Below are 242,956 nucleotides of genomic sequence, written 5' to 3'. Positions count from 1 at the left end.
CTCTTGGTTGAACTCTCTCCGGTAGGGGGAGAAGTCTGAGAACAAGTCAGCCATAGACAGTTGGACTGTGCTTTGTTTGTGCTCACGTTGGGGCTGAGAGCATCCACAAAGTAATCAGAATTTACTTTCTTTCATGAGAAGAAGTACAGTTCAGAGTAAGTAAGTTTTGTCCATGAGTACAGCTTTCTCTGTACCTTTCCATTTTTATTTTTTTTAACTAAACCTTGGTTACTTGGTTGGTTGTTTTGTTGAGGATTTTGGTTGGTTCGTTGTTTTTGTCGTCGGTGGTTGGGTTTTTTTGGTTTTTGTTTTCCAAAAGCTGGTAATTGAAGATCAGCCTGGTAAGAAATTTATGTCTTCTTGATATCCACTGCATCTGACACATGCTTTCAAGGTAGACAAGATCACTGATGCTCCAGTTTAATAGATAAACTGCAGTAAGGATCTTTGTTGGAACAAACTAAGTGTCAATGAGTTGTTTAGCCCTGGCTGTCTTCCAGAGCCATGGCAAGGTTAGTGACCCAGGCAATTTGTTTATGAAAGCAAAAATCTTTCCTCTTTAGAGGGAGGGGCCTGACCTCTACCACATACCAAAGGCCAAGACTTGACATGGCCAAGCCAAGGATTTGCCCTAGAAACCGAGTGGATGCAAGGCTGTGCTGGATGAATCCTTCTGGTGTTATGTGGGCTTAACAGTGTGGAGGATATTTGGCCACTAATGTCTGTTAGACTGCCTTCTTTTCAGGGAGCTTGAATGTTCTCTTGGGTGGGTGGGGAGTGAGTTTAGAAATGTACTAACTCTGCACATTATATTACTAGTTCCCTTTGGGAAATGTTGCAGCTATTAGTGATCTGAAAAATGGCAACTGCTTGCTCAGCCTCCTTCCTGTTGTGTGTTGGGGAGATGTGCTGATCTTGGGACTTCAGATACATTGGTACTCATTTTTGCTCCTGCTGGCTACACCATATTCACAAAAGAACAGAAAGGATCTGTCTCCAGATGGGTCTGTAGCACTCCGTAGCGGCAACAGAATGCTGTGGTTGAGAAATGTGCAAGAGCTGCATCTGCCAAGAACCTCTGGGGTTTTGATTGCTGTTGGCTGTGGTTGTTGGCTGGACATGGCCATTGAGAAAATGTGTCTTAGGCTTCTGAGGAAATTGGGAGCAAGCTGAAAATGAGGGAGTAAAGCCAGAAGCTGATGTTATAGCTGTGACAGACTTCTAGTTAGGTGGGTGGGGTGTTCCTTCCTGGGAAATAATTGCGGGAGAGTAATATAGGACCAGCCTTCCTCCCATAAGGAAAGGAGAGGAGATGGAAGAGGCTGGCTCGGGAGGTGGAGCAGAAAGTTGCTGGCAGTAATCCAGATGTTGCAAGAGGTGAGTTCATGTACCTTATCCCTCTGTGCCTGATCACAGTTTTTATGATCAAAACTGGCTCTTGCATGCTTTGCTCCCGAATTACGCTTCCAGCTTTCAAGAGCAGGCTCAGCACCGCCCCACCCCCGGCTGAAGGCTGGAGCAGCAAGGCTTTGAGCCAGATCCATGTGCGCGTTCCCCAGTGGCAGAGCGGCGGCGGTAGGGCCTGGCACTGCCGCGGCCCTGCCCCAGGCTTTGTGCTGCGGCTGCGCCTCGGGCCGCGCTGCTGCTCAGCCCCCCTGTGCTGGAGACGGGCGCGGGTGGCTCCCAAGCAGCTGCTGCTTCAGCCTTCGTTGTCTGCTGGTGCATTCATTTTATCCTGCTGATTGCTTATTTGCTAAGCTTTTATAGGGTGTAAAATGTAAAGTGCATAATTTGAGGAGAAGTAACCTCACCTTCTCCTAAATTCGCATACTGCCTCAGACCATCAAGCCGTGGTTGCTCCGGTGTCCTGCTCCTGCACGCTGCTGGCAGCCCGCGATAAGCTGCCGTTCCAAATCTTTATCCTGAAGAAAAGGCTGGCTTCATCAAGCCCTAAGACGGCAGCACTACTGCAAAGCCCATCCCGTGGTGTGACACGGTCTGCGGGCCCCGTCCCCTCACGGCCCCCGCGGCGCCGCAAATGGCGGCCGGGCCGCGCCCTCCCGCGGGCGCCGCGAGGTGGCGCTGCCGCAGCGCGCACCGCCCCGTCAGGGCCCCGCCCGGCCCGGGGCCCGGCGGCGGCCGGGGGAAGTCCCGGCACAGCGGGACGGGCAGCGCTCGGTTTGAGCTCAGCAGGGAAAGGAGCAGCCTCAGCCTCCGACTACGGGACCTGCCGGGCTCCGACAGCTCTCCACAGTCCTCCGAGCTGACCGCCCGCAGCCCTCACCGAGGCTCCCGCGTCAGGGCAGCTGTACCCTGCAGCCCCAGCACTGAGGGGGACAAGGGGCAGGCAAAAATAGCAGGTCGCAAGGCTGAGAGTCTTGTCGTGCCAGTGTGGGCTCTGTGACGCGCTGAAACATAGGGCTGAGACTTCGGACTCTTTTCGGCCTGCCTGAGTCAAGACACTTGGGGACAATCTAGGGAACGTCCTGACTGCCTCGGCCTAGAGGCACCCTCTCCCTTTCCGTGGCCAAGGTCCACAGAAGCCTAAGGATATGAACAGCAGCAGGAGTGAGTGGGAGAGAGTAAAAGTGTCTCTAGTGTCCCCCGAGCTCCTGCAACAGGGAAAATGCAGCCAAGAAGTCCCAGAAGGGCACTGCCTGCCATGGTGAACAACACCTCAAGTTCCCCAGGTTGCCACAGCACACCAAGCCCGAGGGAAATGCTTCCCTAGTCCTAGAGCTGACTTTGTCCTGAGCCCGTGAGGAAGGCAAACCAGCACACCTAAATCGTGACTAAGAGCAGCAGGAGCGACCATATTCTCCTCCCTGCCTCACCCCAGCCCTGTGGCTACTGTGGCCAGAGAGGTTACAGAAATGAAGGAAATTAACTTCCTAAATACCCAGAAGGAAAAGAGGTGACCTCTTTCTTGCCTCTTCAAAGATCTGGGAGGACCCTAAAGCACGACATTAATGATATGTAACCAACCTATGGAGGATGCAACACCCTGCGGTTTCAGTTCTGTACCAATCCCTCTGGGGACCAGTTTGGGGACATGATTGCAGGCTTCATTTCAGACGTGTATGGCTCATTCTGGGCTCCCTCCTCTCCTGCCATGCAGTGACTACCAGCCTGCTGACTCTCTTACCAAATTAGGCTTCTTCTGCCCACCTTCCAGCCTGACAGGCTGTCACAGAAGTTTATACCATGGCTGGCTAGGAACTTCTTTCTAATTTTAAGTCTAAATGTATTTATGATCCAGATGAGCTTCTAGGAGAACAAATTAGACTTTTGCCCTAGCATATCTTTTTGATGCATGGATGCTGTTCCCTCTCAAACTCTGCTGTTTTAGATTAAACAAGCTCCACACTCAAAATGGCCACTCACAAGCCTGGTCTGTACCTGCTACAGGTCAGCTCCATCTTTCCTGACGAGGGGTGTGTAGAGCAGCATCTGCAATGCCAGGTGAAGAGGTACCTCACACTCACTGGTCTCTCCAGACTTTAATGGTCAAATCCTTGAACCGAGTGTCTTTATTCAGAGCCAATGGCAGCACACGGGCAGTGTCCACCCCCTGCATGTCTTCTTCCAATGCTTTGGCTTGAGGTGTGCCTGGTTTGCAGCATTCTGGGGCAAAACACTGCTGGTTTTGACAACTCTCCCTGTGACTGACAGAGCCCCTTTCTTAGATAGCTCCTCACCCACCTTGCCTCTTCCCTGCTGGTCCCTGTGCCAGCAGCACTCAGTGGGAGATGGGACAATTATGCAGGTCCCTGGTCCAGACCATCTGTCTCTTGCCCTCACTCTGAGGGACAGGGTGGTACTGCAGTATCATGTTTCTGCAATAGAAGGTAGGTTTTTCCCCCTCAAGATCCCTTCTGCTCTTCTCCAAGGAATTGTGATAACCCTGTGGCTCAAGGAGGAGGGAATGACCTTTCTAAAGTTACAGAGAGAGGCTGGGGGAAAGAAAGGAACACTGCTGGTCCTGCCGACAAGTAGGGCTGTGAGAGGTGAAGGAGAGGATGTCAGAGGACTGTTGATGGCCAAAGAGGGCTGGAAGAGGACATATCCTCTGGGTACCACCAGCCCTGTGCTGAGGTGCTGTGTGTCCCTCTGTGGCAGTACAAAGCAGTGCTCAGGACCTGTTCAGCAGAACCCAGCAGGACCAGTTGCCCCCATGGGCTGGACGTCCACACAGCCTGGCTGGGGCTGTGGGGAAAAGAGCTGGAGAAGGAGGGCGGGGGAAGGTTTAAAAATAGTTCCCTTCTCATTTTTGCAGCTGTCATTCATGGCGCACAAGCCAGCCCGAGGCCTCCCAGCTCCCATACGCATTACGCCTTACATAATGGGAGACACGCGGGCATCGCTTCGGGCCGGGAACAGGCATCAGGCTGGGAACAGGCAGGGACGTGACATTTATGCTACCCTGCCAAAGCCGATGAGCAGCTCCAGGGTGTCCAGGCCCTGAAAACAGCCTGTGGGTTGGGGAAGGCAGCTCATGTGGCTGTCAAGGGCAACCCAGCCACAGCCTGGAGAGGAGGTGAGGGAGAGTGAGATGCAACCCAAAGGCAAAGGCTGGCCTCAGTATGGGCTGCTGGCAGAAAGCTGGTCTGGCCGGCCGAGCCACTGTGGTGCTTCTGGAGCAAACAGCTGTGGGAAGGGGTTGGAAGCTGAGGGAAACACCACAGTAGGTCCTGAGGGGTGACTGTTTGCCAGAGGTGAAGATGTGGCCCCAGGCAGCAGACAAGGAGGGAGGGGTGCAGAGATGGCACAGAGAAGCAGAGAACAGGGATTGCAGAGCAGCCCTTCAGGGAGGGGGGGCTGGAAAAGAAGTGCAGGAGGTGTGGGAGGATGGGTCTGGGGGAGGAGGAAAAGGACAGGCAATGAAGGAAGGGACAGTGCTGAGGGGAGCTGGTGTGAGAAGGGGGCCAGGTGGATGGGGAGAGTTTGAGAAGGAGGCAGGGTGGGAAGGGCAGTTCTGGGACTGGGGAAATGGAGGATGATTGAAGTGCTGGAGGGAAAGGTGAAGGTCCACCAGAACTGCCTATCCTTTTCTGCCACCTCGGTGCTACAGGACAAACGTTGCAAAGGGCAAAAGAGCATTCCACATCCCCCCATGTCAGCCATGCTGGGCTCAGGCACTGCTCCCGCAGGCTTTTTCCCTACTGCCCTAAGCCTCTCTCAGCTTGGAAAACTGCTAACTCAGGGAAATTCCAGAGACAAGGGGCTGCTCATGTGGCAGCAGGTCAGGAGGACAGAGCTGGGTGGTGGGGAGGCCACTGCTCTGCACCTGCAAGCCTCGGCCTCCCAGCCTATCTCGTTTAGAAACGCTTCTACCCCTCCCACCTTCTGGCCAGGAACTGAGCCATATGTCTGCTCACTGTAGGATCCTCTCTTCTTCCAAAGATCACCGGCTTTCATGCTTTATATGCCAGCAGCCAGACTGCCTTGGGTAAGGCATGAGTCACTGTGGTGCGGTTATTTAAAGTGTGTCTCCTAAGCGCCAGCCACGTGCCTGTGCTGCGCAGGCTGAGAAGGAACGCGCCGCTGGAGCCCAGAGTTTGCATGTGGAGGGCTGGCCACTGAAAGAAAGGCTGAGACCCAGAGCAAAGGGTTAGGTTCTCCCAGAGCAAAGGGAAACATTGACATTTCTCAGCAGCCCCCTGTCAGTGGGGAGAACAATGTGGCTCATCCCAGACTCGAACCACACCGGGCTATTTCCACATCCACAAACCAACCATACTTCACAGGAGGTGACTTGCCCGGGGGCTCAGCAGTTTTGGGGCTGGTTTGGCAGTCATGCAGTCACCCACTGCACAGGAGGCATGACCTGGACTTGCCAGGATGATGCTGGGATGGTGCTTGGGTTCTCCTGATGCAGGAGCAGAAGCCAGAGTCCAATCCTGAAATTTCAGGCATCTAAGGACTTCTAACAAATGTTGGGGAAATGGATGCCTTAGCTAGTAAATATTTATGGCATATTTGAACTACTCCCTGCTGTTTTCCATTAGGACTGACATCCTAGAGCAGTAAGTCCCACTGTATGTCTTCCCTGGCTCTACATCATTAAGCTGGACCCGCTGCAAGGCTTCTGGCCTATGAATGAGTCCAGGTGCAGGGAAGTTCGTTCTCCCCCTGTATCCCACTGGCACCAACTGAGATCCTGGGCACACACTGGGCTTAGGCTGAGCCTCGCCATCGTACCCCACTGAGGAGAGGTGGTAATAACAGCCTTGGCAGGAGGTTTGAGGAGCTGCTGGCCAAACTGAGGCAAGACTGGGCATTTCTAGCATATGGAAAAGGAGGTGTCTCTGGTGAGCATGACGTCTGTGTTGGCAGTCAGCATGAGGAGCTGAGAGAGCAGAGCAGAGTTTTGCAGGGGCACCATGTGCAGGCCAGCTAGACTGAAGATTTCGCCTGTGTTTCCTGGAAAAAGTGATTTTCTCTGGCCCAGAGCAGAGGCTACACCTCTGACCTCCCATTCTGGGGCAGTGAAAGTTCAGAGCTGTTATCACTGGTTGCAGGGCACTGAGCTGCCAGGATGTGTCCGCATCTTTCTCTTCCTTTGGACCAGGCCCCTTGGGACCAAAACAGTCCTTCCCCAAAGCCTGGCTGCTTCTGCTGCCTCTTGTGCAGGCCTGGACCCACATTAGCCTTTCAGGGAGGGTCTTTTCACAGGGGTGAGATGCCTTGTTGAGCCCATCACTTTTCCTCTCCTGAAACATATGTCATTTAGATTCACAGTGTCACAGAATGTATCATGGAAGGTATTTGTGGTAATTGCTCACTAAGCATTTTCAGAAAAAGCCAGGCTCATTTTTCCAAGACAGCAACAGCAGGAGAGAAATGTGCCAGGTATGGGAGTTGTTCTCTTTACACCCATCTCCTTTCTGCCTCCCTTCTCTGGCTTGTTGGAAGGCTGCTCTCTCTTCCATCTCTCTCTTTGTGTTACCCCTTGCTTTCCCCTCCCTCCATCTCCTTTGCTTGGCTAGACTTTACTCTTCAAATATTTTTTGCTCTCTCCTCTCTCTTGTCCTTCTCTGCCTTACCTACCTACCCCTTAGTTTACCAGTCAGTGGTGGCCACTGGACAAAGTGGTGCTGGAGCTGTCAATGAAAGAGCCCTCCAACTCCTACAAACTGTATTAGAGCCCCAAACTCCATTTCTACCTGAGACGGTGGGCTCCGAGTCCATCTGCAACTCACACAGCTGAGCCCTCCTCCTACACACTTCCACTACACAAGACCTCTGCTACTTGTTGCTACAGCTGTAAAAGCAAGGACTGAGACTTGGGAGGGACTGTGGCTGCTACAACATATGCTTCAGGCACCAGTTCTCTCACTAATCTACATCAGGCCCATTGAGACTGATGTTTCTTACCTGTCTTCTCTCTGCTGCTTGAAGTTCAGTTGCTTCAGGCCCCTGCATGTCTTGGGACCTTCACTGCAGAGATGGGGCACCCGTAGGAGCTATGTAGAGTCCACTCTGACTGCTAGCTAACAAGAACCAAGCTCCTCTCTCAGGTTTCTCCCTTCACTACAAAGTAGTTTCTTCATCATCTTCATTAGAGGATGTGAGGATGGCTCATGAAAGAGAACAACAGTTCCAAAATTATGTAAGTCATCAAGAAGTATCTACCTGAGGAACAGTAAGGCTTTGGGATTCTTCTTCCCACTGATGATATTGTTACCCTAATCTGAAGCATGCCGCACTGAACTATGAGTCTGTTTGCAAGCTGAGACACCTTAGGCCTGCCTGGTACTAGGCCAAAAAAACCTATTGTTGCTGGAATTGGCACCAAATGCTTGGGAGCCAGCAGTGGATGGCTCTGACCCGATGTCCAAGCTGGGTAGTGGGTGGCCTGGAGCTGCTTTAATCCTGGCAGGATGCTAACCCGATACCTTGACAACAATGTGTCCAATTAAGCCCCGTGGTATTTCTGTAATAGCAGAGCTGTGAATTGCAGCTTCCCAGCTAAATTGCACTTGAGTAATGCTCTCATGACTTGACTATCTCTGCAACATTTTAATTAGTCATTTCTGTCTTCCCTACCACGACATGGTATTAGTACAAAATTATTATTATTAGTACAAAATGTCTGCCCTGACACCCACTGTCACACAGCTCTTTTCAAGATGGGGCTGTGTTTCAGCAGCAGTGGGTGGTCTTGAAGGTGTTTTTGGGGCCACTGGGGTAAAGAAGCATCAATATAATGGATACAGACCCAGGAGCAGACTTTTTCACTCCTTTTCTTTGCAGCCCACTGAGGGCCTGACACCCAAGGGCTGTAATGCCCCCTGAAGTCAGCTCTGATACTGAGTGCAGCAGAAGCAGAAACAGGCCCAGGGGAAGGACAGCAAGGACAGGAGCTTGGGATGGAAAAGATTCAGAGGGTCCATGTATTCTGACTCTTCCACAAGCATAAGCAAGCAGAGCTGGATCTATACTCCTGCTTTATGCAGAGCACTGAAAGGAGCAGTTTGTACTCATAGGTAACACAGCATGGTGACCATAAAAACCTGTCTTCCTTTTTGGCTCGAGCTATTAGCCCATACTCAATGTTTCCATTAGTAAGAGAACTGAATGATGGCATTAGGTAGTTTGACATAATCCTGTTTGCCTACAAAGAAAGTACAAACTCCTGCTTCTGTAAGCACAGCAGGTGTCAAACTGCATCAACAGTTTTTTTGGTCATAGCTCTAAGCCTCATTTTAACCAGTTCTTCAACCTGCTTGGAGAAAGCTCCTCAAGCTCTTGCTGCGTGTTAAGTTGCACGTTCTTCACTGCACCACCTGTACACTTCTAGATAGTTTCCACCACCATTCTTCAGCCTCTCCTCTCCTCCCTCCCATCTTCCTTCTATGGTTTTGCTTTGGGATCAGTAATTCCCAAGTGCCTCAGGCCATTTGTGGTAGACACACAGTGCAGGAATTTGGTAGAGCAGGAATTTGTGCAGGAGAGCTGCTTTCATCAGACAATGACATTTATTCCCCTCTATTATCATGTTGCGTCAACATGAGTGACATGTAAATGCTCTGTTGCCACTTTGCTTCTGATTAAACACCTTTGGAGCTTAATGAGTTTTCCTCCTGCTGTAAACCAGTGGCCACAGCTACAGTCACTGCTGTAATCCCAAGATAATTTTGGATATCCTGGGAGGGGTGGGAGAGCCAAATGCAGCTGCAGCATCCTTCAGAGGTTGAAGATTGTTTTGGAGACTTCCACAAAGCAAGAACACACCTTGCAAAACCCATCATCCCAGCTGGTCAGCAAAGACTGGTCTCAACAAGCTGTTCCAAATGTGCTCCCCTCATCTCCAGCCACGCTTCTGCAATCCTCACATCTGCCACCTGCTCCATCATTAGCTCTTGGGCCGCAGCCAAAGACTGTGACAACACCTGAGCTACTAATTGGGCTATTGCAGCAGTGGTAGCAGAGCAGGGATGCCGCTGCCAGCCAAGCCAACTGCTCCAAGGTGGGCCGGTGTGCAGCCAGCGCTCCCACTGTGAAACTCAGCAACCAGCTCCCACAGCGACAGGCTGGGGCTGACATTTTTGGAAATGCTGTTTCACTGCATGGAGGGCAGCTGTTGCCAGACAGGCAAGGCATATGTGGGAAGTGGAGAAGACCAGGAAGAGCTGGGGAGGGGGAAAAAAAGGGAATCAGCTGCTTACAGGTGAATGGCACAAGGGGGATATATACAGCAGGAGGCAAAGGGAGAGATAGGGCTGCTCACTGATGGCAGAACTCTCCCTTACAACCTACTGCTGGCCGCTGTTTGCTCCTAGGATCAGGCCATAGTGTTTAGGGAAAATAATCCCTTGGAGCAAGGAAGATAGATGAGGGAGAGGAGAAGGCTAGGGCTTTGGAGAAGGATGCTTCCCAAGTTCCCCAGGTGGATGAGCTCCTACCTGGGGAATGCAGAACCCATAGTGGCATAAGCTGATGTCATGTCCAGAGGGCTGGGAAACCTTTCCATACCCTCGGGGTCTTCCTGTAGCTTTTGGCAGCATGTGCATGTAACAGAAAACATTACAGGGGTGCAGTTGCATCTGTTCACCTTCCTTTCTACTCTGCCTGGTGAACAGATCCACAAAACAGAGCAGACAAACTCATCTGTGGGCCAGTTTGAGTGTGTAACTCCCTGAGGTCAGACCTGCTTTGCTTGGGAAGGTGTGAAGAGGCCAGCATTCACCCAGCACGAGTGAACGCTTTGGCAGGGTAGGCTCCAGGCAGGAGTGAAGACAGCTACACCCCTGGGTTAAGAGGCTTTTAAGTGTTTGCGAGGTGGAGAGCCATGGCCCTGCAGCCTGCTTTACTGGTAGAAGAGCCTAGAAAGCCAGCCCCTGTCACCACCAAGATGAGTAAGATCATGCCAAGTGACAATTACCTCTAGGAGGGAAACGTGGCTCCCTCCAGGAGCAACTTCCCCCACCAGTATTTCGAGGTGAAGAGAGTGGCCTTACCAGGCACAGGAGCAGAGGAGAAGGTCTCCGTGCATTTGGCTGGCAGGGGAGCAGCACAGCCTGCAGTGGACACCCCTTTCTGTCTGCAGACCTTGCAGGGGGAGAGGATAACATCAAAGACAGTGAAAAAAATGGGGCGGCCCTTGCTAACTGTACCTTTCTCAACAGAGTTGTATCACAGAAAAATACTTGGGAAGGGTTTGTTGGGGGTTTTTGTGAGGTCAGAGCCAGCTCCCTGTACCCAATTCTGTCAAGGTTAGCAAGTCACTGGATAAAATCATTGGGTTTTTGCCAACCAGGCAAACACAGTGACACCCTTTCAATTTGCCCTTTTACCTCCAGGCTGTGGAAGCCAATAGGCACCTCCAGCCATCTGTGGGAAGCTCTGTCGTACCACTGAGGCGACACAGTCTTCTCCAGTGTAGTGCTGCGGTCTGGCTTTTGTGGCTTCCTCATGGGGCCAGCCCCACCAGCTTGTGCAGCCCTATGAGGGCAGAGCAGCCCTGGAGAAGATACTTGTGTAACTTTGTAGCACACTCCAGGTATGTTAAAGGATGATATCCAGCTCCAACTGGTTCTGGACTATGAAGCTCTACCGGCCAGGCAAGGCAAGGGTCAGCACACAGTTACTAACACAGACCTCCACTTCCTAGTTATGCTTTGAAGATTGCATTGTGGCCCTCAGATGACCTTGTTCAACCAGTTCATTCCACTTTCCAGGAAAGCTCCATCACAGGGATCAATCAGGTGCTGCTGGAAAACCCACAGGTCTTAGCAGTTACTCTGTGCACTCAGAGGAGTCAACAGTTCAGTCTAAGGCACCCCACAATGTAAAAAACTGGAGTAAAGTTTGGATGGACTCGGGTCCTTTCATAGCATTTTAAAGTGCACACTGGGAAGCCTGGAGTTGTTTCTTTAAAAATATAAAGTAGCAAAATCTTTTCAGCTGTGGTGTTGTCTGTGTGTTCACAAAAAAATGTGGTCAGTGGCTTTCTGCAATAAATACTGGCCTTACATGACTGATGGAGTACCTGCTGGTTACAGGCTGTATTATTCTCTGCTGGCGATGGAGCTCTTGTAGCCCCCACTCTCACATCTGTAACCATTGACTTTGGGAAGGTTCCTACTTAAGTTCAGTGACTGGTAAAAAAATTTCCATAGCAAGTATCTCCATGAAGGAAAACAGGATTTTTCAAAGAGCACCGTACCTTTGGAGAAGACAATAATTCCAAGATTAAAAATAAAGCCTTGTCAAAATAAAATAATCTTTCTTAGCTGGCTTTGACTGGTTATTCTCAATGGTCAAGTCTCCCATTTGAAGAACCAAGTGATGTCTCGCATGGTTTTATACACTTGATCTGTTGTGTGATTTATAATCCAGAACATAAGAAATTTTCTTTGTTTATGTTTCTAAAAATCAGCAATTTGGGGTTTCCTGTGCTGATGTGTTAGCACTTAGGCTGTGGGTTATAGCATCCAATGCCTTGTCCAACAGTGACAGCTTGCACTGCTCTCCTCAGCAGAGCAGATCACCTTCAGCTCTGTCTTGGAGCATCACAGCCCACCTGCGCTCTTTCTGGTCCTGTTTTGTTAGATCCTATTTTGTCTGGGTTTGTCAAGCCCTTTCCCTTCCTCAGCAGTGGCTGGCAGTGGTGTGGCTGCGAGGGATAAACTGCCCTTCCCCAGCATGTCTCCATCCTGTCCCTTTGCATCACCTCCTTTCCCATTCAGAGCAGCTCCCGGTGCTGGCAGGATCAGCGTGAGGCAGCAGAAGAGACCGATGGTTGCCGGCCCAGTGCTCATACTCCCTGTGAGTGCGATGAAGCTATGGCCTCTCCCCAAACCTCGGCATCTCCACGTCTGTGCTGGAGGCAATAACAGCACTGTGACTCAGAGACCCTGTGAGATCTGGCTGTGTCCCCAGAGGGGAAACACTGTGCCAGGACCAGCCCAGAGAGAGACTTAGAGGAGGATCATGTATGAGAGCAACAAGCAGGGAGCCAGGTGGGGATGAGGAGGCTCTGCTGGGCTATGCTCACAAGGGAGGAGGCCTATGCAGCTGCCACACATGCACCATTTCACCAGGTAGGGATGGGAAGAGGAGAGTTCCTGCCTCCCTTGCCTCCCCATGACGTCAGCACCCGTGCGTAAACACCTCAGATATCCCTGGGGTGCTGTCCACCATCCCTCTCCTCCTCAGTCCTTCCTTGGTTCATGTTTGTGGTCTTCCAGACACCACTGCTGCTCTTTTCCCCATGTTCTCCACTGTGCTGCCAGTCTGTCCCCACAAGGATGCCAACCCCAGTCCTCTCCTGGCAGATTAGGTCTCTTTGGTTCCCCCTGGTTTTTCTGTGTGCCCCTCACTTGCCCAGTGCATTGTGTGAGTGCTGCCACTTTGGGTATTGTGGGGGACGTCTGGAGCCTCCTCCCGGCTGCAGCTCGGCACCGGACAGCAATGCTGGGCACAGGCAGTGACAGAGGATGACCTCGGTAGATTTTGGAAAGGCGCCCGGGGCCTGCTGTGACGCCGCTCATGCCTCTGAGGGAGCCCGCAGCAGCACGTGTTGACACTGAACCCAACCGCAGGAAGATCAGGAAATACAAGAACGCCTGTTGCTGAGGGAAGCTGGACTTGGCCCTTGCCTGAATTCGCTGAGCTCTGCAACTGAGGCCCGTGAAAGAAGCATTTCCTGCTGCAGCAACATCGCCCATTGCCCTCCCTATGCATCACCTTGTGTGGGTCATTTCAGGTTCATTTTTTTCTGATGAAAGCTGCACCTTCCGCAAGCAGTTTCTGGCTGATTCACTTGAAGAAAAACTTTGTCCTTGGTGGAAACACCCTGCCAAGTGGGAGGGACACACTCCCTCCTGAGGATCTGCTTCCTTCAGCAGTCAAACTGTGCCAGCAGTGCGAGGCCAACAAAAATAAGCACAAATCCCCTCCCACAGCTAGGTCTCAGCAACTGCAGAGTAACATGGGGACTACTCTTGCATCCTCGGCATTCGGTGAAGAGGGAGCAAGTTCCCTCCACAGTTTCACCTGTGCCATTTCCCATCCCTCAAGGCAAAGAGGCAAAATTTAACCCTGACCCTCTTTTCCTACCTCACTCCTGTGCCTTTGGGGGCTTCTAAGGGAAGAAAAAAGAACACATTCCTTCCTGACACATGCACGTACCATGCTGGAATCACTTTTGCCACTGGCAATGGCCACACACAAAATGTGCCCTTCACTGACCAGTACAACTCAAAAGCACCATGTGTGCCAGGTGGGTCTTACCCTTCACTGGAGTGTCTTAGGGATGTAGGGTGAAAGGTTCATTCTTCAGCAGCTTTATAAAAAGATCAAGTTTCTGGAGGTGACAACACAGGCAGCAGTGGGGGGACACTGGAACAACAGCTCTGCAAGGCTGGGGTGAACATGTTCCTGGCTGTGTTTGAATTGGAGCCCAGCCACAGAAACCAAAGGAAAAAGCACAACGTTTTGGAGGTGGCTAACCTTGGCCACAGCCTGCTACTGGGCTGGTGCCTGTGCTCCAGTGGAGGACACATGTGGAGTGGAAAGACCTGTCTGTCCCTTTGCAACTGTGGCATCAACCTTGCCCCTCACACCCGCTGAGGCCATGGGCAGTGCTGTGGCTGCAGCCATGTGAGCATGGAGCAGGTGGCATTGGCAGGAAAACTCCTCACAGATGCCAAGGACTCAGCGGGTCCTGCCCCCCCCCCCCACTAGTGGTGTTTTTCCACCTCTCAGTCCTGGCATGCCGGCAAGTGCTGGGACACAGGGAGGCACCCGCTGTTGGCAGTGCCCATGCCATGTGTTACTCAATCCCAGTAATCCCAAATCTCCAGGAGGCTCTGGGGTAGCAGGAGATCCCCTCCTGCTGAGCTAAACTCAGGCTATTTTGCTGGACCTGTATTTTAAACACAGTCCAGAGAATGGCTTCTCATGCTTGCATAAGGCTTTCCTTTGGGCACAAGCCCCTTCCTACTCCCCAAACAGCTCGATTCGAGTCAGAAACTGCTGCTGCCGCTGTCACAGACTGAAAAGCCCAAGGCTGAAATGTGGCATTTTCTACCCGAGCTGTCTCCTTTCAGGCGGGAGCCCGCCTTCTCCATGACTCAAGTTGCAAGTTTCCTTCTTAATAACGGAGTCCCCTCTGACGAGTGTCTAAACAACACCCCCACGCCCATAGCTTTGGAGGTTTCAGGAGACAAGTCCCATCTTGTTGCCATGCTTTGCTGGAGCACACTACTCCGGGGCCGACTCGGTCACTGTCCAAACATCTGGCAAACGCTCCCACCAGGCACTACCCCACACTGGCCCAACACAGGGCTCCTGCAGCTCCCCTCTGAAGGCTGATGGAAGGCGGAGCCTCTCCCTGCACACTGCACTATGTGGGGTTCAGCTCCCTACACTCTTCCTGCTCCCTGAGACAGCACAGTGACAAATACCCCTTGAGGAACAAGGCTATACTAAACCTCTTCCCTAATCCCTGCCCAGGCTGTGCAGCTATCAGCTGTAAACCAACTCCAGGCCGTACCTGTGCCCAAAAAGGGAAAGGCTCCATACCTCCCTGTATCACAGCTAAGCAAATGCAGGGCAAGGATCAGGAAGGTATATAGTCAGTTACCCTCGATCTTCCATTTCCAAAAACACGTCTAAGGGCAAGTATTTCTGCGTGCTTTAGATAAATGATTACAAGGGGTTTGAGACACAAAGGGGAAAAAATAGTTTTGTTGCCTGGTGGAGTGTGACAATCACGCGGCGCACAGCAGGCATGAGCAGCAGCCCAGCTCCTGGGGCTCACAAAACCAAGGGCACAGCGAGCTCTTGCAGGAAGAAATTTAGGCTAGAGGGGCTGAGAGGGCATGGGTAAGGATGCTAGTGGGAGTCAGCTCCAGTTCCTTGTTTGGTTTCCTCAAGGACATTCGGAGCAGCTCCCTTCAACAGCTTTTTAAGGAAGCAGCATGGGGAACTGTGAGGCGCCCTCTGGAGCAGGAGGAGTGTGGCGAGGCTGGAGAAGCTGGGTCACACAGCCATTGGCACCTGTGGGGCATGACAGGCACTTCAGCACCTTCCTCAGCCATCTAATCTCCTTTTGTTAAAAAGGAGCTGCTCTCTTAAACAGAAATTCTGATTGCAATTGAGCAGTGAGAGGTTAGAAAGAAAAACAAAATCAAACCACTATCATTGCTGCATGTTCTCATATCCAGCCTCAAGCCCACCCCATTATAGGAAGTCACCTTGGATGAACATTCACAGCAGGGAGGACAGAGCATGCACATGTACCTCGATGCTCCCTTAGCTTAGCAAGCACCCCAGCCACCTCAGGATAAACACAAACTGGTTTGTGCAGAGGAGAAAGAAACCAACCCAAAACCAGCACCTCTCTGCAGGAAGCACTGCATAGGGGAGCTTCATCTAACCCATGAAGTGACACCACAGGGCTCCTAATCCGGCCTCATTGGTGATGGTCCTAGAGAGCTGCCACAGAATTTGGGTATTTTAGGAACGCTGCTGCTTGACTGAAGGCCCCCAAAACACCATGCACCAAAGGCATCCCGCTCCCTCCTCTTCCCCAGGGAGGAGAGCCAGCTCTCCCCCCTCTCCAGGGAGCTGAATCATGGCAGGACCAGGGATAGCCAGGCACATCGCCACTTTTTCCTATGTACTGCTATTCTTGGCAGCAGAAGAGGTCACTGAGACAGCTGTCCTGGCCCTGTTGCACAATCCTGGGCATCACTGAGCTATTCCTAATGCTGTGAAACCAGGACCCTGCCTGCAAGGCTGACACTGAGCACCAGTTCATCCGAAGGTGGCTGCATCCCTCCTTACCCAAAACCAGGCACATCCAAGGTGTTCTCTCTGCACTGGGCACACACCACACAACAAACGATTATTATATCATGCTTTTAATACAAACTTAAAAAAATCTGGAACAATAGAAACTGTACAGATTTGATCAACCTTTTTGTGGGGTTTTTTGTTTGTTTTTAACTAAATCTCTAGACACACCAATATCCCGTTCCAAAATATTGCACAACATTCTGAATACAAAACTCTTGATTGTATTCCTCCTTCGCTAAAGAAAAAAAAAAAAGGAAAAAAAAAAAGAAAAAGACAGCAACCCCCTGGTTCCCCCCTTTCAGTAGTCCCCTTCTCCAAAAAAAACCCCAAGCAGAGCACACACAGAAACCCTCCACTCGGAGACATACAGACTTCTGTCCTCTTTCACTCCTCTCCCACAAGGCAACTGTAGATTCACTCCTTGGAGAGGGGTGGGAGGAAAGGGAGGCTGAGTGGGGAGAAAGGAATCTTCACCACTTCTTTTTTTTTTTAAAGTTTTTTCCTGAAAAAATATTTTTTTCTCTCCTCTTTTTAAGAAAAAATCTTGAAAAGAAAAAAATTACATTTTTTTACGTTAGAAATATACATATATTATATATACCTCTTACATTTTACAAATGTAGCAAATTATTCAATACAAACGGACATCAACAAAAAGAACATAAACCCATAAAAAATAAAAGTTAAAAAAAAAAATCTTCTCTCTTCTCTTCCTAAGAAACCAGGTAAATTAGTGCAGGTTTTTAAAAAATAAAATTGAAGCTGAACGCCTACATCCAAGACTAGAAAAGACCTGAAAAGGCCATTAGTTTCCATTGCTGCCTGATGCTGGAGGAACATTTCTGAAGCACACTTTTTTCCTTTTAAGATGCAAAGAGGTTGGTCCCTCTTCTTTTCCTCCTTCCACTCACACCACTGTTTTTAAAGCAGGTAGAATACGTGTGGCAGGGCAAAGCAGCATCAAAGCTTCACACACATAAGCAGGTGGACGGGGGACATCCCCACTTCTTCCCTCCCTCCCTCCCTCCCTCCCTCCCTCCCTCCCTGTGCTGGAGGAGAGCATGCTGTCTCATGGCAGCAGCTCACAGGTGGCTTTGTCAGATGTGGGGACAGTGGGGGGCAACTGGACCAGGTCCTGCTATCAGGGGCTGAGCAGCCCTCAGAGTCCAGTGTAGCATGTGGGGCAGCACCCAGCAGCACCCTACTGGGGAGAAGGACTCCATGGCAGTGGTAGCATCCGTTAAGCGGCAGGTTCAAAGGAAAGAAAAAAGGGAAACGCAACAGCTGGGCCATTCCTCATCAAGTTGTCCTAGTCTGGAAACCTGCAGGGTTGAGGCTGTGGGCACCAGCTCTGGGGAAACTGGCTGGGCTCTGTTCTCCTCACCCACCTGCTGTGTTGGTCATAGCTCGATAGCAAGCAGCCTGCTTGGGAGCCCATGCTAGGCACGAGGTCAGGACCGCGTTCCCCATCACCCATCGAGAGGAAGGGTGCACTGGAAACTCCTTGGAGAGCTCTGGGCAGAGGCAGTCTCCCTCTGACAGCCCGTTACCTTCTGCAAATGCTCACTGGCAACACAACTACAAAAGGGCTGGAGTGCCTCCATCTCAGGGAAGGGAGCAGGAAAAGCACATGGTCAAGCTCATCTCACCTGAAACTGAGATTTCTTGAAAGAGCACATTGGTTCCACAAACACAGGAGGAGCGGATTTCAGACTGTGCTCCAAGAAGCAACATTAAAAGAAAACCAAACCTCAAGTTCAGGAAGCAGCAAAAAGCTTATTTTTCATTTAAACTGAGAACTTCAAAGACTGGAGTTTCATCATCTCCATGTTTCTCCTCTTTGCACACTTTCATGCTCACACAGCAGCCTCCAAGGAGACCTCCCTTTACACCTAAAAAGCCTCCACCCTTCCTGGGCATGAAACTGCCCTCCTTTGGCTTTCTTGGAAGGTGGGTTCTGGAGTCCTCAACACAGAAGCAATCAAGCTGAAAAGCCACTCCTGCCTGACTGCAGCACATCATCCTGGGGAAAGCTGTGGAGTCCCAGATCCCAGCCCTGCTGTGAAGGGGCACCATACATTCACAGGCTGAGATGACCACTTGCCTTTGGAGCACCCAGCCCTACTCTGCCCTAAGCTTGCCACTGTCCATGCTGATGTGATCTGGATGGAATGAGGAATTTATGACAGGTGCTTCCTTTTCGCACTGGATCAGCCCCCTCCTCAAGCTTCTCCAGAAAGGCAAAGCAAGGGATTTAGTCAGGTGCATAACCAGCTGAAAGCACAAACCCTTATGCTACCACTCAAGACAGCAGCTTCAACATCACCCTATCTTCCTGAAAAGTTGTGCTGCCTCATTAACTAAAAAGGAAGGAATTTCTTCTCTGAGACAAGAAGATGAATTCACAGCAGATAATGAGAACTCTGACCTCAGGGGCCACCTCAAGTGGATGCTGGCCCCTGCTGCTGGGGAGAACATCTGGGAAGTGGGGGCAGGATCCAAGCCGAGTCCAGCTGGTTCAGTGCCACCTCCCCCAAGCCACAGGGACAGGCAGGTGGTGTTTCTACACCACAGGGGCTGTCACCCAGACCGACTGGGCAGCCCTGAGAGAGCACAAAAAGGCCCTCTCGCTCAGGTACAGAAAGGTCCAATAACCAGAGCAACTAAGCTCAAAGCACTGTCCCCCTGTAGCCAGAACTGGAAGTGCAGATGAGGAAGGGAGCAGGAAGAAACCATTTCACAGTAATACTCTGCCCTGTGACATGCTGGAAGATGGTCAAGAAGAAGAGTTAGTGCTTTTCAGCACACAGACGGAACAGCTGATGCCAGCTTGGGCTGGAGCCACAACAGCACAATGGTCTGCACCCGTGGACACAGGAGATGCTCTTTGTCTACATGCAGAGCTGTAACAGAAAAAGCAGGCTCACCCACCCATTCTGGCTAGCACGCAACAAGAGTGTGTTTGTCTCCACCAACACTGACTCATCCTCTTCTAGTCCCTCCTCCAGCACAGTGGTATGAAGATGACATCCCTACACCCAGGTGGAAGGGCCCTGTGTCCAGCGTGGGGCAGGGGGTGGTGGAGGGAATCAGGAGCATTGTGACCTACAGTTGCACCAGTCTTGGGCTGGGGTGGGAGAAATGGGAACACAAACAAAAAAAAAGCCCAAGACTCATTTTAAGGAGTAAAAAAGTGAGTAGGAAAAAAGCACAGGTACTGAGTTAAAAAACAATTCAGTGCTTCAGGAGCGTTAACCAGCACAGCGCAACAACACTGAGCTCTCTCTTTTCCCAAGAACCTATATTTGTAAGGTTTTAATATTTTCTGTATATTTCTATTTTTCTTTTCTCTCCCTCTTGTTTGTTTGTTTTGTTCTTGTTTCCCCCCCTCCCTCCCTGCCCCAAAATACTCTCCTTCCTTTGTGTTCAGTTGGCCAGGACGACGGGCTGGAACGACTGGCTAGGATACTGCATGGCATTCAGGTTGTAGCTGAGTCCTTCCACGAAGGGAGACTTCTCCAAAAAGAGGCTATTGGTGCTGCCACTGAAGACCTGAGCCATATCAAAGGTACCACCTGTGCTGGCGTTGAACTGCGATGCTGGCGGGATGCTGCTGGCCTGGCTCTCACTGGCAACACCATCGAAGAAGAGACTGCTGGCTCCCGGTGAGCCGCCACTGTAAACGAACTCCTTGGCATTGGGGGAGAGCTGTGACTGCGGGGCTTGGCTCCCAGCGCTCCCGACGAAGTTCAGAGAGTGCATAGACAGGGAGAGGCCCTTGTGCTTCAGCAGGTTGGTGGTGGGAGACCTGACCATTCTTGGCTGCTGCACAGCCCCTGCTCCACCGCCCCCTCCTCCGGCTCCTCCACCCTTCTTCATCTTGGTTGAGCCGAACTTAGTGGCAGCAAAGGTGGCAGTGGTGAAAGTGATGGGCTGTGCAGAGCGAGGGATGAAGGTGGGGCTGGGTGACTGGCCAAAGGAGGGGGACGGAGAGTTGGACAGCGAGTTGTCATGGCTGCCGATAGGGACAAATACCTGGGCATCGGGGTTGAAGCTGCTCTTGATCTCTTTGTCCAGCTCTGTGGCACTGCAGCCCTCACTGTCATCTAGGTAGAGAACCTTAACAGAGCCCTTCTCACCGATCTGGTAGGAAACCTCAAAAGGATCAATCCAGACACTCAGCTCTTCTGGCACATTGGCACGTACATCCTCCACAGCCAGCCCGCTCCGCTTGGCCGCCAGCTCCACCACCGGATCCACCGTCTCCCCTATATGAACACAGCGATAGCCAGATCCCTTCAGAGGTTTCTCTGGGTACCAGTGACCCTCATATTTCTTCTTCAGCAGGCGCTCTAGCTCCTCACCAAACAGGTCTGCCCGCCTCCGAGGAAGCTTGTTGTACAGGTATGAGATGATGAAGTTAAGAGCAACTTTGATCTCCAGATGCATACTCTCTTCACAGCAAGCAAGTCAGGGCAGTGTATTAAAAGTGACAAAATGACAGAAACATAGACAAGTTTTGACTCCAAAGAGACCTAGGGAAAGAGAGAAAAGGATGGATGAAGACTACAGAAGACAACAGCTCTCCACCTGTTGAGATAAACAACTGTGCCTTTTCATGAACAAAGCAGAATGAGCAGTTTGCACAAATACTAACAAGAAGTAATGCTCTCTAGGAGAGTCACCACAACTCTACTGGTCTTCAAAACAGAGGGATGCCAGTAGGGAGGAGTCTCCCTGCTCCTCTTTCAGAAGAAAGAAGGGTGTAGCCACTACCTGCACACAAGTATGTACATCACACTCACCTCGCTGCCAAGCACTGCTGCTGTAACCTGGCAGGCCACTGTCTGCTCTGGCAGAGCTCTGTCAGCACATCTAACACGGCTTTCCTGCCCTGGCACCCAGCTGCTTCCAGCACGGCTCACCTGCACCAGCCTCTCCAGAGCACAAGTGCAGCACCTGAACAGCCTCGTGACTCGCTCAGCAGCTTTGTGCAGAGAGATCTGCTCGTGCTCAGGACGGCAGGGCCAGCCTCTCCTCCGGGAGGCTGGGTGGTTGTGCCGGGTGCCACGTCCTGCTGGCACAAGCGCAGAAGGGACGAGAAGGAGCGAGGGAGGGGGCCGAGGCACCAGCTGCCAGCCCATGTTTACTATCCCCTTGACTGGCAGGCACGTATCTTATTAAGTGTACCCAGTTGAGACTCTGCCTAGCTACAAGCATAAAATCTCAGTTTAATTCGGGGGGGGGGAAAGGGGGGGGAAGAATGGGACAGGAAACACACACAGGGTCACAAAATACGCACGTGCCAACAGCCTGTCCAATACAGTTCACATCGCTTATCCCTGCACAGAGGGAAGATGAGCTCTGCCAGGATCAGGTACCTACTTAATAAAAACTGAAATTGCTTGCCAAAGATTGAAGTAATCCTTCCCTCCTCTCTCTCTCTGCCTTGTAAGGAAGTCTCCAAAATGGAGAGAACCCACAAAAGCACAATGCAAAGCCACAACACTCAACTCTTCCATTACACACAGATTTGCAAACAATATTTGTCTGGGTACAAAAAAAAACCAAACCAAACCAGGTATGTCAGCACTACACTCTGTCACTCATCCAAAGAAGATGAATCCCACAGATATTTTAAGAGGAAGCACACTTCCAGTAGCCTCCACGCCTCTCCAGAGGAAAGAAGAATATCCAGTTTTTAATTGGCAGCTTAGTCAGAGGCCGCTCTGTCTTCAGCTGCTCTCACCTTGCTCAAAGAGATACACTGTGTTCAACCTTCTTCCTAAAATGGGCTTTAGGGATGTTCTTGCACAGCACTTAAGCCAATGTTTATGATGTGTGACAATTATTTGGGGGTGGGGATGGAGTACAAACATACACTGTCAGCATTCTCCTGAAAAATCCCAGCAGCACAACCAGGTATCCATGCTGGCCTAAGTCAGGAGGAATTAAAAAACTGACCAGACTTGTTTGCTTGGTCTAGTTTAGTGGACAGGAAGGACTGAATAATTTTTAAACAAGCCCTCAAGTATTTTGAAGCTTTACTACAAAAAAGGGATGCAGATTCTATGCTTTTTCTGTACTACTCCGAGTTCACAGAGGCTTAGTTTTAGGATGATGGCAACAAGAAACAGATCCCACATCCCAAATCTGCCAACAGGGAGGCCAGTTCTGAAAGGAACCCCCTTTGGGTTTGATTCAGCAACATAAAACCATGCAGGAACAAGGGAATGAAAAAGAAGTCTTGCCTTAAAAACCTACTTTAAGGAATTACTGTAATGTAACAAACTTTGGTAGGTCACTGCAACCTGACCAAGTCCAAGTAAGAACAGATGAATACCAAAGAAATAAGGAACCACAGTTTTTTCTAAGAACAGTAAGGAGAAGCCATTTTCAGAAGGCAAAAGTCTTGCCACAGAGACAGAGCCTTTTCCACAGAAATGAAGTATGAAGCAAACCCCTAAAAGAGCATGCCTAAACCTTAACAAGAGTTTGTATGGACTATACTACCTCAAGGGAGGATTACAAGGAGCTCTCTAACTACTTTGGCTTTGAGACATTCGAAAGAGAGGACACCTTGGGATCCCAGCAAGTTAAGCACGAAGAGAACAGCCAGTTTGTAAGTCTTTTAGTCTTGTGATAAATTCTAATCCAGATCAAAAATCTAGTAAGAAATCAGATATAAAAGACTGGGAAAGAAAGAGTGGCCAAAATTTGGTAACACCCTATCTGCCAAAACAAATGTCTCAATATACATTGAGGAAACCAGGTCCTCATCAACTTTTTGCAGAAATCAATGAGAATGTACAATTATACATCATATGTCTCCTTTATTCTTTTATCGTATTTTCCGAAAAAGAGAATACTCTGTACCTTGTTTATGAAAAAAGTAAGTTAATTAGCCTAATAACACCAAAGCTGCCAAGGTAGTGGCATACAACTGATACCTGCAGAAGGCACAAAATAAAGTCACTGGCTCCTCAGGTTGTTGATATGGCAAGATATGCTCCAGTAGGCTCCTCTCAATTTCTTTCTACTGCACTAGAAAGTGATAAATTTAAAAAAAAATTTAAAAACCCAAACCCCACCAAAAACCAGCTGAAGCAGCATGGCTCTGAGAGAAGAAACTACCGAATATCAATTGTAAGAGGTATTCTGAGCAGGCTTCCATAAAGACCAGCATTTTCAAAGTAAAGGCTTACTGTACAGCATCGAGGTGCTGGCAGGGAACAAAGGAGCCCCCTCAGGCTCCCCGTTTGTCGGTATGCTGAAGGGGAGAGGCCAGACCATCACTTGCAACAGAGAAGAAGGAACACAGAAACGATTCCCTCTCCTCCTGGCTACACCAACACGGTGGGTGACCTTGCCGGTATCCCCCTTCGAGATCCCGAAGGCGGCCTGGCCCCCGGAACGGGCTGGCCACCGCCTCGGGACTTGAACGGACAGCCCGTGGTTCCACAGCCGGACACACCCGTCTGGAACGAGAGCGCCCTTCCCAGCACCCCCCTAAACGCCGCTGGAGAGGCTTCCCCCCGCCAGACGAACGGCCCCGCGGGGACGATCCCTGTCACCCCCTCCATCCCCGGTAGTGCGGCCATCCCCGGTGCCCGGCCAGCCCCGGCACGCCGGGAGCTGTAGTCCTCACCCCCCTCCCTGCCCCGCGACCTACTTCTCCCCGGACTGCAGCTCCCGGCGCGCCCCGCGCCCGGCCCGGCGCGTCCCCCAGCGGGGCAGAGCACAAAATTTTCCAGGGCACATGCGCGCTAGGGCCCGCCCGCCCTTCCCGGTGCTGCCCACGGCCGGGAACACGCCCCGCGGCCCGGGACCGCCGGGCAGCCGCCCCCTTCTACCCTTCTCCTCCCTCCCTCTCGGCAGGGATGGGCGGGCGCGTCCCACCCCGCAGCTGCTTCCCCGCCACGGCTGCGGGACGGAGCCCGGGAGGCCACAAGTCCCAGTATCCTTCTGTCTGTCTCCCCCGCCCCTCGCTGCTTGTCCCCTTCGCCCCAGTGGGGCACGCGAGGTCGCAAACAAGGTTCCCAACAGAGCGGTCGGATGGATGCGGATATGTCAAAAGGGCGAGCTCCTGGCCCCGCACGCCCAGCGGGGCACCGCAGATCGGGGTGTCCGGGGGAGATTTGGGGGGAGAGGGGGGGAGGGCAGCCCAGCCCAGCCCAGCCCCGACAGCGCCTTTGTTGTCGCCGGGCTTCTCCCCCACGGAGCTCATCGTGCACGAAGGGGAACACCCTGGCGACATCCCCCTTCCCCGGGAGCCCAGGGTGCCCGCCGCCGCCCTCGGACCCAGCCTGCCTTTTTTGGGGCTGCTAGGGCTGGGGCTGAGCCGCATTCCCGCTCCAGTCCCCCCCGCCCCTCTAACTGGGCTGAAGGGAAGGAAATGGTGAACTGGGGCACTGCAAAGCGTCCCCGATCCAATGACTTTCACCCCCATTCTTCTCCCTTGAAGCCCCATTAATCCCCCCCGAGGCCACAGCCGCACAGTGGCTCCACGGACGGGCAAATCGCTGCCCCTGGCGGGGAGGGGGACGATGAGCCCCCTCAGACCGAGCGCACAGAGAGGAAGCACGCTGGGGGCGCCCCGGCCCGAGAAGGGGTGTGGGGGAGGGAAGCACCCCCGGCCCCACTTACTTCGTCCTCGGCTCCAGGGCCGGCGGCTGCTGGCGGCTGTCGCGGGGGCCGTGGGCGCTGCCGGCGGGTCTCTGCTCTGCCCTGTCTCGTCTGTCCCCTCCCTCCCTTGTCCCCGGCGGCGCGGGGCGGGCCTGGTGCTGTGGTGTGGATGCCGCTGCCGTGTCCCCAGAGCCGCCCGCGCCCTGGCCCCGAGTGAGCCAACTCACGGCAAACTTTCACCCTTAGCAACCTCTCGGCGCACGGATCCGCTCCCGCCCCGCGTGATGCGGCCGCGGGGGGCGGGCCGGGACTACTTCCCCCTCCCGTCGCCATCCGCAGCGCCCCGGGATGGGACGGGGGGGCCGGGCCGGCGGAGCCCTCTCTGCTGCCCCCCCAGCACCGGGAGTATCCCGCATCCGAGCACAAGGGAAAGGAGGGGGCCGCGGCCTTAGCGGGGATTGACCTGAGGATTTCCCCAAGCGGCGTAGCCTGAGGCGACGGGAGGTGGGGGAGAATCGAACGGAGCGGGCAGGGCCGAGACCGGCCGGCGTGGTCCCCGCCCCCGCGCACCACGAGTACTGTCAAGCCCCAGCTCGGTGGCAAGGCCGGCCCCGGGACTCCCGAAGGGTCAATTCCCTGCATGCCCCAGTCACGTCTGGAAAAACCCCCGTGGTGGAGCCCCCCGCCCTGCTAGGGCGGAACAGCTCGGGGCGACGTGCCCACGAGAAATCCCGGCTCCTTCCATCGTTGCAAACCCCTCGGGACCCCGGGTCCCCGATGAGGGTGGGGAGCCCGGGGGGCTACGAGCGCATCTCCCCGGGAAACAACGGGGCAAGGCCAAACCGGGCGCGCTGGTGTCACTGCGGGGAGGGCAGGAACAGCGCGACCATCCCCGCGACCCCGAGATGGGGACGGAGACCCCGCCCCCGGCACGAGCTCCCCGCCCCCCGGACTATTTTGTCTCAGCACGCCTGTGTGCCTCCGCCTCTAACAGAGCTGGGCCGGGCCCCGCCGCGGCGGAGACGAGAGACCCGCAAGGTGCGCGAGCGCCGGCCGTGCTAAAAATAACTGCGGCGTGTTAGCAACAGCCTTCCCATTGGCTGGCCGGGCCCGGCGGCGCCTTCGGATTGGAGCGCTGCCTCAGCCAGTGAGCCGAAGGGGGTGTGCGCGGCGGGCGGTGCCGGGCGCGGCCCGGGGACTGCCGGGAGATGTAGGCACCGGGGCGGCCGCGGCCTACGCCGTCCCGGGTGCTCCCGCCCCGTACCGCGGAGCGTTCGCGGCTTCGGGCACGGTTCGAGGTTACAGGCTGCCCTGGGGAAGGACAACCGTGGTGACGGCCATCCCTGGGGCCAGGGGCCGATGGCGGCACCTCCATTGCCAAAGGCTGAGCTGCACCGCCCACTGGCAAGCTGAAGGCACTCTCACCCAGCGCACACACAGATCCACACCCTTTATTTCAAAGCATACCCATTACTTGTTCCAGGAAAATGAAGAAAATGCCGACAGGCATCCCCAGGCCGTGTATTTTACAGTCCGAGGTCACACCATCTTGCACACACACCACTTGCAAAGGCTGCTTGCTGTCCACACATAAAGCAGCTTTTGACCCAAGTGGAAGGGACACCAAGAATGGTGTTTCCAGGCTCTCCCAGCCACACGTCCTACATCTTCCTCAGTGCTGACACAAGCAGAGGGTGACACAAGCATTACCGCAGTCTCTGTTGCAGCAGGGGTAGCTGGCCTGGCAACCAGCTCCCAAGTGCAAAGATACAAAGTTCATCTCTTGCCCCATTTCCACAATAGTCCTCAGCCTCCTTCTGGGTTTGGTTTGTCCTCCCTCATTCAGGAACACTTTAGCTCAGGTACTGCCTTTGCCACGGAAGAGCATTTCTTTTGAGGCCAGCCAACACCATGCGTTAAGAAATCTATTAATGTTCCTTCCCAGACACAGCACCCAACTTTGCTCGTTTTCCCACTGATTAAAGAAAAAAAACCAACTTTTGAAGTTGTTTTTTTACTGCAGGAGAAGGGGAAAGAGAAGTGGAAGATTTATGAGAACTATTATGAGCAGCCTTATTTTCGTCACTCCTATTTTAAAAGGAATTTAGTTACAAATGAACACCTTTTATTTTTTTTTTTTTCAATTATTCCCTTGCTTTGCTGGAAAAAAAACCCATGCTGTTAGCCAGAGATCAGGAAGTTAAAACGACTGAGCTATTTTTAGCATCATTAAGCAAAAAAAGGCAATTACATTTCTAAAATTCTATTATTGTTTTAATAAGGTGTTACTAAGAGGATGTCATATTAGGGCTCTTTAAAATACCTGTGCCTTGATTGTGCTCCTTTAATTATGGCCTTGCCCTTGTACACACGCAGGCAGAGGAATTCTGTCACAGTATCTGCTCCTGCATTCTCAACCATTTGGCTCTTACGTCAAAGCAGAGCTACCGTGTCACGTGTGCATAGGGACGGGAGCAATTGCCAAGCCACTGGGACAGAGCTCGTTTGGTCGGGTTATTTAATGCCAAGGAAGGGGAGTCAGGTTATAACTGGGCATAATTAATATCGCCATACCCTGAATCCTCTGTACATTCAATTCACATGACAACCCCAAGGAAATGAAAAATTCTTTCCTGCTATTGAAAAAGGCAAACATCTCCAGCTGATGTCTGTAATGAGAAAATAACAGCTCCTGTGCAGATAAGGTTTCAGAAGCAAGATTTTGTCAGTGCAGCTCCCACGGGAAAAGCTCACAGGCAGATTCCAGGCCTTCATCTACCTTTTCGTTTTGTCTTTTTTTAAAGAAAAGTAATGCTTGGGGCTCAAGAGCTTTGTCAAGACAAGGTCTAGGTGCTTCAAGGGACTGGAGGTATGTTACAGAGCTATTTGCTGAGCTCAGCTGTGGCTGGCAGTTGGTCTGAAGGGGTGTGTAACAGGGAACACCTACATTTCAGAACACAGCAATGCCTTGTTGGTACTGGCAACAGAGGCCAATTTCTTAATAGGCCAAGAGGTCCCGTGTTCTCTCCTTCAATGTAAATATTTGAAATTAAAGGGTTTTTAAAAATTTGTTACACAACATTTTAATAAAAAAACCCCACTACCTAGGAAAGTAATGGCAGGAAGACACATTTAGCTCCACGCATTAGGATTTGAAGACAGCACCATGGGGTTTCAGCTGCCACGTTGACAAAGCTGTCCCTGTCTCTCCCACCCTTCCCTGCTGTTGCCACACAAGTACTTCGCAGCTGGCAGCCAGGAGCCCCTGAATCTGGCTGCATAGGACTCCACAGACTGATGAAGCCCTTCCAAAGCTTGGCCTGCACACAGCAGCAGGACGTGTCTTGCCTCATTCCCCCCCTGTGGGGAAACTTGCCCTTTTAGCACGTGCTCTGGTCTCCAGTACTGCAAGGCAATCTCCTTCTCCTGGACAAGTACTTTAAAATCCATTTAGGTGAAAAATACTGCAGTTTTCTAAAGGCCCTGCCTAGGTATCATCTACTGGTGCATAGAAATCATTGCCAGGCAAGCAAAGGGTTATTTTTCTGGGCTACAAAAATGTGTCCATTACCCTTGTCTGAATTAGCAGCTTCAGGGCAATGTCCTGTCCATGCTCTGAAAGTACTAGAAAGGCAGTGGCACTGAACTGATCTGAGCACCAGCAGCATTTGGCATGCTCCCTGGAGCTGTCTGAGCAAACAAGGCAAAGGGGAAAAAGCTTGTCCCTCCCTCTCTCCACCTGCCCAGTGACTCAGAACAACTAGAAATGGCAGCTTAACTCTCAGAATCCAGACTGATATGTCCAGCAGTCAGCATGAGGGCGTCGGGAGTGCCAAGAAAGTGAGTATGCTCAGCCATTTTTGGGGATGGGGGAAGGGATGGGAACACTCGTACCTCTACAGCAAGCCCTGCCTGGCTGATCCTGCTAAATGATTAGGAACAAGGGGTGCTCTAAAACTAGCTCACCAGGGGGTATTGGTTCTGAGGCAAAAAATAATTCCTTACTTAATTTCCCTCTACCTTCATTGAAAAACTTTTGTCACCTTCCAAATTTCCAGGAAAGAAAAAAAATACGTACAAACCTTCTGCATTCCTAGCTTGATAATTTGGGCAGCCTGACTGAGGGTAAGTGATAAATTCTGGTTGAAGTGATAAAGTTCCAGGTACAAAAAATCTGCATGTCATGGCCTGCTTTTAAAGAAATACAGCATTTAAAATGGCTGATAACAGGTCTGACATGGGCTTCCCGGTCTACAGAGGCAGTTGCTTATTCCCATTGAACTGCTTTGGGAGAATAGGTTTCCTGTAACCAATGAGCTAGATTGCTCTGAACATCTTGGCAAATGGCATCCACCAGAAGCTGTGTAGGGAAACCATGGTGCAGGGAAGAAAGCATACCCTCATACTGCAAAAAGCCTGGAAGAGAAACCTGACAGAATTAATAGCTGGGGGCAGGAGAGGGAGGAGCAGCTGAGATAGCTGTAGGGCCAGTGATAGATAAAGCCAGCTGCAGCAGGGGAAAAATTACTTTTGAGGGGAGGATAATCACAACTTGTGTGCTTTTCACTTTTATCCAAATGGTTGCAGCAGGTAGAAGAGGCATTTAAGCCAAAGAGTAGTTAGAGGAATTGGTACTAGCCTCAAAGAAATAGCTGAAATCCTGGAAGGGGCACAAAACAAAAAAAAGGTCTTGGGGCTCTGCACCCCAAGACTGCACAAAGACAACCATGTTAGTGTAGCACACGCTCTGCTCAGACTACAAGCGCTTGAAGGACTACAGGGCACACACACTGAGCCAGGACCCTGATTTAACCATCTGAGGAGCGTACACACCCATGGGGAACTCAGTTCCGCCTCTGCACAAAGGCGCCTGTTCCCAGATCTTTGCTGAGCCAACAGACTGCTTTTAGCCTGTACTGGTATTTGACAAACAAGCAGCCTCTGGTTTCCAGCACGCACACGGCCAATAGCCTAGAACACAATAGTTGGTTTCCCGTTACAGCAGGGAAGGCTTTAACTTATTCACAAGAACAGGATAGCAAGTCAAATAGCTTAGTAGGTTTTAGAAAGGGATTGGATGTTTGCACGGTGAAACAACATCCACAGCCGTATTAGCCAGGGTAAGGGTTACAAGCTCAGCGATCCTCATGCTACGGGACAAAATGATCAGTGGCTGGGATCACAGGCAGACAAAAGCAAGAGCCGTTCCCTGAAGCTCCTTGTGGCAAGGTCACGTGGCCATAAGCAGACACTGTCAGAAACCAGATAACCCATTGTGAAGTGCTAGCTGGGCTAATCCTTCGTGTCCCCAGAAAGCTCCAGAGAGGCTAGGCACAGAATGAACCAAAGAGAAATTCTTGTTTTACAAAAAATAAAAACCCAAAAGAAAAAGTTTTATTGGTATGCATCCTACAGGAATGGTTACAAGAAATGGCCTTGGATTAATCTGTCAGAGAAAACATGGAACAGCTGTGCTCTCCCTAGGAAGGCACCAGCCATGAGCAGGTTCCTTACAAAACAGGGCAGCATGGAAATATACTGGAGGAAGGGAGGAGGGGAGCAGAATGGTGCTCTGTTCTTCAACACTGATGGATGGGGCAATTTCAAACAATTGAGAGGAGGCCCAGTAAGAAAAACCTCAAGCTGTAACACCTCTAGTGCGTTTCTCCACACTAGAAACGCACTTGCCATTTTTCCTGAGCTGGTCTCCTCTACATGTAAGTGCTTGCCCACTCTGCTTTGTCTAGAGAGCTGGGGCAACTGCTAGCAGAGCTTCTGCAAAGGCAAGAGACAGTAATCTTCATTTGCCCTCTTTCATCATTGGTTCTGATCAGGTTTCAGTCTCCACTCAGTCTGTTATTTCTCCAACCCCAAGTATATTACTGAATTTGTACTGCTTTAGAAAAAAATAATCAACCAGTGTTCAATAAGAGTAAAGTCCAGAGATGTTCCAAGACCCTCTTGCCAACCCAACAGGAGGTAGTCATGGAAGAATAGGATCACCTCTTCTTGAAGCCATACTTTTTCCTTTCATAGAAAAGATCTGTCTTGGAACTGCCCAGGTTGACGATCTTAGGGCAACCATCTCTCTGTAAGAAGAGAAAATGTAAGTTAGAAAATGGGCAAACACAGAACAACATCATAGTTTTAGTAGGTTCTCAGTTCCCACACTCTTCACCCCATCCTCAACACATTTCAAACACCTGTACAGACAAATTACTCTCCAGTAAGAGAGCTGGAACAGAGAAGAGGATGGATATCTTTTCAGCATTACTGTAGGACATGGTCTCCCTCAGGGCCAAAATGGAAAGCAGCTCATATAACATCAGCCATTTAATGAAAAGGATGCTCAGTGCCTCAAGACTGAATTCTTTCTAAATTAGGATATGCAGGACTTATAGAGCCCAGAGGAATAACCCTTCCCCTCCTTAGCCAAGAAGAATCTTGCTGCTCTAGATGCCACCAAACCATTCTTGTGTTTAGGAACCCCTCTCAGCTGTGACAGCAGAACTGAATCTCAGATTTCTTGCATCCTGGATCAATTACTGCAGAGGCTGTACAGTCAGCTACTCACAGCAGCTACACAGTAAGTTCTTGTACCTGAATTCCAGTAGATGGTGAGGAAAACAACACAAGAAAAGCAAGGGGAGTAGGGGAGACCCTCCTGAGAGGTGTGGTTGCAAAACCAAATCAGAAATACACCTCTTGATATACCTGGGAACATTTGCCCGTGGGTCACCTGAGCCCAGCATCTGCATAATTCTTTAGGGCAAAACATTATGGCTGGCCACAGCAGCTGTGAGGGGCCCAGAAGGCAGAGGAACACGTGTCCTTGGCTGATGTGCAAGCCTGAGTGCATTACATTTAGAAAGCCCCTGGGCAGATGTCAGATGCTGTAGAATCTGCACCCAAGCTGCCTGCCTGCTGTGCCAGAGATGGAATCTGGTGGGGAGGATCTGCATGATAGGAATAACAGGAGAGGTGGGGAACAGAAATCATCCCTCCCCCATACACCTGCCACAACCCATTTCTAGCTATTGTCTCCTTATTTCATTTTGAACCTCAATAGTAGGACTCTTTCAAGCCTTGCCTCCCACGATCCATAGAGTCTGTTCAGATCCTGACAGCCTTATTGCAGGGCTCTGTTCATTCTTCCACCTCCTCCTAAGGACACAGCTCATGAGCGTGCTCCTTTCTCCAGGAAAAATTACTGTTTGCAACTCATGTCCTGGGTGACAAGGTGGGATTCTGGCCCTTACCCACAGATCAAAGTGGGCTGAAACAATACTTCATTCCTTCCTCCACCAGAATAAACGAACCAAGAGTAACCAGGTCCTTTGCCTTGTGCCCAATAGCATTCCACCTCTGCCCTCCATTTCATTTGTTTTCTTGCTTCACTTTCTTTTCCAGTCTTCCTCTGAGGATGATGGAAGTGCTGTGGCTGAAACCTTGGACTGTTAAAGCTTCAGGTACAGAGCTCTGTCCATCTCTTTTTCTTGTTCACATCAGCACCAGACACCATAATTGTGACAGGCAGCAGCACACTTAACTTTCCTCCTTCTGAGCTCCCTACGCTTGTGCCAGCACTTTTCAATCCTGAAACAAATCATGTCAAATCTGCTGTTTCAGATCTGCAAATTCACATCTGCATGAATATGTAACATTTGAGTTTTCTGCTACGGAGCAACTTTCTTCACTCATGGCAGCCTTCACCCAGGTGTTAAAATACTCCGGACCTGTTATTCTCCTCTAGCTCTATGTTTTTTACAGTCCTCCCTGACAGAGCAGCTGGCTATTTCACACCTGAACCAGACATGATAAGATACAGGTGATCTTAGGTTATGATAAACACCTGTTGGGAATCCATATGAATTGATAAAAATAAAACCAAGCCTATTTTACTCATGACTTATAAAGCCACGTGTCTTCATTCCAACAAAACTACTATTTCTCAAAGCATTTTTAAAGTAGGAGGCAGCATCACCATCACAGCACTTATATCCATATCTAGAAACAGAGAAATATTATGGTCCTGTTAGATCTAATGACTTAATTCAAATGAAGACCTGCTCCGGTCCTGGATTTGGCTGCAGTCCTCTAGAGAAAACAGGCACTGGAGAGAATTAAACCAGCAACTCACTCAGCTGAGGACACTCCTGTAAATCGCTCTGAACCACCCTCTCAGCATGTTCTTCAGTCATTAGGGTGCACAGGAAATGATATTTGCAAAACACAGGGCAACCTTTAACAGACACTCTCACAGCTACCAGACCTATATTCTGGGATAGCAGAACTGTAAGCACCATGTTCTTGTTCTTCTGTAAGGTCTTTCTAATGCTTTGTTGCAGTTCTTCATCTCCTGTACTCATTGTGTTGGATTATTAACAAAAGCCTTAGAAGGAGTGAACAGCTGCCTTATTTCACATGTGCAGTGGCTATCTTTCAGCACAACATTATAAAAAGATTATAGCTCTGACTGTAGACAAAAGGGACCATGACACCAAAAAACATTAGGAGAAAGAGATATCTACAATATACACCATTCCAGAAAAGAATAAGAAAATATAAATTGTATCCCATTGAAATGATACAAGCATCAAACTTGTGAAACACAATTACCAGTGGAGCCACTGGACACTAAGGACCAACTTTATGTTGTTATTCAAAGGAAAACAAAGGTTTTGATTCCACAGGCCCTACAGTACCATATGTGCTCTTAATCAGTGGCTCATAATGGACTCCTGGTGAGGAGCTGCTCCTGCCCCTGCCTTACAGTGTCTGCAATGTTTCTGACCCTGGTGAAGCCTAGGCTGGAGAGGTAGTAAGATAACAACCTGAAGTGGTAACAAGCAGTGTGTGAAGGAAATGAACTGTGAGCGTGCGAAACAGTCAGATCCTTAAAATGAAGAGAGTTACAATGCCTCAAAATGCTTTGCAAACCCAGGGAACTATCAGAACGGGAAGAAAGGTTTGAGGTACTGCAAACGAGTGCCAAGCATCCCATGTCCCAGCACTAATTTCAGCAGCTCCAAGCCCCTTAAAGGTAAGCACGGCTACCATGTAGCTGGGATGGCAACATACATCTTTTTCCTGGATGGTGCACTCCTTGCAGTAGTAGGCGTCGGACACTCCGGGCCCCCCGCAGATGACGCAGCGGCCCTGGTAGGAGCCATAGTTACACTCGTCACAGATGCGCACCAGGGTGCAGGGCCGCACGTACGAGTCGCAGATCACGCACTTGCCGTCACCTGCGAGCACAGCAGAGCCTTTGGTTACAGAATGTCCTTTTTGCCACCCCCATGTCAGAGGAAAAGCTTCCTAGTCAAAGAACTTGCCTGTACACTCAAAGACAATACAGCTGAACTGCAGAAATGTGCCTTGCAGGCACAGGGCATAACTTTGTATTGCACACAGACTTGAGAGGAACAAGGGCCGTGGCCTGCAATATTCGAGGGGGTTTTTTTAATTTAGTCATACATTCACAGTCAGGGAAGAAACCCAAAGTTACTTCTTTGTGATTAGCCAAGACTTGCTTAGACTGTACCACCACATTTATGCTACAACTTTTCCTGACTTTTTCACTTAAAAACAAAAAGCCACACTGACAGGACTAGTGTCCTTACCTACACAGAAACAGCAGTGTAAGCTTCTCTTACAGTGCCACATCAACAAAAACAAAAGTCTGGAGTTACTATTCTCAAAGAGGTAAGAGATTGTACTCGTGGTCCCTTTAATCCTTCATCTGTGAGAAGACCAAAGAAAGGGCAAACTGCCATGAACGGCCATTTCACAAAAGTTGCTCTTGCTCTCACAAGGAATTGAGTGAAATTCAAGTAGTCATACCATACAGGCAAGGAGCCATCAGATGCCAGTGACAGTTTCTGCTGTGCTGGACCTTAACCAAAACACTGACCTACAGATGAAAGGCTTCATATCTCATTACCAGTTCCCAAGGTATCTAATCCTGACTCCCACAGACAGCTTGCCTAACCTGCTCTTAAATCTCTGGTGTGATAGCCCTCAGCTACTACCAATGGGAATCTGTTTCACTGTCAGGGGCTCTTGAAAACGATCATCTTGCTTCACACTGTCCTTCTCCCACCTTACTTATTTTCACACTATTTTTGAGTCACAGACTACTCACCTCATTTGTTCTGTTCCCTTACAAGAGCAAACAACAGATCACAAGGATCTAACAACAGATCATACTCTTTCTTCCCTTTCACAGCTAAACATTCGATTACATGGGGTTTTTTTCCTGTTCTAACTCTAGACATTTGCCCTCCATTTCTTCTTCTCCTAGATGCTGAATCATACTTTCTCACAGTATGACGAAGCCAGAATTCAAAAATGCATTTTTCCCCCCTGCTTTGAAATAATCAGGATGAGATTTTGGTATTACAGATTACAAGCATCCAGTAAAGTACTCACTGTAGCCTCAGCCACTGGAAATGCTGGCAGCAGCTACTCACTCTAGAACTGTGTTCCTGTGAGAGTCTTGTTTGAGCTTGCTTTTTAAGTATTCCTTGAGTTACACTTGCAACATTAAGGTAATTGGTCCAGTCTCAGAGTGGCATCAAGTTTGTGGTTAAAGCAAAAATAAATTCCAACCTTTGACTCCAAACTGCATGCTCTAACCACACCACCATGTTATCAAGCAACTAAACGTGGACACTATACTTACATTTTTCACAGAGTCTTCCGATTGCTGAAAGAATAAAAATAAAGAAAAAATTATTTGAGGCAGGAGAAAAATCTAAGCAACTACAAGCTTGAATGTCAAATAATTATCTTCTGTAATGAGCAGTCCTTAAAAAAACCTAAAGGTTAAACCACAGAAACAGTTTGAGCATAAATAAAAACCTTCATGATAAACAATATATATCATCCTGGAGATATTTACCAAGACCAGAGATGCACTGTGAATGCACAATGACCCCCCTCTGCAGTAAGAAAACATACATTAATTATTCCACTTCAAACACAGCCAGTGTGTCTGACTGAAGGAAATGCTGTACATGAGTCTTGGCACAGTTTTAGACGGGGGGGGGGGAAATAAAATCAAGTGTTTGTTTAAAGCAGCCCAAACACCTTTGCTTTAGAACACGAAGTTAAATGTATCTTAGAAGTCTTGTCACTTGTCTAGGACACTCACAACAATGATTTTAGGAATTTGGATAAATGCCATAAATATCGAGTTTCAAAGACTAGATGTCCACATTCACAAAGACTAAATAGTGATTTGGCTGAAAAGACAAGGGGTTTGTCAGGACATGACTTTTCAACATAGACAGATGGTTAGAAGCACTGACTATTCTAAGAAGATATTTCGTATGGACAGTGCAGCTAAATGTTTTGTGTTTATGGGTTTTTCAGAAAGTTGTTCGTTAAATTTGCTTTTACAAAAAGTGACAAAAACCTGGAAGGGGTACCTCAACTTCTAATCTTGTACAAGAGTTCTTTAAAACTTGACCCAAATTCTGACCCACATGCGACAAGGATAAATCCCGTTATCTGTATTACAGGGATAACCCGGAAGATAACTTTTATCTCACAGCCAAAAAGATGTTCCCAAATGCTGCTTAGATCCGTAACGCACGGCGGGGCAGCAAAACAACAGGAAAATAAAAGGAAAGCAAAAGAGGGCGAGAGAGAGGGAGGAATAGAGAGAGGGAGGAATAGAGAGAGGGAGGGAGACAGAAGCGGGCGGCGCGCGCCGCTCCTCCTCCCCCCCCTCCGTCGGGCCTAACGGCCGCGCGCGCACCCAACGGCCGGTAACGGGCCCACACGCGCGCGCGCCTCCCGCTCGCCCCGCGGCGGGAAATGGGGCGAGGGGAATCCTCCATCCTCATCCCCCTACCCCTCCATCCCCCAGGACTCACCCACACCCGCCTGCTTGCGGCAGAAGATAAGGTCCGGGTGGTGCTTGGCCATGGCGAGGCGATACCCGCCTGGCGCTGCTGCTGCGGCCCCGCGGAGCCCTCACCACCGCACCGCCCCGCCCCCGGGTCCTGGCCGGGGTGAGGGCAGCGCCTGCCAGAGCGCTTCCCCCGAGCGGGAAAACGCCGGAGGATGCCGAGATAAACCTTCGCCCTAAAGCCACTCTATCTCTAACCTTTCTCCGCCCAGAGAAGATCCGCGTGGCAGCCGACGACCCTCTCCCTGTCGTGGGTGTCCCCCTGCCAGGACCCTCGCGGCCACGCCCCTGGGCGCGCGCCGGAGATGTCAAAGGGGCCGCGTGACGCTATCGCGGCGCGACTCCATCTTTGTCAGTGAACAAAATGGCGCCGTACTGCGTGTTGGCGGCTCGGCTGAGGGTGAGCGGCGGCGGCGGGCGGGGCAGGCAGCGGGTGGGACGGGCGGCAGGGACTGCGGCGGGGACAACAACATTGCCCGCTGGGCGGCCGGAAGGGCGACCGGCCGCCTGCAGCCTTGGGGCCGGGCTGTCCCCGCCTCCGCGTGTAGGTCAGCGTGTCCCCGGTGCGGCCCCACGCCCTGTTTCCATGGCGATGGCGGGGAGGCCGCGGCTTTGGCGGCGGCGGCGTGGCCGCTGCTCGGGCCCTGGGGCAGGGCGTCTCCCGCCGCCGGAGCCGGCCGGCCGTCAAGGTGAGCGCAAGGTGAACGGGGCGGCGGGGACGCGGCCTGGCGTCGCCACCTCCCCCACCCACCCGAACCCCGCCGCGGTGGGCTGGAGTTGCTGTCAAAGCCCCGGGCCCAGCAGGGCAGAGAGCCTGAGGGCGCGGGCCCGAACGGTGAAATAAAAGGTCTTTCCCCGGGGCAGGCATTTTTCTTTCCCGCGTCTTGTATTACTTCCCCTTATAGGTGTGCGGCAGTGCAAGGTGCCTTCTTGTTCTGTGTGTGAGCTGTCTTTTGGCTAGTTTGCTTCAAAAATTCTCCTTTTAATACAAACAGAGGCCCCTGGGTGACAAAGATGCCAGGGTCTCTGTATAAATGAGAGCTACAAAGGCTGAAAAAGCAGGCGGGTCAGGCACATAAACTGCCTTTTTCCCCGGGGCAGTAATAGTGGCTCTCATAGTCTTGTCTGTCATGACCTCTAAAACTCACCTTTGCCAGTAATATGATCTTGCCACAGAGATTCCCTTCCTTGAGACTTTGTTGTGTTTAATGTCTACTCAGTAATAAAGTTTTCATAATCTTTTAAAGCCTGGAAGGCAAATATCAGGTGCAATTTTCTTTTAGTGTTGCTAAGGGATACAGAAGCCTTTGCTCCCTTGTGATAAAGGCAGGCAGTGTAACTTCTCAGTTTGCCACTTGTGACCTTGGCCAATGTGTTCCCCTTTCTTAGGGAAGTGAAGTAAGAATTTGGTTGGCATTTAGTATTCTGGAAGTCCTTTGTGAATCTTAATTCCAGTTTTGTATTACTGTCTTGCTTTAGAGGTAGGTGTTTTAGAAAAGTATAGGATTTTTAAAATTTAAATGAAAGTACAGAATAGTACCATTTCAGTTATGTTGCTCTATTTGTTCTTAGTTGTTAAATAGCTTTTAGTTTGTACTTTGAACAGAAATGACTAATAAAATGCAGGGAAATCCTTTATTAGGGTAATGAATTGGTTCTCGTTTAATGGTGTGACATTGCATGAAAACAAGCAGTCATTCGCTAAAATTGATATTGTGTGGTGCAAAACAAAGGCTGTGCTGGCACAGTCAATATGGGGAATTTAGTGTTCCAGGAGGTTGTCTTCTATTATCAGGCTCAGGGTGCATATTTCTTTCCCCCCTGTGAAGGACTAAATCTCTGATGGTAATCAAACATGCCTCTAGGTGACGGCTTTAGGGGGCAGGGGTTTTCTCTGCTGTGTAGCAGCCTAGAGATGAATGAATATGAGCATCATCTTGTCACTCACGGTGACAGTGCCAACCTTGACCATGGCACATGTTACTAACATTGGTTCTGCTCACCTCCCATCCTGGAACTGTTTTGGAACTGGAGAGAAAGCTTCCGGAACTCTGAGAGAAATAAATTGGAATTAGCCTGATTTGGACTGACTGTCCTATTTAAAGTATAGTTCTAATAGCCTCAAAGGGTCAAGATCTCTTTTCTGCCTATATGAGATAATGCTTTTAGTACTATTCCATTTTTTGAGCCACATTGGCTGAAGATTGACTGAGAGGGAAGACTGTAAAGCTCTAAACTGCCTGAAGTATCAGGGGTTTGTTGAAGGCATTTTGGGTAAGTATTGCAATTATGCATGGGCAGATTTCTGTATCTGGCAGAAATGTTGGCTGGGACTAAACGGATCTTCAGAACCATAATTTTGGTTGCTCTTTTGAGGTGGGTTTAGAAAATGAGTCTGCATTTACAATTTGATGATACCACGCTGCTTTTTGTTTTTAGGCTGAATCATGGTGAATGTTGGAAACTTGGCCAGTGTTCTTAAATCAGGGAAGATGAGGAAAGATGGTATTTTGGGTTTCAGCTGGGATTTCTAGGACAGATTTCCCAGATAGGAGTGCACGTAACGCAGTTGCTACTCTTTCGAACATGAGCTTTTGCTCACTGGGCTTGTCTGCCTTACTGGCTGCCAAAATGCAAGTTATTTTCTGAATTCAGTCTCCTCTTGCATCTGGACCATTCACTGTAGTGAGCTAAATGCAAGATAGGTACATTAAAATCTGTAAAGAGGAGTGTTGGCTTCCTTACAGAGATTTCAGAAATAATGACCCATTTATTAGGCTGACTTTCTTCTGTCTTTTAAGGAAGCTTTTCACCTCGTAAAATACCAATAGACTTAGGAGCCCTGTAATAATTACTGCCATTCCTTTCACTGAATTTTGAACACTCATACTGGAATAAGGGATTCAATGCCAGGTGAGAGGAGGTCACTTGGCAGCTGTTTGGTCAGCCTGGAAATTAACAGTTCCTGGATAAAATGGAAAATGTATAGATTGCTGGCTGCCTACTTCTTGTGGCTGTTGGGCTCAAGGCAGTTCTCACTACTTACTAAAAAATGTCATGGAAGCCCCCACAAAGTACATTAGTACATTCCCTCACTAGTACATTCCCTCTCAGAGAAGGGTGAGAGGGAATGAAGCTGGGAATTGTCAAGCTTGTGACTTTTCCTTGATCTTGCAGTTCTGCCACCCTTTTTCTGAGGATGCAGTAGAAGAAGGACAGGCATGGAGAACAGACAGGTGTGATGAGTGATATATTATAGATTGTTTGTGAGGAGAGATCAGATTTTTGAACCAGGCAGTGTATGCTGTTGCTTGGTGGTGGTAGTGATGGAGCCTTAGGCTTGGTGAGTGCCAACATGAGAACAACCATATTGAATCAAATTAATTCCCAGCAGAAATACAGGATTAGATTTATATCCTAGTAAAATGAAGATGGTACTTTTTTAATAGGTGCCCTTTAAATTCTTATGTAGAGAAAAATGATTCTCTAGTCTTTTGAAGCTGATTGGCCTAGGCAGTTATTTTCCCTGGGTCATTTTGACCATTACAGAAACAGACCTTCAGTTTTCCAGTCTTCTCCAGGTTCAGACAGAATCCTTCACCTTAAGCAGGCTCTCTTCCTGCTTCTTGTAGCCTGAAGCTGTGGTCAGCAGGAGTCAACTACTTTGTATTGCTGATTCTGCGATTACCAGCTGAACGCTGACATAGTATTAGAAGAAATAATACATTTCCTTGTGCCATTTCATGAAGTGAAAAGATCCATAGACATGTATGTTCAAATGGAAAAGATTTTGCCTGAATTTTGTTTGAAAATTTTTGTTGTACCTCTTTTTGGAGAGCCCTGCTTCAGATTTCTATTTTAATCAGCTTTGGTCGCAGGCAAGACTAAGTTGCTATGAAGCCTCTGCTGTTACTTTTATTTGCATATCTGTTCTTCTCTATGATGAATTAAGAATAAATTACTACGTTAAACCAAAACACATTTCCTGGTCTGGGGAAGAGATTATTTTTCCATGAACAGTGATTAAATGACTCCATGTTTTTTCCACCCACTCCAGCAGTTGTAGACTATCACAAGACAGTGAATATCTTGTGAGGTAAAAAAAACCAAACCAAAAACAAACAAAAACCCCCATCAGAACAAAGCAAACATAAAAGTTATGTGGCTACTAGTAAAGAGCAGCTTTGCCTAGTTTGTATGCTAAACATTGAGAAGCTGGGTGGTGTTTGATTTGGTTTGGATAGTTGTTTTGGGGTTTTTGGGGGGGCTTTGCTGGTGGAAGAAGGAAAGGTCTCAAAGTGTAACACCTGTGATAATTTCTGGAAGTTCTAAGCTTAAAGTGCAGCACAGTGAAATCTGATGACTCGGTTTCCCATGCATTCCTGGAGGAGCAGTGCCCTTTTCATACCACCAAGTTCATTTTCCTCAGATATTCTTTCATGAAAGAGGTGTGCAGCTGCTGTAGGTCTGTACTGCTTCTACCAAAAGCTCTTTGTATAATGGCTTAGGATAGTTTGGTAAAAATGCAAACTGCACCCTTATTTCTAGTGTGCTGAGTAGTGTGATCTTGCCTAGCTTTCCTGAAATTTTTGTTATGAAAGATGCTAACAAGTGTTATCAAAAGGACAGTAAAACAAAAGACTTGGCTAAAAATTGGTGATGTCTCTTTGATCATGATTATTTCAGGCAATATATTCAATACTAGTAACAAGAAAGCTGGAAAAAATATTCACAGGGAAACATTAAAATGCTTGAACAGGTTAAAAAATTGACTAGGTTTTTTTGACAGTGCAAAAACAGTGGTAGGTACAATGATTGTGTTCTGAACGAGGAATATTTGCTGATTTACAATCACATATACAAAAGAGGTGTTTAGTGTAATACCGCTACATTTATTAACCTGTACTTATCAAAACTTTGTAACTCTGAAGTAGCAAATTAATAGAAAAAGTGGGATTAAGATTAAAGTATAATACTGGAGGAGGAAGAACACTTGTCTTCAGTCTGTTTCCAGACTTCTAATGCTGATGAGTGAGACTTTGAAAGCATGTAAGAAATGCATGTGCCAAATCCTTGGAAGTTTTTATGGAGGCTGCTGTCTGACTCAGTTTTCAAAGCAGCGTGAGAGCTTTTAGCCCTGGGCACTGACCTGTCTCTTTCAGGTCAGGTGCTGTAAAGGTGCCTCGCCATAGCCTGCCCTTCTCCTGTGTTCCAAGAAACTGTCTCACTGTGGAGGCTGCCAAGTGAAATTTGGGCTTTTTTTCCCCTGGCATTTTCGGCTGATGCATTCAGCTCACAGTATAGTTCACCTGTCATGCAGTTAACTCACCTGCAGGGTAAGTGCAAGGCTTTTTGGAGGTGAAAGGTGAGGGTGCCTTTGTGAGAGTGAGGAAAAGAGCACCTGGATCTGTGCAGCCAGCTTGGTGGAGCTGGTGCGTTTTTTCCATATCTTGCTTCTCCTGCTTTGTGTTACGTTGTAGACCAGGCTTGTACACCAAAGTCTCCTAATGTGGAAATTCACTAAGCTTTGTAGCAGTACGCAGGGACCCTGCCTAAGAAACTTAGTATGTGATGGTGGAACAGAGACATGTCCACTCAGACCCATGCTGTGTCACCTGCCACTCCTCTAATGTCAATGCCAGAAAGCAAATGCCAACCTGGGGTTAGTTTGCTGTAGAAACGGCATCGGTTCTTCTGTGCCATGGCTCTGATGTGTCAGGAGTATGGCAAACTGGTGTTTGCTTGAGAATTGGCTCAGCATTGCCTGAAAGCAGATTTCTCATTTGAAAGCATAAGGCATATGGTGCAACAAATGCTACCTGTTCTGGGTAACCTGGTGTCTCACTGTTCAACATAATATGCAGTATTGTACGATTAAATGTATTTGGGTGCCTTTAAAAACGTTTGCAATTTCTCTGTTCCTCAGTCTATAAAATCCCAGTAACAAAAACTGAAAAACTTTTTTATTGATATGTTACAGAAATTCACTCTGCAAGGTTCCAGTGCTAATACTCTCCTTTTTTCAGCATGCCTTGAATAGCGGGGTACGACGCTACCATGTTGCTCCTGTCCTGTGCCAGCGGGCCAAGGTGGCCATGAGCCACTTTGAACCTAATGAATACGTAAATTATGAAAAACTGGAGAAGAACATCAACATTGTCCGTAAGAGGTAAGAGTGGAGAAAGGAAGACGGGAGGGGTCAGTGTTTTGAGTTTAGCTCTGCAATGACAGGAGGGGAAGAAAACAATGTTGTGGGGCCCTGGCGTAAGGAATGTTTACCAGGGAAAGCAGCATTGTACAGTGGCACTTGTAAATAGAATGAAGCATGAGTTGTAGTGTCTCTGCATAGTGGTGGGGCACTGTGGGAAGGGTTGAAGGATATGATGAAGCACTGCAACACGCAGAGAACCAGGCCAGTGCTGAGGAGGTGCTAAAAAGGGCTTCATCTTCTTTGTTTAATGCCCTTGTTGAGGAGTCTTTGCATTGGCCCTTGCTTCTTTCTGGGGCAGCAGCGCGTGGGCAGTGGTTGTTACAGGCTAATGCTTCTTTGCACTGTGTTTCAAGAGTAAGTGTTCTCCTGTGTTCTGCTGTAGGTACTAGGAACAAAGGGCTAGGAATTCATAGCATATGTAAACATAGTGACCTTAATCTGCTGATAGAGGCTTGTGTGCCTGATAAATTGTCATTCCTGCCCCACTTACTGTGGCAGTGGTTTGTATGACTTGTCCTTCAGTCTTTGTGTCCTTTATTAAATGTGGTAGCTCTCATTTCAAGTTGTTGTGTTGATTTAGTTACTTCTCAGATGATCTCACTACATACATAAATAGATTCCTCAACTGATGCAGGATGAAAGGTCTGAGGTCACGAAACCCCACTTGTTTTTGCTGTGGGATCTGGTATTTGTGAATTGAGTCTGACCTCTGTCTCACCTCTACATTTGCTGTCCTGAAGTGTGACTCAAGAAGCGAGCAGTCAATGTTTCTTTTACAGTGTAGGAAGATTAGAAAAGAAAGCATAAAATGACATCAATTCATGTATTTTTGAATTTTATGAACTGAACCCTTGTTTTAGCCATGTGCCAGTTAATATTTTAGTGCTGTAAGAAGAGCATGGAGGTTTCTGTGTGCTAATAGGTCTTAATGGTCTGAGCAATATAGGGAAGTGTTCTGTTACATGCTTAAAAGGGCAAATGTTGAAGTACACAAGATGCAGATACTAAAATTATTCTCCCTAGGCTTGACCGCCCTCTGACCTTGTCTGAGAAGATTGTATATGGACACCTGGATGACCCAGCAAAACAGGAGATTGAGCGCGGCAAGACCTATCTGCGCTTACGGCCAGACCGTGTGGCCATGCAGGATGCCACAGCTCAGATGGCAATGCTTCAGTTCATCAGCAGCGGGCTGCCAAAAGTGGCTGTGCCTTCCACCATCCACTGTGATCACCTCATTGAGGCCCAGTCAGGTGGTGAAAAGGATCTTCAAAGAGCCAAGGTCACTATTGCAGAGACTTAACTTCTGTCTGTTTGAGAATGTCCTTCCAGTTGAAGGAAGAGCTTATTTTAAATTTTTTCCCAGAAGGACAGCTGGGAATCAGATATGGTAACAGATATGGTAACGGATTGCCTGGGCTGGTCAGCTCTGTAGGTCAGATGCAGCGAAGAAACAGACTAAGTGGATTTTTGTGAGTTTATCAGCTGAGATTCATCCATTACATGGTTTAAAGGACCATGAATGTAGGAAAAGCTAGTCTTAAGTTGTTAGTGATGGAAGCCCAGATCATGTGTGTTCTGGAGAGAGAAGATATTTCAGCTAAAGGAGAGAAAAAAAATCATTTCAAAGGGAAAAAAAGGAAGTCAGATTACTCTATGTTGCATTTTGGCAGTGTGAAAAACTTAATGAACATATGTCTGCATTGCACTGGTGTATCCTGTGAGGGGGAGGCAAGTAGTTACTTTCCCAAACCATTTGCTAGTGATTATCTGAAGAGCAATAACTGAATCATGCGCAGCTTTCACGGCTCATGAGAATAGTATAAATGTGTGTAAAAGTATGGAGGATGTTGGGTTTTATTTGGGAATTTCAAAGTGGTGTTTGTCCAACTGCTGATTCACTGCCATTTTAAGGTTTTCTACCCATTGTTTTACTGTTTATTCCTCCCCAAATGAGCTTCTGTAATATATAGACACCTTTATCTCTGACCAACATCCCACAGTGCATCTGCCAAGGAAATCTTGTTACTCCGAGTGGACTTAGGCTAAGTCCACTGTCAGAGCCAGGAGGAGTTGCATCTTGAATGTTGATACCAGAATTTACAAACAGTTAACAGGGGTCAGCTGTATTTTAAGATTTTAGTCCATATCTATTCTCAGAAACTTATGGTGTTGAGGTATCTGCTTTTGGCTTTCTTCAGTGGGCCACAATAAAGCAACTTGCACTACTTGGGAGTGATTTTGGGGAGTTCTTGCTCTGCTTGTCTCAGTCCTAAGTTGTGCAATTAACAATTTGAGACTTAACTAAACCAGACCGTTTCTTTTCTCCCATTCACCTCCTGTTTTCCTCTTTCCCCTATTCCTGCATTTATTCTCCATAGTGCAATTATATTTGCTGCAGCCCTGAACTGAGCCGAGTCCCTCCTTTGCCATCCACTCTGAGCAGAGCAAGTAAAGGTCCTGCCTTCTTCTGACTGGCTTCTGCTGCTGCCAGTTGGCACACAATGAATGCTGGCAGGCCAGAGGGTGGTTTGGATTTACTGGGGGAGGGATGCACAAACAGAGTGGAGTGACCCGACTCCCAGTGGAAAACGAGGCTTAAAGAGCTGCTGCTGCCTCATGGGAAACTTCAGCAAATGTGTGCTGAGACAATTCTTCAATTATCTCGTTTCCCCTTTCCCTTTATTCTGAAGCTTAGCTGTATGAGAACAGTCTTTAAGAAATTCTCTCCTTCTAGTGCTTATCTTATCTACTCCAGCACTCCTCTGCCAAGAACTGTTAGGATATAATAGTGTCATACTTCCTTGGCAACCATGGTTTTTCTCACAAGCAATTTTCACGGTGTGACCTCCACCAATAATGGTGACAGTGCAGCAAGAAAGGCAGCATTGTGTGAGTCTTAAAGAGCGGACTTGCTAGAATGACAAATGACACTCACCAAATCCCCTGGCAGTGAACAACTTCCAGTTTCATTTCCTAATCTGTAAAAATAAAGCCAAAATAGTTATCTAAGGGGTTTGAAATGTCGCCAAAGCATCTGTATAGGAAAAAGAACACCTGGTAGAGAAGGAAGGAGGGGCTAGAATGAGTGAGGGAAACAGGTTAAAAAAACCCCCCTGAGAATAGAAAAAGCGAGCACAGCATTTTAAAATGCCTTACTGGCAGGATTTTCCTTAAATTGTGTTGTCTGGAATTAGAAACTAAAAAAAAAAGATGCTTTTAGTAGAGCTACAAGTGGGATGAAATTAAATGTCCTGTTACAACTGTCTGTCAAACAACCTTAATCTTTTGGTTTTAAAAATGATGTGTGCCTCCCTCCAGCTGCTGCAAAACTGTGAAGCAAACTACAGGCAGGCATGTGAGAGAAGATAGCGTGTTTGAACAAGATTTTGATGTATGGAATAACAAAATGTGGTACTAATGGTCCGTGCTTCCCTGTGTGAATAGGACATAAACCAGGAGGTGTACAACTTTCTAGCAACGGCTGGTGCCAAGTATGGAGTGGGATTCTGGAAACCTGGGTCAGGAATCATTCACCAGGTAAAGTGTGTGTGTTTGCAGTCTTTGAATGTGCAATGGGTCTTTTACTTTAGGGTGGAGAGAGAGCTCAAGTACAAACCCTTAGAGAATTTCACCAGTTTAGGGAAACAACTTGATTTGCTCAAAGCAGGCGAGGTTTTTTACTTGCTCCCTCTCAGTTATCTTGACAACAGTGGGTTTTTTTTAAAGGTTATTTTGGTCAAACTGTAACCTGATGTCTGATTAGGTAGTGCCAACAGCATGCCATGTGAATCACAGAAGCTTGAAATACCTTAACTGCTTGTTGGCTGGCTCCTCTTAGTACAATTGAGACAGTAAGGTGATGCCATGGAGCTGGCTACATAGGGTTAATGTGAATTGCTTTTGGTGGTAAGGAAAGGAGCCTTGAGAACCTACTTTTTTTAGGGTTATTATGTATGCATTTAGTTCCATAAAACCCAGGAGAGTATATGAGGACAAAACAGAGCAGCATACTTCAAGTACTCAAGAATGGCAACACATAAGGAGTTGCTAGGTGAATTTGAATAAAATGCAAAACAGTTTCCAAGTCTGAGATTCTCTTGTTATTATACTTGGATCTAAAAAAGGATATGACAGTCCCAAGATAACTTACCACTTAATGAGGCTTTTTGTTTTTTAAAATCAACACCTCTGTCAGGATGTCCCTAACTTGCTTGTGGTTAGTTTGCTTTGAGGGTCCAGTAGTCATTTTTCATTGTTCCTCCGAGTGTCAGACAGCAAAAGTTGAAGAGCAGCATGAAGCAAAAGGAGTGGAGAGGAGAATGGATGACTGGCAAACATCCTGTCAGCAGGGAACTTGTGACCAGGTGCAGTCAATAGCTCTCTGCTATGTTTTCTTAGCCACAAAATGAGTTACTAAGGTTACCTTAACATGACGCAACAGATGAGCTCTTCAAAAGGTTATGGGAACACCTCGGGTCATTTGTGTTCTGAAACCACTCATAGCATCTGTCACACGGCAGCATAGCTTCGTGCTGTGGTTACCAGTCTTTGTGTGGCTTTCTCTGGCTGGAGGAAGCTGGTCCTGTTGTATAGCTTCAGAGTACAACTCTGCCAAAGTGAGGCCTTGAGAGTGACCTTTCTCACACAAATACATTAATGTGGCTACAAGGATATAAAGCTGACAGTTCTTGGTGTTTTTGGTAAAGGACCACCTTAGTTCTGTTCAAGCTGTTCTGTGATGCATGTGCTGTGAGTTCTGTGCTTCCCAGAAGGGCTGTCCTTAGTGCTGGTGTGGCACATATGCAGTAAGTTCATTAGCTTGAGTTCTCTGCAGTGTTGCTACCACAGAAAACTCATTTTTTCATTGAAGAATGATTTTGTTAATATTTGAAAAGTCTTGCACGAAATCGGTAGCAGCAATAAGGGAAGGGCCGCCTCTTGGTGTTTTGGGGAGAAGTTTTTCTATGTAATTAAGTTTTTGCTGGCAGCATGGATTGGAGGAGTCTGTTGGTATTCTACTGCTATGGGAGCATAAAGGCTACAGAAGATCTCTCTAGCATTGGATAAGTGAACTGACTTGCTCAGCTGTTAATTAAGGTATGGAGATTATGGAACAGACTCTTGAGCCCTAACAAAGGTGGCACCTTAGCAAAAGCCTAAACTGGAAGGGGAAAAAAGGAGATTGTTTTCTAATTTTTTTTCTTATCCTGGGATGAGCAAGGATCCTGGGGCTGAGACTTGGTACCTTGTTCTGTCATTACATCCTTCACATGGAGTTTGAAATAGAATTTCCAATCCAACCCAAATTCAGTTATTTTCTTGCTACTGAAATCTGCAAATACAAACTGGTCTAAACTTTTGTTCTTGTTTTCTTTCTGCTGTCTTCCCCCTCCTTTCCCAAGAAACAAGCAAGCAAACAATCAATTTTTATTTTCAGATAATTCTGGAGAACTACTCCTACCCTGGGGTTATGCTGATCGGCACAGATTCACACACCCCCAACGGAGGTGGCTTGGGGGGAATCTGCATTGGTGTGGGTGGAGCCGATGCTGTGGATGTCATGGCAGGAATCCCTTGGGAGCTCAAATGCCCAAAGGTAGGAGCAGAAGGAATACTAAGCTTTGATGCCAAGGATAAAATGTATGATGTGTAAGGAGCATTGATATTCAAGCACTATGTATATAAGGCGCCAGATACCACTGCAGTCTGACAGGAATATACCCTGCAGGAGAGCTATATACTGTTCCTTTCTGACAGGAAGTGATGTCAGTATCTTTAATTTTTTTTCCCTCATTGATGTTGCTCAGGTTATTGGTGTAAAACTGACTGGCAAGCTCTCAGGCTGGACTTCTCCTAAAGATGTGATCCTGAAAGTGGCTGGCATCCTGACTGTCAAGGGTGGAACGGGCGCCATCATTGAATACCATGGGCCGGGTGTGGATTCAATCTCCTGCACAGGTAAGTCAACACAGATCTCTTATCTGAGTGGATTGTTGGTGGAGCTGGGTGTTGAGCTATCTATGGAGGCTGGGAAGGAAATCAAGCAAGAAGTACTAAATGTTCTCCCTTAGCCTGGCCTGGCAGTTTGTACATGGCAAACTGGGAGAGTGGTGTAACAAGATAGCACTCCCTCTCAGTGAAAAACTGACCTGTCTCCATTAAATCTTCTTGTGACTTTGAGAACGTGGAATGGTTAATTGTGAAGAATCCTGTAAGATGGTGCATCAAGATAAGATAAGGGTGGCTGTATTCCAGTGTATACTTAGAGGGTGGAGATGTCAGCAATAAAGGAATGACATTTTCATTTCAGCCTAAAATAGGCTGTGAATAGAAAGAAGAAACAGGTTAAAGGGAATATATGTGTGACAGCTGCTAAACAAAAAGCTATTTAGAAAAGCAAAGAGAGCAGAGGATAGACCAGAAAGCAGTTTGTAGTATGCAGTTGTATAATAGCTAATTGTGGGTCTTGGGTGCTGAATTTGAACTAGCAAAAATTGCAGTTCTCTGTAATGTGCTAGTTAGGACCAAATTGCAAGAAATGTTCCTTCCTTTGGCTTGAAGTGCAGCCTTCAAGCTGGACTTCTCTCAATTTGCATGACTTGGCTACAACTTGGAATACTTGATTTTACAAGCTCAGAGCAATTTGGGATTTTTCTTCTATGAAATCAGAGGAATTTGATAATCTGTTTCCAGCTTGTTAAATGTAAAACAGGAGCTTCTACAGCTTCATGGCTGTATCCTTGAATGGGATGGTTGATCCCAGTGCTGTGAGCAAATATTTGGGTTTTTTTTATTGTGTTCCATCACTGGAAGCATTTTATTCAGCCCTATTAAATTTCTCACAAATGTCTGGCTCCTCCAGGAAAGATAAATGAGAGATGGTAGGGAGGGACAGGACACCCATTGCAGGTAGCAGATGCTGCTCACTGCTGTAAATTATTTGGTGCTCTGTGCAGACAAGGGTTCCTTGTTATCCCTTCCAGTATCTGCAGGTATCAGTGTAACTTTGGCTCGTTCCTTCCACAAGAGTCTGGTCGCAGGCACTGTATTGATCAGAAACGTATGGGGCTGAGCCAGCCATCATGTTGTCAGTGTCCTCTCAGCTGTGGGTTTAAGTTTCTGTGGCTGATGCCCTGATCTCTCTTAGCTTTGCTGTCTTTTGCATGTACTGACTTTTGGAGAATTGGGTGGCCTTGGACTTTCTCATTTGACCCGTAGTCTTCTCCCACTTCTCTAGGAATGGCAACAATCTGTAACATGGGGGCTGAAATCGGAGCTACCACATCGATCTTCCCTTACAACGAACGCATGAAGAAATACTTGGGCAAGACTGGGCGAGCTGGTAAGAGGGTTTGGGGGTTGAAGTGGGTAGAAGTATGGGTTCAAGTGAAGGTGTATTCTGGGAGCAGTATCCTCCTACAGTGTTGTCTGATGTGACTTTTGACCTTGTGTGGTCCTGTGGGTCATCTGATACAAGTAGGGAGTCTCTAGATGAAGTGGCTGGGCAACTCTGCAGTGGACTCCCTGTGTTTAGTTGTTCTAGACTTTTTTTTCTCCCTCATATTTGCTGCACTTTTCAGATCTTCCCTCTTTCTTATTCCAGATATAGCTGCACTAGCGGATGAATTCAAGCAACACTTGGTACCAGATTCTGGTTGTCAATATGACCAGGTGATAGAAATCAACCTCAGTGAGGTAAGACTTCCTTTCTTGCCATCTTAGATGCTGTGACATGACTCTGCTTTGTGTGAATGAGGACCAAGCTGGGAGTTTGATGCAACACCCCTGGTGCTGTGGTAGAACATGTGAAATACATTCAGGTCTGCTTCACTGACAGCTTGTGCTCCAGTGTTCATGTAGGAGAATCCTAGTTAAACAGCTTCCAGATAGAGCTATGAAAGGAATTGCTTTGCTGCTGTGTTTTGGGGTTATTCTTTGCTACTGTAATTTCTGACTTTGTCACTGTTTCTTAAAGCTGAAACCGCATATCAATGGACCTTTCACACCAGACCTGGCGCACCCTGTGTCAGATATTGGTGCTGTGGCAGAAAAGGAGGGCTGGCCTGTTGATATCAGAGTTGGTGGGTAGCATTTGTTCTTTCCTCTGCCTTCATACTTGTGGCATAAATATTGCTGTCTTGGGATAAGCTGTTGGTCACGTAGCTTGGGATCCAGTTTTTTCACTGCTGCTGTATGTCCTTTGACTTTGGTGCAGTGTCGGCTCTTCATGGCCATATGAATTTTCTGGGAAAAGTAGTGACCACATGGGCCAAGTGTGTAGGATGAGATCCAGGACAGTAGGAGGGATTTTAATCTCAAGAGGTAGACTAGGTTTTCTTCCATTTTTGAAACCTTTGAATGTTTGGACTGACAGGAGTGTCACCCATTGAAGATCACTTCTGTTAAAGGTCTGTGGCATGGATTTGCCTGTTGCAGAGATTTGTCAGGAGCATGATTGTCAGCACTCCCAGCAGTTGGCTGTTGAGCTCTTGGGACATAGTAAAGTTAGTACTTGCTGTCCTAAAAAGCAGGCTTGAGAATTTATATACTTGCTTTTGGGATGGTAACTTGTGGGCTGGCTTCTCAACTGTTGCTCCTGGAGTGGAGGGAGGAATGAGAAGAACGGAAATACATTGTAAAGCCACATCCCAGGTGGGAAATGTATTATATGATAGTGTTACAAATAGGATACAGTTACAGCAGCTGTAACTGAAAGAGACTTTATATTTTGCTGCTTAATGCCAGAATGCTGTCAGAATGGTACAGGATGTCCTCGTGTGGTCTTCATACTGTAAAAAAGATGCTTTCTTTTCATCTTTTCATCATTTCCTCCATTTCTTGCCATCTTGATTTGAAGCCTTTTCTGTCTTTGTGGAACAATGCCTCTCTTTGGTAATTTGCTTAACCAAAGTGCAAGTAGGTGACACTCAGGTCTTGTAAAACAACAACCTAGTTAGGTTAGACTAGTGACTGGGTAGTGTGTTCTGACTGTGCAACCTCCAGAGCTGGACAATGGACTGCTTGTGACCACAGTATATTGCTGGGAGGCTTGGCAGTGTTAGTACCTGAAACCCTTTCAGATTCCTTGTCAGCAGAAAAGGTGGTTGTCCCTTGTTTCTTCTTCTGGGAGATGGGTCGGGGAGAATCTTCCAAGTACCAGGGCTGCAGTAACCACCACCCTGTTTCTGTCAAACACCACAGGCTTGATTGGCAGCTGCACCAACTCCAGCTATGAGGACATGGGACGCTCGGCAGCGGTGGCAAAACAGGCACTCGCACATGGATTGAAGTGCAAATCCAAGTTCACAATCACACCAGGCTCAGAGCAGATCCGTGCCACCATTGAAAGAGACGGTTATGTGAGTATGGCTGCTCTTTGCACTTCCAAACAGAAAGGGTTAAATTCTTCAGGACAGTGCTCAGGGGGCCAGAGTTAATTGATGGAAACCTCTTAAACTTTGTCTTCACTTATTGCTGGAGGCGCAGTTACTGATGCAGTAACTGGCTTTGTGCTACTGTGCCTGTGGGTCCTGCCATCACCTTGACAGTTTTGACCTGGTATCTTTACTATCTGGCCATATAAGAACAAGATTAGAACTGAACAAAGCTGAGGCAGTTGTCAGGAGCTGGGGCCCCGAGGAGATAACAGTATGCATAGCAAGGGATGTCTCATGCTCCTGGGATTCTGTAGATGGCCATGGCTGACAAAGGGCTGCAATCCACTTTTATCCCAATATATAAAGAGAGCACGCCCTTCGGAAGGTGGTTCCCAATTTAGACCAAACTTACAGCAAAACTCATACTGGCTTTAAAAGGAATGTTTCTGTTGAGGAACCATTACCTACTTTCTCCCTTTTTTCTGTGCAGAAAATGTTGTTTTAATTAGTTTTACTATTTAGTAAATGTTAGCTGCTGTCATCGTGTGAGGACCAAGTCTTTACATATGGCTATGTCCAGCCAATGCTTAATGGCTCTTCCAACCAAGTCCTACCTTTCAACTCATACCTTTCCTTACCAGCTGCCCCCTTAATTGAGCTGTTTGCTGAGTAGACTGAGCAGGCACACATGCTTGCCAATTCTCTCCTTACATGGACAGGAAGTCTGTAGAATATTAATCAGACCAGACACTGCCCTTCAGTCAAATATCTGTAAGTAGCTGCATTGCTCAAGATGAAGCAGGTAGAGAATGGAAACATCATGGCCAGTCATCCTGTGCTCTGCCTCAGTGTTAACTTGCAGTCTTACTGGGGTCAAACCCCATGTATTTATAAAAGTAACTCAAAACTGAAACAAGGAAGGGAATTTTCTCAGGCTTGGTGGTTCTTGTTAGTGTCTTCTTCCCCTGAAAGAGCAACCCCAGAAAATTATTCCAGGTATTCTACCAGTAACAAAGTTGTTCTCTGCCCCCAGGCAAAAATCCTGCGAGAAGTTGGAGGGCTGGTTCTTGCCAATGCTTGTGGGCCATGCATCGGCCAGTGGGACAGGTAAAATGAAAGATGGACCTCACTCTAGCTTTGTATCTTTTAGCTCCCAAAATGCTCTGTGAAGCTGGATTTGATTGTAAGTACAGCCCACGGGGAATTAAATGTTTAAAAACCAACTGGCCATAGCCATCTGATAGGCACTGGAGGAGGAGAAAAGAAGGACTGCAGATTTATATTGAGCCTTTAGGTGAATGAAGCTGCAGAATGGACACACATTCTGAAGGCTTTTTTTAGTAGGCAAAGAATGGTGAGAGAGATTTGTTGTCTGTAAGAGAGTGGACTGGAGTTTGTATGGTCCTTTTAAAATAGGAGAAGTGAATTGGTCCAGCTTCAGTCATTGGAGTGGCAGGGAGAATAATTCCCAATAGAAGGGATGGGAGGCATATTCTTATGTTGCTTAGTTATGGCTGACTGGGTTATCCAAAGGCAATGTACTTAGTTGATTGTTGTTTAGAGAGTTCAACAGTGAACAACATGGGCTGTGAAAACTACTGCAAGAATCAGTGTCTGACTTGGGTTTGCATTCATTCATTTTGGGTCTGTGCTTAAGGGAGGAAAACATGCCCAGGCACCAGCTCATATTTCTAAGATAGTGATTGCTGCCAAAACCAAGCTGGGGGATTCTAGCAGTGAGACATCTAGAAGCAATACTCTATTTGGATCTGATGGGCATGTTTGCTTCTTTCACAGGAAGGACATCAAGAAAGGAGAGAAAAATACAATAGTTACGTCCTACAACCGGAATTTCACGGGTCGCAATGATGCCAATCCAGAGACTCACGCATTTGTGACCTCTCCAGAGGTAAGAAACAGCCAGAGGAGGAGCTGTGGAATAGTTCAGGGTGCCTGCAGAAGAAGCCCAGTGTGCCTTGGTTAGTAGCTTGGCTGGTGGCTTTGAGACTATTAGATGTAGGATTTTCAGACAAAGATATGAGAGGTAGAATATGCCTTTAAATTTGTCTTCTTTTTTTCTTTCAGATTGTCACAGCCCTGTCCATTGCTGGCACTCTAAAATTTAACCCTGAGACAGATTACCTGACAGGAGCAGATGGGAAGAAGTTTAAACTAGAGGCACCTGATGCAGATGAGCTGCCCAAGCTGGTAACTGCTCCATCTGGAGGCAGAGGGAGGGAAGACCTGACACTGGCAGTGTTGTATATGTACTGAGGGAATTTACATGCACTGACCTCTTTCTTGACACCGAAGAGGCCTCTTTCTTACATGGTGGTAGAGCTAGAATGGGTGCAGTTGCCTGTATTGGCTTGTTCTTCACATGCTATTGGGGATGGCTGAGGCTGATGATTTTCCTTTCTTCTTTGGAAGGAGTTTGACCCAGGCCAGGACACCTATCAGTACCCTCCCAAGGATGGCAGTGGGCAGCATGTGGATGTGAGCCCCACCAGCCAGCGCCTCCAGCTTCTTGAGCCCTTTGATAAGTGGGATGGCAAGGATCTAGAAGACATGCTGATCCTCATCAAGGTCAGGAACAAAGTGGGGGAGCATCAGCTATGACAGGTCTGCTTGAACAGGGATTTGCACAGCAACTGCTAGAAGCTTTGGATGTGCCTTTGAGATACCTGATTCCCTCCCTTACAACCACATTGTTATGGAAAAGGAAGCAAGGGTCTTCCTTTCTTCCAGGTGTTTCTTTCTGATATTTCTTTCTGTTATAACTAAGTGACTCTTCTCCTTTGGGCTAGTGGTTTGCTAATACCATGCAAAAACAAGCTTGTTAAAGCATGTAATATGATCCTGCCCAGACCGTGCAGTCTGCAGAATTTGTCCTAGTTATAACCTGCAGTGGAAAGGTGGATGGGTTCCTTAATTAGCATCTCTAATTCTGACTGTTCTAAGATGTATTTTGTCTGAAATGAGGTCGTTGGGAACTTCTCATCCATCAGTACACATGTTCTCTTCCCACTTTATAGAAAGAGAAATTATTTCACAGTTGTTAAACATTGCAATTTGGTCTTTCAGTGGAGACATGGGTTTCTCCTCACTGCCTGAGGTGAGTTAACAGATGGAAGCGTCAGTTGATATGGTGAGGGGTTCTGAAATGTAATCCCTTATGAACTGACCTTTGGGAACATTCCTGATTCTCAGTGGCAGAGTTGGAGGTACTCCCAAGGGCCATACTGCTATGCGTAAGTTTTTGACACAGGCAGTTCTTTTATAAGTGCTTTAGAACTTACCAGTTGGAAGGCCATTATCTCTGGTTGGGAATGCTGTTCTTACAAGCTGAGAAGGCTTATGTGCAGTTTGGAAACTTAGAGGGTAACACTTGGCATCTTGTTGAAGTTGCCCAGCAGGGAGGCTGAGCTGTAGCAGGAAGGGCCTTAATTGCTTTTTGTACCTGAACAACCTGCTGCTGAGGGAAGTGAGGACACGGCAGGAGATGTCATGGCTAAGCTGATTTTTGTAATTTACCCTTTGGAAAAGTGATGTCCTTCTTACCCAATGCATGCAGAATGACCACTTTGTTCTGCTTTAGAGTGCCTTGATTCTATAACTGATGCACTTTTCTTGGGTTTGTGCCTTTGAAAAGAGATGTGATCATCACAGAATGGGTCAGGTTGGAAAGGACCACAGTGGGTCATCTAGTCCAACCTGCCTGCTCTAGCTGGGTCATCCCAGAGCACATGGCACAGGATTGTGTCCAGATGGTTCTTGAACTTCTCCAGTGAGGGACACTCCACACCCTCTCTGGGTAGTCGGTTCCAGTGTGTGGTCACTGCACAGTGCAGAAGTTCTTCCTCATGTTCAGGTGGAACTTCCTGTGCCTCAGTTTCTGCCCATTGCCTCTTGTCCTGTTGCTTGGCACCACTGAGAAGAGCCTGGCTTCAGCCTCTTGTCACCCTCTCTTCAGATACTTAGAGATACTGTAAATGAGAGGTCTCTTCTTGAGGCTGAACAGGAGATGCTCCAGTCCCTTAATCACCTTTGTTGCCCTCCCCTGGACCTGCTCCAGGAGCTCCAGGTCTCTCTGGTACTGGGGAGCTCAGAACTGGACACAGCACTCCAGATGTGGCTTCATTAGGGCTGAGTAGAGGGATGGAATCACCTCCCTTGACCTGCTGGCAGTGCTCTTCCTAATGCACCCCAGGGTACCATTGGCTTTCTTGGCCACATGGGCACACTGCTGGCTCATGGACAGCTTGTTGTCCATCAGGACCCCCAGGTCTTTCTCTGCAGAGCTGCTTTCCAGCAGGCTGCTTCCTCAGCCTGTGCTGGTGCATGGAGTTACTCTTTCCCAGGTGCAGGACCCTGAACCTGCCGTTGCTAAACTTCAGTTCTTCTCTGCCCACCTCTCTAACCTGTTGAGGTCCTTTTGAAGGGTGCAGAGCCCTCTGGAGTATCGACCACTCCTCCCAATTAATGCTTCACAGTTAAAAGTGCTAAGGAAGGGTCAAGTACATTACTCCATCCTAAGACATTCTTCTCTTCTACTACACTTTAGGTAAAAGGGAAATGCACCACTGATCATATTTCTGCAGCCGGACCGTGGCTTAAATTCCGTGGCCATCTGGACAACATCTCCAACAACCTGCTCATTGGTGCCATCAACATCGAAAATGGCAAAGCCAACTCTGTGCGGAATGCATTAACCCAGGAGTTTGGCCCAGTCCCAGACACAGCCCGTTACTACAAGGTGAGACGTTCTCCTGACACATACATCTATTTTAAGAGGATGTTTACACTTTGGGCAGTCTGTGCCAAGAATAAGGATCTCACCCTCCTGCTCTCAAGTAACAGCAGCTGCATATTTACTCAGCATTGAGGCATTTTCTTGGTACTTACTCTAATGATTGTGGTTCCTGTAGGAGATTCTGTCCCTACCTGCTGTGGGGAAGAGAGAGGAGGATCTCGTGACTCAGAGGGAACCAGAAATCACAAACGAAAGAGGAAGAACTTCTTTAGGCTCTGCACACCTTACAAGGCATGGGTGTCATCAGACTGACTAAATCTTGCCTCCTGGAATGCTTCACCTGTGACTAGTCTAATGTTTAAATAAATTACAGTCTTATCCCCTCTATTCTTTAACACTTGGCTTCAAATCTCAAGAAATGTCCTTTTACCCTCTGGACAACTTGGCAGTTGTCTCAGATTGGCTCTTGCAGTAGAGATAAGTTAAAATTTTCCATATCCCTCCCAGAAGTAGAGCAGAGGTCGTGGCTGGTGCAAACACTGGTCTGGCATAGCACCGTGGAAGGAGAGGTGGCAGGAAAATGAAGGAAAATGTTTGCTCTGGATCCCAAGGGCAATCCTCAGCCCTTGTCAGCAAGGATGGCAGTGCCTAACTGCTGTGAAGCACTTAACTCCTTTATTTCTCTCCTTTCTCAGAACCCAAGGGAGTCTTCTGGGAGAAAGCACCATGGCATAGCAATGTCAGTAAAGTGCTGAAATTAGATGTGTGGGTGGGTATTTATTGTTAATTCCTTGCTTGAGTGGCTGCATAAATGAAAATCTGTGTCTTTTGTCACAGAAAATGGGTGTCAAATGGGCAGTTATTGGGGATGAAAACTATGGTGAGGGATCAAGCCGGGAGCATGCAGCATTGGAGCCACGTCACTTGGGAGGAAGGGTCATCATCACCAAGAGCTTTGCCAGGATCCATGGTGAGTCAGGCTTCCCCTATGGTGTTGTAAACAGGATGTGTTTGGTGTGAGTGGAAGTGGTGTTTACCTTGCCCAGGGCTTAACACCTACAGGCATGAACCATCCCTGCTGAGAGACAGCAAGGTCCTTCCTGTCAAGAGTCCTGCTACATACCTAGTTAGATATGCCACAAACAAGGGATATGCTGATTTTGGTACAAAGATAGTAATTGTTGCTGGAGTAGGACTCAGAGAAGCACTGGGCAGCTAGAAGGTAATCCCACTTCCCTGGAGCAGAGTGTTACAAGCGTGGTTGGTGGTTTGTTCTCCACAGAAACCAATCTGAAGAAGCAAGGTCTACTGCCTCTCACTTTTGCTGATCCAGCAGACTACAACAAGATTCATCCTGTGGATAAGCTAAGCATCGTGGGATTGAAAGACTTTGCACCTGGAAAGGTAACTGTCTGAGTGTCTTGTCATGCACTTGGGGCAGGGATGTGCCACTAATGAGGGACAATGGTGAGTTGTGTGCTTGTGAGGCAGCACTGGCACTGATGAACAGTGCAGCCTGCCAGCCAGGTGAGACATGGTGGGCTGGGAGATACAGGGCAGGTCAAAATCAGCGGTGTTCTGAATAGTTAAGAGAAACCTTTGTATGATAGTCAGAATTCCTGGACTTGTTGATTTGAGTGTTCCTTAGAAGGAACTGCAACCTCACTTTTATGTTAAGATCCACCCTGAGCTGCAATTTTCCCTTTTCAGTCCTTTAAAACCATGTAGGAATTTTCCTGTGAGAAGCTTCAGATAACCTTCTCCCTTGAAAGAGAAGGAAAAATAAAACTGTCTTCTTCCTTTAGCCTCTGAAATGCATCATCAAGCATCCCAATGGGAGCCAAGAAACAATCATGCTGAACCACACCTTCAATGAGTCGCAGATCGAGTGGTTTCAGGCTGGCAGTGCCCTGAACAGAATGAAGGAGCTGCAGCAGAAATCAAGCTAAGTGCGCACAATGCCCCAGTGCACTGGACTCGATTCAGCTTTGGCATTTTCATGAAAGTGCAATTCCATGCCTACTGTTGGAATAAATGTCTGATCAAATGTAACCATAGCTTCCTTTTTGTTATGGTACTTCCTCTTCACTGACACTATGAAAAGGGAGTGCAGCTAGGCTTACTTTTGTCTTTTAAATTCCCCAGCTCCCTTTTTCTATTTTGGCTCAATTTCAGTTCTCTCACAGTTATTTATATTTGGAAATAACCGGCTAAGGTGGGTTTGTCTGCTCAGTTGGTTGTTTTCTGCCCATTCACTTTACTGATGGCTAAAGACTTAAAATGAAAATAAAGAATGTGACCATCTCTTCTGCCCTGTGTTATTGTATTCATCATCCTAATCCCTGTCATTGTTGCTGGGAGGGTGGGAAAGAACTTCTTGTAAATCACTGCTATATGGACAAAAAAACCAAATCAAACTAACTCAGCATGGTAAAAAAAGAGCCCTCACAGCTGTCCTGGACTGTTTAGCTCTTGACATTAACCTACTGCAGGCTACACTTGTGATTATGACCACCTTCCCCCCTACATTCTGGTCCAGGGCAACATTGCCACTATTGCAGCGATGACAAACTTGCAAAGAGCACCTGCTGTATCTGCTTTTCCAGCACTGCACACTTAGCTCGTTTCCTAAAGCACTACTTATAGCAGGAGATGGATGTTGAGGAGTCTCTCATGAGAACAGCACACAAAACCACATCACTACCACCTCACTACACTCTTGGGAGCCCTGACCGTGTCCAAAAGGAGCTGAGCAAAACACCTACTTGGAGTAGCTGGACTGTTTTCCTCCCCCTGCCCTGGCACTACCCCAGAACAGCCTGTGTAGAAGCTCATTTGTTTCACCCAAATTTCCACCTATACAAACAGAGCTGGGGGGTTGCTGCAAACAGTTGTTTCCACCACAGCTAGATGGTTGCATGTCTGAGCACGGCTGCTCTGTAGGTGGCATTCGGTAAGCTTATTGTGTGCACAGATGGACCTCAGTTACTATGTGAACCTAAAGAATTCTAGGTTCCCTTTTAATTAGGGCATTGCACCAGGAATAACAGTTGAGAATTAAGGGGTTCTAACGATGCTGCAGGGAGGGCGCTGGTGACTCAGGCTTTGTTTTCACAGTTGGAGGTTAAGCAGACCCCACTATCCCAGGGAATTACAGCTCCTTCCTGCCAAACGTGGCTGGCTTTGTAATTATGTGCAACATCACTCTCCTGGCAATGGGCCCTGCATAGATTTTACTCACTGTTATGTTCCCTCCTTTCCTTGTACTGCTGTCAGGGAGGGTGATGGCAATTGTTTGTCATTGGCTGTTAGCATAGAGCAAAGTGTTGGTCTCAACACTGTCTGCCTTGAAATCCAAGTAGCTAAGCTGCAGGAGGCAAGTGTTTTCTTCCTGCTAGGCAGGAAGCTAATAGTTTCCCCACAAATTGTACAGGAAGGCAGGCTGTGTGGTTTTTACTATTTATTCCACTTACGATATCAACAACCCCCCCCACCCCACCAAGGATTTATCTTGCTCAAAGCAGTCTTGGTCCATTTCAGTTCATAATTACATATTTTTAGTCAAACTCCTGCAAAGTTTAGCTCATTCTGCATAAATACAGCCCACCCAATAAAATCATTCCATTCAGCACAATAAGCAGCCCGTAGTTTTCTACAGTGGTCATCTTCACTAAGCCTGAGTTACTTTTGGGCAAACTGTCATTCCTGTTCCTTCTGGCTGACTTCACCCATGGGTCAAGTTCCCATTCTTAGCAGAGTATCACCACCACCTCCCCTGCCCTCTCAGCAGCAGCATTTCCCAGGTCTCCAGAGTACCACACCTCTACTAACTCTAGTCTTTTGCTGTCTCTTCTTCATTTCCTGTCAAAAGAAGGGCAGGTTTCTACCCCTCTGAGATCAAGCTTCCCAGCCTAAGGAAGTGGTACTTCTCAACAGGTATTCTCTTCTGCTTGTACTCACTAAAGTCAACTCCTTCCTGAATTCAGGCAAGTTAAGACCTCCACAATTTTCCCTCCGGGGCAAGAGACCAAAGCTCCAGCTGAGAGTGTAGCTGCTGTGCTCAAGGCTTTTTGTGCCTGTAAATTCACTTCTGCACATCAGTGAAGACATCTCTTGAAAGCAACTGTCTCTCTCTGGCAGCTTGGAAGCTGAAGGGAAAACAGAATGGCAGGTCTAATTCCTTATTCAGCTTCAGAGGAGCAGTGAGCACCAGCAGGATCCCATTATCCCCCAAACATCCACCGGAAAGACTTTCTGTGGAGCAGGCTCTGATGGCAGCTAACTGTTTGTCCACCACGACAGGAGGCCCAGGCCTGGCTCGCTGATTGATCCCTGTTCACAGAGAGAAGACGAGAGCATGCAATTGTAAACTGCATAGAGAATAGAGGAAAATGCCTAAAATGACAACATCTCTCCCCTCTAAGTTACGGAACACAGCTGTCACTGGTTCAGATCCACCTTTCTCATGCATTGTACTCAGATGGGTTTTATCCAGAACAGTGCAAGGAAAGACTGTTCCGTTGCATAAACCTTGATGTGTTGCTCCCAGCTCTGTACTCTTCACATGCACATGCAGTTTGCTTTAAATCAGCATCCCAGAGGAAGCCACCAACAACCACGAAACGTTCCAGTGAAAACACTCAAAACAGAGCAACCACAACAACAACCTCTTTTCTCTCCTTTTCCACTCCTTTCATTTTGTGACTCTGCTTCATGGTCAGCTTAAAGCAGTCAGCTCCTTGGGAAAGGGATGCTATATTAGACACTGAATAAACCACAACACTCACAAGGCTGTATGAATTAATGCACATAGTTACCACAAGGGTGTAGGGTGCCTCTTTCTTCTGGACTTCTTCTGCGGCACTTGAAGTGGAAGCCTCTGCAGAGCTTGGACCTGTCGGTGACGTATCAACAAACGTCTCATCCACGACTCGGAAGCGGATCTCTTCCCCAATGTCCATGTAAAGGTCATGGGCCCCTTCTTCTGTCTCATATTCCCACACCCACACCTGCTCTGCTTCATCACTGGCCATGCCAAGGATTAAGGATGGAAACAATCAGTACTCTGCTTGACAGATCACTTTCTGACAGTTCTGGGAACAGACTCAATTCAAAGCCTTTTCAGTTATTTCCCAAACTGCAGTGTGCTGTCCCAGGACATATTGTCTGTATAGCCCAGGACCCCCATCTTTCTGACTTTCCTGCTTTAAGATGTATCCTGCTGGTCTAGCCACCCCCCAAAAAAGCCCAGCAACAGAAAAGACCCCCAGACAACCAAACCTCCTCAGACCAAAGACAACCTCGCCTACCACACTGAAGCACATCAGACACACACGTATGTAGACGTTACATGATGTGGTCAAACCTGCACTCTGTCTTCAGCAGCAGCCAAGACTGGAGGCAGGGATTACAACTCAGCTGTTCAGGGGACACTGCCATTCATTTCTATCAGCGGGCACAATGATCCTGCAAAACCTAATGAGCGTGAGGGCCTGTCTAGCTGTGATAACAGTCTGCGGGACTTGCCCGACACAACGGCTTAGCTTCTGCCGCTGAGCACCTTCATTGTTGCAGTGGTGAATGCCTGTTGGGCCAGCACTGCACAATCTTTTGAAATGAAGTAGTAAAGTTATCAAAGGTGATCAAAGGATACAACTTAGCTGGCTGCTGCAGGGATTCTGGTGGGATGACAATATCATCAAAGAATCCAATAGAAACTGCGGAGAAAAGAATTTGATTAAGACTGAAACAATTCTTTGCAAATGATGTTCCACAGTGATTCCTAAAATGCATTTCTAGGCTCATTCTCCTTCCTCTCTCAGGAAGGACATTGAGATTATGCAGGAATTATTCTTTGAGCCACAACGCTCAATTTCAGTTGGCAGTAAAGCAACCACCCAGCTGAAAGTACATACAGCAACAGAGGGCACAGTCTTCATGCCCGCTGGGAAAGGAAAAGGTTGTTTGGAGCAGGAATGGCAATGAAAGCGTTCCAAGAAATGAGTCAGATGCTATAGAGATCTGTGACAGAAAAGAGCTTAGAAATCACAGATGTAGTAGGTTAAATAAAGACCAATATAAAGTTAGAACAGCCCCCACATCTCCCTTGAGATTTCATGATGTTGAATTTTATCAGGGAATGGACCATGCCCAAGTTCAGCAACAAAAGCAGCCAAGGTAGCCTTATTGTCCTAATTTAACAACTGAGCAGCAGAGCTACTTTGCATGGAAGACTCCTAGAGGAAAGGAAACTCATCAATTATATATTCCATGACTCTGGCAGCATTTTGTGCTCACAAAGACATTTCCCTGCCATGTTTTCAGGTACAAGAAATGAACACGAATTTGCACAGAACTATAGGAAAAACACATCAGACCAACACAAGCTGGTAGTTCTACTTTGAAAAAAACAAATTCTCTTAACTGAAGCAAGAAAAGGAATCCAGTCTGTGCTCCAGACAGGCTTGCCTGTTATTCCTGGGCAAAAGGAAAAGGGACTGCAGACAAAACCATCAAGGTCAGGTGAAGCTGCCAGGCTCAAACTACCAACCACCCTCAGATCAGAGCAGCACTAGAGGCCAGTAATAGCCTTTAACCAGCCCTCAGAGAGCATTATTCCACCCGAAGTCAGTGTCTCAACAGACCCAAGAACTCTGCAGCTCACGTGTCCCTAAGGTCAGAGGGTGAAGTTTACCGTGGACGCCATCCTGACTGCAGCTCTTAATCTGTCCGATCAGAATCTCATCCAGGAAGGGATGGAAGACCACATAGCGGAAATGCACTTAAACAGAAACAGATCATTCATGTTATGTCCATGTTAGTAAACTACAGTCCTTCCACAGGGTGGCAGCCATTAAAATAAAATCCCACATCCTTTATGCCCTCTAAAATACCCAGTTTCTTTTACAATTTTTTTACATGCACTGCTTAGATAGAAAAACAGGAATAAGAGTTCTGATTCCTAACTGGTCTGTACAAATTCTGGCAGCAGCTGATCAGCAGTGTCCTGTTCCCAGCTCCTCAGTTTTGCAAGAAGTTCACAGAAAGAAAGTGTAAGCTGACAAACATGGAGCAGGCCCTCTGGTTAAGTTATGATAGAAGCATAATGCTTCACAGTCAAGAGTATCAGTTGAAATTATACTTTCTCTGCCTCTCTTCTGAAATTATACTTCTGCCTTTTACCTTTGTCTGGAATGCTGTATTTTCTTTAAATATATTTAAATTTAATATTTTAAGTCAAATATTATCAGATCAAATAAGATTCTCTAACATAACTAGATTTTTCCTCCAAGCTAGATAAAATGTTTCTAACTAAGCACATGGCATTTATTATTACCAGAATGCTACACTAAGACAATCTCAGCCAAGCAATGCTTCGAAGCAATTTAACATCATTTTAGCTGTACCTACTCAGTGCTCCTCTTCTACATAAAACTAGGCAGTGCATTAAACAAAGAGTTATTACCAGACACAGAGGGATTTATCGAAGTGCTAGCCCAGATTCTGAAAGCAGACTTTTTTCCCAAACTCAGAAAGAAACATTTCTCTTCTTTCACAGTTCAAGGAATAATTTTAAGTTAAGAAGCTGAATGGAGATTAAAGCAAGCAGGAAAGCCTGCCATCCTCCTTCAGTATTAGAGAAGCTTTTATTTGCAGGGAACGAGTTCTACTGGAGTTAAAATTTAGACAAGGGAAGCCCCATATAGTCAGGGCAGTTCCCTTGTAACAGGAAATAGTTCATGTGCTCAATCTACATTTCCACACTGTAAACTGAAACTAGAAAAATGCATCTCTTACCAGTTTAAAACCTTATTTTAACTTTAAAGAAATGAGATTTGCTTTTATGCATTGACTTCCAGTTTTCACTCAGATTTGCCAAGAGTCAAAGTAAAGAAATTAGTCATTTCTTATTAAAAAAAAAAATCCCTAGAAATGTATGATGAACCAGATCTGTCTAAGTTTCAACAAAAGTGTCATAAAACTTCCAGCTAGGACAAGAGCATCAAATGCTGTGCAAATGCTATATGTAGAAACGGGTTTCAACATCCTCGGTAGGGAAAACAAGCTTCAAAAAGAAAAAATACTGGAGAAATGCAGACCTATTATTACAACTTACTTTCTATGTGCAGACTTTCAATAATTAATTAAATTAACCCCTTCCTTACCCCACACCTACGACTAATTGTAGAACAGAGATGGGATGCTGGAGAAGGCAAGAAGGACTGGCTATTTAAAGCCATATTTGTACCCAAAACTGCAAAGAAAATAAGAGACTTTCATCATGTTCCTCTTGGCCTCCTAACAGGAACAGAGTTAAGGCTGTGAACTTAAGGTTGTTACTTTCCCTAACAACTGAACTCAGCTTACATTGCCAGATCATTAATTAACCTTCTGCAACACAATATAACTGAGGGAAAGCACTTACCTTTTGTATGTGATGCACCATCTCCAGGAAATATGTATGAATCTTCCAGCTTTGTGATATCATACAGACAGATGCAGAGCCCAACATTGTATACGACCTGATAAAAGGAAAAAAAAAATAAAATTAAGAGCAGCAAATCAAGAAACCCACCATGTAAAATCAAGCAAACTCTGGAATTCATATGTTATGCACACCTTTTCAAAAAGCAGGAACAGAGGGGTGGCGAGATGGGATGGAGGCTGTTTTGGTACACTGCCTTCAATACCACCAGTGTAGGGGAACCCCGGTTCAAGTGTTATGGGAGCACATTTTCACTGGCACTGAAAGGAACACTGCTACAAAGAGAAACCCTTGGGGAAATTGTCAGCAGTGAGAGAACTTGAGCTGCCAAGACAGTAAACAGCTCCCCATCATGCACCAGCCCCACAGCTTGTCCAAATGCTAAACATACTTTTTGCTAGAGTTACACTCTCAGAAGCCTCTAGGCTTGCCTTTGTCTTAAATGATGTTAGCTTTGGGGAGACACAAGGCAAATTCTTGGTTTCTCTGCTACTTCTGAGACAGTCTCACTGCCTACAAAATTTGAGGAATCTATTAGTCATCAGTGGATGAAGGAAGACTTTTGCTTTTCATAACCTGCCTGTATAACCTGCTATTCACAGCTCTCCATCCCTTCAGGTTGCTCTTTTGAGCTCCCATCACGTTTGCAGCTTCATTTTGTGTTTCGTACCTGCCTCGAGTTAAAAGTCATACGCTAATCAGAGTCTCGGGGCTGCACAGGGAAACTGTGACCTCCAGGTCCACCAGAAAACACTTTTTACATCCTACACCAAAGACCAACTTCTCCCTGCCACACTGTATTTCAAGTCAATGAGCTATTAACACCTCCACTTCTCTCCCAGTATTACTGTTCTACCTGTGTTTATACTGTCTTTTTTCTTTAAATTCCCCACTGGATGGATTAGTTTGCATTTGTTTTTCAGGCAGCATTTCGGATTGCTCCTGTAAACACAAACCAGCAGCTGCTCTCACTTCTCTTCCACACTTCTCTGCCCCATCTGGTGTTTCAGTATCTTCCCATTAAAGCATCAGCCATTAGAAAAATGTCCCCTTTGAGATGATACGTGGCTGTCTCTTTGTTTACAGTCGCCGGGGATGGCCTTCACATCTCAACCACTCTGACATCTCATCCACGCACCTCAGTAGGCGCAAATAAAAGGAAGACACGCCCGGGGATGTCGTGAGGCCTGCATCAACCTATAGGTGACCCACGCTTTACCTTATTGGCCAATTTCTTGTTTAGCTCTTCAGCAATGGATTCGTTCAGTTTCCTTTCAAACTGCCAGGGAGGAATTCTTACAGTGTCAGTCATCTCCACCAGGACAAACATGGTGGCGGGGGGGGGCGAGGAGACGCCAAAAGCCTCGGGAATTGGAGAGCTGCGAGGACCGGGCCTGGGAAGCCACCCCAACGAGTGGCACGGAGCCCGGTGGGGCAGAATCGCGGCTGTCCCGAAGGAAGAGGGGCCGGGAGCGGGCGGACGCCGGGAGCGCCCCCCGCCGCACGCGGAGCCGCGCGCCCCGGCCTCGCGCCACTTCCGGCGCCGCCGCAGCCAATCAGGGCGCTCGGCTGGCGGGTCGCGCGCCCTGATTGACACGGGGCGGGGCGCGGCGGCCGCGGCCGCCATTTTGTCCCTCCTCAGGCGGGGCGGGGCCGGGCTCGGTGCTCGCTGTCATCGGAGCGAGGAAGTGTCCGGAGATCCCCGGGAGGGGCTGGTTTTGGGCGTTATAAACGTGGAAAGGGCCTCAGGAGCCGGGCGTCCTTTGCAGTGATGCTGTGTAGTTCTTCCCCCCCCCCCGTCCCTGGCAGGTGTGTAGCAGAGATCCCAGCAGCACCGAACAGGTCAGATAGGAAGGTACCGCAGTGGGGCATCTGGTCCAACCTCCCTGCTCAAGCAGGGCTAATAAATAACATAGAGAATAAAAGTTTTTAGAGCTATTCTTCTATGTATCCTGCGTAGATAAAGAATGCCTGCTTTCTAATGCTTCAGATTGTATTAGTTTATATTCCAGACAGTCTGGTATCATGGTCATTCCAGAGCACATGGCACAGGCATTGCATCCAGAGGATTCTTGCATTCCCTCTCCAGTGAGGGAGACTCCACACCCTCTCTGGGCAGTCTGTTCCAGTGTCTGGTCATCTGCACAGTAAAGAAATTCATGTTCAGGTGGAACATCCTGTGCCTCAGTTTCTGCCCCATTGCTTGTTGTCCTATTGCTTTGCACCACCGTGAAGAACCTGACTCCAACCTTGACACCCTTCATACACTGATACACATTGATCAGGTCCCCTCTCAGTCTTCTCAAGCCCCAACAGGCCCAGCTCCCTCAACCTTTCCTTATAAAAGAGGAGTTCCAGTCCCCCCAATTATCCTTGTTGCCCTCTGCTGGACCTGCTCCAGGAGCACCATGTCTCCCTTGCACTTAGGAGCCCAAAGATGAAAGTCTTTGATAGCCAATTTTTCAGCTGTTTGCTCACCTCTCCAGGAAACCCGGGTGGGTTTATAATCCTCTTTGCACCTGGAAGTGCAGCTGCATCTGCCTAATGCTTAGGTCAAGGTTATTTTCAGGGGCAAACCGCCACCATACTGGAATAATTTGCGAGTGTTAATTGCCAAAAGGAAACAAACCCCCATCATATAATTTTTTAGGCCTCGGTGCTTTCTGCAGTGAGGGAATCAGTGAGGGAGAAGCAGCATGAGGGATGGCAGAAAACAAGGGGGTGTGGTAACGTCTGAGATTTGTCAGGGAAAATGAAAGGAGGTTGTTTGAAGTGTGTTTAAAAAAAGATCTGCCAGGAAAACCAAACATCCCTGGCTGACAGTGAAAACTGCACTGTCAGCATCATGGCTTTGATGCAAAGGCTAAGTGTGTCATCCCCCACGCTCCCCAGCAGTGTGTGGTGGGACACTAACAAGCAGCTTAGGTAAGAAATCATTAAATGTTGAGCTGTCTCAGAAAGGGAGGGGGAAAACAAGGTTGGAAATACCGTGGTTAGGCCTCATTAAGAAGATACCTGTCTTGGACAAGGAGATTTTGTTCTCTTCTCAATTACTCTGTTTTACCAGGATCTATTGGGTTGTGGGGTTGTTGTTTTTTAAAATGAACATGGCTGGTCTGCCCATGTTTGGCATGTTTGTATTAAATGGGGGGGCCAGAAACAAGATTTCCTCTGTCACCTGAGAAGAGCAGCATTTTTCTTGGAGCAGCACCTACTGCCTTGGCAAGGAGCTCTGCTGCCAGCACAGCAGACACCACTCTATCAGAACACCTCAACCCAAATCCCCAGCATTTCTTGCTCTTCTTGTTCTACTTCAGGGAGCCTTACAAAGGCTCCTTTCTCCTGCACTCCAGTCACGGCTGCGCTAATCTCGGCACAGCACAGTTTTGCTGGCACACATGCCACATCCCTTGCTGTTCTGTCCTGGCCTCATGCAGGTCTGGCAATGCAAGATTTGACCTTTATCTAGTGCAGCTTTTGCAGGTGTCTGTAGCTACTTTTTCAGAAGAGAGAATTGTTCTCAACCCTGTCCTGACAGCAGGGGAGGAAATAGCTTTGGTATCACACAAGGAAAGAGAACTTAGGCACCGTTGGCTTTGGCAAGGTGATCACTCTGGATGTTTGTATATAAGAACTGTAAGGTTAAGTAGGGGCATGCGCTCAGAAAATAGTAGACTGAAATACCTGGGAGAACACGGGAGATGGAGAGAAGTGGATTTGGACAGAGTCAATCATGCTTCCATTTCTAGCCCAGTCTTGAACTAACACTTTCCATGCTTCCAGTAACCACGCCTCATTGGGGGCTTTTGGGTGCCCAATATGAAGCAGATGCATCTCCCTTCAGCCTTATCCACAGTCCCCAAAAAACAGCTGTGTGAGCAGCAGGGCTGTAAGGCCTCGCTTCATACTGTCTTGGGTCCTATGAGTGAGGTCTTTCGTGTCCTATAAAGTGCAGGCACCAAGCTAGATGTGCAGAATCTCCCTCTCCTGTATTGCCAACAAGGATTGAATGCTGTGGGCCACTCCTCAGTAAGGACAATAAGATTCCTCTTCTCTGTGCAGCTGTGTATTTTGGTGAAACTTGCAGATTTCACTCTGGGGAAACTGAATTGAAATGTGTGGAGAGAAAGCTGGCAATGGCAGTGTGGGATGAGCTTCACTGCCTCCAGTACCAGGCTACAATCACCACCAGAGCCGAGTCTGGCTCTCAGCTTCCACCAGTAACATCCCAGGCTGTGGGAAATGATTTCCAGTCTCACTTTCTTCAGGTAGCCCCTCCCCAATCCCAAGTGGTGTGTGCCTGGGCTGTCTGCACATGACAGATGTTGCTCTGTTCCTGCCCAGGTTTTCTCCCTGGAGGATCCATATTTCATAAGTGCTGTCTTCAATGTAAAAATATAAACAAAAGCCAAATTATGCCCTGTAAAATATGGGTGTTGCCTCAGCTAAGAGTTATACTATACTCAGCTCAGAGTTATACTATATTTAATGCTGCTGCTAAAGAGTCTTGCTGTTGGATGTGATGTGAACAGCTTTGTTTTGCTGAGTTGTCTCCTTTTGTCCCAGTAGTACTGACATGGTGAATATCCAGAAATCCACAGTGCCTGTACATATCTTTCAACACAGAGCCATAAAGTCTCCAGAGTCTCTCTCAGCAGTATTGGGGCTTTTCCAGTATTTCAGAGCATGGTTCTCAGTTGCTGGGTTGTGTTTTTTGAAGCTTTAACTGCTGGAATCCAGGGGTTGCAGAAGAATTTTTCTGTCCCTCAGAGAAAATTCCAGACATTTCTCATTCTCTTGATTGTACAGGAAAAGTGGAAAATAATATTTGAAGTTACCTGAAGGATTGGAACCTTTGAGGAAAATGAAAAGAGCCCCCAAATTACTTTCTCCTCTGTCCCCACATCCTCATGGCTCTTGGAGAAAACTGGCTCAGGGATGCTAGGGGAGGTGAGTGGTAATTTGCATCTTGACAGTTCTGGCCCTCCTTTGATTGACTCCAAAGGAATTATGTATCTTCTCACGTACAAAGTCATCCACGCTCCTGCCTTTGCTTCCATCTCTGCAGGCATCTCTGGCACCCCCACTCCCACTCTCTGTTTGATCAAAGCTTCCCCTCTTCTCCTTTTATCATTTTTGCATGCTCTAGACTCTCTGCCTCCTCCGCTACAGCGCATGCCCAGAGCCACCTTCCAGCCAAATGTACTTCAAGTTCCCCGTGCCTTCTCCATCAAGAGCCTTTATGTGGGAGAGCCAAAGTTGTCCCCCAAGAAAGGAGAAGCCATCTCAGGAGAAACTCAGAGTGGAGACTGAGAGCTGGCTGGGATCTCTTCCCCTTCTTTTGCAAAATTCTGAAGGGTAGACTGGAGAGATAAGCCTTGTGGTGTCTGTAGGGCATGAATGGGGATCCTATTCTGCTGTGGAAAACTACTTGAAAAGCCACAAACAGAGCATAATGGGCAATGGCAGAACCCACTGGGGTTTCAGTGCTTCTTGGTGGCCTTGCCATGGACTGGTCTCTTCTGCCTATGGAGCTTTTTTCTGCACTATAATTCACTGACAGGAGAGACACGAGTACTTTGTGATCTGATCCCTCTGCCAAAGCCCTTGGAACAGCCCCATATCAACACCCAATGGATGGATGGATAGATGGATACAGCTAGGTGGAGCAGCTTTGACTCTGTCTCCTGTCTCTGTGCCATACCTTGTGGTTCCCACACAACTTGTACACCACCCTGCAGCCCTGAGGATTGTTCGTGGAACAGGTCTAATTGGCATCACCATGTTCAGCTATGTAGAATGTATCAAGGAAAGAGTTTAAGGAAACAAAACCAACCCATGACAACCCCGTGTCACAGCATGTCCGTAACAGCTCCCTGCAGCACTGATACTGCGCCATGGTTGTTTGGGGTTGTTGTAAATTTTATTCCAGGATCACAGGGACTTGCTGATGTGGTCCACCTTTCTACTCCAAAATGAGGTTGATATCACCTAAATCCCCCTCGAGATATGCCTACCCAGCCTGTTCTTACCAGCCTCCAGTAATAGAGACCCTGGTGCTTGGCCAGGCAATCTACTTGAGTAATTAACTGTCTGTTCTGTAAGAAAGTGTTTCCTAATGTCTAACATCAATCTTGCTCTTTGTAATTTAAACCCCATTACTCCTTGCCCTATTCCCCAATGGAATCAGCAAACGATTCTGCCCTCATCCCATTGCCCTACAGCCCGACTAGAGAAAGTCTCAAGCGAATTTGACATGGCCTCTGGCCGCGGAGGTCGCGGGCATGGTCACACAAGTACAGGGGAGAAGAGAAAGGAAAGATCTTTTGGCACAGTGCACTGATAGAAATGAGACCCTTAGAAAGCACCTGAGCTGGTGATGGCCGGCTGTGAGCCCGGAGGGAGTGGGGCAGTAGGGTGGATTTGCGGCATGTGCCTCCTGTTCTCTCCCACTGCAGCGGGGGTGACTGTGGTACCCAGGGGTGCTTGGGCAGGCGGGAAGAGCGGCTGCAGGGCACCAGTGAGAGTTGGGGTGACAGGGGAGAGGTTTCACCCATTGCGAGGGACTCCATCCGCATCCCTGCCTGCAGTGCACACCCCATCCTGCTGTCCCTGCAGCCTGTGGGGCTGCCCCACTGCGTCCGGCTGTGCCACCGATGCGCGTCACGTTGCGTAACCGGAGCGGTGCACCCCCCGAGGCCGACCCTCGTCACCTCCGGCGCCCCATACAGACTTTCTCCTTTAAGCCTAGCTAGCTCAGAAATGACCGGGCTGATCCCTCCCACCTGCCCGCTCCCCCTGGCCCGGCCCTGACGTCAGGGGAAGGCGTGCGGATGCGTGTGTGTTCGAGGCGCACATCATCCACACATTAGATACCGCAGATCCATCAGCCGGCCGGCAGCCAGCCGAGAAAGCCCCCCGGAGCCGGACTGTAGGCGAGACCGCTGCTCCTCGCAAGGCAGCGGAGGAGCGTCCGGCCCCTCCGAGCACCGATGCTCTGCAGAGCGCAGCTCCAGGGAGCCCGTCGCTGCTGAGGAGGTGAGTAAGGGGAGGCACAATGGCCATGCAGCGTGCCTGGGCAATTGTAGCTGGAGATTAAACTTCACGGACCACCTTTTTCTTTGAAACCTGCTTTTTCCTATTGACGGTGGAGAGGTGCGAGGATGAAGTGTGACTTCCCTCCTTCGGTTTGGCTATTCCCCACCAGCCTCTGGAACAATAACTCCCCTGGGGGTGGCGGCGGCGGCAATGTTGCACGTCTGCTTTGACTTGGGGGCAAATAAGCCAGGGCTTTGCCACGGAGGGCTGAGCTCAGCTGGGATCCAGCTCTCTGATTGCCGGGTGAGCGGGAGGCAGTTTGTGAAAAATCTGACTTATTAAAGCGGGCTGATAGTGATGGGGGTTGGAACTGGGATTTCTTTGGACTGGCTGCACTATTCCTGCCGATGGTAAGTTAGATCCACAAAGGAGGAAGGAAGGACACAGACGAAGATGTTTATGCCAGGTCTTTGAACTGATGCTATGCTAATTAAAAAAATAAAAACCATCACAAGAAAGCAAACAAATGTCACAAACTTGGTATTTGGGAGTGATGATTAAGCATACATGCTTAAAAGGTAAATCAAGCCTCCATGATGGTTTCTCCCTTTGCTTCTCCTTTGCATCAGTCAGCCTGCTTGCTCTCCCTCATGGCCTCCCTGAGAACTGGGCAGCCCAGCTCTGACTAAGGGAGCTTTTTATAATCAATCCATAAAGGTGACATTCATATTTTAGCGCTAAGCAGGCTGTATCGTAGGCGAGACTATCTCAGCAAAGATCTCTGGAGTTGGGAGTGTGATTGGCTTAGCTGGGGAGGGGATGCTGTCAGTGTGCATTGCCCAAAAACCGCCTAGTTTTATTTTTCCTACAGTAATTTGTCTCAGCAAAGGGGTTTGTAATATGCCGGGTAGGTGAGAAAATTGCTTTGCTTGGTATTTAACTCTTAACATGATCTGGTAACCAAAAACGGGAGAGGGGGGAGCTGAGAGGCTTTCATTAGCATCGGACAGAGACAGCATTTATAAAAATCTGCCAGACTCCAAGGCTGTGAGCCTTCTCCGAGGAAGGAAGGATGGAGAAACAGCCCAGCGAGCATTGCGGTGGCCCTGCTCGCGGTAACCCCTGCCTGGAGCCATCCTGGTTCCCCACCTGGTTCCTGCCCCTCATGGCAGCCCCCCTGGGATCTCTACTGGCCACTGTGTTGTTGTTGGGTCCCTCAGCAGGTGAACATGCCAAGCAGCAGAAAAATGGGATTTTTGTTTTTGCATTGAGCTCCGGGGACACGCTCATGCGTCTGGAGGGGTGTAGCTCTTCTCTGTTTCAGCCTGTGTCTAGACAAGCTGGGTCTGGGGGGGGCATCAGCCTCCCCGAGGATGGCTGCGGGCCAGAGCATTGCTTTCCGTGCTCCATGGGGCGAGGAGATGGCTGCTGGCAGCTGGCTGTGGAGATGGGGTGGCTTTTTGATATACAGAGACCTTTTTTTCTACTGGGGTGGATTTAGAGGGGTAGTAAACCTGACTCCTGAACTGGGGCCACTGGCAGTTGCAAGGGATGGAGAAAACGTGATGGTGAGTGGCATGGAAGAGCCCGTGCAGGAGATTGCTGCAAAAGGCAGCAGAGGGAAAATAACCTCCAGCTCCTTGTCTGGGGTGGGGGGAGCAGTGGCACTCGGGAGACCCGAGTGTGGTGGCAGACAACATCCGAGCTGGGGATTTACAAAGAGAAGCGGCGGCGTGAAAGGGAACGGCCCATAAAGGCGACGGTCTGGCCAGCCGAAGGGTCACGTCCAGAGCCGGAGCGAGACGGCCGCCAGCAAAGCGGCCACCCATCCACCAATCCATCCTGGGCATCCCGGGGGTTCCAGCGGATGGGAAAGAGCACAAAGAAACGCCGCACGGGAGGGCCGACTCACCGAGGGCGATTAAGCTAATTAAATATGTATTCCCCCGCCCGGGCGAGGGAGCGTGAGGGGTTTTTCTTCGGTGCCGCTAATGAACGGGGAGTGGCAGACAGAGGCTGGTGCCTCTTCATGAGGCTCTTTCCCCCCTTCTAGAGGGCCTTGAAAGGCTGTTTAGTTAAACAAGGTCACAGCCAGCACCCAAGTCAATGTGTTTGGCTTTAAAGAAGGGGAGAGAGACAGTGATTTTATTTGATAAACCGCAGACCTTTCAGCCGCTGCTGATGAATGGGGTACTTGGATCTCGAGATAAAAGCTGATGTGTCTACTGCCTGTCTGCCTTAATTGGCCTGGGTTTGCTGCCTCCGCCTGCAAGGGCTCCTGACTGTCAGCTCCACTTGCTCGGGAGCCTGCCCTCCAAAAAATATAAAAGCAAAGCTGGCTGCTGCTGCCAAAGAAGACCCTGTCACCAGAGGGCTCTGGGGTTTGGCTTTGAGACGTTTTTTGGGGAAGGAGGGAAGGTGGACAGGGTAGGAGGTGTTTTCTTATAAAAAAGCGTCCTTCCAGGCAGCCCTGGGCTTGCAGCCACTTACCTCCTTGGCTCGGCGGACTGTCACCCCGGGAGACCCTCGGAGCAAAGCCACCAAAAGGAGACAGGGAGGAGCGAGGTGGAGGTCCAGCAGAGACAGTGGAGGGTGGTTACGCTGGAAAGGCTTCCCATGCCCCGCGGCAGAGCCGGGCTGCTGCAGTCTCTCTGCTTGCTTCCTCAAGTGACCCGGATTTCGTCCTGGATTTCGTCCCTGCACTGTATACGTGGACATAGTGTCGTGGGGTGGTGTCAGCCAGGCCGGGAGAGACCTGAGGTGGGGAGAGATGCTCTCATCCCCCGCAGAGGTTACTGTGACCACAGGAGATTGAGGAGAGGATGGAAGTGCCTTTTGTGCCGAGGTACTCCCTCCTTGTCCCCTGGTGGGGCAGCATATTGTGGAGAAAGGGTTGGGGAGAGGATGGTGGGGTGGAGAGCAGGAAGGGAAGAAGGACAGTAGAGGTTTTCCCTGATCTGCGTCTGGACTGGGAGCGGAGGAGACACTGGTGAAGATATGCTTGTGTCCCCCCTCTTCTCTCAGCCTGCTTTTGCCCTGAGTTTCATTTCCTCGGTCCCTTTGTTTGCAGCAGGGATTTAAATGGAGTGGGAGGTAGGATACCGCCCAGGAGTCCCCCATGTGCTAAAGCTCCTACTCAGCCTCGGCTCCACCAGCGCTAGCAAAGCCAGGCATTCAGCTGCTGGGCACGAAGGCTGACCCACAAATCCGGGATGCCTGATCGAGGTGCTGAAGAGGGGCAGAGTGCTGCTGGCTGTGGGAGACAGCCTCGGCATGGCCCCAGGACAGGGATCCCCGTTCCAGCCCCTGCTCCAAGCAGGAGATAGAGCAGGCAGCTCAGTGACATGTCTGGGCAGTGCATCCGCCAAGGATGGGGATCCCACAGCCTTTCTGGGCCCTGTCCCTGTGTTTATCCCAGTGAGCTGCCACCCTACACCAGGGCTCCCCCCCACATCCCCATCGGCCATCCAGATCACCCTTAGAGTGCCTGGGGGGGATTGCAACTTGCTTGTGGCTGGGGGGGATTGCACCACATGGAGCAAGCTCAGCTCCTGAGGGCAAACAGCAGCCCAGGGGGGCACCCTCTGCTGCTGCCCTCAGCTCTCAGGAGCAGACCGTCTGCCTCCTCAGTGGTGCCCAGCATGCTCCCATTCTCCACCACCACTCTTCCCCTGAACCAGGGAGCCTTCAGGGCACCTGAGCCTGGGCTGCTCCCACAGGTGAACCTGGGGCAAACCCACTCTTGGTTGCCACTTCACCAGTCCACACGGCTTTGTCCCTGCAAGCTCCCCCTCCTGCACACTCCTTTGCCTCTTATTTTAATTTTGCCTCTGGGAAACTTCCATTTTTCCAGCCCCTTGTGGATGCCAACCAACCCCCTCAGCATACTAATAGTTTGCTCCAAGCATCCTTATTCAGGTTAAATACCCTCCATTGTCCCTAAGCTGGTGGGGGAACAGAAAGGCCTCATCAGTCATCGAAAGCCGCACAGAGGAGGCGCACCATGGTGAGGCCATTTTCATACTGACAGCTTCATGATGTGACAGAGAACTGAGGGCCATTTCCCCCAAATCATCCCACTCCTCCAATCCTGACACCTCCTGGGAAGGTGATGAATCCTGCAGCAATGCGTGGGGACCACATCACTTTTTGCTGTCCTAAAGTGACCAGGCTGCTCACCAGCACAGGCAGTGCGGTCAGAGGGGGGCACAGATGGGAGTTGTGAAGCAGTTTGCTGTCTGGTCTGGCTTTGGGGTGTCCCGCTTGGGTGCTCCCTGAGCCTCTCTGAGCTCCTTAGGCATGGAGGGAGGAGATGGTGAACCTGAGCCTGGGAATGGGAGGAGGGGATGGTGAACCAGGGTATGGGGAAAATAGGTGCTGAACCTGGGCATAGGGGCAGGAGATGCTGAGCCTGTCAGGCCAAGAGCTGAGCAGTCCCTGTGTGGGGTGGGATGTGGAGCAAAGGCAGGTGTGCATGCTCCAGTCTCTTCATGGCAGAGAGGAGCCACTGAAGCACATGAAGGGTTTGGTGTGGGGGTGGCTGGGGAGCCAGCAAAGGGAAAGATGGTTTGGAGGGGTTTGCAGCCATGACTCGAAGTTGTCTCAGAGGGCAGGAGGAACGTGGTGGCTTCTGCCTTGGAGTAGGATTCTAGTGTGGCCTTTACTGCCTGGACCCGGGGATAAAGCTTGGCAGGGCTGAGAGGGGGCAGCTGTTAGGACGCTGGCTGAGGCCCATATGGGCAGCATCCCATGGCAGCATCCAAGCTGGGCTGGCAGCTGTGGGGGCCCAGTGGCAGGCATAGCCACTGGCAGTGGAAGCAAGTGGAGGAGGGTGAGTGGAACAGGAATTTCCTGGTCCCTCCTTGAAACTTCAGCTGCTCTAGAAATCTTTTCCCATGTCCTTGGTGCCTGCTAATTTCAGAGTGGAGGTGACCCCCTTTTGCTGGGCCCCCAGGGCCTTCATGTCTCAAAGGGCCACAGTGAGTCAGAAAAGAAATTAAATATTCTCTGTGTTTCCTGGCGTGTGCAGGTATTGTCCCAAAAGATGCTGCATGCCGCAGTAGGGCAGAAAAGGGCTGATGGGGATGGTGGGGAAGGGGATGGTAACTCCATGGGATATTGGGCTCCTCAGGTCCAGGTGATGGAAGCTCCTGAGCCTGAAGAGTGATGGAAATAGCTGAGCCCCCACCCAGTGCACCCAAAGAGAGGTGCCCCCAAGCAACCCCTGGCGTGGGGCACCCTGGGACAGAGGCACCAGCATCAGATGCAGCAACCGATTGGAAGAAAAATCAACAGAGCAAGGACTTTCTGAGCAAGTGGCTGCAGTGCTGATCACACATCAGAGCATCTGGGAGGCTTAAAAATGCACAACCCCTCCAATTTCATGCTGGGGTGCTTCAGCAAAGACAAGAGTGCCCATGATTTCGATTGCTCCGTGTGCAAGGTTTCTGCCCCTTAGGGCTTTAACTCCTTGCAAACTGCATGATGCCAGCCAGAAACTGGAGCCTGACAATGGCAGCAGCAGGAGGTCGTGCTTGTGCAGTGGCTTGACTGATGTGCCTGAGGGCTGGCAGCCTCACCACAGTCTCCTGGTGTTCCTTCTTCCTGTAGAAATGTGCCTGGGTGGGCAGCAGCTGCTGGCTAGGGCTGGGGTTGTATCCTAAATTCTATGGGGCTGAAGCAACCTCCTGAGATGAGAAGACCTCAGACCCCTGACCTACGTACCTGTTGTCTCAGCCTTTTTTCTTCACTTTTTTATCAGGATGGGGGAAGTTCTGAGGCTGGGACTGGAGGCCCAGGCATGGTGGCACTGCATGGGCATCCTTCCCCAAACGGTCCTTGCCTGTGGCAGCCCATGCTCCACTGCTTCTTTTCCCAAGGTGTGCTTTTTAGTGACTTCATCTCAAATATGTGGGATTATCCTGGCAATTGAAAAGTTGAACAAACCAGGTTCTTCCCTTGGGATTGATTTGCTGGAACATCCCAGATGACTCCAAGCTGGGACAGGCTTCCTGGGGCAATTCCCAGTGCTGGAGGTTGGTGTCCAACACAGAAGGCTGGCAGCATGCTGCCTGCTCCCACAGATGGCTGAGAGCTGAGGGACAATTCCTGACAGCAAATTGTGCCATATGTTTCACAGAAGGGCCTGTAACCCCCAGTCCCTTTTGCTCCCCAGGTCACTGGCAGTAGACCCACACGCAGGAGCATCCTTTCTCCTGCTGCCCACCCACCCGATACCAAAACGGAGGAGCCCGCCAACCCCACCATGTCATCGGACCCCAGCGCCCCACCGGCGGTGCCACCCCTGCACTCGCCCAAGTCGCCGGTGTGGCCCACCTTCCCCTTCCAGCGGGAGGGCAGCCGCATCTGGGAGCGGGGCAACCTCCTGCTACGGGACCTGCCCAGCCCCCTCCCCACCAAGAGGACCAGGACCTACTCGGCGTAAGTACCTGGCATGAGGGTTTGGAACTGGCCAGTTGAGCCGTGGTCACCTGCAGTGCCTGCAGAACCCTTTACACCTGGTGCACTTTGCCAACGTGGTGCCCAGCATCACTGCACACACCTGCCTAGAGTGCTGTGGGTGGGTGCCATGCACTCGCACAGAACCGTCACATGTTCACAGCAAAAACTCTCCCTGTCCCACCTCCTGGGCAAGTGCCACCAGTGAAAAGTCTCCTTCCCTTTCCTCCTGTAGGACAGCGCGTGCCTCCGCTGGCCCCATCTTCAAGGGTGTCTGCAAGCAGTTCTCTCGCTCCCAGGGCCACGGGTTTATCACCCCAGAGAATGGCACAGAGGACATTTTCGTGCATGTGTCTGAGTAAGTCCCAGGGCTGTGTGGTGCCAGAAGACCCCAGGGGAGCTATGCCATCAGCATGGGGCTGGAGACTTGTGGGCTGGGGTGTGGATGTCCCCATGGGGTGGAGATGGGTCTCTGCTCGTCCTGTACCCTCCATCACCTGTGGGTTTTCTTTTCCAAGGCACAACTGGTGGGTCAGGTGCCTTCCTTTGTTCTGGGTGGTCTGGGGCGGGGTCCATCTCTTGGCTGCGGCACCACCACCACCACCACCACCACCTCTCCTTTCCTCTCCTGCAGCATCGAGGGGGAGTACGTCCCAGTGGAGGGGGACGAGGTGACGTACAAGGTCTGCCCCATCCCTCCCAAGAACCAGAAGTTCCAGGCAGTGGAGGTGGTCCTCACCAACCTGGCACCCCACACGAAGCACGAGACATGGTCTGGCCAGATCATCGGCTCCTAGGTGCCCAGGGGGGCCGCCAGCCACTCAGCCCCACGGAGCAAGCCTGCCCGGCTGCTCACAAGGGGTGTGGGGGGAGCCGAGGCGGTGGCGGGGCCGGGGCTGCCCCCAAACATGCAGGCGTTTGCGTTCAGTGTCTTTTATAAGGTTACAGTTTCCTTTCTCTGTGTGTGTTTGTAAGTGTCTGTCGAGGAGGACAGGGGAAGCAGAGCCCTCCCTGACTGTCCCCCAGCTCCGGGGGCAGCACCGAGCCCTACGTTCCATTCCTTGCTCCTGAGGCCATGGGGAACAGAGGAACCAGTCCTACGCCCCAGCCCTCCAGCTGCACTGGCCTGAAGAAGGTGCTGCGAGCAGGAGGGCATGGGGAGAGGCTGGGTGGCTCGGCTCATCCTCCTGAACTCCACTCTGAACATCCCACTCGGTCCACAGTGGGACAGCAGCAGTGGGACATGCCCTGGTGCAGGGACAAAACAGGGTGGTGTGGGGTGGCATATCACTGTGCGGGGTCTGGGTGGCTGAGACCCATCCCCAACGCTGGAAGCTCACAGCACCCACCTGAGCCACATCCCTCCATCACAAGATCTCAGGTCAGCAGTGCCACGGGGAGGTGAGTGGTTCACAGAAAGCAAAAATTTAGTTTTAAGAGGCGAACAGGTGCTGGCAGGGCACCCAGGGTGCTCAGTGCTGTGCCTGGGGGGCTGCACCTGGGCATGGGGCAGGGGGCACTTGGCACCTCTGTGCTCCCCACTGCTGCCGGGCAGTAACGCACTTTTCTTGGCTCGGTGCTGACATGGTTCTGGGGAGATGGACACTTTCTCCTCCTTCTCTTGCCTCCCAGCCCCCTGGGGCCCCTGTTCCCACGTGCGTGTGTGCATGTCTGTAGCTTGCTGGGGTGGTGAGGGGCTGAGGGGTCTGAGCAGCCTCAGCCATGGGGCGAGTGCAGCCACATCCTCCCCAGCCCCTCGGTGTAGGCAGGGTCTCGTATACAAAGCACAAATTTAGATTTTGGTCTTCTCTGCCATACCCTGGCCAGGTAGGCTCCCACAGCCCCAGGGAGCGACAGCGCAGAGGGCACTGGGACAGGGACAACATGCACTGGGCTGGTCCTGAGCTCACCCCAGGGGAATGGCCCTGATGTTCCAGGAATTACCAGCACCTTAAAGGGTTCCAAGCAGGGTTAGGGACAGTGGGGTGCCATCAGGACCCCTCGAGCAGGGCAGGAAGTGATAGGCAGCTCCCAGAGCATCTTCTCAGCAGGAGCTGCTGGCACTGCCAGTGGATGGAGTGGGGACCTTTTTTGCTGCTGCTATTGCTGACAGGGCTAAGTGGGAAGAGGAGCAGAGCAAGGGTGGTGCCATCCAGGACAGCTGGGCCCTGTGGATTCAGGAGGACCACCCATGCTGGTGTGGGGACTGCCCTGGGACCCTCTGGCCCATCTCACTGCCAACCTGAAGCCTGGCTCTCCCAGGGGCTGTGGCAACTGTGGCTCAGGCTCCAGGCATCCCCAGGACATGCAGTCAGCTTGGCCAAGGCAAACTGTTGGATTTTTTTTTTTTTTTTTTTGGAAATGAACTAAAACCCTAGACTCGTTGGTGTTTTTACAACTCTGGTGTGGTTCCCGCCTGTCTGACCATGTGTCAACCTTTGTAACATTGGCAATAAACCATTAAAAGTGACTTTCCCATGAGCCCTGCCCATCCTGGCTCTTTGTCCTGTGTGTGTGTGTCACAGTGACGGCACTGGTGACTCTCTCGGTAAAGGACCCAGGACTTTATCCAGACACCAGGACGGCCTCACCCACAGTATGTCCCGGGGCTGGAGGTGCTCCACACTGTGAGCCTGGGACAGGAGGCTGCTGCTCACCCTGAGGGGTGACCAGGACTGGGCCTGGTCCCCCACTGCTGTGGGGACTTTGAAGTGTGTCTTGCCTGTTGTCTGTCTGCCTTTCACCCTGCACAGCCTGCACAAAGCACACACTGCCTCCAACTGCTGCGTGTTGTGGTTTTAATAGGATTGATTTAAATTTTTTTAATATACATCTCTATGTATTTAAATATACTTCTCATTTAACAGTATTATCAGCCAGATAGGAGCTGCCCATCTCACACTGATATGGATCCATACAGCAAGACAGTCCCAGGCGTGGGGCCTGCCATGTCTGCTCAGTCACATCCATGGGGAGAAACCCCTGCTTACGCTGTGGGCACCCACCATGAGAGGAGCATCGTGGCAAAGGGGTCTCAGGGACAGGCATGAAATATCCCCTAGGAGTAGGGCTCCCATCCCAGCATGCATCAGCCCTGCCTGCAAAAACACAACACAGGCAGCCTGGACTCCCAGGGGCCCTGCTTGAACAGGGGTGTGGGACCAGGTGCTCTCCAGAGGGTCCTTCAACTATTCCGTGGCTCTGAGACCCTGGGGCTGCCCCAGCTACTTTTGATGCTATCGTCCTCTTCCTCATCCCTCTAGCAGGACGGGGGTTTTCCAGGTGGGACGTGCCCTCAATTAGCCCAAGCTTGGTATAAGACAGAGACAGGAACAGGGAAGGCTCCTGAACTTGATCCCACCTGTGCAGGCATGAGCTCCTGAGCAGAGAAAGCGATGGCTGGTGTCTCAAAGGTCATCTCTGCCTCTGTTCTGCTCGCCCTGCAACTCCCCCATCCTGAGCATGGATGCACCAGGGGCAGCCTTGGGCAGAGCCTGCCTTTCCCTTCAAAGGTGCAAGTCACCTCAGCCCCCAAGGCCACCATGGTGCCCCACACTGTCAGGGCCAGATCCTGCTCTCCACTCATCACTAAGCTCACTAGAGGTCCTGCTGGCTATGAACAGACTTACAGGAAAAATAAACTCCCCGAGACTCACACATAACCTGATCCACAGTGAAATAGAGGAAGGAACCACAAAACACAATTCCTCCATGAAGATTGCAGTGGAGGGCCAAAACCTGTGACCTGTGAAAAGGGTATCCTGCACACAAGCTTCTCCAACAGGTCCTCTTCTCCCACACAGAAATCTTCTCTGGGTAGAAAGAGGAATTCATGGATTTGTTGGGGATTTCCAGATGCTGGGCAGATCGCTGTGCTCATGCAAACGTGCTGCATCAGAGATCTGATGTGTTGTAGTTAGGAGGTGCAGCCAGGTGGAGGAGACAGCACCCCACCAGCACTGGTCATGCAGTATCCCTGCTCCTGTGGCCAGGCAGCAGTGCCAAGGGCCACCAGGGACTGTGTCCGTGGCAATGTGGGAGCCCTGCCCCGGGTCTAAAAGCACCAGTGTCTCTCGCCTGAGGAAGATGGGAGTGCCTTGGGTAGGTGGTTGTAGCCAGCTGAGAAACTCCTCTCTGCAGTCCAGCTGCCAGTGGAAAATGGAGAGCCATGATGAGGAAACCAGGAAGAGAAGGAAAAGGGGAGAGAAAACAGGACCAAGAGACAGGGCAGTGGCATACCAGCAGGGATGAGGTGAGAAAGGCTCCTTGGGAGCAATGGGAAAGGGTTTGCAGGAATCTCCAGCATTCTCCAGGTCCACAAACACCAGACCTGTGTACCCTGAGGAGCTACAAGCAGGACATCTCCCTGGAGGGGATCCTTGAGCTCCTTTTGAGCACCAAGTTGTGATGAGTGTCACCACTGTGGCCATATACCCCAATGCAACTGCCAGGAATAAAAGGACAATGTGAGGGAGAAGGTCAAAGGCTGAAGGAAAGGTGTGGGTTTGCAACCCAGAAAGATCCAGGGAGAGGAACAGGACATATGACAACTGCACTGGACATCCTGTCTCCCTAAAGGTGAGCATGTAAACTGAGTGTGTGGGATGAGATGGGGTGGAAGAGCAAGCGTGGAGGGCACTGCTGAGCAGGTACCTCCAGTAGCTCCATAAACCAGGTATGGCTGTTGTTGGCCCCCTCTGAAAATGTCTCTGGCAGCAGGATGGAGAGCTGAGCACTGGGGAAGGAAGGAAACTTGGTCTGTTATGATGCCCTGGGTACGGTTTTATAAGGACATCTCTCTTATGAGGAAAGGCTGCAGAAGCTGGGCCTGTTTAGTCTGGAGAAGACTCAGAGAGGATCTCATTAATGCATATAAATACCTCAAAGGCAGATGCCAAGAGGATGGTGCCAGATTCTCTTTGGTGGTGCCCACCGAAGAGTGATGAGCAGCGGCCATAAACTAAAACACATGAGGTTCCACCTCAACAGGAGGAAGAACTTCTTTACACTGAGGGTGGCAGAGCACTGGAACAGGCTGCCCAGGGAGATTGGGGAGTCTCCGTTTCCGGAGACATTCAAAACCCACCTGGACACATTCCTGTCACCTGCTCTACGTGACCCTGCCTTGGCAGGAGGGTTGGACTAGATGATTTCCAGAGGTCCCTTCCAACCCTAACAATTCTGTGATTCTGTGATGCCCAAAGGACAGAGGAGTGGGAAGACCACTGGAAAGCCTTCTACCCCAAACTGTTCCATAGCATCCAGCTGTGCCAGGCAAGGTCCGACTTGAAAATAGAGAATAATAATATAGAAAATAAACCCTAGGGGTTTTTTGTAAGCTAAAGAGAAGAATCAGTTTCTTCATGCACCCAAGCAAAGCTTAGAGCAGCAGCCCAGTCACGTTACAGCTATCGTTCCCAGGTCATCTGTAGGGAGGGACTGTCACACTGTGGCACTGAGGGGAAGGACATGGTTACCTCTCCATTAGAAAACACAATGGTGCAACAAGCTGGGATCTCAGCTACTCCTTCCTACCACAGGCTTGGAGCAAACAGCCTTCCTGGCCTCCTGCCTCGGAGTAGCTTCAGTGAATGCCTCAAGCCTCAGCAGCCCCAGCCTCTCTGGCCAAGGTGCAAAGGGGAGAGAAAGGTGAGTCACATGTTCCCTCATGCACAAGTGTTAAGAGAAACCAAGTGGGAGAGGAGAGGAGAGGAGAGGAGAGGAGAGGAGAGGAGAGGAGAGGAGAGGAGAGGAGAGGAGAGGAGAGGAGAGGAGAGGAGAGGAGAGGAGAGGAGAGGAGAGGAGAGGAGAGGAGAGGAGAGGAGAGGAGAGGAGAGGAGAGGAGAGGAGAGGAGAGGAGAGGAGAGGAGAGGAGAGGAGAGGAGAGGAGAGGAGAGGAGAGGAGAGGAGAGGAGAGGAGAGGAGAGGAGAGGAGAGGAGAGGAGAGGAGAGGAGAGGAGAGGAGAGGAGAGGAGAGGAGAGGAGAGGAGAGGAGAGGAGAGGAGACACACACTCACTCTTTGGCCCTTTCAAATGCTTTCTGATCACAGAAGCATCTGCATCACCGCCCACCACAGCTGAACTGTCAAGAGAGAAGTTTCTCTGGAGGCAAGGAGGGTCTGGTACCACAGCCCCCGGCCACACATGGGGAGTGCTGAGGGGCTGCTCAACCAAGGCCCCCTCCTGCCACCAACCCACACTCACGTGTTACATCCTGACCAGCTCTGTCAAGTGGTTTTTTAGTCTACCCTGAGCAGATTCCTCAAATGAAGGTGCTTTTCCTGGTGGGGGGAGAGGGTGGGACTGGGGCAGGGCTGCAGGGACTGGGCAGTCAGCACTCATTTGCTCTTTCTGGAAAGAAGATTTCACGGCATCGCTGGACCGTGTCCTGGGGGGACTGGACACTGTGTCCTACAGTGCGGGGATCATCATAGATTTCATAATCGTTCCCTCCCTGCAGGGGAATAGAAAATAGGGACAGCATTAGCAGGGTCTTGCCAGAACAACCTCATCCATGAATCCGCATTTTGCTCTGTCCCGTGGGGAGCTGGGCTGGGAGCCAATAGCTGGGCAGGCAGGGATTTGGTGGGCAGGGGCAGGCAGGGCTTTGCTGGCCCAGGGGGGCAGAAGAGGCTGGGCTGGGAGCTCTGCTCCCTCCCTCTTGCCTCCCTCTTCAGTGCCAGGGGAGGAGCATAGAAAAGATGGGGAAAGTCCCAGATCAGCAAAGCTTGTCCAGGAGCCTGGGGTTAACCCCTGCCCTGCCTGTGGAGGGGCTAGCAGAAGGTGGGCTGGGCACATTTGGGGAGCAGAGGCTGCCAGCATATGGGAAGAGCTGAGTGGATGACCAAGCTGATCTACAGCAGCAAGGACGCATCATCCTCCACTGCTCTAAAGGGCAGGTGAAGCTGTTCCTGCTATTGAGGAATCCTCTCCTAAGTGCTGGGGGCTTGTGTTCTGGGTCATGAACGCCACAGCAGTGGCTGCTGCCCTCCTGAAAGTGCTGGGGTAAGGAAAGCAATGCTGAGGTGGACCTACTTCCCAGCACAGTGAATCCAATGTGATTTCCCCACAAGCCAGCAGACCTGCTGCCATCATGAGAGCATCACAGACCCAGAGCACAGGGCAGCATCTTCACCCCTCACACCACTAAAGGTCTGTGTTGGGACCATGGTACCCACAGGACCCATGATGGAGCAGCAGGAGAGAAAGCAGCCATGTGTGGGGTAAGTGGGGCATACTCACAGGGGTCGTCTCATTCCCAAAGAAGTGGATGGTGTCAAATCTCTCGTCGTCGAGCACATTGAGGCAGTAGCGTTTGTCCCAGCCCTCTGGGAAGACGTCAAAGCTGATCATGCCACCTGCCAGGAGAAGGGAGGGCATCAGACAGTGTTGCTGGGAGCTGGCAGAGTATCCCCCCACCCTAGGATGGGCAGGAGGATGGGAGGGGGCTGGATGTCTGGGGGGAGACCCCATCCCAAACAGCAGCCACAACCAGTAGCTCTGCCTTGGTGTTCCTCTTGGCACGTGGCTAGGATAGTGGCAGAGGCTGTTCCTACGGCAACAGGCTGCAGTGACATCAGCATGGCTGGGGTGCCATTAGCACAGCTTCCCTACAGGCAAGCAGGAACCAGTGGGTTCTTCCCAAGAGAGGCATCTTCTGGGAGGAGATTTAGGGTCACGCCTTACAGACAGTACCAGCACATTCTGTGTCCCAACAGGGGACAATGACCTTGGAGACTGGCATCAAAGTCTCTCCTAGGCTCCTGCCTGGACATCACTGGCCCTTCTAAAACCACTGTTCTGATGCTCCTTAACTGTGCAGGGACTGGGGTTTCCTGCACACTGTCTCTGCACACTGATCAAGGACCAAGGACCAGTGGAGGTACCATGAACCCATCGACGCAATCAAGGCATGACCCTGACCTGTCACCTCTTCACACAAGAGTTAAGTGAGGGTTGCCAACATCTGCAGAGGCACCAAGTCAGACACCATACAGACACAAGTCAGGCACCATACAGTGGGAAGGGAGCTTCCCCAGAGAACATGCACGTGGACATGGACACCCACAGCCACCAAGGGTTAACAAACTTCCCAGCCCTTGCTCTTAGACCAGGCAGAGTTTACCCCAGCACCTGGCTGCCTTTTGGGGGTGCTTGGAGGCAGCACCTTCCCCTTCCTCTCAAGTTGCCCCACTGTGTCCACGGGCTGCAGACAGATCCTTGTCCCAGCACCAAGACAGGAGACCTCTTCCCAAAATAAAGCCTGCAGCTTAGGGCACACATACATTTAGGTCTCACTCAGAGCCAGAGGTAGAGGGATTTGAGCTGGGATGTGTGCCCTCCTGCCAGTCAGCTCATCTTCTCCAGGCAATCTACTGGAGTATCCACCAGAAATCCTGGCATTTCACCCTCTCCTTCTTAAGTGATAATCCTACCTCTCTAAGGAAGGGGGTGAGTAGACAGATAATCACAGGGTCAGTTCCGGCTGAAGGAGAGGCACCGACACCTCAGGCTGTTCAAACATGCAAGTCCTGATGCCATGCACCTCCCCTTCCTGGCTGTTTGGAGTGTCCCTGTTGGTTTGGGGATCCTGAACCAAACCTCCTTGGAGCCTGGGAAGCTCAGAATGGAGCCTGTATGTCCCACCTTGGAGCAGAGAAACTGGACAGGGCACTGTTATAAGGATGGGAGCAATTGCCCTAAGAGCTCAGAGGTGGGGATGGCCCCAGGCTTGCAGCAGGATCCAGCATCAGAGCAGGAGCTAAACTTGGTGACATCCTCTGGTTTTGCATCCAAAGCCATTTACCTGTGAAAAACACTGCCTTTCACTGCATTCCAGCCCTCTAAAGAGAGCTGGGCAGCAAGAAGGGGCTCCTGATGCCAGCTGGAGCAGGTAGGAAATCAAACGGAGAAGAGGTGGTGTGAACCAGCCAGCACTGTTGCTCCCCTAGGCAGAGCAGCGGCCTGGGGGACTGCAGGGAGACCTCCCACCACCTCTGGGCCTTGCATCCTCCACAGCCAGGGAGAAGGTACATGGAGCCAGCCTGGCAGAAGAGCTGTTTCTGTGGGCCCTTCTCTCAGATGCCTGACCTGAGACACCCCACATTTTCTTTGTGGAGGAGCGGGGGGCCCACAGCTCCCCTTCATGTTTTTATACAACAGGACTGGGCTCTTTGTGGCAGCTTCCCAAAGTCCAGAGAGAAAGGCCCATTGTCCTGCTCTCATGCCCCCATGCCTGAGGGGACACAGCAGCAGGGACCTTGTCTTTCTCTGCTGTGACAAACAGTGTGTGCCAGTGCTGTGGGCAGCACAGGATGCCCTTGGCAGGATGCTGAAGGCAAGCGAAGGCTCTCAGAGAAAAGCTCTTGGAGGATCAGAGGGCCCGGGGTGTCACCCTCTGCCTCAGCCTCACCAACCCCTTGCCCTTGGGCTGGGCTGCCACATGGAACCTCCTTATCGCACACCCCTGCAGAGGATCCTCTTCCAGCATCATCCCTACAACTTACACACCCTCATTTTATTCCCTGTCCCGGCCAGACCCCCAGGATTGCTCAAGCCCCTCCTTCAGCTCCTCACCTTTGGTAAGCTGGCTGTCAGAACCACCCTAAGAAGCGGCCCTACAAAAGCCCATGGCAGCGAGCTGCAACCTCCTTACCCCTTGTCAGCTCTTCCTCCAGGAAGAAAGATGTTTCCTTTGCAGATAACTGTCCCAAGAGAACCCCAGAGCCAAGACATGAATTAGGCTCCTGTCTCATTCCTCGAGAAGAGTACACGTGCCTGGGGCTCTGCTGGCCACCCTGCTGCAGATGCTGACCCAGAACAGACCCACTGGGCAGCAGTGGGCTCCACTAACTGAGATTAAGGCAGGGATAATGTCATGGGATAGAAACCTGACTGTCTGGCCGATTCCCAGGGAGGCAAGTCTGCAGCACGGTTTATTCTCTGCATGGATGCAGACATCATGGATGCAAACATGACTCCCCTGTGGCAGCTCTCCAGGACTAAAACCTCCTTCTGCTCTTCCCAGGGTTTCCAGACACTCGGAGGGAACAGTCTGGATTCCTGCTCCCCTTCACAGAATTTTATGGGAAACACGGTAAAGGCAAAGCCAAGGAAGCCCTCCCCTCTCACCTCGAGAGAAACGCAAGCCTTTGCCAGCAAATTCCCTCTGCAAGGCTGCCACGAACTTCTCCCGTATCCGCTCTTTCTGCGGAGGATAAGGAGGAAAGGGAAGAAAAGAGGGTTTGAATAACTGGATGTTGATAGTCTCCCAGAATCCACTGTAACCTGTCTGCTGGGCAGCTCTGCTCCCTCCCCACCTGCACTGGGCCCCAGTGTCATGCCATTTAGCCAGCTTCCACCAGTCCTGCCCAGTGTCCAAGCAGGCCACCAGCTCACTCCACTGGGAGTGGCAGACCCCAGACCTTCCCTGGCAATGAAATGCAACTGCTGCAGTTTCCCACAGCCCAGTTCATAACACAAAGCCTCCAGTTTTGCTTAAAAAGTCTTGCAAAGACCAACTGATCCCTCAACCCCAAGAAGCTTCCCCAGGCAGAAACTGGTATGAGCATGGGCTGAATCCCCCAGAGACCTGCCCAGCAGATCTGCTGCATCTGGAAAGCCCAGTAGTTCCAGCTGTTGGGGCTGGGGGAGTGGGAGAGAGAAGATAGCTGCTGGGCCATCTTTGGGTACTGTAAATGAGGAAACACACTGTTAAATAACTGCCTCGTTCTCTGGGGCTCTCCCACAGCACAAGGAATCCTGCTAGCCACCCCCTTGCACTGGTGGTACCCAATGAAATCAAATTTCTTCCATGCATCTGTGTCTTCCCTTGGGTTTTCCGACCCAGTCCTGTCTCCACCTTGCTGCATAAGCACAGCTCAAAGCTGGACCTCCCTTCTCCTTGGGAGGGGGGGGAGCACGTAAGACCTGAGATCCGTGGTTGTGCAAAACCAGCCAAGGGGAGGGTGAGCCCAGGTCTGGCCCTCGTACCTTGTCCAGCTCGGAGAACTCGATTCGCTCCTCTGGGGTGCAGCTCCGACCGATGGGGGAGATGTTCAACATCCCATTGCGAAACTCGATGAAGGTCCCTCTGTGGGTGGGCAAAGACACAAGGTTATTGGGGCAGGGAGAGAAAAACAACCTTTCCAGGAGGATGGCTGCTTAGTGAGGCTCTGCAAGAGAAGCCATGCCCACTTGTGAGTGCTTCACACCAGGCACAGATCAGGCATCAACAACTGCTTAAGGTCCCAAGGGGTTCACAGTTTTATAAAAAGAGACTATGAGAAGAGAGGAATAAAGAGTTCCTGTGTGCCCTGGGGATGGGCTGGAAGCAACGAGCTTAGGGAAGATGACAGGTAACGTTTTCTAATGTTGTGATAATTGCAAGGGCAGTCACTGCCTGGCCTGGACCAGCTGCCTGATGAGGCTGTGGCACCTCTACCCCATGAGGCTCTTCAGAAATGCTGTGTGGGCTGGCTGAAGCTGGCACTACCTTGGGGCAGTGGGATGACCCAGGTCAGTGTAACTCGCTGTTGATGTCCGGCAGCAGGCTGAGGAGCAATCAGGACCTCCTCGAGGGACACAAATCAGAGTCTTTTTATCTCCCTCTTGACCCCTGCACCTTTGACTTCAGCTCTTATCTAAGCTTGCACAGACAGGATCCAATTTGTGCTTGCCACCCTCACCTTGTGCTGGGGTCACTTCTCGGCCGCTTCCTCAGTGGGCTGGTTGAAAACACTGAGCTGGCAGAAAACTGCTCCCTTCTTTTCTCTCTGCTAAAAACCCAGCTACTTCTGTTTGCTTATTGAGGGGTCAGACAGGTATACCAGCACTGGTGGGACAGAAACAACAGGGGATGGCAGCCCTGCCAGTGTGAAAACAGAATGAAGCTCTTGTGCTGGAGAGGGAGGGCCCCTGCCCTGTCCAGCTGAGGACCCCCGAGCTTATTGTCCCTCCCAGCCCTGCCTGCTGTTTCTCTGTGATAAAGTGCTTACCACCCTGAGTCTGGAGAAAAAGCTCTCCCCCTCCTATCTCCTGACACAGTGAGGAAAATCATGGGGAACCCATGCCTGCAGGCTGGGAGTAGCATCTCTGCAGCACCAAGGGTTTGGTGGCTCACACTCCAGGCCAAGACTCGGGAGATGTGGGTTAAAGTCCTTGCTTTGCTAGAAATCCCATAAGCCTAAATCCACAGAGCTACTTGGGAGCTGAAACTTCGCCAAGGCTGTTGGGTAACCAGACAGCAATTAGGCAACCAAACAGCCTTGAGGCTTCTGGGTCCCAGCCTGTGCTTTTGGGGGCCTGTTCAGCCAGCAGTCCTGTTGCAAGGAGTCACCCTAGCCCCTCTCACTGGTCCTTGTATTGCCATGTGGTGACTCATATCAAGCAACTAATCTGGATCACAGTTTAGCAACTTCTACCAGATTAATTTCAACCCCACAGTTCACCTGCTCAGGTTCACTGTACAAACACAAGGGGAGAGCAGGAAAAAAACAGCCATGGCAAGGGGAGGGCAGAGCTGCTGCTCTCAACAGCCCTGGGTGGCTCACGTGTTCTTGAAACTGTGGTCTGAGGTGAGGTTTGACCCTGCACCCAGGCTGCTTTAACTGCAGGCTGCCTCTGAAAGAGGCCCTCCTGCTCCCCCCTTCCACTTCACACCATTGATTCTCTCTCTTTCTGTGCTAACAGAGTGAGCAGATCCAATGGAATACTACCCTTTCTTGTCCTGGTAGTGGCCTGGTCTTCCTTCAGCAAAGGTGTACCAACCCAGCTCACCCTCTGGCTGCTGGATCCCAAGGTAAAGAGAGCAACACAGGGTATGGAGCAGAGCAGAGCCAGCCAGCGACACTGGGTTAGAAACAGTGAGAAACTGTGTGCTCAGGGGCTGGACTTCCCCTCTTAAGATCCATTGTTTGCCTGTCTGGAAACATATCCTGCCAGTGATGCCTGATGCCCTGACCAGTAACAAGCTGGTACCATTGTCCTAAATGAGATACATACGGTGGCTGCACCCTGCTTCCCAGGGAGGAAAATCCAAGGGGCAAAAGAGCAGGCATTATGCTAAAACAGAGTGCAGACTCTTCAGGACAAAGACCCTCCTCCATTATTTGCCAAGGTGCCCAGCTCAGGGAGACAGTGATCCTACACAGGGCCTCTGGATGCTAAGATAAAACCCAGAGCAAGACAAGCTCCATAGATCAGCTCTTTTTAGGAGAGCTCTGGAGCTCAGCACCCCAGAAATCAGTGTCATGACTTCCACTCGTGTACGCTTGGGCCGTTACCGTTTCTTGGGCAGCTTCAGCAGCGCCATGTAGTTGAGACAGAAGTTGATCAGATCCTGCAGCAGCTCCTCCCCCAAGTGGTCCTGAATGGCCTGCAGAAAGAGAAGGGCAAGTGAAGATGCTTGGCTTCCCATGAAACCCACCTGGAAGAGGGAGCAACTGGGGAGAAGAGGCTGCCTGTCTGCCTGAGTAGGGCAGGCGCTGCTCCCCACGGTGCACAGGGCAGGAGAGCCATGGCTGCAAAGGGAGCTGGACTTACCTGCTTGGAGACCAGCTGCCCATTCTTGTATTGCACTGTGCCGTTCTCTGCGAAGACGTAGTCAAACTTATCAATGACTGAGAGGGGAGGAAACAAAAGAGGAAACATAACTACTGCCTGGGAAAAGGGGCAAAAAGGACTGGGCTCAGGACTGAGTGAGCCATCTTCCTGCTTCCTTAGCACTGTGCCTTCCACAGCTCCTGTGCTCTGCAAAGGGCCACTGGCCATCCTACGCTCCTTGCTTTCCACAAAGTGGATGAGGAGATTATCTTCTGCTCACGGGTGGGGAGCTGACGCATGCAGGGGGAAACGACCTGACCGAGGTCACGGGCTGAATCAGTTGCAGGACGAAGATAAGGGCTCAGACATGTCTGGCTTTCCACTACATACGTGCTACTCTGCTCTCTCCTGTGCCCTCCCCACTGCCAGGCTGCTGGGCTGATGTGGTTACTGGTTATCTAACTCCAGCCCCCCCTGCAACCCAGACACGCCGCACTGGCGACTCAGCAGCAATCAGCCTCAGCCGGGAATTTCTCGGCCTCCCTCCACTAACGAAGTGGGAGGCAGAGCTTGGAGCCCAGTGGCGCTTGTCATCCATGCTGGAGAAGGAGAACGCGGTGGAGGAGGCAGGTGCTGCCCCCTTGCCCTCCCATTCCCTACTCTACCCCATGTCCCCATCGGAACGTGACGAGGAACCTGCGGGGACCCCACCACGGAGCGACAGGGAGGCGAAAATTGCCTGGGAGCCGTGAAGCTGTCAGAGCTCTGACGAAGCTCGTACAAAACTGACGCTGGAGCCGGCAGCATGGATTGGAGCATCCCTGCCCGCCCTCCACGCAGGGAGAGGGAGCCAAGCAGCAGCTCCCGCCTGGGCACGGCCAGCCACTCCAAGGGCAGCCTTGGGGTTGGATTTAGGGCACAGGTGACCCCCGGGAGACCTCGTCCGCCGCGCTCACCTTCATCCCCTTCCCCCAGCTGCTCGGCTATCTTGGCATAGTCGGAGCCTCCCACCACGCCGATGTGCACCCTCTGCCGCAGCTCCCGCAGGAACGCGTCCACCTCCGGCTCGATTTTCTGGCGGGGAAGCAGCGGGTGAGGCCGCAGCCGGCGGGACGAGCTCCGCCTCGCCGGCCTCGCCCCCCAGAGCCGCGCGCCCCCGCGCCCCGCTACCTGCCGGGCCGGCGTCAGGGTCCCGTCCACGTCGAAGAGACAGAGCACCCGGCCCCGCGCCGCCGCCATCCCGCCCGGGCTCTGCGGGCGGGGGGCGGGACCGCCGAGCTGATGGCGGCCGCCCGCCCTCCGGGGCCGCACGGGCGGGACGTGCCGCCGTGCCGGGCACCTCTTGTCTGCTCCCCCGCGCCTCCACGGCTCTTACGAGGATGCACAAGGTGCGGCTCTTGAGCTGCTTCCCCGCTTCGGCCCTTCCCTTAAATCCTTTTAGAGCCCGGAGTTTGGGGGAGGGGGTGTGTGTGGCGTGCATCTCTTCAAATTTACTGTTATTACTGCAGTGCCCCCCGGAACTGAGGGGCTGTGGGTCTGGATTGAGCTCTCTGATAAGCTCAGCTCCTCTGGGGGTTTCTGTGAAGGGGACAAGAGCAGCACGCACTCACTCTCCTAGTCAGTCCCTCACCTTGCTTTTCCAATAGGATGCTGTTAATATTTTCACTGGGGAAACGAAAATACCCTCTGCACAAAGCCAGTAGCTTTTTCTTTGACCCGCCTACCATTTACCCCCACGAGTCATTTAGGATTTAAGTAGACCATCTGGTCAGATCATATTCATACGGCGCCCTATTATGCTCGCCTGACATGTGGCAGTGGACAGCCTCCCTCTCCCAGTAATTCCTGAATTATTTTCCTAAATCAAAACCAGCCTATGTGGAACATCCAATGCTTTCTGCTCAACAGTTAGCTTGCATTCTCTCCCCAGCAGTGCTCAGTGTGCTGAGCTAGGTTGGAACTGGGGAGAGATTTATTCTTCTTTTACAGTCTGATTTTTTTTTGCCTCAGTTATCATTTGCTCCAGGATATCATGCAACCCCTTTTCCCAGTTCTCCACCAGATACCTCTCAAAGGGAAGCATTCAGGTGCCTTCACAGATTCTGGGTTTTGTTTGTGGTTTATGATTTTCCTGCTCCCACTCAGTGGCAGGGGAATGTACAGAAACAATGTTAATAATTTACCGCTGTGCCATTGCCTTGGACAAGGTTTACCAAAACATCCTCAGCTACTTTCTGGGGGAGACATTCGCTGAGTCCACCAGGACAGCTATTCCAGTACTGTTTCTTTGAGTTGCCTCCACAACACTGTGAGTCAGGCAGTCTTGGATGGGTATTACATGTGTTACTCACCCCAGCACTGATGTTTCTGCAGAATCTGTGGCCTCGTGGATCAGACCCTGGTTACAGTCTCCCACCTCTGGAAATGTGGACTCTTCTCAGATGCACTGAAGCTCCCAGAATGGTTTCTTAGCACACAGCTACTTCGCATGCAATTGGGTGCTGAATTTTTAGTTGAGTTTAGGGTTATGCTCACATATAGGATTTGTCGAGGTGTGGTTACACATTTATCATCAGTTAATGTGTGGATGCTTACTCCAGAATATGAATACTTCCAAGTGTGCCTACCATGGCATGCTGATGGGTGAGTAGAGATGCCTTCCTGGATTTGGGTGCTCGAGTACCAGAAGGCAAGGAGCTGCTCTCCCATGCAGCAGAGCTGTGAGCTAACACCCAGGACTCTCAAAGGAAAGCCATGGGGTCAGACACACAGTGAGCTCCCGGAGTTTCAGGAATGCGAGCCTTTATTTTCATAAATCATGACACGGTACGAGGAGGACACTTCCCATAGCTGGGTGGAAGTGGTGTGGAGTTAGAAGACCTATTGTAGCAGCACTGTGTTCTGCTGTAGCCCGAGCTGCTCCATGGTCTTGTCTCCTGGCTGCTCCTACCTGCAGCTTTCTTGTCTGGGAGAGACCTCCCTCGTGCCTCTTGCATTGACATTACTGTGGGCGCTGCTCTCCCCTGGCTCAGGTGCATCCCTGTGCTGCAAAGCAGCAGTGCCACCTCGGGGCACTTTCCAGAATTGGAAGTCTGCTAAAATACGGGACAGCGGTCACATTTTCACACTCCTGCAGTACCATTAGGTTCACGTTGCCCAGGAGAACTTCCTGAAATCTGAGCTACCCGCTGTGCTTTCTCAGCTTGTCGCGCTGCTTTAGGAAGTCTCTTCACGCCAAAACGCCTCTCCCAGGAAGCACCTTGGCGGCCATTTGGTATCAGCAGGTGAGGACCTGGGACAACTTGGTTTCCCTGGCAGCATAAACCTGCCTTGTGCTGAAGTGCACAGCTGTCCACAGCTGTGGCTGTTCCCTCAGCCGGGTTAGCTCTGAGAACAGGGTCACCGTGGCTGTTCCGGTTATTTAATACTTTGCACTCCAACCACTCCTGATACATTTGCTAGATTGCCGCTTGGATCGGCAGCAGCTGTCGTCAGGAATAAAATCTTTGTTAGTGGCAGGAAAAGTCAGGAAATTTTGTTTGAAGTTTAGAAGGTAAGAGGCTGTGAGCACTGGCTTACACTCTGCCTAGAGCTGCCATTAAGGTCAAGGTTTTCCTTTCACTTAAAAAATTTAATTTAAAAAAAGTATTTAAAAATATTAATTTAAAAATACCTGTTTTCCAGGTATTTCATGTGGGGCTGTACTAGTACTTGATAGCAAACCAGCACCACATCTGAAGAACACAGCCAAAATAACCACAATCACACATCTGTGTTACAATCCCCTTCTGTTACAGGACCTCTTATGTACTGCACTGATACAGACTGTTACACAAACAGCAAACTGTGTGGTTTATCATTTGGATGCCATCAATAAGCATGCAGACAGCTGAACAGAACAGAATGAGCCAGACATTTTAGGCAGTGCTACATAATCCTCACCAATATCCCCTCTGAAGCTCCAGAGGAACCCAGCCATGAAGTCTACTTCTTAGTCTACTGCTTTTTTCTCCTTCTTTCCCTTTTGAAAGTAGTATCAAGGCAGTCAGGGAAAGACTTTTTCCCACATTAAAACTCTTGTTGGGCATCTTCTTCAACAGCAGATGTCAGACATTTCATATGTGCACACTTAGATGAACAAGGGCTGAACAAAACCTGTGCTGACAGAACATTTTCATTCACTTCGTCCAAGCTGTGTCAAGCCTCAGGAGCATGGTTTTAAATACTGTGGTACCTACAGAAGAAAAATTTTCCCAAACTTAAATAGGAGTATTGTCTGTGGCCAGTTTGAGCAAAGGGCAGTGGCCACCACTACTTCCAGTAGCAGCACCTGGCACAAATAGCTTGGGCAATTCCTCACACTGCACTTCCCACGTGGGACCAGAGTGAAGATGATGACTTCTGGTCAGCTGCATTGGCTGGGTAGTTGTGTGGGCACACGCAGTCAAACAGGAAAATGTGTTGTATTTCTTTTTATTGTAATAGAAAAAAACCCACAAGTAAATCAAAACATCACTTTCTGCCTAAAGACATTATTAACATTTTTTAAATGGCACGGGGGAACCTCAGCAATACAAGACAGAATAGTAAGTGTGGGCAAAAGGGTTCTGTTCCCTGTCAGGAACAGAAGTTCAGTTTCCCTGCCCCTTTGTCCATCAGCTGGCTGAAGTTTGTCACCTATATATACACTTACACTTCTCACTCTAGTTTATTTTCGGCTGAGTGAGTGGAACATTGAGGGCACAGTCCTGCAATTTACACATAACCATCTTTGGAGAAACAGGTTTCCTAAGAGTCCTACAGGGTACAGGGGTCTCGTTACCCAGTAAGACCAAGCAAAGAGGGTTCCCTCTTCCAGTTCTTCTGCCACAAAACACAAGAGTAGGTCCCGAGCCCAGGAGACCCCCAGGAGCTCCTTGACTATTGCAAACAATGTATGGCTGAGTGAAATTTTACCCAGTGACCTTAAAGAAGGAGCATTATCTCTGCAAAAGGGCTGCTCAGGAGGGGAAAAGGCAGATTGCAAAATGCATGGGGTGAGTGTCTTCCTTTTCTTCCATGCCCCCTGAGAGGATGCAAAAAGTCCTGAAGTAGGCAGCCAAGCAGAAACTAAGCTCAGGACATCTGAAGTGGTGGACATACAGGGCATATCCTCATTGTGTAAGTGTGTGGGGCAGAAACCATGGCACCAGTGCTTCCATCACAGGCAGCTGTGCCTGAAGTGATAGTTTGCTGAAAGGCAAGCAAGCACAGCTGTGCTGCTTGCAGTACCAAATGAGTACAGCAAGATGTTGGGCTGCACTGTGTCAGCTTGAGTGTACCTGCTCAACTGAGGAAGCTCCAAGATCTCTAACATGATCTACAGCATTTTGTGGCACAGTCATGAAAGGCTGGTTACTCTTCACAAACATGATTGGGAAAAGACTGGAGACATTATCATACACTAAACAGGAAAACTAAGCTATGGCTTAGCAAAACCAAACACCAATCCTTCCTCCAGGAGCATCAAAAGGCATTCATAACTGACCTTCATAGATCGTTTTCTGCAAACAGGACATTTTGACGGGGAAAGATTGAAAGCTTTTGTATAGAGCCATCTGTACTAACTGCTACAGTTATCTCCAAGTCCAGTCCATCAAATGAAATACTTAAGAAGTTGATGGCACGAGCAGAGAATGACAAGGAAAAGAATCTGGGCTGCAGGGGCCACTGCTGTGCACTGAGAGCAGGTAAGCACAAAACAGCAGAATGGCCTGACAATCCCCTATTTCCATCCGTGCACTGGCTCCACAAGGTGCAGGGCAACAGAGTATTTGACAGTGACAAAATGGCAGTTTTCCTCTATTCCAACCCTTCAAAAATACGAACCGTTAAGAGTCCACACAGAGCAACAGTGTGAGAAATGTATCAATCTGCATTATTCTGGGAGAAAGAACCCAGCAGAGGAAAGACATCTCCTTTAGGTACGTACGAAGCTTACAGTGCAGGAAGTTTGAGATGCAGGACTGAACTTGCAGCAATACTTTTCACAACAAAGCACAGGACAAAGGGCTGTACATTTGCATAGATGCTTTTTTGGCAGCATCTGGGATGTGCAATCCCCATTTATGGAGCATCAGCAATGTTCTGGGGTTTTGTCTGATGTCTTTCTTATATTCCTTCCTAAATGTAACTGCTAAAAAACTGTTCAGGAAAGTAGTGTATATACATGCATGAAAAGAAAACATTGTGCCTATTTTTTCATTCCCCTGTTCTTTCCCACTGCAAGTAATTGCAAAGCTCTAGAAATCTTAAACTAGAAGATGCAGTATTGATACAATCAAAGGTTAACCTAAGGACAGGACTGCTCCTGCATGTACCCCAAGAAACTCAGTTGTTCCACAGAAAAGCTTAATTTTACTCCTCCTCATTTTCTTTACATTTGGGGAGACCTAACACTTATTTCTCTTAAGGAGAGCCCTGATGTGCTTGACTGTTTTGGAAAGGGCAGCACTATAAATGAAAGTTGGAACTCCTACTGGGTCTGCAATTGGATATTGAAGGCAGGATTGGTCCAACTGGTATTATCATGCAGTTGCCATGCTCCTCCCGCCTTACTGTACTGTAACTCTGGCTTTGCACGGGAAAAAAAAAACCAAACAAGAAAACACAGTTCTTATGCAAAGGTGAATAGTTAACAAGATTCTGTCTATCTGCTGATAAGCTTATATGTGAGAAAAGGAAACATTTCACTTCATTTTACTTTCACCTGAAATTTGTCTCTACCACTTCTGCTCATGAGATTCTGTTCTTTCAGCTGGTTCTTTCCCATAACTCTTGGATCTGGCATTACAAGGCTCTTGGTAACCTTCAGCTCCAGGCTCCCTCCCACAGCAAGTCCCACTGAATTTCAGCTTCTGAGTGTGACACTGACACATGGTTCAGTTTCATCACCTTTCCCACACACCTGTGCCACTGCAAGTATTCTAATCAGATGAGTTCAGCTCTTCCCCGAGCAAATGTCAGTGAAATACACAGACTAATCCTGGGACTCCTTCACTTCCTAGGCTACCAATACTTGCTCTGCTTTTTTTGCTACAGACTTTAGCAAATGCCCCCATAATAGAGGCAGTGACAAAAGAAAGAGATGCAAGTCTGCAAGGGATGGCCAGGACATCCCCTTATTTACTTCAAGTTGTGTAATGGGCCGTTGAATCCTCATGGAATGAATTTCCACTTACCAGCACAGGAGTTATGTAGAAAGTGTCAGCCTACTTGGACAAGACAGCCTTTATAAATTAGTATAATACTATTAGAAATTATGGCAATGTTTTTGGTAGCATTGTCTTACATGCACCCTGATAAATCCTCTCCCCAGGAAATTTTAAAACTTGTCTTGTAACTTCTTTAGAGTTAATTCTCATGAGAAATTATAAAATAGAAATCTGGTAGATTCATGTTTAAAAACAAGAGGCCTGGTGAGGCTGGGCACACTGGGTCACTCCTGTTAGCTCTGTCCATTATGTCTGCTGAAGGTATTTCCTCCGGGTGGCTGGATCTGGATGGAGTCCAGGAGGGGCCTTAAAGCTTGTCCAAAAGGTCTGAGAAGGTAAAGAAATAAACATCTCAAATAGTTTACTTGGTCAACAACTCCCATTTACCACTGAAGTGCACTCTCTTCCTAGAGTGCAATCAAACCAACATTCTAGAAGCAAATTTGAAGACTTCCACTACAAAGTAAAGCAAACTAATTTAACCTATTAGTTTACTGTTCAGTAACTAAGAAACTTAAACATGATTTTATATAAGCTAGTTCTGAGTCCTAACATGCCTAGACTGCTAATGTAATACTGTCTGAAACTAGCTCTCAGTGATTCATTCTACTTAAGTGTGCAAACAAAATCCCTGTTATGCAACTGCAGTATTCCATTAAATACATCAATATTGAGGCCTGCCAGAAGAATAGCCTCTAGCTTACTTAAAAGACAATGGTTCAACACTCACAGAATAATTTCTGTTGCAATCTGTAGCACCTGGTTTGTCTTTCAGTAAAACTCACTGTTACACACTTTATCTAATTTTGACAGATCTGAAGTGCTAGGAGTCCAGGGTAGAAGACACATGTCTCACAAATAATGTGCTGTACCACTGTTATGAGAAGTAAGACCTAAATGATGGAGCTCACATCATCCTACTGGGATCCTCACTAGCTGAGAGTTTAAAAAAAAATTAATCTGAATTACCAGGCAGGAATTCCTAATTTCCTTTTTTATTCATATCCTCTTTTTCTACCCAATCCTAGCTTTAAACTGCAGCATTAATTTTAAAATTGTATCCCCTCTGCCTCTTCACAAGTAAACTGACACCTCTGCTGCAATTATGGTGCTCAGGGAAGTGATTTGTAACAGACACTGGTTGCTCAAGAGGGAAAAAAAATCCCTTGCACTGTTTCCTAAAACTTTCCAAGCCTGTCTGGTCACATATAAGAGACCATCACAAAATAACCTGTTTAAGTTAAAGGCAGAAGAACAACCTTCTCCTCTCTTCTTCGGAACACCAGTGCCCGTTAGCACTTGTCATACAGTGTTGCAAGTGCTGATGTAAAGAAAATTGCATCCTCTCCTTAATCTTATGCTGGTTCTCAGACAGATCCATCAGAAACTGGTACTGCTGGCTCTGTCAAATGTTTAAGCGTTAGCATGAAGCAGCTACAGAGAGGAGGGGCATTCATACTCACGTGGCAAGGACTTCAGATGGAAGGTCAGTGATGTAGGAAGGGATTTTTTTTCCTGTCAGAAACTGTGCCACTTCATTACTGAAGGTGTTGCAGTTATGTTCAAAGAGGTTATAAGACTCTCCTCTGTGCCACAGAAAAGAAATTGAAATGTAAAAACACAGATTCAGCCATAGATCTTATGAGCAGAAAAACTTACACCCTTAGTGAAGAACATCTCCTTATATTAGCACTTCCTCCCCCCACCCCAAAGAATTCTGAGGCAAAAAGGTAAAATACAGACATCAATTTATCCTCAAATTCAATTGAATCAGGGTGGAAAATGACATCTCTCCACATCCCTGACTTTAATACAACCATTTTTGGGAGAATGAGTGAGGTCATGTTTCCTCAGTTAAAACCACAGCAGCAGTAACGAGAAATCACAGGAATTATTGACACCGAAAGATACCCAGAACACTAAATGTTATGGTTTCCTATTCTTGTGAGAAGTAGAGTAGACTTACAGTCAAGACCTTGCTTCTGCTCATGTGAAAGTTGGCAGCTTTACTACAGTGACTACCTATGACTCACAGGGCAAACTGCTATTTACTGAGAAATTTCATTTTCCCTGGTGATTCTCTCAAAAGCATTTCAGGCATTACTCGATTTTACAAAAAACAGTGTGAAAGACTTCCCAGAAGAATGCTTTCCCAGCCTAGCTTGAGGCTGGCACACCAGAGGGTTGCCTAGAAGGTAGCTCCTTGTGTATTGGTGCATCAGTTCCAGTCCACATTGGAAGAGCACCAAATGACAGAGTAAGCAGACAGAAGCTCTGTGAGCTGGATTGGTTTCATAATACCTTCCTCCATTCTGCACCTTTTTGGTATACAGGTTTTCCAGTACAAGCTGTTACTTACCGGAACATAGATTCCCCCAAAGAGGAAAGGTATTCCAGAAAAATTTCTTCAGTGACTTCAGTGTTCCCCAGATCAACAACTGTGTCTGGAGGGCCAAGAAGTGTCCCTCCCTGTAAAAATGAACAGCCAGAAGACAATGTCAAGTGATCAGGCTGAATTCTTTTGGAGGACTCTGCTGAATAAAGCTATCATGGTTTGTCCAGGCACAAAAGAAGGAACGTTTGGTATGTTTGTCAAGCAAAAAGCCCTGCTGGCCTCCTTTGTTCTGCACTCAAGAGAATGAGAAGGAACATGCAACTTCCATCTCAGCTGGTAAATTTGGCTCTTTGGGCTGAAAGCTCTAAGCTATGGTAAAATTCTGCTTTAGAAGCCTGTTTGTTTTACCTCTGTAAGAACAGAAAGGTCTGAAAAAACATCATGGTTTGGGGGCTTTTTCCCCTCTTAAAAAGTCTGCATGTAAAACTTAATGATACAGAATTGGACAAGGTGTCACTCTGGCAAAGCAGCTGCAAAACATGTTTCAGATAGAGAGACTCTACCAGAAGAAGCAACCCCCAACTTGTATTGAGTTGGGCTTAAACCCACTGTCCCTACTCCCTTACTCTCGGTACCCTGGGAAACCATGACAAGCAGCTGGCCTTAGCATCTGTCAGAATTTAGAAGTCTTTTGCTGATTTTCTAAAAGACAGTAACACAAGCAATTCTGATCAGGTAACCCTATAAAAAAAAAATCAGAATATTAAATTTAGCTTACAGGTGCACAGCTGGAGATTCCTCCACTGCCATAGAAGAATTCATCCTTATGGACTATTATGGAGGTGTGCCTGCCACAGAGAACAAAAAAAAAGTTGAAATAAAGGAAAAAAGTAAATACCCTAGCACATAAATCACTGATAAATTTATGAGCTCAAGGACATAATGAAGGGAATAACTGAAAGAAAAGGTCAATGTATTTCTGTGAGTGGGAACAGGATATGCTGGGACATGAATGGATATGGAAGCAATGATTACCAAGCCTACTGTAATTCTGCAAGCAGTTAGGAAAGAACAGGTTTAGCTGAGAGCCCAGGCATGAGCCTCTCTCAGCTAACGGGCTGAGGGTGAGGTCAGCCCTCAGAGACAGAACTAGCTCTGCTACCACACTGACAGACTTCTCACTGGCTGAGAAGCTGGTCAGACAACCACTGGAGATGCATCAATAGAGGGAAAAATGGATGGACAAGGGTTAAGGGGTTTTCTTGCCTCTAAAAAAAACCCAAACAAGCCCTCTTCACGTGATATCGAAATTCTTGGTATGAATTATAGCAAAGTGGGGGATATTTTGTAGATACTGCTCTTGTATGCCAGGAGACTTGATCCTGTAATACCTTCTTCCCACCTACTCTTCTACTCTCAGTCATGCCTGGAATTATAAGCCAAAGTGCTTGGGACAAGGACACTATCTTACCCTTGAAAAAGTGCACAGGTGCACAAAAACCCAACAACTACTAACAACACTCTTTTCCATGGAGTCCAATGAGCTTTGAACAAGAATGGTTTAACTGGCACCTGACTGTACATCGTCTTACCGCCAATCTGTATTCAGGAACAAAAAGTGCCTTGGTCTCTCTTCCACAACAAAATGTTCTTAAGATCTGAAGCATATATAATTGCATATTGAAAATACTTCCTACACCAGTGTTTTACCCATGCTATTCAATTTAAATCTAGTCACTTACCAGATGCCATCCAGCTGTTTCCCTGTATGCAGAGAAAAGAAGAGTTATTAGCAATGTATTTTCTAGATTTCAGCCTACTTTCTGTCAATCACTTAGGAACCACGCTTATTATTTCACCATGACAGCAACACCAAAGATTTAATCCAGAGCTGCTTCTAAAAAATCCAGAATGTCTCTCAAAAACTACTTCATCCACACCACTGTTGTACTTCTTCCCTCCTGGCAGGCAGAGGTGGCAATGCCATCCAATCCTGCTAGTGCTTACCTTCCTTTGGTGTTTTTCTACAGACCAAGAAAGAAAACATTTTCCCAAAATTAGGGTTTTCAATCAGGAGCAGAAGAGTTGAATTTGACAGATTTCATAACTGCAGGCAGCTGGCCAGCAGAGTGTATTCAGTTCTCTTTTTCAGTAACTGATGAGAGGTCTGACTTGAACATATGACCAGTGGTGGTAGCCTCTATAATCTATTCCATGGTTTCCTCCTTTCCCTCCCTCTTCCTGCCCTTAAAAATTAGTCTAAGTAGGGACTGATGTAGAAAAGTACACGGTTGAAATTTATACAAGTTATAAAACTGTGTGTTTTGCAGAACACAGCAGAGAAGACTTGCTTCAGGCACCTGATAATGTAATTGCATCTTAGAGAAAAGGTCCCTTTTAAAATGTGTTTCCATTTCCCTAGAAGCAGGAGACCTAAACCTCTCTGTTGTTCATGGCAGGATCTCAGGATTAAACCTCTTTCTAAAAGGTTACCAGCTTTTACTGCTCTAGGCTCAATTATTTTATCTATCATAACCTAAAGGCTTGGTCCCTGGTACCCTCCCTTTGGAAGCTTGTAGGCAGCCAGTGCATGCTGTGAGAGATGTGCTATAACTTTATTTCATGAACAAGGTGCACAACCCCCAAAAAGCAGATTTACTACAGAAAAACTGTGTGCATACCAGCATTTGGTGTTCTCTTGAACCCAAGCAGTAGACTGAGTACTCCTCTGCCACAAGAAAAAACAATCACTAACAGTTTTTTTCCACTCAAGTCTGAAGCAAAATAGGTACCTGCTTCAGACGAGGGTCACATGAGAGCAGAGGTGGGGAAAAGGCTGTTGTGACAACAGAGATAACAGCTGAAGTGAGCACACATAGTTTTGAAGCAGGTGGACTGATCTGTCACTCCCGTGGATCACAGCCCAGCAGCAACCACATTCCCTGTCAACCCATCGCACAGAAACGTAGGCTTGGACAGGATGAAGGCCAAAATAGTGGCAGCAGTGACAGATGCAGAACAGTGTGTTGCAGTATCTTAGCAGCATCTGCTGGCCCTTTAGCGTGTCCCACTGTTGTGCTTCTTGATCCTTTGGCCCTTGTTCCACACATTCCCCATGAGAGGTTTCATCTCGCACTCTAGAGCTGCCAGGACCCAGTGCCCTGCAGGCTCACCAGCAGTAGGGGTAGCAGGATATTGTGCACTGGCCTCTGGTTGGCTCTACCCTTTGGCTCTGCACAGTTAATGCTCTGTGTCTCTATTAACAAATTATTACACATGTGCTCACGACAAATAACTTCTTCACTCGAAACTTGAACTTTATCCTTCAGAGCAGAGAAACAAACCATTTCAAAGACAGCACATATTAGAATTGCACCTATTCTTTGCATGCTAAATTGAAAGAGAACATCTTAATATTTACTTTCACACACACCTGCAGCAAAAATAACAAAAGGCTTTCCAGAGAGCTGCCACTTTGTACCTAGATTCTGTATGCAGGTGAAAGAGTTATAGCAGACCTTGACCATGTCACAGGTGCTGCCAGGACCTGCTCGTGCACCTACAACACCTACTTGAAAAGATCATTGCAGCTAAGGCTACACATTGGGCTGCTCTAGCAAGGTTGAAGCCAGCAGCTCAAAGGAGGTGACTCTGTCTCCCTGTTTGACACTTGTGAGACCACTTTGGGAGTTCTGTGTCCACTTTTGGACCCCCACAGTCCAAAAGGCACTGACATACCAGGCTAGAGCACTTACTGTACTGAAGAGGAGCTGAGAAAACTGGTCTGTTCATCCTCAAGAAGAGAAGGCCAAGAGTCCATATTCCTGTCTACAAGTACCCAACAGGTATGGATGAAAGGGGACCCTTGCTCTACTCAGATAGGCACAGGGAAAGGCAACAGGTGCTAGCTGGAAAATGGGAAATTCACAATTCAGTAGGAAGCAGGGAAAAAATTTATCATGAAGGTGGTCAAACACTGGGGCAGGAGTCCAGAAAGCATATGGGATTTCAATCCTTGAAGATACTCAGAACTCTGCTGCCCAGGGCCCTGAAGAATCTGCTCTTGTGGGCTCTACCTTGAGCAGGATCTCCAGAGATCCCTTTTCACCGAAGTAATTGTCCGATTGTATGAACAAAACCCAAGCAGAATTCAGGAACTGGACTTTGCTTTGGACTGCAGTCCAATCTTTACTGCTACACATGAAGTCTGTAGCAGTCCAAAGGCAGCAACTGCCAAGGCAATAACAGAACAGCTTTTGGCAAGTGAAGCTGCCTATCTTCACAAGGCAGGTCTGTCTGAGGCTGCTCAGCTCAGGCAGTTTGTGCCAACACCAATTTGAAAATCTTAATGAAGCTGCAGACCCACTATTTTTCCTTGGCTCCCATAAGTCATTAACCAAGCTGGCACTGTGGAAAACACAAACCAGATCTGCAGCACTGCTGACAATAAGGCATCTGTGGTAGCTCTCCAGCCTGCTGCAGACAAAATAAAGTCCCTTTCTTCCACTGGTGGACTGTGCTTGGTCAGAGGCAGTGCAAGTGTCTCCAATGACAACACTGCTGGGGAATCCCATGCCTGAGAAACCTGCCATTATTGACCACATATGGATCACCCAGAGACATCCAAGACTGAGAACTTTTGGTAAGCTGGTGCAGTACCCCAGGCTACAGCTGGCTGTTGTAATTTCAACTCAAAATGAGCCACAGAGGGATAAATCAGTGGCCACCAGTTTCTGAGGAACTCAGGCAGCTCCCTTTCCTGCTGCTCAGCAAGAATCTCAGTGTTGCTTCTCTGTCATGTAAGAGGTTACATACAGACCTTAATGGACACAATCAGCTTCCTCCTGAAATTTTGCCTCTGATGGGGATCCTCCTCTATGACTCTTTTTGCCCTTTCTCCCAGACTCAGACACTGCACAGAACAGGTGACAGCTCACCACCGCTGCCACTCCTGATAAGCTCAGGTAGAGCAATCAGGGCAGCCTGCACTAAGTTATGTCTTGCCTTCTGCTCGACATTGCTCACTATACACAAAATATGTTGCCCAGAGCCTCTGAAGGCTTGATACACACAACAGCCCCAACAGCATGACCAAGCAAGGCTACAGGCTACAGCATTACTGTGAGTGCTAAGGCATAAGCTGTATCCAGGCCTTGCAGCAACACTTTCCAATAAAGCTGCTTCTGGCTGCACTGTCCAGCTTAAAATCCAGAAGCTCAAGCTTGCCATGAATCTCTCCAAATAATCCTACAGTGCAGTGGAGCTCACATCCCATAGTCAATTGAGTGGACTGGAAGAAGGGATTGCAAACACTATCCAGGCTACTGGCAGATATCGTCATGTTTCATGTTCTTCCACTCCTTGCCACAACACTCCAGACTCCTGTGGTCATTGCAATGTGGGTAGAACTGTGTGCTGGTACTGCCACCAAAACCAAGCCATTTTAGTCATTACCTGAAGCTGTCTATTACTATAGAGAGAAGTCTGATTCTCCAGTAATTTCCATTGGAGCTGCAAAAGCCTTTGCAGCCTTAAATTGTAGGCATTACCCTTCACTCGGTACCTACAGTAAAGCTAATCCAAAGGATGCACATGCTCATAATGCAGAACAGGAATGTCCTGATGAGATGGTGCTGTTTGGGGCACTACTGTATCTGAAGGGAGGGCATCAAGAGAATGGATCCAGGCTCTTCTCAGTGGTGCCAAGCAACAGGACAAGAGGCAATGGGCAGAAACTGATGCACAGGAAGAGCCATCTGGACATGAGAAGAAGTTCTTTACTGTACAGGTGATGACACACTGGAACAGACTGCCCAGAGCGGTTGTGGAGTTTCTCTCACTGGAGATATTCAAGAACCATCTGGACACAATCCTGTGCAATGTGCTCTAGGATGACTCTGCTTGAGCAGGGAGATTGGACCAGGTAACACATTGTGGTCCCTTCAAACTTTACCTTTTCTGTGATTCTGTTATCCAGGTAAAACAGGGAAACAGTAAGATGCTAACAACTTTAAATATTTCAAGGGTCAGGGGGCTGTTGAACAGGAAAGGTGGGTGCAAATTTAGATGTTTACACTTAATCACACAGCATTTCCTGGACGTGGCCAGGCTATCAGGTATCAGCTCTCCCACAGAAATTGCCTATGTGCCATCTCAGCCTGAAGTAAATGTGAAGCAAATCAGCTTAGTTTGATCTGCATCCATTCCAAGCTAATGCAAGTCAAGGTACCTTGTTTTTGTCACAGACCATAACCATAAACATGAAAAGCTATTGTGTTGTATTTGTGAGAGTTTAGGGTGATAGCCTGTCAGTCTTTGGAAACATGATCACTAAGTCTTTTGGGTGGTTTTTTGCTTCTTTTTGTTTGGGGATGGTTTTGTTTGTTTATTTACTTTTTTATTTTTCCCTTGCTGATGAGCTTCTGTGGCTCTTTCCTGAAAATACTCACTGGAACCTGGGGTAGACGCCAGTTCAGCATAAATCTGTGTGCTTAAGCATCTCTAAGATTCAACTTGTTTCAATAAGGCAGATTATAATCTGACACGTAAGCAAGTTTTTATATTTGCTATTTTATTTTCTTTATAACATTCATAGCTCAAATGCTTTCATGGTGTTTGGATGAGCCAGAAACGTGTGAGAAAAATATAACATTCAAATACGTTAAATAACTCCAGGACCCTCAGCTTAGTCACGGGAACATGGGGAACGAAGTAGTTAGATTAGTTTCTTGTAAAATCAATTCAGGAGACTGTAATTGTTTGGATACAGGGGTATTTTGAAAGAAGAAGCAAGCGCATATAATTTTAGAATATAATCAAACAGGATTACTTCCATACTTGGATTTATCTGGAAGGCCAAGCACAAGGGAGATTAGATGCTCACCAATCTTTTTTATCAGCAGAGTAATTTATTAACCTTGGGGGACAAACAATGTTGATTATTCCTGTGCATTTTAAATATCAAATCAAAATGGCATTTGTACATTAATCCAAATTATTTTACTGAAGAGCAGAAGAGTTCTGAGACATGAGGGAAAGAACTGTCTATGCAGATGGGCACTTAGTTTAGCCCATTTGGAGTTTAGGCCATCCAACCCTCAGTGCAAGATCTACACCTGCTTTTGAACTGTAAAGAAATAATAGGAAGCTCAGTATCTTTACCAATATATCTATGCTCTGCAGTGGATATGCAAGCCCCAGAAGACCATAAAAGATTCTTAAAAAAAAGTAGTGAACTGGTCTCCTGTGGAATCAAAAGTAATACAATTTGGTCAACCAGCATGTATATTTCTAGCAGTGCACTGCTTTGCATATTGTTGTAATTTCCTTAGGACAATCCATTAAGATTCCTGCCTTTTTTGAATTGAAAATTACTCTAATTAGGCAAGCACTGAGTCAAGCACTTTCTCCTATGTGCTACCCAGGGTGCTCAACCAAAGCAAAAAAAAACCTAGTGGAGAGGGAGGAACCTGCTTCAATTCCCTTCTCCTTGAGATGCCTAGGGAGACCCAGATGTAGGCTAGATTGGGGGAGGGTAACGCACGCGATTTTATTGAAATCCCTGGCAAATGCTGGGAGAAAAGCTGATAGAATATCACGCTGAAGCAATTCAAAACTGTTCAAAACAGACGGAGAAGAGGCAGAGAAATGTGCTGACCTGGGAAAATGGAACCAAGCAGAAGGCACCTCCTTTCAGTAGTTACCTTTTGCTCCAATTCCCTCTGGGCTATTAAGTCCCTACAGCTGAATGCACCACTTAAAAATTTCAACCAAAACATACTCCCAGTCCACTCAATGTTAATTTATACTATGCTGAGCCAAAGCCGCTGTGGTTAACCAAGCTCCCAGCTCATTCTGAGAGTCACAAAAGCAATACCCTCAGTTACAGGACAGGAAACTTTGAGAGCTGCGAGACATTTTTCTTTAAGCCTATGATGCAATAGGATTTTAATCTTCCTTAAAGACTTCTCTGCCTTTGGACATCTATTTAGAAATCTGCACTGCAAGCTGAACCATTCCCTTTTCCTCTTTACCCTCCACAGAATCAGGTGGATCATGTTTTCTGTCTCGACAACAGAAATCTTACTGCATTCAGGTTAACATTTCTAATTATTAGATCACGTAGCTGAACAGACAGATGTAGTCACAGACAGAGCGGGGGAGAGAGGACAAACAGTAGCTATTGAGAAGATGCATGTAGAGCAACATAAAAATTAAATGTGCTGCTTCTGATACCAAAGGCCAAATTGAACTACAGTTTTTGGTCATGTATACTTCAGAACAGAAATATTCCCTGAAAAATTACAGGAAACTTACGGAAAAGTAAGGAGAATAAAAGCAGTCTGGGTAGAAAAAGAGTAAACTTGCCAAGAAAAACAAAGATGTGCTCAAGGGACAAGGCTAAGTCACTCTAAAGCCTGCTATGAACTGTGCTAAACATCTCTCCCTTCCAGATTCATCATTCAACAACAGAGAGAACTGATGCTAAAAAAGTTAGTATAACATTTAGTCGTGAGAGCTGATCCTTGACAGCTTTGCTGACATAGACCACAATACCTCTGGATCCTATTAGCACAACACAAGACACAGTGCAGCGATGCTCTCGCAGTGGTCAGTCCCATAAGACAGGATTAATCTCCCTCTGGCAAGAGGACCTGACCTGCTGTTTTCAAGCCTGACAGAAATTGATTTTAGCACAATCAATTGCAGTATTTATTTTTTTTCTCTCTAAAATGTAACATATATTTCAATATAGGCGGTGTTACAGAATTATCACTCAAAGCAAAAGCATTGTTTCAAACTTGGCATCGATGAAAAGAGTAAGTAGAGATGCCAAATGTAAATCCTTTAAGAAATGCCTTCCTCTTTAATTTCTATGACTTTCCCATATGACCTACAGTTTATGAACATCACTAAAGAAAAAATTGCTGTTGACCATCTGAAAGTTGATATACAGAGAGATAGCAAGAGTTTTTTGTTGTTCTTCAAGGAAAAAGAAGTCTATACATGAGGTAAGAAGAGTATTCTCTTGATCACTTGTCTCTTAGGGAGGTTTCCAAAATCACCTGGAACAGAGCTGAATATCAATGCACAGAAGACACAGCATGAAGGAAGAAAGAAAGAAAGAAAGATTTGTTTTATGGACAATCGTGTCACTGGATCCATATAATCTCAAATATTCTGCAGTCTGCATTGTCACTGTGACCACGCGGGCCTAGTTGGCTGCATTCCACAAACACATCTGAACTCAGTTACCAGGCAGTGCTAGTGAGCAGCACTTCCCCTACTACCCAGAAGTATTCAGGTTTGTAAGCTTTCCTTTTCCTTGCTCAGAGTCCCAGAAATTTACCGCCAAACTATATCACAAGCACAAAGTTTTCAAGCTGTTGTTTGAATAGAATAGAAAGCACTAAAAACGAAGTCATGAACTACATGTTTTTATGTGGAAATTGTAGAAATTTATGGAATTGTGGAATTTATGTAGAAAGCTACAAGATCCCAAGATTGACTTTGTAGGTATGAAGTGAGCTAAAAAGCCTTTGCTTGATCTATGTGAAGATTGGCATGGAGATAATTATAGTAACAACCTATCTCTATTAAAGTCTTTGCTTGGACCAACACTTTGAAATAAGACTGGTTAAATTCTACTCAACTCGAACACAGGTAAATCATGCACCCATGTAATCTCAAGGTTTATAACTCTTAGCACATGATAAAACATAGCTATTCACCTAATAGGTGAAAAGTTACTTTCCTAAGGACTACAATAGAAACAACTCTGACTACATAAAAAGTTTTGAGGTTTTCTAGTGCAGGAAAAACACATCTCCCAAGGTTGTTGCTGCTGTCTGGCTAACAGAGCACAACACACATGATCTCTGTAATATTTTCTTCTCAACTCTGCAAACCTATCATTGACATGCATGAAACCTCAAGCTAAGAATTGTCTGAACTTTCATTTTAAGTCTGCAGGAAATCAGAGAATCTCCTCATAGGGCAGACGAGCAAAGTGAGTGCCAACAAACTGTAAAACAAGATTACACAGAGCCATCTGTTCAGACACTGAGCCCGTTGAGAAGTCTCATCTCACACAGACTGCTGGTCTGACACGGGCCAGAATCTACTCGTAACAGGTATAAACACTCTCTTGTTGCATTCCTAATTCATGCTTCCAAAACTTTAAGCAAAACCTGTTCCCTTTCCATCCCAAGTTTCAGGTTCGGTTGGAAACGCACACAATCTCGACGAGACATACAGCAGACTCCTACAAACTCTCTGAAGGAGAGGGCGGATGGCTGGCTGCACATCACCAGCCCAGCCCGGCCTCGCCACAACATGGAGCCGTTCGAACTCAGTAACCTCGTAAACAGCAGGCGCCTTTCTTCAGCTCAGCCTTCCTGCCACGGCGCCACAGCAGCCGGGGAGTCGGGAGCTGAGCTGTCCCTCACTTCAGGGGGCACCGGGAGCTGAGCTGTCCCTCACTTCAGGGGGCACCGGGAGCTGAGCTGTCCCTCACTTCAGCGGCCAGGGAACGCTGTCAATCTGCCGTTAGTAAATACCACTCGCACAGCGGCAACGGGCGGATGGGGGAGAAGAGGCTGGACCCAGAGCAGCTGGATCTGCCGCACTGGCAAAGCTCGTCCCGAAGACAGCGGCGACAGGAATCCTGCAGCCAAACCCCGCCGTGTTCCCACGCACCGGGTCCCCGAACCAGCCCCGCACATCCCAAGCCGTGCTGCGCCCGCCGGACACCGCCGCCGCTCGGTGCGCCCTGAGGGAGCCTTCCCCGGCGGGCCGCTCCTTCGGGAGAACGATACCGGGTGGGGATCGCCAACCCCGGGGCAGGAGGCGGCGACTTCGGCCCCGTTTGCCGGCGCGGCAAAGCTGGGCCGCTGCGGTCGGTGGTGGAACGCGAGCCCCCAGGAGGCGGCGGCTGGGGCGGCGTCGGTGCCCCCGCCGTGCTCTTACCCAGCATGAGGGGGCTGAGGCGCCGGGCCATGCCCTTGGACAGGTCGTACACATACAGCTTCACGGGGTGCAGCGCCAGCGGCTCCTCCATGGGGGCGCGGGCGCGGCCGCCGGGCGGCAGCCGGAGCCCTTGCAGACAAGGTTGAACGGCCCTTCCCTCCGGGAAACGGAGGGGAGCTGGAGGAAAGGGCGGCCCCGGTGCCGGTCCCCAGCGCAGCGGCACCAACCGTGAGGTGACAGACGGGGCGGAAGGGGCGACGCTGCCCGGGCGCATGCGCGGTAGCCCCGCGCCTGCCTGGCCGCCCCGTCACTACGCGACAGCGCCAGGGGGCGGAGCTGCAGCCGGGGGGCGGGGACGGACAAGTGCCCCGTCATTGGCTGAGGCTCGGAGCCGCGCGCAGCGCGTGAGGAGCTCCCGCCCTTCGCTACCCCGCTGCAGCCAATCCGCGTGGAGGGGAGGGCCGGCTCCCCGGGGGGCGGGGCCTGGCGCATTCCCGCTCTCGCCATTGGCCCGCGTTGTTACGGGGCGGGGCGATCTGGCGAGCGGCGGCTGGCTGAGCGTGAGCGGGATTGGCTGAGCGTGGGCGGGATTGGCTGAGCGTGGGCGGGATTGGCTGAGCGTGGGCGGGATTGGCTGAGCGTGGGCGGGGTTGGCCGGCGCGGGCGGTGCGGCCGGCGCGGGCTGCCCCAGGCCGTGCGGCGGCGGTGCCGCGGCAGCCATGGCGGGGTGGGGGTCGTTCTACAGGGGCGACGGGTTGGAGGAGGAGGAGGAGCAGCAGCAGGAAGAGGAGGAGGGGGCTGAGGCGGTCGGTAAGGGCTCCCTACTCCCTCGCGGAGGGCCGCTCGGGGCCCGCTGCCTGCTCTCGGGGCTCCGCGGGCGGAGGGGCCGCTGCTAAAACTGTTTCCCCCCGTTCCGTAGCGGACCACAGGTTTTCGGGCCGGGACAGCCTCATCTTCTTGGTGGATGCCTCCAAGGCCATGTTTGAGTCCGACGGGGACGCAGAGACTCCTTTCGATATGACCATCCAGGTAAGGATGGATAAACTAATTGCTAAATGCGAGACTTTCGCACCCTTTACTGAAAACTATTTTCTTTTAATTTTGGCCCGTGTGCGTTTTTTTCAGTGCATCCGGAATGTGTATACCAGTAAAATTATCAGCAGTGACAGGGACCTGTTAAGTGTTGTGTTCTATGGTACAGAAAACAACAAGAACTCGGCAGATTTCAAGCACATTTATGTTCTCCAGGAGCTGGACAATCCAGGTAAAGTGGTATGAAGGTTGTGTAAAAAGATGGAGTGAGGAAATCGGTGTAATAGCATTGTCAGTAACTGATCTCTCTAAATATAGAGAGCTATTAGATAAGTTCTTGTTACTGAAATCCATGGTTGGTAGTGGGGATAGATTTAGATTTTAATTGAAAGCTTGGAAACTTCATAAGAGCTTAGCTTTTTCTCTTATAGTTAGTTCAGATCCCTTTTCTATGTCTTTTCTTCTGTTTTAATGTGGTGACTTCACTTGCTGTCTGCTAAACCTGCTACTAAAGAGTATCTCAACAGAACTCTTGAATATCCATCAGAAAAGTGTGTGTCCATGCTAAGACACCACGAATTCCAGCTGATGGATAATATCACAGAATGGCTGAGGTTGGATGAGATTTTTGGAGGTCATCTTGTCCAGCCCTCGTGCTCAAGCAGCGTCAGCTAGAACAGGTGGTCCAATATGGTAGCCTGTTTGGGGTGTTCCATCTCTTTATTTTCATCATAAGTTCTGCAATTCTTGAATTTTGCTCTTTCATTTTCTTAAAATTACGTAGCATCTACTTGATAACAAGTGCTGGTTGCTGAATTGGAAAGGCATTTGGAGGAGTGCAAAGAATACACACTAGTGGTGACAGGTTGTCTGACTTCTGGGGGAATTTTGTCTACAACTTTTAACAGCAACCTTTATCTCTGGTGATGTTTGATTTAATTTTCTTTACTAGAGGTGCAAGTTTAATGACACAGGGGCTTCTCCTGAAAGAACTGTGCCTTGTCCTGTTTTCAGAATTAATTACAATGGAGACCTGACAGGATTGCCTTAGGTTCTTCTCCTTTTTCTGGCAGACAGTGTGTTACAGGAGAGCAGCCTAAAATGCATCCTGCATCTCCACACCATGCTGGGAAGGTGGAGAGCTTCTCCTCCTTCCTTGCCCCTCATGTCTTCCATTTTCCTCCTCCTTCCCTGCTTGCCCTTTCTCCCATGTTAAAAGCAGTAGCCTTGCCACACTGATAAAAACAGCACAGGTGAAAGGTGGGTGTTGTTCAAAAGGAACAGAATTGTATATTTGCTGCCCCTGGAGAGCACTGTGCTCTGGAGAAGGATGAAATGCTATAGGTGATTATTATGGAGTACATCATTATGAACAGTTACCCTGTTAAGTAAAGGACAGATGAGGAGATGAAAATAAAGTAGTAAAGGGAGAGGAAAACATTTTCAAATGAGATTTCGTAAGTGCTGTAGAGTTTAAGTGAAGGACAGAGGAAGAAGCTCTGCAGAATGCAGTGGCTGAAAAATAAAAGCTTGTTTCCCATTGTAGAGTAACGGGAGAAAACAGAACCTGCTGTTACAGGTGGGAAAAGGAGTCCTAGTTGGGTTGGAGTAATCCTCAGCGCTGCAACAAGGCTGTGGACACCTGACCTGGATGTTGCGGTGCTCTGTGTGATGATCTGTGGGCTGCATCTCACCTCTGGGTGGATTCTCTTTGACATGAGGGGCAAGGAAGGAGGAGAAGCTCTCTACCTTCCCAGCATGGTGTGGAGATGCAGGATGCATTTTAGGCTGCTCTCCTTTCTGTAGTGCAGCAGTCTGCCGTGCCTCTGCAGCAGGTGCAGTTTGCTGCTTTTGCTGCTGAGCACTTGGCATTCAGTGTAGAGGGTTTGCAATACTTTGATCCCTCCTGTTTCTCTTCACCCACAGAAAGAGCCCACATTGGTGCCAGGGCGTTTTGTGTCCTCCTGGCCATAGCAGGTGCTGTAAGTGGTAACTGGCTTGTGAAATCGCAGATGTTAGGCCATGCTGGACAGTTTTCTCAGCCAGGTGTTGGAAAGGCACTGCCACAGAGGTGCTTGGGAGCATTACTTGGGGATATCAGCTGCAAGGGACCCCTGGTGCATATCTAGAAGAGCTCGTGGTACTTCTTTCAGTATTTCTAATGCATGTGAATGCTGTTGCCCCTCCAGGTGCAAAGCGTGTTCTAGAGCTGGACCAATACAGGGGAGATGAAGGACGAGCGCTTTTCCGGGAGAACTTTGGCCACAACTCTGATTATTCACTGGGTGAAGCGCTCTGGGCCTGCTCGAATCTATTCAGTGATGTCCGAGTCAGGCTGAGCCACAAAAGGATTATGCTCTTCACCAATGAGGATGACCCTCATGCCAATGACAGTGCTAAAGCCAAGCTGGCCAGGACCAGAGCTGGTGATCTGAGAGACACAGGTCATTATTTTCCCTTTTAATTTCAGGCAGAATAAATGTGATGTATCTTTGCAGCAGATGTTAACTGCATTGCTAGTTTGTGATGGAAGAAGGCATAAAATAGTCAAAACTGGGGAATATTTCTGAATGTTTCTAAATTAGAAATTTGGTATCTAATCTAAATTAGAAAATCTGTTTTCTGATCTGGTATCCAGACTAGCACTTATTTTTAGGATCTCTTTCTAGTTTGATATCATAAATGGGGACATGAGAGGGCCAAGAAAATAAACTCTTTCTTGTTGTTGTACCATTTTCCAGGAAGGAAACAATAACAAGTTAACACAAAAGGAAAATTACTTTAATGGCTCCATTTTGAATTAGCTGAAGGACATCAGCCTGAGCTCAGAGAGTAGACAGCAAGTGCTTCATTAGTTCAACTGTGTAGCTGAAGTAACCAGTGTTTTTGGAGTTCAGCAGATGTCCTAGATCTAGAAGCTGTGAGGCTTCCTTAATTCATTAGCCCCTATAACTAAGGGAAAAGGAGTTTTCTGAACTTGTTACTACTCTCTATGCCTGAGGTAAGATTATGTTTTATAGGAACTTATCAGAGCCATTTCATACTCAATGCTGTCCAGATTCTTAATTAGAGGGGAAACATTTTCTATTCTGCATTGTTTTGACTGAAGTTAAAGAATGTCTGTTGCCTCTTTCCCTAGATCTCCCCTTTCTCTAGAAAATTTCACATCTGGTGCAGATGACAATTTAGAGCTTATTCTTACTTAAATTATTTATGTAGATAGAGAAATCTGAGAGCGCTGAGATACGTGCTGATGCAAGAAAAAAGCAGTTTCTGATCCTGCTCTTACCTCTTCCACTGTTTCTAGGCATCATCTTGGACTTGATGCACTTGAAGAAGCCTGGAGGGTTCGATGTCTCTTTGTTCTACAGGGATATTATAAATGTAGCAGAGGATGAGGACCTTGGGATCCAACCTAAAGAGTCAGAGAAACTGGAACATCTCATGAAGAAAGTACGAGCAAAGGAGACAAAGAAACGGACTTTAGTCAGGTTTGTGCCTAGTTGTGCCTACATCATTCAGTGGAGGCACCTGATGTTATTTTCAGACTGCATCTCACTTTCCTCTCCTGGAAGAATTGGTCTTTAAAAGCATCAGTGCTTACATTCCTCAATCTTAATTCTTTAGTCCAAGACTGGTGTTTCTTCTGTAGTTTCCAAGGATATTTGTGGATGAGAAGAGCAGAGTGGACCCCTTTTTTCCTCTGTGTGATATCTCCTGTGTTGAGCTTGGCTAGAAATGATCATTTGTCAAAGAATTACATAATTGCCAAGTACTTACCTAAAAATCTGCAACGTGAAAAATAGTTTATAGTGAAATCTGATTGAAATGAGGCTTTTCTTGCCAATATTAACGTAAAAAAAAATCATCTGAATGTGCATGGTAGGTATTTTGGCCTATTAAATAGTGATATGTTGCCAGTCTGTCTAGGCACTTGGCAGGGATCACACAGCCTTGGTATTTCTAATCTTCTACTAAAAGATTAGAGACACTTAAGAGAGATTAAAGTGATCTTGACAAAGCAGATAGAAAGTATTTTTGGAACCACATGCTCCATAACAGTTGTTTTTTTAGGGAGTGAGTTCATAGCAGAATGATGTGGAAGCACAGTAAGGGAATGAGCTTCAAGGCCTAGTGTTTTTTTCCAATAAATATATATAAAGTATCCCAACCTGAGCTGTTGTCACTGGCATTCTTGCTCCTGGGGAATGTTCCTCAAGTTTTCTAATAGCTGGGGAGGAAGAATCCTATAGCAGTGATACCTTTTAAAAGAGAGGAAGTGGCATTTGGAGTAACTCACTGTTCTGCTCTCATAACTTGAAGATTAGCTCTAATTTTAAACCTTTACTTCTAATTTTTTCTTTAACATGTGATTTATATTTTTTCTTCCATCTTGGTATTGTTTGTCTTAGTGGGTTTTTTTTGGCAGAGGGGGGAATTTTGCCTTCTGCACAAAGAGCTATGAGAATTCATGGACATTACAATAAGCATAATTGGGGTACCCAAATGTGGACTTGTCCTGTGCTCTCTTTGAGCATAGCCACCCTTCAGTGAAAAAAGTTAAAAGAAATATGGTAAATTAGTTGTGTTTAGATAATTTTTATGACCAGAAGTGTTGATATTGCAAAAATATTTTTGTGCAAGTGAGATTATGAGTCAAGTGATAGTATGTTTCCAAAGAGATATGTGATTTTGTGGGAGTAGGAGAAGGTCCGAAGAAATAACTTCCATGAAGAGGTGATTTTCTTCTGCAGAAGTGATTTTTCAGGAATCTCAAGTCTGTATCTGCTTTTTTTACACAGGTTAAATCTGCATCTGAGCAAGGATGTGGCGCTTTCTGTTGGTGTTTACAACCTTATTCAAAAAGCTTATAAACCATATCCGGTGAAGCTTTATCGAGAAACTAATGAACCAGTTAAAACCAAAACAAGGATGTTTAGTGGAAAAACAGGCAGCTTGCTCCTGCCCAGTGACACTAAAAGGGCTCAGGTAACATACTGATTATGTGCCTGCTTTTTTTCTGTCTCTGCGATGCCAATTCCCTTGCTTCGTTTGTATTGCACTTTCAAGATGAGATACAGAAAAATTTGCATCTGTATGCCCCTGGGGACAGCCTGGTCATGTTGTGAGCTCTGCAGGGTGAGAGTGGATTGTTTCCCTGGCCTAATTGTCAAGGGAAGGCATAGCTGCTGGGGGAAGTGCTGTCAGGAACACAGGTCATTTCTTTCTGTAAGGCAGAACCAGGTTGTCAGAGCCTGACCTTGTGTGACCCTGTGCCATTGCTGCTGCTGCTGTCAACTTTGGACTCGTTAAGGATGGATTTGGTCTGTTTTGTTAAACATGCAAGTATGAATCACAGGGGAGTTGGAGCTGTTTCCCAAACAAAAGGCATGTTACCTTTGGAGTTTTTTGTATGTATTTTTCTTGTTTTGCCTTCCTGCTTGATAGTTTGGCTGATGTAAATTGAGTGTCATGTTCTGATCAGGCCCAACTTTATTTCAAAACAGGTTATTTAGTTCCTAGGTATACTGTCACAGTGCACTTGTGTCTCCTTCCATGTTAAAAGGTCTTAAAGTTGTTTTCTTAAAATGAAATATTAAGTTTATTTATACTGGATATTAGTTTCTTGAAATGAAAATGAGGTATAGGAGATGAGCAGAAAGCTGAACATTAAGCCCTGATGTCTTAGCTTCAGCAGCTGAGCTATTATATGGTTTTGATTTTGTGATGCATGAGTGGTGCTTCAGAAGCATTGTTTCTCAGTCACTCTTTCTGTCAGAAGTAGGTATCTGACATGCATCTGCTGAAGCAGATTTACAATTGGACAAGACCTCGAAAAAGTCTGGTCCAACCTGGCCCAAAGCAAGACTCACAAAACCAGATCAGGTCACTCAGGGTTTTTTTAGGACAGCTCTGAGAACTCCAGAGATGAGATGTGACAGCCTCTCTGTATGAGGGCTTAGTCATTTTCTTAGAAAAGTGCATTTTGCCAAAGTTCAGGTAGAATTTTCCTTGGGATAATGGTCACAGACTGTCACTTGCCATTTTGGTGTGCACTACTTATGAGGGTTTACACTGTCTTGTCTGTAACCTTCTTTTCAGTAGTGGAACACAGCAATTGCATCCTCTTCCTGCCCTGTCCTGCCTTCTGGTCCCCATTAATTTTTGTGCTGGCAGCCCTATCATCTGCTCTTCCCTGGTTTAGATGTACGGAAACCGACAGATTGTGCTGGAGAAAGAGGAGACAGAAGAATTAAAACGGTTTGATTCTCCAGGTTTGTTTCTGATTGGCTTCAAACCACTTTCAATGCTAAAACAGCATCACCATATCAGGCCCTCCCAGTTCATCTATCCTGAGGAGTCCCTGGTGAGAGGTAAGCAAAGACAGCAAGAGAAGATTTAGCACCTTGCATTGGTGTAACCAGCTGATCATTGTGTGTTTGAGTGGGGATCATTGAGTGTAAAAGCTCTGTCTAACTTAAAAACTTGCTGAAGTTAAGAACTGAATTAACTGTTATTGCCCCTCTCAGCTGCAGATATTTCTTGTTTTCTTCAATAGCAGAAGAGTCAATTGTGCTTCGTGTTTATCCATCATGATAAGCAGCTAATTAAACCATGCAGATATAGTCACAAACACTTGTTTTAGCCATTCATGAAAGGAGGATCCTAGTACCTGAAAAGAAGGCAAGGATGGTTAAAAAAACCCAAGCAAAACCAACCAACAACAAAACAAGAGAAACCTAAACCCCAAACCAGTGGAGATAATTGCTGTTTTTAAGTCCGTATCAGCTAGGAGTGGAAACAGGATACTCACGAAGTACAGTTGAATTAACAGCACTTTACAGGCTTGTAAAGAGAGAAGGAGAGGATGTTTAGAACTGCTTATATTTGCTTTTATATGGGTATACATAAGTCTATTAATCTAGAAATATATATTTAAGCTGCAATAGTAAGAAACACCATCAGCTTCTTAGCCTAGCAGTGGATAAAGAGGGCTGAGTTATGACCAAATGCTTTGCAGCGTTTGACTAAAGAAGAACCCTTATGCTTGCTTCTCTAACTGCAGTTTCCTGGCTCAACCACTTTACTTATATATCAGTCTTTCCCTGACTACCATACTGGTGAAATACACAGCAACTGTGTGCCTCAAGAAGAGTACTGAAGTCTGAATTCCTAGTGTGTTACTTCCGCAAAAGGTCCTACGCTGCTACTGTAATGTCCCACCAAACAGAGACAGACTTTGTAGATAAAATTTAACATTTCACAATTTTCCATTGCTCAAATGGTAGTGATTTCACTTCTTCTGGCAGAACTCTAACTGCTGGTCAGGAGAGACTCGCTAGCATTGTCCATTTTGAGTGTTTTCCCTTCTAAAATTTGCTTTTTACCTCCACAATAATGCAAGCATTTCAAAAAAGTCACAGATTTTGAAACTGTGCTATCTAGGGTTATATTCCAGAACAAAGGAGCAAAGCTGTCAGTCTGACCAATCTACTCTTTTCTTTTGCAGGGAGTACAACTCTATTTAATGCCTTATTAATGAAGTGCTTGGAGAGGGAGATGATGATGCTGTGCAGATACACGGCTCGCCGGAACGTCCCTCCTCGCTTTGTGGCCCTGGTTCCACAGGAGGAAGAGCTGGATGAGCAGAAAGTGCAGATAGCACCTCCAGGTATGGGAAGAGATGCCACCTTTCCCTGCATGGTTGGATGTAGTCAGTGTAATGGTGTCCTGTGTTGAGGGAAAATATTCTTAGTGCTACCCCTCTTAAAACTGGGGAAAATGCATTCCAACATTCCCTTTCTTCAGTTCTGTCAATGTAAGCAACTGATGTTGAATCTATTTTTAAAGCCCCAGTTGCATCAGTGCTTGCTCAGGTATGACCTGGCTACAGTGTTTTCCCTGCCTCCTACCTCTTTTTGGCAGATTCAAATAACTGATAGAGAAATTAAAAGCCTTTTTTTCCTGTTTGAAGACTAGACAGAATGTCTTTTCCTGAATTATGTTGTATCCTTGAATATGTTGTAAAATATTAAATAAATAATCTCACATAATAAGCCTCATGCCACCTCAGCTGAGTGGCGAATGATTAGGGAGCAGACTCCTGCTTGTTTGCATTTTCTCACCTCTTTAAGTGCAAAAACATCTTCTGGGAGAATGTAAAGTAGGGAAGTAACACTGCTTGTGTACAAAGTAAAGTATTTTAGAATAATGTGGGCAATAACTTGGTTTTCAAACAAATCTTTTTCAAGCTCATACCCAGTAAGAAGTGGGGAAGGTGGACTAGTCGATGTCCTGCATAAAAAGCAGGTCACCAGTATCCAGCTCTTAGCTATGAATTTAGTCTGAATCTCTTTCACAAAGCCATTGTTGGTTACAAACGTTGAGATTAGGATTGAGTGTCATGCTGTAGGCACTTAGAAGTTTTATGGACTGCTGTTGTTTACAACAGAACAGGTAGTTAGCTTGGAGTCATCAGACTTCCATGATAACCATCTTGGTCTTTTGCATCAATTATTTTGAGACCAGGCTTCTGTGTAACCGTTGTCTTCCTCCCTCTCTTCTGCATAGGTTTCCATGTGATTTTTCAACCCTACGCAGATGACAAACGTAATGTTGATTTTACAGAAAATGTGCCAGCCAGCCAAGAGCAGGTAGACAAAATGAAGGAAATCATTCAGAAGCTGCGGTTCAAATACAGGTAGGTGGAGATAAATAAGATGCAGAGGGTGGCATGGGCAAGAAAGCACAACCATTGCTTGCTCTGTTGCACATGTTGTTCAGCTGTGGTGTTCCTGAGATGAGATTTTGATGTATTTTGATAGAAATTGCTTATCTATGCAGTAGCTTTTTCCAAACTTTATTCTTAAATCATTCTGGATACCCAGGCACCGCAATGCTTTATGTAGCATGTTCTGGAGTTCTTTGTTCTTTGTAGAATTGCTCTTGTTCTCTGGGCTATTGTCATTAGTTGCAGAGGTATCACATTTTATTGTGGTTCTGCCACTCCACTGCAAATCAGACCCAGATCATTTAAATTAGGGCACTTTAGAAAGAAGAGTTAGGCCTTTTTTTTTTCATTATAGCTAGGATAAATGCTATGAAGTACTTTCATGGGAAATTTTTTTTCTAGGTATGTGGAAGCCACCATAACTGTTATTAAAGTATAATGCCACTGTCTCCTTTTGCCTCATACAGCTTTCTAACTCTCACACAGCATTATTACGTGGTTGATACATGACAGGATAGTGATTCAGCAAGTAAACTGAAAAGAGGAGAAGCAGTTCTGGTGCGATGGATTGTTGTGTGGGAAAGAGGGAAGTTTTATTCTGAAATAAGTTTGTCGTAGCTCTTAAGTATTTTGTCTGTCTTCTTGGCAGCATGCATTGACATTTTGGGGGATTCTTGACAGGACTGACAGCTTTGAGAACCCAGTTTTGCAGCAGCACTTCAGGAATTTGGAGGCTTTGGCGCTGGATATGATGGAACCAGAACAAGCTGAGGATCTTACAAGTGAGAACTAGTGCTGGGTGTGAAGGGAGGCAGGGTAGGGGACTTGTGACTTTCTTATAAGTCAAATATGTTCTACTACAAGCCCAAATGTCTTTTAAAAGGTATTTCAGTTGTGTGCAGTTCCACTATGTAGAGTTCTGGATGTGTCCATTCTGAAATACTGAAACCTTATTTTCTATTGCTGTCACTTTTAAGGTAAAGAAAAAATTGCTCACTTTACCATCCAAAAGTAAAATTGAATCACGTTTTTTCTATGGTGACAAATGTTTTCTCTGAAATTCCTCTCTTCAAGAGTCTCATTAATATTTCAGTCTGATAAATGGGCGGAATCAAGAGAATTATTGTGCTGGGGACAAGGCTGCCACCTAGTGACCTTGAGAATTTGTATTTAAGTGCCTTGGATAATCACAGAGTGGGTCAGGTTGGAAGGGACCACAGTGGGTCATCTGATCCAACCTCTCTGCTCAAGCAGAGTTATCTTACAGCACATTGCACAGGGTTAGTTCCAGGTAGTTCTTGAATTTCTGTAGTGAGGGATACTCTACAACCTCTCTGGGCGACCTGTTTCAGTGCTCAGTCACCTGCCCAGTAAAGTTCTTCCTCATGTTCAGATGGCTCTTTCTGTGTCTCAGTTTCTGCCCATTGCCTCTTCTTTATTTTGCTGCTGGATGCATGAGGGGATATCTCCACCAAAAGCATGCATCTCTAGTACAGAAAAAACTGTTTATGTAGGTTTTCCCAGAAGAAACATACATGTGATAGTCATTTTCCCGAAATCATCAACATCTGTTCCTTCCACTTTGTGCATGGGTTCTTCTGTCCCAAGGGGTCTCTCTGGTGGTCGTAGACCCCAAAGTTACAGCTGAGTGCTTGATGAACTGGTGTTACTTCCCAATTCAGAGCAGAGTTGGCATACCTAGGCTGGTTCTTATTTTGTGAGTCCCTTCTTGGTCAATGTTTAACATGATCCTACAAAGTTAAGTACTGTGTGGTTCCATACACTAGTGGTTTTGTAGAATGAGCATTGTACTTTTCCCACCAGGTGAGCTGATAGTTCATCTGGCAAGAGCGATGGCCTTGTTTAGACTTTCTTGTGATCACACTTTTTGAGAGGGCAGATCTTTATCTTTTGCCAGTGCCAAAGTCTGAACAGATGAGCCACAGGCTGGGCAACCTCGTGGACGAGTTTAAGCAGCTGGTTTATCCCCCTGACTACAATCCTGATGGGAAGGCTGGAAAGCGTAAACAAGGTAAGTAGTGGTGGTGCAGACACAAAACATAATGTCTGTATTCTGTTTAGAAGCTTCTGTGTTTTCAGTTTGTCTCATAGTTTAAAGAAGCTGCTTGTGCAACAACTCTTTGCTGATCTCCACAATGAAGTATTATATCCAGTATTGATACTTTGAGAGTAGAGAATATTGTGGTATCCAGTTGGAGAGTTGCTGGAATGAAAACCTGCAGAGTGAAGTATAGGCAGTAACTTGGGTAAATGACTGCGAAATATGTATATATAATTTTAGCAACTTTCTGTTTTATGACAGAGCAGTAAAATCATTCATGCTTTCAGTTTGTGTTGGTGGGGAAGCAGACTTTTATGCATGGGCTGTTTAGCAAGTCCAAGATGGGCATCTTTAGGGCTAAGTGTGTAAGTAATGCTGGAGTCCATGTGTGATTTGGGCGTCTATGAAAGACTGCATAAAGTGAGTGTCAGCTGAGCTCCCTGTGGAATCGTTGCATTCCACTGTCTCAATGAGAATCCCTTAAAAGTTTCATTTGGAGGGTGAGGCTTTTATCAGAACACGAAGTTTCATAGTTCAGTTAAGATCACTCCCATCAATGAAATACTGCATGACTTAGTAGTGACACCTGTTTCTTAAAAGAAAACATGGAAACTAGGTCTGTGAGCATGTGGCTGTCGAAGCACCATGTGCTAATGGCCATTAACTATGGCACGTATAAGAAACAGTGATGTCTTTCTATTTTTAAAAATCTTTGTGATCTAAAATATGTATCTCTCTAGATTCTGATGGTCCAACTGAGAAGAGGCCCAAAGTAGAAGTCTCAAAAGATGAGCTGTGGAGTCATGTGCAGAAGGGCACTCTGGGCAAGCTCACCGTACCTGTCCTGAAGGATGCATGTAGGTTTTTGGGGTTGAGGGGTGGAAGCAAGAAGCAGGAATTAATGGATGCTTTAATTGAATACTTTAGTGAGCGCTAAGCTGGAGAGGAAGGCCCTGGTTTACTTCTGTCTGCTTAGAATTTTGATTGTCTTATGTGGGTGCTGTGTCTGTTTAATCTTGCTATGAAAGAGAAGGCAACCAAATGTTGCTCTATCTAGCAATGGAAAAACTTTTTACTCTTAGTTGTGAAACATCTCTGCAAAGTTGGATTCAGTTGACAGTAACCAAAGGCAGAACTAAATTCTGTGAACTCAGGTGCCCCACTGCACATGGACGGAGTTGTGCCTTGCTGGTTTCTTAATAAAAGTTATTTTGGACCTCTTCCTTTGCAACACTGACTATGCTGTCTCTGCATCATAAAGGCAGCAGAACTCACTTCTGTGTAATAAAACACAGTGATCTGTGTTAATGGCACCACATGAATTCAAGCAGCAGGCTGAGTCTGTGTGCTAATAGAGGGTATAAATGTATGTTACTCTCCAAAACAGCCAGCATCAGTATTTGTAATCAAATTGGGTTCTTCTCCACCATCACAGTTCTAAATATTACCAGCAGATCTTAAAAGAAAAAAATCATTACTGGGAAGCAGTATCCAATCCTTTGGGCAAAAAACTGGCACTTCACAAAGCTGCACAGACAGGTCTTCCATTTCTAAATGGTAATAGCAAAAGCTGGTTTAAAAAAGGAAAACAAATCATATTCCCTGGAAGGCTGCACGCATTTATCCCAGTTAAATTACTGAGGTGGCATCGAGCTTTTCCAGCGCTGTAAGTGAATATGAGTCAGACTATTGTGCAGGCTTCTGTACTCAAATCTGTGCTTTAAAAATAGAAGAGTAGCAAGTTGTGGAGAGACGCCTTGCTACATGCAGTATTTTTACTTTTTTAATCATACTTATGGAGGCTGCAGCTGGATCTTTTTTGAGTTTTAGACTTCCATCCCTGGCATGCCCCAGCTGTCTTGCAGTGCAAGATGACTGAAACCAATAAATAGTTGTTGTCCTTGCTTTAGGAAATTACTAATTGTTAAGTGAAACTCTCAACTTTCTACATGACAGGACATGTCATGTAGAAACATGGGATACCTGAGGTGTCCATTTTGGTCTGCGTAGTGTTTTTAGTGTTCAGATTCCTCTCTGTGGCTCACAAACTATTCCGTGACCGGTCTGTAGTGTGGCACACCTACTGGAGCCAGCTGTGACCACCCTTGTGGCACTGTGACTGTCCTAGCTGTGCCAGCATGCTGCTCACTTCTACCTCCACACCTCCTCCAGGGAGAGCAGCTAGCCTGCATTGAGCTCTGCAGTAATGAAGCTACATTACCTGTTACACTTTCAATCAGCCTGCAGTAGTTATTTCTAATAAAGATTTGTCTAAGCACTCAATTTATTTTGCCCTTGGGCAAAGAAGCTACTGTAAATGCTTGTCTTAGCAAGGCTTGAAGAGAGGAATAGTGAGACTATGCTGTCCATAACTCTGTGAATTGAATTCTGCAAATACCCTTGTTAATATCTCTCTTGGCTTGCTAACCCTTAGGCACACTATGTTCCAGGCTTTGGATGATTGTGGCATGTTTGTTCTAAGTTATTAGATCTGCCTCCTGGCTCTTTTTTGTTGTTGTTCATTTTAATAGCAGGCTATCACATTAGGCAGAAGTTTAAAAGGGATGGCAATGGAGTGCTTCAGAGCAGAAAAAGCAGAAAAAGATTGCTTGCTCAAGTATTCTTTATTTCTGCTCATGTGCTTTCTCTTACATCAGCTGTCTTGGTACAATAGGGCAAATCCTTGGCAAAGCTGTAGTTCTAAACACAACTAGCTCAACAGTCAGCATCACTAGAAGGGAACAGGAGCCCTTCTAAACCTCATACAAATAAAAGAATTCTGAAGTATTTGTATCAAGTTCACCTCAGCAAGGATTACTGGTATCAGCCATTTACAAAAATGTACAAACATGGTGTCTTCAGTCTTTCATGAGCTGCCTTCATCTGCTTGGGATGTACTTACTAAAGGTATGAAGTTAGTGCCTCTGTGGAAACATTACAGGAAATTTATTTTCCCTTCTGCTATTGCACCTAATGGTGTTTCCACAGTATTTTGGCGTCCTGGAGTAGAAAACAGGTTTGATATTCCAACACAGGGGTTTAGACTTCTCTGCTCATAGCAGTAGTGGATTTATTATACAATATGCATTTAACTAAAACTAGGTCCATAAAACCACCACTAATCCAGACTGCTGTTGGTGCTCCATGCTTTTCCAGAACATGAGATGATACAGCATTCTCTCTTGAGACATGTTAATTTATCTGAAAAATTACTTCTCTTGTTTCCTTGGCCATTAAGTCTCTGATTCCTCTGTTCTCTGTTTCCTTGGACATGACTTAAGAGGGTTCATCTTCAGTCAGGTGACTACAGTGCAGTAGCTAAAAAGCATGACACTTCTTATAATTAACAGCCAGATGTAGGGTACTTGTCAGCAACAACAGGCTGCTCTGCGCCATGTGTTTTGTACTTAACTTCCCTAGGAAGCCCAGCCTCAGTGGTAACAGTCTACACAAAGAAAACTGAAGGAGTATGATTTACTGCACTGCAATAGCCTTTAGGCAGCCTCTGAGCAGTTTAGCTTTACAAGCAGAAACACTCCAGTTAGTTGCAAATGCTTCACCAAGGGAATGACGATTCTATTTAGCTTTGCAGCATTTTTATTTTTTTTTAAAAAGTCAGTATTTAAAAATAATCAAGAGTTCCCCTTGTGTACTGCCGTAAGATTTCTGCTCCCTGTGCATCTGTACAGAAGTCTCGTCTGGTTTTAAGAACAAGGGCTGTGCTATGCACGCTGATCTTGGCTCCATCTGCTGCTACACAGTAGCTGCTGCCTGCCTTTTACCTGGCCTGTGCTGTTCCCTCACTTAATGACTCCAGCAGTCTGAACATGGGGAACCTTTTCCTCAGTAGCCTAAACTGTTCAGAAACACAGCTGGAGGCTGAAGCTTAGCAGAAATACTGCAAGACAGAGGAAGCCATCAGGTGGGTTAAAAAAGCCCTGAGCAGGCAGACAGGAAGACAAGGGGGGAGTTTTTTTTTTCTTTTAAGCATAAAACAGGAAACACAGTTGTACAGTCACTTTTCAAGAAGTAATACAATGAGAATGAATGTGTTGGAGTAGAATAATAGAAAAGTGGGGGGGATAGGAGGTGGAAACACTAAGAATTAAGCTATTACTAAACAAAAATGTAGCATTTTTAAATGAAACATTGATATCAAAACTATCATCTCAACTGAAGCTAAACATTAATTTCCCCTAATTTGCACTTTTTAATTTCACACACATTTACACTCATGGGCACTTAGACCAACAGTCTTTCTATAGCTTGCTGTACAGACTGGATCTGAGGCTTTAGCTGTGATCCCTCCTTGATGGTGATGGAGCAGGCGATGACAGGCCGGGAAACGCCGCATGCCCGGCCCAGGGCTTGCTTGGAGCGCACAAACACGTAAGGGACATTCTTGTCCTCGCAGAGAAGAGGGAGGTGCAGGATGATCTCCAAGGGCTCTGCATCTGCTGCCATTACAATGAACTCTGCTATGCCTCTGTTCAGTGTCTTGGTGGCTGTAAAAGAAACTGGAGAGTCAGTCTAGGTCTTTCTGGAAAGCACATCTAATGTGTAACAGCTTCAGGAGATGTTGAAAGTGGCCTCAGTGGGAAGGAGATCTGGTGCATGGGACATGGGTCCCAAGAGATTACAGAGTTTCTATCCGTAGGGATTGTGGGTTTTTTACAAGTTTGATTAGGTGAAGCCCCAAGCAACTGTGAAGGAAGCCACTCTCTGAGCAGATTGCACAGAGGTACCCTCAAAACCAAATCTTGTATGGTTTTGAACTGGCTAGGCATCTGGTAATCCCACTGCCACACCACTGAAGCATGCATGATTACAAACCGTGCACCAGGAACACAATTTGGGAATCTACAAAAACTGCATATAAATGTTGAAAAGATTACAGCTTAGTTCTGTCCCTGAATATTGTTTAAGCAGGCTTGAAGGAGGAGAAAGGATACACATACCAGCAATAGCCAGATCTATATAAAATGAGTGATTCACAGCTACAAAGAAAAGACAATCTCTACCCATGGCATCTCACAAAATCCTTGTTATGAGTTGTAGCACGCTTTGCAACACACTAGTCTCACCTTCATTGGCTCCCTTGCGTAGTTGCTTATAGTTGCAGGACTGCTGCACAAGATCCAGCAGTGTTTTTGTGAGCTGTGCATCAGCCAGCGGGTAAGCTTTGGGATTCACTTCTGCCTCACTCTAAAGGAAAAAGTAAAGAATATTACAATAGGAGCAAAGGAGGCTTTGTTCCAATCAACACTGCACAGGCATCATGTCCACCACATATATTGATTACTGGAGCTGTGTCACTATAGTCTCATCTGCTCTGCACATATAGAAGAAACACCACTGCGTTTTACTCCTAAAAGGATTCTTCTTGTATCAAAGTAAAACGGAAAAGTAAGAAAGATATGCTTCACATCAAAGTAAAGAGTGTATCTACTCACACATCGACATCCTACAAACCAGCAGCAGTGCACTTACGGGGCAGTCTTCAGGCGTTTTATACCACAAAGACTACACAAAATGAAGTACTTCACATATTAAAAGACTAACAAAAAATTTGAAGTCCCCAGAAGAGCACGTATCAGGGTTATTTCTGCAAACCACAAGTAGTTTATAAACGTTAACATCACCAGCGGGGTGGCACAGCAGCGAGTTCACAAGAAGCGTTAGCGACCGGCGCTGGCAGAGCCGCGGCCTGTCCGCTCCCGGCGCTGCGCGGGGGTGACCGCAGACACCGAGTGCCCCGTTACCGGCTGTCCCCAGGACCGCCAGCCCCCCGGGCCTCCTTGCCCGCAGCCGGCCGCACCCCCGCCCGCCCGCCCGGCCTCCACGTGCTGCCCGCCGCGCAGCCGGGAGGCGGCCTCCCGCTACCCCAAGGCCCTCCGGAGGAAGAGCGACAGCAAAAGGAGAAGGAGAAATAGGAGAAGAAGGAAGAAGAGGAGGAGGAAAATGAGAAGGAGGAGGAGGAAGATGAGGCCGGGGTCCAACGCCACTCACCATGGCCGCGGCGCGGTCGCTGCTGTCGGCCCGAGCGCGCTGTGAGGGAAGAGGCGGGAGCGCTGCCGCGGCCGCCGGAAGGGAGGCGGTCCCGGGGGCGGTCCCGGGGCGGAGCCGCCGTCCTCGCGCGGGGCGGAGCCGCACGGCAGCCCGGGCAGCGGCCGATGGCGGCGGCGGCGGGGCCGTGCGGCGGTCACGGGCTGCGCTGGGCGCTGCCGCTCCGCCCGCCGCTCTGCCTCGCCTGCGCCGTGGAGACCCTGGGCGACGGCAGCGCCTCGGTGGGCAGCGCCTGCCCCGCTGCCCCTTTCCGTGTGCGGCTGGGCCGCGGAGCATCCCCCCACGGGGCCCCCCGCCGGCTGGGCTGCCGCTCTCCTGCGCTCAGTTTGGGGCCGGGGCCCGGCCGGTGTGGCCCTTGGCCAGCCCTGTCCCCTCGGCACCCGGGCCCTGGTGGCCCTTTTCCCCTCAGGGTGGTGGGAGCAGCGCGGAGCTCGGGCCCAAGGCCTAACGGGCTGCTGTGTTTGATCCGTAGCTGGTGCGCAAGAAGCACGTCCTGTCCCGTCTCCAAGATGCCCTGGCCTGGCAGGCGGTGTCAGTCGTCCAGCTGCTGGCACCAGACGAGAGGGTGTGCATGCATTTGATAGGAACTCTATTTGGTAAGAGCTCTGCTGAGGCCTGGTGCAGCAGCAGGGAGGAGGCAGTTACCTTTTGTTGAATACATATGACACTCCCCCACATTTGAAGCAAAAAAAAAAGCAAAAGAATATTGAGGTTCCTGTCTCCATACTTCACCGTTCTGTTAGGTGTGTAATTACTCCCTGCGGAAAACTGTGTGTGGCTGATGTGGAACAGGTTAATTAATTTCCTCATTCCCCAAGGAGCAGGATTGGCATGTTCGTAAAGCTCTTGAAATTTTCCAAAGTGTCTTGATGTATCTGTGAAGTCCTTCTGGAGAATAGGAAGTGCCTGGCATATAACTCTCTGAATGCCCTCCATTCTGGTCTCATGCCTCTGGAGTTATATGAAGATTCATACAGAAATCAAAGTGTGAGCTAAAAAGGTGTTGCAGGACTTAATATCGAATGTGCAAAACACAAATCTGCATAGTGGGGTTTTTCCACACCATCACTTTACATTTGTAGAAGTATCTGTTGCTGTACAGCTAGAACCTTATGCTTTCTGGTGTGTCAGCCTCATAGCAAAACAGTGTTCAGCAGCATGTCAGAAAGTGTCTTTCTGGTAAGTCTCTGTGATCTTGAACATCTCTTACTGATTTCTGTTTGCATAGCAGTACTATGGGAAATGTCTTTGAAACTTTAAAAATGTTGATGGATAAGAAATAATGGTCTAAATGAAGGAATAGTAAGGCAGGAAGGGAAAGGTGGAGGATAGGAGTAAGAGTGCCCTCAAAGTGCAAATATACCAGATTTCTTTAATTCCACAGTCTCATTTGCACAGCAGAGATAATTCTTGTTCTTTGGGGAAACGTAACTTAAAAGACCCTTTCCCTGCCTTGACACACTGAATAGTTCAAACAGTTGATTGCCCATAAATTGTGTTGTGCATGTTTTGGAAGCAGCTTTGTTAGAAACAGAACTTTATGCAGGTTTAGTTCTTCTAATAGCACAAATATTTTTTGAATGTTTTGTGCACACCTAATCCTTCAGAGAAGTGGAAGGAGTGGTGCTTATGGCCAATTCAACCCTACACTGTATGACCCTAACACAAAGTAACCCAGAAGACAGGGATGCTGTGCTTGCATTTCAATGCTCTTGTCTGCTGTAATAATTCTCTGAGAAGAGAATTCTCTTTATGATTGGGTGGTTTGAGGACAGCTTTGGGTTTTACTGTACTTGGTGTAACTCCTAGAGTAGTTGGAATCCCAGTCTAAGCTTGGGGCTACAAACAAGGGCATGTTCATTTTTGATAGAGCTCGGATGAACCAAGGATCATTTGGTGCAAGAGTGTAAGAGGGACCCCCCAAAAGTTTGAGCAGTGCTGTGGAGGAAGTATTAATAGTGAATTCAGGAAAATACATTTGTTTTTTGCAAAGAGAATATTGGAATAAGCACAGCCAGAAGAAAGAGAGGTGGAGTGTGGAGTGTTATGTATGAGGAGGTGGTGAATTTCAGATAAGCCTGCATTTCATGCAGCTGATACTGCAATGTTCACTAATGCCGTATACAAATCTTTTCTAGAGTTACTAAGGATTGGGCAGATGAGGCAGGAAATAAGTAATTTCTTCACCTGTCATAACATTGCTTTAGTTGGTCAAAATTCTGAGACATCGTGGAGTCTTCAGAGGGGAGGTAGTTTGACTGGATATATTGAAACGAGTGATTCAGTGTGGCAACAGTGGGGATCTGAACCATATCCCTGATGCTATAGGTTGGAAGGAGCTGGGAGGTAGAATTTCTCGTCTGCTGGGGTGTAGTAGAGTGAGACAGTGATTTATTTTAATATATACAATCTTATGCTCTCATTGTAAAATTAACTTGTGAAGTGATGCCTTCAGGTTCAATTTAATAGTTTCCATACGATTTGAATCTGGTGTTCCGATTTGGTTTCAGGATTTTCAGTGCTGTGGAGGGAGAAGGCTGTTCATAGTAACTGATAAGAATGGAGGACACAAAGGACAAAACTCACAGCTGGGTTTTGACTTCTGTCATTCCAGGGTGTTGTTTCAGATGGGTAACTGGATACACACAGTGAGATGTGGTGGTGGCAGCAGTTACATATTCCTTGACATAGGTGGAGCCACTGACTTCCAATTACAAAGCACGTAAAATGGCAAGAGAACGGAGTGTCTTATGTCCGTCCCTGTGTCCTGCTTATGGAGGCAACTTTTGCAATACTTCCAGAGAGTATCCACCCTCATCTGACAAAGTCAGGCTGGTGTCGTGTAGTGGGGAAAACAAAACAGTTCTGAAAAGAATTTCAGTTCTTTTTAACAAGAAGGAATTGCAGCACTGATGATCAGAAGCAGGAATGAGTTCCATGACCTGTTGTGGTTTATCTTTTAGGGATGTTGCATTCTGTGGAAGACAGCAGTGCCCTGAACCTATTCGTTGAAGGTGAGAGACAAATGCCACACCTCAATTACTGGCAGTTTGTGACGGGGACAGTCTGTCTTGTCTGATACCTATAGTGAGATGCTCGGCTTCGACACAGCTTCAGTGGGGAAGATAATCTATTTTCTATCCATGCAATGGAAATGAGTGGTCTGCTCCAATATTTGGGGGCAGGGGAGTGTGTGCACATTTAAATATTTAACATTTCTCTCACAGGTTCTGTGTGTGTCATGAATTTAGTATCAGATGGGTAACAGTGCCTCAACTTTGGCATTGTTGGACCTGAGCAAATTGTCAAAGCAAATAGAAATCTATGGGATCTACTGCTTTTTCCTCAGGAGTAGAGGGTATTTGTGATTTAACTGTACAGGCTATAGAGTCCTCTTTGTGAGCAGTCCCTCATTTGAAAACTGAAGGAAACATCTGCAGGGCTGACAAAGGAATCTCTGCAGTCCAGTTAACCTTGGGCACCTCTGCTGAGTCTAGAGATATTAGCAGTACAATGATGCATTTCATGTCCACCCATGAAAGGTAAAAGGAGCTATGATAAACTTCTTCCAGAGGGATTTTAGTTTTCACACACTTGCTTGAAATGGGGTTGAAAAGGGGAGAAGCCTTTCTGTCATGTTACCAGTCTTGAGAGATGGATGCTCTCTAGCAGAGCAATTTTAAATTAGTGTTGCCTAAGCCTTGAACACTTTTAAAGGTTCTGAGAGTTTGGGGCAAGAAAGGGCTATTAAACTGTCTATAAATTGCCTGTCTCAGATATGCTTCTGCTGAGATGCATAGATCTGTAGCTGAAGTAGGTCTAGTATTGCCTTGGGTATACCAAGAAATGGTGAACCCAGAAGTCTCTGGTGTTTCCTTTTAGAATGCTTTCCTAGGATACAAATCAAAAGTGTAGGTTTTCCAAATGAGTCATGCCATGACAGCAAGCTACATCCAAGACAGCCTTACCAAATCCTGTGTAGAAATGTTGTGTGCAGTGTCTCAGTAATGGGACTATTGCCAAAATTTTATCTGCTGAACATTCAGGTGGCCAGTTCTAAAAGTACTGGAAGAGGAACTTTGCTTCCTGCAACTGCCCTGCTGGTATATGTGTGGAGGCACAGGCAGCCTGCCAGCATCAGGCATCTCCCTTGTGATTTTGTTAGAGAAACACCAGGTGATATGTTGCCACTGCCTGGCAAATGTAATATCTTGCTGATTCCTATTATTAGTACAGAGCCGACAGAGCTCTTAAAATTTCAGTGAGCCAAGAATAACAGCACTTACTTGGGGCTGAGGAGGTGAACAGCACCACACTGGTGACTGAGGCCTTGCTTTCTGGTAAGGTGTATGGGATAACTGCAGCAGGGAAGAATGGCTGATAGACTTCACTTACCTTAGGGACAGTAGCAGCTGAAGGAGGAGCTCTAAGTGTGAATCTAAGGATCCTCAGCAGTTTCAGTTTTGATATCTTCTCTGGAAGGATACATTTTTAAAGGCCAGTTTTCATACAGTAGGAAGCCTGGTCTATTCAATTACCAGAATTTTTTATGCTTTTAAGCTAGGTTTTTTTCCTCTTCCCTTCCTGATTCCTTATGTTTACTTGCTGTCCTGAGGCTCAGTTCGTCGCTTGCTGTTCATTTCCATGCATGGTTTGTAGTGCAGCTGAAGCAGGACTGCTGGAATGGTGCCTCAGAGAGCTTGAGCTGGGCTAGCAGAAGTAATAGTGCTGGGAATGCTGCTGTTACCCTGCTCTCTCAGCACTTCTGTGCTCATTTCATTTCTGAGCTCTTTGCTCACTGATCTGCTAAAGCCCCATGGAAGATGGATTGTGAGTGCTCTGGTGTGTGTGTGTTACTGATTCTGTTTCTTCTGCCTAGTTCTGGTGCGGCTTGTTGTGGAGTTGAAGTCAGAGAAGTACTTGTGCTGCATTTTGAATGAAAGTCAGAAGGAGGTCAGTGAAGATGAATTCTTTTCCCCTTCCTTCCAGTCTTTCAGAAATTGAGGAATGAGTGGCCCTGCAAGTCTGGGATGTAGCATCTGCTGCAGTGGGGTCACAGAATCATTGAATGGTTTGGGTTGGAAGGGACCTTAAAAATCATCTAGTTCCAATCCCCCTGGCATGGACAGAGACACCTTCCACTAGACCAGGTTGCTCCAAGCCCCATCTAACCTGACCTTGCAGAGCAAAGTTCCCCTGCTGTGATGTTGGCAGTGTTAGTGCCTACCATGGAGTTTTTATATTGTTCTCATGATGCCTTGCAGCCATATGGCTTCATGATACTCTTACAAAGCTGTGTGGTTTCCTCAGATACTTCTTTTCTTACTTTACTGGTTCAGTTTTATAAGGAGCTTTCCCAACCTGTGCCATGTGCTCTTATTCTCTTCGTTCCTAAGTTTATGATGGTCCCATGGAGTACAAAAAAATGGGAAGTAGCAAAAATGGTGAGAAATTAATCTGGTTCATGTGTTCATGTAAGAGGTGGAAGGGAAAAAGAGGAAAAGGAACAACAAACAAGCAGTTCCTTGAATTAATTTAAAGACATTTTGGAGACTTGGTGTGATATTTGGGGTTTCCCTGTAGTTTATCCTAAGTGATGAAAAGGACAGATCTTTGGAAAAGATCCTGTTCTGGAAAGTTATGCATCACTGAGAACTTGGTGGTTTGGGTGCATTTCTGCCTTTGGACTGTGTCCTCACCAGTGAAACATTTTCCTTCTCTGTCTCCTCTACAGCTGTGCAAAGCAACTACCATGAGAAGCAGCCTGCCCACATTTGCTCTCTTGGGCAAGCTGGCAGATGCCATCCCAGGCTTTGCTGAGATCCTGGTGGTAAAGCACAGTGAGTAATATGTCATGTCCCACTGAAGGGTGGTATTCACAGCCCTAACACACACGCATGCGTGCACTCCCCTGTCCCCCAGACGAATTCATGAAGGTCACACAAGAAGCCTGTCCAGAAGTCAGAGCGGCATTCAAGCCTCCTGGGATCCAGGTCAGAACCTTCATAGCAGGCTTGTTATCATGCTTTTAGCCAGGCAAAAGCAGCCTCTGTGAACTGGGGTTGTGGGTCTGCCTCACAGGCAACATACCTTTAGGTTTTTTTCCTTGATCCGGTCCTTGGGGGTCTGGTGAGCAAGCTGAACTGTTTGTGGAGGGAGCTGGGATGATGGATCTTCATATGGTGAACAGTGAGCTCCGCTAGCTGTTTATTGCTGTACCTCTGCTCAGAGGGACAAATGGTGCTGAGCACATCACCTGATTGTGGCATTCATTAACCTGCATACACCAGTCTGTCCAGTGGGCTTTTGCAAGTTTTCAAGGGAAGGAGGTTGGTGCTTTTAAAGTGTCAGTGAATGTTTGTTGTTCCTGTTCCTCGTACTAGATAATTTGGTGGATCATCTGCTGACGGGCTTGACGTACCCAAATGAGGCTATAAAGGCTGCTGTCTGCTACTTGTATGGCAAGCTGTACTCCTCTCCTGTTGGCACAGAATGGCTCTCAGGACACTTTGAAGAAAGGCTGTGTGGTGTCTTCTTGAATACTCTGGGGTGTGCACAGACAAAGGAGCTGCAGGTTAATTGTTTGGGTAAGACATTGCTGAGAGAATGCAAGGTGCAAGGGTAGGCTCAGAATGAGGAAGAAATCCTTGGCTGGTTTAGATGCTCTGATGTAGGTCGTTCCATAGAGGATCTTTATGCTTCTTGTCCAAAGCCATCAATCCTTTCTGTTACTCCACAGCAATTAAGTGGTCCAGACCTGCTGCTGAGTACCCCCAAGCCCCTGTGTTCCCTCATGCCTTGTATTTGCCCAGCACTGACAAACCTTCAATCTCTTCAGAGCTTGTGCTATGGCCTGATCATCCCTCAAAGTGTCTGAATGCAAATACTGTGCATGTGCAGGTGGGTTTTGTAGAGCAGTGGGATGGACTCTGAAAGATACAGTCTTCAGATGTGGGGCATCATGTTAATTAGATTATAGAGCTAATGTGGAAGTGGCACTTTCTTGCAGTTGTGCTTCCAACTGCATGTTTCAGCTGTTGCTGGGGAGCACAATTTCAGCCTTTCTGACATCACTTGTTTGTAAACCATCCAGGGAATTAATTTTTCTAGTAGGAGGCAAGCAAGAACTGGATTGCTCCTCCGCTCATCTACTCAGCTGCTAGAAATGGATTATGATTCCTTTGACAGTAGAATTCTGTAGCTCAGACGATACCCCTGTGTGAATCTGTACTGATGTGTACTGATGATTTTCATCAATACCTGGAGCAGTGATCTATACTGTTATACTGAGGGAGTTTTTTTGGTGTGTGGGTATCCTTTAGCTGAAGGCAGCCGTTTCTTTAAGGGCCTGTGAAAATAGAAGGGGAAGATAAATGCCTGCTCTCTAGGAAGTGTTCCAGTAAAAATGTCTTGTTGTTTGGGTCACGGACCGCTTGGAGAAGAATGCAGGTCAAGAGCTCTCCCAAGAAACAGTTTAAGGTGTGGTTACTAACAGAAGATAATGCAAGTAGAGGGCTCCTGAGATGCACCCATGTACATATGTGACTCTGAGAAAGAACAGAGAGCAGATCAGACCAGCAAAAAGCATCAGCAACAAGGGGTTGCAATACATGGGGGTCATGGCAGTATCTGGGGACACAGTGAGAAGAAGTTCCCTAATCTGGAGGTGAGGACCTCCAGGAGAGGGGAGGAAGTTTGCGACAAGTCTTAGTCTGTAAATACTCGTGTGTTAATATAATCCTCACTGTGCTCAGTATGGTGCTCATTCTTGCGCCCACTTTTGCAGGTTTGCTGAAGGAGCTGCTGAAATCTGACCATTTTGTATCTATTCTTATGAATAATTCAAAGACAGAGGAGGAGACTGAGAACCCTAACTTTTTAGAAGGGGAAAATCCACTGCCACTTGTTCTCAAAAAGGTGATTGCTGAAGTAGTAGTGAATTGTTGGTACACATAAATAATTTGCTGGTGTGTAATGAATCTTTATCTGAGGCACTGTATATATAAAAAGCAGAGTGTTCTGTTGCCAAGACCAGCAATAGAGGCTGCAGTGAAAAATGGTGATGCTTCTATTGATCCCCTTCATCATTCCTGCATCCTGGAATGGGGAAAATCTTACTCCTGGCCTTAGCTGATTTTACTCACTCACACTTGAGGTCTGATACAGAACATGCAGCACCAGCATGACTAAGCATGGGGGCGGAACTATTACTCATGATCTACTCTGTTGTGGTTCTCATGTGCTTTTTTGAGTGTCCTTGGTTCTGTGTTTTATCTTACCTTAGCAAGTTTAATCTGTGAAATACATGCCAAAAGAGAGATTTTAATTTGTGTTTTAAGTTTTAAAAAGTAGAACAAACTGTTTCCGACTCATAGCTGCATAGCTGACTTCCTTTCTCCTTTTGACTTTTGTTTCCCAACAGCTCTTGTTGACTAGAGATGAGATGTTACAGGCAGCGAGTTCTCACTGTATGGCTGCAGTGCTGGTTCACTCTCCCAGCAGATATGCTCCTGCTTTTATCCATGCAGATGTCCCAGGTGAACAAATGCAGTAGCATCTTATTGTTCATTCCCCAGTATCAAAGCTACCTCTGGGTGTTTGGTTTAGGAATCAGGCTGGCTCCATGAGATCCACTGGTGGCATAATGTGTGTGGTGGCCATTTTATACCATGTGATTTTAGGAGTTGAAAGGGAGAGTATGTTTTCAACTGAAAGTTTAGAAGCAGCTGTCACCAGGCAGAATGGAGTTTCCACAGAGAGAATTTGGCTAAGTCCTTGTGGTCAAGGTCCTTCTTGCAGGACCTTAGACACAAGTCTAAGCAAACTGGGGTTCCATCTCATTCCACTAAATATTGCAAATTTGCTGAGATTTTGGTTTAGGATTTAGCTTTAGAATGAAGCTATGGGAGATGGTTTATTATTGCTCTGTAATCCCAAAAGACAGAAATACTTTCATTATACAAATTCTTTGGGTGATGTAAAAGTCATGAGGAAAAAAAGGTCACTGCATCTGTGGTAAAGCTTGCTTTATGGCTTTTCATTTGTGACAAAGGCTAGACCCACAATTCAGCTCCTTCCTACTGAGTTTGTACTGGGAACATGCCTGCCCATGGGTCTCTGCTCTCCAGTCACCTTATTTTGAAGACTAGCATACCCCTGAACATCTACTCCATTCTCCATTCCTGCCATTTTGTAGTACAGCCATTCTCTCTGTGGCTGTTGCTATGCTTCTTCATTTCCTCCTCCTTCCTCTGCTCTGTTCTAGGAGCAGCTGTGCCATGCTGTGAGCAGCCTGGCTCTTACCAGGGTGACCTTATTTGTGTGTGTGTGTGTGTTTGCAGAGTTCCTCTTTGAGTGTCTCTTGTGTAAAAGTGAAATCCTCATCTGGTCAGTGTACTGCTGCCTGCTCCTCCTGACTGAAGAGCACCTTTTCTTCTCCAAGTGTCACACCGTCTATGGTGAGTCATCAACCTTTCTGACAGAGTGACTGCAGTAATACTTGTGCCTCTAGCTGAATTCCAGTGCTTTACACACAATCACAATTTCCAGTCAGGATGGATAAAGGACTGAAAATGAGTACCTATCAGACATGTTTGTGATGTCCAATGTAGCTTGAATTTACACTGTCGTTGTCCTAATGAGTTTCTGATGAGCATTAATTCATTATAATAATCAGGTATCATGATTGACACTCCCTGAGTTACTATTAAGTATTTTTGTGGACATGCCAAGAGTAGATTTAGAAAGAATGGTTAAATTCCTTTTGTTCTTTTGGGACTTATCTCCAGCAGTGGAGGTTGAGGCATATTATCAGGTCACTGAGTGAACACTCAACAGTTTCGGACAGTTGTTTCTGTCAGTGGCTCAGAAGAATAAGTGTTCAAATCTTTCTTTTTTAAAATAAATTATTTTGCTTCCCTCTGGGAATCTGGAAAGTTAAAAGTGTCTCCGTGACTTCTCTTGAACATACACAGGCATTGAATCTCTGGTGAGAAGTCTCCAAGGTGTCCTGCTGCTGAACAATGTGGAGTTGCACAAACAAGGGCTCCTGCTCTTCACTGAAATACTGAAACGGTAAGGGAATACCCTGTCAGGCTTGCACAGGCAGAGTTTGGTACCCCAAAATGGAGACTGTGGGCCTTTAGCTTTTTAAGATTTTCTTCCAAGACCAGATACCTACACACCTTTAGAGCTTTTGTGTTTGAAAGATGGTGCTGAACAATCACATCTCCTTTATTCTTGCAAAGAAGGGCATGATGGTTGTTTCTGAACCTCCCAGCTTGTCCTGTGTGTGCCTGCATCCACCACTATATCTTCCTCTTCCTGCTTTCTTGCCAGTCTGGGAGGTGAAATCTCTTTTCCGCTGTAGACAGAGCACGAGAGAAGGCCAGGAGGTCCAGGTGTATGTGAGCAGGCCAGCTCCTGCTGAGTGTGCCTCTGTGACAAAACAAAGCATGCAAATTCCATGGCCTCTGGTCTTCTGTCATCATCTGAGCTAAATTCAAACTGCAAAACCAAATTCTAGGCTGAAATATTAATGTCTTCTGTCACTTTTTTCCTCTTGTTTTCTGCTAAGAAATAATATACGCTGGCTTGTTTTTCTTCTGTGCTTCCTGTTCTTGCCTCTATGATCTTGTTCCTATCCTGTCATGCTAGTGACAGAGTCTTGTTTTTGCCACTTAGATCCCCCAAGAGAGCCCTTGAGCAGAATTTTGGAAATGTCATAGTCAATTTTGTAGCAAGTGGCTGGGTAAAAAGGAGGAGAAAAAGCAACAGTGCTAGAACAGTGTGGTGATGCCAGTGTGGGATCTGTCAAAAAGAGAAACCAGGATGTGGGAAACAGTAATTACAGCATTTATGCTTGTAAAACAAAGAGAACACTCTGTGCAGTTACTCTCATTTTCTCACACACCCATTCTGTTTCTCTGAGCTTTGCCTTAGAAATCATGTTTTATTCTCTCATAGTGGGCAAAGGGATCTCGTGCTGGAACCTCTCCTCTTGGTTTTAGCTTGCAGCTGGATTCTCTTTGTAAGTGAGCCACACATTCTGGTAAGGTCCACGCAGGACATACTGCTCCCCTTGGCAGTATGTCAGGAATGTTGGGTAGCTCTCCCTGGAGTGACCCTTGTCTCTCTCAGCATAATCAAAGTGGCAGGCACAGGTTGGGGCCCAAAGATGAGAGGTTGCAGGAAGCTGCAAGAGTGCTGCCCTTCACACTTTCCCCCCAGGCCCTGAAGACATCACAGTGCACCATACTGAAAGTGGGTTTGTGCATCGTGAATGAGTCAGCAATACTCCTCCATCCCTTCCTCCCTGCATGAGTCAGTGAAGACTTTTTTCTTCCTGATGTGTTTTACTTCAGAAGGTCAGTGATTGAAGAAAGGAAATACAGAGGATTAATAGAATTACCTAGTGTAAGTAGAAACAACTTGGAAGTTCAGTGCATCACTTGTGGCTTGGCTCCTGATGCCTGAGTTCCACAAGTCCTTTTCCTTGCCATGCCCACCTCACAGCTTTTTCTCACAGCAGAATGTGAGGTGGCTGCGAAGCTGGGTTCCATCCCACTGAGTGACTAAAAAGAGTGGTTCTTCCTCTGTTCTCTTTTTGCCATGTAACTGGGCTACTAGTGTAATTTCTACTAAAGTTCACTTTGCTTTCCCATTTGTGCATGCAAGCATGTGCTCCTGGCTTGCTTTAGTCAGGCACGACTGTGAAAATTGAATAACAGGGAATACTTTTGGCTCCCAAATCTGGCTCCTGTCATGCTGTGCTGCTTTTCTTGCTTCACTTTGGAGAGACCCTCTGGCAGGCTGTTAGTGCCTCTTGTCTGCATGTAGCGGCCTATCTTCTGTTTGCCCTCCCAACTGTACCTGACTTGCCTGGAGCCAAATGAGCCATTTACACAGCTTTGTCCCTCCATGCTCTCATGCTGAATGCTCAAAGGTATTGGGCCACAGATGACCAAAATGCTCACTGTCGAGAAGGATTGTCAAAACAGTTGGATTGTGTTTATTTTCCTGATTACTTTTCAAGTTTGTGAAGGTTCCTGTCCTGGCATCATCTGGCATTAGAAGTGCCGTAGGACTGCGAGGGAAGCTATTCTCATGTCATTATCTGTATTCTAGGATGGTGATGTTTGTTGTACACTTAAATATATAAGTTGCTTGATGAATTCACAAATACCAGAGCAGATGTCCTGAACATAAAGTCCTAGGCACAGAGATCACTGTATTTTGCAAAGCTTCTTTTCCTGTGCTTTTCATGTCAGTGTTCACTGGAGTAGTCACACAGTTACCCAGGCTGTGGGTGTTTTATCATGGTAGTGCTTCAGACTGGCTGAAGTTCCCTCTTTGTAGCAAACCCTCTACCTGCTCAAGTCTGAGAGTACTTCCTTGTGAGCAGCTGGCTCTCAGTACTGAAAAACATGGCTGCACTTGCATGGCTCATCTGTCCATTTGCTGAAATGACGGAAGGCACTACAGTTACCTAACTCTGACAATGTTCTCCTTGCTTACTTTGTTGTCTCTTTGCAGGCAACCAGTGGAAATCAAATTATTCACAAACCGAGGTGTATGTATAGAAGCCATTGATGTTTTGATGGAGACAGTGAACTGCCCAGTGCTGGAGGTGGTGGTGGAGGCTGTGAAAGCTGTGGCAGCTTTCCTGAGGTAGGCAGGAATGTATTTGCAGGCTTTTCTTCAGATAGATCTGTTGATACTGTCTTGGGCTTTGCAGTTCCCCTGTGGCTGTGTGGGTGAACGTGCTCTGCAGTGGGACTTGTGGCTGAGGCAGGCGTGGGTACAGCAGAGCCAGCTTCCCACCCACCTCAGGAAAGCTGCCAGAGCAATGAAGCTGTGGCAGGCAGCAAGTCATTGCAGCAAGGACCTAGTGTTCCAGGCAGGCTTGTACAGCACCTGCTATGGCTTTGTCACTCTGTGCCCCATCCGGATTGATAAGAGTAATAAGCATAAGACTCTGGACAGTCATATGCTTCCTGACTGTAGTGGGAGCAGACAGAGCACTGAGGGCTCATGCGTGGGTGAAAGCACTATTCAGATAGTTTGACCGTACTATGCTCTGCTGGAGAGAAGTGGCTATGGCATATTCCCATCAGAAGAGCAGTTACTTCTGATGGTGTTGCCTTCCTAGTGGAATGTCCCCAGCAGGGACTGTGCATCTTGTCTTTCTCTTCACTTGTTAAGGAAGGACCATCTGAGCTCCCCTCCAGTCCCATATGAAGAGCTGCAGAAGCTTCTGGAGGCAGTGCTGAAGCGATGTGCTGAGCTTTCCCCACCACAGAGTAGTAAGAGGCCTGCAGTAAGTCAAAAGTTGTTGCTTGTTGGTAGGACTGAGCAGGATGGGGATGATCTTCCTAGGACACTATGTGGATGTTTTATATATGTTCCATCCCTTACTTACATCCCCCATGGCTATTTAGTTCTCTGCTATTTCTTTTGATCCTCTTGCCTCGAAATGGTACCAGACTTTGAAGTAGATGAAGATGGATGCTGGTGAATGTTATCTTTCTAAATCAACAAAGTTTTGTGGGGCACCACTTGAGCATGCTGCTCTCTTTATGTTTTCAGTACTCCAAAATAGTTTGAACTTCCCCTTTGTCAGGCCCCCACCTTGTAGGTTGCATTGGTCAATCTCTTTTTTCAGCAATGAACATTTCTTGTTCTGCATTCAGATCAAGAGTGTCATCGTATATGGACTGTGATCCCTCAGCAAGGGAGTTGTTAGCCACTATTTGACCTATAAATCCTTTCCTGTTCCTGGAATCCATAGTTAGTGTGATGTGCTGTCAGGACCTCTGCACTTCTGAGAAGAGCCCCAGGTACAGATGGCTAGTGAAAAGACAAGGGCTGAGCCTTCTTGCTGTAGGCTTAGAGCCATATAGGTTTAGATCGCATGCCTGTAGTGACGAGAACACCTCAATGCTCAAAGGAGTAGCAGAACTCCAAATTCTTGATGAACTATCTTTAGACCCAAGTTCAGTGGTACCAGATATTGGCCTTCTCTGTCTGAAGAAGGCAGAAGTGCTTTCTGTCCCATAGGCAGGTGTTGGCCAGTCTGTTTGCACACACACAGAGCTAGGTGTCCTTTTCAGAATTAGGAGCTTCACAGGAAGGAAATTAGACAGATAGCGAGGATATCCAGGCTGTGTTTAAAGGGAAAAAAGGGGAAATGGTTATACCTCTGCCAAGGTATCTCAGCATGAAATGGGGAAGGAGTTGTGAACTGCCAGGCACCAGTATGTAGATGTGCCCTCCTCTGGTATTATGGAGACGACCACCACAACAGGTTAAGGCTTAGAGGCAGATTTTGAGTTCCAAGTTGTTCCCAGTTTGGGCAAATGATTAACTCTGACGCTTCAGTTGGCTTCAGGCTTAACTCAGTGGGATGCTGTGTGGGAACAAGAACTAGTACATAGATAGTTGCTTAAAACTCTGAGCCAAAGTAGAAGAACTTCTAAGATTTCATTGCTAAGCAAGGAGAAGAACTATTCTGTGTTGTCTGAAGAGTATTTGGAAGAAAGAAAATTTTTAAAAATGCAAAGTTTTCTCAGAAGGGTTTGAAACTCCATTAGCTGAAATGCTTAAAACTCAGATTAGATCAAGTCATGGTAATACAGACTGTAAAGACAGGGCAGTGCAGAATTAGTAGCTCTGTAATTCTGTCCTCCCTACGAAGAGCACACAGGCTCTTTTACTCTGCCCTCTCTGGGGAAAGCACAGTAGTAAAAAAATGATTGTGTGAAAGAAGTGAGTGAAGTGAAATCTGTTATTCCTCCTGCTGCTGGTGTCGGAGGAGAAAGCTGTTTTTTCTGAAAGTGAGCATAAGATTTTAAAGACTTCTCTCTTTAAACAGGGCGATCTCCTATTCTCAGTGTCTCAGAGTCACCCGGCAAACAGAAATCTTGGTAGAGTTCCTCAGAGACAGGGTCAGTTCTTGCTCAATACCCTGGAAAGTTTCAGAAATGCTTGCAGGTGAGGATAAGTCAGGAGGGTATGTGGATGGGTGGTGTGTGTCTGTGTCTGTCTGTTCTTCTGTCCTTGCGACTGTGTTCCTCCACCCAGCCCCACCACAGAAATATCACAGGTGAGTTCAGTGCATGGCACTTGTCAGTGAAACAGCAGAGTGAGGGGTATGTATTAATAGGGAAAATTTTGTGACACCTGGATGTGTCTCCCATGAAATTTGCCTGGGACCTATCAGTTTATTTCATGTCTTGGGCTCTTAGGGACTGCTTGAAAATTCACCAAAACTGCTGATGATGTAAGAACTATTGGAAGGTATGTGTGAAACCAGATTCCTGTGCTATGTGGTTTCACTGCCAGAGGGGATTAACCATTTAACAAACATGTGTCTGCTCCAGATGCTGGCCTTGGATTTGCTCGTGTCTGTTACCTGTTACTGAGAATGGGTCTATAGGCACCAACTTTACCTCTTTTGCTGGATCAGAGCTATTTGGCACCCTTAGCTGCACAGCAGACAGTGGTAGATGAGTTTGTGTATGAATCAGGATGAATCAGGGTCAGTTGTTAGGGTGGTCTGGCCAAATTAGTTTTTGCCTTGCATCACTTGGCTTGGCTGAGATAATTCAGTCAGAAACAGACATGCCTTTCCAGAGTCTGACCCAGAGTTTTGGGGTGGTGTTAGAGGGCACTCGGGTTCTGTCATGGATTTTATATCAGCTAAATGGTCCCTTTGTTGTTTTTCACAAGGTTTGCTGTATTGTGCATCAGGCACTCTGGTGTGGCTGAAAACCAGTCTTGCCACACCAGAGCTTCCAACAGCAGATACTTTCTTCACAGAAACTAAGTCCTCCTTTCCCAACGTGTACTGTTGTGCAACCTTGATGACTTTTAATAGCTTCACTCAAGAGGTAACTGAGTGTGGTTGCCAGATTCCTCTGTTTCCAACCCATCTGGTGTTTGTGGGTCCCTTATGGTGAAAATTGTGATTAAAATGTAGTATCTCCTGACTTCCTTTCCAGAGTGAGGATGTTTCCTCTTTCCTCTGTTATCCACTGTCTGTTTGTAGGTTAGCAGTGGAATTCCAGGGTGACTTCATGGCCCAGGAGAACGCTTTCACTGCCCCCAACTCTGAGAGCAAAGACACACTAAGCAACTTCTCTGAGTTCCTGTTGAGGATTTGTGACAGTCTCTGCATCCCCATGGTCATGGTAGGATTTCTTTTGAACTTGGTCTGTTCCTTGGGTACCTGGAAAGGTCCTTTCAAGTACCAGGAGTGGGTTGCACAAATGTTTTTTTGGGAAGAGGTCACATTGAGTAAACCGAGAACAGCTGTGGCATTTGTCACTTTCCCACAGCCACATGTGGAATTATGTAGTTCATGCAACAGGTAGTGCATGGTCTCAGAGGGTGCATAAATCTGTAAAGCTTCCACGTAGATATCAGTGTCTTTCTTCAGACTGTGCAATCCCAGAGCCTACCTACCATGCGTAAGTAGATGCGTAGTGTGATGCATGGCAGCTCTTGATGTTGCAGAAAATGAAGAGTGCCTGAACTGTTGTTTCCCCTTCTGCCAGTTTTTCAAAACTTGCCTGTGTCCCAGAGAGCAGCCATGTTTTGCACCTGCAATTTCCTTTTTATGCTTCTTCCCAGAAGGTACTGATGTGGCTGCCCAGTCTGCACAGCAAGGGCAGTATTAAGCATTGTGCCTCAGTAAGGCCAGTGACATGATTTAAAAAGTAGCTGTGGAGAGTCATGAGTGCTTTAGTGCTCCATACAGGCCTGTCCCTAAGAGACTTCAAGCAGAATTGTCAAAACAACGGGACTTTGGTTGTGGTTTCTAATGTTTAGTAAAGTTTGTTTTTGCTTTTTGACAGGTACAGGTGTATGGATTCTTGCAGTTGTTAGGAGCTTGGAGATGTTTTGGTTGGTGTTTTCTTAACCAATCTCTTGGCAGGCAGCTGCAGTGGCACTGCTGTTCTCCTCCCTGACAGGAGGGTGCACTGCATGTCCAGTTTGGTAAAGCTGGAGTCAGTGTGCTGTTTCTTGCTCATTTAACTTGGGTAAAAATTAATGGACTGTGATTGTCTAGTGACCTTCAACAAGAGTAGTTGAATCGTTCTATTCTAAGCAGTTCAGGGCTAGACTCTGTAGAGAGCTCAAATGCCTGTGTTTGCCACTGCTCAGTGAAACGCTGAAGCACAGGTGTTAGGTGTTGCTGAAGTCAGCTGCACTTAAACATATGTTCTATGTTGTGTAGGACAATTAGCCATCTGACCTGCAAGAGCAGTAACTTCCAGGGCAACGTGGGCAGTAATGTCAGTCACTGTGCATTAAGGCCTAACTGGTTGCCTGCTGGAATCCAGAAGAAGTTTCTTGTCTGGTGTGATGCCTTGCAGAGTTACCAGCACAGCTCATAACACTGGCGGGGGGCAGTGTTAGTTGCATTCAAAGTGCTGTGTGAGCCTGCTCTGCTGCCAGGCATTTTGGTAAAAGAACTGCTACTCCATCTGTATGGATTTAGAAACCTGACTTTCTGGGCAGGCAGGAGGCCGGAAGAAGGCTGCTGCCTTCAGTGTTTATTGCATCTAATGCACCTGAACCATTCATCTTTCCACAGAGCTATCTGGAAAGGGCTGTCAGCCTGTCAGTGACAGAGGTTTTCGTCTCAACGCTCAATACCCTCTTTACAGTGGTGCCAAACATGCGGAATAAGTTCTCCAAGAAGCTGGGTAGGAGGGTATTGTGGGATCATGTTCTCTGTGCTCTTAACTGATGGAACTTGCTGCTACTGCATATTATGGAGGCAATGAGCCTAACATTGAGACTTTATGTAGAGGATTCTATTACGTGTTTATATGAGTAAGAATAGAGTGCATAGTCATGTTCAGCAGGATAGAAAAGTTATTTGGTGTAGCAATGATGATGGGACAGGTTTTATTTTGGATAAGACTGCTGTGTCAGCTTTATCCTTCCCTCTGGAATAATTCAGAATTGAATTGGCTGTTCCTGTAGACAGGGATTATGCTGGAATTGTTGGTGGGATTTTACTATGTAGAAATCCTGTTTAGTTTGTGTATGCCTTATTCTTCACACACCAGAGAGGTGATACAGACAATTCCTCTCTTCTAAACATGTGAAACTGGCAAATCTTCACGTCTCCTCCTGATAAAACAAATGAATCTCGGATACTCCCCTCCAACCCAAACTTGGAGTAGTTTGCTTTCTGAGAGACAGCCTAATATGTGTATTCTTACTGAGATGGCCTGCCCTCTTCACCAGGCTTGTATGGAGATGTGCGGGGGTGGTTATGGGACCTGCCTACTCTTTTTCTTATCATACATGTTCTTTGCTCCTTTGACATTTCTGTCTTGCTTTCTGTCTAGCATCCTCATCCTTCATCCGACTGACACTGGAGCTGAAGGCCAGATTTTGCTCTGTACAGAGGTATTGTGATGTGTGCACTGTGAGTCAAAAATTTCCAGATGGGAAAGTAGATCATGCCTTATCTAATACACCTGATTAGGCAAGATGAGAGGCTGAAAGACTCAAGAATGGTTGTGTCTTACTGAAAAATGTAAATGGTTACTGACAATGGAAGAGCTGGATGTAAGAGAAGGGAGAAGCAGTTGGGTAGGGGGTGGATGGATTTCCACAGCATTGTGAGAATTCTGTGCTCTGTCGTGAGTTGCACAGATAGAGATAAAGCAGCCTGACTTTGGACTAGTCAGATCAGTGGGTGTTTCGAAGAGAAGTACCAGTAGCATCAGTTCCATCTGAGCTCTGGCTTCCTAGGCAAAAACTACCACTGCTGTTGTTCCTCATGGCGTGGTAATGTATTAGAAATGGGAGGGAGGAGGATGACTTCAGTAGCAGGCATTGCAAAGGATCTCCTGTAGTAGAGGCAATGATTTCTAGGTTGAGGAGTGTCTGGGGAGACTCTCTGTTGGTCTGCAGCGATCTTTTACCTCCTCCTTCCTGTGACTGTATCTCATTAAAAAAGTAAACAAAACACACAGCACTCCTAGTCCAGTTTACTACTGTGGAACTTAGAGTGAGGGCATTTGTGCCTGTAAATGGTGTGTGGTGGGAGTGATCTAGGCCTCTGAATAGAGCAGTGTGCTGTGCTAAGGATGGTGAGTTACAGATGTCTGGTTATGTCCTGTTCTGCAAGGAAATGGTTGGAAAGAGAGAAATACCTGGAAACAGAGCTGTTCTCACCCTTTTACTTAATATTTTGGCATTCTTCAGTGTTCATCCTTGGAAATGTAATTGCTAAAAAAATCTAAGTGTTGTTTGCCAGTGGAATCATGTATTGTGAGCTACCCTTAAACACCTCCCATTCTCTGCAGTGTTAGGGGTCCTGTCCTTATAGGATTCTCTGTGTAGACAAGGTGTGATGATTGTGAGAGTACCCCACTGTATTCACATTGGCCTAGGGTATGAACATCTTCACTGTTGTCACTGCACACCCCCACCAGTCCGTGAACTCAGTCCACTGGGAACTCATAATTTTCCTGGAAGCCTAGGTTGGCTTCTAGAGTCTTCTTGTGATGGGGCAGGTGCTTGTATGTGATCATTCAGTAAAATGAGGTTCTGGCAGACAGTGTATGATATTAGAAGTAGGAAGAGGATATTTCTAGCCTTTTTTATTCTCTCTTTCTGCTCTTCTTCACAGTAATCCTGTCCTGAATCACACCTGTTCCAGCTTCCTCTGCAGCTTATGCCTGAACCTTTACTCAGCCACAGAGAAGAGGAGAACTTCTCAGGAGGGCAAGTCTGGGGAAAGAGAAAGATTGCTTCATTTAGTTTGAGGCCATGCCACCCTCTGTTTAGGCAATAGGTGAAAAAAAAAATTAGAAAAGGACAAAGGAGAAGGGAAGGGAGGACACACATAGCTTGATTGAGAGATTTTTTTTCCCCTCAGCTTGTTTTTAGTCTGGTCCAGCAAGGAGGTAGCACTCAGAGAATGCCTTTAGAAGAGTTTGGAACCCTACCTGAAAGAATGCATTTCATCTGCCTGTGGTTTTGTTAACATGGGGACATTTATTAGGACAGCTATGCATGCTTAATTGAAACAAAATTACTTGCCACATAGTCACCCATATCTGCAGATTAAGGTAATTTTTTCCCTTTGGCATTCTCTATAAGGCTTTCCTGTCTGTACTGTAACTTTCCATAATAGGTAAGTCCCAAACAAATGAGATGAAAGCTTCTACATTACAAGAGCCACTTTTCCCACTGGCAGTGGTTGGTCACCACACAGGCAGCATCAGCAAAGGGCTGGGAATCTTAGACAGAAATGTCTTTTCATCCTTAAAGCCAGCTCTGTTAAATCAGTTCTCACGTGACTATTGATGCCAAATCATAGAGGTGTGAGTAGTGTATGCAGACTGTGGAGTTGTTCCATAGACATTCCTCATCGTTTCCTGCCTGCTTATATTAGTTTTATTTCTAGAGCAAGAGATGTCTGAGCTCCTGCAGAAGGGTCTGCCTCAGTTAAACTACACCATTGCTGAAAGCCTTCTCCTCCTGTCTGAAACCCCTGAGCCTTTCTCTTTGGATCAGTCTCTTTGCAGCCACCAGCACTGTTTTATACTACTCTTATACTTTTCCTACACCTTTGGGGACAGGTGAGCCAAGAGTATACAAAGCAAGTGGGTTTGTGGCCATTACATACCATGTATTGGTGGGTAAAACAATCTATTGTTACTGTTTCCACTCCAATCTCCTTCAATGCAGGTTTGTTCCAGATGCAGAATTATTTGTAGCTGTAAGAAATTTTCTCCTATCAGCACAGGACCATGGAGACTGTCCCCCTCCACATATACTCAGAGCTGCACTTTACCTCCTTGCTGTCTGTCAGGACAAAGGCAAAGCCCTGGACGTGGTAAAAGAAGATTTCATACCTACCTCTTGGAGCCTTTTTGTTGAAACTGAGGTTTCTCCCCACTCACATCAACCTTCTTGTAGAAAGTATTTTGACATAGGTGGTGGTGAGCAGTGAATGAGTGAAGACTGTGCAGTGCATCTATACTCTGGAAAGTTAACTATGAAAATCCACAGGGGAATATAGATTTGACAGAATAAACTTGTGTATGTGTGGGAAGTGTAAATGCGTTGGATAGGCTGTGAATTCACATACGGAATATAATAAATTTCATAGCTTCAGTCTCCCAAACACATCTCCAGCCTCTGCAGCAGGCTTTCAAGTGTTCCCATATGGCTCTTTGCTGCTGCACAGCTTTGAGCTCTGTATAAAGCCTACAAGTTTCTTGGCCTTTGTGATGCAAATGGGCTTCACAAAATGATGTTTAGCTGATGTAATTGATTGTCTGCTGAAAAGGCAGTGTAACTGTTTCTCACAGTAAATTCTCATCACTTCAGGTGTTTTATATTCAGTATTAGTGACTATTTTGTTCTCTGTCTTCCTTTCCCTTTCCCCTCTTACCAGAAGTCATTGTCTACCATAAGAAGGATCCTGGATAATCTTCCAGATCTGAGCTTGGTCTATGTCCATTGTCCTCTCCTGCTGAAATTCTTCCTGCGCTACCCTGAACTTATGGGGAAATTTGGACACCAAATCCTCCAACTCTGGTTTTCCTGGGAAGACTGCAAGCAAACTGAGGCTGAAGAAGCTGATTTTGGCGCGTCCGATCAGCTGAACAGTGCTAACCCATTGTTTCCCATTCTGAAGAGCAATTCCAGCATTTTGCTTATTTTACTGGTATGTGGCTTTCACAATGATGGGCTGCGATCCTGGCCCTGATTTTGGGGTTTTTTTGGTTCTTAATACTTTTAGTGGTGTTATGAAGCCAAGGATTTTGATAGGAGGGGCCATGTGTGTATACACAGACTTCCACCTGCCAGGGAAGCCTTATGTGGAAAATGGGACTGTGTATGTGTGTTACCTCTTTCTCTGTCATCCATCTACTGTGACACGAAGGGATCTTCTGAGACTTGGCTGGAGAGAGATCTAAGGGTCCTGCTGATGTATGCCATGAAAAACCCCATTCCTTCCTCTATCCAGATACACAGCTGAGTACTCCAGATTCTTTGGTGCCAGCCTTTGAAGAAGCTGTTTTTCAAATTTGGGAGCAATGCTTTGCTACTGATAGATGAGAAGGGTATGATGGACAAGAACTTTGAAAAAGCAACATGCAGAGAACAGGTCTTGAGGGCACAGCTTTCTGTTTGTTTGAGGTTTTTATTTTGTCTGGTTTTAACTGGAGACTCTTGTCAGAGAGTTTTGAAGTACTCTTGAGTTTTCAGGACTGCAAGTAACATGTTTTATTACTCTTAAAAGATAAAATAAAAGTCTTACAACAGGGCAAATTAATCAGTGCAGGAGAGAAAGGGGCCTTGAAGTAGCAGGCTAGGGTGTTTGCCTTTAGCTAGTGTAATGAGCTCTGTTAGCCCATGTAATTGCAACACAATCCGTGTCCTGATGGCTGCTTAGAGGCCTTTTCTCACTTCCACTGCTCTCCCCTGTCCTGTCACCCCTCCCCATCAGTGCCTCTTGTTCCATGACTGTTGAGCCAGGTGCATAGTAAATATTTGCTAACTTTTCCACAGAAGAACATGAGATTTACCTGTAAGGACAAAAGCTAAGGGCTGTGACATTTCTTCTCCAGTCCGTTAGAGAAATTAAAACTATCATTGAGAAGGCAAACCTGTGTCAGGAGATGGTAAAGAAATAAGAGGAAGCAAGGTTTGACTCCGAGTGGGTATCCATTGGGCATTAGAGACATTGGGCATTACAGAACATATTTGTTCTCATCTGGGAGGCTATGAAGTAAATATTCAAGGTTACTGAAATGACTGGCAGGAGGGCTCTCATGTAGGGCAGTTCTTTCACAGTTGGAGTGATATTGCAGAGTAGGTAGCAACATCCAGGCATTTAAAGCTATTGCAAAGCATTAGTAAAAGCAATCAATGAGTTGACATATCAGGACAAATTAAGGAGGAGAAGTGTCCCATGAGGCTTGCCCACACTGTTACCTTTGGCAGTACTTCTGGAACCTATCACTTCATAAACTGAAGCAGGTGTTTCAATAAGCAAAACACAAACAGCATCTCCCTTCCCTGAATGGTGCAACATTCCTGCTTTCCCTTTTCTGTGTTGCCATGTGCTCTTGCAGAAATAAATTCATTTAGCTCTATTTCAGTCTTTAAAGTGAGTTGTAATAAATCACAGGCTTTGACAGTTCACCTTTCAGTTGTGGAAGAGCATAATCAATTTGAATTTAGATGGACTAATAAAACAGTGCTCTATACAGGGATAAATATACTGTCAGGTGTAAAGAAAACTTATGAGATGAATAACCTAAGCCTCAGAATGCACTAGTGAAGTGGAAAGGCCTCTGCATGGTACAGTGAAACAAAAATGAATGTCCTTCCAAGGATGACTTATTTGCTTATCTGCTTTTAATAATTGTCTGGATTAGATATAACAGATGGTTAGTGACTTCATCTGAGACCTTGAGCTTCTGGGTAGGAAGGAACCTATTAACACAATGGTGCATTTGCCAGGACCAGGAAGGCTGTGGCCATTGGTTCATGTCATTTTGTGCTGTGTGTGTTCATCTGAGGGTGAATGTAGTCATGACGACACGCCGTCCCACTTGTCTTCTCCATGCTCCGGGTCTGAGGTGCTCTCTCAGAGAACGGAGACGTTAGATTGCATTCCTGAATGTCATATGCAGATCTATGTCAGCAGAGATGACTGTGCAGACATCTCCCTGCCCTTTATTCATGAAGGTCTCTGGTAGAGGCAGGAATTTGGCTTGGAAGTAGAGAGCTTTTTCTGGCACAGACAGCGTGTTCTCACCTTATTTGCTTTCCTTAGATATGGGGTCCCACAGCCATTTCCTCTCCATCATAGAAGTCTGGATGCATTACTGCTGTGTGATAGGGGAAGGCAACTGGGAGAGGCAGCAAGCTGTCTAGGCAGGCTGTAGGCTCAGTTGCTGAGACCAGTTTCCTGTTTACCTCTTCAGCTCTACCATTTGCAATGCAGTAGCCAGGACTATTGCAGAAAGAGAGGAAAGGTAGTGCTGACATAATACGTGTTGAGATGGTCATATTATGGCAGCACTACCAGGCATTTTCTGCCTGATATTTTTGCAACTGCCTCTGTATGTGCCATGCATAATGTTATACACCTTAGCATGAAGACTATGCCCAAATTAAGGCTATTGTCTCTGGGATTCAGCTCAGAGACTCCAGACAGAGCTCCACAGTCAAGAAGCAGGTTTGTGAGCTGTGTACATGCCTCTTCCCTTTCCTGTGATTGGATGATTGCTTGCCTGGCTTACGTACATTTCATGCAATTTAGCTGTTATGTTACTACTGCACATACAAGGCTGCCAGCCTTTTGAAAATTAGGAGCTATGGACTGACATACGAGCTTGATTTTAGGCAAGCAGCTTTAATATGCAAGCTGATTTTTCAAACCAACAAGGAGAGCAGAGGTGCCAGAAACTCTGTTCTCTTGTTTAGGTCTCACTTGTCTAAAACTGTGACCTTAAATGTATGTTACCACCTACATAGCCAAATCATTCTTTAAATGGGATATTATTTAGAGGTGCCTAACAGACATGAGTCCTTCTGCTTTTTTCAGTTCTCTATTTAATCAGGACATACTTATATCTGAATGGTGCTTTATTAGGCTGTTTCCCAAGGAACCAGATTAGCATAATGGTATTAAATAGCAGTGACTTCTGCCTAATGAGGGTAGAAAGGTAATGTATGTGTTGCTTCCTTTGCAGGACCTGGTCTGCTCAAGCTCTGTGGAGGTGGCTTGGAAGGTGTTGATGACTCTAAGGACCTTCCTGGAAAGAAATGAGGATGTCCTTGTCTGTGACCTCCTTCGGAGCCGATTTTTACAGATTCTGCAGCAGCTGCTGGTAGAGAGCAGCTCAGCCACCCTACAAGGTGACCCCACCTCTGTGACTTGGTCTTGCTGTAAGAGCAACTAGCTGTAGGGACACGGTCGGGGATAAAGTGGTTTTGAACTGCTGATGTAGCTTCAGTACTTTTCTGCATGAGGAAATTTATGGACAGAACTGTACTGATTTAGTTTCCTTTTTCAGAGATTCATTTTGAAGTGAGAGCCTTATTTTCTAATTTAGGTTGTTCTGGCTTCAAACTGTGGTTGTTAAACCAAGGCAAGGGTCTTGTATACTGCTGTCAGCATTCAAATGGAGAGCTATGCTGGTAAATCTTCCTGCTTGAATAGGTGCCCAACTGGTGGCTGAAAGACATCCTCGTTTTTTCCTCTTCTTTGTGCAAAACAGCTGGGTGTGCCTGAGTACAGACAGTTCCCAGGACACAGAGACCAGGAGCAAGGATTGAATCATTCATGATATTGATCCCCAAACAGGGACTGTGGTATCACCAGATCTCATTACTCTGTTAAATCAAAGGGAGCAAAGCTGTGACTGGCAGAAATCCTGGTTTTCCTTACTAGCCCTGTCTGTGATGTTGGAACTGTTGTCGCACTATGAAAAGTGTTGTGCAGAGCAGTCTGTGAGCTTGGACTGAAAGAGGCAGCAGTGCTAGGATGTCCTTGGTTCCTTTAGGATAGGGACTTAGCACAGCTTTTACTTGTTCCTGAGGGGGCCACTGTTGCTTTTAACAGCTTTGCTCTGTTTCAAGTGTTTTGTTGTGCAGCAGTTGGGATGGAGGCAACAAGAAGGAAAGTGTTTTTGCCTTACCTCCAGCAAAGTCAGTAGGCTGGAGAAGAGAAAGGGGCACTGAAAGCAGGAGCATGGGAGAGGATGAGGCTACAAGATCTGCTAGATCTGATTTTGTTTGGAATTGTGCACATTTGAACTTGTTGTGTCCCTCTGTTGCTGATCTAGGGGCGCCAGGAGCTTTGGGGAGGCAAATTATCCATTTCCTATGGTAGGAATCAGACCTATTCCTCCAAACCACTGGTGATGGAGGTAGGACACTGAGGTAGAGGAGCTTTTACAATATTTGAGCCCTTCTGCTGCCACTAAGATGCATAGCTCTTCTTCATACTGCATCTTGAACTTGTTAACTGAGATCCTGGCAAGCCATCCAGAAAGTCAAACACCAAATGTGCTCTGGAGATAGACTTCCTTGTCTCCCAGCACACAGGCAGCTCTCTGTGAGGCCTGGGGTAGTTAAGTCCAGGGAATCTGCATCCCTATTCAAACAGTAGCCTGCTTTTAGACGAGAAAGAGGCCCAACAGTGGGACTCGATCAGGAATATGTCAACATTAAAGACACCCATAAATGTTTCCTCCTCAAAACTGGAAACTCATGAGCCCTTGTGAAAACATTTTCTGGAGGTGATAGTTACTTGCTGTACATATGGTTGTATACAATACAAAATCTTTACCTGTTCACAGCACTGCAAAAAAGGGAATAGTAAGGAGAGGGTTGCCCTGGGGGTTGGTGGTCTAAGTAGCCCCATTTTCCTTACATACAGACCTGCTGTGTGGGGTTCTCACTTCTGTCTCTGCTCTGCCTTGTGGGATGGGATGGACAGCATTTTTCCAGTCTCATAAGATGTGGGAGAACAAATGCTGTGCACTTGGGCTGCTGTTGAAAGTGTGGGCTGCCAGTGATGGTCAAGTGGGCAGGAAGAGAGCAGTCTAGAAAGGGCTAATGACTTCTAGTTTATTAGCAGTATCAATTTCAAAGTGTGAGGAACATGCTCCCTACATGGCTCACAATGGGTGTAAGGGACCCTAGCCTCTTTTTCCCCCCTTCTTTAGTTGCTCCCAAAATGTTGTTGGCAGGATTCAGGTGTAACTCAGGCCAACCCACAGTGGTAGAAAGGGGACCTGATCCAGAGGGGACTGTAGAGATGAGAATGAAGTTTGGGCTATGTGTGTGTGTGTCTGTGTGTAAAGGGGGAATACTTCCTTCCCCAACCCATCCCTCATTCCAGAGACAGAAAATTAACAATTCCTGGCACACTTTAAGGTACAACAGTTTAGAGTTCACTGAGAAGCTAAGCTGTTTGTACCCTTCTTAGCTAACAGGAACCTGCCTGTTTTGCTGAGCCTCCTTTTCCTGGTGCAGCTGCGGAGCAAGGGCATCAGGGAGCTGGACAGCACAGACTTCAAGCTGCTTCACCAGGGTGAGTATGTGCATCCATCTTCTTCCAGGGAAGTGTTTGTTAATTGTTCCATAAGATGATTAGGGGCTTGCTCTTTGCCCTTTGAGAGAAGATGGACCTTGCATTATAGTAATGGTTGCTTTGACATACTTTCATAGCCAAAGCATTGTAAAGAGTTGCGGTAACTACTTCAGTTAACAAAATCCAGGTTCTCTTCCTCTTGCTTTTACGATACATTTTTTGTCTGAAACCACACAAGGTGGCCAAAGTATTCCCCTGACCATGACATGATTTCAGGGTCAGTGACTGTTGTTGATTTGGCACATGACAGTATGGCTGGTGTGCTTCCTGAATCATCCTTTCCTGTCCACTCTTGCTATAAGTCTTGTGGAGTTCAGGCCCCAGTCATGTCCTGTTAATCAGCTATCAGGATGCAGCAGTCTAGTGAATCTGGGCTTTCCTTGGAATGTGAATCCAGAGTATATGGCTCCCAACCAACTGTAGGGCTTACCCACTCCATCCCAAAGATGGAAGAGCAAGCTGTGTTTGTTTACCATACCATAACCTGCTGTCTTGTCTGGTGATCCTTACTTGGTGACTTCTGCCTTCTTACTTGGCTACTGGAGGTTCATACAGACTATGAAAAAAGAATAGATACTAGGAGGAAAATTCCTGCGCTGATCCATCCTCTCATCTCTTCCCTGCTCTGACAAATTGGTCTTTCCAGCAGACTTTGAAGGACTACCCCCTTCAATTTGGAATGTTTCATATCTCAGGGCTGCCTGTGTTGCCCTTGTAAGAAAGCAGCATTTCTCAGACATTCATTAGTCAAGGGAACTGAGGGTGTGGAAGAACCATGACCTCTTTATCCCAGCCTTTTTAGCTGCTGTGATTTTAGAACACAGCTCAGCTTCTCCCAGGAGTCGCAAGCTCCTTCTGCTCTTGCTTCTGCTTTGTATTTTTCTGAACATCTCTCTCCCTACCCCAGCCACCCCATTTATTCCCCCCTTGGCCTCCAGACTGTGTTCTTCAGGGGTGGATGTGTAAGACATTTCTCTAATGAGGCCTCTTAGATGGAAGGGGTGTGTTGATGCATGTTTTCTGAGAATTGCTTACTCAGACTGTAAGCTCTTCAAAAGATCTCCAGTGACAGTTTTCCTGAGCCCTGCAGTCCTGGATTTCCCTCCCTAACTCTTACTAAACAGTGTTTCTAAGTGTTTGGTGCTTACAACAAACATGACACTTTATTCCTAGCGCGAGCAAAGTTGGTGAGAGTGGAGGAGCACAGCTCTCCATGGCTTCCCCACGTCTGGTCACCATGAGAGACAGTCACATGGTTGTTCATGCTTGTTCTAGTACTAGAATCCAAGTCACACTGTGGAAACAGATAACTCATGCTGCAGTTTTTTTCACTGTGGAAACAGATAACTTAAAGTCCATTGCTTTTGGATTCATTACTGCCTGATGTGATTATGCCCTTTAATATACCCTTTCCTGTTCCCCCCCTCTCTGCTATCATCCTCCACTGGACTGTCCACTCTCAAGCAAACACTGTAGGGCAGATGCCTGTTGCTTTGTACCATACTCTGTTTATTTTCACTTTGTCTGAATTCCCTCCTCACTGACTTCTTTCTTGTGCTGAGGTGCTCTGTTTAAGTTGGTGTCCTTGTTACATGTGTTCTTTTGTTTCCAGTCAGTAATCTCTGTGGGAAATGCAGGCCAAGGGACACTGACCTCCTGCAGCCATCCTTGAATTTTCTGTACTGGAGCCTTCATCAGACGACACCTTGTAGTCAACAGAGAGGTGAGGCAAGATTGTATTGATTCCTAAGTTAATTTCAGTGAGGTTGTAGCTTGACAATCAGAGACTGTATTCTAACTGTCTCAGCAGGTAAGGTGGATGTTTCCCCATCCAGACACAGCATTATAATTAACAAAGACCACTTTGTATTTTGGATGAAGTTTCTTAGGTTAAGGAGTTTGGTTTGGTTTTGCTGCCTCCTGATGATTCAAGAGTTGGCTGCTGAAAGACAGAGTCACTGTATTTTTCTTGTTCGTAAACACAGCAGTGGGCCTTTGATGCCTAGTTTGAAATATCCTGGTATTGTCATAGTTCAAAAAAATTAGACAATGCTAGGGAACAGCTCTAACCAGCCTTCCTATTGTGTTGTTAGTTGATTAGCTGGCTGAGCAGTTGCTTGTGCTGTGGGAGATGAATACCAGTAGCTGGACAGCCTTACTCACATGAGCTGTGGCAGCAGGGCTACCTCACTGCACCAGGGGGGTGCTCTGCACTTCTCCTGTGCCTGTCAAGATGGTTTAACCTGTGCCATCCCATCACCCTCCCTGATTATGTTTCTCCCATGCAGCAGTGGCTGTGCTGCTCTCCAACGTGTCCTTGCTAGAACTCCTGCAGAAGGTTTTGGAATGCACCTGGCTGTGGTCCCCTCCTTCCAGACCTGCTTACCTGTCATCTGAGGATGCCTTGCTGTGCTCTGGATGGCTGTTGGTGGCATCCCTTTTGCTTTATCAGCATCGCTACAATACTGAGGTTAGAACCTCTCTAGTGTTCAGAGTCAGCGCAGGGATAAACATAAAAATAAATATGTGTGTAAATATATATATATATGTAAAAGTATTTTGCTTTGGCCTGTAATCTGATTGCATTGATTTCTCTTTTTTGTTATTGTTCACAAGTTATTCCCTGCTGCACTTCTCCATCAGGACTGGGAGCTAGCATGTGGCTGAAGGCCTGAGACACAAATCATTGAAGAGTTAGAGAAGGGCAAAAATCCTAGGGGGAGAAGTGCATACCCAACCCGCCTGATCCAAATCCCTTTCCTCTTCAGGACAGAGCAAAATACATTTTAAAATCTTTCTCATGGGAAGACTGGGGGTGGAAGACAAAGCTCCCATGTTGTAAACTGCTTTTTCATTACTAAAATGATCAATAGTGAAATAGAACCTATTATTGGAAAGTAAGTGTTCAATATTAGCAAGCTCTTACGAATGTGGGCAGCTGTCATTGTATTTGATGCTTTGCAGTCCAACAAGACAGCTAAGCTGGAGTTGTCAGCTGATAATGGAATTACAACTTTGAGGGAAGCACTTTCCAATGCCAATACAAGGGGAAATGGTGTTTCCTTTTGAAGTATCTACCCAGACCTCTCTTGATATGAAGTTAAAGAGCATGTCATGAGTTGTGAGCTCTGCTCTTGCAGTTATGCCCCATTATTGTCTTTGGGAGTTGTACCCCTATATGCAGATGATAAAATCACATTAAGGACATGCATGCATGTGCACAGAAAAGCAATTTCTAATGCTGAGGGAAGATGTTTTCCAAAAGACCAACCCAGACCAAGTCTGCACCCATTACTTGATCAGCGTGTGGCCTCTGCTTAGGGCTTAGAGCAGGGCACCTGTACAGACTGTCAGCTGTGGGAATGCAGCCTGACCCTGTTTTGTGAGCTGCTAAGTACAGCTTGCCTTCTCAGTTTCCAAGTCAGGACTGTGTCTGGTGTTGTGCCAGTCCCAAAAAGCATTCTAGCGTCAAGTGTTGAGTTTCGTCTTCTGGGAGTGACACTCTCAGCTCATATTGATCCTTGAAGTGCAATCATTTAGTGGCTTATAAACCTGTTGCTTGGTTTTATCAATACCACTGGCCTGATGTGCTATCATATTCAACCCAGAATGCTTTTTGCACCAGAGATGAGGAAAGAAACTACAGCTGGGAAAAGGAAAGGGTTCAAGACTGCTTCTGTGTTTCTAATCTTCAGCCTTTCTAAGTTGTCAGTGTTTCTAAACTTCTGCTGAACGGGAAGAAGAGGAAGAGTCACTTCTCTTGCTTCTTTCTGCTGTTCAGTGTAGCTGGAGCTGCACAAAGCATCCTGGAGACCCTCGTAAGAGCACCTTTGTGGGTGTGAATGTGAGCCAATGGCGGGCTGTCTCCCTGAGCCTGGAGTTTTTTAAAGGAGAACAATGGCTCTAAGAAATGGCCACATTCATCTCAGGCTGATGTTAACAGTGAGGACTCGTCTGGCCATAGCCAGCTTGCATCTTAGCTGTGTTACTGCTGCTAGCTTTACCCTGTGAATTAACAGGGCTCATAAATGGTAGGCCATTAAAGGCTTTGGCTTGTTAGTTCTGAGAAGAGTAGCCACTGCCACCATGTTGCAGGAGCTACTCCTAGTTCTCCTGTGGAATATTTCTCTCTTCAGAAGAGTATTAAAAGGAATCAGCCCTGTGATCCTTATGCCTGCCTTCCCATATCAACACTCTGGCTTATTGAAGGGTTTGAACCCTTCTGGAGTTCTCTGAGATGTCATGCCATTGCTGTAGAATGCCTGTTCTCTGAAGGAAACAATGTGTTGAAGACTTCCCTCTCAAGCTGACCTTTCCTGTTTCACCTAGTTCCCAGGTCCCTAAACTCCTCTGCCACTTTTGCCCATGCAATAGTTCCTATCCCTGGGCTTCCTGCAGGCCCCAGCTCCAGCAGGCAGGGACAGCTTCTTGCCACTGCTGGTTTTTGGCTGCCTGGCTCCTCAGTCTTGCTGCCTCGTTCTGTGGCTAAGGTGGAGCCGTGTTTGGCGATGGCTGTTCCTGCCACTTCTTGTGCTTGGTAGGCTGACAGCCACATGCCAGAGGGCCTGCAGGGAGTAGTGAGAACAAGACAGACAAGGTACGCTGTGGTTTGGAAGCTGTGCAGCTCTGGCAACTGGTGGTGAGTGAAACTTGAGGGTCCAATGATGTGACTCCCCCTTCTGCATCAGCCTCCTGAATCTCTGTTGCTGTTGCCTTGGCTTTCAATGGTCACCATGGGGTAGTATCTAAGGGCTAGAAGTATGTAAGGCAGCTTTCTATGTGCTCCAAACCAACACCACTTTTTCTCTTCTATTTAATTCTCTTGTAGGCTCATCAGACACTCTCTGTAGACCTTACAGAAGTCCTGAATGCAGTCATCTTCAGGAATAAGAAGCCAATCCTGCTGTTAGGTATTTTTCACCTGTTAAGGGGATTTGTCTGGAAGCAGCCACTAGTACCATGATACAAGCAACAGGGGAGAGCTGGTGACAATGGAATGGAATGGAATGATGGGGGTGCTGGAGAGAATCTGGAAACTTTGGTCCATTTGACTTTGTGTTAACTGGTGGTGAAAAAGGGCAAAAGAGAACTGTCTGAAGTTCTTCTGTGTTTGGACAGATCTTCCTTAGAGGTTGGTAGTGGCACCTGGAACTGAGTGTGAACTGTGTTAGTGTCTCAGAGGAGGAGATGAACAAGGAAACCCATGCTGCCATTCCTGTCTGCAGCTGTCAGCAGCTGCCAGACAACTCTGGTGGGCTATTAAGCTCACATTTTCTCTCCTCTCCCATGTTATTGTACAGGCACCAACACACAGGGTAGGTCAGAGAAAAACACTGACCTATGCACTAATAAGCATCTCCCTGTCTAGTGAGCATCATGCAGTTCCTGAGAGCTGTCCTGCAACAGAACTTCTCCTCCTCCCTGCTGGTGATTGTTGGCCAAAACACGGCCCCAGGTGCTACTCAGCCACAGCCATCATCACTGCAGGACACTGCCTTGCATCCCCTTGCCATGCAGCAGGTCTTCTCGCTTGTTGTCAGTCTGCAGAACCTTCTGGTGCATGTCCAGTTGCAGGTATATAAAATATGACTTTGGGAACAACAGCAGTGTTGGGCTTCAAGCAGGAACATTAACTTGAGAAGAAACCATCCAGTTGCAGAATCAAAGGGGCTCTCTGGTTTTTTTTCTTCCGCCTGCATTTCCCATCCATTACAGACATGTGATGAGGAGGAGGGAAAATGCTCTTGCTGCAGCACAGTGCAGTGAGAAAGAAGGTAAATCAAGCTATGCGGTGCTCCCTGCTGCTGAACTGGGTAGCTGAAATTCTGTGTACTAATAACAATCTCTGTCTTCCCATCTCCTTCTCTGCAGGGACACTACATCCATAGGGACAGATGTGGGAAAAATGTAACAAATCCCAGTCCATCCCCCATGCCCCTGGCAAGGCGCTTTTGGGGGTAGTGAGTGCATCAGCATACATTTAATTTGCTCAAGTGATGCTGGGCGCCAGGGGTAGTACATCAGTTTACATTTAACTCTTAAGCTATGTTGGGCTCCTATCTTTATTTTTTGGAGGCTGTTACTTATTATTTTTTAGTCTCAAAATAAGTAGCTGTACCTCTGTCTGGTTCCTTGATGTGACAGATAATTTGCAGCACATTGCATCCCTTGAAGGAGATGAAAGGTGTTATTTTCCTGTGCTGCATACTCTTCAGATCCCGACACTTTATGAATTTTCCTCTTGCAATAGCTGTTGACTGGGTTTTTTTTTTTCTTTCTTTTGGTATTCCAGAAAGACTTGCTGCTCTCTCAGGCAGTGGTTGCCTGCCTGGAAACCTTAGTGGAATACCTGTATGTGAAGAACCAGGATGCTGGTAAAGTCTTCATGCTCTTTCTTCTCCTAGTTTCCCTCCTGCAGTGATTTTGAGCTCTTTGATCTCTATCCAGTAGCGCTCTGGAGCAAATGCTTAATGAGTTTATGCCAAATAAGAAAAGTTATTTGTATGCCTAAAGTTAATCTTGTGCTTTGTGGGATGAGATCACAGCGCCTGACTTCCCTGCAGGCATGAACCTTCACTTTGGCTCTGGACACCAAGATGCTTTCCAGAAGGTAAAAAGTAATTCTCCAACCCTGTAGGAGTGAAAGGTTTGGGAATGGAAGGAGTATAGGAATAGTCTTTGACTTTCAGGCCAATTGTATCAAACCTTTAGACCATAAACATATGGGAGGAAGGATCTGAACATGATGTGTCTTACAAAAGGACAGTGTTGGTCACACTTTGGCCCTGAAGGAAGGAAAGGGAGAACAGGGTACTAGGCAGCCTTAGGGAATGGAAGATGGAAATTCTGGATTTCCAGGGGTGAATTCCAACCTTGGTTTCCAGAGTGTGTGTCAGACCTAATGTATACCATGTTTTCAGTATAACATAATATGATTGCATCGTACAGTTGAGGGGGAAGAATAGACCCTTCTGCTTGTTGTCAGCCTCCTGCCACAAAGTCCAGGTGCTGGCTCTGTTCTTAAACCAGAAAGTTCTCTGTACCCTGACCTGTTCACTTCAGTTGTTTAAATACTAATAGAGAACAGGATGGAGTGAATGAACACCAGGCAAAAGGGACACTGGTGGGAGAGAGCAAGTGGTTGGATAAAGATGTAATACTGCAGATGAATGGCAGCCAGTAGCTGAGGGGAGGCTATTAAAAGGCTGAATTAAAAAAAAAAAAAAAAAGGGTATGCTCTGCTGATTTGGGATTAAGCTAATGAAATGCTGCTGCAGCAACAGCTGAACCTGTCTGCTGTGGTGCTGAAGTTCACAGCAACAATAACAAGAGTCTCCTTATTCTAAGCAGAATGAGGGTCATAGTTGTATTTGGCTGAAACATGAAAGAACACTGGAAAGAGTCTGTCCTGGGCTCTGCCCGTAGGAGTTGGCTTGCTTGAAGCTTTCTAAAACCCTCTTTTAGTCCAGAGATATTTCCAAATGTGCAGAGTAGGCTCATGCACAGTGCTGGTACTTTCTCATTTTCCCCAGATGAAAGATATCCCCCAAATATTTTACATTATTTTTCAGTATTGTTTTCCTTTAGAAGAGATTCTTGTAGTGGCAATAGGGAGGTTATGTGACTGCCAGTGGAAAAGAGACCTTTCTAACACTCTGGTGAGTTGCTATAGTGTAACAAGTTATGTCAGCTGATCTGTTTTATTTGTCCATCCCATGCTCCTAACCTGCAATAAATACAAGGTAATAACATTTTAATTTCAGCATTCAGTGAAAGACTTCATGCCATCACAGACTTATGGCCTTACCTAATATATGTTATGTTATCGTGTATGTTCATTAGTAATATTTTCTCTACTGACTGCATTGTCACTATCAGCCTGGCTGGTCCCCATAGTCCACTGTCTGATGCAGATCCAGGCTCAGTTTGTTCAGCTTCTGTTACAGGGCTTTCTTCATTACCCAAAGGGTATTCTGCAGCTAAATAAAAACTGAGGTCAGGAGAGATGTCCTCATATTGAAACCAGAGGGTATTATTTTTAAAACCCCAGGCTAAATTTATTTTTTCCCTGTTTTATGACATGCACCCCAGGAGAAGGTTTCTCCTCCTGTACCAGCACAAAGATGGACAGTATGTATTTTCTGCTTTGAAAAGCTGTTAAGCTTTTGTCCTCTTGACTGAACTCTTGCCCAGAGAGTGACAGATTAAAAAGCAAGTAAGAACAGTGCAAAATATCCCCTTAGTGTTTCACAGCATGGGGTCTAGGAGAGAAAACTTGGGGTCAGTATTGAAGACTGTCCTTAGCTGGGTTCAGCCCGTCACTTGGGCAGTTTTACAGCTGTCTTTGATTGGCTTCTCCTTCTCTCCCAGCTCTACATGTTGCTTCACAGCCGTGGCACCGATTCCTGCTCTTCACACTACTCAGTGGGGGCCAGAAGTCCTTTCTGCAGCCAGAAGTTCTCAGGCTGATGACTTTGGTGAGCAGCAGAAGGGTGGGCTGTTCCCCATCTTTCCCAGTATGTTGGTAAAATGCATGTGGGCTGGTTATTGGTACTTAACCTGCTACGCACACAAAGTCTCCGACACTGCTGTGGCTTTGTCTGGCACTATATTTGTGCCCTATATTAATAATGATACTTTCAAGTGAACTTCCACACCCTGCAGAAACTGACTGCTATTAGTGAGCACGTCCTGTTCTTGTGGTGTTGGTAGCATTTATTTATATCATCTAGGACCCCTGGGGAGGAGAGGGGAAGCTTGCAGAGAACATGCAACTGCTGTTACCAGTCAGGGAGCAAGCTGACTGCTTGGCATCACAGCTTGTCTCCCGTCTTCAGCCTTACAGACCTGACTTTTCAGGGCGGGGAGTTAGGGCAATATACTACCCTGCTGTACATGGGGTCTGTGGGCTAGAGGGGGAATGTGGTCCTACCCAGCAGAAATACTGAAGATATAGCCCTCATGGCAGCGAATGAGAGGAAGGGTTATTAAGGTGAACCTTCCCCCTCCAAATATAAGATGGGTCTGTGAGTATTTGCTGTTCTTATTTCAGTTTTAAAAGGTTACCTCATTTATTTTAATTCCTTCCCAGTTTAAACCAAAATAAGTCTGGCTATAAATCAGAGCACCATCAACACAGATACTTGCACTGGTTCCATTAGAAGTGGTATAAAAATCAGGCCTGTGGTTAAGGTGCTGCAGAAATGGTACACAGAAGAGGTCTTTGCAAGTAATGAGTCACTGTTGCACTCTGTGGGTCTTCCACTATTTAATGTCTCTATTTTTTCCTTTGTTCAAGTTTGTGAGATATCAGAGCAGCAATATTATTTCTCAAAAAGAAATTAGCCAGATTGTTCAGGAGGCAGCAGAAGCCAACTTAGCAGAGCTGCCTGAGGCCACATCTTGTGCTCTTCACCTCTTCCTTTGTCAGGTAAGAGAGCAGTGACTGCCTAGGAAAATGGGAAGGGAATCCCTAGGTGTTTCACCCTTTGAAGATCTCATTGCTCTGTGTGGAGATGAGGGAGGCAGTATGAAGGAACAAGCCCAGAAGTTTTCTGTTGTTCTGGAAATCATTCCTTTTTCTGACCCCTCAGATTCAGAACAGTCATTGCCAGGTGGAGCCAGAGCAGTCAGGGATCATTCAGACCTTGCTGGATCGCCTCTTGGGACAGAGGACCACGTGTGTAAAACATCAGGACATTGTGTATCCTTTGCTGGGCAGATGCCTTTGATAGCTGATGTGTGTGGTAGGTGTAACAGAGGTAGATGGGATATTTTATCTGCTGCTCCTTCTCTTGTTCCAGCTGAAGGCAAACAAAATTGAAAATCTCTGAGTGGTTTCTACAGTTGGCTAACTTTGGGATGAAAGACTTCATCATGTCCTAATCTGAGAAGACATTTGGGAAATGAGGAGACAATTGGGATTAAAGATGGGTCTATGTGCTGGGTTTGCATTAATCTATAAGGCAGAGGTGGTCTGATGAAAGGGGAGCAGGCTGGGGAGTCTGTGGCTTCAAAGCAGTAACAATCCCTGTATTGATTTCCCTGGAGGATGAGCAATGAGTTAATCTCTGTTTGCATGCCATCTAGTGCCAGGATGCCCATGAAGTAGTGGAAATCCAAATATAACTTGGGCACTTTCAAAACACAGAGAGCATTTGGGAACCACTGAGTGGCGTTACCAGATTTTATTCTGTTTGGGCCTAGAGTCTGCCTCTGCGAACTGAATCCTCCTCTTCTCTGGTGAGGGAGGCAGGGACCAATCCCAGATGCCTTGTGGAGAAAGAAGGAACCTGATGCAGTATTTGTTGTTTTCTCGAACTTTTTTTTGCCTTCCTGTTTTCATCATGCTGCATTGCCTCAGACATGTAGCAATGATGGAAGTGGCCATGGCAGCGATTTCCTGTGGGTGTGGGGACTTCCTTTACTATGGGATGCTGTCATCAGCCAAGCGTAGAGTATGTGGTGGGTGAGGTGTTTGTCCTGTGAGGAGTAGCTTGTCCTTATGCTTACCCCCCCAGTATGATATTACTGTTCTGTTGTGAGACACTCAGAGGGCAAGTTGTCCTGGTGGAGGCCATCAAGCCCCATAAAGTCCTTCTCCACTCCATTTTGCTTCTCCATACAGGGATGAAGGAATTTGGATGGGAGGTTTTGTTACATTGCTGAAGTTACTTTTAATTTCTGGCTTTTTTCATGTATTAAGAAACCTTCAAATCTTGGTGGTTAGGAAGGATCTTAGATGCACTTGAAGTGCAGCAGTGGGGCTGCGTGAATAAGATAGTCATGGACATGGAAGAAAAAAATCCTCTGGTCAAAGTCGAGTTTTGACTTTTCTTCGGGTTTACCTACACTGATATTTCTCACGCATGTTGAGAGTGAGGTTCCCTGGCTTGGGGAGGGTTGGTTTAGTATTGAAAACCTCCTGTCAGTGATATGTCAAATGTGGGAATTCCCACAGCATGCATGCCTTTCCTTTGGTTTCCACTCATGCTGTCAATGACAGATGTCTGGGAAGCGTGGCAGTGTCCGTCTCACACATTACAGATTGAAATGAGAAGATACAGTGCCCAGAGTAGAGGAACAAAGCAAGAATGTAGCAGGAGACCCCATCCTGCCGTTTATTCCCAGTGAGTAGTAGGGAGAAGATGGACAAAGGAAGTCACTTGTTGCTCATTTTGAGCAAAAGATTTGTTGAAATTAAAAAGTTCTGTTACTGAAACGGCTCCATTTCCCTTTCTGTGCGGGATAAGGCTTGGTTGATGCCCTTCATATATCAAAATACAGACCTGCCTGGGGAAACGATGTCGTACAGGGATGCTGTGGAAGAGGTGCTCTGTTCACTCGCCTTGCCTGATGGGACTGCGGGGTGGCCCCTTTGCTCTGGGCTGGAAGGGGCGGTGGGGGCTCAGCCAGGATCCCGGGGGAAGCAGATACGCTGCGTGTTCCGTAGGGATGAGGAGACTTTTTCCAGCTCACGAGTGACCGGTTCGACTACAACCCCAGCCCCCGCTGTCCTGTTGCCTCCAGACCCCCCAAGTGCCCGCCGGTGCGCGGCCGGTGCCGGTGCTGGGGCGGGGCGGGGGCTCAGGAAGTGACACGGCGGGGCGGAGCGGCGGTGGCGGCGGCCGCAGCAGCAGCAGCATGGCAGCGCGGCGGGCGTGAGCGCCGGCCTCGGCACCCGGCACCCGGCCCGCAGGTGGGGGACCGGCCGCGCCGCCCGGGAGCCTTCCCCGCCCCGGGAGTCCCAGCGGGGCCGGGGGGGGAGCTGCCCGGCCGTGGCGGGGCAGGAGGGAAGGGCGGGAGCAGCCCTGGGGCCGCTCCGGGGGCACCGGGGGACGGGGCGGAGGTGTCCGGTGCTCCCCGAGCGAGACCTGCGAGGGGCACTCCCTCCCGGGCAGCCGGGGTGGCCGATGAGCGGGGCGGGCAGTGCGGTCCCGGGGCACCTCGCTGGACGCTGGGTTAAAGGGCTGTGCCCGACGGGCTCTGCCTGCCGTCGCCGCCTGCTCGCCCTGCTCCTCCTTGTCCCGCGCTGGAGTCGCGGGAGGAGCGGGCCGCCGCGGCTCCGGGGAGCTGCCGTCCCGCCCCGAGGGTTCGCATCCTCTCGTGTCCCTCCTGCTACGTCCGCTTGGACACGGCTCCGGGTGGGTTTCCCGCAGCGCGGCCGGGGTAGGCTCGGCTAATCCCCTTTGCACTCCACCGTCCCTGTGTGGTTGCCGTTACTTTCAGCGCAGCTTGCAGGAGAATCCCATCTCCCGGAGCCGGCGGCTGCCCGAGCCCCTCAGGGTGCTTCTGAACCCCTCCGGCAGGACGCGAGGCACCAGGGTAGCCTGGGATTGACCCGTTCCTGCTGTAAATCACAGCAGGAAATCGGGGCTACAGAACCCTGTGGTACGCGAGCTTCTGGGCTTGGTGGTTGGGGGACTTTGGAGACGAGCAGATGTAAATGGCCAGTGCTGTTTCAACTGAAGCAGCTGGTTCTGTAAGCCCCATATAGATATGTCCTAGAGGAGTCTGAGCAGCGGTGTTTCACTTCTGAAGCTTTTGGTTCAGCTGTAACAAGAGATTAATCTTCATCTGGTTGTTGGAGGAGCAGCTCAGGAATGCATTCGTGGGGCAGGGAGTTTTCATTCCTTGTTTTACCACAGTGTTCTCTTGGCAAAGGATGATGCTTTCCCCCCTACATTTCAGTGCCTGCAGAGGGGAGGTGGGGAGGGGGGGGTGGTTTGTGCAGAAGTCTCTCCTGGGAACCAAAGCATTGCAGCTTGGTTCTGCCTTGCAAGCTCATTAAGTGAATAAATCTCAGGGATGCTTGGTTCAGATGAGGCTCCTGCAGGAAAATTTATAAAGTAATTGAAAACATTTTAATGGGAAGTACTAACCATCTATAACACGGCATCTGTTGTCATGTCTTTGGAAAAACACATCTAAATTAAGAGGTTGGGAGACAGTGAGACAGACTGGTAGGCTTGCTGCTGAAACGGCCAGCTGGCCAGAGCTGCAAGGCGATGTTGGTGGAAACTCCTTTCCATCTGTAGCATCAGGCTGGGCCCTGGCTCCCTGGACTGCTCTGGGAGCAGCAGGCAGAGCTGTCTTTGGCAGAAATCAATTCAGGGAGGAGCAGGAAGGGAAGAGAGGAGCAGCTCTGCAGTGTTTCTGTCTCATCTCATCCCTTAGCGGGTGTGAAGACACGAGAGAGTGTTCATGGCGAAAGCATGGATGAACATCTGTAAGGAGCTTTGGCATCTCTACACTTACACAGTGTGGCTTGGAGAGGAAGGCATGTCCTCTGCTGTTAAAATGGGGTGAAATTGCCAGGGCAGCGAAAGGAAATAAATCTGAGGTGGTCCCACATGGCATCAGCAGCCTCAACTTCCTGTGTGTGAGAGAAACAACTGGGCCCTGCTTTCATTTTCACTGGCATATTTCAGCTGTGATGGACAATGGCAAGTAAATAGCTTTGATGTAAGAATGAGTGCGAGCAGATGAGATGAAAAGGTGATGAGCTTCTGGTATGATGTGGTTCTCCAGTCCTCTACTTCTGACCTTGTCCTATGGGACAATCTTTAGGGCTGGTGTAGGAGGATCTGAATTTCATTTTAATTGAAAGCATTGGCCATCTATACCACAGCATCTGCTGTTGTGTATCTGATGAAGCCCATCATTGTTCCGAAGCAGCCAGGCAGGCCGGTGGACCTTGTGCTGCAGCAACCGGCTGGTTGGCAGCTGCTTTGGCCCAGAGCTGTGCTCTGCTCTGCTGGTGCTTTCGCCAGGGTTTTTTGCAGCTCATCTTCCCCCTTGTATCACCTGCAGAACATTCTCCAGCCCCCCCATTCTGATGTTGGAAACAGGATGCAGCAGTCCCTGCCCTAACCAGGCATGCTTGGACTGCCATGGGCAACACGGCAGAGCTGTTGTGAGCAGCATTTCTACTCTTTGCCATCCAGCCTGCTCTGGAGGCCACTCGCTGCCTCCAATGTCTCTTTCCAGCTCTCCATGAGCATGGCAAATAGCCAGCCTAGTCCTGATGGTGGTATGTCTGATCCGAGGGGCAAACACAGGAGCCTGAGTCCCAGGGCTATCACTCTTTGTGCTCTTGCATTGCTGCACTTCCTCCTCCCCAAGAGCTTGGGAGGGAGTGAGCAGCTGTGGGGGGCTCTGCAGAGGGGGGAGACCTGTACCACCTCGCTGAACCAGGCCCTGGGTCCTTGGGTCATGGTTTTTGGCAGGGTGAAGCAGTCTCTTGGAAGCTGACCAGGCTGGTAGGTCTAGCAGAAAGAACATCTGTTTGCCTGGGCTGGAGAATTTTCCTTTCAGCCTTGGCTTGTTGGTGTGCTTTGTGGCATTTAGGATGGCTGGAATATGGCTTAAGCCTCACACCACAGTGGGCAGAGGGGACAGACCCCAAGCCTGGCTTGGGGATTTGTGCTGCCATGCTGGCTCTGCACTGTGTCAGAAACATGGAGCATGTTGCTGAGCCCACACCAGGGGCAGCCGTGTCTTCTTCAGTAACTGGTTGTATTTACTCTGGTCTGTTCCCTTCCAGGGGTGCTGCCTTTTACAAAGCACAACAGCAAAACATTTCAGAGGGTTTCTCATGTTTGCCTGACACTGTTCCCCTGCCTGTGCTGGGGGCATGAAGATGCTTGGCTTGGCCTCAGCAGGAGGTACATGGTGGGAACTGCTGCTGATCCGTGCAGGGCTGGGAGAGCTGTTGGTGCTGTCTGTTTTGTCTCTTTCATGGGCCTGGAGTTGAAGAAATTGTATTTGTTTAAAAAAGAAAAGCAACAAGAAAAAAACAAGAAGGGATTTGTTTTAGTTTCAGTGTTAGGGCATTGCAGAGACGGGTTTGGCTGGGCAGGCAAACTCAGACTCAAGAGGGCAGTGGGTCATAGTGGTGGCCTTACACATCTGCCTTTCCCTTGGGAGCAGGAGGTGGCTCAGACGATGCCTCTGAGGAAGCTGTTGCTTCTGTAATTGCCAGTGGCCTGTGCTCAGCTGTGTGGAAATCTCATGCCTCCTGACAGGCTGAGTTCTGCTGTCTGGGACTGAAGTACTGCTCTCCTTTTCCAGGCACAGACTGGCCAAGAGGGTCCTCATTCTCAAGGACCTTTTCCTCCAGCCGTTGACTTTGTCTGAGGGACCTTTGTGGTCAGGAGCAGCTCTGCCCAAGAGCATCCCAGCAAAGCCTCAGACACTGCCTGGGAAGGGACTTGTTTGGAGGGAGGGAGAAGTTACCACCAGGTCAGCCAACTGTTGCTTTTTGGTGTGGGGCCCGCAGCTGGCACCCAGCTTGTAGTGAGGGAAAGGGTCCAGGTACCAGCACTCCAAGGGCTGAAGGGAGGTTGCTGAACTGGTTGAACCTGGCACTTGAAGGAGAGATGGACTTCAGCCCCTCGGTGATCCTTCTCTTCCTTCCAGACCTGCTGTTTTGGTTGTTGGGCTGCTCTGCCTCGCAAACCCAGCAAAAAGCTAGCTGTTATTTTTGGAAACAAGGGTAGGACTTAATTTTTCTGCTGAGTCAGTGCTTGGTCAGATCCCTGGGGGCTGGCAGTGCAGGCAGGTAGAGAGAAGAGGGAGACCAGGGCTTCTCTTGCAGGGGAGAGCAGGCTGGCTGCAGCATCACCATGTGGCTCTGCTCTGGCCACTGTATTCCTCAGACCGCTCATGGGGAGAGGTGGGCAAGGACCCTGGTGTCGAGGGCAGTGTGCCATCAGTCCCAAGTGGCTTGTGTGACTTCTCCTTTTGGTAAGCCTCCTCACTGGTCATTGGTTTTGTTGGTCTGTTTTCTTCCAGGCTGCAGCAGGCAACATGGATTTTCTCATCATCTGCCCCTTTCTGCTGTCATTGCTGCTGTCCCAGGGCAGCTTCACAGACCTGGCGAAACAGAGAGTAGATTCTGGCTTGGAAATCTGTATCCTCTGCAGCCTGCCCCTCATGACACACATGTGCACTAATGGCTACAGAGGCTGGAGGGAGCTCATGCACAGGGAAGGGGTCAGAGACCATGGAAAGGGGCACAAGGAAGTGGAAAAGAGAGGATCCAGAAGCACTGGGAAGTTGCTGCTTTGCCCCTCTGTAGATGGGCTTTAGCCAAGCTCCTGGGTTTGCTAACCAATTGCCTGGCTTGGTGTAGGAGCAGAAATGGCAGTGATGCCTGCTGTTCTTCTTTCTGCTCCATTGTGCTGGGCACTGAGCACATTTCCCAGTCTGCTCTTGGAAGTGGCATGGCCAGCCAGGAGGCAGAGCATGCCTGCACATCTCAGTGCTTTGGGGTCACCAGCTGGGATGGTGGAAGAGGGCTCCTGGGCTTGTGGCACTTGGTCTCCTCTGTGCCACAGGCACTTTTTGCCCATGAGGAGGTGGGCTAATGCAAGCCCTTCTTAGCATGCAGCAGCATCCCCTGGTGAACAGGCAAAGAATGAAAAGATAATGAGTATGTGGAGATACATGGGGAAGGTGGCAGTTCATGTTCCTCTTCCAGGCCATCAGCCAGAGCACAGACTGGCAAGCAGAAAGCTCTCCACAAGCTCCCAGCATTGTTAAGGGTGCTTAACCCACCTGCTGGGGTGTTTGGGCAAGGGGTTCACTGTAAATCTGTGTTTCATCCTGGCTGAGGTGCTGCCACCCAGCCGTCAAACACCTCAAAGAGAACTGGGGGGGGCTGGGATGGTGCTGGGGGCCCGGTGGAGGGGGGAGAGCAGCAGTGTGGTGGGAGAGTGTCGACAGTGCCCTTGACAGCAGTGCAGATAAGAAGCTGTTTGAGGTGAAGCGCAAGGACCAGATGAATGCTCTGAAGAACTTGATTGAGCTCAATGACATCAACCAGCAGTACAAAATCATTGACATCATGCTCAAGGGACTCTTCAAAGTAAGCCACAGTGCAGGCTGCACTCTGTGCCCACAAGGGTGGGCAGAAATGGGAAGGGTTGGGGGCTTCTGTGGAGTGTGTGGCAAGTGAGCTTTAGGACCTGAAGGGAGGGTGCCATGGGGTTTCAAAGTGGGGCAGCTGTGGCAGCACCTCCAGGGTACGAGGCGGGGCTGGCAGGACAGGGCGGTAACCAAGGGCTCTGGCAGGTGCTGGAGGACTCCCGTGCTGTGCTCATCGCCGCTGACGTGCCTCCTGATGGGCCCTTCCCTCAGGACGAGAAGATAAAGGATGGTAGGTCCTCTCTGGTTTTTACACCTCTCCTTTTTATGGTGCTCTGGTGCACCACAGACATTCTTTCTGGGATCAGTGCTGGGGTAGGTACAAAACCCTTGTGTGTCCAGACCAGACCTGGGCTGGTCCTTGTCTGTTGGGGACCCTGTTGCTGCCTCTCTGACCAGTTCATACTGGGGAGCCTATTGGTCTGCCCTCAGCATCCCCACCTCAGGGCAGGAACACGAGTGCCAGTGGGATGGGGCCGCTGTGCTGATGGGGCTGGTGGCTGTCCCCACAGCATACTCCCACGTGGTGGAGAACACTGCCTTCTTCGGGGACGTCGTCCTGCGCTTCCCCAAGATTGTGCACCACTACTTTGACCGCAACTCCAACTGGAACAGCCTCATCCGCTGGGGCATTGGCTTCTGCAACCTGACGGGTGTGTTCGAGCAGGGACCCCACTCCCAGGTCCTGCGGCTGGTACGGCTCTTCATCCCCCCTGCCATGACCCCTCACTCCTGCTAGGCCAGGGGGGGTGAGGGTTTTGGGGTAAAAGGAAGGCAGGGGCCCTCAGTGTCTGGGGGCTGTCCTTGAGCTGAGGGATGGGGGAAGAGCATAGAGCATAGATGGGACTGGTGGGAGAGTAGGGGACTCTGGTCACAGCTGGGGGATGTGAGTGGGAGGTGCCACTCCCCAGTGAGGTCTCCCCTTTGCTCTGCAGATGGCTCAGGAGCTCGGAATCAGTGAGAAATCGCCGGATTACCGCAATCCCTTTAAAACGGACCAGTCAGAGGTAAGATGGCAATGCTGCCAGCTTGCCTCGTGTGCTTCCCCATCCCTGTTGCAGCTCCAGACAACTGGCTGGGGAATGGAATGGGTGGCTTGTGGGGAATGGCCAAAAGCCCCTCTCACTGAGTAAGCATGGCTGAAACACAAACACTGAATTCCCCATCTGTGGTCTACTTTGGGCACCTGGTGCCCTCTTTCCCATTCTGTGGCCACCTGCCTCATGGTTGAGACTCTATTCGCCTCATGCTACATCTGTCCTCAAAGCTCCCTGGACTGTGAGGCTTGTATGTTGGCTTTGGTGGGTTTGGAGGGGTTGTGCCTCTGAGAGGCTGTGGGTGCTCCTCCATGCTGACCCCTTGCTGTCAACCCACAGTTTTTCCCCAGTGCTGACACCTTTCAGAAGGCGCTGCGGGATGAGGAGAAGAGGAGGAAGAAGGAGGAAAAGCGGAAGGAGATCCGCAAGGGCCCACGCATCTCCCGCTCCCAGTCAGAGCTGTAGCACGCGGGGACTTGCACCTTGCAGTGGGGGTGGCACCACTGGGACACAGAGTGGCTTGCTTCCTTCTCGGCAGTTTTGGGCCAGTGCCTGGCAGTTTCCTTTCCATTTGTGCCGTGGGTTTTGTTTTGTTGCCTTTCCTTTTCGTTCAGTGGAGGTTGGGTGGTGGTGCTGGTGGGTTGCCCCAATGGGGCTTAAGTGGGGTACCCCTTCTCCAGAGGTAAAGCACAGACAGGAAAGCAGTGGGGCCATCCCCTGGTCAGGGTGTTGCTGCCTGTGGGGATGTAGGGTGTGGGGGACATGCCCCTGGTGGAGCCCAGTGATTGTTCCTCACCACAGCACACCCCACGCTGAACGTGCCTCCTCCGACATGGGTGGGCTGGGGAGCGCATCACACCAAACAGCCTCATGAGCAATGCTGCTTCTCTCAGTTTTGGTTTTCGTTTTGTTAAATGAGTGATCTCATTGGCACCCCCCACTGGGTTCTACCTGGTCTCTGCACAGCTGCTACCTCTGCCACATCAGCCCTCCCCTTTTCCCAGCGGCTGTTTCACCGAGCAACATGCATTTCAGTGTCCAGACGTAGTTGAAAATGCCGATAGCAGGTGTTCCTGGCCGATGGCATCCCGTGGCCACTGCAGGGCATTCCCGCAGAGAGGCAAACACCCAGTGAACTTTTGGACAGGAGGTATTTCGGTACTTGGCCTCTTTGCAGCCAATGGGTGCAAGCAGTGCTGATGCTGAAGATGCTGGGGAACCAGCCCCGAGCTACTGAGAGCCTGTCCTGCCCCCCATGACCCATCCCTCCTCTTTGGGGCTCATCCTCTCTAAATGAGTCCCCGAAGCCCCTTGTCAGGGGAACAGCCAGATGAGGGCATGTGGCGATAGCAGGGCCGAAGGAGGGAGGGTGCCAGCTGAGGGGCTGTGACGCTCCACCGGGTGTTTGGGCTGCCGTGGGGGCAGAGGTGAGGGGCTGGCCCCAGGACCCGACACAGCCACCCTGTGATTTCTCACCGACGCTGATGGCCTCGCACCAGAGCAAGCTCTTGCACAGGGGTCTTCTCCAAGGAGCAGGTGCTCTCTGTCGGGCTGGTGGCATCACAGCCTTGGAGGAAAGGGAAACGTCCCGAATTTTTTAACAGCAGAGCCAAGTCCCTCCAGTGGGGGGAGGGGGTGGCAATGGGCGCATTTGGTTTTTCTCGAATAAAATTGACTTTATTATTTTTTTTAAGTAGAAGAATCCTGGCTCTTGCTCCCGTTCCTGCTGGGAGCGGGTGTGCGCCAGAGCGCGTCGAGGCTGGCCTCTCAGGAGGTGAGGGTCCGTGGGCGCTGCGGAGGGAAGGACAAGGCCCATGCCCTACCCACCGCCGCCTTGCAGCTGGCCTTTCCGCCGGGCATCCTGGCGGCATCCCGGGTCGCGAACCCTGCCCCGGCCGCGTTTCCCGTGGGCAGCGGAGGCGGCGGCGGCGGCGGTGCCGCTCCCCCGCGCGGGCGGCCCCGCCCCCTCATGAATATTGGGCGCGCGGGGGCGGGGCGGGCTATGCTAATGGCAGCTGCTGATCGCTGACGCGCCATCACACCACGCGCCGCCGCGGCCGCCGATTGGCCGGGGGCGACCTGGTCCCATTGACAACAAACCGCGGGGGGCGCGCGCGCCGGGGCCGCGGGGGCGGGGCCGCGGGCCGGCCCAAGATGGCGCGGGGTCGGCGGCGCCCGCCGGCAGCGACAGCAGCGTCCGCTTGAGCGCCCGGGTCGGCGGCGGGCCCTGCGTGATGGAGGGCGGCGAGCTGGCCGCCGAGAGTATGGAGACCCTGACCGAGCTGGGCGACGAGCTCACCCTGGGCGACATCGACGGTGGGCGCCGCGGGAAGGAGCGGGGTGGTAGGGTGGAGGCGGCGCGCGTGGGCTCCTCACGCGTGGGTGGGGGGAGCGCTCGGGTCTTCCCGCGCAGGCCCGCGGCTGCTGGGGTAGGAGGCGTGGGTGGGTGGTCCTTGGATCGTGATTCTGGAGTGTTCCCCGAGTGCGGAGTGGGAGCGCAGGGTGGGCGCGCTTCCCACGCGGTACGGGCTTCCACGGGCGCGGGGGGGAGCGGGGATCCCCAGTCCCGGCTGCGTACAGGCGGGGGACGGAGCGCGTCCCCCCAGGCAGCGCTTGCCTGGCGAGCGGCCACGCGTGTCTCCCCTGCTAGGGGAGCGCTTCTGAGCGACTTTCGTGGGGCTGCCCCACGCCTGGAGTCGAGGCCGTAGCCGCAGGAGGGCGGTGGGGATGTGGGGGTCCGAGCCGCCGAGCCCACCCTCCCACTGGTGGCCGGCCTGGGACGGGGTCGGGGAAAGTGATGACCGTGTCCCCCTGCTCCTGCCGCAGACTCGCGGGGCAAGCCACACTGCCCACGTTTCCCTCGCGTTCCCTCGTGGCTCGCTTAAAGTAGGTGCTGAACGATGGCTGAAGCTGTGCCGCCACTAGTGCCCGTGGGAGGCCGAGCCTCTAAGCCATCCTGCATCGAAACAGCTCTAACTGCTTAAATTTCCCGTTTTCCGTGTCATCCTAAAACTTTACTGCATCCCTGGCACAGCTGAGATCTGTGAGAAAACCCCTGTTTTCCACTGAAGTGCAGCAAAATGAAGCGCCTGCGTGTGACGCCTATTTTATGTATATTTTTGGCGACACGAAGCAGCTCCTGAAAACCCCATTTAAAATGACGTTTCTCGGTGTGGTCCGTGCTGTAGGCTGGTGGAGATGAGCTCCTGCCTTAGGTCACTGCTCTGCAGGCTGTAATCCCAAAAAGAGCTCAGTTTTGGGGGTGTCCAAAATATCCTTGTTTAGCAGCTGGGAGATAAAATTATATCAGTACTTTTAGATTTCTAATTGACACTGATTTGCCATGTAGCTTGGGGCCGGATTTATACTCCTTTTTTTTCTTTTGTCATAAAAGAAGAATTTACCCTGTGAGAGCACATTTGGCTTAGTTATTATTGCTCATAAAGTTTGATAGTGCCCATTGAAGGTGGTGTTCTCTGTTGTTTAAGCACCACGTAATGAGTTCTCAGGTTCCACGTGGAAACTGAGACGAATTGATGAACCCAGTGATGGCTCCAAACTGAGGTGTGCCCTGGGAGGTGTGATTCAGAGCGATGAGTAACTTAGGAAAACGAGCTTCACTTTCCTCCCCAGCTCCAGGGGTGGATTTTCCTGGAGAAGGCAGGGGGAAAATGTATGACAATCCTGCTTTTTTTTTTTGTGCTCTAGCATGGATTAGTCTCAGGGTTTGAAATTTTGAAAGGACTTTCATTTGGTTTTTAAGTTGTCTCATGGGTGTTCCTCTCCCAATCAGACTGAGGGGCTCCTCATTACCTGTTGCGTGGATTTTGATTTTTTGTGGTGGATGTTCTCAGAGATGTCAGTGCTCACTGGGTTCATACTTCCAGACAGGGCACAAGGGTGACCAGGGAGCCCCAGTGCTGAGCCCAAAGGCTCTGCCTCCTGCCCTGGCACAAACTCCTCCACCAGCCATGGGCATCTTCCTGCTGGCAAGGCGCTGCTGGGTAACATCGGAGCATGAGGTTTGAGTCGGTTGGAGGCCAAAGCACATCAGGGTTCAGGACAGACAGGTTGTTTCTGTTGAGGCTGGGATCTCCACTGCTTTGTGTTTCTCAGAGCATCTCCAGGAGTGTGAGGACGAGCAGCCTCTTGTGCTGGAGAGCTGAGCCACCACCTGGGAGAAGCAGCTGAAGCCCAGCCCTTGCCTTTCTGCCAGGTATTCAGGCCCTGGGCTGATGAAAGCAACAGAAGCCCTTGGTGGGCTCAGTTTTGGTTTTGTAATACCTTGTTGACGTTTTTTAGCCTTGGGTTGGGCTGGGATTTTTTTTCTGCTGTAATGTCACTCTGCTTTAGGGCCTGAGACCTCTCCAGCACAGAGGGTGCAGGTGCTCTGGTGACACTGGGTTTATCACTGATGGCTGGTCCTCCAGAAGCACCTGAGTTTCTCACAGTGAGTGTAGACACTCTGATTTCTGGGTAGGTGAAGGTGTTTTAAAAGGCAGAGATTTATATTTTGGATGTTGGCTGTTTCTTTTGCTTTTAATTTTTTGTGTGTTGTTATTAGGAAAGCTCTTGGGCCCTTAAAAAAAGGTGGGTTTGATCTCCTGGCAGTCTTAATTCATCAAAATTAGACTTGTTGCATTTAGTCAAAGTTAAGTCTGTCTTAAAGATGTGATTTAACTTGTGAGAGCAGGAGTAGGTTTTTTTTAATATTAAATCTACTGCACTGAACACACCATTCTTTAAAACACAGTGCTTGAAGTTTTGTTCTTATTCTGGAATTTACTCTTCCAGAGCAAATCTCATCTGATTTATGTTTATTCTTTACTTGCAGTTGTTCTGTCTGATAAGGAAATAGCAATGCTATCAAACAAAGAGTTTGGGAAGTAGTTTGGATTATTAATTTTATCGTGTTCAGGGTTATTTGGGATGGTCTTAGCTGCAGTCAGTTGGAATGTGGAGAGCTGTTTAATACCCATCTAGATGTTAATCTTAAAACAGCCCTCCTTGCTCTGCTAGTGTTTTGTGAAAGCCAACTAAGGCAATGCATTAAAAAAAAAAAATCTTTCATTCCTCTAGTGAAAAGTGGAGACAAGGGTTTGGTCCAGCTGATCCCCGAGGGTGGCTGCTGCCTCATGCTGGGGGAACTGTGCGTCCCCACTTAGTGTCAGGTTATGAACAGGTCAGGAGGTGGATGAACATCTCCTCCCAGGCTTCTCCCTCCAATAGACTCTAGTTCTTGAGAGCAGTGGTCACGGCCAGTGTTTAAATGTGTGTCAGGGTGTGGAGGGATTGCTATTGGAAGGGAAGAGTAGTAGTATCACAGAAATAGGTTGAAATGTGTGTTGAGGGAGCAAGAGGCTTGGAGGAGGATTCATCCCTTTGCTCTGTTTCAGACAAAGGAGTGTCAGACAAATTAATTGGATAATGTGTGGGTGGCATTTCAGAGAGCTGAGCAAATTAATAGCCCTCTTATTGCTGGGACATAATCCATGGAAACTTCTTGTCAAAAGTTCACTGCTTCAAACCTGCCTCATAAATGACAGCAGCAACATCCTTTGGGGTTTGTGAATGAGAAAGGTCCTAGTGTAAGGAGCCCTTTGCCATATTTTTTCCTGTAAATCAGAAATCTATTTTTTGCTTCCTAAACCCATATTTATTATTTTGTTGTAAGTTCTCTTAGGTTTGTGGGTTCCCTCTTTTCCTATTTCCAGAAAAAAAAAAAAATAGCACTTTCAGAAAACCATGGAAGAGCCAGTGCAGCATGGGCAGATCCTGGGGCGGGGAAGAATGTCTGACTCCTCAAGCCACTGCCTGCACACAGATCAGGGGAAGCATTCAGGTGTCTTAAGGTGCCTAATTGGATTAAATTGGATTAGATTGAGGGAAGAGGAAGCTCTTCTTATGAGCAATGATCTCTTGGTTGTGAAATGTTCTCCTCTTGGGAGAAGGCCTATAGTGTTGCAGTAGGAGCCATTTGATGTGGGCTGATAAAATCCTGGAGAAGGTGGGATGGAAAGAACCTGTTGCGCAGTGACTGCAGGCAGAAAACCAGCAGAAAAAGTTATTCTGATGTTTTAAACACATGCATGGATTTCTTCTGGTACAGTTTTATAAAGTGGTATTTCCTTCTGTGGTTTTTCCCCAAAATTTGTTATGCTTATAAGTAAAAAAAAGCTAAGATGAATTCTGATCCTGTCTCTTCATTTTCCAGATACTCAGTGGGGCACAGTACAGATAGGGGGCTTGAAAGCTCCCAAAACTTGGATGGGAGAATGGTTAGTATTGGAATTAGGGAGGTGCTTAGTTTCTTCCTTCTGAAAGGGTTAGACTGAAGGAGTGATGGAACAAGACTCTAATACTTTAGGTATATATTGGAGATAGCTTTAAGTTCTAGTCTGTGCTTGGATCTTGTTGTCTGGAAAAGTGTAGGAGGGTCTTACTTTTTGCCCTGAACAGCAGCAGCAGTGCTGTGCTGCTGGCTACCTCTTGGTCTCGCTCTGGAGGTGTTGCACTGGTGTGATGTGTTCTCTGAAGGTTTTGAAGGACCCAGCACTCCCTTCTGTGCACACACGCCATAATTCCAGTCCTCATGTAAGTGGCGGGTGTCAAAGTATGCAGGCGATGAAATAGTGTTGAAGTAATTTTCTTCTGTTTTACAGAGATGCTGCAGTTTGTCAGTAATCAGGCAGGAGACTTTCCAGATTTGTTTTCGGATCCCTTGTGCAGCACCTTCCAGGGTGGCAGTGGCAGTGGCAGCAGCAGTGGGACCCTGGAGCCGCAGTTGCAGCGGCCCTACAGCCAGGTGCAGCTCCAAACCTTCCCGCCACCCCCTGCATCCCCCCAGCTCCAGAGCCTGCCGGTCAAAGCAGCGCAGACGACGCCTCCAGCCCCTCCACGCTCGGCCCCTGTCCTGCAGCCGCGGCCCTCGCTGCAGCCTCAGCTCCAGCAGCAGGCCGTCATGATCACGCCGACGTTCAGCTCTGCTCCCCAGACCAGGATTATCCAGCAGCCAGTCATCTACCAGAATGCAGCCACAAGTTTCCAAGGTAGTGCTTGCGCTGCTCAGGCTACAGGTGTGCCTGGTGCACTCGAGATTTCAGGGTGCTCAGGCTGTGGATGTGCCTGGTGCACTTCCAGTAAGTGGCGTCAGTGTTCAAACTCCAAGTGCATCCTCAGCCATGACAGGCTGGTGATCCTTTTCTCGTGATGCTGTGTGTGGGGTGTCCCTTCTCCTACCTGCCTGGATTTGGAGTTGGGGAGCATGAGAAATTGTTGTAAATGAGATCTTTAGTGGTTTTGTGTGACCTTTTACCATAATTGTTGTCTTGCTCTTCTCCTCTGGCCTGGCCTTCTGCCCTATGGCTCTTGGGAAGCTTGAGAAAAGTATGTCTCGAAAGATTGTTGTTGGCAGCCCTGTTCTCCCACTGATGGGTGCACTGGGCGGATCCAGTCTGTCTGACATGGCAGTCTGGAATGAAGGCACATTTCATCTACCGAACTCTGGAGCTCAGTACTTGCACTGAGCAGTGACACCTGTAGGGATATTTAGTGGTGATGGGATCTTCCTTTGCGAATGCTGAATGACTTGATCCTCTTTAGTAGGTGTTGATTCTTTACGTGACAGACAGGATCCTATGGTCTATCAAGACCAGGGGGAGTGGGAAAATGCAGGTTGGATGTCCTGCATAATGCCACTGAAATAGTGAGTCCTGTTCTATCAGACTAAAGGGTTTTGGCTTTATTTTCTCTTAGCTGATCCTCGTTCTTCCTGGAAAGCTGCTATTCTAAGTGCAGTGTCCTCTTGCAGAAGGCACCAAAGCAGCTGGAAGGTTCCCAACATGTGGGATGTGTTAGATGAATGCTGCCTACTAAGAAGCTCTGGGAAGAAGAGGAGTGATGCATTTCCGGGCTCCAGGAGGGAGACCTGCATCTCTCGTCCATTTCTGACATCTCTTCTGCTCTTCAGTTCTCCAGCCTCAAGTCCAGAGCCTGGTGACATCCTCCCAAGTTCAGCCGGTTACGATCCAGCAGCAGGTGCAGACCGTGCAGGCCCAGCGAGTGCTGACGCAGGCTGCCAACGGCACCATCCAGACCTTAACGCCAGCCACGGTCCAGACTGTTGCTGCACCACAGGTCCAGCAAGTTCCCGTAAGTAAAAGTGCGGAATGATGCAGGGATCCAGCAGAACAAGAAAGTGCTTTCGTGGGTCTGGTCTCCTGGCTTGCCAGGGGAGAAGTGGTGAAGCCGGGTGATCCTGGCTAGGATTGCTTTTGCACAAACATTTTTAAACCTGAGAGGTATTTCTAGCCAGCCTGTGTCCCAGAAGCATTTTACTTCATGCAGGTCATGTGTGACCTGCATGTGTGAGAGTCCCTGTTGTGAGATGTGATGTGACTTCTGAGCCATGCTCAGCAACCGTTTTCACCGAAACGGTAACTAAATGTAGTCTAAAATAATTTTTTTGACTTGATGCTACCAAACCCAGTTGGAAACTTTACTAGAACAGGCTCTTTTGACTTTTGCGTACTTTTTTGCAAGTCCATCACCTCTATCATATCTTATAAGGACTGGTTGATACTGGAATGTGTTCTTCCAATTCTTCTGTCATGTTTTTTTTTTTAATATTTTTACTGTTACAGTGCCATGTGATTTTTTTTTTTTCACTCCTGTGCATCTTTGTATTAAATAAAAACGTTTGTCTATGAGACTCAGTATGACAGAGTTGCTGTGGTTCAGTTGTACTATGCCATCTCTGTGTTCTCAGAGGGTCAACAAGGTATTTGAAAGAAATAAGAGCAAAATAACTTACAGTGGATTTTGGTCTGCTTGATGTTAAAGGTACAGATCTTTTCAGTGAAATTGCAGGGAGAAGCTACCATGGGTGTTTGCCAAAGCAGACTGTCCTAGCTGTGTTAGACTGAACACTCAGACAATTAATGTAGAGAGCTAATTATAGGTGTAATTGGAGAGGGGAAAACAGCTTTTCCATCAGCTCTTTTGTGTTTTTACATACTTTTTTATTTCTGGTGACTGATTTGAAAACCGCTGTCGTGGTGGTTCCTCTGCTCCACTCCCTCCAGCGCTGTTCAAACTGTCTCCTGCTTAGAGTTTGCATTTGGGCCAATGGAAAGCATCGAGGTGATGCAGGGTGCAAGTGAAAGAAATACTCACCCTGCTCTTTTGCCATCCACTGAGTTGTAAAGCTATTACAACTCTGTCAGTGCTTACCTCTGGCTCCTGAGATCATCAGGGAAATACGTGCCTGCTCTCCTCTTCACCTGTAACTCCTTTCAACCTAGGTTCTCGTCCAACCTCAGATCATAAAAACGGATTCCCTGGTCTTGACAACCCTGAAAACAGATGGCAATCCTGTGATGGCTGCAGTACAGAACCCAGCGCTGACAGCACTCACTGCTCCCATTCAGACCACAGCTCTGCAGGTACCCTATGGATGTCCTTCTATCCCTCTCCTCAATGATGTCCTCTCCTATTAACGCAAGGAAGAGACTTGAGCTTTAGTATTCTGCAGCAGTGCAGACAAGAAGGGGTTTTGAGGGCTGTTCTACACACATCCAGGGTGAATAATACTGCATTTTTGTCAAGGCTAAACACACAGATTGTACTGTTTGGCAGCCTCCCATGGCCAGTAAGCAAAGACCAAGGGCACATTTCTGTTTACCTTTTTCTGGTATTACAAGGAGAGGAATATGACCTAAAAACTCAGTCCAGTTTTTAACTTGAAACTGAAAGCTAACTGGCTCAGAGTAGCTGTGGAACTTCCTTTTGCCCCTTTAGTAGTGTCTAATAGTAGTATATTGAATGTGACAACTGATTAAGCTGCTTTTCGGAGGGCATTTGCAGTGAGGATTTGTTATAATCATTGGAGGTGGCAGTTGAGCTTCATGGCCTCCACTTCTAATCAACTCTTAGAAACTTATGCCCCCAAAGAAACATTTATTATGATACTGTGTGTTCTGAACAGATATCTCTGTACGCATATTTACTTGGGGAGATAAATTTGCACGTGTGGACCTAAATTTTGACTTCTTTTGCAATAGCATGGTATGCTTCTTAGATGCTTATTAGCAGCCAGGCTAAGATCTTCAATTAACCTGCTTGCTTTTAGATGATGTTTTCACACAACTTGAGGCTTAAGAGATTGTGTCTATCTGAGGCATGTTTGAACACATTGAAATTTGGTGGATATTAGCCAAGGAAAGGTATTATAAGACTTAAATTCACTTATTTGTCAAGTTCCATCTTGAAGTGAAACTAAATTAATTTCTGGTATCCCAGTTAGAAGGCTATTTCAGAGTGAAAATTGTTCCTGTGATTGCTCATAGCTAGTTGCTCTAGGCTAGTTATTATTGTCTTTTGACTGAAATAACTCTTACTCTCCATAGCTACTTGCTTCCCTGATCCTTGGTGTACTTCAGAGAACACAGGTGCCTTTCTAAATCCTGCTTTGCTGGATTAAGCAGTCTAAACTTTCTTTCACTACAAGTGTCCTAGGAGCCCCTCTGTGCAACTGTTCTGATGGGATTCATCATATTTTATCTCTTGAGTACATACTGCTTTAGTTTGCTGTAGATGGTCTGTCCTACATCTAGATGTCCAAGTTTGAGCTTTTCACACTGCTGTATATCACTCATTAGTCTTAGTTCCTCATATTAAGGCATTTTTATAGCTTATGGATTTTTTTTCTTAATTTAATCAAATTCAAATCAACTGCATTCCTCAAGCCACAGGTTGTTTTTTCATAGTTGGATCCTTTCTAGCATTGTCATTACTAGTTGGAAGTAGTGTGGGTTGTTGCTGTTTTGATGACTATTTATCCAAAGAAAAGGTGGATTTGGACACTTGGAGTGTGAGGATTGTAGGAACAAGGAGGAGCCTCAGTCCCTTTCTTTATTTAAGTGGATGAACAGAGCGTAGTGTTGGCAGAAGTGTTGATGTGCTTGGAGAACAAGAGATGTTCTTATTCCACAGTGACCAGTGTGGGAGCCAGAGTGACAGATTTTCCTGTGTTGCTGTGCCAATGCTTGTGCCAGCTAAGAAAGATGGAAGGAATTTGGCATCTCACATCTTTCCTGAGCTGTACCAACTTTTCCTGATTCTTTTATTTACTCCTTTTTCTTTTGCCATCATAAACCTTATCTAAATTGGCTGATAGCTCTTGATACTTGTTACATGTGGTCTTTGTAGACCCTCGTTGGGAGCAATGGGACCATTTTGACCACTATGCCTGTGATGGTGGGACAAGAAAAGGTGCCTATCAAACAAGTTCCTGGGGGTGTCAAGCAACCTGAACCACCTAAAGAAGGAGAGAGGAGAACAACTCATAACATCATTGAAAAGCGCTACCGGTCGTCCATAAATGACAAAATCATTGAGCTGAAGGACCTTGTCATGGGGACAGATGCCAAGGTAAAGATGGGGAATAAATGCAAATGGGGTGCCATAAATACTTTGTTTTCAGGTGCTCATTGCTCTACCAAAGGAAGCATTTGGGTACACGTAGCTGTTAGTAGTATGCACATGTGTATTGGGGTAAGACTGGTGAGAATCACTTGTGCTTGATAATTGTATTCAGGAAGGGTCATGTGTAAAATATTACTTTTACTATGCTAGTGGTACTGCTTCTTGAAAATAAGCTATGCCTTATGCATTCATTCTTACATTAGGTCTAACTTAAAATAGGCTCTCTAGGTAGAATATCCAAGTGGATGTTTTCATAACTCTGCCAAACCAGATCTTGCTTCAATTAAGTTTCCTTTTCCATGGGACTGCAGTAAGGATGAGGGTTTACAGAGCTTACCAATTTATTTCCTTTAGCTGTTGAGCTGTAAAAACTCTTGCATGCTCAAATATTGGAAGCTTTCTTGCACCACATATTCAGGCTTTGTTCCTATTTGCTTTACCTCATGCTGGTGGAGCAGGCAGTAGTATTCTTGATACCTTCTGTGGCTGCTGCACAAATAAGTGCACTAGTGAAGTCACCTCCTATTGCTGGAAGTGGAAGCTTACTTTTTGAAAACATGGGTAATGTGCAGTGGTTTCATAGTACTTTTGACTTATTTTTGGAAGATAAACTTGCCCACTGCTGCTGGAAGCAAGGATTTGCATGGAGATGGCCAAGCGAATGAGGCAAGGAGGGAACTACTTATCTCAGAATTAAGTGGTGATCAGACAGCAGCTTGTTCTATCCCAGAACTGATCCACTTCATTTACAAACTATGGTACTTTCAAAGGACTATTTCTGGCTGAAACTTAGGTGTGAACTCCATTGTAATTTGGATGTTAATCTGTTTCCATTGTACTGTTTTTATAAGGTCTTTGAGAGACCTCAGTCCTTGTGATCTTTGTCTGATACCTTGCCCACAGAGCATGCCCTGCTATTGGTTCCTTTGCAGCTGCTGAGAGGTCCTTTATACCCTTTTCTGTCACCACGTGATACAAAGGGTTGTGGTATTCCTAAAAACAGGGGTCACCCTTTGATACTCTTAATATAAACAGCTTTTTGTACATTTTAATTCCTTACAGATGCACAAGTCTGGAGTCCTGAGAAAAGCCATTGACTACATTAAATACCTGCAGCAGGCTAACCATAAGCTGAGGCAGGAGAACATGGTTCTGAAGCTGGCTAACCAAAAAAACAGTAAGTTGTGGAGGCTCTGCAGCAGAGGGGAGGCAGTCAGCATGAATGTAGGATGTATCTTGCCGTTTCTTATCCTTGACAGAGGTTCTATCAACAGTGACCAATCTTACTCCAATGACAGAGCCAGTCTGAGAGCTACTGACAGGAGTCAGGGTGGAGAAAGAGGTACATAATGCACTCTGATTTTTGCAGAGCTGTTGAAGGGCATTGACCTGAGCAGTCTGGTTGACAATGATGTGGATCTGAAGATAGATGACTTCAACCAGAACGTGCTGCTGATGTCTCCTCCAGCTTCTGATTCAGGATCCCAGGCTGGCTTTTCCCCCTATTCCATTGATTCAGAGCCAGGAAGCCCGCTCCTTGATGATGCAAAGGTATTTGTGACTTTAATTGCCAAATTCAAGGCATCTCCTTCAGAATATGTAAGAGCCAGAATTTAAATTCTTAGTCTCAAGAGTGGAACCAGCAGACATCTGGCAAGCAGGTCTGGAGGGCTTAGAGAGCCTTTGTAAGGATGAGGAAGGTGCATGTGTGTGTCTTACCTTTCTTTAAATGACTGAGACTATTTCCTGAGCTGTATTACCTGAGCCGTACCTTAGCTGCTGAAAGAACTGTGCTTATCCTTCAGCCCCTGTACAGTCTCTGTGGACTTACAGAGCATGTTCATGACCCAAGGAGCCCATGGCTTTCCAGGATATGTATGTCCAGGGAGTAAAGCAGGAGAACTTGGAAATGGATGATGACATCAGTTGTGGTTAATGAGACCATAAGTAATCAGAGGAAAAAAAAACTGTTAGCTGTCTTTGTCTTACGGGTTTGTTTTGTGGCTGTCAAAGAAGTGGGTTTTCTGGGAGATCCTTAAAAGAGTAAGGGCAGCAAAGGTTAATCCTAGCCTAACCCAGGGATACAGTTAACACCTGAAATGACTGGACACAGAAGGAAGTTGAAGGCATTCAAATATTTCAGCCTTATCTTACTAAGCTAGGAAAAGCTTTACTGGAGTTCTTGCTCATCTAGAGCTCAAAAGCAAATTTATACGTGTTCTGTTTCTCCTTCTTCCCTACCCCTTTCTTGGCATAAACATTTTTTTGTGCTCCAGAATGGTAACCATTGGGTTTTTTCTCGTTTTTCTCTCCATTCCTATTCCCCTGAAGGTTAAAGATGAGCCTGACTCTCCTCCTGTGGCACTTGGTATGGTGGATCGCTCTCGAATACTCCTCTGTGCTCTCACATTCCTTTGCCTCTCCTTCAATCCGCTGACATCCCTCCTGGACGCTCGAGGAACCCCCGAGTCCGACAGCCTGGTGCGCCATGGCTCTGGCAGGAACGTGCTGACAATTGAGTCAGGTAAGGAGCTAGGATGGTTTGGGCCATGGAAGGTGTCCAGCCTTACGTGGTCTCCCTAAAAGCCACCTGCAGCTGCGACGGCTGCCGGTCACGAGGTGGACGGTCGGTGTGGTTCAGTAGGACGGGTTTGTGTGTTCAGGGAGTTGTATGACCTTTGTTTAGTGGGTGGGGAGGGGCAGTAATTCAGGGCAGGGTGTGGAAGGAGAGCCAGCTTGGATGTGGCTCCAGTTCACATCCAGTGTTCCTCTTGCATAAAACCAGCCATGGCTCAGAGTGGTGAGGTTGAGGCAGCACTGATTTGTAGCCCAGCAGCCTGGGTTTTTGGCATAGGCCCTTGAAAAGTAGTTCAGGGTAAGGGGTGTCCTCCTGTCTTTACCAAACTTTGAGGCATGTTCACACTTTGTTTTTAAGGTAACTGATTTTTGTCACTTAATAAAGTATTACTACACCATTGCTATGGAGTCTTGCAACTGGCTTGTTGATACACTCATTCCATAAAATTCATAGTTAAAAATACAGCTTAGGGGAGAGGGTTGGGGGATGCTGTAGGCATGCAGTTGTTTCCCTGACTGGTAAGTATGGTTCCTCAGTGTTGCTTTGTAAATTTAACTGAGATCAGAAAATGATACTGGAGTATTGAGTACCTGTGGGTGTGTTTTACAGAAAAATCAGAAGACAACTCCTGGAAAATGAAGTGCTGATTCATTTTTTTTATACATCAGTCTTGTAAAAATAATCATTTAGTTGGGAATGTTGAGGGTTGGAGTTTGGATGAAGAGGTGTTGGTATATGTGTTTCCTGATTGAACTGCAGTCTTTGCAAAAGCTGATTAAACAGGTGGCATGCATAGCCAGACATCCTTTGGGGTCTGTGCTTATCATGTTGCCAAGCTTTTGGTGTCCAGGTTAAAATTTAACTTTCCCTTTTGGGATGTCCATTGTAGATGCAGCTGGTTGGTTCGGTTGGATGATGCCCACCCTAATCCTGTGGCTTGTGAATGGAGTGATTGTACTGAGTGTGTTCATAAAGCTCCTTGTGCACGGGGAGCCGGTGACCCGGCTGCACTCGAGGTCCTCGGTCACCTTCTGGAGGCACCGCAAGCAAGCGGACCTGGATTTGGCACGGGTAAAGTTGACTTGGCGTTTTGCATCAAATGCATCTTTTAGGTGGGATTGTGGGTAAATGTTTCCCAATGAGGCAGTGGCTTGGCACCTGCAAGAGCATGGTATCCCCTGAGTGGGCCATCCTGTCTGATTCCAGAGAAGCTGTTGCCAGCAGATTGTTCTGAGCAGATTGCTGTCCTCCTCAGCCTAAGTTAGTGAGTCATGGAAGCAGTGGAAGAGGCTCCTAAGTTCCGTCCTTGTTCCTAGCTACTGCATCTTGTATCAATTTTTGGCAGCAACATCTTGGGTTTTGTCCAGAATCTGGCCTCTGCTCTGTCGGTCTGCTGTCCTCCAGCCTCTTGGAAGTCCTCTTTATTGCTGAGGAAGCATTTGGCTTTTGATAGGGGGACCCTGAAATTTCCATGGTGTTTGACAAGGCAGGGAACTCTTTTCACCTAGTGCTGATGTATCTCACAGGCAGTGCAGGATCAGAACCACGTGTGGAAAGTATGTGTAGGGCCAGATTTCAAGCCGGTTGTAAACTGCTGTTATGTTTTCAGTTTCTGTGTTGATGTCCCTCTGCCAAAGATCTTGTCCAGACTTGCACGTGAGTTCGTCTTCTTCTCAGTGCCAAGGAGGTCTCAAAGTGTGTCTGATAGTGATTTTTGTTGCTGAACCTTTCATTGTGTTATTTGCAGGGTGATTTTGCTGCAGCTGCGTCAAACCTGCAGACTTGCCTGTCGGTACTCGGACGAGCACTGCCAGCTTCCCGCCTGGACTTGGCCTGCAGCCTGTCCTGGAACGTGATCCGCTACAGCCTGCAGAAGCTGGCGCTGGTGCGGTGGTTGCTGAAGAGGACTTCTCATCAGTGGCGGGCTAGGGAGGCCACTGCAGGATTCGAGGATGAGGCCAAGACCAGCGCTCGGGATGCGGCCCTAGCGTATCACAAGCTCCATCAGCTCCACATAACAGGTGGGAGCAGAGGTGGCAGATCTGCTGTCTGGTTTTCCCAAATGAGGAGACTCGGAGCTGACCCTGGAACATACAGGGAGAGCACTACAGCCTCTCTCCTCTGGGAGGGCTGTGTTAGAAATTAGCCTGACAAATTCTGGGACCACGTATTGAAACACAACAGGTTCATGTAATAAAAGAACTCTGTAAGAACAGCTGAAACAACTGCAGTATAAGCTTCTCATGTCAACAGGTTTTTGTTGTTTCTTTAGGAAGGAAGCCCTGCAAATTATGGTAGTATTTAGTAGCTGGCACTACTGATTAAAAATTAACACTTTTCCTTCTCCTCCTGGTACAGGTAAACTTCCCTCCAGCTCAGCTTACTCGGGCTTGCACATGGCGTTGTGTGCTGTGAATCTGGCCGAGTGTGCAGAAGAAAAAATCCCACCCAGCACAATGGCAGAAATCCACCTGACGGCTGCAGTTGGCTTGAAAACCCGCTGTGGAGGCAAGCTTGGCTTCCTAGCGGTGAGTTGTCTTATCTTCCCCGATCACACCCTCAAGCAGAGATCTAGGAAAGCCTGGAAGCTGGCACTGCTGTATCTTGGAGAGGGCATCTGCTATAGCACTACTGCAATTATGATACCAGCTGTAGTCATGATACGACCTTTGTCCTTGGTGGTGCTGCTCTTTCCCTAGATACTGTTCTCAATCTTGTCCTCTCCTTTCACCAGAGCTACTTTCTAAGTCAGGCTCAAAGCCTGTGCAGCTCAGAGCGAAGTGCCATTCCTGACTCGTTGCGTTGGCTGTGCCACCCCCTGGGACAGAAGTTTTTTGTGGAGCGAAGCTGGACAGTGAAGTCTGCTGCGAAGGAGAGCCTGTACTGCACGCAAAGGAATCCTGGTGAGATGTGTGTGGCATCCCAACACTTTGAGCCTGGCAGTCTCTCCACTCTTGTCTGGGACAAAAGTGGGTGTCATGTCTGAGAGCTTGTTCTTTTCTGCCCAACCTGCTTGTGGTTCTGATGGGTGAGAGGGCATGAGGAGCTGAGATGTCTCCTCAGCCTGCATGGTCTGGCTTGCCTCCCTTTGTATCCTGCGCTGTGTCATACTGCTCATCGCTTTATCTGCTGGAACACAGCCCAGAGGTGGCCTTGAGTGTCTGGGGAGTGACTTTGGGGTGACTAAGGTTTATCCTCTGCAGAGCAGAGTCCTCACTGTTTTGCTGAGAGGCTGAAGTGCCAGAGGGATCTTTGGCCAAAGGCTGCAGCTTTATAAGTGGATTAAAAGGATGAAAAAGACCTAAAAACTTAGTCTTTATAAATCATTGCATTAGTTCCTCAAGATTTTCCCTCTACTATTCTTCCTCATGCTCTTTCCTACATTTTAATTCTTCTTTCTGGGTGTCTTGGGAGGTGTCTACAAGGATATTCAAGTTAAATGGTTTTGTTTATCCTTCTCCTCTAGCGGATCCCATTGCACAAGTCCATCAGGCATTCTGTGAGAACCTGCTAGAGCGAGCGGTGGATTCACTCGTGAAGCCTCAGACTAGGAAAGAGGTAGCGGGACAAGAGGAGGAGGAGTCGTGGTGAGTATGTGTGTCCCACTGGGCACTGCTGGCCACAGCAGCAGGCTCTGAGGCAGAGCTTGTATAACCACTGACCAAGTGCTATGGGGCAAACTGAGTGGTTAGTCCTTGTTAAAGGCTTGGAATCGCAATGTTAGTCTGACCACCACGGTTTATTAGCAGAGCAAGCTCTGCCTCTTTGTATTAAAACCTCTTAAGTCAAAGGTGAACCTGGGTGTGGTGGGAATTTCTGGTGTTAGCTGGGGTAATACTGGTTGATTCCTCAACTGAATGGAAGGCACTTTCTCTGCTGAGATAAAATTTAATGTTCAGGAGCACTAAAATTAGCGTGCACCTACCTCTGCTGTAGACTGGGACGTATGTCCAGGGCTTTCAGAGTGTGAAGGTCTGGCATGTCAGAGAGTGAACCCAGAAGCTTGCTACTTTGTGCATGAGTGTTCTTCTGACTGAAGTGCAACATTTACCGGCAGTAAAGAATCAAACAGACGTGTGGCAAGAGGAGGAAAGATGATGTTGGATGAAATTGTCATTGTCTCTAAGCTCTTTGACCAAATGAAAGGGGAAAATAGGTGGAAAACAGTAGCTTTTTGTACTGAACCATGTCCACCTTTCTCCTGGACTCCACAGGAAGCAGAACCCCAGCCTTTGCTAGTAATTCAGCACTGTTTCTAGCTGATCTCCAGATTTTCTGGTGCCAGGCAAATGTTACATACATATATGGGAAGCTCTATAAGGATCCTGTCTGCAGAAAGTATGGGTAAAAGCCTCAGATGGGAAGATAACCCAGTTTCCCTACCTGTGGAAGGAAAATACTGTACCCTTAGCTTTGGGTTTTTTTTCCAATCTCATGTCTGTTTCCTAGCAGAGAAGGAGCAGCAGTTTGGTTTAATTGCTTGTGATCAGATGCTGCTGTTGATGAGAGAAGGTAGCAGGATTTAAATAAGGGAGGTGGATTGTCACTATACTAGTGGGAGTCCTGTCTCCTCATGGGAAGGACTAGCTTTAGTAAAATAGCAAACTTTTTTGTCCCCTTCTAGGGGTGGGAGCTCAAGATCTTCATCTGTAGCATGTCCCAGTAAATTAGGTCATTGCTGCATATGCTATTTTCTCTGACCAGTGTTGTGAACATGCTATTACTTCCATTCATATGTATTTGCATATATGCAAATAATTAGAGAAGTGTAGTTCAGCCTCTTTTGGAGGCAGTGATTGAAAAGGAGCCTGTAAACAACTTGTAACATATGTCTGTGTTTGAGGTGAGACTTGAGGTTAAATCTAGTTCTGTGCTGGTGGTCATGAAAAGGGAGATGTGAGGCTGCTCCTTTTGGAGCATCGCTCTGCACTTTACTCTCGGGGTGGTCTCTTCAGTCCAGCAGTGTTGTGTTACTTGAAGAGCTTGAACTCTCTGTGGGCTTAATGGGTCAGCACTGTTTAAAGATGACTTGTGAACGAGTAGTGCCTTGGTATCTTCTGTTTGACAGCATAGCAAAGGCCTGCCTTGCTTCTTGTTTCAGTGAATTCTCGGGTGCCATGGAGTACCTGAAATTGCTCAACTCATTCTTGGACTCGATGGGAAGTGGAGCCCCACCTTTTGCCAGCAATTCTCTACTCAAGTCTGCCCTGGGTAAGTCTGGCATACCTGAAGCTCTTTCAGCCGCAGGATCTACTGCCAATACAAATTCCCGCTCCCTACCACCTCTCAAACTCCAGTCAAGGATAAATGCAGTCCTTGGAGTGAGGCCTGATTGCATGCCAGTGTGGTACCACTGCTCAGACTGGAAGAGAGTGATTAAGAAGGCTTGTAAATTTGGCTCTGTGTTGTAATGCTGAGTGCCCAGCTGGGATTGCTGCTATTTGTATTGTTGGGCAACATTTTATTTCCAATCTGAACCCTGTGCCCTCACCTGAGAGCTTGCTCCTGGCAATGCAAAGCAAGAGGAAGGGTGGAGCATATAAACAAACATAGCAGCATTGCAGTTGAAGTACAGGAAGGGTTTTTTTCCACTTAATTACCTATTGAATTGGGTGGCCCCCACTTTCACAGTAGCTGTCAGATATATTCCTCAATCTCCAGAGACCTGCAGCCTCTGCTCTAGGCAAGCTCTGGGCGTATATTGGGAGGTGCTTGTTTTGGTCCCTTGGTGTATATCTAGTGGGCCAACAAGGGCTGCAGAATCCCTCTGAGCCATGGGCTCATCTGGGCTGGGTTGGTAGCAGGCTGCTGGAGTATTTGTCTTGCTCGGTGTTGGTACAGACAGCACCTGGCAGCTCACTGGGATGCTGGTGGAGCTTTAGACACAGGCTAACTGTGCTGTACCTAAAATGTATAGAGCAAACATAAAAGGAAAACTAAATAATTATTTTTTTAAAGAGAAGTCTGTGTTCAGGTCAATATTGTCATGGAATTGAAAGGCAAGTTAGAGTAGCAGAACATATGTCTTTTGGCCCTCAGTAGGCTTTGGGAAGTTTTTGAGGGGATGTTAAATAATGAAGGAAATTACATAGGGAACCTGATGTACTGTTTTGATGGTGATTAGTGCCGATCATGAGTGTATGTATGAATGGAGTTGTTATTTTGGGGGGGTGAGTGGAGATCATTGACAGGAAGGAAGTCAACAGTTTCTAGACAAGTTGGTAGGGTAAGTTCTTGTTGACAAGATACAAATGCGCCATCCAAAACTCTGCTTGCAGTCAGATGTAGGGTGTTTGCATGCTGCCAAGTTCCTTTGTGTTCTTGCAGCACATTTCAGCGTTCACATGGATGGCTGAGTTCCCGTGGGATCAGTTTGGGCTCATTAGCATCAATCCCAGCAGAAGGCACTGGCAAGGGCCCTCGATACCTGTCCTCACAGTGTGAGGGAGCCGGGTGTGCTCTCCTGGGCTGCAGCTGATGGTTCTGTTTTGCAGGTCCCGACGTGGTGTGCCGGTGGTGGTCAGCAGCCGTGGCTATGGCAATTGCTTGGCTCAGAGGGGATGATGCAGCTGTGAGGTCACATTTTGCAGAAGTGGAACGCATGCCAAAATCCTTGGAGATGTCCGAGTGCGTAGGCCTCATACACTTTTCAACCTCCTGAAGGGGTGACTCCTTCCCCTAATGCTGTCCTGTAGGGTCACACCTACCTGTGCTCTGGAGCTGCATGTCTCCTGTGCTCTGCTAGTGCCAGTGTGCTCAGCAGTTCATGTGTAGGTCAAGGCTTGCAGACTGATAGTAAAGCTGTGGACTGGAAGTCACGGTCGTAGTTGCTTCTTTTGGGATGTCTTTTGGCTTTGTTCTAATTGCACAGTCTCCCACATTCCAAAATCAAGCAAAACTCACATGGTGATGGAAAGGATGGTGTCACTATCTCTGTTCTTTTGCACTAAAGAATCTTTGCCAACTTCCTCTCATTCCTCTGTGCGGTCTGTGTAGGCGAGGAACAATTGCTGTCTTTTTTCTGTCTAAGGAATGATGGTATCTCTTGAAGGTGGGAGAGTGAAAGCTGATGTTGTGGCAGCATGACATGGTATTGCTTGAAAGCAGCCTGCTTTCTGTTTCAGGAATGCCCTGGTGAAAGCCACCTTCTACATGTGTAAAGCCATGCAGGCCTCTCTGTCTGGGAAGGCAGATGGACAGCAGAGCTCTCTGGGTCACTGTGAGAGGGCCAGCAGTCACTTGTGGAACAGCCTCAACATGAGCAGTGGCATATCCAGCACTGTCCTCAACAATGTAAGCATTATAAGCCCAGGATAACACGTGGTCTGTCTTGGTTGTAAGGCTGGTCTTGCTGCAGGTGTGTCACTTCCCCGTTGTAGCTGCATTCTCCATTCACTCTGTGTGTCATGGGGGTAGAGGGGAGACTTCTTCCCTATCCTGCAAAGGGCATTGCCATTGTTCTGTTTCTTCTGTATGAGGGAGCAGAGCCACAAGTACAGTGTCATCTCCCCAGGCACAGTCTCAGCTCTCGTTCCTCTTGTGCCAGTAGCTGTCACCCCTTCCTGGTGCTTTGAGCAGTTTGAATTTGGTCCTGCATAGATGGAAAGTATCCATCTCTCTCCTCCAGGTCAAGTTGGTGATACCTGTAAAACAGGACGTCACTAAGTTGAGCCTGCTCTGTTTCAGGCCACTCTCATGAGTGTTTGAATCCTCTGACACAGAAGTGTGACTATGCTGTGCTACTCCTGAGTTTGTGTGGGGCTTGTTTCTCTTCTTTCCAGGATTACATAAAGCTGGAGCTTCCCTCCATGGCATATGGGACGTGGTTCTGGTCCCTTTCGTCGTTGCTGGGTGGCAGCTGTAGTGCATTGTAGTTGCATTGCATGTTGTGGCAGTGACTGTGCAATGTTTCTGCAGTGCAGTACAGAGGCACTCTCCGTTCAGCAGCACAGGCAGAGAGCCCTCCCAGAGCCGGGAGCGGTGCTAGGGGGCAGCAGTAGATGGGGAAAAGGGGTTTGGCAGCTGCTGTCGGCTGTGCCAAGACTGCCTCTTTTTTCTCTGCAGGTAGCAAGGCTGTCTTTGCTGTTTCCCACTAGTTAGCGTCACTGTTTGGGCAGGAAAGCCTTTGCAGAAGGCTGTGTGTCCGTGGGATCAGTTTGAATTTGTTGGCATTGATCCCAGTGAAAGGTGCTGGCAAGGGCACGTAACATTGATGCAATGTGCCCTTGGCACGTGTTTTCTTGACCTCTTGGTTGAGAGATGCCACTTGGGCGAAACGCAAAGGCCTGCTCCCTTCGGTGCATTGTGGGGGGTGACACAGCGGGGAGGCCAGGGGAGCCTCCAGGTAGGCAGGAGGTGCTGTGGCTGCCTTCCCAAGGGCCGTGCCAGCAGCCATGGAGCTCATTCTGTGCCCAATGCTGTGTGTTACTAAGCGTGTGTGCCTGGGCACCTTGGCTCTTGCAGATGATCCAGCTGCTGGCCTGTGACTTGCTGCTCTCCCTCCGCACCAGCCTGTGGCAGAAGCAGGCGAACGCCAGCCAGGCGCTGGGTGAGACCTACCACGCCTCGGCCCCCGAGCTGACGGGCTTCCAGCGCGACCTCGGCAGCCTGCGCAAGCTGGCCCACAGCTTCAGACCCGCCTACCGCAAGGTGATGGCTCACCTCCCTGGCCAATCCACCTTCAGCTTACCTATAGCCCTTCCTGGGGGTAATGGGAAGCTGCTGCCCTTGGGAACGTAGGGTGTATGTGGGCTTGAGTGCTTTGGACACTTGGGGTGGGATGGTCTTCCACTACCAGCTTCCATACTTTCTGTTGCTGGGTGATGAGGGAGGCTCCCGTGGGAGTTCAGTGCGTGTGGGGAAGTATCCACTTTAGCTTTTGCATAGAAAACCATCAGCACATGTGTATTGCCAAATACCACGGCATCCTGTCTATGAAGGTGGCTTCAGACTGGGTCTGTCCCTCTGGGGAGTGTGGAAGGAAGCTTCTGCAGCCGTGCTGGCTCTGCTGATTAGCTGGAGGGTCAGAAGCCTTCTGCATCTGTAGATCCCCAGATGCTTTTTTGGACATTTTCCCCCTTCTGTTCAGTTTATCTAGTTATAAGCCTCTGTAGAGGAAGTATAGTCTCATACTTGGACACGAGAGTTGTCCTGGTATTCTTCAAATTCTGGATTTTAAAGTTTGGTGCTGTTATCAAAGCACTGCACTAGCAGCCTGGGTTGAGAATCCTGCCTGGACCACAGTGCCAAAGTTTGTTCTCCAGTTTTCCTACCTTGTTTCTTGCTCTCAATCCTCCCCCTTTCCAGGCCACTCACAGTTAGGTGTCAATTTTTTTTTCCCCTCCTCATGGTTGCTCTGACCTGCAAATTCCCCAGACAGGTGGAGAGATGAGGGAGGAGTGTGGAAATGGGGTCTCTGTTTTTGTCAAGGTGTCAGTGCTCCGCTCTTGAAATGTGGTGGCTGAGGGATGACAGAAGTTCAGCCGCAGCGTCGTCCCTGTGCCAGCCCACCTCTCATCTTCCATCCTGCCTTCCCTTCCAGGTCTTCCTCCACGAGGCCACGGTGCGCCTGATGGCGGGTGCCAGCCCTACCCGCACCCACCAGCTGCTGGAGCACAGCTTGAGGCGGCGCACGCCCCAGAGCAGCAAACAGGGTCAGTCCTGGGGCCCAGGCAGTGACCCACTGCCTGTGGGGCTGGGAGGGGGCAGCCCTTGGGCAAGGTGTGGGGGCATAGATACAACCTGCAGTGTCTTCTGCTGTGTCAGGATACTGAGCTGCCATCAGCCTGTGGCTCAGACAATGCTTCTGCCATGTTCTCTACAAGCCAGCTAACGTGGGCTGCCAGCCCTGGGCTGGAGATGTCGGCGAACAGGCTGGAAAATATTTTCCTTCATGAAGCTACACGTGCACAAAACTTGTCAGTCTGGGGTTTGGAGCAGTCAGTGCAAAGGCAGGAGCTGGGAATTCTAAAGGGAAGAGCCAAAAGATGAAGGATGTAAGGGAATGGGCAAATGTGCATGCCAGTGTTGGGATGAGCCCTAGGAAGTCAACTGAAAGGAACTGTCTCTGTACAAGACAGGACTGACAGTTCCTACCTGACTCTAGCTCAGTGCTCTCTGCTAGCCTAAAGGCCTTCAGGGTGCCCCCCTGCTCTTCACTCAGCCAGGGGATGCCAGCCAGAGAAGCCTGTGCTCGGTGGTGGCAGTTGAGGGCCCGTGTGGTGGGATTTTCTCATGCAGGTGATAGCTCTATTTTGAGTTTCTCTCTTTCCTCTTTGCCCATAGGTGAACTGGACACATTGCCGGGCCAAAGGGAGCGAGCCACAGCCATCCTGTTGGCCTGTCGCCATCTCCCCCTGTCCTTCCTGTCCTCGCCGGGCCAGCGAGCGGTGCTGCTGGCCGAGGCCGCCCGCACCCTGGAGAAAGTGGGGGACAAGCGCTCCTGCAACGACTGCCAGCAGATGATCGTCAAGCTCAGTGGGGGCACGGCCATCGCTGCCTCCTAACGCTGGCATGGGGTCCCTTTGTGCAACGACAGCCTGGTTGAGCATCAGCCTGGACTTCCCTTCTGGAGCTTAGAAAAAGTGCTAGGTTAGGGCTGTGCTGGTGGGATCATGATGGGGTGGGAGAGGGAGGGAGGGGTTTGGGTTTGATTTTTTTCTAAACTTGCCCCAGGTTTAGCTTTACTAGCCTCCTTGGTTGTTCTCAGGCACTGCAGCAAGAATCTGTCTAGTTGTGGTTTTTGTCACTATGCCTGGGGCTGTTGAGAAGTGCTGCCCCGACACTAATCACCCGTCCCTGCTTGGGAGAGAAGCCCACAAGCCCACGGCACAGAGAAGTGGCACATCCCGTGTCTGTCCTCAGGGGTATTTTGTTCCCTTTCCAAACACCTCTGCAGAAAGAAATCTCTGGGGAGGGCAGAGGATCTGTTCAAGCCTTGTCCCATGGGGCTGCTGGGGCCTGAGGCTGTTCCCAAAAGAAAGGGGAAGGCACCAGCTTTCCTTGAGTTGTGTGTCAGGAAACTGAAGCCCCCTAGACCCAACTTACCTAGGTGCTCTGGGAGTATCGCTTGGGGCCAAGTACTGCCCAGAAAATTTCTCTACGGTTTTTATACAGGTTTTTTTATAGGAGTGTTTGTGGCTTTACAAAAACATGGGGAACAATGCAGCAGATTTCCCTTCCTTCTGCTTCATGCCTCTTTTCCTGTGATAGCTGCCTCCAGTTTTCAGCAGGGGGTGGGTTTGTAGCAGTCTGCAACAAGCAGAGCCTGATAGAAGACCTTGGCATCCTGGGTCATCTGGTGCTGGGTGGCAGCAGAGGTGGACATGCTGTGCCCCGCACTTGGCATGAAGGGTGAATGCTTCTCTGGTGCCTTTTTGTTGATGCAGGAACAATTTTTAGAAACATTTTTTTTTTATTTTACTCACCTCCCTGTCCCAGAACTTGTCTTCAGGTGTTTCTCCTTACCTTCTCCAACTGCTCCACAGCTCCTGCAGGATTTGGGAGGCACTGGTTCAGGGTGCAAGTCTCCCAGCTTTGTTTCCATTGCTATTCTGAGCAGTTTGACTTGCAGGTGTTGAATTGCCCATGACTTTCCAGGAGTGGGAGGTGGATTTGGGACACGGAGGGAACGGTTTGCCCTCTTTCCCTCTGCCTTTCCTGTTGCATCTCTCCAAAGAAGTGAAGAGTGGTTGCCCTCTCACATGTGCATATGTGGAAACCAGCCTTTGCCAAGTGGGCATCACTGTTTCAGCAATGTGTACAGCCGGCATGTTCTCCATGTTGGCAGCTCGAAGCATTTAGATACAGGCAGCCATCCAAACCCATCCTGTCCCAATCAAGCCTGTACTGCCCAACTCCTGCAAACTTGGACTGCTTTGCAAGAAGCTTTTACATGTATCCAGCAGAGAGGCATGAGCTCCTTCAAAATGAGAGGAGAAAGATAGGGGCTTGTGGTTTCCCTTTGCACAGGGTCTTTTGGCATTTGGGAGGATCATTTCATGTGCTACAGTAATTGAACGCAGGTAATGCTAGTCCTGGAGTTTCCTGGCTTCAAGAAGATGGAAACTGGGACCAGGAGAAACCCATCTCCCAGCAAAGCCTGTTCCCAGTGATTGTGGTCTGTAGCTGTGGACAAAAGCATGGGGACCAGAAGGTGTTTACCTCCCTCCCCCACTTTATTTGGGGAATAGCTGGTGGACACCCAGCTGCCTGCAATGGCCGGTAGCCTGAGCTTCTTGTCCTACTGGCAGGGGTGTCCCTTGCTTCCCGGAGTCGGTGGTTGGAGGAGGAGCTCATTGTTTGAGGGGAAGAGGTTGCTCTCAAGAGTGTCTGATCAGTGTAGGGGATGCTCTAGTGACACCAACTTCAGCTTTGAGCAAGTACCCTAGGTGTGCAGAACAGCTCTTGAGTTTGCACACACTTTGATTGCCCATTCCCAAGTTCCCTAGCTTATCAGTGATCCTGTTTTGGGGGGTAGATTGCCTCTTTTTTCACCTTCTGTGGCTCTCATGCTGTTTTCATTGTCATGGGGTTTTTTTCCTAAAATACAGAAACTCCTTGCCTGTGGCAACCTCTGAGTTATTTTGCATTTCTCTAGGTCTGCATGCAGCACGTGGGAAGTTCTGTGCTTTAGTAAAATGGGAGGTAAGGCTTTGGGAAAGCAGTGATGCTGAGGTTTCACTCTGTCACTAATGGTAGTCTGAGCCCTGGGGGCTGGTGGCAGGGAATACTGGCTGGGCCAGGAGCTGGGAGAGGCTGTTGGGATGAAACCCAGGTAATAAATAGCGTGAACCACCAAGGGTCCTAGCATGGCTGGTATGTCTCTGCCCCCTCCAGAGTGAGGGATCTTTGCCCTGTTTTTTCTACACTGTTCAAAAATTTGCTGTCCATCTGTCCCTACAACTTTTTTTATATGTGTGTGTATATACTGTAACTTTTTGGTTTGTGGTTGGGAGGAAATTGTTTTATGGATTATGTGAGAAAAGTCTATTTATCCACATGGAGTTCAGAGTAGGGATGCTTTGTGATATGAGATGCAACTGGTGGTGGGGAGGTTCCCCAGAGATATATCTGCTGTCTGAAAACCCTGTTCCAGGGCTCCTGAGCATCTGTTACCTAATAAAGACGAATGTTACCACCACCTTCCACCTGCCCTCTTTATCTTAGCTCTGTTCGTCCCACCCAGCAGCTGCTTCTAAGCAGAGGTGAGCTTGAAAAGTCCTTTAGAGACATAAAACCTCCCAGGTGCCTTGGGAAGCTGTGTCAGTCCTTTGTCCAGATAACCTGGAGAACAGAACTGCACGGCTTGCAATGAAAGACAGTCCCTTGGTGGAGCAAGTGTGGTGTCTCCATGCTCCTCTGGAAGCAACTCAAGAGGATGATGGCTTGAGCAGAGCCAAGGAAGGTGGAGCTGGGCCAAAAGCCTGCAATTTTAGGAGCTTCTCTATGGAAGGAAGGCTGTTACCTGACCTTGCTTTAGAACAATGTCCTTTTGCTCCATCTCTTTGTTTCTCTGCCCCCCTGGTAAAACTCTGTCAGAACCATTAAACTTCAGACAGAGGCGATCTGTTTTTTGTGCAGCTGCTTGAAGGGTTTTGCAGTTGGCCCTGGAAGCTGTGTTCCTGCCACATCCCCCATCGCGGGGGGTTCCCCAGGCCCTGTGGGGGAGTGGGCTTTGCACCCTGCTGCCCCTGGGGAAGGTTTTGTGAGCAGTGTGAAGCTCCCCAGCCACTTCATACCAAGGCCATACAGTTTATAATGTGTTATTTATTGACAAGGTGGAGGCTGGGGCAGTGGCGAAGGGAGGAGGCTGGGGAAGGAAAGGGGCTGCTCGGGCTCTGCTGGCAGCATAGGGGTGGTGCTTTGAGTCAATTGCTCTTCGCGCACCTAGTCAGAGGAGCCAGGTGGGGCTGCCTGGCCCCAGCAGGATCTGTTCCCAGTCTGTCCAGCATTGGCTCCCATCCCTTGAGCAGGGTACTGCTCTGCCAGTGTGCCCCCAGATCAGCCTCTTCCGGGGGTGGGCTGAAAACGCCTGAAACTTGCTGCCCGTATGAGTCCCCAGTGCCTCCTCGATGGTGAAGTGCAGCTGGCAGTGCCCATCCCTAGGGCCAGGAAGGACGGCGCGTCTCCCGCTCTGGCCAGCGTCGCAGTTTGTGTAGCTCCTGTGATGCTCTCCTCCGGTGGGCTGCCCTCGATGGCAGCAACTCCCGTTGAGGGGGCAGCCCCCGTGTCCCTGATGGCACTGGCCGTCAGACGGTGACCTCGGTCTTGCTGTTGGTGGCGAGGTGCCGGGGGTGCTGCCCGTACAGCGAGGTGGGGGGGCCGAAGGCCTCGGGTGGCCCCTCAGGGCGCAGGGTGGCCAGGCCCGGCCGGCGGGGGCCGCGATGGGGGCCCCCCTCCCAGCCCCCTGGGAAGGGCAGACCCCCGGGCACCTTGGGGCCCTTGGCCTTGGGCAGAGGGCAGCCCTCAGCCGGCACCGGGGCCTCGGGTGGGAAGGGCAGTGTGCTGGCAGGTGGTGGCTCCAGCCCCCCGAACCGCCTGTAGAAGTCCTCAGTGGCGCTCTCTGTGGGGACAGGGGTGCAGGGTCACCCCTTCAGGGACACCCCCTTCTGCTGGCAGGGGGGGTACCAGGGAGGGTGCAGTGGTGGAGAAGGATGGGATGGGGCTGGAGGAGGGATTCTGGGTGCTGGTTGGCTGGTGGTGGATATTGGCAATGAACTGGATGGGCAGTGCTTTTGGGAGATCCTGGGGAACCGGTTGCTGGGCAGTGCAGTGTGTCCATGTGGATCCTGAACTCTGATAGGATGGGCAGTGCTTTCGGTCTGTGTGGGATCCTGTGTGCTGGTTGACTGGGAAGTGCAGTGGATCCATGGGGGACCCTGGGCACTGACTGGCTGGGCAGCACAGCAGGCTGGTGGAGTGGTGGAGGAGCTGCTGCAGAGTTTCTGCTGTGAGCAGCCACCCCAGGAGCATTGGGAAACTGGGATGCTTATCCTGCCTGTGCCTCTTTGTGAGCCCCATGCCCCTCCCCACTTATTTTTGGGGTCAACAACGTGCATGTCCCCAGCACCATCCCACCCCACACGGCAGCGACACTCACCTCCAACCTTGAGGGTGGTGTAGGAAGTGTAGTCCGGGGCTGACAGGGCCAGGCTGCTGGCCAGTGGCAGACGCTTGCTGTGGCTGTGGGGCCGCCCCAGTGAAGGGGCAATGGCCACCATGTTGTTCAAGGGTGGCTTGTCTGGAGGGGCAGAGATGGGTGGGGGCTCAGCCAGAGGCTGTGCCCTCCCACTGCCTTTATTCACTTAAGGAAACTTATTTTTCCCCACCACACCAGTGCCTTACCTGTGCTGTTTCTGGGGGGCCCCCGGGCCAGCCCCTCGCCCAGCGGGACCTGCACAGCCCCCATGAGGCTGTCCATGTTCTCAGAGGGGCTGTGGCCTGGTTGCTTCAGCAGATCTGTCAGTGTCCTGGAGAGGAGGTGAAGGGCTGTTAGAACAATATCCTGCTCCCCTGGGACCTCTAATGCATCCCAGTCCTGAACTCCGCTCTTTGAATGCAGATCTAGGCAGCCTGGGGTTAGGAAAGGGCCACTGGGAGAAAAGAGTGCATCCAGGCTACTAATCCAGCTTTTGCAGGGGGGCTAGCGAGTCTCTCTAACAGCTAATTGGGATCTGGCTGGGGCTGAGCCCTCAATGAGTGGTGAGGCATCAATGAGTGGTGAGGGAGATGCATGGCTTGGAGTGGGCTGCAAGGGTACAATGAACTGAGACAGAAGAAACTGCTCTGATGGAAGCTGGAACAACACCTCTGGGATGCTCCCCTGGAGCGAGAGCCTGGTAGAACAAGGAAGAGGAGGCAACACCTCCACTCGAGTCCCTTTGAAACAGAGGAGACCCCAAGGAAGGGATTAGAGAGGCCACTTGCACCCCTTCGGGCAAGGAAATGAACTAGTGGCAGCCTCCAGCGCAGGCGCTCTCTGTGCATAACACCCTCCTTGTAAGTAACAGCATTAAACATTAAACACCATTACATAAGATAGAGCCCTATTTCGTTTAACATTCATGGACAGAGATGCTGCAGTCCCACCTCGGCACGCTGGCAATGCCAGAGCAAGGCATGCTGGCAGTGCTGGAGCAGGACCCACTGGACATGCCAGAGTGGAGCACAGCGGTGGTGCCAGAGCAGGGCACGCTGGCAGCGCCAGAGTGGGTCACACTGGCAGTGCCAGAGTGGGGCACACCAGCAAGGCTGGAGCCAGAGCAGGGTACAACAGCAGTGACAGAGGCAGCACCTTGGCAGTGCTGGAGCAGGACCCACCCACGTGCCACTGCAGCCTTTGGCAGCAAGTCCTAGGACAGGATGAGATGCTCCTGCTGGCGCAGGGCTTTGTGATGAGAAGACACACCATTCCCCCTGCAGAGACCATCCCTGCATGACTGCAAGAATGCAGGGGTGTCCACTCAGGGCTTTTTTTGGCTCGCTAATCCCCAGCTCACTGTCAGCATGCCTCGCGCCTCGAAGGCTCTGGCTGGCTCACAGATGCACACCGTGAGCTGTGGCAGGAGCTGACGGTTAGCAAGTGGTTGGATGATAAAACAGCAGATTAAACTCAACATGCATAAATGCAAATTGGAGAGGAAGGGGGGGAATAATCCTGACTTGGTAGATGTGTCAGCTCATGGCACCGGAGTGCTCAAAAACCTAGCGAACGCAGCACACGGAATTGCCAGGAAAAGCAGTGAGAACAAGGGACAAAGCAATGTATTGTGCCTCGGGGATGCGTATGCTTGTGGGGCCCTGAGGGAGCCTCTTCCCTCCCAGTTTGGATCGTCAATATCACAGGGCAGGGGCAAGAGCAAAGCTACAAGGAAGTGTCACTTGCCCTATGGGTTAATTTCACATCATTCTTGGGAAGCTTTGGGAAGCAATCCCTCTGGGATCACTTCATCTCCAGATGGGCCAAGAGAACCCTGATAAAGCTGAAGAAATTGAAACAAGTGAGGAACAAACCCTGGCAGCCAACCAGCTGGAAGGCAGCTTGGTGGAAAAGGGCCTGGGGATCCTGGTGGACACCAAGTTGACCATGAGCCAGCAGAGTGCCCTTGGGACAAAGGCGCTGAATGGTCTCCTGGTCTGCATTAGGCAAAGTGTTGCCAGCAGGTCTGAGGAAGGTGGTCCTTCCTCTCTGCTCAGCACTGTTAAGGCCACACCTGGAATGCTGGCTTCAGCTCAGTACAGGAGAAGCATGGATGTATGGGAGAGAGTCCAGGGAAGGAACACAACGATGGGACTGGAGCATCTTTTATATGAGGAGAGGCTGAGAGAGCTGGGACTGTTCAGCCTGGAGAAGAGAAGGCTTTGGGGGATCTTATCAATGTGCATGAGTGTCTGAAGGGAGGGTGCAACAAGGACAGCATCAAGCTGACAAGAGGTGACAGGTGCAAACAGAAACAGGAAATACTGTTTAAACAGAAGAAACTTTTTTTTCCTGCAGGAGTGGTTAAATGCTTGATCAGGCTGCCTGGGGAGGCTGCATCTCCATCCTGCAGCTCTTCAAACCCTGCACCTCCCCAGGAACCTTCCTGCAGCGGACTGACCCAACCAGGGTTCCGGCCATGGATGCTGCACTCAAAGGAACTCTGGGCACAAGCCTGGGTGGGCATGGGCTGTGTCCAGGCAGGGCAGGGGGAGGCAGGTCCCCCAAGGCCATGGGTGTGGGCTGTCAACTCGAGGAGCTGCTGCCCTGTCAGCTTCCACCTTCCCTGGGGTGCACTGCTCACCAGCCCCTCCCCACTGGACGCTGCCTGCTCTCGCTTGTCCCTGGGGCCAGCGCTCAAACAGGCTTGTTTCAACAGGAAGTTCAATGCGATTTGACCTATTTTTTAAATTATTTTTTCTTTTCCTCGGGTCTATTTATGAAGCTTGAGCAATCCTTTATCTATGACTTCTCTCCACATAAATCCATCAATGCTCTTTCTCATAAGCGTGCCCTCCGTGCTGACCGCTCGGGGCATGTGGACATAATAACGATTAACAACAACAGCTCGAGCAGCAATTAATGAGTTATTTTGCTAAGGGGAGAAGCATGCACGAGTCCCCAGCACCAGCAACACTTGGATTCACCCTGCCCTTGCACCACGAGTAGTGCCACCGGCCAGGCTTGCACCCCTTCCCTGGCTCTTCCTCAGGTGGTGCACTGCAGAGAAGGTGGACATGGAGGGTGAAACTATAGAGGAACTGTTGTCTCACTGAACATCACCTTGGGGGTTTTTTGAGTCTCAGTCTGGTCCTGTGGCTGGGCAGGATGAAACCACCTGGTGGTCTGGGGCACCAAGATGGATCTGGAATGCAGATGGAAGAAGGGAATGGAGAGCAGATGCAGCTTTAGACCTGCAACTGCTCATTTGCAAAAAGTCCTGATGAATGGTACTGCTGAAGCCTCCATCCACACTCTGGCCATGCGTACATGAGGCCATGTGTGAGGGTGGCTTGCCACCCAGCTTGCCTGAGCACAGTGTCAACTGGGTGGGTGTGCAGCCACCTCCATGGCAAGCCTAGTTCTGCTAAAGGGTGCAAGCAAGATGCCACAAACCAGCCTAGTGCAAGACCTGACCAAGCACAGAGGCAGATCCAGGAGTAATAATGAAGGAGGCCAAGAGAGCTTCACAGTAGAAGCCATGCATGAAGCACTCAGTGCTCCTGATCCATCCCCAAGGGATGTGCCTGTGTGGGAGCAGGACGGTGACCTGGCACAGCAGCTCAGCCCAGGGGCTGACTCACTTTTGGGAGGCCCAAGCTCCATACCTGGCAAGCCCAGCAGGAGAGAGGCTGCAAGTCCTGGCAAGGGGCAGGGAGCAATGGGAGGAGACAGGAGCACAGCCTCCAGAAGAGAGATGACAGACTGATGGGGTGAAGTGACATTGCCATGAGCTGGAGTGAGCCCTTGGAAGGGACACAGAAGGTGGCAGCCACTGGATGAGCGGGGTGATGAGGTTTGGAGCAGAGGCGCAGCGTTGCAGGAGGTGCAGAGCACGCTGCAGCTGCGGGTGAGCATCCCGGCTGGTCACACCACCTCTGCACCCAGTGAGAGCCTCATCTCCACCTCCCGAGGGAGACATTTCCCACAGCTTACAGTGTCCCTGCTCAGGGCAGGGGTGCCCATCCATGCAACTGGGCAGCACGGGCACTGTGGGACACCTGCCCGGTGGGGCTGGTACACTCAGGGATGCTCAGGAAGGCGTGGGGTTATCAAGGTGTCTGCAAAACTGGAGTTGCAGTGGTGAGTATTGGAGCTTAGGCAAGTTGGAAATGAGCCTCTCCAAACATTTACGTTCATTCTAGGGACAGACCTCCAGGTCTCCTTCCCTACTGGAGCTGGATCCCCTTTCATCCCCCAGAGAGCCACGGCAGCATGTGATAGCACACCATGCTGCCTGCAAACTCTTTTTCTAGGTCTTCACCACTATCTGCTACCATGGACATCGACTGCAGGCATGGCCCCGGACTTGAGCATTGCCAGAGAAACACGCAGCACAGTTGGATGCACAGTGGGGCCAAATTTTGGGACCCCAAATAGCATGGGGAGACCCAGGGAGTGAAAAGTCAGAACTGAGCACTCACCTACTGCAGCTGCCAGGGCACATGCTCCTGATAGCTGTTTTGCCCCTCTCCAGAATCCCCGCTACTCCCTAGCAGGCTGCTGCTTGCCCAATTCTTCCCATAGGGTTGTTCACACCAGCTATAAATTTGCAATTCCCACCCAGGAGGTTTTCTGGGAGAGGTCCGGCGCACATGCTTGCTCTCTGTGTAATGGGCACAGACAGATCCTGGAGGCCCCCAAGGACCCAACGTCCTCAGAGATCCGGGGACTGAAGAAAAACACAGGCAGGTGTTACTGACTCAACGCGGGGTTTGGCCAGGCTAAGTGAGTGCCGGGGACAGATGCCAAGCATGAGCCGAGCAGGAAGGAGAGGGGATTTCAGGAGCTGCCATAAGGCCCTGCAGGAGGAAGGCGGATGAGGACAGGAGGACAAACCAGGTAGCTGCAGTTGCTTGAGCACCCACTTCCCTGGGTAGACGAGCAGCCAAGTCCATGAGGAGACAAAGACATGTTGAAGGCGGCCAAGGTGTGGGGATCTCAGGACGAGCTGGACACAGACTGAGGTGTCTCCATCAGGAAAGACCGAATGGACTTTTTGCACCTGGTCACTCTTCTTGGGTTTGGACCAGGACCAGAACCATGACAAAGAACATCTGGAGGTGCAGAAGTGGTTGACCTTACCTCCCAAGCAAGAAACCTGCAAGCAGCAGTGGTGGGAGCTGTCCAGGGCAGCACAAAGTGCTCCCCAGGAGCGGAAAAACCCTGGCAGGAGGGAGGGATAGGAATGGAAACCAAGACGACCATGCAACAGGGAGCTGGCCCAAGGCCATGATGCGGTGCCCAAGGAGCAAATGAGAAGCTCATACCTGAGGCGCTGGGAGAGAGGCGAGGTGGCACTGCCCATGCCTTGGGCCATGTGTGGGTACAGTGGCAAGGCAGGTAGAAATAGCCCTGCTGTCTCAGAGGCACCAAGACGAAACATATTCCCCCAGCTTCCCAGGCACAGTGGAATGGAGGTGACAGCATCCCTTTTTGGATGCTGATGCCATGTACCCGGACTTTGGCACTGTCTCCACCAGCCCAGCACCCAGGAAGTCATGTCAGCCTGGTGTCTTGCCTGGTTCCTGGGGCTCTGCACCTGATGCACCACTCCTGCCCTGCCAGGGCTTGCCAGTCACCATCCCAGTGGAACCAGAACTGCTCACAGCTTGCACAGAAGGACACAGGGCGCAGAAGAGGGCAAGACTTCTCCTGACTTCTGCAGTGATGGAGGTGCCCTTCTGATTTTGTCCCTCAAAGGTGGACGAGGAAAACTCGCCTTCTCCCGATCTGTATGCTAGTTCCCCAAAGATCTGTGGCTTTAGGGAGAACAGGCACCTATCTCTCCAAACTCATTGGGAAAATTCAGGCTTGCTTGAGTAAGAGGGAGGGGGGACAAGGGGAAGCACACGGCACCAGCAGCGCAGAATTGAGGCTACCCACAGAAAACAGCCCCTGGTAAGTGGCAGCAGTCCCGCCAGCATCTGGTGATGGGAGAAGGCAATACCCAATGGCAGGGGATAAGGACATGGGTCTGGGTGTCCCAGGGTCTGACCCCTCCCTAAGCACAGTATCTCCTTCCCAGGAGGTGGGGGGGATGACCAAAAAAAGACGCGATGGCAGGCGAGTGGAAGGGGAGTCAGGAGGCTGGCAGAGGCCGTATTGATCCTGTCAAGGTGCCAGCACTTCCTCAGGCAACGCGGGGGGAGGCGCGGGCACGTAGCAGCACACAGCCAGGCTCCCTGCCAAGGTGGGGGCACAGCATGGATCCCCCTGAAACTGCCTCTTGTGTCTCAGGACGGTCCTGTGACCCTCCTCCGTGCCTCAATATGACCCTCCTCCAGCCAGGGGGGGTCTGCCTCTGCTCCCCTGGGTGGTTGCAAGAAGCAGGGTGGGTCTTGATTTGGGGCGCAGCACCCAGTGGCTGCCTAAGTCCAAAATGGGCAGGGGAAAAAGGTTGCCTCAGGGGAAGGAGGGAGTGTGTTGGTGCTGGGGGTTGCAATCAGGACAGCTGCCTGATCATTCCAATGAAATAATTTCCACCAGCCCTGCTTTTTCTTTTTTTAAAAGCTAAAACCCCTTAACAAAATGGCATGAAAATGGGTTTCTCTCCAGACTTGATGTCCTCACTGGGAAGATGCAAAGTAGAGCTCCAAAATGAGGAGAGAAGCGTGCACTGGCAGCGGGAGGGAGAGAGGGAAAGATGCACTGACAGCCACAGCAGCAGCACAGGAATTGGGGGAGATACGGGGGGTTCTCCAGTGCCAAAGTGTGTCTGACACCTTGACCTTCCCCCCACCAGCCCTGTGCTCGGCCCCAGGAGTGGGCTGGAAAGCCAGGGGTTGGAGCCACAGGGCATGGTCTCCGAGAAGAAGCTGCTCAACTTTCCACTGGAGGGTGCGCTCCAGGGGGTGCAAGAGTGTGAACGCCCCCTGCAAGGGCGGTGTCCCACGCTGGTGCACAGAGCAGACACCAGTGAACACCCATGCATGCGCACACACACGCGTATGCACACGTGTGCACACACGCACACGGAGTTGGTGCAGCAGCCACGGTGGAACTGTCATTGCCACCTCCTCTCCCCCAGCACTGCCAGCAAGGCTGAGACCAAGGGGACTGCAGTCCAGAGTCACCCCACATGTAGTCAGACCCGGTCTCACCTTCCTGAGACATTGGGAACCACGGATTTGTTGGGGGGGGGGGGGTAAAGCCACGTCCTATAGCTCACATGTCACCCACCCCACTGGCTGGTGGGTTGGCACTCCTGAGCCAGGGACATGCCTCCTCAAGAGACAGAGCAGGTCATTTTGAGAGGAGATGGTTGTACAACCACCCCTTCTCGTGGAGGCTGTCCTGGCTGCCAGCCCTCCCTACCAGGACAGGCTGATGGGCTGCAGCCAACCCACTCCCTGGTGTCTCAGCATGCTCGGACAGGGATTTTAGGGATCACCTCACCCTCTTGGCAGTCCCAAGGTGAAGCTATGGCTCAGTCTATGCAATGGGCTAGAAACATGAGCTGCCACCCATGGGGAGATGAAGCAGGGAAGTTGGGGGGACCAGACCCCTTTACCTGGAGACGGTCATCTCTGTCTGGGGACCCTGTGCCTTCTCCAGGCCCAGCTTGGTGAAGATGCCCACCAGCACCATGATGGCCACCACACCGCAGATGATGTAGACGATCATGTTGGTCTTGTCACGAGTGGGGTCCTCGGGGGTCTCGTCCACCCGGGCAGGCGGCTGGCCCGTGTTGACCCAGTTGGGGGTGTCGTAGTTGGAGCAGCCACTCTGGTCCAGCCGCCCAGGCTTGAACTGGCAGCAGAAGCGGTACCCGCAGGTCCCGCAGCAGTACTGGTAGATGCCGGCGTTGCAGTTGAACGGCGGGTCCCACTGCCCCATCACGTCGTAGTACCCGCGGCAGCGGTCCCCCCCCGCTGGTGCCTCTCCGGTGGGCGCGGGGACCGTGGTCTCCGGCGGCGGTGCCTGGCTGCTGTTCCTGCTCTCCCCGGGTCCCCCGGTGCTGGGCTCGCCGCTCCACACCCGGCCCGGCTCCAGCAGCACCAGGCAGCAGATACCCACGACGTAGCTCGGCTCCATCCGCCCGCGGCTCCGGGGGGCCATTCGGGCGAGGAGGCGAGTTAGAGCCGCTCGCCCGGGACCGGCCGCATGGCCGCCGAAGAGCCCCGATGGAGGAGAAACGGGCTGGGGAGAAGGGGGACGAAATGGAGAGAAGGCAAAAAAGGGTGGAAAAAAGAAATGGGTGGGAAAAAAAAGTGCGAGGGGACGTACCCCCTCCCCGTTTCTCCCCAGATAGGCCGACGGGCAGAGATTCAGAGCAGGGGGCGAGACGGGCGGCATGGGAGAGCCGCCGCCTCCCGCGGGCCGGGGAGGGGACGCGGCGGCGGGCGGCGGGAGCGGGCGGGCGAGCCGGGCGCCGGCGGCCGCCCCATCCCCGCGCCTCTGCCCGCGCCTCCCGGCACCGCGCTCCGCCGAGGAGAGAGAAGGGAAAAGCAGCAAAAGCCCTTCGCACCAGGGCGGGAGGAGCAGGAGGAGCAGCAGCAGGAGGAGGAGGAGGAGGAGGAGTGCGGGGGAGAGAGGGAGGGAGCCGGCGCGGCCAGCGAGGCGCAGGGGGCTCGGCTCCCCCGCCGCCTGACAGCCTCCCGAGGAAACCGGAGAAGGTCCTTCACCGAGTCCTCTGCCAGGCTCCCCGCCGCCACCGGGCGGCAGGACACCCGCCCTCCCCGTCGGGCAGCCGCCGCGGGCGGCCGGGCACGCGTGGCCCCAGTCCCACGCTGCCCGCCTGCCCCCGAGCACCACCAACCCCCGCCCCGGCACCCCCACTCGCCCGGACGGGAGCTGCGGGGCCGCAGGCTGGCACTTAGTGGTACAGGAGGGCTGCGTGCTGGGGGGACAGAGCCCCCGGGGTGGTGGGATGCCCTTCTGCACCCCCTAGCGAGGGGACACTCAGGAAACGGGGGAGATCAGCAATCCCAGTCTCTTGTGAACATCAGAGCATCCCCCAAGAGGAGATGTCAGTGAGGGGGGCTGCAGGATGGGCAAAGTGGGGGGCTACTGGGGCACCCCTAGAAAGTCATCCTCCACAGAGTCGCAATGATTTTCAGCCAGCCACTGGCTGGCTCTGTGTTTGGACTTCGAAGTTCAGACTCTCTGGGTAATGTGCACCCACTCCTCTGGTCTCTGGCTGGTGCCACCCAAAAAGGTGGTATTCATCCTCACTGCCAGCTCCTCTTCCCAGAAGGGCATGGTTTGCTTTGCCTGCTCTGGGGCCATTCTGGTAAGACCAGGGTGGGGCAAATTGAGAGGCCATCAGGCCCCTTGCCCAGCACTAATATGTTGTACAGCCTGTAACAAGGGTGGCTGGGGTGAGGGGCAGTGACATATGGGAGCTGTGGCTGCAGCCTCATCACCTCCAGACAGACCTAAATCCTGTACCAGGGAAGGTCAGCAAATCTGGCATCACCACGGTGTTCTTGGGCATGTATTCCCTCCATGCTCCGTGAGAGAGAAGATGAATAATGCCTCCTCCTGTCTTGCCTTGTTGGTGCTCTAACCTGGGGGATGTAGCTGCCCTTGGGCTGCATAGTGCTGGCATAGGAGACCCCAGCCCCCCGGCAAGTGGTGATACAAAAAGGCATTATAATGATGGAGGTGGGATTAAACAGGTCGGGGAGGCTCATCTCCCTCTGGCTGGTGCCTCCTTCAGGCCAACACTGAAGCCCCATGGACCAGCCTGTCCTCAGGACTCATGCTTTACCTGCCACGCCACAGGGGCAGGCTGAGGGTCTCACATGCGATGAGACACTCCAGCATCATTCTGCCTGGGCATCATGGCAATCCAGCATTTCAGGCTGGAGCTTTGCACAGGCAGCTTCCCACCTCATCGAGGGTGAAACACTTGTGTGTTTTGCTGGGGGATGGATTTAGAGGATAAAATTTCCTTTCCCTATTCACCAAGCCTGAGCCCTGCAGGCCCCCGGTCGCTTCCCATCTGGAGTCTGGCAAAAGTCAAAGACATTGAAAGCATGGATGAGGGGAGCAGCTGGAGCCCGGGACGTATCCGATCGGCCCCCAGTGCCTCAGCCTAATAGAGATGCATTAGGTAAGGTAGCTTGTAGCCTCCAGAGCTTCCTGAAAGAGATAAAAATCTAGTGAGGCGGAAGAAAACTGCTCGTCTCCAAAAGCCACACTTTCCCTGCATCGCGGAGGGCTCTCTGATGAAAGGCCCCATCGTCTGGAAGTTGCAGACATGGGGGTCGTTACCACTAATAGCCACTAATAGCATCGGCCTTGAGAGAAGCTTCGCAAGCAAAGTTTGCTGCTGCCCAGGTAACGCCAGCAACCCTTTCCCAGGCACCGGGTGATTGCTCCCGACGTGTGTGCGAGCAGAGTCGCCCCGGGGGCCCGGAGAGTTTAACAGACTGTTAACAGGCAGAGCGAAAAACTGGCCAAAAACGGGGAGTTTGCTGGAAAATGGTTGCCTGGCATGACCTGGGAGAAAGGGAACGGTTGTAAGGCGGGGGGGAGGGTGTTTACTGAGTGTGAAGCAGCCGATTTAAAGGGTCTCTGGGAGCAAGAAGGAGGGGGGAAGAGCCGCTCGCAGGCGTTAGCTGCGTGCATCAACCCAGAAGGAAACCAAAGCCAAGGGCATGGTGCCGAGGCGCACCCGCCCGGCACGTCCCCGGCGCGCAGGGCCGGCCGGGGCTGGCTCCGTGCAGTGCTGGCACCAGGGGCTGCAGCCCGCAGCCCCGCTGAGCCGTCAGCTCATCTTTGTCAAATAAGTGACCCAGCCACTAGCTGCATCCCCAAAGGGAGAGGGTTGTGAGAGGGAAATCCTGTAGCCCGGCACCTACACTCTAACATCCCTGGGAAGCAGCGGCAGGACCCGCAGGAAAATTCAGGTCAGCGGGGACCTCCGAGAAAAAGCAAAGGACATGCTTGCAACATCCGCGGGCACTTCTAGGGATGGGGATTTGGGAGAAGAGCTCCGTTAGGCTTTGACCACCAGCCTTGGAGGATGTCATGGAAATATTCCCTGTAGTGACAATGCCACCCGGACTACAGAAGGGTGTCTCTGCGCCTGCAGAAATGGGATATACGGGCAGTTCAACACCGAGCGGGGAGGGATACGCTGAGCGCTGACACTGTAAACAGATTGTTTCTGGCAGGGCACGGTGATCTGGAGAAGATCCTCTCTGTCACAGCCAGAGAGCCCGACAGACCCAGATCCCCGCTGATCATGGGGGTGCAAGCCTAGCAGAGCTGCCAGGTTCTTGCCCGAGGAGCAGGAGGAGGAGGGGGCCGTCACCATCATTACGGTGAAGTAAAGCCCTGGGAGCCTCCCTGAATGTGGGAGGCTTTGGGGTGCAGTCAGATCCTGAGAAAAGCCAGCAGTGGGTGTTTGGAGCCCCAAAGCTACCCAGCCAGCACCCCCCACCCCTACCCGGGAATCAGAGACACTTTCCCCCAAAAAAAGTGATTTGCACCATGCAGGACTGAACTGGACTCGGGGCCAAGGGGTGAATGAGGGAAAGGATGCTGCTGTGGGGTGGATGCCCCACATCGAAGGGCTGTGCTGCGATAGGAGAGCTCCAGCACCTCATGCTTTTGTGCTGAGCAGTGCTGCCAGAGTGGGTTTTGCTGCTTGCAAATCAGCAGCTAACACCCGACATCATCAGCTAGGAAGAGCTGAAGGCGAAGGAAGGCTGTCAGGAAGAGCTTTCAGCATGCGCTGCGACACTGTCCCCTGCCTGGAGGCAGAGGAGAGGCAGAGCTCCTGCCATCATTCCTGGGGGTGCATGGGGCGTGTGCATCCCCCCACACCTCCCACCATTCCCCAGGATACACCAGAGAAACCTGCTTCCCTCCAAAACTTCAGCAACTGAAGCCGGTTCTGTTCCAGCCAGGGCTGGAGCCAGGGAAGAGTCTCCCCTTGCATTTGTCTCTGTGAGGGAAATTTCTATGGCCATCAGCACCCTGCTCCGAAGTTCTGAGTTTTCTCAGACTCATTGTCTAGGACTGGGATAAGGAGTCCCTGGGGTCGAGTGCTGGGCTAATGTGCAATAAGATGCTACTCCCCTCTTCAGATTATCATAGGCTCAATGGATTAGGGAAACCAAAGCAGATCTTGGGCTACTGGTGTTGGAAAACTAAAGCAGGGGAAACTTAAATGCACTGGGGGAGGCAGAGACATGAGGTGGCTGAGCCCAGAGCAGCCACCATCCACCCTCTTTCCAGCCCAATGTGCACAAGGGTTTTATTCTCCGGCCTGTGCTTGATGCTCTGGCTGTAAAACGGCTGTAAAAGAACAACTGTGCCTCTTAACGGCTTATAGAGAGCACAGAAGCATATGTGCTTTACCATTACCATCATAATTGCAAACATTCAAAAGTTGAGATTTGCAAGCTTCCAGCTTCCCAAAGGCGGCTGGATTCGAATCCAAATGACATCCAGAGGAATGAGGAGAAAATCAGCTCAAAGCAAGGGCTTATTTTTAATTTATGCCTCAGTATAGGCAAGCAGGATCTGGGCTGGAAGCCCGAGCTCCCTCGGCTGCCACTGTTAGAGGGCAGCCGTGCCCACACATACAGCACAAAGGTCCATGAGCATCAGCTGTGACCCCCAGGCTGTCTGCATATGGACTTTGCATTTAGCATTAAACTGGGAGACAGTGCTGGTAAATGCTCCCCCTTTGCAGGCACTTGGTACCCATCAGCCCGCTAGCCCAGGGGTTTTGCTGGCACAGTCTGGAGGTTGTGTTGGGGATGTATGCAGGGTCTTTGCAGCTCCCTTTACACTCATCTGTGCTTCAGGGCAGTCAGTGGGACGTTGGACCCAAAACTGTCCCCTCACTGGTGCCTGCAGGCAGAGAAGGAGCACCCCAGCCTCAAACCTCCTTCTAACACTGGGCTTGTGCAGCAAGTCCCTGCTGGTATCCTGGGTGGAGACCGAGTATCCTCTGCTTTCCTCTTTAAAATAAGTTTCTACCAGTTTTCAAGCATTAAAAGGCTAAATAAACACCTGGAAGCAGTAATGCACAGCCCAGCTTACTCAGAAGTGCAGTGGCACCTCTGGCTACACTCCCTCTCTCCACCCCCTCCGCTCTCACCCCTGACCACCCCTCATGCAACGTGCTGATTCAAACCACAGTCATTTAGGGCAAAACACACCCAAAGAGAGAAAGGATGAGAGCAGCCATGGCCGTGCAGGGCATCCCTAGGGCTGGGGGAAACAGCTGTTTGTGAAGGGGGGGTCTGCTGCAGGGAGGAAGGGAGGCAGCACGGCCAGCTCCGGGCTGCTTCAGCCAACTGTGGAGCAATAAAAACCAGACCGTATCAACAAAAGGGACTCAGTGTTTCCCCTCCCGTGCTTGAGGACCTGAGATGGTGGTGGTGGCAGTGAGCTGTTGGTGTTTGCTGGGATGGGGGATTTAGGGCGCCTGTTCCGGTGGCCGAGGCAGGGTCTGCAGGAGGAGGCCATATGGTCGGGAGCAGCGTGCTGCGTGCGGTCCCGGCGTCAGACCGGCAGCAGCGGGCAGAGCCTCTCCTCGGGAAGGGCGGCCGTGCCAAGCACAGGCTCTGGCACAGGTGCCGGCCGGCTGCCAGGTACACTCAGGTGCTGCGGGCGGCTCGGAGCCCGCAGGGCAGCATGGCATGGCCAGCAGGGCAGGATGCCTCCGTGCAAACCAGCTGTCCCTCCTCATCCCCTGGAACCAGGAGACACGTAGGGGCTCATGACCCCCACACAGCACAAGCTTGGGCCAGGTGGATGTAACTGTGTGTGTGGGTGTAGCAGGGTATGAATGTTGATGAAATCTTTTCTTCTACAAGACCAACATTTTGACATCGGAGCAGAGGACGACAAGTGGAACATTAGCAGCAGGAGCACATCCACCTCCCCCTCTTCCTGCTCTTGCCTGTGCTGGGGGACAGGCTCTTCCAGCACAGACTTGGAGGGGCTCAGCACACTCCTCCTCTCACGATAACCCTTTTCCAGCAAAGGCTGGCTCCACTGGGGCCCGCTCCACTGGGCTCCTGCCCTTTCTTGAGATGCTAAGGGGTGAAAAACAATCAGGGATGTGTCCTGATAAAGAGGAGCTTCAGGCAGATATTGGGGAAGGCTTGTGAGCAGAATGGGACAGGAAAGATCCTTAATTAAAACCAGGGAAGGGCAGGCAAAGCCCATAGTATCAGTTTTGCCTTTTCAGCAGAAAAGAACAAGGGTGAGAAGGTAAAGAAAAAGGTGTGGATGTGCAATGCCCATGCACTGCCTCTGCATAGAGTGGCATGCTGCCTTTGGGACCATCACTTTCCTCTGCCTGCCCTTCTGTGGGCACTGGTATGTGCCAAGCTACCTCTTCCCCTCTCTAGCAGCAAACTGCAGGCTCTCTTTGCCCTTGGCTTCCCAAGAGTGTCCCAGGATGGATGTACTTGTCCTTTGATGTCTCTTTTCACTGGATTACAGAGGAGGGAGAAGGCTTTGCTGTCAGAGGGCTGGCGGTGAGCAGAGCTCCCTTGCCCGCCGGGAGCCCGTGGGCTTTCGAGCTGTGGGCTTTCAAGCCAGCTTCATTTTGGCATGATCCGCCTTTGCGAGTGAGACCTGCTGAAGACGGCCCAATCCTATTAGTGGCAGGGATTTGCTTCAGGTCTCCTACCATTACCCTGATGATATTTTGTTGTACAATAAGCGTCTGTCTTTTGGGAGACTGAAAATCAAGCGTGCCGCTTTCCCACATAGGAACTGTCCCTGTGCCATGCCGGCAGCAGCCTTGCTGCAGCAATCAGGAGTCACCTTGGTGCTCCTACCAGATGTGTCATTTTCCTTCCACCTCCCAAATCCTAGCCCAAGGACAGGACAGATGCCACCAGCAGCAGGGCTTTAGGTTGAAACAAGTCCTGTGTTTTCCACACAGGAAGAAAAAATTAGTGAATAGCTTTGAGACTAATAGAAGGACAGCTGGTGGGTGCACCCATCCGAGGGGAACAAGGGACCAGGGCACACTGAAAACTCCTATGACCAGGGATGCAGGGGGATCTGTGGCAAATCTTGGGAAAAAGAAGGGAAAAGGAAAAAGGTGAGATACTGGCTCCCAGTAAATAATTTCTGAAGGTCTGTGTGAGGTTTGCAAAGTGCTGAGGCTGGATGATGGGCTCAGTAACTACCTGCAGGTCCACAAAGAACAGGGTAAGAGGGATAATATACAGTGGGGGGAATAGGACTAAATTAAGCAGAACAGGAGAAAAACTGAAAATCCAGACGGTGAGATGTATGTGGTTACAGACAGGTCTCAGACTGGAGCAAGAGAAGCACCATTAAAAACATGCCAAAAGCAGCAGAGAGAGATCAGGGTGGGGGATGTGACAGGTCTGCTCTCACTTGTGCAGCTGTCTGAGTGCGGCAGCAAGGTGCAGGTGGAGGGGGCTGTGAAAACTCCTGTGAGTTGGCTGATACTGTGGGCAGGGAAGGTGTGTGACTGAGTGAGGAGAGCTGTGTTCAAGCCTCCCAGGTACTAATCCTCACTCATCACTCCTCTTGGAGGACCAGTTCACAGTCTCATAGTTCTTGCAGTGGCAGATGTCCCTGATGTCCTTCGAATGGGGCTCTCGCTGCTGGACATTCATCTTGTCACAAGAGCCCCTGGACAAGTTGTGTGGTTGCTCTCCAGTGCTGCCCTTGGTCTCATCCTTTGCTTCCTGCTCCTCATGCTCTGTTTCAGGATGTACCATCAGCCTTTTGCAGGCGGAGAATGATGATGGCCCTGCCCTGGCTGGAGATGGGTTGTGGCTGCTGGGGCAAGGCAGGTAAATGCAGGGATGTGGCTGCCCTAATAATTTTTAAATCTTGCCAATGCTTGTAACAACCAGTGGAAGTAGTTGCAAATATAAGGAGAAAAATAAACTCTTGGCATCCACCAGCAGTGGGTTTCTCCTCTACCAATGGCAGCATGGAGACCCCAGCAGGCTTAGGCCAGGGCCAAATTACATGCAAAAACTCCCATCACCATCTTTTTAAGGATGGAGCAGCTGGCAGGCATGGGGTAAATGGCCCTAGCACTGCTGGAAAAGGGGAGCCATGTGCCGAGCTGGGAGAAGAGGTTGGCCAGAAGGTCCCTTCCCCAGGGTCCTGCCTGGGGCATGGGAAGAGGGAACCACACCCTGGGCAGAAACCAAGCTGGCTCAGGAAGCTGCTCCCCAGCCTGCCCTAGAGATGCTGTGTTATCACAGACGTGTCACTGAGCACAGCATGGACAAAAGCATCTCCTGATTTCTGCTCCCTTGGCATCTAGGAGACTGAGACAGACCCTGGGCCTCTGATTTTCGGAGGCATGAAGGATGCAGAGTGATAAGGGTTTGCAACTGTGGGAGCTCTCTTGCCCCAGTTTGTCCCTCTTGAGTGAAGGCTGGAGCCCCTGTTTCATGGGGAAGACTGATAGCTCAAGGCTGCTCTAGGTAAAGTATTTCCAACATTTCAGGAGAAGGAGAAAAGCCCAGACACTTGCACCATCCTGCAGTGAGAAAGTGGTACATGCATCAGAGATACCAAATGGCTCTTTGGAGGGGCAGGGGATGTTTTAGTATTGATCTCACATTTAGATGTTTAGCTCACATTTCCAGATTGTCCTTCAGCTCTGAATAGGAGCTTGCTGGCTGCATGGTGACAGAGGCCACCACCAACCTGCCCTCATCAGGCAGCAGGACCACTGGGAGAAGGGGTGGCCGGGTTGGTGGTGGCAGGGAATGTCATGCCTTGCTGAGCAACAGAATTGCAAAGACAAAAAAAGCTCGGTCTTGAAAATTAGCAACACCTGAGTGGCCCTTCTGCAGTCTTCCACATCATCGCCAGAGACATTTCCCCGTTGCACCAGCTTTACCTCAGGGGATGGATGCCACTGCAAGCCATGCTGCCCTCACTGCCACTCTCATGCCACTTTCCCCTCCCTGACCTGCCAGACAGGCTCTGTGGCTTTAGAAATCAAAGGGGCTGGAGCTCCAGAAGCCCTGCCAGGTTCCCCACCCACAAAAGTGCCCATGGGGCTCTGCCTTCATCATCAAGGTGTGGATTTCTAGTCATCCTTCTCCCAGAGAAGACTTGAAAAGGTAAAATGAGTATAGCCTGGAGACTCAGAAGCCAGAGATGAAATAAGAAAAGTTCCAAAACTTCACTTTTTTTCCTTCTTTTTTTTCTATTCTCACAATCTTTATGCCAGTTTTTGGCTTGCCACAGGCTTGGCTCCTGGCCTGAGGTGCCTGAGGGTAACATGTGCCAGGGCCCCCTGAGAGAGCTGCTGGTGTCCTGGGAGGGCTTTGCAGTCTCCTGCTGCAGCAAAGATGCTTTCCCCCCAGAGTGGGAGAGGTGGGCTGCTGGCACCCACCCCACTCCCCCTGCATGTGGTGGGGGTTCCAGGCAGGCTTCCGGCCCCTCACTCTCCATCTGGCTCACACCAGGGTGTGCAATCCCTTCTGCACAGTGTGCCTGGAGCTGTGGCTCCTCCCTGGGACATCTCCCGATGAGCTGATCCCCCTCCCTTCGCCTCTTCCCCAGGGCAGCCAAGCCGCGTGGCTCTGTGCAAGCGCAGCAGGAGGACAGATCTGAGGAGACAGGAGGAAAACGAACTCCCTTAAATGTGATGGAGGCAACTGCCTGGTTCTGTCAGCCATTGCCCCCTCTGCCCCCCTCCTCCCGCACCCAGCTTGTCTCCTGCTGTTTTTCTCTCTCTCTGGGTATAAGATGTCACAAGGATTAGGCCCAAATCTCCCTGGGTGCTGCACTCGCCCCATGCTCATCTCTTGAGGTCACCTTGGAGTTGAGAGCCATCCCCTCTAAGCAGGGACTTGGCCACAAAGGCGACTGCAGTGGAAATCTCACCCTTGAAACGCCGGGCGGGAGCAGATGTGAAGCATCTGAAGATGTCACCCTTCAAGAACAAACCATCTAAAATTGTTTAAGTGGTGACCAGCTAGCATTGCTGCTGGAAGAGGGATGACTGCTCGCAGGATCAGCTGGGCTGCACCAGGGCAGTGGGGCTGGAGCCATGGGAGTGCTCAGGCACTGGAAGTCATGGCAGTGAATGGCACCATCAAACCAGATCACCATGGTTTTGGGGTCATTGCTGTCAAATGATGTCATAGTGGATTACATTTGCTCCATGACCTTGCTGGCAGCAGATGCAAACCTTATGGACTCTCCTAGTGAACCTCATCTCCTTCCCAAAGTGGCTCAGAGAGGCCAAATCTGCCCCCAATGCCCAAAAGCCATCCCTGCCACCCTGTATGCATGCATCCAGGGCATGTGAGATGGATGCAGTTTTCCTGCTGCTCCTTTCCCCTGTGCATCCGTCCACCCCAACACACTGCCTCTGCCACCATCAGGGCAGCCACCTTTCTCCCTACTGTCCTGGGAGACAGTCCTTGTTGTCCTGACACGAAGCAACTCTGCAGTGGGGCTGCCTCACCAGCAGCCTTTAATGACGAGTTAATTGCAGCTGACACTGCCTGGGCCAGGGAGTGCTCTCCTGGGTCTCCACTAGCACTTGGCCAGGATGGAGTGCAAGGGGAGGAAGAGTCAGTGCTGCAGGTAAATGTGCTCCAAGACAGACAGTGAGGGAGCAAGGGCTGCTGCATCTTTATTCCCTGTTGACCCATTTAAAGCAAGCACCGGTGACTAAGGGAGCTGGCAGGAGGATAAAAATACCTCCCACATGTTCACTAGGAGGCCAGGGACAGAAATAGGGGTGCCATCACCTCTCTGGTGAGTGGTTGGGGTCACACAGTGTTTTGCAGTCCCAAAAGTGGAGTCTCCAGTGTCTCTCACAGCAAACAAAACCGCAGTGGGGTCTCCTCTGCTCAGAGCTTCCTGTCACACACCGTCCCAAGAGTCAGCTCCCTTGCAACCTCCCTTTCCTTCCTTGGGGCTGAAGCAATCAGAAAACAAACAAACAAACAAAAAAACCCAGAAGCAGAGGCTCTCCCTTACTTCCAGCAAAAGGAGGAAAACGTCACACAAGGAAATCTTCCCTGCAGACCTCGGCCGTGCAGGTCACTGCACTGCTGCCGAAATATCTGTGTCACTGCACTGCTCACACTGTTGGGGTCACATCCCTGTGGGGCTATGTCCCACTGCAGCCAGAGAGGACAGATCCTGGGGTCCTCCTCACCTCTCTGGCCTGAGCTGCTCCAGACACTGCCATGTCATGGGAAAACACACACGATTTTCTGGGTTGGCAGCAGGGATCCAGTGCTGCCTTCCTAGCCCTTCTACACTGGCACACCTGGGAGCTTTTGCACTTGGAGTGGGCTCATCACACAGTCGCTTTGCTAGCAAGATGCTGGAGACCAGCAACCACACCTGGTACCTGGTATTTTATTTGGTCTTCCTCAGGTCACACAGCTGCCTTCTGTTTTATGAAACCTTGAAATACATCTTTTGCAGGCAGAAAAATGTTGAACGAAGATCGTTTCTTAGCAAACCAAAAGGTCTTAAACCAAGCAAGCGGACTACAGCAGATAGCCCATCCACCTGACTGCATCTGACAGTTCAGGGAGGAAGAAGAACCCATGCAGGAGGGCGCTGTGCCCAGGCTCACAGAGGGCAGCAGTTTTCCTCACACAGGATAGCACAGAGAGGTGTCACAGGGAGGTATCAGCCACCTTCCCTACCTGGTGGGCACAAAGCCCACTGGCCAGGCATGGGGACAAGGGCTGGTGTGCACCAGGCATGGTTACCAACACCTGTAGAGAAGGCACTTGTGGGGTTTGCTAATGATTTGTTCATAAAAAGGTAGGGACTTGGGGTGAGTTACAGCAAGGAGCTGGCAAGCTCTGGGTCTCTCTTATCTCAAACTCCTTGTCAGGGGTGGAGAAGTCTTGCAAAGCAGCAAGCAAAGAAGTCTCTCTTGCCTATGGCTTTCATGGATTGATGTATCCCCAAAATGTGGGTGAGCATTAGCAGGAGACTGAATGTTGAGGCAGAGGTTTACAGGCACCAGCCAGTTGCACAGCATGCTGAGTGGGCAGCCCCAGAACCCAAACACTGCTGTCCCTGAAGGACTTGCTTGCTGAATATATCCACCCAGATATATAAGTAGACTGTAGGGCAATGCCTTAATGCTAGTGAGGGTGTAAATTGGTCTCCTGGAGAGTTAGAGTCATTGGGAGAAGCGGTATATGCTGAAATAGGCAGTCCTGCTTACTAAATCTGTAATTCCAGCTCTGGCTATATTTTCATCTTTCTAATAATATGTGCAAATATAGTAAGGATGAATCACAGGCTGCAGGCTTCAGGGTTTTTTTCCCATCCTTTCTCTGCAAATCCATCATGTGGGGGAGAGGGGCTGATGGAGGAAAGGAGCTCAGACCCAGGGGAGATCCTGTCCCAAGCAAGCTTAAATCCATCCCCTTGCACTTCTGTGTGCTGTCAATACCAGCCAGGAGCAAGCAGTCCCTCCCACTCTGATTGCCTCCACCATTTCATCCCTGCAGTTTAACATTACTGCCCAGGAACATTTCTTTCCCTGGACACTCCTGAACCATTCCCAAACCAGTGGACCTGTCCCATCCCAGTCTGCATCCCAGGGCTTGTACATCCCCACATCTGGATTTGCCTGCTGGGAATTTCTTGCTTTGTTGCAAGGACCTTTTGCAAATGTTAATGCTTTCCTTGCACTGGAGAGCTCTTCGGCTGATCTGCCAGAACACATTTCACACGCTTCTCCTAAAATTATGCCCTTTGCTTTTCCCGGCGTTCAAGCTGAAGCAGAGCCCGGTGTGCCAGCGGCATGCAAGGAGAGCAGCGAGTCGGCCGTGCCCGGCTGCGGGGGCAGTGGAGCGAGGGGTTAAGCGCTGCCCAAGTGAGCGTTTGCTGCATGCTGGCTCCCGGGCAGAGGGGGGACAGCAGGGGTCCGCATGGACCCACCCTGTTGCTCGGGCTTCATGAGCAAGGCAGGCTTCAACACTGCCCCCGTGACAGCATGCATAAACCTGAGTTCAAAGCGCGTCACAGTTTAGGCATGAGCATTTTAGCTGGGATGGCTCTGGATTTGGGCTGAAAGCAAGGGGTGAGCTAAAGATAAACTCCTAACACCTCCCAGGCCAGCGGTTCCCCCAGTTTCTCTCTACTGGAGCCCACCCATGCTGGGCTGCACATGCTCCCTGCACAGCCTTTAGCCATCTCCTGCATTGCCACTGCTGCTCTCTGGGCCAGGAGCAGGAAAACTGGACAAGCCCCAGCAGGTCCCTGCGGCTGAGGGGACTGGCCACAACGTGAGAGGCAGCAGTTGGAAAGATCAAGGGATTCTCTCCTGAGCATGGGGTCAGTGCTCAATTGGCTGCAATGGACACTTGCTGTTACAGAGAGGTGGTGTTTAGGAGGATCTTTCACTGCTGGTCCCGTGGCCATTTGGCATCAGAGCCAGAATGGGGCTCAGGTGGGCAGGGGAGTGCTGGGGCAAAGGGTTCCCAGCAGCCCTCTGACACAATCTGCCCATGCAGATGGACATCCCTCTACACCCTCTGCATCCTCCCAATCCCATCTATCTTCATCCCTGTGTCTACTGTATGTCCCTGCGTGCTCTGCATCCCTCACCTCTGACCACATTCCCCATCTTCTACCACATCCCCCATATCCACCCACATCCCTCAAATGCTCCTGCATTCTTTCATCCCCTGCATCCTACCACAGTTTCTGTAACTTCCCACATCCCCCACATCCCCTGCATCACCTCATTCTGCCACCCCAGAACATCTACGGCTTACAGGGAGCTTGCAATTACCCCCCAGCCACCCTAATGTGGACATTTAGTGTTTACTCTCCACCAGTAGGATTCCCCCCAAACATTCCTGTTGGGAAATGCCGTGAGGGGGTCCGGATTCTGTCCTGCCACTGGCCCTCCCTGGCCAATGCGGGCTGTAAACAGTCAGTCATGACCATTGTCTCTGTGGTTGGAGCTGCTTAAGTGCATCTTAAATGACTCACTGGGGAATTTTTATTATATTTTTTAATACCTCATGGTGTCACTACAGGGCATGAAGTTTGCTTCGCTGAGTTTGTTTTCCCGTTCCCTTGCAGATAAATAATTGAGAGGCTGAATAGCAAACCAGAAACCCAGAGAGACCACTCCTGGGAATACACTGGGAAATGTGTCATCCCAGCACCATTTATAGATTTAATTTTTATATTAGTGGTGAGGGACAGGAAGAAAGACAAAAGGGAATTTGTCAGGAGCATATTAAGGGGGTGGGAGGGGCTGTGGCTGTGGCTCTGAAAGAGGCTCGGGAGGGAGTTAACAGGTCTCTCCTTCCCCCTCATCCCAGTCCACTGCTCCAGTTCTTTCTGACTGTCCATTACGGGATTTTCCAGTGGCAAAATAATGCTCTCTCTCATTTGGAGCAGAAAGTGCTTTTATCAGGTCACACTGCAAATAAGCTAGGACCACCCTCAAGGGAGGTGGCCATGAGGGACCAGCAAGGGTGACCAGCTGCAGCTGTCTCTCGTGTACTCCTTCTCCAGGGAAAAGACTGGATCCCCTCTGTGAGGGTTGAGGTCTTTGTCACAGAATCACAGAATCAACTACACTGGAAAAGACCTTTGAGATCATCAAGTCCAAACTAACACCACCATGTCAACCAGACCATGGCACTGAGTGTCATGTCCAGTCTTCCCTTAAACACCTCCTGGGACGGTGACTCCACCACCTCCCCGGGCAGCCCATTCCAATGCCCAACCACCCTTTCTGTGAAGAAATTTCTTCTAATGTCCGACCTAAACCTCCTCTGGTGCAGCTTAGACTGTGTCCTCTTGTCCTGTTGCTGGTTGCCTGGGAGAAGTGACCGACCCTCACCTGGCCACAGCCTTCTTTCAGGTATTTGCAGAGAGTGATCAGATCGCCCCTGAGCATCCTCCTCTCCAGGCTAAACAACCCCAGCTCCCTCAGCTGCTCCTCACAGGACTTGTGCTCCAGCCCCTTCACCAGCTTCATTGCCCTTCTCTGGACATGCTCCAACATCTCAGTATCCTTTCTAAATTAAGGGGCCCAGAACTGAACACAGGACTCAAGCTATGGCCTAATCAATTCCAAGTACAGGGGAAGAATAATTTCCCTAGTCCTGCTGGCCACACTATTCCTGATACAGGCCAGGATGCCATTGGCCTTCTTGGCCACCTGGGCACTGCTGGCTCACGTTCAACCAGCTGTCAATCAGTACCCCCAGGTCCCTTTCTGCCTGGCTGCTGTCCAGCCACTCTGTCCCCAACCTGTAGTGCTGCAGGAGGTTGTTGTGGCCAAAGTTCAGGACCTGGCACTTGGTCTTGTTAAACCTCATATTGTTGGATTCAACCCCTCTATCCAGTCTGTCCAGGTCCCTCTGCAGATTCCTCCTACCCTCCAGCAGATTGACACCCCTTCAACTTGGTATCATCTGCAAATTTGCTAATGGTAAACTGTTGGACATCACTGGGAATGCTAATGGAGAAGGCAAACCTTTTAGTTAAGGAAAACAGCATTAATTTTTTTTAATTATCCTAAAACTTTTGCAGTGCTACATTTAAATCACCAGCTTTAAAATTATCCTCACTTCACAAAGAATTAACAGCCTTACCAAATATTATTATTGTCACAGAATAAGAATGGGAATTATTTTTGGCGGAGGAGGAAGATGATCTTTTGTGTGTCACCCCCACTGTAAGCCCCTATTTAAATTGCTATCCTGAGCTCAGTCTTGGCCACTGTTTTTGGCTGCAGGTGCCTTCATTCTGGAGTTTTGCCACTCCACAAAATGCCGGCACTTCTCAAATCAGGAAGCGACATCTGGGTAGTGGGACCCAGTCAGACTGCAACCCCCGGAGGGAAGGAAATGAGAAAGACATCTGCATCATTGAAACCTTACAGGACAGCAGAGTGTGTGTGAAGATGGGGGAATCTCCTGAAAAATCCCGCCTGCTCTTCCCTGCCTGCAGCCCTCCTCACAACATGCCTCCCGTGGCTGTCACCCAAACCCCCTCACTTGCCCATTGATCCAGGCTCAGAATAGCTCCTGTCGGCAGCCAGGGAGCCGTGGCCAGCGGACACTGGAGACAGAGGATGAAGGACATGGGGCTCCATCCCATAGCACCCCACTGCTGGTGACCTCCTCCCTCTGCACCCCTCTGGTTGCCCCTGGGCTCTCATCACAACCCCACACTCAGAAAAGGAGGGAAAAAAGAGGAAATAACATAAAGCAGGAGAGAGAGGGGAGGATGCAATGCAGCTTGGAGTAGGGCAGGCTGTGCCATGTGCTCTAGCTCTGGCACCAGCCACCTTGCTGCCCAGATGATCCTTTTGAGGGGGGTCCAGAAGTGGATTCTTACTTTTGGCGATCTTCCACATCCCATGTCCACTTCCACAGCCCTTTGGGAATGCCAGCTTCCCAGCAGGAGGAGAGCCCTGCGTTCCTTGGAGGTGTCCCTGGGGGGGTGAGGGGGTCAGTCCCTGTCACAATGGCACCTCGAATGGAGTGCAGAGGCCCTCCCTGCACAATCTGCCTGTCACCGCCGATCACTTCAGGAGTCACATGGGGTTTGTGTCATTCAGCAAGGTTCTACTTGCCTTGTTAGCTGTGACCAGGATGAAGAATGGGTTTTAAAAGACCCCCACTTGCTGTGGGAGAGGGGGAGGTCACCCCTGCAAAGCCCAGGGGATGTGCAGGTTTGCCCTATGCCTGCCTTGGGGCCTTTTCTTGGAGCATCCTCTGAACGGGGCCAGGCTGATGCCATAGTGCAGGGCTGAGCATCCTCCTCCATAAGGCTGAGCAGCCTCCCTACCTAGCAAATCCCTGTCCCTGCATCCCCAGGGTGCTATGGGGGACAGAGGCCTGGGCACCCTGAGAGCCTTTGGGACAGCTGCTAAGGGGCGGGATGGGAGTTTCCCTTACACCCCAGTGTCCTGTCTCTGTCCAGGTGCACCTGCAGTCTGGCAGGTAGTTCTGGAGGCAGGTGGCATCACCCTAGGGCTCGTGTGGAAGGGGCTGTGTGAAAGGGTTTGGAGGGGGTTTTCTGCAGGTGGGGTTTCTCCAGACAGGTGAAGCTGAGTGTATTGCAGTCCCTGTCCAACTGCTCTGGTCACCAAGGTCCAGTTTTGGGTGCTCCCTGGAAAACCCAGTGTGGTGTCTTCACTCCACAGTGAGGGGGAGAATGTGGGGCTTTCCCTTGGCCAGCTCCTTCTGCCAGGAGAGCTTGTGTCTTCTCACCACAGCCCCTCAGGTGGTTTTGGGCTGTTCCCTCACCTTATACCCCTGGGAAGCTGCTCACTGATCACAGCCAGCAAAGACGGGAGCTGTGGGGGTGGCCCCAGGGGAGAGCATCATCCCACAAAGGCAGTGAGGAAACCCCCTCCGTGCCAGGTACCCAGGCAGGCACTGTGCCCCCTTGCACAGCTCCCTTGGCACTCTAAAATACTGGGGATGCTGTGGGTTGTGTGTGTGTGCAGATGTTGTGTATGAAAATGACCAGTGCAACATCTCAGCCTCTCCCTGGTGTGCCTGTGGACCGAAGTGATCCTGACACTAAGCAAAGGAAAAAGAGACTGATCGAAGCTGAGTGGAATTTTTCTGTTTTTTTTTTTTTAATCTTTCTTTAAGTGAGAACACCATCTGTCTCCCCCAACTCCGTCAGCGCTTCCAGTCCCCAGGCAGCTTTGCTCTTCCTAATTACTGTCATTAGGCACTGGGTAGCAATTAGGGAGGGATGCTGATGAGCAGCATCAGGAAGGCTGTGGTCCCCTGACAGCATCGCACTGGGAGCCGGCCAGCCCCTTCTCTCCAGCCCTGGCCTTTTCCACCTGGGGAGCTTAGTGGGTAGCACAGTAGTTGCCTTTTTGGTGGAGGCTGACAGGGAGGGGATGGAGAAGGGAGGTGCTGGCTGGCAGCTCCATGTCCGGGAGAATGCCCTGGGAATGGGCTGCTCGGGGGAGCAGGACGATGGTCGAGGTGCTCAGTGCTGTTGGGGCATGGAGCAGCGGCCCTCCGTGCTTCAGGTTGCCCCACCACCCCCATGCCTGCTCTGCCCACAGGTGTCCAGCCACCAGTAACCATTTCTCCTGGGCAGCCAGGTCATGGTGATGGGCTGTGTGACCGGACAGAGTCAGACCCCGCTGCCACCGTTCCCTCTGGCCCAGGTGGGGCTGGCCACAAGTCTGCCCGGCTCTCCCTGGTGGCCCTGGCTGCCGTGGGGCACTGGCCCGGCGGTGCCGCTGCCCGCGGCGCTGCAGCCGCGCAGGCCGGGGCGTGGTGTCAGTGCCACCTCGTGGCTGCCGTCCCGCCACTGCTGACCTCTCTTCTCCACCCGCAGCCTCCCACGGGCGTCCCCCGAGGATTGCAGGGACGCCCACCAGGCCATCGGGCATTACTTCATGTCTGGGATGAAATGGTGCCCACTTGCCCTGCCTGCCGTGCCTGCGGTCAAGGCCCAGCCCCCACAGAAAGCCCGCGGAGGGGCAAGGTGGGTGTGCGGGGCCTGGGGGGATGCTTCAGGCTGGAGTAGGTGAGCCTGTGGGTGAGTTATCAGGAAACTAAACTGGTGGGTAAACCAGTAACGAGAGTAGAGAGGAGAAAGTGAGGGAGGAAACCCTCACTTTGGAGTCTGGGGAGCCCGTGGGGTTGAGAAGGGTTTGGCAGACATGACTGGTGGCTGCAGAAGACCCTTGGCCAGGTGCTCCGTCTCCTCACACTGCCATGCGCTGTGGGTCAGCTGGCTCCTGCCTCTAGGACCATGGATAAAAACAAACCCACATCCCTAGGGACACCAAGGCTTCTTTCCTTTACCACCAGCATTTTTGGTGAGACTTGCAAGAGCTCAAATATGCTCATGACCTCCCCCAAAACAGGGTTAGTGGAGTTGAAATGTCTAGGGAGACACTGAGGTGATTTTGCAGTGAGAAGGCTTTTAGCCTCAACTGCTTTCTCTTGCCATGGGGTTTCCTCAGACTTTCCCCTGCTCTCTCTGAAACTCCATGCCCCTGCAGCCAGGTGAAGCCTGGCTTCACCAGCCTTTCTAGGCAGTTGTGCGGGCAGTGGGGTGGGTGCCAGGCTGGGGAGGAAGCACAGCTCCTGCCTCACAGGGGGAAGTGAGAAACTGCCGTGGAAAGTCAAAGACAGGCAACAATCCCCCCACCCCCCACCCAAAAAAAAGACTTTCCCCAGTCCTTGTCCTAATGGCCAGCTCCTGGCATGGCTGTGGGGAGATGCAGGTGGCCAGGCTTGGCTGGTTCCTGGCTGTGGAGGTGTCCATGTATAGGGAATGTGCTGATAAAGCCACTTCCAGGGAAGCCTCTCTGGCTCAAAGCCCTGCTGTACCCTAAGGACCATTGTGCTGGAAAACCCTAAAGCCAGGAAAATGGGGACACCATTCAGACCTCTGACTGCATTGACAATGGGTTCATTTTATTTAATTTTTACTACCATATTTTTCATCTCTATTCCCTTGGCTCTCCATGCAGACAAGATGGACAACCCTTTGCCCTGCACATACGGATGGAGAAGTGCACAGAACAAATCCCTCCCAGGCAGATTGGGCAGAAGGTGAGCACTGCCCCACCACAGCTGGCAGGCAGACACGATGTGGGGAAGGCACCTCACATGCTGTAACAGAGAGAGGATCCAAGGGGCACTCACTGGTCGAGGAATACAGTGTGGATCAAATTGCCACTCTGCACACTGCAAATGGTGGTGGTATCCCATATAGGGAGATGCCTGGCTTAAGCTCCTGCATAAATGAGAGCAGAAGTCCTTACCTGAGCAGAAAGAGGGGATTTTTCAATAGGATTTTATGGGTGTTCCTTTTTCAAATTCCCAGACCGTCTGGGGTGGGCAGTGCATCTACAGGGCTGGGCTTCTGCTGTCACTGGGCGGGAAGTGGAGGTGGCTCCTGACAGTTCTGCTCCATTTCCCTCTCACCCCCATCTTCCCTGAAACACGTTGCTCTGTCTCCTACAAGCAGTCCTTTTTCTAGTGACACAACATCCCCCGACCTGGCTTTGGCTCTTTTCCCCACTCCAGATACACAAAGGTTGTTTGAAGTTACTTCACAAGGTTGGGTGCAGAGCATGAGGATGAGGAGATATCTGATTCATGCTGTGGCAATACCCCATCTGCAAAGGGCAGCATGGCTGTTGTGGTGTGGGTAACTGGGACCCCAGCCCTTGAGCCTCCACAGCTTCTGCCACAGGTGTCTGGAGCCCCAGGCAACAGTCACTGGGCGCATGGACTACCTCTTCCACCATCCTCAGCCCCAAGGCTGGGATGGGGATCCATCCCATCCTGGATCATGCGGAGCCTCAGACAGATGAGGGTTCACCTCTGCCAGTGTGTTAAGGTCTGGGAGAGGAACTGTGATGAGGAATTGTGGCCTTGGCACCTGTAGCAGTGCCTGTGGCTTCCATTATGGGACAGATGCCATGAGTCTGCCTCTAGTGCCACAGACAGGGGAGAAGAGAGGTGGTCACCCTTCAGCAGTAGCATCTGTCCTGCAGCCCCAGAGAGAACTCAGGCTTGGGCAGGGAGTCACTTTACCATCATCAGAGGGACATCCCCTCAACACAGTGCCTCAAGCTGACCCTACTGGGCGTATGGCACTTGGTGGCCCATTAATGCCTGGTGTCAGTGCCCCCACACCTTGCTTGGCCAGCCCTGTTCAGTGTCCAAAGCCTCCCGGATGAGGAAGCCACCTCGCCTAAGGAAGAGCAGACCCAGAGATAGTGCTTCATGTAAATAACCCCCCAAAGCACTTCTAAGTGACCAATCACCTTCTCTAGGGGCTTCTCACCCAACCCAGAGTCTCTGTTCAGCCAGGGGGGATCAGTTGCTGTAATTATTCAGAATCAGCAATCCCACAGTGACGAGTTCATTTCCCAAACAGAGCCCTTCATGTGCAGTAAAGCCACTTACAGGCAGGTGAAGAAATCCATCTATGGGGAAATGCCTGGGATCAGCAACGCCGGCCAGCTCTGGCACGCAGGCAAAGCCTTGAGGACACTCTCATAAATTCAGTCATCCTGCCTACACTCACATCACTCCCTGACTGCTTTTGTGCAGCGTGGAAGCATCCATCCCAAGTGACACACGGTATTTCTGCAGCGACAGTGAGCTGAAGTGACGGTTGTCTGGGGCTGTAATGACAAGTTCAGGGAGCTCCTCTAGACTAGCTGTCTCCATTGCCTGCCCCTGGTCCTCCCTAACTTCAGGGACTGTAGGTCAGAGCAGGGACAGATTTTTTCCCCTCTTCACTGCTTGGGAAGACAAACTTTTTTCCTGTACCCGTCTATGGAGAGGCTTCCCATGAGTGCTGATGGATGCCTGCCCCTGTGTGAGAGAGCCCTGAGGGCAGAGAGACCTGGGTGTCACAGAGTGCAGAAGACGGGGCGGCAGGACTGTAAATGGAGTAGATGCTGGGTGTGCCTTGCTCCATATGGCCTCAAGTCTCCTTTTATTGAGGTCAGTAGCAAAAATCGAGCTACTACTGTGTGGGATTTGGTCCTAAAGTAAATCTCTGCTTCCTTTTCTCTTGTAGTTTCTGCTGTTCCAGCCCCATGTTCCCAGGAATTGCCCATCCAGCAGTAGACCTGTCACTGCAAATGGCACAGAAGTCCCTGCCACACTCCATCCTCACCGTCTGCGTCTCCTCTGCCTCCTCCCAATGGTTCAGCCATGGCAGCTGTCAACAGCTCATTGTAACTCAGCATGATCCACTTTGGCTTCCTCCAGCATTTACAGGTGTAACTTGGGACTCAGCACAAAAATGACAGTCATCTTAAAAGGCTGGTCTTGCTAAAGGCAAAAGCTGGTTCTCAGAGAGCTCATACCCGTGGAAGGCTTCACTAGTCCCAGGAGCAGGCTGTCCGTGTCCACAGGGATTGGCCAGAGCACTCCAGCCCATTCCCCTTATCCTCAGACTCTCTCCTCTCTGGGGCAATTCTGGGTGGTTTTGGTGGTGACCAGCGCTGTGGCCCCCAGCTCAGTGGCGGGCAATGGGAAGCTGTGGTTGCGTTCCTCAGGCCGGTGGTAGATGGTGGAGAGCAGAACAATGTCACCATCAGCATTGCCCTGGCAGCATGGCCTCTGCTTTGCTCTGGCTTTCCTGGGTGGCCCCGGCATCTTCAGGCTCCCATCAAGATGCAGGCATGGGGCTGGCTTCAGGGCACCATCTCCCTCTGGTATGGCAGGGTCCTGGCCAGGCAGGCGACTGGCAATGCTCACTTTTTCTGGGAAAGGACAAGAAAAGGGCGTTACTGGGCTCACAAAGCGGGGTCAGACAGGTCCCAGGGAGACAGTCCTGTCTGGAGGGGGGAAGATGGAGCTGGAACAGGAGGAGTCTGCAAGGTCCCCACACCTCTCCTGCTGCAGATCTGCTCCTGCTTACAACTGAGGAACTTTCCCCCCCCCAAAAGACAAGAGGGAAAGGCCAAAACTTGCACTTCCACTTTGAGTCCTCTTGCTAAACCCTGCCAGCAGCAGAGCAGCCCAGCCCGTGGCAGCTTGCCCTCCCCGACTGCCTCCCACTTAAAAATAGACTTGTTTACACACTTTGAATGCAGGCGTGGGCCTCCAGCCCCAAGCCTCCTGCCACTTTCCACACATCCAGTGCCGCAGCACTGGGCTTGCTGTGGTGCAGCCTTGGGGGATGAAGAGGATGGGGACCAGGGCATGCAACAGGAGATTGAGACTGAGTAGTGCCTCCAACACTCTTCATAATGGCCAAATCTCTCTTGCCACTGGATTTCTCCCTTCTCTTTCGCTTTCGGTATTTTTCCTAGGCATGTGCGTCATGGGCTGTCGCAGAGCAGAAAGGCCCCGGGTAATGTCCCCCTGGTCTGAGTCACCATCCAGCACTGCCAGAAATGTGCAGGCAAGCCAGAGCACAAGGACCAGCTGCCCCACCGTGTTCACCCACCTAGGTGGTAGGGCAGTGGTGGGTGCTAGCATCCCTATGAGGCAGCCCCTCTTGGGGGTCCTGGGGAGCCATACCCCCTACCTGGGAATGGGGAGGAGTGAAGCCAGGCAAGACTTCGGAGAAGATTGTTCAAGACTGAGTCAGTCCCAGTGCAGAGGCCCCTGAGAGAGGAAAGAGATGCCCCAACAAAATGGGTCATCATGGAGCACTGTGGCCTTACTCTCATGGAAGTACCCAGCCAGGAAAGGCTCATCCCCATCCCTGGAACCCCAGCCCTGATTTTGATACAGCAGATAACCCTTTGCAGTGCTGCAGTGTACTGTCAGTGGGGCTGGTCCTGACATCCCACTGGGGTCTTTGGGATGCATGTTGCAGGATGCTGGGCATCCCAAGCACAAGAAGCAAGCTGGGTGGTCCACACAGGACCCCATTGCAGTGCCACATGGAGAGGCTGCCTCTGGAGCCATCTGAAGGTGTCCACCCCTGCCCCCACTACTCCCACTCCGTCCATGGTCCTCTGGCTACTGGGGGAGAGGACTCTGACCAGTGAGCTCACAGAGCTACTCACCAGTGTTCCATACATGTCCCCTGTGGAGAGGGGACTGTGCCAGGACATGCTTTAAGCAAACAAAGGCACCGAGAGACCCGGCAAAGGGAGGGATGGCTCAGCAGGGTTGCACTGGCAGTCAGGTACAGGCATAGGTTCCCAGGGAATGCAGGACGCTGTCACTCAGGCAGTGATTCAGATGCCCCAAAATGTCACGGGATGCCTGTGGAACTGATGTTGAGGTGGAGGAGCTAGCCTGGACAAGGATGTGCCTCAGGGGAGCCAGCAGTAAGTGATCCCACTTACCCCAGGGTCCTCAGGGTGTTGTGAGAGGGAGAGAAAGAGGTCCCCTACCTTTGTCCTCTTCTTCTGCTGCCTTCCTCTTTCTTCTCCACTTTCCCACCTTGCAGGCCAGGAAGCCACAGAGCGCGGCCAGAACCAGGATGAGCCCCACCACCACCAGGACCCCAAAGATCAGGAAGGTGCTGGTCAGCGTGGGTGCCAGGGTAGGCTCTGCTGTGGGGAGAGATGCCGGTAGTGTGAGGAGGGGGAGAGCTGAAGCTGGGAAGGAGGGAAGCAGCATTTTTCACTTGGCTGGCTGGCCTGGGCCCTGCAGTAGCAGGGAAGAAGTGTGGCACTTAACTGCTACCCACCCGTCACCAGCAACAAAATGTCCCCCTGCTTGATGAGACCCTTATCCTGCTCCCTGCCCCTGGGTGGTAGGAAATGAGAGTTCCTGCTCTTCCCACAGTAACTCCTGGGGTAGGTTGATCCACCCTGGAGAGGATCATCTGACTTCTCTCTACACCATGTTCCTCTTACTGGAACTGGCTGCCCTCTTCCCCTCTGCTTTAGGTGAAGGCAGTGCTTCATCCTCCATTGCCACCTCCATAGCCATCCTCAGGAGAAGGTGCCTTCCACCTGCTCACCCCTGGGGTGCCCCCAGACTCCTTGGCCCACCACCACCCAGCCCTGGGGAGCTCAGACTGCAGCTGCCCTTGTCCCCTTACTTGTGTTGTCCTTGAACAGCTCGGAGCACTTGATGCACGACTTGGTCAGGGTGTCAAAGCACTCGAAGGAGAGGCAGGAGGGGGCAATGGCAGCTTTTCCTGACGAGGACATGGCAGAGTGGGAGTGAGAGCCCAGCTCTTGCATGGCGTAGCAGTGCTGGGACCGCTGGAGTGTGAAATCGCAGCGCCCTGGGCCCCGTGGCAGAGGGAGATACAGTCTGTCAAGCTGCGTCGTCTCCCTTGGGGCTCACACTCTGCTGTGCGTGGCCTGGGGCGGATCTTCACCAGGGAGGAGGAGAGCAAGCAACCAAGCCCTACCCCTGCCTGCCTTTGCAATGTGCCCTCGAGCTACCCCTCTCCTCCAAAATATGCTCCTGAAATCCCCGCAGCCCCTTGTGTGCCTCAGCCACACAGCACCTCATACCCAGTGGTATTGTGTCCCAGGCTGACCTTCTTGATCCTCACTCTTCCCCTGCCCACCTGCATGCTGCCCCCAGCCCAGGCATGTCCTCCAGCCTGCACCCTCCCTTGCTCATAGTGAAAAGCCTCCTTGGCCTCCACCAGTGTCTACAGGAGACTTTCCTATGCACAGATCTTTACAAGACTCCATCCCAGGACCACAGATCTGCAGATGAAATCTGCAGATTTCATCCACAGATTTCTGCGTTTTTGGATTGGAAACGCAGAAAAGGACCAGAGGAGAAAAGAGTGAAAGGGCACTGATATTTTCCCTTTTAAAAGCTTCCACTGCCCCCAGGCCACATCCTGCCAGTGACTGCTCTGCAACCAGGCCAACTGCTGTATGTTCTCCACCTCTACTGATGGTGGTTTCCATCACCTTGCTCTCTCCATCCTCTCCATCACAGACCTAGACCCATGGCTCCTCAGCACCATGTCGCATTCTCCAGGGTTCAGATCTGGTTCTGCTCAGTAAATGTGCAGGGCATGGGCAAAGCAGGTCACACTGAGCAAGCCTGGTCCCCAAACCATTGGAAGGGACTAAAAAAACCCTTTAATAGTCTTAGGTGTTCCTGAGCAGGAGCAGGAAAAATGTTCCACCATCAATACCCACATGTCAAAGCTTGATGCTTGAGACCTGAAGAGACGGATTTCTGTGATGTAGGTGGATGTCTTCCATTCCTACTGGCCAAAAGTCACATCCTCTTTTTCTTCACTCCATAAGAAAGAAAGGGGCCAGCCACAGTTGTTGGCTGGCTCTCAGTTGAGGGAAGCAACCCTAGTGACCTGCCCTACCCAGGAGATCCCTAATAGGGCTTTACTGATGGAGTCATGTCCTTCCAGTGGCTACAGCATGTGGATTCTTTCTAATGAGGCCTCTGCTGCCCACTGTCCTGGACCAAGCCTGGGAGGGGAGGAAGAAAAAATCAAAAGGGTGCTCTGTCTCAAGGTGACAGATCTCTGGGCAGCTGAGATCCTCTGAGACAGGCCTGAGGACTTGGTCCCTGAATGTGCCTGCTCCTCTCCAGTGACTGCTGTGCAATCTGAGCCCACAGCCTCCACATCCCACCCTCTGAAGCCCTGAGTGGGATGCAGTCACCAGCTCCCCATGCTAGATCTCAGCCCAAGTGCAGTTCTTCTGTGCCCCATGCCCAGCAGGGGAGGAGCTGCCCTACAGCACATCTCCCTCCCTGCCAGCAGCATTCCCAGAGGGTAGTTTGCATCATAGCAGTGCCAAAGCAGCCTCAACACAGTCTCAGCCCCACCTTAGGCGCTGCAGGGCTCCAGGCACACCTAAGTCCCAGCTAAAAACCAGTCACTGCCCACCCAGTTCCACACCTGCCATGATTTCACTTCCCCTTCCAGCCAGTGTGCCCAGATGCTTGCTCCCTCACCCCTGTACCATGCCAGCAGGAATGGCTGCCAGAGGGCTGTGGGCTGCACTGAGGAGCTGTGAGAGCCCGGCCGTCATTCTTGTTCTTGTGGCTCCATTATTCTTACTCCATCTTAGTCAAAATAAAACTCCCCAATCGAGTGGGGTCATGCCAAGCACTTCCCTGTCTCAGTGCAGCCCTGAGCCACAAACGGCACAGCCACCTCGGCACCCTCTGCCTCGATGCTTGCCCTGAGCAGGCTGTGCTCGCCCCTGCTCGTACCTGCTAGGGGAATTGGGCCAAACAGTAGGACATCCCTCCATATCCCACTTTAGCTGACCCTCTGCCTCTTGCACACCCCAGATGGGGACCGGGGCTGGGGTGCAGGCATAGGAGTCAAAGAGACAAGTGTCCGGCAGCAGGGCAGCAGAAGCAGCTCCAGGGGATGGAAAGCTGTGATGCAGTGCCATGACCCACAGCAGGGAGAAAAATAAAAGCCAAGGCTCACTCCAGTCTGCATCTGAGCGCCAAATAGAGAGACCAGGCAAGGAGAGGGAACCTGGAATCCTCACTGTCCCCAGTAGGCAGCTCTCAGAAGTGCAAGTGCAGGGTCTAGGGCTGAGAAAATACATTGTCTTAAGGGCTGGTGGGACTGAAGACATGCATGTAGGCAGAGGATCCCCATAAAACATCCAGTGCTCTGTCAGGATACCTGTCCCCAAACCACCTCCCTGCTCTAAAGGCTTTGCTGTTCCTCTTGCCCTGGGGTGTTTCCACCGGCTTGTCTCCTTTTCCCAAAGGGGTATGCTCCTCCATCATTCCTGTTTTTCTCTCCTCTCAAATTCCCCCACTGTACTTCCCCCATGTCGATCATCTCTCAGTGACCCCCAGTCCCTGTTTCTGTGGGTCCCACCATAGGACTGTCACCCTGGCCCTCTTCCTGTCTCTCCTTCCTGCTTGGCTTAAAGTGTGGGGTGGGAAATGGTTCCCAGCATCTGCTGTACCACACTTAAAGATTAACACTGTGAGCCCTCCAGTCAAATATGCACACTGGGGAAAGCCCAAACCAAGTAACTTACACATTGCTTTCACCATGGAGGGCGAGATTTACATTAAAGCTCAGGGGCTGACAGCTCCCATTTCAGCACATGGAAAGAAAACTTGAAGTTTCAAATTCATGGTGGGGAGCCCAGGGATGGCAGCTGTCATGCCCTCTTGTAAATAAAGTTCTCCCAGGTCCTGTTACATGGAAGGATGTTGCAGCCTCATTGCTGCCACTGACCTTAACCTATTCCCCCCCATTTTCTCAGCCCTCGTTATCACGTTCTACCGGTCTTCCCTGTCCACTTCCCAGCTTGTCTGCCTCCTCCTGGGCCAGGAAGGTATGTTTGGATTTACACATGGTAATGCTTACTCAAGGAGAAAACCAGTGCTGACTACCCCAGGAGCACTCACACGTGGGCCTGCTCACGAGCACGGCCCAGGTTCTGGGCATCAGCTGTCCCCCTTTTCATCTCCCCCATCTTTGCCTCCCCTATCCTTCATAACTGTGATCATTTTTGGAATAGCAAAAGTTAAAGCTTGGTAAGTAGTCTGAGCTGTTTGCATCTCAGAGCTGAATACGCTTGATAATCGCACAAATGCATAATTAAAGAGCAGAAAAAATGACTCACTGGATAAGGAAATGCGCTTTTCTTATCTCCTCTGCAGAGAAATGAAAGCCCCAGGAGCCTGGGTCTCTGGCTAAGTCCTTTTATTAAACAAATAAACCAGAAAAGATATCAAATGAGCGATTTAAGAATTATGTCTTCATCCAGAGTCAGACAGCTCAATTTCCAGTGCCATTTGCTCCCATCCCACACCTGGAGGGATGGCTTTGGCTGAGGTCAGCTCAGATCAGATCAGCTGAGATCCCTGGGATGCCTGTGGTGGACAGGCAGTGCTGGTGTTCCAGGAGCGTGGAGGGATTGCAGCGGCCTGCGAGGGCTCGTGCACACATGAGTGACTGAACTTGTGTGAGCGGTTCCTCTGGTGTCAGGGGTAGGTGAAGTGACTCACGCACGCACTTGCAAAACCGTGTGTAGCAGAAAATATCCCCCGAAAGTTCACCTTGTGCTCGTGCACACCGGAAACCCAAAGGCTTGTTGAGCAGAGAAGCTGTGAGGTGTTTACTGAGCAGACCTAGTTACCTCAGGACAAACCTCTGACAGGATGCACCCCATGCCTCGGGAACATCTCGGCACAGCCTGACATCTGCCCCACATTCAGATGGTGCCACTAGAATGCTTTGGTTGGAGCCAACCCCCAAAGCCCTTTTGGCACCTCATCCCAGCACGCCTTCCCAACACCCCTGTGTGGGCTGGTGGGAAACATTCCCAAAAAGTACCACTATGGCTATTAGGAGCACGTTTCCCAGAGCTCCAGCATAAACCTCTTCCTCGGAATCCATTGGGACCCTTCTTAAAGCCAGGTGGGCTTAGGGACAAAATCTGGGGAGATTTTAGGAATAATACGAGAAACCAAAGGTTTCAAGAGATTCACAGTCACTCTAAACCCCAGATCCCTCTGTAGGTACTCTGCTTCCTATCAAGGGGGTTTGTGACACTGCTCGGCCACCTGCATGGGGTGTTTGGTGTGGGGCAGTGCCCCACCCTGCTGAATGTAATTTGGCTCCTTGCTCCTTGACTATGTGTCCCTGGAGCTGTGCTTGTCCTGAAGGCTAAAGAAAAATGGGCAGGTGTCCTTGGCTCCCTCTGCAAGGGGCCTTGGACTGCTGCAGGGATAATGCTGAACACCCAAATTAGGCTTCTCAGTAGGCTGCCTGTTGAAGAACCATCCGGGGTTACAAAGCAGTGGGTCAATACTTCCTGAGCTCAAACTCCCTCTGCTCATTCCCACTCCCAGACTCACAGAGCCCAAGAGGGACACAGCAGCACAGAGGATATGGGGAAAGCCTTCCTTGCCTGATCCAGCCCGGGAGGAGCTGAGCCCTTGATCTCCCCTGGTGGGTAGGAGAGGTGTTTCCAGCCGGTGTGCTGGCTGCTCCTGCTGCTCTGCAGAGTATGGGGAAGGGACTCAGCAAGGCTTGGGTCCCTGGCACTTCTCTGGCTCTTGAAAGCCCCTCTCCCATCATGAGCAACACAGC

At 49.2% G+C, this 242,956-nt stretch overlaps 13 protein-coding genes and 1 long non-coding RNA gene across 19 annotated transcripts; 6 read left to right on the top strand and 8 right to left on the bottom strand.

Moving 5' to 3' along the window:
* Nucleotides 1–17,582: 17,582 nt before the first annotated feature.
* Nucleotides 17,583–25,171, bottom strand: TOB2 (transducer of ERBB2, 2). Of its 2 annotated transcripts, none has more exons than XM_069002686.1 (2): nucleotides 24,958–25,171; nucleotides 17,583–20,846 (listed from the first exon to the last, which is right to left on the bottom strand). In XM_069002686.1, the coding sequence occupies exon 2, from the start codon at nucleotides 20,758–20,760 to the stop codon at nucleotides 19,738–19,740; it is 1,023 nt and encodes a 340-aa protein (XP_068858787.1). In that variant the 5' UTR covers nucleotides 20,761–20,846; nucleotides 24,958–25,171; the 3' UTR covers nucleotides 17,583–19,737. The 2 variants fall into 2 exon arrangements, with proteins under 2 accessions (XP_068858787.1, XP_068858788.1); XM_069002687.1 differs by lacking the exon at nucleotides 24,958–25,171 and adding an exon at nucleotides 23,984–24,001.
* Nucleotides 25,172–28,596: 3,425 nt separating this feature from the next.
* On the top strand, nucleotides 28,597–32,844 carry LOC138104007 (uncharacterized). The gene is made up of 4 exons (XR_011147917.1): nucleotides 28,597–28,776; nucleotides 31,420–31,522; nucleotides 32,347–32,405; nucleotides 32,566–32,844. It is a non-coding gene; the product is annotated as an uncharacterized lncRNA (long non-coding RNA).
* On the bottom strand, nucleotides 30,309–36,978 carry PHF5A (PHD finger protein 5A). The gene is made up of 4 exons (XM_069002685.1): nucleotides 36,819–36,978; nucleotides 35,621–35,644; nucleotides 34,018–34,184; nucleotides 30,309–31,025 (listed from the first exon to the last, which is right to left on the bottom strand). The coding sequence occupies exons 1-4, from the start codon at nucleotides 36,868–36,870 to the stop codon at nucleotides 30,936–30,938; spliced, it is 333 nt and encodes a 110-aa protein (XP_068858786.1). The 5' UTR covers nucleotides 36,871–36,978; the 3' UTR covers nucleotides 30,309–30,935.
* A 179-nt stretch (nucleotides 36,979–37,157) lies between these two features.
* On the top strand, nucleotides 37,158–59,501 carry ACO2 (aconitase 2). Its single transcript, XM_069002684.1, has 18 exons — nucleotides 37,158–37,253; nucleotides 42,880–43,022; nucleotides 44,088–44,346; nucleotides 46,512–46,604; nucleotides 48,505–48,663; nucleotides 48,875–49,025; nucleotides 50,305–50,409; nucleotides 50,671–50,762; nucleotides 51,043–51,148; nucleotides 52,269–52,426; nucleotides 53,478–53,551; nucleotides 54,242–54,353; nucleotides 54,530–54,652; nucleotides 54,875–55,030; nucleotides 57,009–57,200; nucleotides 58,035–58,167; nucleotides 58,480–58,601; nucleotides 59,003–59,501. The coding sequence occupies exons 1-18, from the start codon at nucleotides 37,218–37,220 to the stop codon at nucleotides 59,144–59,146; spliced, it is 2,358 nt and encodes a 785-aa protein (XP_068858785.1). The 5' UTR covers nucleotides 37,158–37,217; the 3' UTR covers nucleotides 59,147–59,501.
* Nucleotides 59,502–60,642: 1,141 nt separating this feature from the next.
* On the bottom strand, nucleotides 60,643–67,220 carry POLR3H (RNA polymerase III subunit H). The gene is made up of 6 exons (XM_069002683.1): nucleotides 66,902–67,220; nucleotides 65,623–65,719; nucleotides 63,892–63,978; nucleotides 62,851–62,914; nucleotides 62,015–62,222; nucleotides 60,643–61,529 (listed from the first exon to the last, which is right to left on the bottom strand). Exons 1-6 carry the CDS (start codon nucleotides 67,010–67,012, stop codon nucleotides 61,476–61,478), a joined length of 621 nt encoding a protein of 206 aa, XP_068858784.1. The 5' UTR covers nucleotides 67,013–67,220; the 3' UTR covers nucleotides 60,643–61,475.
* Nucleotides 67,221–72,515: 5,295 nt separating this feature from the next.
* CSDC2 (cold shock domain containing C2) lies at nucleotides 72,516–83,003 on the top strand. Its single transcript, XM_069002682.1, is given in 5 exon segments — nucleotides 72,516–72,590; nucleotides 72,592–72,720; nucleotides 78,896–79,161; nucleotides 79,415–79,537; nucleotides 79,814–83,003. Coding segments are annotated over 5 exon segments (756 nt in total). The 3' UTR covers nucleotides 79,977–83,003.
* A 2,138-nt stretch (nucleotides 83,004–85,141) lies between these two features.
* PMM1 (phosphomannomutase 1) lies at nucleotides 85,142–93,983 on the bottom strand. Its single transcript, XM_069002681.1, has 8 exons — nucleotides 93,892–93,983; nucleotides 93,678–93,795; nucleotides 92,722–92,798; nucleotides 92,463–92,554; nucleotides 90,172–90,271; nucleotides 89,311–89,386; nucleotides 86,422–86,537; nucleotides 85,142–85,633 (listed from the first exon to the last, which is right to left on the bottom strand). Exons 1-8 carry the CDS (start codon nucleotides 93,958–93,960, stop codon nucleotides 85,511–85,513), a joined length of 771 nt encoding a protein of 256 aa, XP_068858782.1. The 5' UTR covers nucleotides 93,961–93,983; the 3' UTR covers nucleotides 85,142–85,510.
* Nucleotides 93,984–99,848: 5,865 nt separating this feature from the next.
* DESI1 (desumoylating isopeptidase 1) lies at nucleotides 99,849–113,569 on the bottom strand. The gene is made up of 6 exons (XM_069002679.1): nucleotides 113,278–113,569; nucleotides 104,052–104,073; nucleotides 103,088–103,157; nucleotides 102,334–102,443; nucleotides 101,438–101,560; nucleotides 99,849–100,301 (listed from the first exon to the last, which is right to left on the bottom strand). The coding sequence occupies exons 1-6, from the start codon at nucleotides 113,549–113,551 to the stop codon at nucleotides 100,208–100,210; spliced, it is 693 nt and encodes a 230-aa protein (XP_068858780.1). The 5' UTR covers nucleotides 113,552–113,569; the 3' UTR covers nucleotides 99,849–100,207.
* A 401-nt stretch (nucleotides 113,570–113,970) lies between these two features.
* On the top strand, nucleotides 113,971–129,087 carry XRCC6 (X-ray repair cross complementing 6). The gene is made up of 12 exons (XM_069002678.1): nucleotides 113,971–114,087; nucleotides 114,197–114,306; nucleotides 114,403–114,541; nucleotides 116,499–116,753; nucleotides 117,617–117,800; nucleotides 119,112–119,298; nucleotides 120,515–120,683; nucleotides 121,820–121,981; nucleotides 122,881–123,010; nucleotides 123,722–123,822; nucleotides 124,959–125,072; nucleotides 125,843–129,087. The coding sequence occupies exons 1-12, from the start codon at nucleotides 113,997–113,999 to the stop codon at nucleotides 126,037–126,039; spliced, it is 1,839 nt and encodes a 612-aa protein (XP_068858779.1). The 5' UTR covers nucleotides 113,971–113,996; the 3' UTR covers nucleotides 126,040–129,087.
* A 257-nt stretch (nucleotides 129,088–129,344) lies between these two features.
* SNU13 (small nuclear ribonucleoprotein 13) lies at nucleotides 129,345–131,114 on the bottom strand. Its single transcript, XM_069003771.1, has 4 exons — nucleotides 131,103–131,114; nucleotides 130,865–130,981; nucleotides 130,187–130,307; nucleotides 129,345–129,607 (listed from the first exon to the last, which is right to left on the bottom strand). Exons 1-4 carry the CDS (start codon nucleotides 131,112–131,114, stop codon nucleotides 129,345–129,347), a joined length of 513 nt encoding a protein of 170 aa, XP_068859872.1.
* A 133-nt stretch (nucleotides 131,115–131,247) lies between these two features.
* Nucleotides 131,248–177,984, top strand: LOC138103982 (coiled-coil domain-containing protein 134-like). 5 transcript variants are annotated; one of them, XM_069002677.1, is made up of 35 exons: nucleotides 131,248–131,389; nucleotides 131,641–131,764; nucleotides 134,132–134,182; nucleotides 136,048–136,121; nucleotides 136,903–137,008; nucleotides 137,552–137,755; nucleotides 138,955–139,085; nucleotides 139,591–139,705; nucleotides 140,510–140,626; nucleotides 141,143–141,242; nucleotides 143,703–143,837; nucleotides 144,372–144,486; nucleotides 146,041–146,159; nucleotides 147,217–147,358; nucleotides 148,768–148,879; nucleotides 149,534–149,594; nucleotides 150,826–150,920; nucleotides 151,606–151,780; nucleotides 151,890–152,037; nucleotides 152,602–152,874; nucleotides 155,918–156,083; nucleotides 158,161–158,265; nucleotides 159,938–160,048; nucleotides 160,614–160,795; nucleotides 163,154–163,235; nucleotides 163,694–163,899; nucleotides 164,618–164,699; nucleotides 166,696–166,802; nucleotides 167,624–167,755; nucleotides 174,121–174,238; nucleotides 175,074–175,195; nucleotides 175,402–175,486; nucleotides 175,767–175,948; nucleotides 176,190–176,261; nucleotides 176,631–177,984. In XM_069002677.1, exons 1-35 carry the CDS (start codon nucleotides 131,276–131,278, stop codon nucleotides 176,754–176,756), a joined length of 4,389 nt encoding a protein of 1,462 aa, XP_068858778.1. In that variant the 5' UTR covers nucleotides 131,248–131,275; the 3' UTR covers nucleotides 176,757–177,984. The 5 variants fall into 5 exon arrangements, with proteins under 5 accessions (XP_068858778.1, XP_068858764.1, XP_068858776.1 ...); XM_069002663.1 differs by lacking the exons at nucleotides 174,121–174,238; nucleotides 175,074–175,195; nucleotides 175,402–175,486; ... (1 more) ...; nucleotides 176,190–176,261; nucleotides 176,631–177,984 and adding exons at nucleotides 167,919–168,028; nucleotides 169,331–169,546; XM_069002675.1 differs by lacking the exons at nucleotides 131,248–131,389; nucleotides 131,641–131,764; nucleotides 134,132–134,182; ... (24 more) ...; nucleotides 166,696–166,802; nucleotides 167,624–167,755 and adding exons at nucleotides 169,937–170,023; nucleotides 172,871–172,991.
* Nucleotides 177,985–178,422: 438 nt separating this feature from the next.
* Nucleotides 178,423–203,499, top strand: SREBF2 (sterol regulatory element binding transcription factor 2). Its single transcript, XM_069002651.1, has 19 exons — nucleotides 178,423–178,607; nucleotides 182,954–183,340; nucleotides 184,261–184,442; nucleotides 185,594–185,734; nucleotides 187,500–187,721; nucleotides 188,838–188,952; nucleotides 189,145–189,326; nucleotides 190,107–190,299; nucleotides 191,243–191,424; nucleotides 192,101–192,374; nucleotides 192,712–192,881; nucleotides 193,088–193,256; nucleotides 193,820–193,940; nucleotides 195,455–195,564; nucleotides 196,848–196,980; nucleotides 197,478–197,646; nucleotides 198,817–199,002; nucleotides 199,895–200,006; nucleotides 200,638–203,499. Exons 1-19 carry the CDS (start codon nucleotides 178,526–178,528, stop codon nucleotides 200,856–200,858), a joined length of 3,351 nt encoding a protein of 1,116 aa, XP_068858752.1. The 5' UTR covers nucleotides 178,423–178,525; the 3' UTR covers nucleotides 200,859–203,499.
* A 640-nt stretch (nucleotides 203,500–204,139) lies between these two features.
* SHISA8 (shisa family member 8) lies at nucleotides 204,140–213,652 on the bottom strand. Its single transcript, XM_069003935.1, has 4 exons — nucleotides 213,066–213,652; nucleotides 205,699–205,823; nucleotides 205,454–205,594; nucleotides 204,140–204,916 (listed from the first exon to the last, which is right to left on the bottom strand). The coding sequence occupies exons 1-4, from the start codon at nucleotides 213,611–213,613 to the stop codon at nucleotides 204,603–204,605; spliced, it is 1,128 nt and encodes a 375-aa protein (XP_068860036.1). The 5' UTR covers nucleotides 213,614–213,652; the 3' UTR covers nucleotides 204,140–204,602.
* A 21,740-nt stretch (nucleotides 213,653–235,392) lies between these two features.
* Nucleotides 235,393–238,124, bottom strand: TNFRSF13C (TNF receptor superfamily member 13C). The gene is made up of 3 exons (XM_069003934.1): nucleotides 237,980–238,124; nucleotides 237,324–237,485; nucleotides 235,393–235,733 (listed from the first exon to the last, which is right to left on the bottom strand). The coding sequence occupies exons 1-3, from the start codon at nucleotides 238,122–238,124 to the stop codon at nucleotides 235,420–235,422; spliced, it is 621 nt and encodes a 206-aa protein (XP_068860035.1). The 3' UTR covers nucleotides 235,393–235,419.
* Between the last annotated feature and the right edge of the window lie 4,832 nt (nucleotides 238,125–242,956).

The sequence above is a fragment of the Aphelocoma coerulescens genome, chromosome 1A, assembly GCF_041296385.1.
Source record: "Aphelocoma coerulescens isolate FSJ_1873_10779 chromosome 1A, UR_Acoe_1.0, whole genome shotgun sequence".
Lineage (NCBI taxonomy): Eukaryota > Metazoa > Chordata > Aves > Passeriformes > Corvidae > Aphelocoma > Aphelocoma coerulescens.
The sequence above is the reverse complement of the archived record's forward strand: the minus strand, read 5'-3'. Positions and strand labels throughout refer to the sequence as shown.

Coding starts and splice junctions, on each gene's coding strand:
- TOB2 (XM_069002686.1), bottom strand. CDS start 20,760: ATGCATCTGGAGATCAAAGTTGCTCTTAACTTCATCATCTCATACCTG.
- PHF5A (XM_069002685.1), bottom strand. CDS start 36,870: ATGGCCAAGCACCACCCGGACCTTATCTTCTGCCGCAAGCAGGCGGGT. Junction 35,645..36,818: donor CCGCAAGCAGGCGGGTGTGG/GTGAGTCCTGGG, acceptor TTATTCTTTCAG/CAATCGGAAGACTCTGTGAA. Junction 34,185..35,620: donor CGGAAGACTCTGTGAAAAAT/GTAAGTATAGTG, acceptor CTGTGCTCGCAG/GTGACGGCAAGTGCGTGATC.
- ACO2 (XM_069002684.1), top strand. CDS start 37,218: ATGGCGCCGTACTGCGTGTTGGCGGCTCGGCTGAGG. Junction 50,763..51,042: donor TAGAAATCAACCTCAGTGAG/GTAAGACTTCCT, acceptor TGTTTCTTAAAG/CTGAAACCGCATATCAATGG. Junction 58,168..58,479: donor GAGCTTTGCCAGGATCCATG/GTGAGTCAGGCT, acceptor TGTTCTCCACAG/AAACCAATCTGAAGAAGCAA.
- POLR3H (XM_069002683.1), bottom strand. CDS start 67,012: ATGTTTGTCCTGGTGGAGATGACTGACACTGTAAGAATTCCTCCCTGG. Junction 63,979..65,622: donor TGGTGCATCACATACAAAAG/GTAAGTGCTTTC, acceptor TTTCTGTTTAAG/TGCATTTCCGCTATGTGGTC. Junction 62,915..63,891: donor CAGTCAGGATGGCGTCCACG/GTAAACTTCACC, acceptor TTTTCTCCGCAG/TTTCTATTGGATTCTTTGAT.
- PMM1 (XM_069002681.1), bottom strand. CDS start 93,960: ATGGCGGCGGCGCGGGGCCGGGTGCTCTGTCTCTTCGACGTGGACGGG. Junction 90,272..92,462: donor CTGAAGCTGCCCAAGAAACG/GTAACGGCCCAA, acceptor GCCCACCCACAG/AGGGACCTTCATCGAGTTTC. Junction 89,387..90,171: donor AGTTCTCCGAGCTGGACAAG/GTACGAGGGCCA, acceptor TATCCTCCGCAG/AAAGAGCGGATACGGGAGAA.
- DESI1 (XM_069002679.1), bottom strand. CDS start 113,551: ATGCGCCCGGGCAGCGTCGCCCCTTCCGCCCCGTCTGTCACCTCACGG. Junction 102,444..103,087: donor GAATCTCCAGCTGTGCACCT/GTAAGCTAAATT, acceptor TCATTTTTACAG/GGAGGGACACTTCTTGGCCC. Junction 100,302..101,437: donor CCATCTGAAGTCCTTGCCAC/GTGAGTATGAAT, acceptor TTACCTTCTCAG/ACCTTTTGGACAAGCTTTAA.
- XRCC6 (XM_069002678.1), top strand. CDS start 113,997: ATGGCGGGGTGGGGGTCGTTCTACAGGGGCGACGGGTTGGAGGAGGAG. Junction 120,684..121,819: donor TGAGGAGTCCCTGGTGAGAG/GTAAGCAAAGAC, acceptor TTTCTTTTGCAG/GGAGTACAACTCTATTTAAT. Junction 123,823..124,958: donor ACAAGCTGAGGATCTTACAA/GTGAGAACTAGT, acceptor ATCTTTTGCCAG/TGCCAAAGTCTGAACAGATG.
- SNU13 (XM_069003771.1), bottom strand. Junction 130,308..130,864: donor GGCGGTCCTGGGGACAGCCG/GTAACGGGGCAC, acceptor TTTTTCCTTTAG/AGTGAGGCAGAAGTGAATCC. Junction 129,608..130,186: donor ACGCAAGGGAGCCAATGAAG/GTGAGACTAGTG, acceptor TTTCTTTTACAG/CCACCAAGACACTGAACAGA.
- LOC138103982 (XM_069002677.1), top strand. CDS start 131,276: ATGGCGGCGGCGGCGGGGCCGTGCGGCGGTCACGGGCTGCGCTGGGCG. Junction 144,487..146,040: donor AGAGTAGTAAGAGGCCTGCA/GTAAGTCAAAAG, acceptor CTCTTTAAACAG/GGCGATCTCCTATTCTCAGT. Junction 175,196..175,401: donor TGCTCAAGGGACTCTTCAAA/GTAAGCCACAGT, acceptor GGGCTCTGGCAG/GTGCTGGAGGACTCCCGTGC.
- SREBF2 (XM_069002651.1), top strand. CDS start 178,526: ATGGAGGGCGGCGAGCTGGCCGCCGAGAGTATGGAGACCCTGACCGAG. Junction 183,341..184,260: donor TGCAGCCACAAGTTTCCAAG/GTAGTGCTTGCG, acceptor TCTGCTCTTCAG/TTCTCCAGCCTCAAGTCCAG. Junction 200,007..200,637: donor GCCCCAGAGCAGCAAACAGG/GTCAGTCCTGGG, acceptor CTTTGCCCATAG/GTGAACTGGACACATTGCCG.
- SHISA8 (XM_069003935.1), bottom strand. CDS start 213,613: ATGGCCCCCCGGAGCCGCGGGCGGATGGAGCCGAGCTACGTCGTGGGT. Junction 205,824..213,065: donor ACAGAGATGACCGTCTCCAG/GTAAAGGGGTCT, acceptor CCTCCTCTCCAG/GACACTGACAGATCTGCTGA. Junction 205,595..205,698: donor GCCCCCCAGAAACAGCACAG/GTAAGGCACTGG, acceptor CTGCCCCTCCAG/ACAAGCCACCCTTGAACAAC.
- TNFRSF13C (XM_069003934.1), bottom strand. CDS start 238,124: ATGCAAGAGCTGGGCTCTCACTCCCACTCTGCCATGTCCTCGTCAGGA. Junction 237,486..237,979: donor GCTGTTCAAGGACAACACAA/GTAAGGGGACAA, acceptor CTCTCCCCACAG/CAGAGCCTACCCTGGCACCC. Junction 235,734..237,323: donor AGCAGAAGAAGAGGACAAAG/GTAGGGGACCTC, acceptor GTCCTTTCCCAG/AAAAAGTGAGCATTGCCAGT.